The following is a 273,077-nucleotide window of genomic DNA, read 5'->3' as shown; positions in this document are numbered from 1 at the left end:
GCATCCTTCCTCTCCACCCAACCTGTGGCCGCCTGGGTTCAACCCTTGTCATCCCTTATCTCCCAGCGGATTCCCTGTTTCCAGGTCACTTGATCTCCCCTGCAGCGGCCAGAATCACTTTGTTAAGACCCAAGATAGAAGCTCTTCCACTTTGGGGAGCTCTGCACCTGGTCTGCCGCTCAAGGTTTACCCCTTGTCCTGCACTCAGTCTGGACCCGTGATCCTGTTCTCCAGATGAACCGGGTCCTGTTCCAGGCCCTGTACACTTTGGGGTCTGCCTTCTGCTCGCTGCTCTTACCCGCATGTGAAGCAGCACCCATGGGTCCTTCCAGACCGATTTCACTCTTCTCCATCTGTTCCGTGCTCAGGAGGCTGAAGCTTTGTGGGCTGGACCAGTGGGCTCTCTTGTTGTCTATGGGTCCACCGATGGGAAGCGCCAGCAGGAACTTGGGGGGCAGGAGAAGAGTTAAGGTGGGGTATCTACCCCACAGCTCCCTCTTTCCAGGTGCCTGTCTGCCCTCTGCTGCAGCTGGCTCTTTCTCTGGGTTCTGATGACCATGCCGCCCCTCGAGGATGGCTGAGGCTCCCCACTGCTTCCAGCCCCAGGTGCTGCCAGGCCTCTGTTGGTTTCCTTTCTCCGTGAACATCACCCCTTGATTAAACTCTCTTGGTTACTCTGCCCGCAGTTGCGTCTGTTTCCTGTTGGGACCCTGATAGATGCCTGTGGTCAGCCTCCCGGCATTAGCCCCACCTCCCACTCCCTGGGGAATCCCGCTCCCTGTCCCTCCAGGGTCCTGACCAAACTCCCACTCTTGACTCCATAACTCCGCATGCTTTCTTCTGTCGGCAGGGGACACTGTCTTTGTGCTCAGGCCTTAGCACCGGCAAAGCACCTGGTTTAATACGTGCTGAGCCATGTTTGTTGCTGATTGCTGGTTGAGCCCAAACAATGGGGCTCAGTGAGGCTATGGCCGTCACAGACCAGTGAATCTTGCTTCATGCTGAGCCCAAAAGTAAGACAAGGAAGACACGACATGTTTCCCTATGGGCAAATCATAGATAGCTAAGCGCCTACTAGAGAAACATTAACTGAATAGTGTAAGTATCTTCTTTCAACTTTCAAAAGCTGTGTTTAACGACATATTTTTTCTGTCTACATCCAGTCCTTGTTCTTTTTTTTTTTCTGTTTTTTTTTTTTTCCCCGAGGCCACCTGCCCAGTCCGTTCTTAAACATTTTTACAACATTCATATTCCAGCACACACAAAGGTAGAGAGAATACAATGACTCTATCCCTTCCCAGTGCAGACGCAACATTGGCCAAGATCAAGATGCCGGCACTTTAGCTGCATCTGACCTGCCTGTTCTTAGCTGCAGTATTTTAAAAGCAATCCTGGTCATTAGGTCATCTCTCTCTGCACGCTTCTGCAGGCATCATTAAAAAAATAACCAGAGCATTTTTTTTTAATTTTTAAATTTTTTTAAGATTTATTTAATCATACAAGAGCTGGGGTATAGGCCAGAGATGTGACGGGGAGATGTGAGAGGATTCACCAGAGACAGAGTGGGGAGCAGAACAGGCAGACTGACTGAAATACACTGCTGAGGGGAGCAGTGGGCGAGTCAGGAGAGGTTTGCTGTGCCCTGTGGGTAGCTCCCTGGCCGGCCGGGGATTGAACTCGTGCTGCAGTGGCTACGGATAGCTTCATAGGTTGCATCTTAACCCCTTGTGCCACCAGGGAGGCCCAATCAGAGCATTTTAAAGACACCACCCTGGTGGAGCTAGGGCGGATGTTAAGTTTAATTTGAACACAGTGAACAATGGGGGGAATGAACAGGTTTGTTTTTTTTTTTTTTTTTGACCTGGCTGTGTTCGTGGTCATGTACCTAAAACAATGTTAACATTTTTTCCATACCAATGGGGTGAGAGTGCATAGGGATGGCACAGATTTCCTAGCCATCACACAAGATTTTTCCGATGTGCTGAATACCCACAGAATGGGAGCAGTCCTGTGCATGGACTTCTCCCATTGGAGGGAGAAGATGGATAAGAGAAACAGATGCCTTTAATCCATCCATGAAGGCTGATGGGAAGGGAGAAATCTATGGGTGGCCAGTAATATTTTGGTGCAACTTGGAATTCCTGGTTGCAGATCACAACAATGTGACTGAGAGATGGGCAAGACCAAAGGGTTCCCAGTGACTCCCCCAGTAGCAGTTACTTCCTGCTGCTGCTAGTCATTTTTTAAAAATTGAGTTTATTAAATATTATTTACATGAAGTAAAAGCCAACTCCCTCCTCCTGCTCCCAGTCCAGGACAACCACTGATCTGTTTTCTGTTCCAGTGTTTTGCTCTTTCTGGAAAGTCACGTAATGATATAAAATAGTACTTGCTTCCGGTGGCTCCCATAATGCAGTTGAGGCTCATCCACACTATCGCTGCAGGCATCAGCAGCTGGTCCCTTTGTATTACTGAGTGCCAGTTCCCGAAATGGATGAGCCACTATCTATCCACCGGATGATGGACATTTGAGTTCTTTTCAGTTTTTAGTGATCATGAATCGAATTGCTATGAGCATTTGCCTATAGACTTTTGGTGTGGTGATCTGGCTTCGTTCTGAGTAAAATACCTCTCATGAGATTATGGAGTTATATAGTAATTGCACATTCAACTTTACAAGAAAATATAAATATTTGGAGTCCTTGCCAGTTCTTGATATTGTCAGGTTCTGCTCCTCTCCCCCCAATTGTCATAGCTATATATTCCTTGTCAAATTGTGGTTTCAATTTGTATTTCCCTAATTTCTAAGATTAAGAATTGTAAATGTCCCTCTGGCCTGAAATGGGGTTGACTATCTTGTAGAGTTGACTGGATTAAAAAAAAAAAAATAACAAAGCACGATTTCTTCCTTATCTTGGAGTGATTAGAAAAGCTATGAGGCCTGCCCAGGATTTCTCACAGGGCAGGGAAAACCCACCTCTGCTTGGAGAACAGAGCTCTCCTGTGGAGTCTGCTTCCTTGCTGATGGTGTCACCCCCACCCTGCCCCTGCCTCCACACCTGTCCTGCCTCTGTGCCACCCTTTCACTGCCCAGATGGTGCACCCTCATTTTCACCTGCTGAATTCTTACTTTAATGAATTTTCACTTAGGATTTCCCAGGTGTAGCATGCAAGGTCATATGGGGAAAGTGCACCCTCTTTTGGGGCCAGGGTTGGATTTTCTGTTTTGACTTTTATTCCACATAGTTGTCTGATTTGACATTTTCTCACATGTAAAGCGGGGATGATCCCTACCTCAGAGGTAGGTGGTTGTCAGCGAGACTGTCCTCACGTTATTGTTGCTGTTCGTTTGCCTCTATCAAAGGTTCACTGGGCGGATCATGGCTAATGTTTTCCTTGTTTCCCCGGGAGCTAAATGGTAGCCAGCAGTCCATCAACACATGTGTTGAAATGGATGGATCTAAAAGGATTTTCAGGGAAGGCAGGTGGCCAGAAAGGAGTTAGGGGGTGGGGGTGGGGGTGGGGGTGGGAGGGTTGGGGGGTAACTTTCGCTCTCATCATTCCTGGGAAGTTGCTTTTCTGGAGGGGTCTGCGTAGGGCTTGGGGCTGGAAGAAACTGGGCTGCCTGGACACCGGGTTTGAGAGGCCAGAAAAGGGGGACCAGGATGCTCAGGAGGCAGCAGGCCGAGGACCGGCTGAGAGGCAGCGGCCGGGTGATGGCGCCGGGATGCGGGCGGGAGGGGGCGGGAGGCGGGGCCGGCTGCGGGCCCCGAGGACGGGGTGGAGACCGGAGAGCCGGGGCCCGACCCCGTCCCGGCGCAGAAGGGGGCGCCGGGCCCGGGGCCGGGAGCAGGACGCGGGCGCGGGGCCCCGCGGGTGGGAGGGGGCGGCCGGGGCGCGGCGGGCGCGCGCGGCAGGTGCGGGGGGCGGGCGCGGCAGGTGCGGGGGGCGGGCCGGGGCGGGCCGGGGCGGGGCCGGCGCGGGCTCGCGGGCGGGGCGCGCCCTCGGCTCCGGCGACAGCAGCGCGGGCGGCGGCGCGGGCGCGGGACCCCGGCCGGGCGGGGGCCGAGCGGGCCGGCGCGATGGGGTCGGCCGACTCCAAGCTGAGCTTCCGGAAGGCGGTGATCCAGCTCACCACCAAGACGCAGGTGCGCGGGCGGCTCCCCGGGCCGGGGGCGGCGCGAACTCGGCTGGCGGGGACCGGGGGGCACCCGCGGCCTCCGAGGGCGACGCAGACGCCGGGCCCGAAGCGGGGCCCCTGGCCCTGTGCCCCGGGCTCCATCCGCTACCCTCCGCGCGCCCGGCCTGCGCTCCGGAGCGTCCCGGCCCCGCGGCCGCGGCTCCCCCAGGCTGACGTGTGCCTCCTCCCGAGCCGCCGCCCCCAGCCCCCGCGCCCGGCTCAGCCTGGCAGCTCCGGCCTCCCTCCGGCACCCCCGCCCCCCCAGCCCCCCACCCTCCAGCCCCCCTCCCGGCCCCTCGGTGCCGGTGGGTCGCGGGCGCACAGACTCGGCGGCTGACTCAACGCAAACAAAGCCGGGCCGGGGAGACAGCTGGTGCGCGGTGCCGGCGCCTCCCGGGGCCCAGGTCGATGCTCGCGGCCAAGAAGGCCCAGATCTCCCTGGGAACACGCACTGAGAGGCCGGCGGGGAGGCAGCCTGGCAAGGGGACCTGTTTCCCGGCCCTTGGAGTCGAGTTTCCTGTCTGGGGACCACCGCTTTAGGGGGCCCCTCTTCCGAGGCCCAGGGGTGAGGATGACGGTACCTGAGGGTACCCTCTAGGCTGGGCATGAGGCTCCTCCTTATGGGCCTTGACTGGCTGGTACAGGGCCTGAGGGGGTGTCTTTCAGCCTGGTCCACACTCTCACAACCCCCTGAGTCCACAAGGGTGGCACAGAGGCCCCTCCTGCCCCCAGCACACAGGACCTGACCCCAGCGAGGCCCACCCCTTCTCACCTCACCCCTGAACCAAGCTGCTCTGGGCATAGAGATGCCCCATCCTGACTCCCCCAGACCCACACCTTCAAGGGAGTCAGGACCTGCTGTTGTCTGGGATTTTCCTGCCCCGCTCCCCAGGGCCTGCTCTTTGCAATTAGAGCGGGTTCAGGGCACCCCTCTCCAAAGCCAGGCTCTGGTGTCTCATCCCCATGAGAGAAGGGGCAGGTGCCGCACATGCCCAGGGCTCCCGGAGAGTCCAGCCCCAGATGAGAAGCGTGATATAAACCAGACCTCACTTCTCGCCACTCGCCATGGCTCTTGGTTCATTCTGGCACTTTCTTAGGGCAGGGCTTCTTGGTCGTGAGTAGCAGGTGGGCCAGGCCCTCTTTGTGGGCCCCCAGGAGCAGAGGGAGGGAGGGAGGCTCCTATGTTTACCGAGTGCGGAGGGAAACGCCTTGTTGGAGGAACGCCTTGTGGGTTGTTGGCTCAGAGCTGGGGTCCTTTGCCTGGCCAGCACGACTAGCTCAGCCAGGCCCCAAAGGACCAGAGTGTCCTAGATTCCTATCTGTCCTGGCCCCCTCCCCAAAGTCCTCTGTTGTCCCGGGGTTCTGCCCTAGAACGGAGCTGACTGAGACAATACCACCCCGTTTCCCAGCCAAGGGCTATGAGTTGGCTTGGGACAAGCGTGAAGCTGCAGACAGCCTGGGTTTCCCCATTAAGTCCCCGGAGAGTACTGGGGCCCTGGTGGGGGGCAGAGGGGAGACTGGGCTGCCCGGAGGGAGAAAGTCAGGTGTGGAGAGCTGACTTGAGGAGCTGGAGAGTGAGGTCTAGATCCCAGATGATCCTTCCAGATCTTGCCCCTTTGTGTCCCCATGGAGATTCAGGCCTGCTGTCCAAGGTGTCCTCTGACCCCAGAGCCTCAGAGCAGAGAAGCCCACCCAGCACCTTCTTGCATGGCCTGTGCCTGGCCCAGGCTGCCCTGCTCGCCTTCCTCACAGCCTTCCTGCCCTGCATCCTGTTTTCTTCCTGCCCTGGGCCAGCCTGACCCAGGTCCGGGCGGCCGGCAGCTTTGCCTGTGCTTCCTGACTCTTTCCCAGCTTGAGTGGGGCCCAGATCCCAACTCTTGGAAATTCTCTGCCATAGGCATGGAACCCTAAGGGGACCCTGTTTCCATGGGAATGCCGTGGCGTCCCACAGAGCAGGTGACTCCTAGCAGGCTAAGCCCCTGCTGGTTCTGCACGCCTTTCCTCAGAGAGGTTCCAAAGAAGCAGCCGGTCCCCAGGCTGTGGGGAGTCTGCCCCCAGCCCCAGCAGGTGCTGGCAAAGCTACCAGAAAATGCCTGCTTTCCCCCCAGGGTAGCTCTGTCCCTGTGCACATGACCCAAAGGCCTGCCTCCCTCCAGCAAAAATCCTTTATTTAAATTAACTGGATTGGATTTGGGAAGATTCCTTGGGCCCAGCTGCAGTACTACAGGCAGGAGCTAAGTCTTGTCCCTCCCCTCAGAAGCCCACAGGGCCATGGTGGGCCTCGCTAATACCTCTAGCCTCAGGCTAGCCTGGTGGAGCCAGTAATGGCAAACAAACTGAGGTGACAGGGGGACCAGGAGAGGAGGCCCAGCTTGGGGATGGAGGTGGTGAGAGTCCCACTCAAGTTCCAAGTCAGTTCCCATAACTGGGGTCATTCCTCGCTTCTGGGCGAGGTGACCCTGGGGCCTCCTAAGCCTCCACTTTTCACATCCAGTCCCCAGGTGGCACTTGTCTGATAAGACAGGTCAAAAGTCAAGTCTAGCTGCTGTTCAAATGAGTTTCCACCCCTTTAAGGGCGGGTGGCCACCTGGGAAAGTATCAGAGAAGGGGCTTCCTGGAGTGGCTCCCAGATGGGGTGTCAGGTGGCCCTCCTGGCTGAGGGTGTGAGGGCCAGCAAGCCCAGCCCCAGGGCCTTCCTTTGGCCTGTTCCTCCCCCCAGCAAACTCACCTTACCAGTCCTGGGGCCCAGCTGGCACTGCTTGCCAGGTCTGCTCAGAGGGCTTGGCCAAAAGCTGGCGATAGCCTGGAGGGCAGCTTTGGGAGTGGGCCAGGGCTTGCCTGGACCTTGCTCATGCTTGTGACCCTGGTCCTGAGTCTGGACAGCCCACTGGTGCTTGGCTTTGCCCAGAGAGCTCGCTGAAGTCGCCTCCAGGATTAATTACAGCTAAACAAGTATTGCCTGAGCCTTTGCCGTAAGCTTCATCTGCAGGGTCATGGAGAAGGGCTGGTTGGGTGATGGGGCTGGAGGCAAATGCACCAAGACCTGTGGAGTCAGGGACTATGATGAGTGATTGTGGGGGTGAGAGGGGGTGGGAGGGGGTGGGACTCGAGGTTCCAACGTGAGAGCAAGTCTATCCGTCTGGAGTGCTGGGAGAGTCCGTAGAAGGAATGACTTTAGAAAAAATTTAAATGTGATATATGTGTATTACCTGATGGTAAAAGTAACGCATCTTTGCAGATGTGTGGAGGTAGCGTGTCCCTTTAACAGACTTCAGAAAAGGAAAAGGTTAGGATGATTGGAGCAACCCAGAAAGACCTCTTGGAGGAGGTGATAGTCAAAAGGAAAGAGTGCCTTGGACACACTGTGCCCCCATAAAGGAACTTGCAAAAGGGAAAATATAATAATATGTGCACTTATCGCAAAGTACAAAGAAAAATGTAAAAGCCACCGAGAGATAATTACTGTTAACCTTTTGCTTTATTCATTTCTCATCTTTCATTACTATATAACTGAATGCAAAATTATGCTCAGCTGATAGTTTTATATCTTGTCTTTTTCATATAACATTGTATTGTGAGCATTTCCCACTTGTTAATATTCTTTGAAAATGTGATTTTTGATGGCTGCATAGTATTCCCGTACAGGTCTGTGCCCTCTCTTTTGAAGCATTCCTTGATGTCCCTTAGGCTGATCCCAGTGCTTCACTGTTAGCAACAATGTCAGTAAATCAGCACACGTGCTTGCTGGCCATCATTTCCTTAGGAAGTGTTTCTAGGTGAAATGTTTAATTAAAGTGGGCTGCCTCCGTGAAAGCCTGGGTGATTCAGAAGGCATAGGTGTGTGAAAGGCACACGGCCCAAGGAGGGCCGGCAGGTCTTTGATATCTGTTGGAAGGGGTGAGCATTCTAGAAGAGGGACAGTCAGATGGTAGGGTTGGTCCTAAGGATCAGAAATATGTGTGTGTGTGTGCATGTGTGTGTGTGTAGGTGTGTTTGGGTAAGATCTCGGCCACACAGCACACAGTGGTGGTTGCAAAGGTCTCTGTGAGGGGGCAAGTGCCTTCAGCCCTGTACTTTGGGATGTGGATTGGGGGTGACGTGAGGTGGGACACTGGAGGTTGAGCCCTGGCAAGAAGTGGCCGTTGGCTGGTGTTGGGCACCAGGGAGCAGGTGCGAGTCAGAGGGACTTGGAGGCTGACTCCTTCAGCTCGGCATCTGTTGGGCCTTCTGTGGGGAGTCTGGGCTGAGGGGCAGCGGGGGTGAGTGGAAATGAGCACAAGTCCCCTTTGTCTCCTCCCTAGGGCAAGAGGGCACAGCCTGGGTCTGGGACCCTGGACACTTGACCTGGGACATCTCCGGGGGGAGGTTTGGTGCCTTGCTAGGAGAAGCTGTGACTTACCCAGGGTCCCACAGCCCCCCCGGGCACCGGGTTAGGCTTTGACCGCTGAACTCAGGGCCCAGCTGATCTTTGGCTGCCCACACCGAGTGTTCCCAGGGTGCTGGCTGGGGCTTGTAGTGGCTGATAGTGTCCCCCTGCTGGAAGGCTCTTAGGTGTCAGCAGGGATAGAGTAGGGGGCCATGACTTCCCTCTTGGGGGCTCCCTTGGCAACAGTCTGGCCAAACTGTGTGCCTGTGACCAGGGGTCATGTAACTTTGGACACTGGGTCCCCCCACAGCCCGTGGAAGCCACCGATGATGCCTTTTGGGACCAATTCTGGGCGGACACAACCACTTCCGTGCAGGATGTCTTTGCACTGGTACCGGCGGCCGAGATCCGGGCTGTGCGGGAGGAGTCACCCTCCAACCTGGCCACGCTATGCTACAAGGTGAGGCCCTTCCCACCATCCCAGGGGCTGGAGAGGGCAGGCGCCAGGTCCCTCACGCCAGATCCGTGCATTCCCCAGCCCTCCCTTTCCTCCCCCTCTCGCAGGGCTCTGGGGGGACAGGGTCTGACCACCCCATTTGTGGTGCTTCCCTGGGCCACACCCTGCTGAGCACTTTCCACAGAGCACCTCGCGTCGCTCACCCTGTGGTCAACACCGCTCGTGTGGCCATTTACAGACGAGCAAACTGAGGCCTGGCCGGCTCAGCACTAGCCAGGCCGCAGCCAGCAAGGTGGCCCGGTGCTCAGTCCTGGGTGCTCCCGGCTACGCTCTCTCCTGTGGCCTGTCCCGCAGGGCTGGACAGGCCAGTCGGGAGAAGTGACCTCCACCTGCAGCCCTGCTGTCTCTTCCTCTCTGTGGCCAGGGGTACCCACCCTGACCCAGTGCTGGACCCCACTGCTCACCGGCCGGTGTGCCCCTCTGCCCACCCATAGGCCGTGGAGAAGCTGGTGCAGGGCGCCGAGAGCGGCTGCCACTCAGAGAAGGAGAAGCAGATCGTCCTGAACTGCAGCCGGCTCCTCACCCGCGTGCTGCCCTACATCTTCGAGGACCCCGACTGGAGGGGCTTCTTCTGGTCCACAGTGCCCGGTGCAGGGCGAGGCGGGGTCTGTGTCCTTGGCGGGGGCTGGCTGGGAGCTGGGCCACAGGCCTCCAAATCTCTTCCAGGGCTTGGGAAGTACAGGTTGGGGGGCTGCTGCTGAGAGGGGTCAGTGGGTCTCCCACAGGTATGCCCCTACTCCTGGGTTGAGATGGGGGAGCAGGGCTGCAGTGCGTCCTAGAGGGAGAAGCTGTCCTCTCCCCTCCAAGACCCCCCCCCAACACCATGCCGTCTCTGAAAGCTGGCTGAGGGGTGGGGCCTGCTGGTTCCCGGTAGTTTGGGGACACAGCCTTGTCCCTCCCAGTCCGTGGGATGTCTCCTGGCTGCATCCAGCCCCACTTCTCTCTCTGGCCCCCTTTTGCCTTGAGAGCTTTGGGGTGACCATCAGTCCACTTTCTTTTCCTTCTTCCTCTCCCTTCATCCTTTGCCCATGAGTGCCTCGACCCAGTCCCACCTGCCTCCCACCTGGGCCACCTCTCCTTGGCCACCATTGAGGCAACCTGTGGGAATCCTGTCTCGAGCAGGTAGAGGATGATGATGAGAATGCCCGGCCCCTGGCCGAGTCCCTGCTCCTGGCCATCGCCGACCTGCTCTTCTGCCCAGACTTCACGGTCCATAGCCACCGGCGGAGCACTGTGGTGAGAGTCCCTCCCGCCACTCCGGGCCGGGGAGGGCGCTGGTTCTGGATGGGAGCTGGTTGGTGTTCCTGGGGCAGGATTTTCTGAGGGCAGGGGCTGCAGCCAGAGCTGGCTGCCTGGCACGCGTGGTCCCGGGAGGGGCAGTGGCTGGCACAGCTGGAGAAGAGCCAGCTGTGGCCCAGCCCTGCCTCCTGCATCCGGGAGCTGCACACAGAAGCCCATTGTCTTGGTCTGGGTGGTGGGTGCGGGTGTGGGGCTTGGGCACAGGACACCTGGCCCTGTCATTTCCCGTGGTCCCCGGATCTGACCTTGAATATCTTCTACCCTCCCACCCGCCACCCCACCAGGGGCACCCAATTTCATCCTCCTCCTAGTCTCCTTCCGTCCCTCCTTCTCTCTCTGTCTCAAACTGTAAAAGAACTAGACTGAAGAAAAAGCTTTCAAGAGGCCCGAGAACATTCATTTCTTCCCCGTGCACAAGCACCTGGGCCATTGTGAGGTTCTGTCTGAGGAGAATATGAGGGTCTCTGTCTTCAGGGATGGCAGGGGACCTGGCAGGACACCCCCAGGCTGATCTCCCCCTGATTCTGTTGCAGGACTCGGCAGAGGATGTCCATTCCCTGGACAGCTGCGAATACATCTGGGAGGCCGGCGTGGGCTTCGCTCACTCCCCTCAGCCCAACTACATCCACGACATGAACCGGTGAGCTTTGCTCCAGCCGGGGCCCAGGCCCACCCCGCCCGGCTCAGGGGGAGCCACACCTAGGGTCCTCCGGCAGGCCCGTGGCCCACCCTCAGCCTCAGGGATGCAACAGGGTCATTTCTTTCCTTGGACTTGAGCCAGGGCGGGGTCTAGAGAAGTGGGGTCTTTGGGTACTGGACCTTTCCCATAACCCCTTCCCAAGGATGGAGCTGCTGAAGCTGCTGCTGACCTGCTTCTCGGAGGCCATGTACCTGCCCCCCGCTCCGGAGAGTGGCAGCACCAACCCGTGGGTGCAGTTTTTTTGTTCCACGGAGAACAGGTGAGGCCCCATGCCCCCACCTTCCTTTCCTTTCCTTCCTCCTGCTCCAGGCAGCCAGCCGGGCGCTGGACAGCGGGTCTGAGTCGGGAGAGGTGCTGCCCCCTAGTGCCAGTGGCTTGTGCGTCACAGGCGCGCCTGCCCGGCCGTCCATTGTCCCAGTGGCCCCTGGGTGACCCGTTCTGCGTCCCACGCCTGCGGCACGCTGGCCAGTAGGAATATAACGCGGGCCACACATGGGATTGAAATAGCCCCGATAGCGCTATTTGCAAACGCAAAAAAAAAAAAAAACAGGTGAAATGAATTTTACTCAGGTATTTCACTCAGCCCAAGAGCGCGGGGAGCCCTGCGTGTGCAACCCGGATGCAAACGGCCGAGATGTTTCCCAGTCCCTTTGCATGCTAACTTTCCAGAGCTCGGTGTGTAGTTTACACTTACAGCTCAGCTCTGGGGACCCGCCACACTCAGTGTAGCTTGTATTGACTGATACCATCGCGACAGTGGGTTGGGAGGGGGTGTAATGAATACCTACCTGGAAGGATGGGGGAGCCAGCCCGCCATGGGGTGCTCCAGGGCTGTGGGGGCTCATGTGAGGAGATGGAGGAGTCTCCCAGCCCCTTGATGGGATTGAGCGTCTGAGCCGTTACATCCCCTCCAGCTGTGCCCAGAGATTAGGGCCCTGGGGATGGGAGCGCCCAGGGTCGTGGTTCACTCGCTTCTCTCTTACCTGGGGGCCCCCCGCTCAGTTTCCCTGCGGAACGCCCCGTTCCTTCTGCAGGACTTGCTGGCTTCCTGCCCAACTTTTCTTGTTCCAGAAGGGGAGGGAAACCCGACAGCCCCTGCAGCAGCCGTGGCCCAGGGCTGGCCGGTGCTCGCTTTCTCACAGCTTTATCAGGCAGAGAGCCACCCTTTGCCACCCACTTAACCTCTCTGGGGCTCAGTTTCCTCATCTGAAAGATGAGGCGCTTGAACCCTGACATCCAACAATCTCTCAATCGAGTCGTTCTGGGGCGGGGAGCTGGTGACTGAGCGTAGGCTCTGCTGCCTGAGGGAAACAGCCTTCCCTGGGGCCTCCACCCCTGCTCTGAAACCCCGGGGGAGGGTCCCTGCCACTCCTGGGCCTCAGGGGTGTGTCCCTGGATGTTAACCCAGGCCCCCAGATTCTACAACACAAGAACAAACCCCAGGGTGGACTGTGGACTCAGGGTGATACAATGTGTGGGTGCAGGCCCATCAACTGTGATACTGTCCCCCTTGGGTGGGGGATGTTGATAATGGGGGTGACTGTGCATGTGTGGGGGCAGGGGGCATGTGGGAAATTTCTGTACCTTCTTTTCAAATTTGCTCTGAACCTAAAATTACGCTCAAAAATAAAGTCTTTGAGAAAAAAAAAAAAGAATAGGCTTCAGCCCTCCTGGGGCAGGAGGGGAGGGGAATCTGAGGTGCACACACAGTTTCCTACACAGAGCCCCTCATAACTGGCCATCCTACTCTTGGCAGTATATTTCTTCTGCCCTTGGCCTGGCCTGGTCCATGCCAGGTGGGTAAGGAGGAGGAAGGGTCTTTTCTACTCAAAAGGGAGTCCGGCTTTTGGGGACGGGCTTCCAGGGCAGGGCCTGGTGCTGAAACGCTTGCTTTGGTGAGGAAAGAGGTGGCTGGGGGTGGACGGACGGACAGACAGATGGCTGGAGGGAGCCGGGGCTGGGGGCACCTCGGCAGCCTGGCCCTCCTCTCCTGCTGCAGACACGCCCTGCCCCTCTTCACCTCTCTCCTCAACACCGTGTGTGCCTATGACCCTGTGGGCTACGGAATCCCATACAACCACCTGCTCTTCTCCGATTACCGGGAACCCCTGGTGGAGGAGGCTGCCCAGGTGCTCATTGTCACCTTGGACCACGACAGTGCCACCAGCGCCAGCCCCACCGTGGATGGCACCACCACAGGCACTGCCATGGATGATGCTGATGTAAGGATGGGGGTGGCGGGGGTGGCCCTGCCAGGGTGTGAGTGGGTGGCACCCCCTCTAGCAGAAATGGGGTGAGGGGCACCTCGTGGTGAGCCTAGGCTGAGGGGGCACTGCTGCGGTCACCTGGACCTGGGGTAGGGATGGGGGGATGGCACCTGCTCACCCCAGTCTCCATCCTCCGTAGCCCCCAGGGCCTGAGAACCTGTTTGTGAACTACCTGTCCCGCATTCATCGCGAGGAGGTAAGTTGGGCGCTGCCCCTGCTCTGATGGATTCTCTGCACCCACCCTGCACAAATAGTTAGAGTCTTGCAGCGGGGAGGAGGTGCACAGGGGTTGGGGTGAGGGGAGTCCTGACGCCTCCATAGAAACCCTCAGTCCGCAGGGACTCGGACTACCCCAGGTGCTATAGCAACAGCAGGCTCTGCGACTCTGAGATGCAGAAAAGGGCCACTGGCCTCGCCTGGGCGGGCATAACTGGCAAGGCTTCCAGGAGGAGGAGGCACTGATGTCAAGTTTCAGAGATGGACTTAAGTCATCCTCGGGAAGACCTGAGCTCTTGTGTCTTGTGACTTTGGGGCTGGGTCTTGTGCTCCCAGAGCTGGACAGGCCCCTGCGTCCCTTCTCCAGGACTTCCAGTTCATCCTTAAGGGCATAGCCCGCCTGCTGTCCAACCCCCTGCTCCAGACCTACCTGCCCAGCTCCACCAAGAAGATCCAGTTCCACCAGGAGCTGCTGGTCCTCTTCTGGAAGCTCTGTGACTTCAACAAGGTGAAGCAGCTGCAGGACCCGGCATGGGGGGGCTGCTCTACATGTGTAGGGGGGTAACGCCCGGGGATACTGATGGAGGATGGGAGCGGGGCAGAGCTGCCCCCCTTCTAACCTGCCCACCCCTCATTCACCCCCCAGAAATTCCTCTTCTTTGTGCTGAAGAGCAGTGATGTCTTGGACATTCTGGTCCCCATCCTCTACTTCCTCAACGATGCCCGAGCGGATCAGTGTAAGGCGGTGCAGGTGATGGGGGGGTTCCTCGAAGGGCTTCCTTCCCCCTTCCACCCCCCTCCCCAGGTGACCCCTCTTGTGCCACTTGCCGCAGCTCGGGTGGGCCTGATGCACATCGGCGTCTTCATCCTGCTGCTTCTCAGTGGGGAGCGGAACTTCGGGGTGCGGCTGAACAAGCCCTACTCGGTGCGCGTGCCCATGGACATCCCGGTCTTCACTGGGACCCACGCGGACCTGCTCATTGTGGTGAGGGAATCCCTCGGCCAGGGCCGGAGGTGAGGCCTTCTTGGCTGAATCTGGAGGTGGCCGGGAACCCACGACGTCCCTTTGCCTGCCCATACAGGTGTTCCACAAGATCATCACCAGCGGGCACCAGCGGCTGCAGCCCCTCTTCGACTGTCTGCTCACCATCGTGGTCAACGGTAGGGTCGGGAGCCCGCCCTGCCCATGCTCACCGCCAGGTGGCGCCAGGCCCCAGGCTGACCCGGGGTGTCCAGCAGCGGGGCTGCCCAGGGCACAGGGCCCTGGCGGGTGGCCACATAAAAAAGGGAAAAGGAAAGAAACAGGCGATAATAATTCTCTAATATATTTCCTTTAACCTGCTGCATCCCAAATGCCATCATCTCAGCACATAAACTGTAAAAGAACTGAGGCATTTCATATTCCTTTTTTGCACCCAGTCCTCAAAACCAGGTTCACAGCTGCAGTTTCCCTTGGTTAGGGCCAGATTTGTTTCAAGCGCTTAATGGCCGTAATGCCTCGCGGAGGCCATGCTGGACAGCGTGGGTTTGGAAGAGCCCAACAGGGCTCCGGAAAGGGGTGGGCGCTCCGGCTGGCAGGGGTGCGGGGCCCAGCAAGGGGGGCCCAGGCTGCGTGACTTCAGCAGGGCCGCCTTCTGGAGAGGATAGTTTGGGGTGGGGAGCGACTGGCTTCATGGTCTTGGTCTGATTGGCACCCGGGGGGCGGGGGGTGTAGGCAGGCAGGAGGGCCTTCAGTGCGGGAGGACTGTGGCCTCTGGGGTCAGAACCACGCTTTCCTCACTGGCTTGCTCCCACAAATCTTAGCTGCGTGCGGCTGAGCGTGAGCAGCATCTGTAAACAAGGGGGCCACTGCCTGTACCCCACCTCGTGAGGGAGAAAGACACGAGCCAAGGATGCACACAGACCAATATGTGTCTTCTGGCCATGTGCGCGGCGCTCATCTCTGATCCCCTTCCCTGGCCTTGCGAAAAAAATAAACATGTATCTAATTATACGACATCACCTTGAGGTTCTAGAAAGACAAAGATCTTGAATTTGTATGCGCAGTCAATATTTTATAACTGGAGAATTTCAGGCAAGTGTACGAATTGAGGAATTTGAGCCTCAGTTTCCTCGTCTGTAGAATGGGGCTGGTGGCTGTGTCCCACCTTCCTCCCAGAGGTGCGGGGAGGCTGTCCATGGTGGAGGGCTGGGGGGACTCTGCAGGTGTGGCCAGTGTGACTTTGGCCCTGGGGACTTAGATTCTGGCTTATGGGGGGTGCACAGGCAGGGGCAGGAAAGGTTTGGAGTAGGAACATTGCACCCACTCAGGCCCAGCCGGTACAGGGGTGTCTGGTGGCCTCAGGAGTGAGCTGACCCCTCCCCACAGTGTCCCCCTACCTCAAGAGCCTGTCCATGGTGGCTGCCAACAAGCTCCTGCACCTGTTGGAGGCCTTCTCCACCACCTGGTTCCTCTTCTCGGCCGCCCAGAACCACCACCTGGTCTTCTTCCTCCTGGAGGTCTTCAACAACATCATACAGTACCAGTTTGACGGTGAGGCCTGGCCTGGGGCGGGATGGAGCAGGGCATGCTGTGGGCAGGGACACCACCCCATTTGAGGTGGGCATGCCTCTCTGACCCCCATATGTCTGTCCACTGTGCACTGATTGAGCACCTGCTGTATTCCAAGCCCTGTGCTGGGTGTGGGGGGCATGGTGGAGAACCCCATGGTGGAGAGTGCCCCTCCCCATGGAGCGTGCATCTGGGATGGAGGTACGGAGGGAGGTTGTAAACCCTGGGTCACCTGGACAAAGAGCTCGTCTGAATCCGGTGACAGGGAAGTTGGGGGCGAAATGGCCCTGATGAGTGTCACAGGTATGGCCAGGGCCTTGCCACTATTAGCTGTGTCACCAGGGGCACGAAACCAGCTCTTAGAGCCCGGGTTTCTCCATCAAGGGGACAGTCACCATAGTAGTACTGAGTCCCTGTCTTGGATGGCGTGGGGGAATTTAGTGACAATATCCACAAAAAGCACCTGGGACAGAGCCTGGTGACCTCAGTAGCAGCAGTTACTGTCATTTCCAAAATAAGCGAAATTTGAACTGATCTGTGGGGCAGGGGTGGGGTGGGGTGGGGCGGAAAAGATTTCGGGGGGGGGGCAGGGGCAACTCGTGCCACTGGGGTGAGATGTTGAGCTGAAAGCAGAGAGGAGAGGCGAGGCAGGGGCTGAGAGGGGGACGGGTCTCCGCTGGCCCAGAGGTGACCGTGTCCCCTAAGGCCAGGCGCAGGCCATGCCGTCCTCCCTCCCTGGTGGCCTGGCTCAGGGGTGGAGTCCAAATACTGACCAGCTGTCTTGTGAGGACCCTGGCATGCTGCTGGCCCCACTTTGCCAGGCGTTACCCTTTGAAACACTGGGCTGGAGGCGCCCTCCCTGAGCGGGCACGCTCCCTCTCCCCAGGCAACTCCAACCTGGTCTATGCCATCATCCGCAAGCGCAGCGTCTTCCACCAGCTGGCCAACCTGCCCACCGACCCCCCCGCCATCCACAAGGCGCTGCAGCGGCGCCGGCGGGCACCCGAGCCCCTGTCCCGCACTGGCTCCCAGGAGGGCGCCTCCATGGAGGGCTCCCGCCCCGCTGCCCCTGCTGAGCCGGGAACCCTCAAGACCAGCCTGGTGGCCACCCCAGGTTCGGCACTGGCGGGTGGCAGGGGGTGCGGATACTGACATGGGGGGAGCCTTGGGGGCATATCCTGTCCTGGCAAAGAGAATAGGCAAAGGAATGGGGGAGGGGTATTGGGTGGGCCCAGGAGGGGTAGTCTGGACAGGGGCCCAGGCCTGGGAAGGGGTGTGAGCTCTGGGCGGGGTGGACCCAGGGGAGCAGGCTCCCCATGTCTAAAGTGGGTGGAGGAAAGCTGGGGGGCCATGCAGACCTTCCTAGAAGGGGCGGTGTGGCAGTGTCCTTGTGCCCCGCGGCCCCCAGGCATAGACAAGCTGACGGAGAAGTCCCAGGTGGCTGAGGATGGCACCTTACGGACCCTGGAGCCTGCGCCCCAGCCCAGCTCGGCAGACAGCAGCCCGAGCACGGAGGTGGGTGACGGGCTCCTGCGGTGGGTGGGACTGGCACGCCCTCTCGCCGCAGCCTCTGGCACGGGCCAGGCCAGGACGCTCTGGGGTCACTGTAGCAGAGGTCAGGCGTCCGGGGTTGGCACATGACTGGGGGGTGGGCAGACCCCTCCCTTGTTTGATGGTCAAGGGCTTGAGCCTCATCCATCAGCCTTATCTGAGGCTGGGCTGGCCTTTACCCAGCCTGCCCAGCCGGCCGCCAGCCCTAAACCTGTCACCCGCTTGGGCTGGGTCGGGCAGGGCCGGGGACCCAGGGCAAAGGGTGCTGGGCTGGGCTCCCCCTCCACTGGGAGCCAGCCCCCCCACTCTCTTTCCCACCCCAGGACCAGGAGCCCAGCCAGGCCTGGCGGGAGCAGCGGCGGCTGTCCAGCGCATCGGCCAGCGGGCAGTGGAACCCAACGTCGGAGTGGGTGAGGGGTTGGGCAGTGGTGCCGCGGTGGGGGCTGGGACAGGGGCTCCTGGCCCCAGGAACAGCTCAGTGCAGGCTCTTTGGGGGTGTGTCCACATCCAGGGGCTGGGCTGCCTCCAGACTCAGGGTCAGCCCTCCCTGCTGACTGGACTTGGCCTTTTTGGCTTGGTTGTTTCGGGTCTGCGCTGGCCTGGAATTCACCCCAGGCTTGCGGTCCAGGTGCCACTGTGCTAACTTCCTCAACAAATCTGTGCCCCTTTTCCCCCCATCACTTGCTCACTCCCTGCGTCCCCCATCACCACGAATCCACTTGTACAAGCCGCCCTGCCTGGCCCTGCCCGGGAGGGTGAAAGGGGCAGGCGCTGGCCCGTGGCCCCTGGTACCCAGCATGGCTCACTGTCCCCGGCCCAGGCCCTGCTGCCATGAGCGAGGCCGCCTTCTGCCTCGGGGACGCAGCGGTTTCAGGTCAGGGCCAGGTATGGGGCGTGGGGCTGCCTTCCCAGCCCAGGAACCGGGTCCCCGCAGGTGCTATCCTGGAAGTCCAAGCTGCCCCTGCAGACCATCATGCGGCTGCTGCAGGTGCTGGTCCCCCAGGTGGAGAAGATCTGCATCGACAAGTGAGGTGGCAGGCGGGGGGCATGGGCCCGCTTGGCAGGGGGTGGCGGGGGCACGAGCCACTGGGGTCCAGGTGAGCCCCAGCAACCCTTGACCCTGCAGGGTGGGCTTTCCCACCGGAGGACACAGGGGCCCTCTCCTGGCAGGGGCCTGACGGATGAGTCTGAGATCCTGAGCTTCCTGCAGCACGGCACCCTGGTGGGGCTGCTGCCCGTGCCACACCCCATCCTCATCCGCAAGTACCAGGCCAACTCGGGCACCGCCATGTGGTTCCGCACCTACATGTGGGGCGTCATCTACCTGAGGTGGGTCCCGGGCCCGTCTGCTGCCCACGGGGGCTCGGCTCAGTGGGCTCGCGGGCTCGGGGGCTCGGCTCTGTTCCCGCCTTCCAGTGGGGTTAAAGCAAGACTGTCATCGGGGGTCTCGTCTCTATGAGGGTGGGTACCCGCTGCCTGGGGTGTGGTGCCAGGGCAGAAGGGTTTGGGCCTGACTCGCCCAGTCCCACCCCCAGGATTCCTGCAAGGTCTCCCAGCACCCAGGTAATACCCACTCCCTCGGCAGGAATGTGGACCCACCCGTCTGGTACGACACGGACGTCAAGCTGTTTGAGATCCAGCGGGTGTGAGGACGGCGGGCTGCAGGGAGTGGTCAGCAGGGCTGGCCAGGCCCTGGTCCCCCGACGCCCCGGCCTGCCACTGAGCTTTAAGTGACTGCGATTCAGGGCCAGGGAGACAGGGTGGTCATGTCCTGGGTGGCGGCCTCAGGGCCCTGGTGTGGACTGACTCTGCTCGCCGGGGAGCACCACAGGGGCCGCCCGTCTCCAGGGCTGCAGTCACCCCCAGAGCCCTCACCTCGCTCTGGCTCCCCGCAGGCCCGTTCCTGGTCCTCAGTGCCCGCCCAGCTCCTGCGCTGTCCCCTCAGAGGCAACAGATCACTGTGCCCTCCTGCGGGCAACCCAATAGGGCCGTGGCCAGTCCCTGGGGGCACGGGGCAGGGAGAGGGGAGTCCTTCCCAGACTGCTAGCCTGAAACCCCCTGGTCCAGGCCAACACCCTCAGGAGGCAGAGGGGCAGTGAGGCTGCTCATGGGGGGCCAGGGGCTGGTCGACTGCAAAAGCCTGACTAGGGGACCTTGTGCATTTTAGGGGCTCAATTGGGGGCTGAAGTTCTCCTGCTATCTTCTTTCGGGTCAGCAGTTACAACCTGGCTCCCTCTAATCCGGTAGTTGGGAGAGGGAGGGAATCGGGGTAGGTGGACCAGGGCGGTCCTCCTGCCCCCGCCCACTGTCTGGATGGCTGGGAGAGAGCGGCCCCAGGATGCCACCCTCCTTCCCCCTGGCGCTGGCCCTGGTCTCCCCGCCTCACCTGTGTCAGTACAATCTTTGCTCTGTACAATCGATCTCTTTACACAATAAAACTGTCTCCATGAGCTGGCTCTGTGCTTGGGCTGAGGTGCCTGTCTTCGGGCGCAAGGACTCTGCCTCCTCAGCTCGGGCCCCAGAGGCCTCAGCACGTGACTCATTACTGGGCATGTGTCATTTTCTTGGGTGGTAAGTGGAGGATGGACCCTCCCACCCAGGACTTGGCCCTGCTCCATGGCCACACGGGAGAGTTGAGGGGCCTGTCTCCCAACTCCTGCAGGGCCCCCCACTAGGGCTCTGCTCACTCCAGACAGCACCGAGCAGTGCTGGGGGCTCCTGGGGCCCTGCCCTGTGCTGGCCAGTGCCTGGCCTCACAGGGAGGGTTCCAGAGACATGCAGAACTCCAGCCCCTGGGCACAGCATCCTGTTTGCTCTGGGCTCAGGGAGATGGGTGGGTGGTCAGTGCCTGCTCTCTCCACCCATTGGCTCCGAGGACCTGGCAAGCCTGGCACCAGAGGCCACAGCTCCCATGGCAAGCCAGCTGCAGAAAGTCACCTGGTTTCTAGCAGTGAGAGGGGGTGTGCTGGGGAAGTGGGGGGTGACAGCCCTGACCTCTGTCTTCCAACTTCCTGCCACTATCAGATGAGAGAAGGACTGGCTTAGGCCCCTCCTGGCCCAGACACGGGCCTGTCCCTTCCCATGAGACGTAGCGTGGCAGCTCTGCCCCAGGAACAAATGCCACGAAGCTGAGTGCAATCGATCAAACAAACAGGGTTTATGGCAGCCTGAGAGAGCTGTTGAGCCCCGCCTGGCAGCTAATTAATGAGCTCAATTGGAGATTGGGTGTGGGGGGGGAGGGACAGGGGTGCCTTGGAGCGACTGGCTTCCAGGGTGCCCCTGGCTGAGTGAGTTTGGACCCTGCACCCTTCCCACAGCAGGAGACCCCGAGGCCTGACTGGGTAGAGGTGCCCCTCGCCAAGCTGTGCCGACTGAGTCACAGAGGGCTGGCCTTCCCCGAGGGTGCTGGGGGCCTTCCGGTCACCCTGGGCTGTCCTGATTATGGCCATGAGCAGGGCCAGCACGTGCCCAGCCCTGGGCATCAGAAACAGGGTGTCCCGTCCCAGTCCTTGGTCTTGCCTCTCCCCTCTCAGTGGGGTTCCAGGGAGGGGAGGTTTTTTGGGGGGAACCCAGGCTGGTCTAGACTGCCCAGAAGGGCGCATCTGCTCGGAGATTCTGGGTGACCTTCTCCTCAGCCTTGGCATTTCAGGGTGTTGCTGGGGGTGAGCTCCCTGTGCCTCCTCAGGCTCCCAAGTAGACCTCCACCAGCCCCCCCACAGAATGCATGCGGTAGAAGACCCCCAGAGGCAGGCCGAAGTTGACAATGGTGAACCAGGTCCGGTAGCCATAAAAATCCTTCTCCAGTCCGTTCTCAAACTCCGGGTGTATGCCGAAGGCAGGCATCATCCACAGCTGGGGAGGAGAGGGGATTACTGAGTAGGGGACGGGACTCTCCTGGCCTCAAGATGCTCCTCTCAGGAGAGGCAGGCTCCTGCCTGCAGCCTCTCAACCTCCCCCATCCCCTCACCTTTGAATTTTCAGAGCCAGCCCCCTCCCCCAAAATCGCCCTCACCCCATACCACCACCACCTGTTTGGCTGCTGGTGCTACCTGAACTCCAGGTGGGTCACGATGCCTGCTTTGCTCAGCCACCCCGGGCTCCCCTATTTCCAGCCTCAGGCCTCTGCTGGGACTCCGGCCCCGCCTTCTGTCAAATTCTCATTTCTCAAGATCCCAGTGAAACCTCCAGCAGCGCCCTAGGCCCTGGGGCCTGCACTTCTTCCTCTAGGCTCACACGCACCGAGGGCCCATGGAGCTCTCAGACTCCGCTGGGACTGGAGCTTCCCCTACTTTGCCTGAGAGTGGGACTCTCACATGTTTGCAGAGTGCTGAGCTCATGCCTGGCTTGCTTATTCATGCCTCGTGCTTTGCAGGGAGCTGGGTGGGGTATGGGAGGGGAACTTCCGCTTTCACGCAGCATGGAGCTGGTGGCGAAGAGACATGTGCCCCTGGCAATCGGTAGTCCTCGGGACAGTCCTTGTGCGACGAATGTGCCTCGACCCATTCCTTGCTGAGCCAGGCTCTCCGGGGCCAGCCGCACCCCATGCCTGGCCCCGCCACTCACTGTGATGTTGCAGAGGATGAGGAAGAGGGAGATCTCCTTGAGCGCCCGCCGCTTCCAGTTGAGGTGGCTGTAGGAGTGGATGTAGGCCAGCGATACCCGCCTCAGGTCCTGGCCCAGCTCCAGCAGGGACCCCCTGCGGGGAGGCAGCGCCTCGGGCCTCTCCCCATCCACCAGTGGGCACCGGTGCAGGCCCTCGATGATGAAGAGGTTCTGGACCATGTGCTGCAGGATGAGCAGCAGCGAGTAGGCCAGGATGAGGCGGTTGAGCAGCTCGTGAGGGCGGGTGGCCACGATGGCCACAATGGAGAAGTAGGCGATGCCCATCTGGCCCAGCGCTGCGCCCATCAGTAGCACCACGTCCAGGCTGCGCGTGGGGTTCTTGAGCGTGTCCAGCTCTCGCTCCTCCAGCCCGTGGATGGCCGTGCCCGCCAGGCACGCCAGGCTCATGGCGGGCAGCACGGCCACGTAGAAAGCGTAGTAGAGGGTGAAGTACTGGCGCGCGATGGCCGGGCCGCTGGCCTCGATCTGGAAGAGCACGAACACGCACACGCCCGCCACCAGGACCAGCAGGCCCAGCAGCGGCCCGAAGATGGCCCCATGCAGGTGGAAGGGCGCGGGTCTGGGGTGGGCGCCGGCCGGGGGGGCCAGACGGCGCCCCGCGTTCTTCCACATGACGAAGAGCACAGCACAGCAGATGAGGCAGTATTCGGTGCTGAAGGGGTAGAGCATCAGGTAGCCCTTCCGGAAGACCTCGCACACCGTGGCGTTGAGGCACAGGCAGGTGTTGGTGTCGTTTCCTGGGAGGGACAGACGTTGAGGTGGCCGCTGCGCGGACTGGTGCCCTCCGCCCCTGGAGGACGCCAGAAGGGGACGGACCAGCCACCCATTTCACAGATAGATAGGCAAACCGAGGCCCAGAGACAGCTCAGGGCTCACAGGATGCTCATCCCTGTACAAAGGGGCTCAAGCTCCAGTGGCTTAGTTTACGTAAAGCCCTACATGTGTGATGTCTTTGGTGCCAAGAGCCACCTCACCAGACTGCTTGTCAGGCACAGGGGGAGACTGTGACCTTGTAGGGGGCAGTGCGGCCTGGGGCACTGTGCTCTCAGCAGTACGCCTTGGCGGGGTCATCGGGCTTCTCGCCCTGGAGTGAGGCCTGCAGAGCACACGTCTTGACCGAACCTGATCAAGACTTTCAGTTTCCAGGAAAAGCAGGGGAAACAAGTCAAATGGCATCACTGGGAAGCAAGCTGACAAAATCAGTGTCCCTGGGAAGAGATCGAACCCCCCCAATGTATCACGCTGTTGAACACGCCATCTTGAAAGACATTTTGTGTGCTGATCGGAGAAAGTGGAGTCTAAGTCTAGACTGAAACAGGATGGAGAGGACGTGCAGGGATTTGCTAGAAGTTATAACAGTGCTGAGATAATCATAGAGGGAAACACTCATTTTAAAGAGATGTGGACTGAAGTGTTTTGAGATGAAATACCATATTCTCGGGCCTCCCGGGTGGCTCAAGGGGTTAAGCACAGCACTATGAAGCAATCCACAGCCACTCCTCTGCAGCACGAGCTCGATCCCCAGCCGGCCAGGGAGTTACCCATATGGCGCAGCAGACCTCTCCTGACTCTCCTGCTGTTCTCCTCAGCAGTGTATTTCAGTCAGTCTGCCTGTTCTGTTCCCCACTCTGTCTCTGGTGAATCCTCAATCCTCTCACCCTCTGGCCTGTACTCCAGTTCTTTTATGCATAAATAAATCAATCTGTTTTTTTTTTTTTTTTAAAGAAATACCATGTTGGGCCTCCCCGGTGGCGCAGCGGTTGAGCGCTGGGTTGCGAAGCTGCCCGCAGCCTCTGCAGCGCCGGTTCGATCCCCGGTTGCTCCCTGGCCACCGGAGGAGGGTCCCACAAGGCGCGCAGACCTCTCCTGCCGCCCGCTGCTCCCCTCAGCAGTGTACTTCGTCAGTCTGCCTGTTGTGTTCCCCGCTCTGGCTCTGGTGAATTCTCTCACCCTCCCGCGCTTCTGACTGTACCCAGTGCTTGTATAAATAAATAAATCTTAAAAAAAAAAAAAAAAAGAAATACCATGTTCTCGGCCACATAAGTAATTCAGCCAAAAATAAAAATAAAGCGGCCAAAATACTAATTACGATGACATCTAGGCAGTGGGTAGATCTTGTGTTTCTATCCACCTGTACCTTTGAACTTTTTACTGAAGATCCACGCTGTCACTCGCCAAGATTTCTCTTTGAGCAGCTCTTTTGAAAAATGCACCTGGAGCATTAAGGGTGACACGGTGCTCAGGAGCGCCCTGATTTATGCCATGGGTGTGCGTGTGAGTGTGCTGGGAAGGCTTGGCTGTACAGAGGTCAGGGTGGGGATGCCATCTGGGCTGAACCCCACTGCCATGGATGTTCCGGGGAGTGGATGGGGGAGAGTCTTGAGGGGCAGCGTGGAGGGCAGGGGACTGGGCGCGTGGAACAAAGCCCGAGTCCTTGCTGCCCGAAGGCCTTCCGTTCCCCCTGCCCCCCGACCGGCCAGGCCCCTACCTTTGTATGGGGAGGACGTTCCTTCCCGTCCTGAAGGCTTTTTAGTTTCTTGCAAGTAAAATGCAAATACCAGGGGTGGAGTGTGTTCCTGGGCTTATCGGGGAACAGCTCAGCAGGGATTAGTGGGGAGCTTGTGGACAGCTGGTGCATACCTGGCGTGGGGTGCAGGCAGGATGGAGACCGTTGCTACCTCAGCTCTGTTTGGTCATCGTCAGCCTCTGGAGTTTGCTCCCAACTGTATAGCCTCACTGAGCTTCACCTGGTTGTGAGTAAGTGTGTGTGCGTGTGCGCACGTGTGCACCGACAGGGACGTCTCCTCTGTACCTGAGAACTTTTCCATGAGGGCGCTGAGCTCAGCCTCGATCTCACGGTGCATGGAGTCGTTGGTGACGGCCAGGACCCACAGCAGCAGGTTGGTGGCCAGGGCCAGCATCAGGCCACACCTGGAGGAGGTGCCACACTCCACTCACCCATCCTGGCTGGCTCCCCACCTTCCTCACCCTCAACCTCACTGCCTTTGGGGGGCCCACTCTCTCCCAAGGCCCGGACCCCTCTGGCATTTGCCCCTCTGGAAGGCCCTACTCAGGAGGACAGCCCTGGAGGCCACCTGTGACCCTGTGTCCCCCATTCCAGGAAGCTGGGGGGCAGGCGCAGGCAGGGGACGGGGAGCCCCATCTTACCTGGTGAAGTTGGTCTGCACCTGAACACAGTCCTTACAGTGTTTCAAGAGCACCCAGGTCTGGAAGAGACGGGGCCTTGAGCCTGGGCTGGGGTGGGGCCGTGGGACCCCGTGGGTGCCCCAGGTGTGTGGAAGGGCCAGGGAGGAAGCCGGGGTCGAAATCCCAGCTCCACCGCTTCCTTGCTGTGATGTCTGGGGCAGTAGCAAAACATCTCTGAGCCTCAGTCTCCTTGGCTCTAAAATGGAGCTAAAATGCTCCCCTTCAGGGAAATGCCCACTTATTGGGGGCGGGGAATGCAAGTGAGACGCCCTGCACTGCGCCTGAGGCAGAGCGGGCACTCGGGAGGGAGCTGGCTGTTCAGCAGGTGTCAGTTTCGATGCAGGCACGATCGCAAGACAGGTGTATTTACTGGTGTCTGCAGCCCAGCAGCAGGTGCGCTGCTGCAGGCGTAGGAAGGTGCATGCGGATGGGGTGCACAGGCAGGCATTGCTGGGGGGTCTGCAGGGTGCACACCTGGGCCCTGCGGGTATGTGTCTGTGTGGCCGTTTCCAGGCCCAGGTCGGGTGCACGTCCATGGGGCACAGGTAGGTGCAGCGAGGGCTCGGGGCAAGGGACAGGAGAGGCCGGTCACCTGGACACAGATGAAGACCATCTCGATGGTCGGGAAGATGAGCTCCACTCGCGACCGGCAGTGGCTGTGGCTCACGTCGTAGCCCACGCGGAAGATGTTGAGGCAGACGGTGCAGCTGCCGAAGAGCACCAGGGAGCCTGGCGGGGCAGGGGCCATGGGCACCTCCAGGAACCGGCTGTCCCTCCCCACCCCGCTCCAGCCTCACAGCGCCCCCACACTCACCCCGCACCCAGACGGGGCCCGCGTGAGGGTCCCTGTGGAGCATGGCGTGCGGCCGGCGCGCGGTGCCCACGCTGTAGTACAGGAGCCAGAGCGCCGACAGGGCCTTGAGCGCCGCCAGCAGGATCCACACGTCACCCAGCGTCACGGCCACGTTGTTGAAGATCATGCTGCAGATGAAGGCGCCTCCCAGGAACACCACGTTGAGGGCCAGGAGCCCCGAGAAGAGCTGCCCTGCCTTCTGGGCCTGCCGGTCCCGCCGCAGCAGCAGCGAGAAATTTCGCACCAGCCAGGACTTCTGACGGGGTGCCCCGGGGGCTCCTGGCTCCTTAGCTTCCGTGTCCATTTGGTGCTCCCGGGCTGGGGCAGCTTCAGTCTCCTGGGCTTCGGGACAGGCCACCGGTGGAGGCTCAGTAGGGGCTGGGGAGGGAGAAATGTCCTGGGTGTCTGCGAGGCGGTCCCGGGTTCAAGTCCACTCCTGCCCCTCACCGCGGTGTGACCTGGGGGAACCGTGCAAGCTCCCCGGTGGGGACTTTGGCAATAAAGGCAGCTCCTCGTCTAGGTTCCAGGACCCTCGGGTTAAAACAGACGAGGGCTTACGGAAGCGCCTTGTGCTCCACCCACATAAACATACGGGTTATTTCTACCAGCTTGAAGATCACCTTCCTCACCCCGGCTGGCTGCTCCATGCCTGGCCTGAAGTTGGGATAATGAAGTCTGACAAGTATTATTATTTGACGGCCGATATTATTATTTGACCACCATTTCCGGGGTTGTGACTTGTTGCCACCAAAAAAGCAACCAGCTTCTGAAGTCAGGAGAGCAAGCAGACAGCCTCTCTTGTTCTTGCTCCGACTAGTCGGGTGATGATTGCCTGGCCTGTTGTGTGAGGAAGGATTCAGAGGCGGAATGTGGACTTGGGGGGAAAGAAGCACCTGAAGCAATATTCTCTAAGGGTGCAGAGGGGGACATATGTGGTTACTTTCAAGAGGTCTAGAAAATACCTACCTGATTCACAGTAGGAGCTTCTTCTGGGGAAAGAAGTCAATAATAAGACTGGAAGTGGTTTCATGTTCTCATTTTTTAAAAATGTATTACTTATGTTGTTAAAATTCATTTTAAAGAACATTAAAAGCTTAAGGGTCAAGTTCTGAGACTGACATGCCAGGTCTGCCGTGAGCATGGGACAGACTGGTCCCATATCTTGGGTCACCCCAGACCCGGGGACCAGCCTAGGGCCTAACCTAGAGGACGACACGCTACTAAGGATCCCTGGGTTCTACTGCTAGGGGCGCTGCACTGGACGGCAGGGACAGTCTCCTGACCCTGGGCGTTTCCCTGCGGCCTCCCCTGGCCAGCCCCCACCGCCCCACACTGTCCCTCGGTGCTGCTGCCGCCCTGGCTGAAGGCCTAAGTGCGCCCTGTCTCTATCCTCCAGGCCACAGGGCGCTGATTCCCAAGGTCACTATGTCAGTGAGTGGAGCCTCCATCCCCACGTCACCTGGCAGGGAACGGGGTGTCTTCCTTGCCTCTCCCCTGCCCCTCCATCCTCTCAGACCCGAGTCTGTCCACTCAAGTTCTCAAATCACTCTTAGCCCTTCCTTGACCTCCGTCACCACCTAGTCTAGACCTCCCTCCTTTCTCTCCTGGGCTGGCCTTCCTGCCCACTGGCCCTCTCTCCTAAGTGCCCCACAAAGGCCACAGGTTGCCCTCGGTATAAAGTCCAAACCACCCAGCATGGCCTCTCAAAAGGAAACGAGGCTGAGTATGTTTGGTGCGGGCTTGGGGCCACGAGGTGCTCAAGGCAAGGCACCCTCTGTCATTTCTGGCCTGGCCACGACTGACTTCTCCAACCCTGTCTTCAGCCCCATCCCTCTCACATGTTTTCGGCCTCACCCCCTGCCCTGGGCCGGCCCTTCCTTCTGCCTTACCCAATATGCTTCACCAGTGGCTCGTGCCCATCTTCACCACCCACCTTGGGAGCCTTTTCTGGGACGGCCTGTCTCTGCCCAAGCATGCTGGTGGCTACTTTGTTGGGAACACTCCCCTTTGCTGAGAGAGGGCGTGCACTGTCTGGTGAGTGCTGTGGGTGTGGTTGGTTCCCCTCAGGCCAGGAGCTGCTCCAAAGCAGAGACCACATCTGCTTAACCTGGACCTCCCACGCCTAGCCTAGGCAGGACACTCAACCCGCATTTGCCTCTGGTGTCTTTGGGGGGAACTTTCAGCACCAGAACCGTGGACAGAGACCCTGCCCCTAGATCCTTCCCCATCCTGGCCTGGCAGGAGACTCTCCAGAGATCTTTATCTTTCTCCCCGGCTCTCCCGCCCTGGTTGAGCAAGGGTGAGGTTCCCAGGGACACCTCCCTGCTTCTTCCCTCTCAACCCTGATGGCTCCATCGCACCCTCCGCAGCATCCCCCTGTCCTAGAGCCCAGACTCTGGCACTTACAAATTACAAACTGGAAAGTCATTTAGACTCTGCCTCTCACTTTCCTTGTCTGTGAAATGGACGTGCACCTCCGGAATGGTAGGTGCTCAGTAAAGATTTCTTGAACAAGCAAATGAAGAAATTAGTGCTTAATACTTATCTCACAGGGTCTCCTCAAAACCAATCATTGCATACGTCTAAATGCATGCACGGGCTGCCTGGCTTACAGGGAACTCTGTGTCAGCTATTCCTGTATTTTTCCTGTGAGGTCCTGGAGAAGCTGGAAGGGTCAAGATTACTGATGAACTTCAGGGGAGGATTTTGCTTGGATTGCAGGTCTAGTGGGGACAACTGGAGGACAAGTTTGGGGGGTCCTCTCCTTCCTGGGTTCTCGCCCTGTCTTTCCTGTCCCCCCAACCCTGGGTGGGGCAACCCTCCAATGGCCCCTAAAGAGAGAATTCAGGCCACCGCTGGGGAGGGTGTGGGAGGGTGTGGAGCAGCGCGTAGGGGTCTCAGGGAGAGAGTGGTGGGGGGGGGTTCCAGAAACCCACATCAAGGAACCCGCACCCCTGTGGCAGGCCCTTTGGTGCTATGCCTGCACCACGGCAGGGCCGGACACCAAACTGGTTTGTGGGTTGAGGTCAGCGGCGGGTGATGAAAGCCATGCAGACAGGAGGGCCGGCCCCCCACACCCCGTGCTGGAGCCGCGCCACGCTGGGAGGAGGCTGCTGAGCGCCAGCGGGGAGCTTCAGGGTTTCTCCACAGCCACTCGGCCCGCTGCAGGGCCGCCCCAACCCCACATCGCTTTCCCAGCCGTCTGGGTTTTCCCGCTTCTTCCTCGCCTCGGCACCCCCTTTTGGCTGTGAGCGCCCTGCTGGCCTCTGTGCACCCCCATCTTCGGAAAAGAGTTGGGGCACAGAGTTGGGGTGCGGGTAAAGGGCAGCGAGGGGCCAGCCCTTGGGTCGCCAGAGGTTGGGCTCCTTCAAGAGATCCCAGCCCCGCAGCCCTGGTCCCCGAACCCCCGGTTTGTGGGCGGTGGGTGCTAGCCAGGGAGCCGTACCTGGAGTCTGGGCAGGCATCGCGGGTCTCCCAGAGACTGCGGGCGAGCGCAGCGCCGGCGCGTCCAGGTGAGGCCCCCGCAGACCGCCGCCCCGACGCCCCCGACTCCCGGCCCCAGGGCTCGTGCGCAGCGGCTGCCCGGGCTCCGCAGCCCATCGATTTTTCTGTTGACTTTAGGGATCTCATTAATCCTTCCTTAATTACCTCCCTGGGGCCCGCGTGCGCAGTGCAGCCAATAGCGGGGCCACTGACAGGGGGGCGGGGCCTGAGGAGGTGCGGGCTCAGCTCCCAGGTCCAGCGGCCCGGCCCGGCCTCCTGCAGGGTGGGGTGGGTGCCACGTCCTTGCGCCGGTGGCGAGGCCTTGCGGGGGTTCAGGCCACACTTTGGTGGCCAAGCAGGGAATGGACACCCCTGGCCCCCCAAACAGGGATTGCCATTTCCTGAACCCCACTTCCTGCCAGACCAGGGGTCAGGCTTCTACACAACCTCCAACCCCACATGGCCCGCACCCTCTCTCTCTCCCTAAGTGAAATGTGAACTGGGGATCAGAAAAGACCCCATTCTGATTGTGCAGCAGGTGAACAGGCCTGGAAGTGACGCCCCTGTACCCCCCTAACTATTCCCCAGCTTCTGACCCACTGCCTCCTTCTGCAGGAAGGCCTGGGTGCCTTTGCTCAAGCTCTCCGTGCTCCCTCGTGCTGGCGTCCTCTCCGCCCATCCCACTCTGCCTTAGTCCCCACCCTTGCCAGTACGCCCAAGTCTGTACTTTTTGTAAAGAAGAATTCCCAGGGCTTTGGAAATGTGCCCCAGGGACCCCTAGGTGAAGGGGTGCTGGGGAGGCAATCAGGAAGATGTTGGCCTGTGGGCTGGCCCCAGGCCACTGCTGCTCCTCACCCCTCCCCTATTCTTGGGCTGGGGGCTCCGCTTGCCATCCCCGCTCCAGAAGCTGCCCAAGGACGCGTCACTGGATAAAATACATTGTTGAGACACCCGGGCAGTATGTGATTAAGCCCAGGAAGACCTCCATATAAACATTTAAGATTTAGGGGGGCTGATGGGAATGAGGTTTGTCTTTCAGTCACCCAAGACAAAGCTCCTGGTTACAACAGCCACCTATCAGGTGGTCTGCCTTTCGCCAGTCTCTGCTGGCTCCAGGGAATGGGGTGGTTTCGGGGTGCTCCAGAGCTTAGGACCCTCAGGGGCAGGGGTGTGCTAGGTAAGAAGTCCAGGAGATTTACACCCTCCAACTCCTCTGAAGCTAAAACTGATGCCTGAAACTATTTTATCTGAGGGGGGGAAATTCTGCTGCTTGAAAAAAAATGCTTGAAAATTGTTATTCTTAGAAAGGCTGTGACTCTCGGCTGTGTGACCTTGGGCAAGTTACTTTACCTCTCTGGGCCTCAGTTTCCTTCACTGTGAAATGGCAGTTGGACCATGTCAGTCCCTCCTAATCTTCGGTGCATCATGGAATTCATAAAAAAATTCAATGTCACTTGGCAGATAAACGGAAGAGGCAGTCACTTAAGCGCCCACTTTATGTTAGTTCATAACTCACACTTGGCTCACCCCCGAAAAGCTTGAGATCCCAAATTCCCAGGAGCCCTTCCAGCTCTGATCCCCAAGATCTTCTGTGACCACCTCAGATGGGGCGACTGAGACAAGAAGCAGTGTCAGGAGAAGAGCTGCAGCTTTATTGGGTCCCAGCTCCAGGCAGGACACTGGCCGGGCCACAGGGCCGGGCTTAGAGCTGGAGCCCAAGTTGAGACAGTTCCCAGGAGGGCCGCAGGGACAAGGCTCCTGTCCCACCCCCATGTCACCCAGTGTCCTGCTGGGCGGGATGGGCACGTCCTGATTGTGATTTAAAAACTCATCCTGGAAAAATAGCTTTTGTGAAAATTCCACTCCGCAGGGCATGGGTGGCATGCAGCGTGACTGCCAGGCTGGGGTGCGCTCCTGGGGGTCTCTGGGAGGCGTGGGAGCCGAGCCCCTGGGCTCTGGCAGAGCTGGGCTTCAGGACAGCACGTAGACCTCCAGCAGGCTGGACACAGCGTGCATGCGGTAGAAGATGCCGAAGGGCAGGCAGATGTTGACGATGGCTGCCCAGAGGGAGTAGCCGTAGAAGTTTACCTCGGTGGTGTTGCTGAAGTGAGGCCGGGCCCCGAAGGCGGGCATGATCCACAGCTGTGCAGGGAGATGGGGGCGTCAGGACCTTTGGAGGGTATTCTGGGGGAGACAGGCTGGGGGTGCTAGCCCTCTACACTGGTGTTGCTGAGCGGGGCCTCCAGCCTTGGGCGAGAACGCAGAAAAGGCACCCGGCTGAACTTGCCCGCCGCCAGGCCTGTGCAGTGACCACGTCCACTAAGTGACCCTTAGTGTGGCCACTTGTGGACGGGGGAGAGGCGCGGGTTTTGAATACATGATGGGAGGATTTGGTACAAATGCACTCTCCTGGAAGTGCATGCAGATTGCAGGCCCTGCCAGGGGTGCTGGGGTGCAGCCGGAAGGCTACCCCCAACCCCACCCCCTCTGAGCTCTGCTCCCCAGCTCCACCTTCTTCCCAGGTATGGGAGAACACTGAAGACTCCTGCTGCAGCTCAGCCCGGACTCAGGAGTCAGGTGTGGGGTCCGAGGCAAAGACAGAGGCTTCCTGCCCAGAGGGTATCGTCCTTGGGCACCTCACCGCGCCCCATCCCCTCTGCCCTGGCCCCGCACAGCCCCGCCCTGCCATTTCTGTACTTTCAAATGGGGCCTGAGAGGATGTTGATCCTGGACGGGATACAGGGAGTGGAAACAGTCTCCCAGGGGAGTCCCAGCTTGTGGGCAGGGCCTCGGTGGACGTGGGGGCGGGGCCAGGGCTGGGGGGAGCACCCTAGCAGCCCCAGGCAGGAGGTTTTGAATCTTATGGCTTCTGCTTGTGGGTCAGTGGTCGGTGTCCACTCTCATGGGTTACTGAGAGGATGGTCTGCATTCACCCTACTCAGAGAGGGCTGCTGGCGGATTCACACGGGGCGCATGGGGATGCACCCACAGTGAGGTCACATACATAATGGGGGTATTTTCCTGCGGGAGGTTATAGCTAAAGGCGCTGTTTGTATATTTTGTGAAACTTCCCTGGCGCGTGTTCTCTGGGACACATTCGCCCCGATGCACGTGTCTGTATTAGATTTCCCTGCTGGGGATGAGATCTACGTGGGCCGTTTGGCTAGTGGGTGAGTGTTTCTCTATCGGGGTGCACCTTCAAGAGGAGTATTTCCACCAGGCCATGTTTTGTACCGTGGAGTGTGCCCGGGGTTGGGGGAGTCTCCTTGCCGGGCTTTGCTGTGTCCTGGGGGAAGGGCGGCTCGTGTGCCTGCCCTCTCTGGCCTGCGAACAGACGGCTCACACTTCCCCTGCTCTCCTCCCCGCGACTTCCTGACGCTGCTCCACTTATCCTAAGAAATGAGCTGGTCACAAGTTCCCAGGAGCAGTCACATTCCCGGGGGTGAGGGCCCCCCCACGTCAGCTCTCTCAGCTCCCTCTCACCTCCTCCCAGCTCCCTCGCAGCATTCCCTGGAACTCTCCAGCTCCTCCTGCCGCCTGGATTTCTTTCTCTGGGTGCCCTGAGATGCTGTTTGCCCCTGAGGCTGCACCTGACCCTCTCTGAACTTGCTCCTTTCCTAGAGAGCCACATGATTCTCCCACAGACTGGGGCAAGACAAGGCCAGGCCAATAAGCCTGAGGGCAGCCTGCCTCTGCTTCTCCCCCCACGGCGCCCCGCTACTCACGATGATGTTGCAGAGCAGGAGAAACAGAGAAATGTCCTTCAGGCACTGACGTCTCCAGTGGATCCTGGGGCCCACGATATCGGCCACCGCTTCCTGAGGGGCAGTGGAGCTGGGGACCACCAGCTCGGGGGTGGTTGGGCAGGCGGGCAAGGCCTGCAGCGCGTCCGGGTTGGCAAAGGTCAGGCCGTGGCAGGGCTCCTTAGGGGGTGTGTCATGAGGCTTGGCCCCCGGCGGGCCCCGGTGGAGGCTCTCGATGATGAACATGTTCTGGAAGGTGTGCTGGGCTATCATGAGCAGGGCGTGGGAGAGGTTGAGCCCAGCCAGCAGGTCCCGGGATGTGCCCACCACCACGGCCACAATGGAGTAGTAGGAGATGGCGTATTGGCCCAGTGCAGCGCCCATCAGCAGGGCCACGTCCAGGGTGCGCGTGGGGTTCTTGTGGTGGTCCATGGCCCGGCGGTCAAAGCGGTAGATGACAGAGCCACTCAGGCTGACCAAGGTCATGAGCCCCAGACAGACGATGTTGAAGCTGTAGTAGATGACCAGGGCCTGCTGGGTGCGGGCCCCCTCGCCACTCACTTGGACCTCATAGATGATGAAGACCGCCAGGCCCACCACGAAGAGCATCAGGCCCAGCACAGGGCCAGCGACAAAAGTCTCCCGGAAGAGGTTGCCCCGGGGGGGCGTGTGACCGTGGCCATGGCCGTGGCCAGAGGAGGTCAGCAGCCTGCCCACGTTCTTCCACATGACGTAGAGCATGGTGGAGGCAAAGAGGCTGTACTCGATGTTGAAGGGGTAGAGGTAGAAGTAGCCCTTCTGGAAGATCTGGCAGAGGGCCGTGTTGCAGGGGCAGTCCCCGTCGGCCGTGCTGCCCGCTTGCTCTGCTGGGGAGAGAGGGGCGCTGAGCTGCTCTGCCTTCCTGCCTTCCCGGAGGCACCCCATCCGAAGACCCTCACGCCTAGACCGTGACCTTCATCAGGGCAGGGTCTCTGTCTCCCATTGTCACCGCTGGCCCCCAAATGCCCACACACAGCCTGGCATTGTCGTTCACTCCCCTGGGATTTTTTGAGCACCTACTATGTATCCAAGACCGAGTGACCCACTGGTGAACACCAGCCGGTGCTTCCTTCAGGAAAACACCCCTACCCTCACCCCGCCAGCATGATCCCTGGCTCCCGAGATAGGCGAGGTCCTGGTCCTGCTGGAAGGTGGCCCTCCTGGGAGCCCCTAAAGCTCAAGCTTCCTCAGAGTTCTCCCCAGCATCTGACTCAGCCCAGACCGTGAGCTGCAGTGCCCAGGTCTTGGCTGGGAGCCGGGCTAGGCCAAGTCTGGCCCTGCTCTGCGCGGCGCTTTGTAGGAAGCTTTGGACCTTGGCAAACGTCTCTTTTCAGCCCCAGAACTATCCCGGCTGGTTCTGCAGGGGAGAAACTGAGGCCCAGAGTGGGGCAGTGGCTTGTCACGGAGAGAGAACCCCATCAGCTGCTCACACCCAGCGGGGCCTCTCCAGGGCACGCTCATGCCACGCCTGGGCTGTTGTTAACCGACCCCCTGACCCTCTGTAAGCTCAGGGCGACGCTTGATCCAGTCCGCTGGGCGGGGGCCTCCCTGCGAGCTGGGCCCTTGGTGCTGGGTGTGCGTGTGCTCCAGTGAGGGCCTCACCGACTTATCATCTACTCTGGCGCTGGCTAGTGGGGGGCACTAGAGAAGTCCAGAGAACTAGAACCAGGGGGCCTGTGCGCCCCTTAGCAGGGCACAGACAGATGGCTCTCCACGCTGGTTCTCAATTCCAAACTCTGTGACCTTGGGCAAGCTACTTACCCTTCTATGCTCTAGTGTTTCCTCTGTCAGCAGGAAAACGCGCAGCGCCCACCTCCTAGGGAGCTGGGAGGCCCAAGCGGGGCGGCAGCCGGTGCCTGACACCAAAGCTCAGTGGATGGCCGCTCTTGTCCCCGCGATGACTATTTCCCCCTCGTCTTTGCCAGACTCCCACCTGGTCCTGCACTTCCACCATCGGGCCATCTGCCTCCTTCCCCTCTCTTCCGCCAGATCACCCTGGCCCTTTGCCCTGGTGCCGAGTCCCTTCCTTAGTGGAATGGACACCTGGACGGTGGGGGCCAGAGCTAAGGATGAGAAGGTGCCCCCGATGCTCCTCCTCCTGGGTGACCCACACCTGTACTTCAGAGATGCAGCCCAGAGCAAGAGGCCTGTTGGCCTCCACCTTTGCTCCAGCCCCCAGGAGGGCGCAGGAGACAGACTGGACAAGCACCAGCCCCGAGGCCTGGCTGCGCGGGGAGGGGGGGTCGTGGAAGTGGGCACTCACGGTTGGGAGCGAGGCGCGTGTGGCTGGTGTTGCCGTGGGAGCTCATGTAGGATTGGGCCTGGTGCAAGGACTCATCCACCACGGCCGCCATCCAGATGGCCAGGTTGGTGGTGAGTGTGAACATAAGACCACACCTGTAGGGGAGGGGCGAGAGGTCACTGGAGGTCCCTGGAGGGCTCTACTGGGAGGTGGTGTTGAGAAGCAAGAAACTAAGCTGGCCCTTGTGTGGGAGGAAGCTGAGCTTGGGAGGAACCATTGGCTTGGCCAGGAGCCACCTGAGAGAGGGCCAGGGGTTGGCCAGGGGCTCGGACCACTGTTTCCATCCCTGGGGGGAGTGGACATAGAGTGCACTCTGCTATCCACGCTCACACACACACACTCACAGATACACGCAACCCTCACAGCATGGTAGAAATCAGCCCAAAAAAGCCAGGGGGGCTTGGCTGAACCCCCCAACCCACAGGGGCAGAAAGAGGACCCACATCCCCAGGTGAAACCCCTCGTGTCTCACACAGTGCTGGAGATGCCCCGGCCTGCTGGGCAGGGCAGCTGAGCAGTGGGACAGACACTCACCGGGTCAGATCCAGGTGGATGTGGATGCAGTCTTTAGCGGCGACCCAGAGGAAGTAGGTCTGAGTGGGGAAGGAGAGGTGAGGGTCATCGATGGCAGGTTGCTGCACCTGGGGCCCTGTTCAGGCTGCGCACGACTCTCGACCCCAAGAGACCGCACACCAAGTTCTGTTTACTTTAGCTTTACGCAGTGAAGCGGGGCTCTCTATTCTCTGGAACAATTTATGCAGAATAGTGGTTCTCTGCTCTTTAAAAGTTTGCAACGTGTCCACTGTGAAACTCTGGTCTTGGTGTTTGTGCGGTTTTTTGCAGGAAGAAGGTCAAGTGAGCTTTGATGACCCAGGTATGTACTCCTGGGAGCAAGGCCAGCCTCAGGCTTGGTTTTGAGAATCTTGAGAGACGTCTCAGCTCCCTTTGGTAACACCCCTGCCCCAGGCCCATCCCCTGTTGCCTGCGAGGGCCTCACCCTCACCCAGCTGCCCACAGCCCCCTGCTATGGTGTTTGTGGGTGTGGGGTGTCTGTAGTTTTCATTCTACTTAAGGAAACTTTAAACGCATAAGATGAAATATGGAAACATGATACATGCTTGAGTCAGGAAGGTAGCAAGCTATGGAGACCTGGGCGGCAGGGGGAGGCTCCACGGAGGGACATGGGACATACATGTGGGCTCATGGTCATGGCCCAAGGCGAGGTCTGCTGTAGGCCCAGGTGAGAGAGTCCTCCCTGCCGTGGCTCAATCAGGAGCTCGTTTGAAATATTATGTGTGCAACAAACATAAACATATATATATGTTTATAATATATAAACATAAGCATATGTAGTGTTTATAATATATACAATTTATAATATATATATATTTCTGAATGTGTCTGAAAGCTCGCAGGTACAGGACACCCTATTTCCTGAACAAATGCCGAGCATAGGGGCCACGCCAGGGTCAAACTCACCAGACCCAGCAGAACCAGGGTTGAGACTGATGACCTCTGTGGGCACCTAGAAAGGGCAGGCCAGGTTCTAGGAGACAGGATGCCTGCAACAGCTCACACCTCCTAGGTGTTAACTACTGACACTGCTTGGGTTGAAATAGAATTGCAGGGTCCCTCAGTAGTGGCTCAGATTTGAATCTTACTTCATTACCAAGTATTTCCAGATTTACGGACTCATGTGATCCCCACCACCATCCTATCTCCACTTTATTGCTCAGGGGAGAAGGGAGCATGGAGCTCAGGTCTCTGGCCCCCATGCCAGGAATTGGCTTCTTCCTGCCGCGCTCAAGACAACGCCCTCTACCCACCTGGACGACGACGAACACCGCCTGGATGAGAGGGTGCAAGATCTTGATGGCCGACTGGCACTCAAAGAAACTGGAGTAGTAGCCAGTCTTGAAGGCATCCATGACCAGGGTGCAGATTCCAAACAGCACCAGCCCACCTGGGAATGGGGTGGGGGCCGATCAGAGGGGCAGGAGAGGTCCCCCGATCTGAGGGTGGATGGCCAGATGGGTGGGTGGGTGGGTGGGTGAGCGGACAGGTAGATGGGTGGGTGGGTGATGGGTGAAGGATGAAAGTATGACTGAGTGGGTGGGTGGAGCGATGTCCTGTGGCGCCCCCATCGCTTAGGGCTCACAGGTTAGGGAAGGACCTTAAATGGGCTCCCTCAGCTTCGTCCGCCCCCTGTTTTCTGTTCACCATCAAAGACTCTCCTGTGACCACCCTTTTCTAATCTTTAGGACAAAAATGTGCCCCCTACACTTCCCCGGGGACCACTTCTCTTTCTCCTCTCCCTCCCCAGCGGCTTACTGCACCCTCAGCCACCTCCAGTCCTGCTGGGCGGACTTCTGTCCACCTCCACGGACATCCCCAAATTCCTGCACAGCCTCAGCCTCCAGTTCCTGGCCTGCCCCCTCCCCCAGCCCAGCCCGCCTCTGCCCCCGCTCCCGGGCACCTCTGAGCCAGATGGGCCCGGCGTGGGAGTCGTGGTAGGGGACAGCGCCGGGGCAGCGCACTGTGCGGAGGAGGTAGAACACGATCCAGAGCGTGGCCAGGAGCATCATGGTGGTGAGCAGCGCGAACACGTCGGTTTCGTACACGGCCACCTTGTTGAAGGCCCCGCCGCTGATGAGCGTGCAGGCGAGCAGCAGCACGTTCACGGCCAGCAGCACCGACAGCAGGCGGCCGCCCTTCTTCCACACCTCGCGGGGGCCGCCCGCGGCGCGGGGGGGCTCTCCTTGGGGCCCGAGGCCAGTTCCTCGGACATGGCAGGGGCGACCGCAGGAGGCTGGAGGGTCACTGTGCGGGCGGAGCGGACGGGACCCCAGGTCAACGAGGGGCCTCATGATCTCATCTTGGGCTCCCAGACGGGGTGGGGGTGGGGTGGGGGGTTCCTAACCCCGAGGGTGGGGGCTGCGGCCCACGGAGGAGGCACGGGGCGGCGAGAGGGGGAGCCGGCCCTGCCTGCGGGTCGGGGCGGCAGCCCCGTCGGACCCCGCCCGGAATCTCGCTTCCAACCCGCCCCCTCCCCGGCCCAGACGCCCCGCTGCGCGTACCTGGCTGGGCGGGGAGCCCGCGCGGAGCTGGGGGTCGGGGGGTGGCGATCGGCTCGTCTCTCCCAGGCCGGGCCGGATGGGCGCTTTATAGCGAGGAGGGCAGGGTGATTTACAGCCGCGGGAGCGCAGCTCCATAAACCTCTCAGTCCCGCTCACATGATCCATCTTTTCTCCGAGCTGAATTTAGGGAAGAGGCGCGGGAGCCAGATAAGGTGAGATTTATATGACCCGCTAAGAGGCGCCCCACCTCCCTGCGGCCCAGCTGGGGCGCGGCCCCGCACTGCGGCACCAGACGGCACCCGCCCCTGGCGCCCACCGCGCCCCGGCGCCCCGCGACCTCGGCCGCCGAGAACCCAAGAGCGGATGCTCGACGGACGCCCCGAGGGCGCGCGGGCACCCGGGCCCTCCCGGCGCTGGAGCGCCGCCTGCGCCGCGTTCCTCGGGCGCGTGGAGAGGCGGCCCCTCGCCCGCCCGTCCCCGCACGGCCGCGGCGCGAGCAGCTCCCGCGTGTGCCCCGGGCCCCGCGGCGCCAGGCTGCGAAGTCCGCGCCGTCTCCAGGTCCCAAACTTCGCGCCCGGCCCGCGCCGGGCTCCCAGCGCCCCCTGCCGGCCCGCCGGGCCTCTCCCCTCTGCACCCCGAGCCCGACCCGGACCCCGAGGCCCGCGTCCGCGCAGGAGGGCTCCCCCAGACGCCGCTCCCCAGGCCTGGCCCCGGCCCTGGACGTGCGGAGACATCGGGGGCGCAGCGCCGAGGCCCTCGTGAGGACAGACCCTCGCGGCTCCAGCCTGGGGCTCCGGGATGGGGCGCTGGGTGGGCGCCGTGGGAGAGAAGGCAGGGCCTTGCGTGGTCACCCCGGTGCATCCAGGAAGGGTGTTTAGGACCCAGGGGCAGCCCGAGGGCGGCTCCCTGGGCCGCGGGAGATGCTCCCCCGCCTCCCTCCCCGCCGGGTGAGCGCTGAGCGGCTCAGATGTCCCAGAGCAGCTACGGAGCGTCTCCCGGGTCCTCTCTGCGGCCGTGGGGGCTGGCGGCCCCCGCCCCTGCCCGGGGCCCCTCCCCCAACCCCATGCCTCAGCCCTGACCCCGCGGCCCTCCCCCGCGGGGGGGCAATTCTCGGTGCCCCCCCCTCCCCGTCCAAGTCAGGCGCCATGAACGACCAGTACCACCGGGCAGCCAGGGACGGCTACCTCGAGCTCCTCAAGGAGGCCACCCGGAAAGAGCTGAACGCCCCAGATGAGGATGGCATGACCCCCACCCTCTGGGCTGCCTACCATGGCAACCTGGAGTCCCTGCGGCTCATCGTGAGCAGAGGGTGAGTACCCACCCAAGCCCCCAGGGGAGGGAGAAGAGTGTTCTGCCAGCCCAGGCCCGGAGATGCCTTCCCCAGCCCCATGGCATCCTCGTCGCCCCTTTCCTACCTTAGACCTAAAGTGGAGCTTGGGGAAAGAGGGGGGCACACTCTGAGGGGTTAGTAAGCCTGACCTGAACCTGGGCTAGGAGGGGAGGGACTGGGAATTAGGGGTCATATGGGGGGGTCTGCAGAGTGAGGGGAAGGTGGGACAGGTCTCCTGGGCAGGTGGCAGCTGGAAGCAAGAGTAAGGGGCATGGTGGGAACAGGAGAGATGGGGCGGAAGCTTCAGAGGGATCAGAGGTGGGCCCAGGAAAGCAGAGGCTCCTCACTGCCCATCCCCAGCCTCAGATCCGGAGGACTCAACAGCACCTCCCACTGCCCCCCCCACAACACCCCCTCCACCCCAGGATGAGGCTACCCGGCTCTCTTCCTGTTCACTCTGGGATTTATGGGCACTGCCCATAGTACCAAATGTCACTCGGGCTCAGCCACAGCCACCCCATTAACTCCCACTGTGCCCTTCCCCACCCCCATGCCTCCGGGGCTGCGATGCCCATGCGGGGGCTCTGGGAGCAGCTCCCTCACCTGTTTGGAGTAGGGAGGGAAGCACAGGTGGGTCTCGAATCCTGGTGTCAGGGCAGGAAAGGGGTTTTGCTTTAGCAGCAGAGGGGTGTGGGACCCCAGGACTGAATGAATGACAGGGGCCCGCTCCTGGAGCACCCCGAGCTTTCTGGCGAGAAGGCCCATTGAACAGGCCCGTGCAGCTTGGGCAGGGCAGGGGAGTGGGAAGCTCTCCGGCCCTGGAGATGGGGGTGGGGTGGGGGCTCAGCTGCCCCCCTCCCGTGCTGGCCTGTGGCCCAGGCTTGTGGGAGGTGGGGGAACTCCCCTTGCCTTCCCTCCTTGGCTGCTCCTGGGGCCCAGCAGCAGGTGGGAGCATCCCCAAGACCAAGCAGCCTGAGACTGTGCCAGAGGCAGGAATTGGCCCCTCCCCTTGCTAAGAGGGCACCTGTTGCTGGCTCAGGGAGACTGGGAGAGGAGGGGGGAGGGTGTCTCCCTGCTGCACCACCCCTGCCCCCCACATCTGACCGAGGTCACGGGCTGGTGTTTGATGTGATTGGCCCACATTGTCCCAAAGGACTTGGTGATAGGTAGGGAAAGTGAGGAGAGAGCGGTGGGGGGATCTTTGAAACAAAGGGGTGACTCTACCCCCTGCCCAGCGGGGTGGCCTGGTGGCCTCATTAGCATGAGACAGAGGTGCTGAGTTAGGCCTGTGAGAGAGGCAGGAGCTTGGGGGAGCCAGCAGGAGCTGCTTCAGGGTGGGGTAGGGGCACAGTCTGATGTAGTATTGGAAGGGGTGAGTGCCAGCCTGCCTGCCGGCTCCCGAAGATGCGGCACCCCGGAAAGAGAAGGGAGGCCCCACTAGCCTCCTGCCTCCTCTCCAGTCCTGGCTGCCCCCACACTCCCCTCAGTGCCCAGGCCAAGGCCCGACACCTGCTCTCACACGCGGGCTTGCCAGGCCTGGCCCTGCTCCCTGAAGACATGGCTGTGCCCATGACATGCAGGGCAAGTCTGCAGGGCAGGCACAAGGCCTCAGACTCTCACGGGGACTCAGGCCCTGGACATGTCACATTCCGGTTCTCTTCTAAATCGCCCCGCACGTGTGGCCGCAATCGCCATCAGGCCTGCGGGGGGACCACAGTGGGCCCTGACCCACCACCTCTCAGGGCCGGCTCTCCGCTGGGCCCCATGAATAATTCACTCCTTTCTCTCTGGGCATCAAATATTTATGCCCTGAGATTCCCAGCCCTCAGTTCTCCTGGGGAAGGCCCGCCCCGGGCCTGCCTTCTCTGTTGCCACGCCCCCTGTGGGGGGGCACCCGCCCTTTCTCTGGCCTTGCGGGCTGTGCCTCCTGGAGTCAGAGGCGAGTTCTCAGGCCCTCGGGTCCCTCTCACGTGCCCCAGCGAGGCGCTCCCCTCCTCCAGCCCTTGCTGACTGCCTGCCGGACTTGCCGTGGCTCACCACCCGTCGCACGTGTCCTCCTGGCAGGGGTGATCCAGACAAGTGTGACATCTGGGGCAACACACCCCTGCATCTGGCAGCTTCCAATGGGCACCTGCACTGCCTCTCCTTCCTGGTGTCCTTCGGGGCCAACATCTGGTGCCTGGACAACGACTACCACACGCCGCTGGACATGGCCGCCATGAAGGGCCACATGGAGTGCGTGCGCTACCTGGACTCCATCGCGGCCAAGCAGAGCAGCCTCAACCCCAAGCTGGTGGGCAAGCTGAAGGACAAGGCTTTCCGCGAGGCGGAGCGGCGCGTCCGCGAGTGCGCCAAGATGCAGCGCAAGCACCACGAGCGCATGGAGCGTCGCTACCGGCGCGAGCTGGCCGAGCGCTCCGACACGCTCAGCTTCTCCAGCCTCACGTCCAGCACCCTGAGCCGCCGGCTGCAGCCCCTGACGCTGGCCAGCCACCTGCCCTACTCGCAGGCCACGCTGCACGGCACCGCCAGGGGCAAGACCAAGATCCAGCGGAAGCTGGAGCGGCGCAAGCAGGCGGGGGAGGGCACCTTCAAGATCTCCGAGGATGGCCGCAAGAGTGTGCGCTCGCTCTCTGGCCTGCAGCTGGGCAGCGACGTGATGTTCGTGCGCCAGGGCACCTACGCCAACCCCAAGGAGTGGGGCCGCTCCCCGCTCAGGGACATGTTCCTCTCGGACGAGGATAGCGTCTCCCGTGCCACGCTGGCGGCCGAGCCTGCCCACTCGGAGGTCAGCACCGACTCAGGCCACGACTCCCTGTTTACGCGCCCCGGCCTGGGCACCATGGTGTTCCGCAGGAACTACCTGAGCAGCGGCCTGCACGGGCTGGGCCGCGAGGACGCAGCGCTGGAGGATGGGGGCCCGCTGCGGGGCCGGCTGCAGAGCTCCCCGAGCCTGGACGACGACAGCCTGGGCAGTGCCAACAGCCTGCAGGACCGCAGCTGCGGGGAGGAGCTGCCCTGGGACGAGTTGGACTTGGGCCTGGATGAGGACCTGGAGCCAGAGACCAGCCCCCTGGAGACCTTCCTGGCCTCCCTGCACATGGAGGACTTCGCCTCCCTTCTGCGCCAGGAGAAGATCGACCTGGAGGCGCTGATGCTCTGCTCCGACCTGGACCTCCGCAGCATCAGCGTCCCCCTGGGGCCGCGCAAGAAGATCATGGGGGCCGTGCGGCGTCGCAGGCAGGCGCTGGAGCGCCCACCCGCCCTGGAGGACACAGAACTGTGAGCATGGGAGCCTGGGGTGGGGAGAGGGGGGTCAGAAGGCCTTGGGGTTAGGGGCTCTGCCCTTCCAGGAATAGGAGGGGGCATGATCTAAGTGGCCCTTGCTGACAAGAGCCCACGTTTTATTGATGTGCATTCAGAAAAATAAGCTGCCAGTTTAATGTCAGTGTAAGTAAGTGTCAGTTGAATGATGACGCGAGACTTCCCCGTCACAGCCGATGCAAATGCGTCTCACTTGAGGACATCAACATGCGGAAAAATGGGTATTTCCGTATGGATGAGACACAGTCATAGTAACCCCTGCTGGGATGTTTGGGGCCCTCCTGTCTCCCAGGTGCTGGGGATGCTTTGCATGTGTCCTCACTTCCATGCTCTAGATCACCCCATTTTACAGGTAAGCAAGTAGAGGGTCCAAGGGTTAGTCACCCCAAGGTCTGGCTGCTGCTCAGTGCGGAGCTGGGCTGGACCCTTGGTCTGTGTGGCTCTAGAGCCTGGGGAGGGGGTTCCCTGGCAGCGAGCCATCTCCCCAGTTGCCCAAGTCCTCAAGGCAGACGTTTTACCAGCTGGACCCTGAGCCCTGCACCCGGCAAGAGGGGCCAATGAGTCCCGCATGGCCAGCAGCTGCTCAGAGGGCAGAGCTGACATGTTCAGAGTCACCCCGGCTGCCACCACGCCGGTCATGGGCTCCTGAATATCCAGCAAAGGAGGCTGCTCCCTTTTGGTGTTGCTGGCCTATACCCTGGGGGCTAGGCAGGGGTGGGTGTGGCCCCGCAGTCTGGCTCAGTGGACGGGTGGGAAGGGCACTCTGGGCCCGTGTCCCCATCCCTGACCATCTGCCCGGCTGAAGAGGGTAAGTTGTCAAAATGGCTGATTCTGGCTTCAAATGATGGATTTGAAAGCCCTTATCTGAGCTCCATTTCTCCCTCTTTCTCCACAGATAACTTGGGGCTCCTCTCCCCAAACCAAATTGAGTTGCAAGTTGCCACAACCCTCAGTGGGGCCATCAGGTCCTCACAGTCGCCAGCCCTGCAGACCCCGGCCCCTCCCCAGGAGCAAGGACCTGCCTCGAAAGACTGTCCATCCCCCAGAGCAGAGGACGTGGCGTGGACACACCCAGATGGTCAAGCGAGCACCCCAGAACATTGGTTCTGAGGGGCCTGGGTGCTCTGAGCCACCCCATCTCAGTGGCCCTAAGGAACACATGGGTTGGTGGGAGGTCAGCCCCAGAGGAAGGGGCCTCAGGGATAGGAGTGTGTGTGAATTGGGGGGGGGCGCTTCTTGTCCTGGGCGACACTGTCTCTTCCACGCCCTCCTCTGAGCCCCCTGCTCAGACTGGAGCCTTCCTTTCCACATCTCTGTGCAGGGAAGAGTTTGACCTGCCTCCCCTCCCCCTCGCACGTCACAGAGGAGGTTCCAGGCTGGACTCCTCAGCCAAACGCCCTGCCTTTTGTGCCCACCCCTGCCCGAGCGCGGCCAGCCCCCTCCTCGGTCTTCACCTGCACGCCCTGGTGAGGAGTGGAAGGCCAGGATGGGGTGGGGTGACTGGTGTCCTTCCCAGCCCACTGGGGTGAGCCCAGTCCGACTACCCTCCCGCCCTGTCCTCCTCGGTTCTCCTCCCCAGGTTGTGCAGCCTGGCTTCCCTAGGACTGAGGGCCAGGGCAGGGCCGCACGGTGCTAGGACCGGGGGCTGCTGTGTTGTGGCCCCAGGCCTGGCAGGCACGCCCTGGGCCCAAGACAGGCAGCTGCCAACTGCCTCAGAGTCCCTGGGCTGAGACAGGCGGAGACTGGGTGTCCAGCCTCATGTGGCCAGGCCCGTGAGATGGGCTGAGACAGGTGGAGACTGGGTGTCCAGCCTCATGTGGCCAGGCCCGTGAGATGTGCTCAGTCAACGCCCCTGCTGGGCCCCAGATCCTCATGGCTCTGCGCTGGGGTCATTAAATGGGTTTCCCTCCAGAAATGAAAGCGGCTGAGCGCTGATGTCTCTGCAGGGACACCAGGTCGGCCCGCCCTCTGTTCAGGCACGTCCCTGCCCCGTTGTGGGGGTGAACCTGGCCTTTGAGGGGCTCCAGACACGTGTTCCCAGGGCTCTCCGGTCAGACTGAGGTCACAGGAGGGGGAGTGTGCCTGGGGACAAGCGGAGCCTGTGGGTGCTCTGTCAGCCGCAGCACCCCAGCTCTGGCTCTTAGCTTGGAGAGCTGCCCTGCTGGGGGCGCAGATCTCCGCTGTAGCTGCGTCCGCATGCAGGCCTGAGCTGGGCCTTGGAGAAGGTGGTCTCCATCCCCACACCGAGCCTTGGCCGCCCACCACTGCCACCCCGAGCCCACCCCACTCTCCCCCCTGTTCTCTGGGCCTAGGCCTGGGGCCACCCCCAAGTGCCGACTCGACTTTCTTGGAGCCCCAGGTGCTGCCCGTTCTCTCCTGCCCCGCCTCAGCCCCTCTGGGGCCTTCCTTTGCTGGGTGGGGGTGGGGCCGTGCTGCTCACCTCTGTCCACCCTCTCTCAGGCTCATTATAACTTTTGTAGAGAATGTTCTGCCTCACAGGCATGCCTGTGTCTTGTTCTTTAATCCCGGCAGGAGGGTTTTTGTGCCTGCGAGGACTTGGTCCCATTCCTTGGAGGGGATCCTTGCCCTGGGATGTTGCCCCAGCCTCCCTCCCTGCTCCCCATCTCTTCAGGACCTTCCCTCCTGCCCGGGCCTTGGCAAGGAGGGTGTTTGGGGCCTGCAGCTGCTGAGGGCAGGAGGACACATTCTCCCTTCCCACGGGCACCTGCCCGGACTTCTCCAGAAGGCCACAGCCACCACCCATTCCCTGGCCCATGAGACCAACCTCGAGGCCCTACTTGGCCCTGGGAGGCCCCCTGAGGGCGTCATTACTCTCCCCACCCACGCAGCTCTGCGGGCCTGTTTCAGACCCTCCTTTCTCCCAGGGGTAAAGCCTCCCCGGCGCTGAGGCCAAGGGGCTCTGTGTTCTCCATAAAATGTGGGCAAGGGTCCTGCAGTCATTTCATTCCATTCCCTAAGATGGCTGGGCCCAGTGCCTCGTCAAGGGGCGCTCAGGACCGTCCCTCCCTCCAGCGCCCTTCAGAAGGGTGTTAGGGTGCCTACCGGGGAAGGTTGCCTAGCAACCATCTGGGGTCTTAGGCTACCTCCTGCCATTTTACAGATGGAAACACTGAGGTGTACCGGGGGAGGCCCAGACGCAGAATTCAGAACTGCTTTCACATTCTCCTCACCCCCAGACTGCCAAGGGGAGCAGTGAGACCCGAGATTCTGCTAGGTTCTCCCGCCACGCTCATCTGGTTTGTCTGCACTGCGACCTCCAGGCCAGCGCAGTCGTTGCACCTACCTCACCACCTCCCCGCCCGTCCTGACTCCGCTGGGCCGGGGAAGGTCATGGGGCGAGGACCGCAGGCAACGCACGCAGCGCTTCCGCACGGCAGAGACCAGCCGGGAGCAGTGGGGACGGGGTCTCCGGGGGTCAGAAGCTGGCGGGTGGAAGCCTGGGCACAGGATCAGGACGCCTGAGGGGCTTCAAACACAGCAAAGGGAAGACTTTTACGGGGTGGGGACTGGAGTTTTTCAAGGCATTTCCCTAGAAATGGAGGTGGAGTTCAGGGCAGTTCTGAAAGCAGAGACGGAAGCTGCTGCCCTGCAGAGGGAGAGAGTTGGTGAAAAGTGCACTTGCACAGACACAGGGGGCCAGGTGGGAGTGCTGCTCATGGGCAGTTTTGCTCACAGTTGCAGGCAGCTCACGGGGCCCCAGGGAGCTCAGGTGAAGAAGCCTCAGTGGGTCTGCTGGGGAGTCACAATGTAAGTGGGGTTACCGATTTGATGGAAAGGGGAGTGGTGAGTGAATCAGATAGGAAGGGCCTCCAGGTACTGGAACAACCTTTTCATTTACCAGATGAGGTAACAGGCCCAGAGGGGAGGGCCTGGCCCAAGGTCGCAAGCAGCCAGGTGGGCAAAGTGGCCCTATTGTCCTGACCCTTCCACGGTGCCAGCTGCCTCTGTCCCCATGTTAGACCGGACCCGGCCAGCGCAACACCCCTGTCCCCCCAGAATATCCCCGTGTCATCTCCAGAGACCGCCAGGTCTGGGCAGCAAAACTGACTGTCTCCGCTGCTTGAGCTTGGGTAAGTTAGCCAGTCTCTCTGTTTCCTCATTCACCAAACAGGTATTATAATTTGTTATAATAACAGCGTTAACCCCATGGGTCATTAGGAGGGTGAAATGATAATACACATAAACTCCTAGCACACGGCCGGGTATTCAACACACACCATGTAATCATTGTCATGGCTATTGGTGGCTGCAGACAGGCCCATGGGGGAGGCCTCGCATTTATGGTCCCAGACACCCACTGGATGAGATGTAGGCAGTCCCAGGGTGCAGCCCTGCTTTTCTGACACCACCACCCCCCCCCCCCCCCCCCCCCCCCGAAGGAGAGTGAGCCTGTACCCCCCAATTACACCAGCTCCAGGAGGCATCCTCAGCTAACCAGCAGGGGGCAATGACAATCCCCAGGGGCTAAGGAATGCTCAGCTGGCCAAGGGCGGCCACCAGCCAGTGGGAGGACAGGGCTATTCTCGCGGTGCCCCAGGAGCTGGGCATCTTTGGTGACAGGGGAGTCACAGCCCCACCAGACTCGGTCCCTGAGATGCCACTATCAGAACTTGTGAATTCATCAAGTTTCCCCTAATCCTATGAGGTTAGCAGGTGCAGAGTTTTAGCCCCACCCTTAGATGAAGAGATGATGGGTGAGGTTTTGGGACATTCCGGAGGTCCCAGTAAGTTAAGGAAAGTTCAGGCTCCCTGACCTGGGTCGCTTAGCTGAGCTTTCAAGTTTTTCCTATCAATCATTTCATTGAGTGCTTGAAAGGTGTCAGGCACTTAGATTAAGTTCTTTATATGCATTGAACCCTCACCATAAAACCACAACCCTATAAAGCAAAGACTCTATTATCATTACGATTATCCCCACTTCACAGGTGGGAAAACAGGTCAGAGCAGGTTAGGACTTGCCTGAGCTATGAAGTGGATAAACCACGACGGATAGTCCACGGAGCTGTGGGGTGGACGCATTCCTGTGGCACTGAAACCTGCCCGCCTACCCACAGCGCTGCACTGATCCCCAAGCACTTGGGGCTTGTCTTTGACCTTGGGTGCCCCGGACCTGCCCTGCCTGGGCCAGGCTCGGCCTGTGGTGAGGTGAGGGCATGCCAGCAGTCTGGGCACATGGTCTGACCCCCTGCCCTGGGGCACTGGGCTGAGGGAGGGCAGGTCGGGTTTTGGGGTCCCAGCAGGACCCTGGAGGACTGTTTGGGAGGGTAAACCTTTGGAAATGGAGGAGCAGGGCTAGGACCATGGAAGCATTTCGTCCCAACCAGAGATCCTACCTGTCTCCTGAACCCCAGTCTCTGTCCTGTATCTCCTTGTTGCAGTGGGCCCCCTGCTCCTACCTCCTCCTCAGCCCCTGGTTCTCTGGTCTCACCTCACTAGACCTTGGTCTCTCTCAGTGTCTGTGATGTAGTAATGACAAATATATATTTGATCTCTGCTCTCAGGAACTCCTGAAGCCCTTGTAATTTCCTGCATGATGGGGGTGCCGGGAGCCTCTTTTGTGGTAATATTGGGCCTCAGCGTCCAGCACAGAAATCTTAATCCCCTGGCATTTCTTGGCTGATGGGAGCAGCTTTTGTTCTGATGAGGCAGCTCTGGTTGGGCTCCTGGATAGCTTCAGGGTCGGGACTGGCCACCAGAGAGGGCAAGTCATGATTAGAAGCTTGGACTTTCAGCCCCGGCCTGCTCCTTTGGGGAGGACACTGGAGACTGAGTAGTAATTGCTTACAAGGTGAAGCCTCCGTAAAAACCCGTAGGTTCTGGGATTTGGAGAACTTCTGAGTTGGCGAATGCAGCCACGTGCCCAAGGGGTGGTGCACCCCAACCGCATGAGGGCAGAAGCTCCTGTGCTCAGATCCTTCTAGATATTGTCTCTTATGTCACTTCCAGCTGGCTTTCACCCCATCCTTGACAGTGTCCTCTATAACAACAAGTAAATAAAAGTAAAGTGCTTCCCTGAGCGCCGTGAGCTGTTCTAGCAAATGAGGGAACCTGAGGGCTGGGGGGAGGGAAGCCCCCTCTGTGGCTAGGTGTACGGTGTGTGGGCATCTTGGGGACAGGCACTCGGGATGGGCATCTGAGTGATGTGTCTTGTGGGACTGAGCCCTGAGCCTCTCGTCGTCTGACCCCAACCCTGGAAGTCAGTGTCAGAGCTGAATTAAAGTACAGGGCACTCCACTGGGGTCGGGCGGTTGTTGCTGGAAAGTTGCTGGTTGGTGAGTAGGACCTGCCCCCAGCGGTGCCAGAGGAATGGTTGGTTTTCTTTTAACATCTTTCTCTCAATCTCAGTCTCTCTCCTCCCTGCTCCTCTCCCCATGCCATCCCTGCCCCTGTCTGGGGCTGAGTTGGGAACCCTGTCCCTCCCTTGAAGGCTCCCTCCTTTGCTCACCCCACACCTCACACCCCGTCTGCCCTGGAGGGTGGGTGGAACCCAAGGGTTCCCTGGAACCCAGAGTGAAAACCACTCACAGACAGCCTGAATTCGTCTCATGTGACAACGCCAGGCTGTTCGTGGAGACTGCCGTCACGTGCCACAGGGCATTATGGCGCCTCACTGTATGAGGAAGAGCGTCTGAAGACGGGATTGCAAGTCCAGCCCCAGCCACGGCACAGTGACAACCTTAGTCAATTATAACTTCTCTGCATTTCTCCTTCCACGAAATGGATACGCGGCCGCCCTCCTGCTACCTTTTAGCTGCTAGACCCAAGACTTGGCTGGCGTGGGGGAGGCTCACGGCTCCACTCCAGGCCAGGCCTCGCCTCCTGCCAACAGGCCCATCATCTGTCACCCAGACTCCAGCTCTGTTGCTTCCCTGCTTTTCCAATGAGGAAACTAAGGCACAGAGAGGTTCGTAAAACGCGCCCAGCTGCCAGCGCTGGAGCTAGAGCTCCGACGGGACAGGCTGGCTCCCAACTGGCCGGCTCATGGGGACAAGAGGTGCAGCCAGGGCCTGCGTGTGCGGGCGCCCCACCTGCACGTCAGTGCACCCTCGCTGAGACGTGACGGGCCGGCTGCTCCACCGAGGGGGGAGAAAACCAAGACTCCAGGGCCTGAGGTCACAAGTGTGTGGTCTTCCAGGCAAGGCCTGATTCTTCCTCTGACTTCTTGGCTGGCCCGACCCATCGCCCCATTCCCCCAGAATGGCCTGAGTTTCTTTTGTGCCTCTCTTGCTGGGTGACTAAGCCCTGTGGATCTGGAGCAGGAAGTGGGGTAACTTCTGGCAAGTCCATTCAGAGCCACCCATGCCCGCTCTTTGGAGAAAGGTCCTTAGGGCCTGCCCGTGTGGGGAGCCCTGCATGGCTTCCTGAAGCTGTAATCCCATGGGGCCCTGGTTGCACCCCCTTCCCTCCCTTCCTCTGGCTTCTTGAACCCCTGGCCCTGGCCGCTCAGTGTGGGGCTGTGTTCTGGAGGCTGTGGACCCTCTCCCCGCTCTGGAAATGGGCAGCCTGGAATTGCTCTACTGGACCCTCAACAGTAGCTGGGGGTGCCCCGGTGGGTGGGAAGGGGAAGCAACCCCTCCATTCTTCGTGGGCTCTCTCTGGACCCCATAATCAACCCAGGCTTTGTGGCACTGTCTCACTCAGCCCCACAGCAGCTGCCTGCAGGGGGCGCCCCGAGGCAGGAGGGCGCTTCTTACTGGCTGGGTTTTATAGAACCAGCCTCTGAGGCTCAGGGCTGCTGGGAGGGCCTACGCCAGGCTGGCTAGTCTGGCCCATCGGTGCTGCTGCCCACCACCAGCTGCCTTCTCAGGAGCTGTGTCTAGCACCTTCCACAAACCAGGCATGGTAAACCCATGAGAATGACATCATTGCCCCGCCTTGGGGGTGAGGACCCGGGCAGCCGGCTTGTCATTTCTCCAGACAGTCAGCATTCTGGGGTCTAGCCCCAAGCTCTGGCTCTTTCCATGTCGCCTTGGCCACCCTCTACCCCATACGCTAGCCACCACCCCAGTCAAGGGGCTCAGGGGCTCAGCTGGCCTTGGAGGAACAGGGGGTGGAGACAGGTGGAGCGGAGAGGGACAGAAAAGACTTGAGCCACACTGCGTCTGTCCACTCCTCCCACAAGGCCTCTAGACACACCGCTGCTGCTGGCTGCGGCTGCCTGTGCTGGGGGGCCATGCGCAGAGGGGGATCCCCACGCGTATCTAAGGAGCGCAGGGAGGGTGTGAGGGGTGGAGCTTTCAGGGAGGTTGTGCTTACTTGTGGGCTGAGTGTGCACGCGTGTGTGTCTGTGGTTTTGCTCTTTTGTCTGAGCCTCCGAGGCTCCCAGAGGGCGTGTGGGCACGTGTGCTGCTCGCTCTCGGAGGCCTTGGGGACTTTGTCTATTTTTAGATGGTCCTCCCACCTATTACCTAGTTTTAGGGCTCTAGCTCCTTCAGATAGGGAGGTAGATGCACCCAGCCACCCACCTCCCCTTGCCCCATCCCTCACCCTGACCTGGGGGTGCCCACAAAACTCCCTGGCTTTGGAGGGGAGGTGGGCAGTGGGGGGAGAAGGACCAGTGGCTCAGAAGGCAGGGCCTGGGGGAGAGGCGGGTCCCTCTCAGGCACCGGGGTACCGAGGAGCCCGAGCGGGCCCTTCCTCAGGCTGAGGTGTCCAGTTTGGGTGCAGGTGACTCTGCTACTTCCCAAAAAGGCTGATTTGCTGCTCCTCAGTAGCTCTGTCTGAGGAGGGGACAGTTACACCCCACATTGGAGGTCAGTGTGAGGCTAAACAAAAAGCGCTTAGCTCAGGTCACAGCGCCCAGCAGGTAAAGTGCCAGCCCCGGGACCCGGAGGCCAGGACTCCTGTGGGGGGGGCTCAGTGGGCATCAGCCACTCCTGGGCATCCCTGAACCCATGGCAGGAGAACTGACATGCTGGGCTGTCCCCAGATTCCTCTCTCCAAGCTCCTCATACCTTCTGCACAGCCTGTTCACTACTGCAGAGCCCAAGTGGGGAGTCACCACGCCTGTGGGCCCCCGTCCTCTGCACACATGTGTGTACATGCACGTAAACACACACACGCAAATCACAGGCAAGGCGGGGAGCGGCATGGGGTGGGGAGCATAACCCACCCCTTTCTTGCTGGAAATGGAAACCATTGATCCCTGTCATCATTACTATCAGCGTGACTTAAGTTCTGTCACCCATCAGCGTGACATAGGTTAGAATTGCTACAGCTCAGGTCCCCCGGCATGTGCTCTGTGGTCTCCACTGATAGTCTGGCACAGAAATGATCCATTGCTCATTCCAGGAGCCTGGTGGTGTAGGTGGTATCACCCTCATCCACTCCAAATACTCTTCGAGAAAATCGAGGCTCAGAGACATCAAGTGACTTACTGAGGGTCACACAGCAAGGGCTGGAACCTGGGTGTGTCTGCGCCCAGGGCCCACTCACTATCCTTGGCCTTCACACTATGCAAGAATCTCAGCCTTCAATCCCTGTTCAAGTCTGCACCGGGACCCCCAGATCCCTTCCCCAGGCTTAACACGTTCTTCAAGCTAATAGACACCCCAGAGTCACACACCAGATTGAGGTGCGGATATGATGTCAGGGGGAGGAACGAGGTGACCCTGGAAAAACCCTCAGTCGGGAGCCTGGGTGGCTGCCAGCTCTAGCCTTGGGTTTTCAAGTTGCTCATGGCCTGGTGGCTAGCCTGGGCCTCCGTCTCCTGCCAGGGGGCCAGGCTGACTGCCCTCAGAGCCTCCACAGTGTCCCCATCAGCTCAAGGCTGATGCCCCTTTCCTCACCCCTCTCACTCCCTGACCTGCCCCCCTGGCCCTCACTAACCTGGCTTCGTCCTGGCGGAAGGGCTGGCCACCTGGGAAAGCGGAGGGATGCAGCCGAGCAGCTGTGGCGGGCCGGAGCCGTGGTCCTGGGGCGGCGTGATGTGGCCTGGCCCTGCCCGAGCCACGACGCTTAGCGCGCCAGTCCCGCTCTCAACTGGCCAAGATCTGAGCCACGGCCGGCTACTTCTCCCCCAGCTCGCCCAGCCCCACCCCTGTGAATAATGCCACTTGCCTCATGTTGCTGGCCCCTGGGTCTTTGGTGATTTGGGGGGTGGCATGAATGGGAGGGCAAGGGAGGCTGAGGACTTAGCTGCTTACACTGAAAGCATAAAACGGTCCCACTGCTGGAGGAGGTGCCTGCCTGATCCACCCTCTGCCCCCCAGGCTCCCAGCACCTGCCCTCCAGGTCTCCAAACTCACTGGGACTCTCAGGGGCCCCCTCAAGGCCCTGGGGCCAGGGTAGGGCTCCTTCCTACCCACCCTAAACACAACAATAATTAACCCCCATGAACCCCAGCAAATAAAGATCTGAATCGCAGAAGGGAGGAATCATCGCTGCCCCAGGCTGGGGAACTCCCGGAGGTTCCAAAAGGCCAGACCCACCATCACCTAGCACCCCTCACCCCCTGTGGCACCTCCCACTCCCAGCGGCACCCCCCAGTATGCTATTATTGCTTGAGTAGGTCCATGGGCCCCCAGTCCTTTGGGGCTGGAAGCTGAAGTCTGGAGAGGTTCACCTATCTCTGGTTGGACCAGAATCTTCTCCACCATCTAGTGTTTCTTTAAACTTTTATCCCCTGCTTCCATTCTCCTGAGCCTGTCTTCTTAAGTCTCTCCACACACCCGCCTATTCATTTATTGAACACGTGTTTTGTAAGCACCTACTATGTGCCAGGCACTGGGCCAGACTCCAAGGGGACGGAGCTGTTCAGAGTATGGAAGGCCCTGTCTGTCCATCAGTCCACATCCCTTTCCACTGGGCAGTCTGTTTTGAATCTGTCCACCTGCTGAATACTGAGCACCGATCTGGGCATGATGGTGTGTGTGGGGAGTCAGGTGGGTTGGACACTGTTGAGGGGGTTCAGGGAAACATGAAGAGGGTGTTGTAGGGCTGGTGCCCTCAGGGAGCGTGTGGAGCAGTGGGGTAGTGTGGTCATTGATGCCACCTCCTTTGCCTGGGCACACAGGAAGCTCCAGTTCCACGTTTCCCTGTGGTTGGGTTGGGCCACCTACCCAAGCATTCCGGGGTTCGGGCCCCTGGGATACAGATTTTAGACCTGGAGCTAAGCCTACGTGTGCTTCCCTCCCACTTCCACAGCAACAGCGGGGCTGGTGTCGGAGACAGAGGCATCCCGAGATGGAAGTGTTAGGGGGAAAAGGCTGTCCCAAAGCAAATTCCATATAGGCTTTGTGGACTCCACCCCCACCCCAGGTCAAAGCCAAAGACACTGGGAACTCCACATCCCATCCCCACCCAAGGGAAGGTGGCTGGGACCTGAGGGTGGGGTTAAGCAGCCAGGTGGATACAAAAGGCAGACATGTGGGCTTTGGGGGCTCTCCATTTTTGGGCTCTCGGCCAGCTCAGAGAGTGACTTTGGGTTTCCAGGTCGTCGGATCGGGTAGGACGCATTAAAGACTTTATTTCCCTATTTTCTCCCTGAGTTGTAGATTTTCCTTATTTCTTTTTTTCTTGTAAATAAACCTTTTATTAACCCTTTTGCGTGTGTCTGTAGTGGAGTATTCATAAGTCCCTTTAAAGCGCGGGTGAGGACCCACAGCCAGGAACCCGTTTAATATCGGGGTTGCTCTATAACAGCAGGAGCCTGCGTCCCAAGTCAGCCCTGAACCATATCACACCGTGACGTGAGCAAGACATAAGCTGTGTTGTGGTTAGCTGCGGGGTGCTTGGGGTTGTTTGCTACAGCCTGTGTTACTTACCCTGACTAACACAGGCAGATGATGTGGATGTGGGCACGCACGGGAGCCTCGCGAGATCATCACGTTTGAGAGCAATCATTGCCAGGCGATTCGTGGCAGCTGATGACCAAGGCCGTGGTAGACCACAAGGTCAGAGGAGGGGTGAGACACGAGCTGGGGCACCCTGCACACAGTAGGAAAATCTGTAGAATGAGTGAAATACAGGAGAATTTGGCAAAGCTTTAGAGGGGTGACTGAAGTCACCAGGGCCCCAAAGGGTGGGTGGGGTTTGGATAGGCGTCAAGGGGAGACACAATTACCCTGGGAATAGACACAGCGGTCAGGGGGCAGAGGTCAGTGAGCAGTCATTCTGATCCAAACAGGAGAGTAATCAAAGATGGAGCTGGAACTTGGAGGCCCTCAAAGTCCAGGCTGAGCAATTTAGACCTCAGGCTACTGGCCAGCAGGTACAGGAGGAAAATACTAAAGCTTTCACGGGCATATTTCTCACTCCTTAGATGTCTGGTTTGTAGCATATACGAAGGTACTCAGTCTCAGAGAGGCCGAGTCGCTCAACTAAGGTCACACACAGGCAGGTAAGCCTGCTGGATCCCACAGCCGGGTTTTTCACAGGACTGCCGAGTCCTGTGCAGACAGGTGAGGGCTGCGTGTGGGCAGAAGCAGGTCTGGGGAGGGTGGCTGGGGGAGCAGACAGCCCCCAGGCCTGGCTCAGCAGGAGCCTGGCGGTCCATTGTGGGCAGAGATTAAGGGACCTGCTCTGGCCCGGCTCACCCGCCCCAGGGCCTGCTGGGAGAAGCCAAGCGCAGAGTCAAGATGGGAGCTCACCTGGCCATGCTCCAAGCCTTGCAAACCAGGCTTCTTCTCCCAATTCATTCTCACCTTGTGAGCAGGATGGGGGTGGGGGTGGGAAGCCGAGCACCAGGGGCTGAGAGCTCAGGGCAGACTGACAGGAACAGGCAAGAGTTTGGGGGTGTCACCCAGACTGTTGGCAGCTGAAGGGGTACCTGTCCATCATCACAGAAACTCAGACACTCGCCCTGTTTGCCCACCCTTCCCTGTGCTGGATTTATGAGGTCTACCTTGTGATTTATACCTCGAAGAAAATACTATTAGCAACTTTAAAAATAAAGCAAATGTTTTAATTGAAATATAACACACAGCACATGTGAGGAGGTGTGAACCTGCCCCCCGGAACCACATGCGGTGATGTGACCAATGTGACCTCTAATAAATAATATTAAAAAAGAACTATAAGACAGGAAAAGGCACCCGTCATAACAATGTGTTGTGATGAATTTTTATAAATGGAATGCAGTCAAGGATAACTCACAACCAGTTCCCAGAAGCCCCTTTGTGTGCCCTTCTGGTCCCCTCCTCATCCTCAGCCTGTGTTTGAACTGGATATGCATGGATGGATTCCAATGGAGTTTGTGCTCTGGTATCTGGTTCATCTCCTTCAACGCTAGGTGAGGGCTGGCCAGCACCCCTCAGCATGCAGAGACCACACTTTCCTTACTATCTTACTACTGGGGGGCATTGGCATGGTCCCCAGATTTTGCTTATTTTCATTGTTGCTACGAATGTTCTTGGATGTTTCTTCGCATTTCTGCTGAGTCTATGCCTGGGGCATGCGTGTGTTCAGCTTTTATAAAGTTCTTTCCATTTTTTTTTTTTAAAGAGAAAGGATTTATTTTATTTATTTATTTATTTATTTTTTTTTTTGGCATGTATATTTATTTATTTGTTTGTTTGTTTGTACAAGCACTGGGTACAGTCAGAAGTGCGGGAGGGTGAGAGAATTCACCAGAGCCAGAGCGGGGAGCAGAGCAGGCAGAAGGACCCAAGTACACTGCTGAGGGGAGCAGCGGGCGGCAGGAGAGGTCTGCGCGCCATGTGGGACCCTCCTCCGGTGGCCGGGGAGCAGCCGGGGATCGAACCGGCGCCGCTGAGGCTGCGGGCAGCTTCGCAACCCAGCGCTCAACCGCTGCGCCACTGGGGAGGCCCTCTTTCCATTTTTGAAGAAAACCTCAGGCCTCCCTGGTGGCCTAGGGTTTAAGTCTCAGCACTATCACCATGATGGCCTGAGTTTGAGCCCTGGCCAGGGAGCTGACCCACATATGGTGCAGCAGACCTCTCCTGTCTCCCTGCTGGCCCCGTTAGCAGTGTATTTCAGTAGATCCTCCTGTTCTGCTCCCCACTCTGTCTCTGGTGAATCCGCTCACACCCCCCAACCTCTGTCCTATACCCCAGCTTTTCTACACAAAAATAAATAAATTAAATATTATATATGTATATATGAAAAACTCCCTTGCTATTTTGTTTTTGCTTTAATCAACTTTATTGAGGCCTAATTAACTATAATAAAGTACACCCATTTTGAGTGTCAGGCAGGTGACTTTTCACACACAAACGCACCCGTGTAAACAGTCACCATGGAGATACGGAACACTTCCATCTTCTCAGAAAGTTTCCTCTGCCCCTTTGCAACTAATATCCCCTCATCCCCTTCCCCAGACAAGTGCCGGTATGATTTCTAGAACTATACACCAGTTCCAGGTGTTCTGGAACTATAAATGGAATCATCGGGTAAGTTCCTCTTCATGTCGGGTTGAAACTGCAACTATGAGGCCGTATGCACTGGGGCCTGTCTGGCTTCTCCTTCGTGTCCTGTGTGTTGTATGAATGCATCACCGTGCCTTCGTTTATTCTCTTGTTGATGGGCATTAGGCCAATTCCAGTTTGGCCATTATGCATGATGTGGCTATGACCGTTCAGATACTTGTTTTCATTCCTGTTGGGTGACTACCTGGGAGCTGCATTGCTGGGTCATAGGGTAAGGACATATTTACCCACACAAGAAATTGCCAAACTGTTTCCCAAAGGCATTGTATACTTTATACTCTGACCAACAGTGAATAAGAAGTCGGTTGCTCCACATCCCCTGTCAGCACTTAATACTGTCTGGCTATTTAATTTTAGCCATTCAGGTGGGTCTGAAGGGCCATCTCACTCATTTTATTATTATTAGTAATATTATTATTATGGTATTGTGGTCTTAATTTTCATTTCCCTTGAGACTAGTGATGTTAAGCATCTTTTCATGTGCTTACAGGCTATCTGGGAGCTGTCATTTCATCTTTCTTACTTTATTATTACCTGGTTTCCCATCCACAGCCCCTCCCCCCACATCTACACCCTCAGTTCCCTCTTGCGTGAGGGCACTCGGTCTCAACTGGTCTCCTGCATCCCAGTGGCTACCCCGTTGTGCCAGATGAACCTTCCTAATCACCAACTGCACAAGTCACTCCTTTGTTCTACAGCCAGCTCTGGCTTCCCTCGCCTGCGGGGATAAGCCCTACATTCTCAGTTTGCCATTCTTGGCACCTCCAGTGCCTCTCTCAACCTTTCTCTCCTGCCTCACCTAACAATCTCCCAAACTCCACTCCTGCTCTGTGCCTTGAGGACCCAGAATACCTGTTCCCTTCTACTCCCCCCAGGTTTAAATCTGCTCTAAATTAAGTTGGCATCTCTCCAGGGAAGCAGCCAGCCAGCTCCACCCTCGGGACTACTGGCTCCTCCACTGCCTGCTTTCTCTCTGCTCCTGTTTGACATGAGCATTTGCCTCCTGACAGTGCCACTTAGATGCCAGGGGGTAAGCAAGGCCTGGAGACAGGCTTCTTGCTACCAGGAAGTCCCCTAACTTATAATAAAAGCAGTGGGATTCTGCTCTTACAACATTTTAATATTACACATTATTATTACAGGTGCATTTTAAAATTGTACCTAACCCTGCCCTAAAATTTCTAGTGTATGTGAGAGGGAGGGACTTGAAGTTGGGATAGGAAGGAAGAGGCGCATCTCCCTTTTCTCCATCTCAGGAATTTCTGATATAAACACAAAATAATGGGACTCAGGGGCGCCTCCCTGGTGGTGCAAGGGGTTAAGAACCTCACTATGAAGCAATCCGCAGCGTCTGCAGGACGGGTTCGATCCCCAACCAGCCAGGGAGCTACCCACATGGCGCAGCAGACCTCTCCTGTCTCGCCCACTGCTCCCCTCAGCAGTGTATTTCAGTCAGTCTGCCTGTTCTGCTCCCCACTCTGTCTCTGGTGAATCCTCTCACCCCCACATCTCTGGCCTGTACCCCAGCTCTTGCATGCATAAATAAATAAATCTTAAAAAAAAAAAAGGTAACGGGACTCAGGGTGCTGTCCTGGCCTTGAGTTCTAGCTGTGCCGCTTAGTAACTGCAGGTGGGTGGCTGGGAGACCCGCTCATCTCTCAGGACCTCTGGTGAAGGGGGCGTGGGGATACTCAAAACCTACTCTGTGTACCTGTGTGTGTATCTGTGTGTACCTGTGTACGTGTGCACCGTGAGAATTGGTCTCTTAGATTGTAAACCCTTTAGAACACCAACCGGGTAGAGAAATCTTTGTAAAATCCTTTTATAAAGAATTGGAGGAATAAACTCCTCAGACTTCATGAAGGAAAACGCCGAGGAAGACAGAAGGAGCCAGTCACTAGCGGCCCTGACCCCCTCACAGGTTTCTCCTCTGTCATCAGGAGAAAGTCAATGTACAAAGTAAAAAGAAGAAAGTTGCTTGGAAGCGCAGAAGGGAGTCTGCAGAGCCCAGTGGCTGGTCCTCCCAGGACCCAGGCGAGGCTCCAGGACAGGTGGGGGCCAGAGTGGGTAGGAGGGCAAGTGCAGATCCCAAGTCTTGGGGGAGGCTTGCTGTGGCCCTGGTCCTGACCCTGGGTTCAGACGTGGGCTCCTCTATGAAAGTGCAGAGGAACCCCACTGGTGTGCGAACTCTGGAGGTGTTTTCCCTATAGCTGTCCACGCTTACTCCCAAATCAAGGGCTGGAGAGGCACCCCCCTGGGTCACTGCTGCTGAAGCTGGCTCAGGGGGGGAACCCCACTCCCCGGGAGGAGCTGAGTCCTTGAACTTTCTGCCCAGGAGTGAAAGAAGCTCACGTGCCAAGCACCGCTCGCTGCAGATACAGCTGGTGCAGGAGCGCCCAGGTGAGGCCGGAACGCGGCGCCCAGGCAGAGGGTGGAGGCGCCAGGCAGCGGGGTCACCTGCGGGGGTGCCAGCTAAGCGCTACCAAGCCGCGTACTCAGGGTGAAAATGCTACTACTTGAGCAGGGTGCGGGGCTCCAGCAGGGGGACACCGGGGAGTTGAGAGGCCAGGCGATGGGGGAGTCCCGGGGGTCCCCACCGGGCGGCCCCGCCCCCTACCCCGCCCCCTCTACTCGACCTGGGTTCCGCCCGGGTCCCCTCCCGGTGCCCCGCGCCCTGCCGGCTCCCCCCGCGGCGGCTTGGGCCCCTCGCGCGTGGGGTGCCCGGGCCGGGTGGGCCGCGCGGCAGGAGGCGCTCGGGTGCCGGCGCGCACGGGCCACGGGGCGGGATCCCCCGCGGGCGCGTGACTCCGCCCCGCCCGCCCCGCGCGCCCAGCGCGGGTCCCGGCGCCCAGGCGCGGCCAGTCCTGCGCGTCCTCCGCGCGCCCCGCCATGGAGCCCGCGCCCGGCGAGCCCCGGGGGGGCGGCGGGCCCGAGGCGCTGCTGGGCGAGCTGCAGGCGCGGGTGCAGGACGTGGTGCGCGCCAGCTCGTGGTGGGAGCGCCACGGCGTGGACTGCGCCATCCTCGCGCTCGGCGTCCTCGCCCTGCCCGCCGGTGAGCGCGCGGGCCCGGGTGACCCCGGCGGGCGCGGCCGGGTGGAGGGTGGGCTTGGGGAGTGCGTGGTGGAGACGGTGGGGGGCAGGGGGCGCGGGGGTGCGGGGAGAGGAGATGGCAAGTGACCGGGACCTCCCAACCAGGGTGACGCCCAAACCCGAAAGTCTGGTTGGGGGTGTCCTGCCGGAGTCTCCAGAGTTGCTGGCTCCCTGGGAGGGAAGAGGCTGGAGAGCCCAGGGCATGGAGGGGAAAGTTGAGAGGCTGGGGAGGAGGTCAGAAGAGCAGGGAGGACCCGGGGGAGGGGAGGATGGGCTCTGGGGACACCGGGGTGCAGCTCGCAGCCAGGAGGGAGGCGGGGAGTTTCCCTTGTACTTCCCTGGGCTGCCCCTCGGCGTTCCCAGGCCCCTCCATGCCCTGGCCTGGCTGTGGTTCTCTTAGCCTCCTTGACCCGTCAAAGGGGCTCTGTTTTATCCCAAATCCCATGGACCGTGCCAGCCCATCCCCCGCAGCGGGACCTGCCACATCTCTGCCGGTGCAGCAGGTCCCAGCCCCCTGCCAGCTTTGACCTGGGTTCCCAGGGGTGGGGGTGGGGAGTTTGGACCAGATCCCCAAGAACCGAGGAGGACCCTGCGGCCTGCCCCCTGCCCCTCTCCCTACAGGGTTTCTGTGCCTGCGCTCGGAGAATGTCTTGGTCTTCGCCTTGGGCATTGCCATCCTGGGTGTGTGCCACTACACGCTCACTGTCAAGGGCAGCCACCTGGCCACTCACGGTGCCCTCACCGAGTCCAAACGCTGGAGCAAGATCTGGGCACTTTTCTTCGTGGAGGTGAGCCTGGGGGTGGTGGGGCTGTGGGTACCCTGGGTGTGGTGAGGAGGCGTGTACAGCTGTGTGCGCCCACCTGGGCACAAGCCTAGCTGTTGGTGTGCAGGGCTGCCCCACCGTGTGTGAGTGTGTGTGTGTGTGTCGGAGAGGCTGGGTGGGCAGAGAGCTGCATGAGGGATAGCCTTCCTCTGGCAGTGGACGTGTCCTGGCGGTGGCCTGGGCACTCCTTCCACTTGCCGTGCTGCAGCCCTGGCCCAGGTGGGCATCATTTCCTCCTCCTACCAGGACACCTGTGGCCGGAAGGTCTTGGTTCATGTGCGCTGGCTATAACCTTTGGGCTTCCTGGATTTGCAATTAGGGTTAAAATGAGAACCACGGACAGAGGCATGGTTAAAATGAGAACCACGGACAAGGGCCTGGCGTTGGGGGTGCCCTGCTCTGGATCCTGTGCCTCTGAGGCCTGCTGATGGCTGAGCTCCCCCGGATCCCCTCGAGGAAGGGCCCTCTACTCTCTGGCCTTTGCTCTTTCCACTCCTTTCCATTCTGCCTCAGCCTTTTACCTCCCCACAGGGCAGAGGAGACAAAGTTTCTGGTCGTCCTGCTGCTCTCTGGACTAGTCTCGGGCCTCTCCACTTCCCCTGTTCAACCTTCTCCCTCCTCACTTCATGGGAACCCTCATGGGGGTTCCCCAAGGCCCTCTTTTTTTTTTAAAAAAAAAAAAGATTTATTTTATTTATACAAGAATCGGGATACAGGTCAGATGCGCGGGAGGGTGAGAGGATTCACCAGAGACAGCGGGGAACAGAACAGGCAGACTGACGAAATACACTGCTGAGGGGAGCAGCGGGTGAGACAGGAGAGGTCTGCTTGCCATGTGGGTTGCTCTGAGGCCAGTGGGGATCTAACCAGCACTGCAGAGGCTGTGGACAGCTTCAAAGTGCTGCACTCAATCACCTGCGCCACCAGGGAGGCCCCCCAAGGCCCTTTTGAACCATGAAGTAGCCCGGCACCAGAAAAAGTCTTTTTCTGCCAGGGACAGTGACCATGACCAGTTAACTCAATTGTTAACTTTTGTAGTTATATAAACTTTATACACACTCACGTGACTTTTATAAAATCATACCCCTCTCTTGAGAGGAGGGAGGTCTCTTACCTGGCACTCCCTGTCACCCCCTGCCACCTCCTCCCCCACCCGCATGCATTTTAAAAGTGTGGAGGAGCAGGACAAGAAGATCAGGGGGTTCTAGATCCTTGGGGCCCATTTCAAGACAGTTTCCTTCGCAGGGACCCCAGGGCTCTGGTGCTAGCCAGGTTCTGAGGCCTGGAATCAGGCAGTGCTCCCTAAGTAAGGGCCCCACGAGGATGGTCGGGGAGAGGCAGAGCAGGGATGGCCATCACCAGGACTAGCTGCAGTAGCTGTTTGCATTTGTTGCATCTGTACCGGGTGCCGGGAGCTGGGGGCAGCTGAGAGTGAGCAGGGCTTGTGGAGTTTGGACTAACTGACCGCAGGAAATTGGATTGTGCAGAAATGACCTGTGACCTCAAACTTTGGGGTACAACTGAATGACCTGGAGGCCCAGGCTTGACACCTAAGCCTCTTTTTTTAACCAAGTCCCCTGGGTGAGTCTGACCCCCACAAAAATTTGAGAACCCCATCCCCACCAGACGCCTGGGGGACACAGGGGCTATTGTGGGTGCCGAGTGAAGGTACCAGCCCAGGGCGCCTCCACTAAGAAGCCTTCCCAACCCCCCAATTGGAGAGCACCCCCTCAATCACAGCGTGTCACCTCCCTGAGGGGCCCAGCCAGGGAGGCCAGATGGCGCTTGTGCCTGTCTGGTCCCTGCGGGCCCCAGCAGCGGCCTCCTCTCTGCCTCTTAGTCTCTTGAGCTCCCAGTCCAGGTCTTGCTTGGTCTTCTGTCAATATTTGTTGACAGTGACCTTGCAGGTGACAGGGGACAAGGTCCAGGGAGAAGCCGGCTGATGGAGGGTCAGTCTAGAAGTTGGTGAGCCCCCTCGTGGGAATGGGGGAAAGCTTGGCTCCCTCCTCCGTGCGTGCCACCCACAGGCTGGTGTGGGCAGGTCCCTGGCGGATTGTCCCTCAGGCCCCACGCAGGCACCTGTTTTCCCCCTCCCATAGGGCTCAACCCTGGACACCCTCTGTCCAGGTCCATTGTGGGGGAGGGGATGGCTCAGCACTCCCTGCCCGCTGGCACCGCAGGGCGAGTGGAGTGCTGGGTGTTGTCCACTGGGCAGGGGGCAGTGTCAGGGGCACAGCCTTGAACCCGCTGGCCTCCCGGGCCTGTGGCCGTCCCTTAAGTTGGCAACTAAGTGTCAGTTTCCTTGGATCATAAACAGGAATAACAACATTTCCTCCTTCAGGAGGCCAGTGTGCCATGAAATGGAACAGCTGGGATCTCCATTTAGGGCCTGGGCTAGACCCTGGGGCGCTCCCCGGGCTTCCGGAGGGAGCGTGTGGGAAGGGTTTAGTGGTATCCGCTGCCTGTGCTTTGTTCTGCCTTTGTGTCTCTTAGCTGAGGGGTGAATGTGGGGCTGAAAAACTCCGTGGAGCCTGAGTTTGCATGTGAGTGTGTGTGTTTGTGTGTGAGAGTATGTGTTTGTGTGTTGAGCTGGCTGTTTGGCGTGGCCCTGGCCGCCCCGTCCCCATGTTGCACCAGGGACAAGTCTGCCGCCCAGGACCTCGGGCGCCCTGGCCCCTGCCGAGTCCCCGCCTCTGCACTCGGCCTCCGGGCACTCAGTGCCGGTGCTTTTCCCCAACCTTGACCCTCAGGAGACACCATGACTTTGAATAGCCCAGCCCTCTAGTCCGTAGCCTCAGTGCCAGCTGAGTCATGGGCTGTCCTGGCCACCCAGCTTTGCCTGGGTTTGTCTTGGGGTTTGTGGGCTCCTGGCTGGGTGGAACAGGCCCCCGTCTGGCCCTGGGAGAGGCGCATCACACTGGGAATGCTGTCACCGCATCTGACCCCATATGGTGGAGCAAAGAGAGCTGAGAACCCCTGGCCGCATGGTTCTGGAACATTCTATCCCATGAGTCAGGCAAGGCCATTATCTTCTGGACCATCTCACTGACCTCTCTGCTTGTCCCCTCCTGAACCCCACGGGATGTTAACCTGAGGAGCCTCAGGGTCCATTTCAACTATGATTTTAAAAAATTTTTTAATTAAGGGCCTCCCCGCTGGCGCAGCGGTTGAGCACTGGGTTGCGAAGCTGTCCGCAGCCTCTGCAGCGCCTGTTCGATCCCCGGCTGCTCCCCGCCACCAGAGGAGGGTCCCACATGGCGCGCAGACCTCTCCTGCCGCCCGCTGCTCCCTCAGCAGTGTACTTTGGTCCTTCTGCCTGCTCTGCTCCCCGCTCTGGCTCTGGTGAATTCTCTCACCCTCCCGCGCTTCTGACTGTACCCAGTGCTTGTATAAATAAATAATTTTTTTAAAAAATTTTTTAATTAAAAGTTTTAGATCAAGGCACACCCAGACCTGCAGTACAAAATATACGTTTGTGAAGATGGCTTGATTTTAAGTGAGTGTAGATTCACAGGACATCTTGGAAACAGGACAGGAGCCCCGCTCCTCGAGTCAGTGGGTGACATCTCTGAGTCCCAGGCTGGGGCAGGGGTGAGGGGAGAGCTAGGAGAGAGAAGGGCAGGTCTGGGGCAGTGGCCAGGAGAGGAGACTTAGAGGGAGGCCGGGAGGCTGGCTTGATGGGGAGCTCTGGGGGCTGAGCTGGTGGATGGAGGTGCCGGCTGAGACAGACTCTCTCTGGCACTGAGCTGCTGCTCCTGCCAGGCCTCCTGCTGGGTACTGGGTGCTGGGGACCAGGGGTGCACAAGACCCACTTCCAGTTCCCCCAGGCTCAGAGTCAAGTGAGGAGTGACGTCACAGGCCTCCGTCCTGATGGAACCGGTCGCACGTGCTGGTGCCTGCTCTTGCTGCGCATGAACTGCTAGGCTGCGCCCCCATGAGGTCCAAGCTGTTGTTAGCCCCGCTTTTGCAGATGAGGAGACACTGGTCCGGGAGGGTCAGCCACTTGCCCACGGCTGCTCAGCTGGTGCCCGGTACAGCCCAGGCCAGGGCAGGTGGGCGCTACGGAGGCATGGAGCAGGTGGGGCAAAGCTCTGTGGGCAGGGAAGGGGCGTGGCAGGGGCTCTGGGCAAAGTACAGGCTTGACTGGATGTCAAACTGGTGACACGTGGTAATGAAGGCCAGGGGTGCCGATAAACAATACCCTGCAGGGCACAAGACAGCCCCTTGCCCCAACATAGACGAACCCAGCCCCAAATGTCATCAGTGCTGAGACCCAGAAGCGTGGCCAGAGGGGCGGGGTCTGGAGGGGCGGTGCGCGGCACGGAAGCAGGAAGGCAGTTGAATGGAGCAGGGGGACAAAGGTCTGGATATGGGAAGGGCACAGGGCATGAGGGACACACAGAAATCTGGAGTCACTAGGGGGCGTCTAAGCGGGATTCTGGAGAGAGAGGCGTAAGGAGATCCTTGTGCCCAGCCTGGGAGCCGGAGGGCCCCAGGGAGCGTGCCCAGAGGCGCGCTGGACTGGGTGTTGACCACAGCCAGCGCTCGGTCAGGATGCGGCCCTCAGGCCCCTCTTGCTCTGTCCCTCTCTTCTCCAGAGTGCGGAGACACCCCTGTATTGACAGAGAGCTGAGGGCACACTGGAGGGCTGCCCGATGTTGCAAATAAAAATCCAGGATGTGCACTTGCACTTGAACTTCAGATAAACAAGAATGCAAGTCATCTTTAGGGTGTCCCTCCACAGAAATGGTTGGCTTATCTGAAGCTTCTGTTTAACTGGGTGACCCATATTTCGTCGGACAAACCTATCACCGAGCCCGCGGAACCCCAGGAGTCCCCACCACTGTAAAGCCAGCCGTGAAGGGGGCAGCTTGGCCCCTGGAAATGAGCGAGAGGAGGTCTGGGAGGAGGGAGGGGAGCTGGGCACACGCCAGGCTGGGCCCCTCCCGCCTGAGGGACACTGGCCCTGGAAGGCCCACACCCCTTCCCGCCCCTCTGCGTGTGCTGTCCCGTCTCTGCGTGTTCCCACTGTGCCCGGTCCCCAAGCTGCACCCCTGACCTTGGCCTTTGATGCCTCCTCCTCCCACTGCTCACTTGTCCCAGGTCTGCCCCCCACCCGCCCGGGGGGGGCCTCGTCCCGCCCCACCCCTCCCGTCGGGTACAGCGACCTACATAAAACCCAACTTGGCGTTGTAATTTTGTCATGATGGTTTTTAATCTCGCAATATAGGGTTCATTTAAAAAAAATAAGAGAGGCAAATGGTAGAGAAGAGTAGCTGAGAGATGGGGGGCCGCCCTGGCCCCTCGGGAGGGAGACGGGCAGCAGGGCGGGGTGGGAGGGCCTATGATCTGCGAATTCCATAAACAGGTTACCTTGTCAAAAAATAAGTGATTTTAAAAACTACCTAACTTAGGTGATTACTTTGGTCACCGGCAGAGGTCTGGGGTGCTTCAGTGAACAGAAACTGAGTGAGGGGATAAATGAATGGAAGAGATTTGGGGGGTCCCGTGTTTTAGCTGAGAGAAGATGTCGAGAGGAATCCCACAGTCTACCCTCTTGCAGAGCCTGAGTGCTGAGAGATCGGGGCTCTTCTGTCTTCCTGAAACTTGAGGCTTCTGGAACTTTCTCTAGGTCTCAATGTGGAATCCTTGGGGGATTTAAGCGGCCCCTTGCAGCAGCACTGTCCATTTCTCAACCACCTCTGAGGAAGTGGCTTCCGGGCATTGGGCCCCTGGGCCCGGTTCTCTGTCTTCCAGCCCAAACCCGCCCTTGCTCCCCTTCGTCAGAAAGACTATCTAGATGGGAGTGAGAATTCCAGTGTTACAGAAATCGCCTCAGATCTGTTATTTGTATAAAAAGGCTCAGTGTGGCTCGGGCTCCTGGCATGCGGCTCGGGCCGGGCCGGGCAAGAGATGCAGAGCCGTGCCAGAAGGAAAACCAGCTTTGTTCCCGGGCAGACTGCTGTGCTCAGCGAATGCTTCTTGATGAAGAAAGCAGTGCGGATAGGTCAGCCCTGGGAGCAGGCGTGCAGGGGCGGGGCCGTTCCAGACCACTGCTTTTCCAGCGGCGGGGGCAGAGTGGAGCCTTTGGGCCTTGGCGGGGGCCAGCTGGCCACCGAGGCCCCTGCCGACTCCACCGTGCCCCCTGTGCCTGCTGCCAGAGGCGCCTGCCACCACTTGAACCAACCTTGAGCCCCTGGCGGGTGCAAACTCTCAAGCAGGCAGACCCTCCAGAGACCCGCAGGCCTGGACGAGACCGGCACTTTAATTGACAGGTGATCTGCCCACCCTGGCGGTCTCTCCCCGAGCTAGCTGGAAATAAAGTCTCCATGATAGTTCGAGAGTTTACTAGATCAAAGTGAGGGTGTGAATCCGGGAGATTTTACCCTGTAGGTTTTACCCGGGTAGTTTTTACCCTGTGAGAGCCCTTCCGGCAGACACCGGTGTGTGCTAGTGTATGTGGGCAGCAACGGTGGGTCACCGACATCAACATGTATTCTCCACGGGGGCTCCTGCTCCTGTAAGTTATTTTGACCTCTGCTCTCTGGGCAGAGGAAGGCAAGGCCGAGGTTTCTCTCTCCTGCCTAAAGAGCACAGGGGCAGCCCAGTACCCGTGGTTAAACCTCCTTTATCCTGTTCCCTGGTCTCCAGCCAGGGTGGAGAGACCAGCTTAGCCCATGGGCAGCAGATGTTGCATGGATGGCAAGACTTTTCAGATGTTAAGTCTTTGCAGATGGCTGTGCTTGCTTGTTTACTGGAACAGGTTCTGTCCCGTTGTGAGCTTACAAAACCAGAGTAAAACCTGCCCCTTGGGGTTCCATCGCCCACCCCAGGGCAGTCAGGGGCCTCACAGCAGTGCTGAATTAGCATTTCTCCTTGTCCTCTGTCCTCAGAGGGGGAGGGGCAGGGGAGCCTACAGCTTCGACACCTCTGCCCACATCTGCCCACATCTGTTATGCAACCTAAGTGCCCTTTAGACGCAGTGCCAAGCTCCCTGTTGCCAGGGAGCGCCTCTGTGGCCTGCGCAGAGCCAGTGTCCTTTTCTGTCTTCTTCTGGGCTCTGCCGCCCCGACTGGAGGCTTCTGCTCTGCTGCAGTTAATGGCTTATCTCAGGAGTCTGTGCTTATCTCCGATCCAGCCCTGGGGTGCCCTGGGGTGGTCACATGGCCTCCTTCGAGCTGTTTCTGCTTCTGTCTACCCCACGTAACACCACTGATGCCCAAGGCCCTAGGTGAACAGACCATGCAGTGAAGGGCACCGCATGCTCCACACGGGGCTCCTGCCTGCCTCTTGGTGACGCCCTGGGGATGTTTCGCCTGACACAGACATACAGCATCTCCAGATTAGCCAGATCTGGCCTAGAGGAAACAGGAGGCTGCCCTCTGCATGCTCCTTTGCCTAGATCTGCTAAGAAACCCCTCAGTGTCTCTTTTGCATGCAAATGCCTGCTCCTCTTGGGGTCTCGAGCTGCTTTTGCAGCTCAGGAAACCCCCATGAGGGTGAAAAAGCCAGATAACTCTAGGGAGTTCTCTGGGAACTCTAGGGAGACAGTCACACTGGACCCCCAAGGGGCCCCCTCACTAGGGACAGTTCGGGAGACGGCTCCCTAGCCGTCCAGCTGCTTGGAACGCAAAGTTGCATCATGAGGTAGGGGCTGCTCGAGCCAAATGCGCAAAGCAACTGCAGTGGGACGCCAGGAGCTCCCCTGCGCCTCTGGTCGCTTTCTCAGCTTTGCAGCTCCTCAGGTCCGTGGCTGAGTGGCAATCTGGGGAGCTGGCGCACCTCCACAAGGGCCATGTGGATACAATGTTTCAACTGGCTGCCACCTGTGGTCACAGAGAGTTGATGGTCAGGCCTATGAGCTGGGGGTCCTGAGAATGCAGTGTGGGGGCGACCGGGTGCTCTCAAGGCTCCCAGATGTCCCGCTTTGCTCGACCGCTCCTGACGGGGCCGGTGCCCACTCCGCTCCCCTAGGTCTGCACCGCCTTCACGGCAGAGTATGCCAAGTATGGGCACGTGAAGATGCACCACGGCTACACCAACGTGCTGGGCCTGGGGGACTCGAGCACGTGGCGGCTGCCCTGCCTCAACCGCTACGTCTACATGTTCCTGGCGCCGCTCCTGATCCCGGTCATCACCCCACTGGTGGCTGTGGGTGAGTCTGCCAGCGCCCTGCCCTCAAGGCCCGGGCCCTCCTCTCCTTCCTTCCATTCCCGGCATGGTGGGGGAAGTGAGGAGTCCTGAATGAGGGCCTGGCAGGGACTTTGAGATGGCCGGGCAGGGTGGGTGGCGCCTGGGCCCCGGGGCCAAGTCTGATCCTGCCGATTCCGGCTGGGGGCCATGGACAGGTTGCTTAACCTCTCTGAGCCTTAGTTCTGACCTGCTCCTCAAGGGTGATGTGAAAGCCTGGTGAGGCCACAGGTGGAGAAAGGTCCTGCAGGCCTTGCACTTACTGCTCGTTGTGGCAGTTTATAGCGAGGGGGTGAAGTCCTGGGGGGAGGAGCGGGCTCTGGGCTGCAGCCCCAGGCCATCCTGTGCTACCATATGGGCCTATGGGCCTGGGGCAAGTTGCTTCCAGCTCCCTCTCCTTATCCATAAAGTGGGTGCATCATTCTCTGGCCGGTATGTGGCTGAACTGAACCTCCAGAGCCCCAGGGGCCAGCTCAGGTGGGGCTTGGGCCTCGCCCACGCCCTCACTCCCCTCCTGGCTCTCTGGCAGAGCGGCTGTGCAAGCTGGAGCCCAGGCTGGCTCTGCGCTCCCTGGGGCTCATCTCCCTGGGCCTCTACTCACACTACTGGCTGCTCCTGAACGTGTCTGGCTTCAAGAGCCCCGGCTCGGCCCTGAGCTGCATGCTCGTCACCAGGTCCCTGCTGGCCCACCCCTACCTCCACGTCAACATCTTCCAGGTGAGGCCTCCCCTGCCCTGGGAACTGGGGGGCTCTGGGGAGCACTCCCCAGGGGCCTGACTGTGGGCTGGACTCTGGGTTCTAAGGCGAGGCCACCAGAGGAAGCACCCCTTTTCCCTCCCAGATCCCCTGCTGTCCACTCGTCACTCAGAGTCCCAGGGGAGGCTTCTGCTTCTCCCCAACCCTGGCTGCATTCGTATGTGGATGGGAGGTTTCCTAGGAGCATCTTCTACACAGGGCACTGGGTTAAGCCGTGGGGACACGAGGGATCAGGACCCCAGCTTCTGCCATCAGGGTGCACATCATGATAAGCCCAAAGCCAGCGGAAGGGGGGCCGCTGGGCAGGTGGCTGGAGGAGCTGGAGGTGGAGGCGTTCACGGAGGCCAGGGCGCAGCACTTAGCGCCCAGCCATTTCTGCAGGGAGGCTGCCAGCTCACTCCATGTCCGAGCCAGGAGGGCGCTGGCCAAGCAGCATCTGTGCATTCCTCCTGTTAAGTGAAAGAAATGCACCAGGGCCTGGAAACGTGAACTTTCGGCAGGACGTTGGGGAAGAGAGCAAGGGGGGACCGCCCGGGGAGAGGCAAAGGCACAGCCACAGGAGAGCGAGCGGTGGGCAGTCTCAGGCATCAGGGGACCTGAGGGGTGCCCGGGCCAAGCCCCTCATCGCACTGATGTGGAGAGAAGCCCAGAAATGGGCCGGATGGCGAAGACCCAGACAAGGGAACGCCAGCTCCTCAAGCTCTGCCGGCGTCAGTGGGGAGGGAGGCAGGAGAATGTTCTCCCACATTCCATGTGCTGGGGAGGGGCAGGCATGGGCGGAGGGGGCGGCACGGGCGGTGGCCCAGTCCTGGACGTCCCCCGCGTGTCTGCCACAGCACATCGGGCTGCCCATGTTCTCGCTGGACACGAAGCCCCGGCGGATTCACATGATGAGCCTGGGCGTGCTCAACCTGCCCCGGCTGCCGGTGCTGGACTGGGCGTTCGGCCACTCCATCGTCAGCTGCCACGTGGAGCACCACCTGTTCCCCGGGCTCTCGGACAACATGTGCCTGAAGGTGGGTGGGGCTGGGGCGAAGAAACTGAGAGCAGAGGGTGAGCAACCTGACCCCCGACCCCCCCGCTGGGGGGGACAGCGGCCAGAGCACCAGCAGCAGCGTGGATTTCTGGGTTTCTGATCCAGGCTCTGGACAAATTAACGGACGTCTCTGGAGCCGCAGCTTCGGCGTGTGTAGCTGGGAGGCGCGGTGCTTCCGCCGACGGCCTCTGCTGGGCACACGGGGCTTGGTGAAAGGGAGCTGAGCCGATCCCTGATGCCAAGGCCTGTCCTGCTGTTGGCGCCCCAGGGAGGCTGCTGGGGAGAAGCCTCTTTGCCGCGCCTGCTGGGAGGGAGGAAGCAGGAATTCTCCCAGCGCCTAGAGAGCCTCGTGGGACGCGCAGATAGGGGCTGGGGCCGGGAGAGGAAGGGCCTGGTAGGGGCTGGCGGGAGAGGCAGAAGGGCCACATGGCGCCATGGCCTGCCCTCAGCCCCGGCTCAGCGGCCTCCCCCATCTTCTGGCAGGTGAAGCCCGTGGTGTCCCAGTTCCTCCGGGAGAAGCAGCTGCCCTACAACGAGGACTCCTACCTGGCCCGCTTCCGGCTGTTTCTCAGCCGCTATGAGGAGTTCATGGTGCAGACGCCCCCCATCACCGAGCTGGTGGGGCTGCAGTGAGGGTGGGCGACCCTCCCTGCCCCCACCCGGCTCTGCTGCTTCTGCTGCCATCCCCGGAGCTGGGGCGCGGCCCTTCCCCAGAGGGTGCTGGCAGTGGGTAGAGGCAGGAGTCGGGGGTATGAGGCAGGGTGCTCCTGTGGGGGCCTGGGGTCACCCGCCTTGCTCACTTCACTGGGCTTTGAGGCGATCTGGAGGAAAGCCCGGCCCTTGGTTGACTTCCCCTCAGGACTCAACAGCTGGGCCCCTCCCTCCCCAGCTGCCCCTGCTCTGTCTGAGCCTTGGTGGGGCCAAGGAGGAGGGCTGGGGGGCGAGAGGGGCTCTGTGCAGGGACAGGCTGGAAGGGGGCACTGAGAGAGCAGGGTTGTTCCTCAGCTGGGGCCTCCATGTCTTCCTGTGCCCCTGAGGCTCTGGCTCCTAAGGCGCCCTCCCCCCGGGGCCACAGAGAGCAGGTTCTTTTGGCCAACCTTCCTGGCGTCCCGGCCAGAGAAACCCGCACGATACTCGCTCAGCACTCCCAGACCACCACAGCCTCTGCGAGACGACAGTGAGCGTGTGTGTTGTGCGGGGAGAGCACACCAGGGGACACAGGGGGGAGTGTCAGGCTCTGAGTGTGACCTTGCTGGCTCGAGGGAACGTCTGCTGTGCTCTCTGAGGTGGAGGAGGGGACCTGCAAGAATGATCAATTCCAAGAGAAGAATTGTGGGGAGGGTGGCTGAGGCTGGAGGGGTGCCGGGGACAGGGTCTGGGGCGCTGTGGGCCTGCCCACCCCAAGCAGCCATTTTCGTTACCTGCAGTTCTGCATTCCTGTACGAGGCCAGAACTGCCTGGTCCGTCAGTTAGGGGAGCCCCACCTTTCACGGTGCCTTTCAAATCAAGTAAGAGCAGAAAGCCCGAAGGGTGTGCATCCTGGAATGCTGGCGGGGGGAAGCTGACCGGCGGGATGCCTTGTTGATAAGATTGGAACCATGGCAGGGACCTGGGTTATGGTTTCGATGACAACCCTTGGTCATCACGCAGATAAGAATTATCTGGCCAGCAGACTCCTGTCTCCCCAAAGCCCTAGAGGACATAAGCACATTTTCCGTTTCACCCGCCTTTTTCTCCTTCCCCACGTAGCCGGTGCTGTATGATTACTCTGTCAATAACAACGCCGGGAGCTGGCTCGCTGAGCAGCGTCCTGCACCGTGCAGCCTGCTCCACGCCTCCTGTTGCTCAGTGTGGTGTTGCCGACCAACAGGGGACAGATGGCCTTAGAGAGGAGAGAAAGGAGGGAGGAGGGGGATGGGGCGCAGACGCAGGCCTGGGTTGGCTGTTGCATCTGGGGGCTTTAGGGAACCGATGCCAGCCAGAGGGAGGGGACCTCACTGGCCTCAGACTAGTGAGCAGACTTGAGAGGAGGCTGGGAGCTGCCGTGCCTGGGGGCTGAACAGGAGAGTGCAAGGAAGGGCCGGGCTGGAGGCTGAGGAAGAGACAGAGGAGGCCGGAGCTCCTAGTTCAAAACAGGATTTCTCACCTCCGGCCCGTGGCCGGATCATCCTTGGTCATCGGGGCTGGAGGTGGGATGTTCAGCAGCGTCCCTGGCTTCTACCCACTAGACACTAGCGGCCCAAGCTGGGACAATAAAGTGTCTCCAGATGTCACCAGACGCCATCCGGGGGCCAACTCATTGCTGCTGTAGAACAGGCAGGTCATGTTTGAGCGCGTAATTGCCTTCTTCAGGGAAGGCCTTAGAACCGGTGAAGGGCATGTGACCCTGAGGCTGGGAGGCCAAATACCAGCAAATGGGGTGGCTGGAGGAGTCAAGTGGCAGGGATGGCATTCTCCATCTACTGGAGAAGCATCTCTGGAGCGGCCTTAGGTGGCGCTGCAGGGGAGCTGCCACTTACCCTCGTTTGTTCCCCATTTGTCTCCATCCTGCTTTCCTCTACCAAAGACCACAGCTCCCGGGGCACCCTCCCTGCCCGTAACTACAGCTCCCACTGGTCTCAACACAGCTCCCTTCTTTTGCTCCTGCAGAGCCTGGTGGGGGGTGGGTTTGAATTAGTGGCTTCCAGCTGTTGCTGGCTGAGGGGTGCTTCACCATTTCCTTAATCCTCCTCACATGTCTATACAAAGTTCCTTCATTCAACTCTCTTCAATCACCCCTTCTGAGTATGCCATCTGTTCCCTGCTGGGAGGCTGACTGATAGGGCAGAGTTTTGCATCCAGCAGTCCTCTTGGAAGGAGGCAGCTTGGCAGCCTCCCTGGCCTACTGCCTGGCTGTTACTGCTGCTCTTTTGAAATGCATTAGCCTCAGAAATGGCCTAAGGTCAGGAGTGCGATTAATCAAACTGCTAATTCTCCACATGGAAAATGCAATGTCAGAAAAGGCCCCATTGCTTAGTCCTGGCTAATGATTAAAATCATCAGCAATACAGAACCAATGAGTCGTTGTTATTGATCTGGTCCTGGGTGGGGAGGGGCAGCAGCAGAAGGCCCTGGAACCAGACCTGGCTGTACCGTTGGCACCTGGGAACAATCACTTGATTGTTTTGAGGCTCAGTGTTCTGTTACTTTGAGGGTATTGGCTGAGACTGCTCCGGGCTTGAGAGGGGAAGGGACAGAGACCTTCCAGGGCTCTGCAGAGACCAAAGGTCTAATTTACAGTATATGAGAGGTGATAATATGGCTGACGATAGCCAATGTTTCCTCACAGTTTTTTTTTAAAGATTTATTTATGCATACAAGGGCTGGGGTACAGGCCAGAGATGTGGGGGGTGTGAGGATTCACCAGAGACAGAGCACGAAACAGAACAGGCAGACTGACTGAAATCCACTGCTGAGGGGAGCAGCGGGCGAGACAGGAGAGGTCTGCTGCGCCATGTGGGATGCTCCCTGGCCGGCTCCCAGTACAAGATCGAACTTGTACTGCAGAGGCTGTGGATTGCTTCACAGAGTGGTGCTTAACCCCTTGCGCCACTAGGGAGGCCCCTCCTCACAATTCTTATGGCAAATGTTTTTATCTGTGCCATCTGATTTTAACCTTTATGACAAATTTTTACATTTGTTCCCCCTCATACTGGTGTGAGACGAAATCAGACTTGGAGTCAACGTCATATGACTTGTAAATCACAGGATTCAAATCCGTGTCTGACTTGAGAATCCATGCTCTTAACCAATGGACATACCACTTCTGGGTAGGGAGCCCTTGGGCTTTCTGGGGTGTCTGATCCTCAGTCTCCACCTCTGCCTCCCACGTGCAAGAAGTAAATGATTTGATCATTAATTCTTTATGCACATAAAGAATTTCTTTGCCAGGTGTTAGGTGAGGCTCTGGGGATACAGGAATGATAGTGGGGCCCAACCTCATGGAGTGCCCTGACTGGGGCAGGAGTTGACAAACTTTCCATAAAGGGCTAGCTAGTAACTATTTTGGGCTTTGTGGAGGATATGGTATCTGTCACATCTATTCAAACGTGCCATTGAAGTGCGAAAATAGCCATAGATAAGACATACAGAAATGAATATGATTATGTTGCAATAAAACGTTTAAAAATTTATGTAATTCCTGCTGGTCACAAAATATTGTTCTTTACAATTTTTAAAGCTATTTGAGACTGTAAAAATGATTAGCTTGCAGGCTTGTGAGTAGAATTTGTTTTTTTTTTAAAGATTTATTTATTTATGCATATAAGGGTACAGGCCAGAGATGTGGGGTGTGGTGTGTGATTCACCAGAGACAAGTAGGGAGCAGAACAGGCAGATTGACTGGAATACACTGCTGAGGGGAGCAGTGGGAAAGACAGGAGAGGTCTGCTGTGCCATGTGGATTGAACTTGTGCTGCAGTGGCTGTGGGTAGCTTCATAGGTTGCGTCTTAAAATCCCTTGTGCCACCAGTGAGGCCCGCGAGTAGAATTTGACCTGCAAGCCATAGTTTACCTACTCTTGGACTAGTGGGGGCTGGCAAAAAACACAACCACTTATTACAACTCAAAATAGGAGGGAGAGGAAGTGACTAGGAGGGGCACAAGAGTCTTGGTCATGTTCCACTTCTTGATCTGGGAGGTGGTCACATGTGATTATTTATCAAACAGTACTCTTGTGATTTGTACACTATTCTGTTATACTTCAATAAAAGATTATTACAGATGGAATGATGTGTGCAGTGGGGCAACCTGGCACAGGCACAGGTCAGGTTCTCTTATCCATTTGGGCAGACAGAGAAAGGAACATCCTGGACTCTCAGGGCCTTTTTCAGGCTTTAATGCTCTTTCTATGCCAATTGTGGGCAAGCCCGCAGGCTGGTAGGCCTCCCAGCCCCTCGCCAATCTGTATGCTTTTCCTCTTCTTTCTGGGCTCTCATGGTCTCTTTCTCATAGCCATCGCTGGTCTTCTTGGGACCTTTCCGCAGTAGCCATTTTCCTGTCTCAGTGATGCTGCCCTTATAGCCTTGGCCTCTAGGCTCAGGTGTGCACACTCACACATGCCCACACCAAACTCCGGGGTGGCCACCATCAGACATGTATACCCTGAGCCCAAGCTCCCAAGTGCCTTCTGCATTCAAGGCCGCAGGTGATAGCCACAGAGGTCAATGGTGTAAAAGCCTGACCACTTCACTTACTCTACACGGGGGTGTTTACAGAATAATCATTTTAATAAGACATATAAGCCCCATCCTTCAAAAGATAATTACTCAGTGTTGCTGGGTCTCCCCCATATGCAGGAGGTATACATGTTATTACTAAATTTCTTTTGGGCTTTTCTCCCTTATCAAAAAAAATAATTTAAAACGACTCAGTAATGATGGAAGTGTTGGAGTGGGATGGAGGTACAAGACAGGGCGCTCGTGCAGCGTGGGAAAGCAAAGGCGTGTCCAGTGTTTGACAGGAAAGCCCGCGGAAGAAAAGGCTTAAATGACGGATCCTGTCACTTAAAAATACTTTTTGCTAATTAAAGATTCTTTACATCAATTTTGGTCTTTTAAAATGCTGCTTTAGGGCCTCCCTGGTGGCGCAAGGGATTAAGCACCGCACTATGAAGCAATCCGCAGCCTCTGCAGCACGAGTTCAATCCCCAGCCAGCCAGGGAGCAACCCACATGGCGCAGCAGACCTCTCCTGTCTCCCCGCTGCTCCCCTCAGCAGTGTGTTTCAGTCAGTCTGCCTGTTCTGCTCCCCACTCTGTCTCTGGTGAATCCTCTCACCCCCCCCCCACAACATCTCTGGCCTGTACCCCAGCTCTTGTATGCATAAATGAATCTTTAAAAAATAGAAAAAAATGAAATGCTGCTTTAAGAGCTTCTTTACCTTGATGGCTACGGCTTCTGGCCCCCCGTGAAGGCTGCACCGGAGGCCAGCGACTCGCTCGCCCCGTCCGACTCCAGCCCGGGGACAGGCCGAGGGCCTGGCTCTGCCCTGAGTACCTGGGGCACGCCGCCCCGCCCCTGTTCCCTCGCCCACGGACGGGAAGGCGGCCGGCGGAACAAACCCTCCAGGGCTCAAGATTCTCCCTGGCGCGACCCGAAGGGCACCCGCCGGAGTCGGGGATAAGGGCGGCTACTTCCCGGCGGGAGCCCCTTTTTTCCAGATTTCCGGGTTCCGTGATTGTTATCCAATGGGCGGGGAGTCGCTCTTCGAATCAGACTCGTGATTGGCTGAGCTCACCGCGCTGTCATCAGAGAGCGACGAGGACCGAGGGGCGGGGCTAAGCAAAATAAACTCCTTTCTAATTGGCTTCCCCTTTGAGGGATTGAAACAGCGATGAGGATTCGTCCTCCGGCAGCCGCGGGCTCCAGGTAATTGGAGGGAGGGAGGAGGAAGTTTGGGGAGAAATTTACTAAGTCACGAACGGCCCGGAAGTCCCGGAGGGCTGCTTGCCCGCGGTAGCGGGGGAATTGAGGGCGGTCTTCTTTTTTGGGGGGCGTGATCCTTGCGAGGAGGGGGGGGAGTCGCCAAACTGCTCCCCCCGAGCGTGGGAGGCGGGGTTAGGGGCGGGGTTCGGGGCGGGGTCTCGCCTGTGGTTGGGCTCCGCGGCGGGGCGGCGCGGCGCAGGGAGCGGAGCGCGGCAGCCCGGGTCTCAGAGCCGCTGGCTGCTCGCTCTCTCCAGCCATGGCTACGCGCTGCTGGCGCCGGTGGCACTGGTCAGCGTGGCCTCGGACGCGGCCCCCTCCCGCCGGGAGCACCCCGAGTAGGAGCAGGGCACCTCTGGGGCTGGGGAGGCCTGCGATCACCCAGTGTGGGCGTCGGAGCACGGCTGGGCAGGACTGGAGAGGGGCGATTATGGAGGGGTCCTTTCGTGAGGACGAGATGGGGCTGGTGTGCGGGAGCAGTTTGGGGCCTGTGTGGTGAGATCTGAAGCCCCTAAGATGAGTGAGACAGGGTCAACAAAGATGAGGGGAGACCATGATGTCCCCAGGTATGAGAAGGGGTGAATGGGGGTGATACGGAGGTCTGTGGGGCAATAGGGAATCCAGAGTTGAAACGGGTCTATGAGAATGAGCTGGGGGCCTGTACAGGCAATATAGAGTGCTGTGGAGAGTGGGGTTAGAAGACATAAAATGGGGGCATGTGGGGAGATGCATGGGGGCAAGATTGGGAAGATTCTTAGAAAAGTGAAGTACTGCACAGGCAGCTTCCGAGGTGACAGGTGGTTAAGAAGGCCCTACTCAGTCAGCGTGGTGAGTTCATGGGTGAGATGTAGGGTTCTGGAGGAAGACATAACTTTTGGGAATTCTGATGATTAGGGAGCCTGGAACCTCCAACACATTGAGGAAAGAGGAGGGTACAGATGTGAGGGCGTCCACACGGAAGTTGATTTGGGATTGGGGCGGGAGTGTTGATGACCTTCCTCTCCCTCCCCCTCTTGACCCCAGGCTTCCTCCGGCAGTTCTCCACACAGGAGCAGACCCCCCAGATCTGTGTGGTGGGCAGTGGCCCAGCTGGCTTCTACACAACCCAATACCTGCTAAAGGTAAGTCACCTCCTCCTGCTTCCCTCCCCCACAATTCACCTGCTGCGCCAGTCCTAGGGGCAAGTCCTGTCCCTTTGAATTTTAAGAGCACTGCTGGATCCCTGATGGGGAAGGGACGCCCAGCCCATCTGGACTGGACACTTCCTACGCTGTCACCTACATCTGTCCCCCATACTAGCCTAGGAGAGAAGTGGCTGGCCTCATGGGCATGGTCAGTGGTGAATGGCAGATGGTCAGCTAGGCCTCCAAGGAGCTCACGCAGACCTGCAGGAGGACTTTGTCCTGTTCTTCATGTCCTCATCTTTCTCCTCTGTCCCCCAACATCCTCTATCTCAAGACTTTCCCCTCTTCTCAGGGTTTTCTGTAACCTGAGGCACCTTGCAGTGCTTTCCTCACCAAAAGATCCAGCCTCTCCAGGCTACTCTATTCGCTCAGCCTGCTGTCCATCCTCCACATCGGCCTCCCAAGGCCAGAGTGCTAAGCTTGCAATATCGGCCTTGGTGGTCAGGGCCACTGGTTATCCTTGAGATTCCATGGGCCTGGGTGGGAGGGAAGGGGTAGAACTGAAGATCAAAGGGAGAAGGGAGACCTAGGCTGAGACGCGGGACAGGGACTCGGAGTGTCTGTGGAGAGACAGGAGAAAGGATGAATATATCAGTTATACACACACAGGCAGATCCTTAAAAGGCAAGGAGACCAGCCGTCCCACTTGCCTAGAGCCTTGGGGCTGTCTCTGCTCAGGGAGGGCTCAGGGAGACGGGGAGTTGGCCCCCTGCTGAGAAGTGACAGAGCTACATATTCCAAGCAACAGAGATGTCCCAGCTTAGTCTCCTAGGGTGGCCTGCACGAGCCCGGGTAGGTGGGGTCCATCCAAAGTGCTCCCCGAGAACGGTTCGTGTGAGCTGTAGTGAAGGAGCCGCCCATGAGGGGGGTTCACCCTGAAATGCAAGGCCGTGGGCAAACTGCCATGAGGGAGGACAGCCCTGGGCATGAATGGGAGCAGAGGGCGGTGGAGATGGAGGTCCCGAGTGATTTGTGTAAGGGGCTCGCTGTCAGCTGAGCCTGAAATTTGGGGAGGCAGAGAGGAGGGCTTCTGGGCAGGAGTCTCAGCGCCCCCAGCGTGAGCAGGCTCTGGCCCACTCAGTGGGAAACGCGTGCACATGCCTCCCCTGTGAGATGTGCTGACGCAGAGGGGTGGACGCTGAGGCCTGATCCGAGCTGGTCCTTGTCCTTGTCCACGGGGTGCTCCGGGCTACTGAGCGTGCCCACAGCAGGAACGAGTGGCACACCGGAGCAGTAGCACTTAGCTGAGCCGGGCATGGTTGGCCTGCGAAGTAGGGGTTGTGATTCACTTCACAGGTAGGGACTTCACAGGTGAGGCTCAGTGGGGTCATCCACTGTCTCCCTGCTGGGGCCGCGCACAGGCAGTCTGGTGGCAGAGGACGCTCTCGAGCACCACGCTGGGCCATCCATCCAGTAGTCACCAGACGCTGGAACGTGGGGTGAATAGGACAGATAGGGTCCCTATGCTCAGAGACCTGATGGTCTAGTGTGGGGTGTAGCGTGGAGGGGGAGAGGGTTGACACTGTATTCTAGGGCTCTCTGAGCAGGGATGAATCCCAAAGGTGGGGGGGTGTCTCAGGTCATCAAACTGGTTGGGCATTTCTAGAAATGTCAGAGGGCAGGGCCAGGTGTCCCGGCTGATCCAAGTCGACGAAGACATTCCCGATACACCCCAGGGGAAGGACAGCTGTCACCTTCTGTAGTGGCTGGAGGGCCCTCCCCGAGGACTGGTGCTCCTTGAGGTCTATCATGACGCCCCTTCCTCCGGCTGGGCTGCAGGTGGCTGCAGAGAGGGGGGCTCGCTTTCTTGCAGAGGGTTGAGGCGTCCTTCTGTCCTTCCTCCCCACCCAAGCTGACCTTTCTTGCTCTGTCTGGGGAAGTGGGGGACCTGGAGAAGCCCAGCCTTCCCCTCAGCCCCACAGCCGCTGCCCTCTCCCCAGCACCACCCCCAGGCCCACGTGGACCTCTATGAGAAGCAGCTTGTGCCCTTCGGCCTGGTGCGCTTTGGCGTGGCACCTGACCACCCCGAGGTGAAGGTGGGTGTCTCTGGGCATGGAGGGTGGGGTTTGGAGACTTGGGTCCAGATGAGGAGAAAAGGGAGGCTCCCTGGCCACATGGGACACTGGGTGTCACCCAGGTTCCATCCCAGCAACGTGGTGGGTGAGGGTAGCACAGATGGGCTCCCCGGAGCTGCCCCACCCACTCACCTGGCCTGCCCCGGGACTGCAGAATGTCATCAACACCTTCACCCAGACGGCCCACTCTCACCGCTGTGCCTTCCACGGCAACGTGGTGGTGGGCAGGGACGTGACGGTGCCCGAGCTGCGGGAGGCCTACCATGCGGTGGTGCTGGTGAGCGCGGATGGTGCTGGGTGGGGGAGGGGGCGACAGGGCAGGGCAGGGCGCAGCAGGAGGTTTGGGCTAAGGGACCTAAAGCATGGGGGTAGGCCCAAACCTCTGGGCGTGGACGGGGTGGAAGCTGTGGAGGAGGAGCTGGAAGGCGCCGATGGTGCTGAGGGCTCTGGGTCTTTCCTCAGAGCTATGGGGCTGAGGACCATCAGGCCCTGGGGATTCCTGGTGAGGAGCTGCCAGGGGTGCTTTCCGCCCGGGCCTTTGTGGGCTGGTACAATGGGCTTCCTGAGAACCGGGAGGTAAGTGTGGGGAGCACACTCCTGCTGCCACTTCCTGTGTACCCCTCAGCCAGGACTGGGGGCCACCCCTGGAAACCAGAGCTGGGGGAAGAGTGAACTGTTGTCCGGGAGGTCCCCAGAGAGATGTGAGCTGTCGGGCTGACTTGGGAGGAGGCCAGCTGGGGGTGTGGGGGCTCTGAGAAGAGGGGACTGTAGAGGAGGGCTCGAGTTGAAGCTCAGGTGGGGTGAACTTTCTGAGTGGGGGGACCTGAGGGCACAGCTGGGCCTTGAGACTGAAGTGAGCCTGACTGGTGCTGAGACCTGGGGACCCCCAGCTAGACCTCTCCCTCCAGCTGGCGCCAGACCTGAGCTGTGACACGGCTGTGATCCTGGGGCAGGGAAACGTGGCTCTGGACGTGGCCCGGATCCTGATGACCCCCCCTGAGCACCTGGAGGTGAGCTGAGGGGGGCCTGGGGCTGGAGGTGTGGAGGCAGGACAGCAGCGAGGATTGCGCCTCCCGCCTCCAGGCCAGGCTGGGTGCCTGCACCCACGGCACCCAGGCAGAGGCCCTCTGAGGGCTGCCCCTAGAGCGTCCCTCATTCCTTCTTCCCCCGTCACTCTGTTTCCAGCTAGGCTCTTAAGAAGAGGCATCAGGTGCCCCAGGCCTCTGCACACACCACTGCAGCTCACCCACTGCCAGTTATTTGTCTTTAGTACTTATCCTTTGGGTCTTGGTTCAGTTGTCCCTTCTCTAGGAAACCTCCCAGGACTGCCCTAGCCAGATCTGTTTCTCTGTGGCGCCTTCCTCTCGCACGCCTGTTGACTGCTGTGTCACAGCGTGTTGACCCCTGCACTTTCACGCTCGTGGATAAGTGATAAGTTGGCTCTCCACGTTAGGAGCTCAGTGAGGATCAGCTTTTGGTCGCTTTGGCTTGTGCTCGCTTGTCGCTTTTGATCGCCATGACACCCTCCCCACCCCCACCCCTTGAATGGTGCGGGGCATTCCATGCGCCCTGCTCATGGGGCCTCTTGGATGGGTGCGACTGCTTTGCTCCTAATCAGCCGTTTGCACATTTGGCAGCAGCTCTCCGTCTGGCCACCAGGGGGGGCGCTGGCGCAATCGCAGGGTGTCAGTCCCAGGGCTCAGGTGGGGAGGCCTTGATCAGAGGCAGCACCTCCTTTCCCCGGGCGTTGGACTTTCCCCCCACCCCCCTCACCCTGGATGATTTTAAAACCCCCCTTTTGTGTCAGAAAACGGACATCACGGAGGCGGCCCTGGGGGCACTGAGGCAGAGTCGGGTGAAGACGGTGTGGATAGTGGGCCGGCGAGGGCCCCTGCAAGTGGCCTTCACCATTAAGGTGCTGGGGCCAGAGGCGGGGACCGCGGTACAAGGCCTCCCTTGGGAGGCGGGGTAGGGCCGAGCTCGGGGTGGGAGAGGAGGGGCCGGCTGGGGCCCAGGACTCCCTGCCTCCGTGGTGGGTGGTGGTGGTGTCTCCCACCTGGGCTAGGTCTGGGGTGGTCTGGCCTCACCTCCTCCCCCCTTGCTTCCTACCCTCACTAAAGGAGCTTCGGGAGATGATTCAGTTACCAGGAACCCGGCCTATTGTGGATTCTGCAGATTTCTTGGGTCTCCAGGACAGAATCAAAGGTGAGGGACCCTGGCCTGGCCACCCCCAGCTCACTAGGGAGGGGCGGTCCAGGTCAGAGAGGGCTTGGGGGAGGAGGGCATTCAGGGAGAGGACTGTAACCCAGAGACAGCCCTGAGATGTTCTGTGTCGCCGACAGAGGCCTCCCGCCCCAGGAAGCGGCTGACAGAATTGCTGCTTCAAACAGCCACAGAGAAGCCAGAGGTGAAGGAGGCTGCCCGCTGGGCATCGCCCCCCCGAGCCTGGGGCCTCCGCTTTTTCCGAAGCCCCCAGCAGGTGCTGCCCTCGCCAGATGGGGAGCGGGTGGCAGGCATCCGTCTAGCAGTCACCAGACTGGAGGTGAGTCTTGTGTTACCCAAAGACACCCCATTTCTCAAGTCTCCCCCACCTCAGCCTAGTGTTGCCCACACTCTCCCCAACAGGGTGTTGGTGAGGCTGCCCGGGCAGTGCCCACCGGAGATATAGAGGACCTCCCTTGTGGGCTGGTGCTGAGCAGCGTTGGGTATAAGAGCTGTCCTATCGACACCAGTGTGCCCTTTGACCCCAAACTTGGGGTCATCCCCAATGTGGAGGGCCGGGTTGTGGATGTGTCAGGTAAGAGGGTGCAAGAAGGCAAGACTCCAAACTGCTGGGGGATGGGGAGACTGGTATCTCCTGGGGCCATCCATCCATCTGCCCATCCAGTGAGATGTGCTGAGAAACTGCTAGAAGCCGGTGGGACCTGGCTGTGCCCTCCTGTGCAGGGCTCGTTCCCAGTCTAGCTGACAGGCCCGTCTGTGTCGGGTGATTGAGTCTTAAGTTTCCCGAGGCCTGCTCTGGGCAGGCCCTGTGCTCGGAGCTGGGATAGGAGGTGGAATGGCCTCCCCGTCTTCAAGGAGCTTGCAGTCAGAATATCTCTTGGTTAGCCTTAAATTCAGGCAGTCGGGGCTTACTCAGGGCCTGCCGAAACTGGACGTGGGAAAGACCCGCCCCTGCCCTCAGGGAACTGCAGGGAAACTGGGGTGTGAGAGGATGGTGGCGGGTCTGCAGCCGTGTAGGCCCAGATGACAGGCAGCGGGGGGAGGACTCGGGTGTACAGATGTGTTCCTGGGGAGGGGGCTCAGGCTGGCCAGGCAGCGTGTTCACCGACTCTTGTACCCCCTCCTCCAGGCCTCTACTGCAGCGGCTGGGTGAAGAGGGGGCCCACAGGCGTCATTGCCACCACCATGACCGACAGCTTCCTCACCGGCCAGACACTGCTGCAGGACCTGAAGGCCGGACTGCTGCCGTCGGGCCCCAGGCCTGGCTATGCGGCCATCCAGGCCCTGCTCAGCAGACGAGGTGTGGGCCCCACGGGAGGTGCTGGGAGGTGGGCTGGGCTGCCCCTGGACCCCGCCGCTGCTCTGGTCTGGGGTGGAGGCAGTGATTCATCTTCCCTCTGTCTCAGGCATCCAGCCCACCTCTTTCTCAGACTGGGAGAAGCTGGATGCCGAGGAGGTATCCCGGGGCCAGGCCGCTGGGAAGCCCAGGGAGAAGCTGCTGGACCCCCAGGAGATGCTGCGGCTGCTGGGGCGCTGAGCCCAGATCCCAGCAGGGCAGGGAGGGGAGGAGCGCTGTGCAGGGGAGAGGGGCCCGGGGCCATCCGAGCACCACAGCCGCATCGCCAGCCTGCCCTGGCCCTGGGCCGGGACCGCCTCTTCCAGGGGCCTCTGAGTAACTTCCTCCTGCCAGAAGGTCGCCCTTAGCAGGGCGCGGCAGGTGACCAAGTGAGGGGAGGGAGGAGGTGCAGGCTGCCCTTCCTCCCCGCACCGCTCTCCTCCTGAGGGTCCCCCCTGAGGGTCCCCGGGTCAGGAACACGATGGAATAAAACCACGGCAATGGGAAGCCAGTGCCTGAGACGCGACTTCTTTGGGGGCCCGGGTCACCTTCCGGCGCGCGTCCCCGCTAGTCACCAGGTGGCGCTGCAGAGCCGGCTCCCCGCTCAGGGGGCCTCTCGGGGGCTTGAGGGGGGTTGGCGGCCAGGCCTGGCACCCCTCTCTTTTTCTGGGCTGCCCCTGCTGCTTCTGCCTTCTGCTCGCGCGGCAGGTACGCTGGGACCCCAGCCTGCCTGCTCCGCCGGCCCCGGCAGCAGGTCCCTCCCGGGTCGCCCCTGCGCGACCTGGGAGCAGGAGAAGAAGAGGAAAAGTGGGAGCAGCGGCGCCCCTCGGCCTCCCGGGGCCCCCGGCGCGTCTGGCCCCTGCCGCCCTCTCGGCTGGCGGCCGCCTCGGTTCCCAGCCAGATGGACAAATCTCTTAAAAATAGTACCTCGGCCTCCGGAGCGCGCGCGGGCACCAGACACCTCGCCCCTCGCGTGCCGCCCCGAGACGCCGGCCCCACTTTCTGGAGACGGGGGGCTCCGACCCACCGGCCAAGGTCACGCCGCCGGCGAGCGCGGGCTCGAACCCGGGTGCCGGGCGGGCTGGGGTCTCCTCCGAGGCCGCCCTTGGCCCCAGCGGCGGGACCGGGGGCGGCCCGGAGGGGGTGCGGGCCCCGGCGGCGGGCGGGCGCGGGCGGGCGCGGGGCGGCGGGCGGGGCGGCGGGCCCCGGCGGGGCGGGCGGCGGCGGCGGCGAGCGCTCGGCACAGGCGCGGGGCGAGCCCGGGGAGCGGAGCGCGGCGCGCAGCCCAGCCCCGGACGGAGCGGGCGGCGGGGGGGCGCGGGGGCGGGCCCGGCTCAGCCCGCCAGGCCGCGCCACGGCACCCACCGCGCCCGCTCCGGCGCCCGCCGGGGACAGAGCGCGCGAGGCCGCGGCGCCGGGACGTGCCCCGCGGGAGGCGCTCGGCGCGGGCGCGGCGCCCCTTCGGCGGTGAGTGGCGGGCGGCGGGCCGGGGGCGCCAACTTCGCCGCCAAGTTGGGGCCGGGGCCGGCGCCGCGCGGCAAGGACAGCGGAGACGCCCGCGGGCGCCCGGGGAGCCCGTCCAGGGCGAGGGAGCCGCGCGGGGTCGCCCGGAGGACCCGGCCCCCGGAGCTCGGCCTCGGGGCTGGGCGCGGGCGGGCGGGCGGGCAAGAGCGCGCCGGAGAGGCCGGGCACGGGCGCGCGGCGGACGCGAGGGAAGGACGCGGCCGGGCGCCCAAGATGTTCTCTCCGGGGTCGCCGAGCCCGCGCGCGCCCTGCCTGGCGCCCGGCCCGCGGGGGAGGGGCGGCGGGGACGCGGCTGTCCGGGCCCGCAGACCCCCCAACTGTTGCTGCGGGGCGCCTCCGGCGGGGAGCCGGCCCAGCAGAGCCGGGGTCGCGGCTGGCCAGAAGGAAGGGGCCGCAGAGGGCACCGGGCAAAGAGGACGGGAGGGGCCGGCCGTGGCTCCAGAGCCGCCCGCCTGGCTCCCGGGGTCTGCTGAGCGCCCGCTGGCCGCAGCCTCCCTCGCGCCCTGTCCTTCCACGGGCTGCGCGGCCCCAAGTCCTCCCTTCCCCTCCGGCCTCGGCGTCACGCATGGGCTGGCCTGGGGGATCAGTGTGGGCCTGTGCGGGGGGGGGGGTCTTCCCACACGCTGCCCCTTGCCTGGTGGACAGACCCTGAGGACGCCCGGGGAGGGTGGGCGAAGGGTCCCGGAGAGCGCGAGCCGGGGGTGCTGGGCGCTGCTGCAGCACCAGCAGGTTCTTCTGGCCGCCCTGGGCTTGGACCAGAATCGCCGTCGGCAGTGAGGACGGAGCCCGGAGCCACCTGCTGCGGAAGGCGCAGGAGCCTGGACAGGGGCGCAGGGGGCGAGAGGGCAGTTAGCAGCCAGAAACCCCCAAGGGCACCCCAGCACCCGTCCAGAGGCCCTGCTGGGTGAGCAAGTGGGAGCTCGTTGTGCTGGGCCCTGATGCTCAGCCCTTGGGGCCGCCCTGCTTGCTCACCAGGCTCACCCCGGCCACCCCGCAAGGCTGACTGTGGCTTCCTCCCAGCTCGCTCCCCCATCTGGGGCCACACTCAGGACATCAAAGAAAGGAACTAACTTGGGGCCCACCTACTCCATCCCGGAGCGCGTCTGGTTTCTAGACGCACCCTCTGGTATCGGGTCCTAAACTCGGGGTACTCAGGATTTCAGTAGGAACCGGAGGGGACACAGACCCGAGCCCGGTCTCCAGGGATGATGCTCCAGGCCCTGAGCAGGCCTGATCTGGTACCCGCCCCCAGACCCGCCTGCCAGGAGAGCTGCACCCCCTCATGCTGCGAGGTTTAGGGGAGCGACCCAGCGTGGGGCTTTGGGGGGTGCAGTCTCAGGACCGCGGCGCGGGGTCTCGCAGCGCGTGGTGCCCAGTTTGGCCGCCAGGAGGCGTGGCGTGGGTCCCCGCCGGAGTCCCCGCGCCGCCGCCGCATCGCGAGTGTCCTTGAGCGCGGGTGACGTGGCTCTCGCCGCTCGCGCCCCCTCCTCCCGCGGGGGGAGCCTGATGCCACGTTCCCTATGAATTATTTATCGCCGGCCTAAAAATACCCCGAACTTCACAGCCCGAGTGTAAGAGATTCCTGCGGAGGGGAGGGGGCGGGGCGCCCCCGGGGGGCGGGGGGGGGCGGGTCGAAACGCCGAGGCTTGGGGGACTGAGTCTTGGGGAGAGAATTCAGTCCGGCACCCGCGGGGGCAGGATGGAGGGGCGGCCGGGGGCCTTCTCCCCGCGCCGGGCTGGAGCGCTGGCTCCGCGACCGCAAGGGAGGGAAACCCGACGGCAGCGCAGAGGCCTGTCCTCCGCAGGGCGGATGCCCAGCACCAGCAGCGGACCCCTCTGGGGCTGGGCGACTCCTGGGAAGGGGATCTGGACCTGGGAGAGGGGCCAGAGGTGTCTGGGGTGTGAGTGCCGCGGCCAGTGGGCTGGGGAGCCACTGCTAAGATTGGGGGAGCCCAGAGGAAGAGAGAGCCTTAAGCACATGGAGGTGCTCGGACCATTCAGGGTGATGCTGAGTGTCTGGGGGGACTGACCACTGCCCACCCCACTTCTGGGGTGCCCATCGAACATTAATTTAACAGCCTGTATGTGGAAGGCCAGAGACCTTGAGTGAGCGGTCGCAGGACTCTTAGTGGGCAAATTCAGGGGGGCACAATGAGGCAAACTATGGCAAGGGCATAGCTAGAGCCCCCAAACCGGGAGAGGTAGCGAGGGAATGGGGATCAGACTGAGACCCTTTCTTTTCTCACCCTGTGTGTCCAGAGCCTGGATGTCCAGGCAGGTGTCCTGGACAGGGACAGGTGGGGGAGGATTTGGCCTGGGCTCTGAAAATTCTGGAATTTATCTGGTAGACCAGATAGGGAGAACAGCGCATTCCAGCCCGAGGCAACCGCAGAGCAGAGGCCACGAGAGAACAGCATCTGGCCACCAGACTGGCAGGCGCATGGGGTACAGGGAGGAGAGGACAGTTGGTTGGGGTCAGGGAGTGTCGCCCCCTGGGCATGGGACCAAGTTGTGTGGGCTTCATTGTGGGCACTGGGGAGCGGCCAGCACGGCCGCTGCAGAGAGTCTGCAGTTCAGGCCGGTGGGGCAGGTGGGTGGACAGGGTGGGTGGTAGGTGGGGAAGGGACAGTGAACAGGGACAGGCCCCCGCAGGTCCCTCGTCCTGAGGTCTCTGAGTCTGAATCTCCTGGCACCTGCTCACTACTTGAGCTTGGAGACCTGCCAGGTGCTGTGATCACGCCTGTTGCCCGAAGGAACAAAATAAGAGCCACGCGGGTCCGTTAGCATTTCCTGGTGGCCGGTGAGAAAAAGTGCCAAGGCAGAGGTGCAATTCGTTTGCTTCACTCGGCGTATCTAGTATGTGGTTATGTCAACGGGGAACCAGTGTAAGGAATAGGACTGAGATACTCTGTGTTCTTTGCACACCGCCGGCGCGTCTTCCGCCGCAGGTGCCCGTAGTTCCTTGTGACGGGTGGCTGCGAACTGGGGAGCGCAGATCTGCAGCTCAGGCTGGGGGGCGGCTGGGGGCGGCCAGGGAACCAAGAGGACCGGGGTGTTGACAAGCCTTGCAAAGGGAGGCTCCCGCCCCACAGCGCCCTTTGCAGTAGGATTTGAAATCTGCGCCTGGTGGGAGGCGCGGCGCGGCCTGGCCCGGCCTGGGGTAGGTTCTCTTCCCGGGTCCACACGTGTCCCTGGCTGGCCTTCTGGGGCAGTGGACTAGGAAACCATATGAGGGGGGCAGTTCTAGGGCGTGGGGATAAGCAGCACGGAATTCCCTCCCCTGCCCAAATCCTGTCTTGGTCTGAAATTCCAATGCTCGGCTCCGTAGCTTCTGGCTTTGACTCGGGTTCAACTCGGGTTCTGCATCTCTCTTGGGAATAATCCCACTTGAAGCTCTTCTCAGGCCCTGCGCCTTCCTGTGAAGGAGCTGTAGATCCTTGGCTAAGAGAGGATCTCATGGGGGCAGCCCGGGAACTTGAGGGGAGTAGGAGCTCTGGACGTAGAAGAAATACGTTTAGAAAAAACTAGCACCAGGTGGGAGGTGCTGGCGGCGCCTGCCTTCTCTGCAAGCCCGACCCCGAGTCCCCGGAGGGCAGGGACCGTGGTGCCCACACTGACATCGGGCACCCGGCACCTCGTCCAGAGGGTGGGCAACATGCACCTGTCCAGTCCTACCCCTGGACGAAAGAGTCTCTTTAGGGAGCCCTTTTGGGGGTGTCCTTTTTAGCAACCCCAATAAAAGGAGGGGGTTTCCTGAATGTCGCCTGGTGACCACTTGCGTTTCCCTGCCCCCTGGCTTCCTGGGGGAGAACTGGAGACCCCACGAGCCCCCTGGACCTGTGGATATGCAAGAAATTAGGCTTTGGATAAAAGGAAGAGAGCCGCTGGGCGGCAGGCACAGGGGAGGCCCTTTGCTAGAGCGGGACCCGCCTCGCCGTCTTCTTAGGCCCAGCCCTGCAGGGCGTCTGCCTTTCACATATGTTTTGGGGTGTTGGGGGGCCAGGCAGGGGGTCCAAGATATCTGAGACAGGAGTGTTGGCAACTCCTTGGGTTTTGTCTGCGTTTCTCTAGCCAAGATGTGCAAAGCCTGGAGGCAGGTGGGGGATGGGGGTGCAGGCCTGCCCTGGCCACCCTTCAGCTCTCCCTGTTGAGAAGATTGGGTGGGGACATGATGAAGACGGAGAGGGTGGCCAGAGGGGAGGGAGCCACTACTGGGGATGCAATCACCCTCGTCCGCTTGGCTGCTGGGTCGCATCCAAAGTGGTGACGTTTTGCAGGGATGAGCACCAGGCCCTTGGGTTAAAAAGATCCTGCACATCAGCTCGTGCGTGAGACACCATGGGGTCCAGGTGACCCCCCCCCCATCCTGTGCAAGTCGATGGTGCCTCACTCCCACTGTGGAAAATCTGCCTTGCAGTCGGGGGAGGGAGGGAGGCCCAATGTCCAGGAGGAGGGGCTCTGCCAGGCGGGGCCCTGCTGGGTGGGGCACTTGGGACAGGAGAGGTAGTGCAGGATGGAGAGCTCCTGTGTGTGTGTGGCGTGGGGAGATACTGCTGGCTTCCCCCCACGCCTGCTGAGGGCCCGTCACCTGTGGGAAAGGTGCCGAGGACCCGGCAGCCCCGCTGTGCTGTGAGGTGGGTCCCGGGGTGATCACAGGCTGAGCTTCCCCAGCCGCACTGCGGGTAAGCGGCAGGGCCGGGGCTTGGAACTCGGAACTCGGCCCTGTCCTGCTCCAGGCAGCACCCTCGGACCCCAGACCGGCGCCATGGGCGCGGCTGCCTGGGGATGCCGGGGGGATGCGTTTCCAGGGGGCTGGACTCTCTGGGCTGCGCGGCAGAGTGGGTACTGGGTACTGGGCAGCTCCCCTGGCTCCTGCCCTTCCGGGCCCCGCCCCTCCAGCTGCCCGTGGGGTCCTCAGCTAACGGCTCTTCCTCTCTGTCTCTGTCTGTCTGTCTCCCCCCGTCCACCTCTCTCCGTGGAGGGAGGTTCCCCTCTTTTCTTTCATCCTCTGGACGTGCGTCCCCCCCGACCCCAGCCTCCACCTCCCACCCGTCCACCTTTCTCCCCGTGCCCCTGCCCCCTCCCCGTGCCTGTCCTGGTCTCTCCACAGGACCCTGCGTGGACATGGGGGGGGCCCTGGGGCCGGCCCTGCTGCTGACCTCACTCCTTGGGGCCTGGGCTGGGCCGGGCCCGGGGCAGGGCGAGCAGGCGGTGACCGTGGCCGTGGTGTTTGGCAGCTCGGGGCCGCCGCAGGCCCAGGCCCGCACCCGGCTCACCCCCCAGAGCTTCCTGGACCTGCCGCTGGAGATCCAGCCGCTCACCGTGGGGGTCAACAACACCAACCCCAGCAGCCTCCTCACCCAGATCTGCGGGCTCCTGGGTGCGGCCCGCGTCCACGGCATCGTGTTTGAGGACAACGTGGGCACCGAGGCTGTGGCCCAGATCCTTGACTTCATCTCTTCCCAGACGCACGCGCCCATCCTCAGCATCAGTGGGGGCTCTGCGGTGGTCCTCACCCCCAAGGTGCTTGTCCGAACTCAGGCCCTGCCCTCCCCCGGGTCCGGAGGCAGAGGGGGGCAGGGTGTGGGCCTGAGTTCTGGGTGGGGCTGGGAGAGACTCAGGTCCTGGGAAACTGGGAGTAGGGGGGACCCACGAGGAGGTGGGGGCCGAGGGGGATGTGGGCGAGGAAGGATAGGGCTGTGGGAATATGCTCCGGGCTCGGAGATCAACTTTTCAGGCTGCTTTCACCTCGTGTCTGGATGAGGGGAGGGAGCCCTGGCTGGCCTCTCTGCTTCCGGCCCTCCATGGCCGGACCCCACGCGGAGCAGGCGGGGCTGGAGCAGGCGGGCTGGAGCAGGTGGGGCCAGGCGGGGCCTGCTGGGGAGAGCAGAGCGGCAGGCGGTCCCTGGCCGGGCAGGGAAGACGGGCTCTCCTGGAGCTTGCAGTCCCGTGGGGAGATGCACCCCCACTCACAGCTGCTCTGGAAAGTGCTCTGAAGGAAAACCCCAGAAGCCACCAGGGAGTCTAAGGGGACCCTTATTTGAGTAGCGGGTGGGTCAGGGAGACCCACAGGAGAGCAGTCCGGGCAGAGGGAGTCGGTGGGACTGCTGGAGTGGGGAGGCCTTGGAGTTTCTGAGAAACAGAAGCCTGGAGAGGAAGGTGGGGTTCCGAGCCAGGGAAGCCCCTCAGTTTCCCCCTAAGTGCGTGCTGAGGGGACACGTGACCTGGGCTGCTTTGCCTTCCTCTCGTGGCTATTGTCTGTGAGGAGGGTTCGCACGTGAAAGCGTTTAGTGACCCCGCACGCCTCTGTCCACTCGGGGATGGCGCCTTCCCGTCCTGGCCCCGCCTGCTCCTCCCGCTTCTGTGTCATTCCACCCGCAGGTATTTCAGGCCCGTGGCCAGCAGACAGGGCCTGAAAAGACAGCCATGCATCATCGCATCTGAAACTGAATAAAAATTCCTTAACCTCACCCGCTCTCCAGCCAGGACTCAAACGCTCCCTTTTGTCTCATGAAAGTCACACATTTTTATTTTTTAGTTTCTCTGCTTGACTCAGTTGCCAAATGAGGTCCCCACATGCCGCTGCTTGGCAGCCAGAGCTCCGAGCCTGTCCCTCTAGGCGCCTCCCTCCAGCTCGCTCTCTCTTTTCTTGCGATTTCGTGAAGGGGCCGGTGACCAGTCCTGGAGTTTCCCTGGTTTGCCTTGTTGAAAGGCGAGGCCAGGGGAATCTTGGTGGGGGCTGGGGTGGGGACAGGGTGCGAGTGGCAGCCGGGAGACCCCATTCCCGAGGAGATGGCGACACCCCAGGCTGAGCTGGCGGTGCCCTGGGCATCTGTGGCGGCCGCGGAGGGGCTTTCCATGCCGGGGCCGCTCCGCGGAGGGCGGCGCGTTCCCAGCCACCGACTGCCGCTCTCAGACGGGGCTCCTCAGCCCCACAAAAAACACAGGCGCCCGGCGCTCCCCCTCTGAGACCCCGATGCAGCTGGCCTGGGGCAGCGCTTCCAAAGCAGCGGGCTCAAGAGTCACGCGCCGAGCTTCTTAAAATACAGAGCCCTGGGCGCGGGGGGCGCGCGAATCTGTACGTGCCAAGTGCCCGGGCGACGCGGGCAGCTGGTCTGCGGCCCTGCACGGTGGGACCGGGTGGGGACCCGGCAAGAGGATTCTTAAAAACCCTCCAAGAGATTCTAGGGCTTCGGAACCACGTCCGGGGCCTGCGGGGAGCGGAGAGGGGCGCGGCCTTCCGGGGCGCAGCACCCGCCGCCCGGGCGCGGGGTGGGGTGAGCGCCCGCTCCTGGGAGCAGCGGCGGGGGGCCGGGGGCGCCCCCCGCCCCGCCCCGCTCAGGCCCGCCCCGCCCCGCCCCCAGGACCCGGGCTCCGCCTTCCTGCAGCTGGGGGTGTCGCTGGAGCAGCAGCTGCAGGTGCTGTTCAAGGTGCTGGAGGAGTACGCCTGGAGCGCCTTCGCCGTCATCACCAGCCTGCACCCCGGCCACGCGCTCTTCCTCGAGGGCGTGCGCGCCGTCGCCGACGCCAGCTACCTGGGCTGGCGGCTGCTGGACGTGCTCACGCTGGAGCTGGGCCCCGGCGGGCCCCGCGCGCGCACCCAGCGCCTGCTCCGCCAGGTCGACGCGCCGGTGCTGGTGGCCTACTGCTCGCGCGAGGAGGCCGAGGTGCTTTTCGCCGAGGCGGCGCAGGCCGGCCTGGTGGGCCCGGGCACGTGTGGCTGGTGCCCAACCTGGCGCTGGGCAGCACCGACGCGCCCCCCGCTGCCTTCCCCGTGGGCCTCATCAGCGTTGTCACCGAGAGCTGGCGCCTCAGCCTGCGCCAGAAGGTCCGAGACGGCGTGGCCATCCTGGCCCTGGGCGCCCACGGCTACCTGCGCCAGCACGGCACCTTACCCAGCCCGGCTGGGGACTGCCGCAGCCACCCTGGGCCCGTCACCCCTTCCCGGGAGGCCTTCTACAGGTGGGTCCCCTCCCAGGGCAGGGGAACAGGGGGCTGCTTTAGGATGCTTGGGTGATAGTGAGCGTGGACGCCATGATCTGTGTGTCTGGGGCCAGGCTACCTCACCTTTCTGGGCCGTATCTGAAAGAAAAGGGGTGTGGTGAAGATGGGGGTGTCAATCCAGGGGCACAGGACACAGTTTGTCCGAAGCCCACACTGCTGCCGGCTGTCCACAGTGGTGACACAGCAGCTGGAAGGGGGTGACTGGTCCTGGGCAGGGCCGAAGGCAGGGCTAAGGGGACCCCTCGGCTTCTTCCCCCCTTGCAGACACCTACTGAACATCACCTGGGAGGGCCGAGACTTCTCCTTCAGTCCCGGCGGGTACCTGGTCCAGCCCACCATGGTGGTGATCGCCCTCAACCGGCACCGCCTCTGGGAGATGGTGAGAAGTGGGTGAGCCCGGGGCCATGGTTTCCTCTCATTTTGTCCCCAGTCTCACGTGCGCCCAGGGCTGTCCCTGACCCAGCCCCACCTTTGGGCGTCCCTGAAACATCTCATCTGCTGGGAAGCCTTCCGGGGCCCCCAGGGGTGGGGAGCGGTGAGGTCCCTTGCTTTGGGCTCCAAACACTCCAACCTCCCCAGCCACAGAACGTACCCAGGTCCTTATCACCTAGCCGTGTGCCTGGGGAGGAGCTCTAGCTGTGCCGGCCAGATGGCCATGTCAGCAAACAGAACTCGAGGAGACTGCCGCTCGAGCGGAGTGTGTGCCTCACAGGAGAGGGGGAGCAGGAGCTAGCTCGGGCTCCAAAGGGGGAAGCCGGGGAAGGCTTCGCAGAAGTTGAGCATTTGGGTTGGGCTGTGGAGGGTTGAGTAGGAGCCCACCGGGACGGGCTATTAACCTGTTTCTAAGGGTAGGGGCAGGGAGGTTGGTGCCTTTTAAGGTGATATATTTGGGGGTGTGGGGACTGAGGAAGAAGGGCGGGGTGGTGGAGGTGAGTTGGACTTGAGTGTGAAGGGCCTCAAGTGTTGGGCTGAGGACTTCATACTTTATAAAAGTGGGAGGAACGAGGGTGAAACAGGCTCAGGTCTGGGCTTCGGAGAGAGGCTGTGGGTCGACAGCAGAGGAGGCTGGACTGGAAAGCACAGAGGCTGGGAGGAGGCTGCAGGGATCCCCCCTTCCTGGCCCAGGCCTGGGTCCTTGCCCCACTCCCCTGCCCTCCAAATGCTCCTGCTCCTGGCCCTGCTGTCCTGGCCTAAGCCAGGGACAGGGACGTGGCCCTGGCAGGTGGCACCCGGGGCCCCACCTAGGGTGTGGGTGCTAGAGCTGAAGTTGGGGACTGAGGCTGGCTGCCCCCTGCAGGTGGGGCGCTGGGACCACGGCGTGCTCCACATGAAGTACCCGGTGTGGCCTCGCTACAGCGCCTCCCTGCAGCCCGTGGTGGACAGCCGGCACCTGACGGTGGCCACGCTTGAGGAGAGGCCCTTCGTCATCGTGGAGAGCCCCGATCCCGGCACGGGCGGCTGCGTGCCCAACACCGTGCCCTGCCGCAGGCAGAGCAACCACACCTTCAGGTCGGTGCCCGCGCCAACGCGCGGGGTGTGAGCACCGGCTGCCGGGGGGCGGCAGGTGCTCCGGGCCGCCTGCTTGGGTCTGGGTGGGGTCCGCAGCCAGGCTGGGGCAGGCTCTGACGCCGGTGGTCTCCGGTGGCTGCAGTGGGGACGCAGCCCCCTACACCAAGCTTTGCTGTAAGGGCTTCTGCATCGACATCCTCAAGAAGCTGGCCAAGGTGGTCAAGTTCTCCTATGACCTCTACCTGGTGACCAACGGCAAGCACGGGAAGCGGGTGCGAGGCGTGTGGAACGGCATGATCGGGGAGGTAGGCTGGCCCCCGAGATTTGCCGGGACCCCCTGACGCCTCAGGCCCCTTGCAGCCCTCAGCCACCCCCAGATGTTTCCTGTGTCCCGGGATGGGGCACACCCAGCGCCTGGGCTCCCCCAGCCGGCCGGGGAGAGTGGTTTTCAGCCATCACCGTGGGGTGCCCAGTACCGAAAGGGGAGCTCTGAGGACCCAGCCAGAGCCTGACTCGGCTGGCGGCTGCTGGGAGGGCCGGGAGGCCGGGAGGGGCTCCGGCGGGGCAGCCTGCTGCAGCGCCCGGCCCGCCCAGGTGTACTACCGGCGGGCGGACATGGCCATCGGCTCCCTCACCATCAACGAGGAGCGCTCCGAGATCGTGGACTTCTCTGTGCCCTTCGTGGAGACGGGCATCAGCGTGATGGTGGCGCGGAGCAACGGCACCGTCTCCCCCTCCGCTTTCCTGGGTGCGGCTCGGGGTGGCAGGATCGGCTCTGGGGGGGAGGCGAGGAGCTGGGGGGACAGGGGTGAGCTCCCAGGGGGCAGCGCAGCAGGTCTGGGAGGCCCCTGGGCTGCAGTGGGTGGAGAGGAGAGGGAAGAGGCTGCCTGGGGCGGGTACAGAGAGGAAACGGGGGGAAGAGGGAGAATGAGATCCGGGGGGGCTGTCCCAGGGAGGGTGGCGCAGGGAGACCCAGCGAGCTGGAGAGCCTGGCCTCCCTTCAGGGGGGGCCTCTGCTGTTCTCAGCTCAGCTCCGTCCCCGGGGGACTTGGATCCCATGGGCCCACCTGCCGGCGCCCGGGGCTCCGCCTGCGAGGGCCAGGGCAGCGCGAGGCCTCTGAGCCGCCCCCTGTTTTAGAGCCCTACAGCCCGGCCGTGTGGGTGATGATGTTCGTCATGTGCCTCACCGTGGTGGCCGTCACCGTCTTCATGTTCGAGTATTTCAGCCCCGTCAGTTACAACCAGAACCTGACGAGCGGCAAGAGTAAGCGAGCGTCACCCCTGGGGGAGGGGTGGGCGGGGCTTCGGGCCTTGCGTGTGTGCACGCGTGTGTGTGTGTGTGTGTGAGTGTGTGAGAGTGTGTGTGTGTTTCACACACAGGAGAAACCAGGCGAGCTGTCTTGCCCTGGGGGGGAGAGCCAGGGGCAGGGGGTGCGGGGTCATGGTGTACCCAGAGAGGGGGCGTCTCGCCCAGTCCCTGGCACCCCTTCCCCTGCTGGGCGCGGAGAAGCCCTGGTCCAGGCTGAATCCCCACAAGAACCCCCATCCCTGAGTGTGTCGGGCCTAAGAGTAGAATGAAGACCTTGAGATGCTGGTGACCGAAAAGCAACAGAGCGAGGAATGGGCTTCGGGGAGACCTTCAGCAAAGAGGCTCCCGAGGGGCCGGGGCCGGGGGGCTGAGACGCGGCGTGGGCGCTGCCTGCGAAGGCGAGGGGCGTGGACGCGGCCGAAGCACCCGCCTCTGCGGGCTCCATTTCTGGTCGCAGGCCGCGGCGCCCACCCGCGGCCGCTCAGGGGTCGTGTGGGGCTGGAGACCAGCTCGGGGGGATGATGCCCTGAGCTGTGTGCCCGCGGCTCCAGGTGACCCGGTCTGGCCTCGGGGTCTGTGGAGACGCAGCGCAGGAACGCGGGCTGGGAGCAGCAGTGAAAAGAGCACTGCGGGCCCGGGAGGTCCATGGTGGCCCGGGTCCGGGCCTGGAGGCAGGCCTATTTAACCCCTTATGTGCCAGCCCGATGCAAACAACGGGAACAGCAAGCGTCTGGCCTTGAGTCCTGCCCTCAGTCTCTGGTCCCGGAATCGTCCTGTCTCAGCGGGGGGCAAACAGGGGGGCTGAGACCTGAGCCCCTCTGGGCTGGGCGAGAGGAGCCCCAAGGTCCTCCTCTCACCCCTAGAGTCTGGGGGCCCATCGTTCACCATCGGCAAGTCTGTGTGGCTGCTCTGGGCGCTGGTCTTCAACAACTCCGTGCCCATCGAGAACCCCCGGGGGACCACCAGCAAGATCATGGTGCTGGTGTGGGCCTTCTTCGCCGTCATCTTCCTCGCCAGCTACACCGCCAACCTGGCCGCCTTCATGATCCAGGAGCAGTACATCGACACCGTGTCCGGCCTCAGTGACAAGAAGGTTCCGGGGCCTCGGACAGCGGAGGGTGGAGGGCGTCGGGGGCGGGGGCAGGCCTCGGCTGGGAATTTGAACTGCAGGCAGGAGCAGGGAGAAGCTGGGGAGCCTGGCGGAGATGGGTTTGGGGGGACGAGCCAGCTCAGACCCACTGATTGAGTGGCCTCAGGTCAGTCTCTCCCCGTCCTGGCCTCAGTTTCCCTCTTTGTATCACACGGTGCCCTGGACAGTCTAGTCCCCGAGTCCATTCTGCCTTACTCTGCAAGTCCGGACCCAGCGCTGGGTCGGGGTGGGTGGGTAGCGGTGCCTGCAGGTCAGAGGAAGTGTCCGGAATGACCGCTGCTTCCGGCCTGCAGTTTCAGCGACCTCAAGACCAGTACCCACCCTTCCGCTTCGGCACCGTGCCCAACGGCAGCACCGAGCGCAACATCCGCAGCAACTACCGCGACATGCACACCCACATGGTCAAGTTCAACCAGCGCTCGGTGGAGGACGCGCTCACCAGCCTCAAGATGGGGTGGGTGCTCAGTCCTGCCGCCTCCGCTCACTGGCGCCTCCCCGGCCCCAGCCTCACTGCTCCTGTCCCGAGAGGCCCGAGGTGGGGACAGCGAGGCTGGGCTCCAGGACTTCTGGAATGGGGGTGAGAGGGTCTCAGGGCCGAGTGGAGCTGGAAGTAAAAATGGATGCCCACCGTGTGGCCCAGACACCAGCTGTGGTGTTGAGGTGCTGGCCGTGACCTTACTAGGGCCTGAGGGGCTTGGAGGGGCTGGGCAGAGAGGGTGTATTCCCTGGCCTCTGAGGATGAGGGCTGGTGGGGTCCCTGAGCTACAGGAGGGGTCTGTAGGACCCATGGGCACCAGAGAAGCTTGGCCTGCCCACCTCTCTGGTTGTGCTCAGGGCCCAGCCCCCCTAACCCCTGGTTTGGTCCCCACACCCCACATGGTCCCTGGCCTGAGGGCTCAGCCTGTCCCCAGGAAGCTGGACGCCTTCATCTACGACGCCGCTGTCCTCAACTACATGGCGGGCAAGGATGAGGGCTGCAAGCTGGTCACCATCGGCTCAGGCAAGGTCTTTGCCACCACCGGCTATGGCATCGCCATGCAGAAGGACTCCCACTGGAAGCGGGCCATCGACCTGGCCCTCCTGCAGTTCCTGGGGGACGGTGGGTGCAGGGGCTGGCAGATCTGGGTGGGCCGCAAAGTCAGAGGTTGGGATGGCTGTAGGTAGCCTCCCCCATGCTCAGTCCTGGGGGTCTGTGGGCAGGGATAGGTCTCTGGGGGGTGTGAGGTGGGGTGGGGAGCACTGGATGGAGACCCCGGAGAGAGATGGGCTGATGGGAAGCCCTCAGGCCACACGGTGGGGGCTGGGGGTAGCTGAGTGCCTTTCTGTTCTCCCCAAGCCCCCTCCCTCCATCATTCCTGTATGGAGGTGACCTGGGGTGGTGCCCGGGACTCTGGGCCAGAGCTGGGGCCCAGGCTTTGCAGGGCTTGTGTGTGTGATGAGCAGGCTGAGCCCAGAGAAATCTTGGTGCTTGGAGTTCCAGCCCTATAAGATAAAGAACCGAATTTCCCTCCATGTGGAGCCGTGAGTGCTAACAGTGAAGTGCTGTGGTCACCCTGAGCCTTTTATCTGTGTGCCCAGCTCTGCACCTGGCACAGAGATCAGTCAGTGCTGGATGAACAAAGGAATGACCAAATGTACCTAATTAACAAGCCTTTGCTGGGCTTGTGTGTGTGGTGGTGGGGGGGGGGCTTGTCAAACCTGCCACACCCACCCCAGCCCTCATTCTGCTTTCTCCCTGCTCAGTGCACTCTACCCAGCCCTGCCCCGGTGACGGGTCCTACCAGGGGCCGACACCTTGGCCCCAGACCTTCCTCCACCCAGGCATGGGGGCCTCCCTCTTGAGCCAGGTTACCCCCTCCTCCCAGGGGAGACACAGAAGCTGGAGACGGTGTGGCTCTCGGGGATCTGCCAGAACGAGAAGAACGAGGTGATGAGCAGCAAGCTGGATATCGACAACATGGCGGGCGTCTTCTACATGCTGCTCGTGGCCATGGGGCTGGCCCTCCTCGTCTTCGCCTGGGAGCACCTGGTCTACTGGAAGCTGCGCCACTCGGTGCCCAACACGCCCCGCTTGGACATGCTGCTGGCCTTCAGCAGGGTGGGTGTCTGCCCAGCCCTGACAGGCCTCAACTTTCGGGAGGGGCACCCCTGCAGATAAGTCAAAACTGGCAACTGGCCCATTCACAGATAGGAACAGAGGCCCCAAGAGGTGGTGCCGGCACAGCACCACCTCACAGATGAGGCCAGGGCCTTTCTCCCAGGGCAGGGCGGTACCTAGGAGAAGCGCTGACCTGGTTTTGAATCCAGGGATAAGGTCTCTGGAGGCACACTCAGTGCGCGCGGCACACTCAGTGCGCCACATGTGCCACATGTTAGTTACTTCCTAGGACACAGGACGCCTGGGCTGGTGGGGCGGGGCGGCCCCGGGAGTGGTTGATCTGGCCTCACGGCCTGTCTCCTCTCTACCGCCCAGGGCATCTACAGCTGCTTCGGCGGGGTGCAGAGCCTGGCGAGTCCCGAGAGGCCGCCCAGCCCCGACCTCACGGCCAGCTCCGCCCAGGCCAGCGTGCTCAAGATGCTGCAGGCGGCGCGTGACATGGTGACCACGGCGGGCGTGAGCAGCTCCCTGGACCGCGCCACGCGCACCATCGAGAGCTGGGGCAGCGGCCGCCGCGCGCCCCCAGCGCCCACGTGCCCTGGCCCGCGGCCACCTACCCCCTGTCCGCCTCCCGACTTGAGCCCCGAGCGCTGGGGGCCGCTAAGCGGGGGCCGCGCGGTGCTGAGGCGCAAAGCCCCGCAGCTCCCGGGCCGCCCCCCGACGCCCGGGCCGCCCCTGCCCGACGTGCCCTGGGTGGCCGGCCGGCCGGGCGAGGCGCGGTGGTCGGCGCGGGCCGGGTGCTGCGGGCAGCACCCCTGGGCCTCAGAGCGGCGCGCGCTCCCGGAGCGCCCCCTATCGCCCGAGCGGTGCCACTACAGCTCCTTTCCCCGAGCCGCCCGGTCGGGGCGCCCCTTCCTGCCGCTCTTCCCCGAGCCCCCCGAGCCCGACGACCTGCCGCTGCTCGGGCCAGAGCAGCTGGCCCGGCGGGAGGCCCTGCTGCGCGCGGCCTGGGCTCGGGGCTTGCGGCCGCGCCACGCCTCCCTCCCCAGCTCGGTGGCCGAAGCCCTCGCCGGGCCCTGCTCGCTGCCCGCCAGGTGTTCGCGCCCGGCCTGCGGGCGGCTGGCGCAGGCGCAGTCGATGCAGCTGCCGTCCTGCCGGGAGGCCTGCCCGGACGCGTGGGCGGGACCCGCCTGGCCGCACAGACAGCACGCCTGCCTCCACGCGCACCTGCCGCTCTGCTGGGGCGCTGTCTGCCCTCCCCCCCCACCCTGTGCCAGCCATGGCCCCTGGCTCCCTGGGGCCTGGGGACCGCCAGGGCACAGGGCCAGGACCCTGGGGCTGAGCCCAGGCTACAGGGACAGTGGGGGACTGGACGACGTCAGCCAGGGGGCCTGTGGGGTGCACGGCTACTCTGGGCCGTGCACCTGGAGGCGCATCTCCAGCTTGGAGTCAGAAGTGTGAGGCGGCAGCCACGCTGGTTCCTGGATGGCTGGATTCTCCGCCTGGCACCCTCTGCCGTGAAGTCCTGACCGTCGGGCTTCGGTGACAAGTGACATCTTCCATGGTTGGTGACCTCGGCAGCCTGGGTCCTGGTGCAGGCTGGGCTCTTGCTGTCCCCTTTTCATGCAGGACCCTCCCCACCTGGCCTGGAGTCAGAAGGAGCAGCAGCGGGGTCACACCCACAAGGGTCACCAGTCCTTGGTCGTGGCTGCAGGGCCTGGTGTGGGGGCACAGAGCCTGGTGCTTGGCAGGACAGGCCTGTGCTGCACCTTGCTCCACCGGTGGAACTTCTCAGAGAGCTGGGACATTAAACAGACCTTTTCTAACTCTGGTCCTGGCTCTCATTCTGCTTCCCCAGAGGGGGCACAGCACAGCCACGAGTCATCAGGGGAAGCACCCCAGGCAGGAGGGCAGCTCCCTCTGGGGCAGCTTCGGGGAGGTGAGGCTGGGAGGGCTGCGGGCGGCAGAAGCCTCTCGGTATTCCACTCCAGCTCCTGCCCACCCTGGTGCCGGATGTGACAAATGTGCCCAGCACAGGGGCTCGGGTGGTGATGGATGAAGGTGGGGTTCATCCTTCAGTCTCCTTGAGAAGAGTGGCTCCTGCCCGGGGCTGTGGGTGTCCTGCCCCACCAGCGGCCCACCCGGGTGCCTGACCGTGTCCGGTGGCCAGGGCAGGGGAGGTGTGCCTTGGGGAGGCCACGGCTCAGAACTACCTGCTGGCTCTGGAGGCCCGAGAGGCCGCCTGTGGTCGGGCAGGGCTCTGGCTGACTGGTGCCAGGTCTCCTTGGAGGTAGCCAGCCCAGGTCAGAGACCCTGGCTGCCATCTCAGTCCTTCATCCTCCCGCTGGGGCCCTGTGGCACCCCAGGACACCTACAAAGATGGCCTCACTAATGACTTTCAACGCTGTGTATGCAACGACAGCACCTGGCAACGAGTCTCTGCAGCCAGCACCCCTTCTGTTCCTCCCACAAATCTGACATCAGTGCCTCAGACCCTTGACTCACTGCTGAGCATGTGGAGTACAAGCTTGCTGCCCTTCACCAGCTGCGCTGAGGCGGGACAGACATGGCAGGTGGGAGAGCTGGGTGCCGACGCCACGGGCAGCCCAGTGCCTGCGTCCCCCACATGGCTCCCTGCTGGCTCCCAGGGTGCCAGGGCCCCTCTCCAGTGCCCTGACTCCACTCCTGGGAGCAGGCCATGAACACTGGCGCTCTTCTGTCTGGTTTTGGCACGAGACAGCTGAGGTAGGAGCGGGACCATTCTAATACTCGTCATTCTGGCTACCCCGAGAGCGGGCGGCCTCTGTCCATGACAGTCAATTTCCCGTCCTCAGTACCATGGGTTGTCATGGACCCAGATCCAGGCCAGGAGGCCCGGTGGCGGGGAGGGGAGCTGCTCAACAGGTGAGCGGGAGGGCAGGCGGGAGCTTGACCTTGGCTGCCACCTTTGCTGGTGGGACGGTGACCTGTTCGGCGCCAGGCACGCAGGCCGCCCACCTGCTCCCCAGTCAGGGGCTGCATGGCGCTCGGGGTGAAGGCTACAGCAGGTGAGGCCAGGAGCGTCTGGAGGCCCAGGCGGCTCTCCACTCACTGCCCAAGATCATTAATAACCAAGAACTGGAAAGATAATTAAAAGCCGAGTGTGGCGCTGAGCCGGCTGCTGGCTGGCTCCGAGGAGGGGCCCATCCTGCTCCCCGGCCAGGCTCTTGGCTGCCTCCCTCTTTCTCTAGGAATGTCTCCTGGGGAGAAGTGATGGAGGGGGGAGTGGGGGGCAGGGAGGACCTCCTGCAGCATCAGAGCCGCTGCATCCCTCACCCCTCTGAGGGAAGGCCAAGAGGCCCCGTGATACTGGGGATGGTAGAAAGCCGGCGGGCAGGGCAGTGAGACACACCCCCCCCATCGCCCCGAACACGGCCTGTGTGGCAGAGCAGGGTCCCTAAATGTGGGTGCTTTCTTTTGGTGGGGTCCTCGGTCCCCAACCTCAGGAGGAAGAAAGTCTCATTAGCTCACTCTCTTCCCTCCCCCCACTGCCCTCTGGGTCCTCCCATCTGTTAGTAGCTGCGTGGCTCCGTGGCTCCGGGGCCACACACCGCCTTCCCCCCAGGAGCCGGGGGAGGGGCGCGGGGCTTGGAAGGGGTCCTGTCAGGATACCTGGGCCCCAGGCCTGCCTCCCAAGCTGTGCAGCCTCCCCCATCCGTCCTGCTCTTTGAAAGGGGAGGCTGCTGCCTGTTGCCGAACCTGCTCCTGACCCCGTGTGGCGAGAACAGCTGTGTGGCTAAGGGTCTGGCAAGGTGCCCACGGCCCACCTTCCACCACTCAGCAGTGCCTCCCAGCCTGTCACCTGCCATCTGCCCATCCACAAGCCTGTGGCCGCCGCTCTGCCTCAGGCCGGGGAACAGCCAGGAGCTGCTGGCACAGTGGCCCGGGGGCTCTAGTGCTGGGGCAGGGAAGAGGCAGAATGTGACTGGCACCTTGACCTGGCCCAACCCCAGCGCCAGGCTGGGGCAGTGCGGGAAGGGGGAGGCCACGAGGTCATGTTCCTCCTCACGTGACCAGGCTGGGCTGGCACCCTCTTCTGCCCTCCCGGTCCGTAAAGCAGAAACCACGATCTGCCTGGCCCACGGCTCAGGTTGACGTAACCCCCTGCCGAATGGGCCAGACCCACAGGGTGGGTGCACAGCGCCTGAGGCACCTCTGTGGTTGGGGTCCTTTCCCCTGGCCCCCGGCTCCCGGGCTGTGAGCAGCAGAGTAAGGTGACCCCACTTGACCTCTGGCGGGAGTCCGCAGGTGAGCACGCGGGAGCAGAGGAACCAGACGGTGGCCATGGAGAGGCCCCGCTTGCCAGCAGTGATGCGGTGGCCTCGGGCCGCGTCCCCCCCAGGACCGGGACTGCCCAGCTGGGAGGTGGAGGGGACACATGCACCGCCGAGGCCACCGCCGCGAGCCTCCAGATTGTCACACAGATCAACCTGGGCTTTAGGATGCTAATAAATTCGAGTCCAAAATTTGGTTTGGCGCCTGGGGCGGCAGGTTGATTTAATTTGCTTTGTCTTTAAGGGAGAGGGAATGTAATTGGAGAAGGGTAAGTACAGATGTTTTAATTGAGTTTCTGCAAAGAGCCGGGCAGCTCCAGGGCGGGCACGGCCGCAGGGGGCCGGGCCAGGTCTTCATTTTCTCGGCTGCCTCCACTGCTGTGGATTCTTTCCTCCGCTGCCCGCCTTGGAGCAGGGCCTCTTGGGAAGGAGCCACATGGCAGGTGGGAAGGGGCATCTATTTTTCACATGGAGGACAATGACTCGTGGCAGCGGTGAGAACTGCAGACGAGGGGCAAGCGGGAGAGCAGATGGTGGCTGATGAGGCTGTGGGAGTCCCACAGGCTGGCGGGGGGCGGGGGACTACTCTTCCTGTCGGACCCGAGGCCCCGCCATCGTCGCTCCCTCCAGAGTATGAAGATGGTGAGAGGCAGGAAGAGGCGGCCAAGGGCTGAGCAAGGCACTGAGATCAAGAGGGAGGGGCAGGGTGCTGACACCCCACCCCGGAGAGGCAGGTCCTGGTCCCTTGTGCTGGGCTCCAGGACAGGTGGGGACAGGCCCAGGGCCGGCCAAGCCAGGGAGGGTCAGGAAGGACCCTGGGTCCCGAAGCAGGAGAAGGCACGTTGAAATGCAGTTCATCCACCACCTGCGTCCCTGGGAAGGCCGGCTGCAGGTGCATGCATGATTGTTGGGGGTGGGGGTGTGTGTGGCCCAGGCGGGCAGGCTGCGACCCGGCCTCTACCACAGGAATGGTGGCCGAGGCGCCACCTCGCCCCACGCCTCCCGCAGGACTGGGGAGTGTGGACACCGAGCATCCACAGCCCGGCTGCTGCCTCGGGCCTGACCTCTCAGGGCAGCACCCTGGGCCGGCTGCTCTATGCCCAGGCCTTCCAAGCCACGGTGGCAGTAGATGAGGGCAGCTCCCTCTGGGGCCCCCTGCACAGCCCCATGCACTGCAGGAGGCCCTGAGGATCTGGTGGGCAGTGCAGAGAGCACAGGATCACCTTTAGGGTCTGAAACTCCAGGTCGCACACCCAGCACAGGGCTGCTGTTCTGCCTGCCCCCTGAGTCAGGGTAGGCCCGTGAGCCAGATGGAGCTGTGCCCAAGCCAGGGCCCTCGTGGCTCTGGGAGTTTCTGGTACCAATTAGCATTTCCTGTTCTCGTCTTTGGGGCTGGCCAGACCCTCACCTAGAAGTGACACCGGGAGGTAGGCCTGTGGCCACAGGCCAGCTGGTGGGGAGGAGGGTTAGGGCTGGGGTTTGCCCTGAGGAGACAGCAGCTCTGAGGGGGGATTTCCCAGACAGGGACGCAGAGGGTCTGGAGGGGGCACAGAGGGGAGAGAGGGTATAAATAGAGGCAGTGCCAGGACCGGGTCTCCACCTGGTAAGGGCGGAGCCCGTGTGGGGATATAAAGCAGAGGGGGCGGTTCAGGTACCAAGTCCTGGAATCTGGAGCAGCCACAGGCCTGGGCTGCATAGCCCAGCTGGCCGGGGGCAGCCCCGGGCAGTAGGACCTTCGCAGGGAGAGGAGCCCCCAGCTGGTGAGGCAGAGGGTCCCCTCCCAGAGGCTGGGAGGTAGCAGATCTTGGCTCTGCCATCAGGCCTTGCTCTCGCTGAGGACGATGTTGGCGGTGACGAAGAAGAAGCAGGAGAAGGCCCAGACCAGCACGAAGCCCACCCAGAAGGTGTGCCGGAAGGGGGAGCGGTGCTTGTTGACCGCCCCGTAGCCGAAGGCCAGCTGGGAGTCCTTGCGGCAGAGGTATACCAGGAAGGCGGGGATGACGTACTGGATGCCGGTGCCCGCGTAGGCCCCGGTGATGCCCACCAGGGACTCCAGGTCATGGGTGCAGAAAGCCACCAGCACCGGGGGCAGCAGGGTGATGGTGGGGAACACCACCCGGTCCACCACCCAGGGGTACGTGCCCCCCTCGCGGTGGAAGAGCGTCTTCCAGTTGTTGCGGAGGGTCACGGCGATGATGGGGAAGTTGGTGCTGATGGTGAAGACGGGGAAGAGGCCCAGGAAGTAGCGCACGGCGGCCACGCTCACCACATCGCAGCGCGCGAAGTTCAGGGTGTACATGTCCAGGAGGCTGTCGCCGCGGAAGCAGAAGATGGCCGTGAAGGAGAGGAGGCCGTAGAAGGCCAGGATGAGCACGTAGTCCATGAGGATGAGCCGCGTCAGGTGGCGCTTGGAGGACACGGGCGTGACGAGGGACGGCAGCGAGTGCTGGCACATGAAGGAGTAGACGCACACCCCGAACAGGTTCCGCACGCCCGAGAGGTTGGCCAGGGGCGGGTGCCCCTCCCCCTGCCCGTGCCCGATGCGGACCAGGGCCAGCACGATCATGACGGCGAAGGCTGGAAAAGGAGGGGTGTTAGCCAGCAGAAGGAGGGTGCAGCCCGCCCCAGAGAGCGTCTGGCCGGGGGCCCCTACCGAGCGACAGGAGCCCCGGGAGAGGATCACGCAAAGCAAATACACATAACCCGACGGCTGCTTTCTGGGGTGGGTCGGCCAAGGTGGGGATCTCAGGCCCCCCCTTGGGGCCGTTCACCCTGCCTCAGCAGGGGATGTCTGGGGGTGGGGCGCGAGAGGAGGCTGTGCGGGGCCGGGGGCGCGGCGACCCTGCACCATGTTCTCAGAGCGCAGGGAGCACCATGTTCTCAGAGTGCCGGGCCGGTCACTGCCCAGCTCCCGTCAGCCCAGGGGCCCCCTTGGGTGGCTGTGGCTCTGCCCGCTTCCCAGCAGGATTCCTCCCTTGGTTTGAAGGAGCTGGCTTGAGGGAACGGGGGCCTTGGGGGGGACAGGGGCAAGGAGCACTGGGGAGGAGCGTCCTCCTGAGCCAACAGCATCTGCTGGAGACACCGGAGGGGCGGGCAGGGTACGGGCAGCCCCTGGCAGGTGGGAGCTCAGGGGCCCACACCAGGCAGGACGGTGCCCGGAGTCACTCGAGGGAAGGCCAGCGGGAGAGGCTGGGCCTTGGCTCTGTCCTCCCGGGCCTGGCAGGGCAGCTAAGGGGCAGGGAAGGGCTGTTCAGCGCAAACAGGGCTCCCGGCCGGCCTGGGCTGCACCTGGGGCGGGGCTGAGCAGGGTGCCTACATGGGGTGTGCACCCAAGAGGCGGGTGCGGGTCCTTCACCCCTGGTTCCTCATCTGCAGATGACAGACCGGGCTGACTGTCCCCATCCCTATAGCTTCCCGAGTCTATTTGATGACTAGAACTCCCACTATTAGCCACTCAACACACAAGACTGCCAGGGTCCCGTCGCTGGAGTCCCCCCGCCTGTCGTTTCGGTTCAAACCAGACCGACAGCCCCTCTAGCCTGCGCCCCACCGTTCAGGTAAGAGCCACGTGACACGGGACTGTTCCCGGCCAGCAGCCCACCAGTGTGCGGGACCTGTGGGCCGGAAGAGGCCGCTGCCCATGCCGGAGGCTCAGGGCTCCTCCCGGGAGAACCCACCCACCTGCACGGGAGGCTGGGTCTCCCCAATGCCCCCTGAGGCCATGACGCACTCCCTGCTCCCTGGAAGGAAGAGGCCTCTGTCCTGGGACTCACAGTGTCTCCCCACAGCGCCCTGGGAGCGGGATGGATGGGAATGTCGCCCACTACTTTAATCAGCGCTGCGGCCGGGCCAGGTCGAGGGGACAGCTGTGAAGATTGCACTAGAGAAGATGATTTGTTTCTGACGCTCCAGTCCCTGGCTCCAGGGCCGCTCCAGGGACATCGCAAATCTTTCCGGCTCTGGTCAGCCAAGGGGAACAGGGTGACCCAGCTCCTCCCTGGAGGTCTCAGCCGGGAGCTGCCTCCGGCTTAACCCTCCAGGGGGTGAAGATGGGAGTTGACAGGGCACCCGTGGGCCTCCCACCCCTTAGGTCATAGCCGGGGAGCTCTGCAGTCCGGAGGGGTGTGCAGGGCAGAGACCTGTGCAGAAGAGGCGCCTGCAGGGAGCCTGCAGGGCAGGATGTGTGGGAGGGGGCTCGGTAGAGCCTCGGAGGGCCAGAGGGGAGTCCTTGCGCCAGGGAGTTAGCCCTGGGCCGAAAGGGTTACTGAGCAGCAGAGCGGAACAATCAGCCAGGGTGGCTACAGCTGGCGGAGCAGGGGCCCTGGGGTGCCTGGTGATTAGTGTTCCAGACAGTGCAGCTGACAGTCCTGCCACGTCAGGTCGGGCACAGGGTCAGGGCAGGGGATGGGGGCAGCTGCTTAAGGCTTCAAACCCTGCTGTGCCGCTATCATCTCGGGGTGTCACCTTGTGACCTGGCACTGTTCCCAACCTGGGCCAGGACTGGCACAACGCAGAGGCGCGTGGAGGCTCCTGGTCTGTCTCGGCCTCAGGCCCCAGGGCTGGCGAGCCCTAGAGGGCAGGTGGAAGCTGGTTGTCTGCAGTGAGCACCCCCTTGCCACTGCCCTCTCCAGCCCCAGATTTGGGCTGGTGCTTCTCTGCTCATCTTCCTCCTCAGACCTCAATTTCCAGAAGAAATGCAGGTGGAAACTGGCTTTTTGACTTCAAGACAAGCCATCTGGAGGCTTCCCTTATTGTGAATAAGCAAAAACAGCTGATTTTTTAAAGTACACGCCCGTGTGTGCATCCCTGCCCCCACGGACATCTACTAACAGTTCCAGTTGTTGCCTCTGGCAACGTCTGACATTTTCTAGAACTTTTAGAATGGTCGCAAAGCCATGGCTATGGGTGATTAAAAAAATTAGTTTTCTAGCTATAATTAATTTATCCTTCTTGTTCTAGATTAGTCACCCATCTCATTCTCTTAATCAAACACATCCATTTCCAAAAACAAGGGTACTTCCAAATCCAAATCCATCCTAAGGGCTGCAGGTTTGCTGCTGACCAGGAAAGAGGATGCCAGAGGCATCCGGGAGGCGAGTCCAGGCAAGTTCAAAGTGGCTGCCCATGGGGGCGTAGTTCCCTAACAGGCTCGTGAAGGACAGGCTGATTTGGGGGCCGAGCCCCACTCCCATCAGCTCTACCCTGCACGCACAGCTGTGCCACTTGCACGGCTGGAGGGTGGCGGCAGGGGCTGCCCCGCCTGCCTTCATGGCCAGGGGTGGCTCCTCCGCCCTGGGCTCCCTGCCAGAGGGCCCACTCATGCCAGGCCTGCAGAGGGCTGCCCTCTGCTCTCAGCCCTGAGCTCCAGTCAGCTGGTGTGGTGTCGCGGAGTGTTTCAAAGCAGCAGGGTAGAGTGCAGCCTCTGAGCTGGGGCGCTCTCCTGAGGGGGCACGAGACGTGTCTGCCTGGAGGGGTGCAGCCTGGGCTGGGGGTGCGGGTGAGGGCGATCCCTGAGGATGAACCCCGGCCAACCTGAGGCACAGATGGGGGCTTTGGGTCCGCCCAACCACCCGGGGCCCTGGGCTAGGACTTCTGGAGTGGAGAAGGCAGGGAGAGTGGCCTCCGAGTCAGCAAGTTCTGAAGAAACCAGTGACCCCTAAACACAGCGATGCAGCAGAAGGACAGAGCAAGGAGGGAGGGGAAGGAAGCAGGAGGCAGGCGGCGTGACCTTGAGGGGCCCTGGCTCTCGAGGCAGGAGGACTAGCTCACCCCCGTCCGCGACCACCCCCCTGTGCCCTCCTTCCCGGTGCTAGAGGAGCAGAGTTCACCAGCCACCTCCTAGATTGATCGCCCGTCCCTGGGAGAGAGCTGCTCCAAAAACTCATTAGGCCTGATAATAAATCAAGATGAAACGAGGATGACAGGCTGTGAGCGACACGCGGCCAGGAGCACGATTTGCCGGGCGGAACGCGCACGGGGAAGGCCACGGCGGTGCCTGGCGGCCACGGCCACCAGCCCAGCAGAGTGGGGGGTGCACAGAGCAGCGAGCGCCCCCTGACGTCGCCATGACTAGTGCCCTCTCTCGGGCCCTCGCAGGCCCCATCGGTGAGCCCACGTGATAGCGGGTCTCGTGCACCCCCACCCGCATCCTGCTCTGAGTCGTGCCCCAGAGCTGAGACAGCAGCCGGCGGGGGAGAGGGTGAGGCCTGAAGCGCTGACACAAGAAGCTTGGGGCCTCAGCAGCTGATGAGGGGGTCAGTGACTTCTCTTTTACTATCTGTAGTCACAGCCCCCGGAAGCCAGTCGCCCCAGTCTGTGTAACTCACGGCCTCACCCGGGGCATCGCTCGCCCCCTGCCCCCCGCCCCCCTGCCGACCACTATTCTGGGCGTGAGGACAGTGTGCTGGGGAAATGCAGCCCCCGTCAGGCGCCTGAAATCCAGGGGACCAACAGGGGAAGTGACAGGAGGCAACTTACGAGAAAAAAGTCACACGCGGTTTAAGTCATATTAGAGGTTGGGGTAGATGGGGGTCTCCAAGCCCCCAAGGGTTGTGGGGAGGGCCCAGGAGCGGAACCCTACTCTGGAAGGGCCTGCTGGGCCCCCCAATCTGCAAGGTGGCCACCGGCCTGCCCACAGTGAGCCAGCGGCCTGCTCCCTGCTCTCCAGCACATCGACTCCTCGGTAGGCCAGGAGTGCTGGGCCAGTCCTTATTGGGGTACAGACCCTGAACCCCGAGCAGACAGCTGAGATCAGGTGAAAATTACAGTCCATGCCAGGGATGCCCCGGGCACCGGGGCTCACATCCAGTAAGGGTGTCAGGTCGGTGGATCCTGTCAACACCCTCCCTGCCCCCCCCCGGGGATGACACAGCCCCGAACGTGGAGGTCTCAGGGACATTTTATATCAAGACGCATCCCCATGGCCTTCAAAGCATCACTAGTCAGGCTCCTGAGCAGTCAGAAGAGAAAAGTGGCCGCCAGGGCTGGCCTCACGCCACCCACCTTTCTTCTTTTGCCAGAAGAGCCAATGGGGAAAGCCCCAGCCTCCCCCCACCACTTCCCGTGCAGGGTAAGTGAGGTAATCAGGCTTTTTGTGCCACTGGCCTCTGTGGCCATCACCTGTGGCCTTGGTTGTGGTGACGCAGGAGGAGCTTGGGAGCGAGGGCGCGGGGCACGCAGGCCTGATGGTGGGTGTGGGGCTGTGAGTGTGCACACCTGAGCCCGGAGGCGGGGGCTGTAAGGATGGTGTCCCTCAGAGATAGGGGGCGGCTACGTGAGCACGAGTGACTACAGAGGCGGCGGGACCATGAGAGAATGCTGGAGAGCGCCCAGAGAAAGAGTAAAGATTTGTGGGGGGCTAGGGGGCTCGGTTGCCTGCCTGCCTCCCAGCCCCCCGCCACTCGTGCCTGCCTCCCTGCCTGTGCACCTGGTTCCCTGAGAGAGCATTAAAGCCTGAAAAATCCACTGAGGGCTCCGGGGCTATGCTGAGTCCACAATGAACCTGCCCTGTGCTCGCTTGCACAATACCCAGGCTGTGGCCACCAGGGTGGCCTGTCCTGCAGAGGGGAGTTACTGGCTGGGAGTGGACAGGGGTCCTGGGTCACTGAGTCTGAAAGACATTTTGATGAAGGTGGAGCTGACTCCATAGGCTCGGCCCGACGGCCCGTGCCCTGGAGGCCCTGGGAGGGCCAGCTGCCTCAGAGGAGCGGGCACGTGTCCACTGAGGCTGACTGCAGGGAAGCCCTTGTGCTTAATCCCCGAGTGTCTGGGGAACCACAACCCCAGAGCCCTGGAAAGCTGAGGGAACCTTCCTGACCGGGCTACCTCAAACGTGACCCCTGCCCTGAGGTCGCGAGGCTGCAGTGGGCTCCTGCCTGGGCCACCCCACTCGTTGCCCTTCTCTGAGCCCCGTGAGTGGCCCTGCTTTGACATGCGCAGGGAGGAGGCCATCCGTCAAGGCAGCTGTCGGGAGGACGGCGCTCTCTTCTCCAAGCAGACCGTCAAAGCGCCCCGGTGGATAATGGATGGCGTGTGTTCATCCAGCTCCGGCCGCAGCTCCTGGCAGGGAGCTGGAGCGGGCAGGGTGTGGGGCCAGCTTCTCCTCTGCCACCAAATTGCCCTTGGAGGGTGCTGGTCCCAGGCAACCCGAGACCAGCAAGGCTGGGAGAGGTGGATGGGGCAGTGCTGGGCTGGGCTGAGAACCATGGATGGGCGACCAAGAAGTTTCTGGCCCAAAAAGCAGCACAGGTGCCTGGCATTTGCTCCTTAAGCAGCAGGGCTGGCGGAGACGGAGGGCCACTCGCAGGTTTGCCGAGACCGCAGGGCTGGTCAGGGGCGTGCGTGCAGGCTCACGTCTTAGAAAGAGCCAGAAAGTAGGGGAGTGGCCGTGGAGCCACTGCTGCTTTTCTTCTAAACAAAGTCAAGTCTCAAGTTACACTGGGTCCACCCCTCTTTCTGCCACTTAAAAGTGTGTAATCGTGGGATGGCGACTTCTCAGGGCCTCCATGTCATCGCCTTTAAAGATGAGAGTGGTCATGGAGGCCAGGAAGATGGGACAAGGCTGCACGGCCGGGCCTAGACCATAGTGGCTGCCCCTCGAAGCAGACCCCAACCACTTGTCCACCCAGGGCCCCCGGATGCATGCTCTGCATGGGGCTCCATGAGACAGGGGAGTTCTGTTCGGATCTGACATGGTCCACCTTCCCACCCAGCACAGAGCCAGGGTGGGGGATCCTTCCATTCCCTGAGGAGCCAGGGCAGCCTTGGTGTCTGCCCAGGAGGGCTTAGTTCCCTTTGGGAAAAATGAGCCGCTCCCTGCAGATGAGACTGCCTCCAGGGACATCTTGGCAGCCGGGAAGACGGTCTGTGATTGCTGGCCTTGCTTGTGCCACCTCACAAAAACATCCCCTGGGGTTCTGGGAAAGGGAGGGGATTCACAGCCAACCTGGCTACCCTCCCAGGCAGGGTCTGCCCCTATGGCTTCGGACATTCAAGCTCCGTCATTACCATCACCACCACGGAAGCAGCTGAGGAGGCTGTTTAAACAACCAGCTTCCAGGACAGAGGCCGACTGGGTGTCTAGGTTATTTGCCCTGCAGGCCTCAGAGCAGAGCCTTCCCCTCACTGGGTGTGTCTCGAGGGGCGCGGTGATAAAGGCAGGTATTTGAGTCTGAAGCATTCAGGTCTGAAGTGGGAGTCGGAGTGCTGACCTCCCATCCTCAGCTCCCCAAGTCCTCAAAGCACGCGGGGGTGCCCGGGAAGGCCGCCTCTCAATTTTTCATCCTTAAGCTCGGCTTATAATTGCCGGGAGCAGGGCGCTGAGGGGCCCTGGCTGCTGGCTGCCTCATCTCCTTCCTGGAGATGGAGAACGTAAAATTTCCCAGTCTCCTTTCCTGAAGACTACCTGGTGCTTTCCTCTCTTGGGGACTGAAGCGTCCCCCGGCCCCCGACCTGGTGAAGCTGTGACCCCTAGTGTGCCTACGTGTTTGGAGAGGCGGCCTGTAAGGAGGTGACATGGGCTAAGTGAGCTTGCAAGAGCGCACCCCGACCCGACAGACCGGAGGCAGAAGAAGATACCCACACCAGGCCCCCTCTCCAGGGTGGGGGATGCAGGGAGGAAAGACCATACAGAGACTGGCAAGAAGGGGGCAGAAAGAGAAACCACCGTCAGTCAACCCTGGCGGTGCGCTGACCCTGGACATCGGCGTCTAGAACTGTGAGAAAGACAGCATCTCCAAGGCCGGGCTGTGCCTACTGCCCCGACTGAGCCCTCTCTCAAACAAGATGGGGCGAGGCCCACAACACGGTGGGGGACGGAGGTGGCACCGCGGCCAGGGTGTCTGACACCCTGGTATGCCCGAGATCCAGAGCTCGGCCAGCCGGTGGCGGGCTGCCTGTGACAAGGCTGAGGTTTACCCCACCCCGGAGCCTGATCCTCCCTCGCTGGGGCCCAGGCAGCTGGTCTGCCAACCTCCTGGGGGGAGCAGGAGTCCCATCTAATGGCCGGGTCAGCCCAGGCCTCAGCCACATGTGGAGCGGAGCAGTGGGGGCAGTGGCTGCTGAGGCGAGAGTGGCCGGAGGGTGGTGGCCAGCTCAGGGGCAGGTGGGCGCTCAGGTCAGCCTGCTGCTCGCAAAGGGGCAATTTGGTGGCAGCTGGCTGGCTCCTCTGCAAACTTCAATCCATGTCCACTCCACCCCCAGAGACTTAAGAGAAACCCCAGTTCCTGTCCATTATGAATGGGCCTCTGTGCCTGCCGAGGAACTTCTAGAAAACTGAGAATAAAATTAAGACCCAAAATGATACTCACTAGGCTTTGCCGTGCTCCCGGCACCGGCCCTTAGGGAGAGTGGACACCTACGGGCCCGGGCACAACGCAGGAAGGAATCCCAACACCCTGCAGGCCCGCCGAGGCCACAGGGCCAGGGAGCAGGCGCTCTGAGGAGGAAGACCCCTGGCTGTGGTGGTGACAGATGAGAGCCCCCCACTGGGAGACGCTCGGGGTCGCTGTGGATCTGCGGGAGTCAGCTAAGCGGCTGCAAGTAATCCCGGGGACAGGCAAGACCAGAGAACCCTTCTGTGCCCAGGTGACGGTCTCCTCCTGGGGACCTTCTGCTGCTCGCCGCCACTGCTGAGTCCCACCTCGCCCTGCCGGCTGGGTTTGGAAGACAAATCTGGGGCACACGCTGGGGGAGGTGGGAGAGCAGGGCCGGCCACTCCACCAGGCAGCCTCAAGTTGATGGCGAACGCGGAGCGGCCGGCGCCTGACCCACTTTGAGGGGAGCACAGAGACAGGAATAATGCGAGCAGCGCTGCTCTCTGAATGCACAATCAGGGGGAGGGAGCCCTGTGGGTCCTCGACAGCCCAGACCGAGGAGGCCGCCGCTCCACGCAGCCTTTATTAGAAAGGATCGTTTTTTTAACGACACCAAATGGGGCGCCCCGAGCTGAGCCAGCTGTTTGCGTCCCCCGTGGGAGGGGTCTGCTGGCGTCTGCCAGGAAAGTTGGTAACAGGAGGGAGGTGGCCATGCTGGGGCCCCTCTGGCCGAGAGCTCCCTGTGACCGGGCGGTGTAGACAGTTTCATCTGGTTGGGGCCCGGCTCGGAAGCCACAGCAGCCAGGTCTGTGGGCACCAAGGGCTTTTGGCTGTGCCTCTCCTAAGTGTCCAGGTCTATTGGCAGCTGACAGAGCTAAGGAGGAAGCCCAGGCCGCTGACGCAGGCCTGCTGCCCATTTTTCCCAGGTTCAAGCCTCCTTGGAGGCTGGGTGGGTGCAGGGAGAGCTGAGGGGAGCAGACATTGTTGGGAGGGGTGCAGGGTGGGTGTGGCACCAGGGCCAGGGCCAGAGCTGAGAGCTGGTGCCCGTCTGCAGCGGTCACCTGGGCATGAGGGATCGGGTGACACAGGGGTCTGGTCAGGTCTGCTCGGGTCAGAACAAGTCTCCACAGAGGCCACCCCTTGTACACGTGAGCCCAGAGGCCTTGGCCTCCGATCTTCCAGATGGATTCCCCGACACGCAGGACTAATCTGGGCGGCGGAAGAAATCAACAGGCCACTTGTCATACGCGGTCTGACCTTTTCCTGGACAACATGCTATTGGCAAAGGCCACCTAACTCTTAAAATCCGTCCTGGCAGCACCAGGGAGGCCGGGGCCCATGAGCTGGAGGGGGGCACAGGGAAAGGTCACGTGAGGAGCAAAGCAACCGGAGGACTCCTCAGCGCGCCCGGTGCTCCGGGGGCCCGCGTGGGGCGGGGTGCCTGCAGCCTGCGCCGGCCTCGTTTCAACAGATGGCCGAACAAATTCCTAATTAGGCACAAGAAAGTTTCCGGCTCAGCACATTTATTTATGATTTTCCGGTCCCTTTGGTGCTCATTCTTCCCCCGTCTTCCGAGAACTCCAGCCAGCTCACTGCCTTCCCCGGGCGCCCCATTCGGGCCCCTCGGATAGTCTGGGCCCCAGTCTAGACAGGGAGTGCGGGACAGCCCGGGGGGTTGCGGGGTGGGCTCGGGGAAGGGCTGCGGTCACACACAGCTGCTTTTCAGAAGCAAAATGAAAAGGGAGCTGGTTACAAACTGACCAGATTTGAGGTGACAATGGGGCTTTGGGGCTCAGTGCCTTGGGGGAAATTTTAGGAAAATCACTTGGGGTGATTTTAGGCCAGAGGTGAGACCCCCCCCCTCAGATGGCCAACAAATGGCCAGTGGGCAGCCCCTGCTCCCTCCCATAGCCGCTGCATGTGGGGTGGCCCGTGGGGGCTTCTCGGTTCCCGTCCCCGTCCTGGGGCCCTTGCTGCCCTGGGGTCCGGAGGCTGCACACACCTGCCGCCAGAGCGACGGAGGGAAAACCCAGGTGTCTCCAACCTCCCCGGCTGGAACGGATGGCAGGCGCGGCTACGTTTTAGGGCTCACTTAACCCGGCGATTTTCCTCCCACCTAGAGAACTCTGTGTCACAGGGAAGGTGACCCTTCAAGCCCAGAGGTCTGAGTCTGTCCTGGAGAAAAATGACAGCCGCGTGGCCCCCCAGTGGCACCAGGAGGGGTCTGCCCTGTGGCCATCTCCCCGATCAAAAGGAGAGTCAATGATGTCACCCCAGAAGCGCGAGCGTGGGTGACCTTTGGCAGCTGGTGGCCCCCTCGAGCCCTCTGTGCCACCCAGTGCCTGTCACGGCCGCCACCACCTCTCACTGCCAGGGGCTGCTTCCCACTGTAGTCCCCTCTGTGGGGCTCTGGTTGGGAGACAGAGGCGCAGCGTGGGGTCACCGGGGGCTGGGTGGCCCCCGACTGTGGACCTGAGCCGTCTGTTTCCTAGAGCAACTGAGCTGCCAATTCTACCCCAAAAGCCTGGTCTCGGGGAGAGGCTCCGCCAGCGGGATGGACGCCAGGGCTGGCCCAGCCGCCTGAGCCCCCAGGAAGCTCAGCGCCCCCTGCAGGTGGAAGCCGAGTCCCTTCAGGGTCTCGGGGCGCTCACGTTCTGCCCTAAGACAGTCGCTCTTTATTTACCGCCAGCCTCATGCCGCCTTCTGCCTCTAATGAATGTGCTGCTCACAGACGCCAGAGGACGTCGTCACGCTAAACGGGCACTGGGTGTTACGGAAGCCATTAACTGTCATTATCCGGGCGGCCGTCCCCTCGTGGGCTGCCACGGGGACCCGTCACGCGGGCCGGAGCGCGAGCTTCCCCCTCTCCCCACCCCGGCCCGCCCTCCTGCACGGGGGGTGAGAGCAGAGCCGGGCGGGCGACCCCTCCCACCCAGCCACAGCAGAGCCCGGGCAGCCAAGGAGCGGGGTGGGGCCCCAGCACCAGAACTCGGGGTCTCAGATTCAGGAAGCGGAGGAGCTAAGACAACGGACCCGGGTCGGGAAAAGCAGGAGAGAGAACATTTTCCTGCCCATCCTGCCTCACTGAGGCGCTCCCTCTGAAGGTCACGGGCTTTCACACACTTCCTGTAAATGAGCTGACTGCAGGGGGAGGGAGGGTCGGTGGCTGGTGATTCTGATCCTCTGACTTTTGACCCAATCCTTCCTGACACCCCAGGAGGCTCCATTCCAACATGTAACCTGAGCGCTAGGGTGACCCTTGTGTTCTAAGTAACTTGTTCTCATTTAACCCAGGGCTCAGGGGCACCTGAGCCAGGTGTGGGGAGATGCCCTGCAGGTGGGTGCAGGAGCAGACAGCAGAAGGGGGCAGACAGGAATTGTGCCCAAGCAGGCACAGGATGGGTGCCCCCTGCCCCCTGCCTCAGCTGGATGAATGACAGAGGCCCTAGAGGTCTCACGCATCGGATGACGGGGCCTCCTCTCATCTGCTCGCCAGGAGGGACCATGAGTGGGAAAAAGTTACAAGGTTCTTGGGGCCTCCCTAGTGGTGCAAGGGGTTGAGATGCAGCACTATGAAGCTATTGGCAGCCGCCACAGCACGAGTTCAATCCCTGGCCAGGGAGCTACCCACATGGCGCAGCAGATCTCTCCTGTCTCCCCTCTGCTCCCCTCAGCAGTGTATTTCGGTCCATCTGCCTATTCTGCTCCCCACTCTGTCTCTGGTGAATCCTCTCACCAACCACACCTCTGGCCTGTACCCCAGCTCTTGTACGCATAAATAAATAAATCTTAAAAAAAAAGAAAAGAGAAGTCACAAGGTTCAGGGTTTGGCTTAGAACAAGGCAGAACTTGCTGGCACTGACCGATGTCCCCCGCAGAGCACAGCAGGGGTCTCCCCCTCAACCCCGTTGTGAGCTCCCGGGAGCCCCCGGGTGTCCGTGCACTGCAATGGGACCCCCATGGGGAGCAGGGGTCAGGCTGGATCTCACTGAAGATGCCAGGACTCTTGGGCTGTGCTGGCTCCTGCAATCCTGACCCCAGAGACTGGTGGCGCCAGGATTGCCGGAAAGGATCTGGAGCTGAAATTGGCCTGCGTGCTCCTGGTCTGGAGCGGCCTGCTGGCAGGGAACAGCAGGGTGCAGCCGTGTCCTGGCTCGGGGCAAACGTAGAGGGAACAGGGCATGGGGAAGAGGGTCAGGAGGGAGGCGTTCCAAGCTCGGGTTCCCCTGGAACCTGCGAGCTGAAGAGCAGGCAAGGTCCCAGGAAGCACCCCTGGGGGACTCCCAGAGGCTGCCCTAGCCTCTGTGGCAGCGCCTCAACCAGAACACCACAGCGTCCTTTGCTTTTAGACCTCACAGGCGCCAGCTGATGCCTAGAGCGTGTGCTGGCTGGTGTGTGTGTGGGGGAAGGGACAGGAACCCCATATCCTCCTACCCTGAGCTCAGATGGCTCAGCAGCTGGCCCTTGGGTGGGTGGTGGGATGGTATAGTGGGATAAAAGAGAACCCTAAGACCCCCAAACTTCCCCTGAAGACAACAGCACTCTTGCTCAGCGGGGCGTGAGTTGGTATTTGGGAGGGGTGTGTTTTGATGCTTCGGGGCCCTGAGACACAGAGCGGCCTCCCTGGCGTCTGGGCTCATGGCTGAGGACCACAGTGCCACGCGCACGTTCTGAAGGGCGCACGGCCTGACCCAGGCCTCATAAGCCCAGACTGGGGGTCTGGTTGGGCCTGACTCGGTTGGGCCCCAGAATCACGGGTCCTAGCCCCAGGCCCACCACTCCCCGACCTTGAAGTCACCTTCTCAGCACCACATTTCCACACCAGTAAAAGGGCGGGCAGAGCCCCTGCCACCGCCTTGCCCTCTGCAGTCCGAGAGCCCGCGCTGCGGCTGCCAGGGGGGGAGGGCGGGGAATGGAGACGTTTCCGACTCACCGATCCATCTCATCAGAGAGGTCAGGAGCTGCAGGTATTTGGTCTTCTGGACGTCAAAGAAGGTGAAAGGTCCCAGGAGGAGAGTGAAGACAGCCTGGGGGGAGAACAAGAGTGAGGGGGGCAGAGGCCAGGCTGCACCGACACCCGCTCCTGCAGCTCTGCCACAGGCTTGACCCAGCAGCCCCGGACGGTGGAGGGTCCCTGGGCAGACAGCGCCTGGTGAGTCGCTAGTGCCGGGAGGAATGAGGCCAGAGCCACTCTCCGCCATTCCTCACGCCGACTGTCCGGGTCACTGGGTCAGCCTAGGGACGCACCGCAGGCTCCCGCCTCGGCTCCTCAGCAGACGCTGACTGAGGATTCAGGGAGGGCACGGAGCTGGGCAAGAACAGGGATAGGGCCCGAGAGGGCAGGAGGACGAGAGCCCAAAGGACAGCAGGCTGGCTTGGGCCTCTGGGTTTACCAGGAGGGAGGACCCAGGGAGAGGGGCACAAGCGGAGACGACACTGTCCAAAAGGGCTTGCTGGGGAGGAAGGATTAATCGAGACGGGTGAATCAGCAGCCTCCTTGACTTGAAGAGAGGGAAGCCTGGGGAGAGCCAGCGGCTGCCAGGGCAGATCACCCAGAAAAGTACCCTGGGCCGCAAGGGCAGGGTCTCCCCCAGGAATGCCAGGCGTGGAGAGGTGCAGGGTGGGGCGGGGTGTGGCCAGGGTGGGTGCCGGCCAGAACCGGCCCCTTGGTTTGTCCCCTTGGGGGGGCCAGCAAAGCCGCTGCTTACTATACGGAAAAAGAATAAATCAAACGCTGTCTTAGCAAAGGGGTGTGTGGGAAACATGAACTCTCTGCAAGAGAAAATGGGGGTGAACATGGCCCAGTAGAGGGGGGCTGGGAACCGAGGGCTGGTTAGGATTTCCGAGCCGAATTGGCTGCTCAGGGAGCGGAGAATTAAGAGCTGCTGGTTGGAGTGGCGGTGATGGGCCCATTTCCAATCTGCCACTCGGAAGCCGCAGAGGCATCAGACTTATTAACATTTACACTGTGCCGTTTTATCACGTTCATGCTAATGGCACCAGAGACACTGCAGGCGCAGAGCCCGAAGGTGGGGAGCGGTGCCCACTTGGGGGAGTGGGGCTCTGGCCTGGCGATGGGGGCGAATACATCACAGCTGCTCAGCCCGCAGCCAGCCCCCCTCGCCACTCCCCCAAGCAGGCAGGAGCTCTGAGGGGGGCTGGCCCGTCTCCCCCCTCCCCAGTAAGGAGAGCAGGATGTGGAGAAGCTGTGACCTCTTATCCAAGTCCATTATCACTGCGAGAATGAATGACAGAAGACTAAAGTGCAGCTTAAGGAAAAGGCTCTAATTAGCTGGGGTGGATCGGGCCTCCTGGCAGTCACCAGGGCTGGGAGACTTCTGGAAAGAGCTTCCTGCCAGGGCCTCAGAATCAGAAGCCTTTTCTCTGGGCCTGGGGTGACGGGGGATGCAGAGGAGAGGGACTGTCCGGGGAGAGGGCAAGGCAGCCCCGGAGGGTCCCGAGGTTAGAGGGGCTGGGGACACAAGCACAGGCCGCCGGATTTCGTGGAGGAAGTGTGCATGCGGCACCATCACCAAGTCATTTAGGAAAATTACCACTTCAGGGAAACTTTCCACTGATGAATTTCTCGTTTGAAGGTTGGCAGAGGGAGATGTCATGCAGAAAACAGACACAAAGCCATGGGCCCCCAACGTGTCCTGGTCACTGTGGCCTGCTGGACTTTGCACTCAGGGGTGCCTGGCCAGGGCCAGGTCCCCAATGCTGGCAACATGGCATGGCAGCTGTGGGGGGGTCAGAGACCCTGGGGTGGCTTATGTGGGAGGTCAGATCTTATCTTTCAGGAGGCTCTACGATGCAGAAGATGGGGCAGCAGAACCAGCCTCCAAGGCAGGCAGGACCCTGAGGTCGCAGGCTGCGCTGGCCCTTTCTGGATACAGAACCTCTCCCCTCTCTCACCCCGCAGATACTTAAGAACTTTCAACTTCTGAGGTTGGAGGTCTCAGGCCTATATGAGCACCCTTCTATTTAAAGAGACCAAGCAGGGCCTCCCTGGTGGTGCAAGGGGTTAAGACGCAACCTATGAAGCAATCCGCAGCCACTGCAGCACGAGTTCGATCCTGGGACTGGGAGCTACCCACATGGCACAGCAGACCTCTCCTGACTTGCCCGCTGCTCCCCTCAGCAGTGTATTTCAGTCAGTCTGCCTGTTCTGCTCCCCACTCTGTCTCTGGTGGATCCTCCCACCCCCACGCCTCTAGCCTGTACCCCAGTTCTTGTATACATAAATAAATCTTTAAAAAAAAAATAAAGAGACCAAGCAAACACATGCATCTCACAAAGGAAAAGCAAGCAGCCACTGGAGTGATGGGAGGCTCATTAAGAAGGGGGTGCACACCTGTAGGCTAAATGAATTAGTCAGGTTTTTTGTGCCACTGTTCTCTGTGGCCATCACCTGCGGCCTTGGTCGCGGTGATGCAGAAGGCACTTGGAAGTGTGGGCACGGGGCAGGCAGGCCTGATGGTGGACACTTGAGCGTGCGTATGGGCCTGTGCATGTGCACACCTGAGCCTGGAGGCCGGGGCTGAAAGGGTGGCGTCTGTCAGAGATGGGGCGGCTACTAGGATGCGCCGTGTGACTTCAGAGAGGTGAGACCACGAGAGAACTCGAGAGAGCCCAGAGAAAAAGATTCATGGGGGCCTCCCTGGTGGCGCAAGGGGTTAAGTCTCAGCACTATGACACTATCAGCAGCCACTGCAGCCTGAGTTCGATCCCCAGCCAGGGAGCTGACCCACATGGATGGGCAGGTGACCCATCAGGATGGGCACAGGCAGCTCCTGTTCCCAAGGCACTCCCGTCCCGCCTGGTCACAGTTCAGTGTCCTAGGGCCGCTGGGAATTTAACTCAGTCTAGGGCTCAGCACAGCAGTGTCCTCGCTACGTCTACGTGCAGGCTAAGGGCACCCCCTCCAGAGGCTCTGACCTGACAATTCCCGACCCATTCCCTGCTCTTTGTCACAGGGGCCTGAGGATGCTGAGACTTGGTGGCTTAAAACCACAGAAATGTATTCTCTCCCTAGCCCTGCCAGGGTGGGGACACGGACCCAGGGCTGGGGAGAGATCTGCTGCACCTCCCCCTGCAGTGACCTTTAGGGCTAATGACTTTTGCCAAGGTCCCTAGGTCCGGCTGGGCAAGGAACCAGCTCGCAGGGGGAGAACAGCAAAACGCCCTGAAGACATAGATAAGACGGAAGCCTGTTGAAAGATAACGACCCCCAGGAGCCACTACAGGAATGCTGACCGCAGGGAACACAAACTTTATTCTAATACAACTGTCTCTCTAAAATCTTTTCTTTCTCTGTCTAAAAAGGTCATTGGTTTGCTGATTAAAAAAGAACATACAGGGCCTCCCCGGTGGCGCAGCGGTTGAGCGCTGGGTTGCGAAGCTGCCCGCGGCCTCTGCGGCGCCGGTTCGATCCCCGGCTGCTCCCCGGCCACCGGCGGAGGATCCCACATGGCGCGCAGACCTCTCCTGCCGCCCGCTGCTCCCCTCAGCAGTGTCCTTCGGTCCTTCTGCCTGCTCTGCTCCCCGCTCTGGCTCTGGTGAATTCTCTCACCCTCCCGCGCTTCTGACTGTACCCAGTGCATGTATAAACAAAACAAACAAACAAACAAAATAAATAAATAAAACATGCCTCTATAAAAAAAAAAAATAAAATAAAAAATAAAAAAAAAAAGAACATACAAAATCTAATAACTAGGCTAATTCAAATGAAACGTTACTAAACTCTGTGTATTAATAGAACTGTTAGCTTAATAATTTCTCTGTTGTATGCTTAGCCTTGTTAGCATTAATCTTTTTTTTTTTTTATAGAGGCATGTTTTATTTATTTGCTTGTTTGTTGGTTGGTTTTGTTTATACAAGCACTGGGCACAGTCAGAAGCGCGGGAGGGTGAGCGAATTCACCAGAGCCAGAGCGGGGAGCAGAGCAGGCAGAAGGACCGAAGGACACTGCTGAGGGGAGCAGCGGGCGGCAGGAGAGGTCTGCGCGCCTGTTAGCATTAATCTTAATGATAAAAATATTACATTGTGAAAAGTAAAACTCACCCGTGCTAATTAATAGTAATTTAGTGGTAGTGAGTAGTTTAAACAAAAAGTAATCACATAAAACAAAAAGAAAAATTAATAGCCTAACTACTTAGGAATGCGCCTGCTTCCAGATGTAAATCACTGCCCTGTCAATGATAAGCTAAACCTATAAGCAAGCTGATTTCTTCACTGATGTTCGCCATTCCTATGCCTTTAGAAAACATATATATACTGGTCACCAACTCAAAGAAAATTACACTCAGATTTTCACTCTCTTGAAGTGTGTCTGTTTGTCATTTCTTTGGCCGAATCCCTGACCACCCTGCGCAGTCTCTCAACCCTGAGACGGCCTCATCGTTCACTGCTGTGCTGGTCCGCGGCAGAGATCAAGACTGGCCTTTGGGGGCTCTGTCCTGTCCCTTTTGTCCCACGCTGGGCCCAGAGCTGGCACAGGCCCTGTCATCTCCCACACTCAGTCCGGACACACCCGCTCTGATTTAGCTCCACCTGAGAGGACAAAGTCCACTGGCCCCAGAACTGGGTTCCTTTGCCAACCTTGGCTCTGAGATGCCACCCGCAGAGCTCAGAGCAGCAGCCTGGGTGATGGAGGCCCCATGTGCCCGGTGTTGTCCAGCCCTGGGCCTTCGCTTGGCAAGCTCGTCAGCCACTCCTGCTTAAGTCCCATGGCCCAGCAAAGTTTGCTCCTCCACCCAGGGGGGCTTTCCTAGTCCCCCGCTGGAGCCAGAACACAGAACCAAAGCCTGAACCCTGTGTGCCGTCACCTTTGCTCTGGCTGCTAAGAGGTAGAATGGACTAGCTTCTTTTTTTTTTTTTTGTGGGACCCTCGCCGGCGAGGCCGGGGAACGAACCGGTGCTGCAGAGGCTGCGGGCAGCCTCGCAGCCCAGCGCTCAACCGCTGCGCCACCAGGGGAGGCCCTAGAATGGACTAGCTTCTCGTCAGAACGCAGGCTCTAGTGAAACGCAACACACAGCCTGGCCCACTCCCCTCAAAAGTGGGGTGTGTGAGGAGATGGAACGATGCTCAGTGACAGCGACCACGCAGGACAAAAGTCCTGAGGACTCAGCAACTCCAGGCCCAAAGCAAGCCATGGGGCAAAGGCCACACACCAACACGCCCCGCACAAGGGACAGCGAGGAAAGCAGCACGAGGTCAGCCCCCCCAGCCCCTGCCAGCCCTGCCTCCCACCAGGAGGCCAGTGGGTGACCGGCGGCCTCCTGTGGGCACAGACTGTTGGGGAAGCACAGAGGGAGTGTCCGTGGTGTGGCGGCCGAAGGAGCTCGGAATGGGGAGGAGCCCTTCCCCGGGTGGCCGGCGGGACACCGGGTAGCGGGTGTGGACACCAGGCAGGCAGTTGCTCGGAAGCTTGCTAGACAGCCAGTTCCCAGAGGACCCTCAAGTTGGTATTTTTCTCTAAAAACAGAGGGCTGGTTTGCTTTAGACTGCACAGTGCAGGAGATGGAGCTTCCAGGAGCCTGGGACTCAGGCCGCAGCAGCTTCTCTTCAATCCACTGTCAGGTCCCCTCAGGAGTGTCAACACACAGGCCAGCAGGTGCATGGCCACCGGGCCTTCTTGCTCGAGGCTGAGCGTGTGGTTATGTGTGTTGTTCCTGTCTAACTGGGGCTGATAACGGCGCTTCTCCTAAAGCAGCAGTCTCGGCACACAGCGTGGCGATCTAGCCCCGTGTCCCCTGCAGGGACTGACGTGGGGACATCACGTGGAAACTGACAGCCTGTCCTGAGGAATCTGTCACCTTGTGAATGTCAGTGTGTGATGGGAGAGGCCCGCACGGGGCCTCCTGCACACTGAAGCTGCCTGGACACCTACGGGGGCTGTCATTGTGAAGCCAGGCCGTTGGACTGGACAGCGCACACAGCCCGGGGGGCCTCGGGGTGGGGGGCCACGCTGAGCGCTCCAGACGGTTTGGGCAGTTTTCTTTTTCTTTTTTCAGATTGATTTATGTATGCATACAAGAGCAGGGGTACAGGCCAGAGGTGTGGGGGGTGAGAGGATTCACCAGAGACAAAGTGGGGAGCAGAACAGGCAGATTGGCGGAAGTACACTGCTGAGGGGAGCAGTGAGCGAGACCTAGAGGTCTGCTGCTCCATGTGGGTAGCTCCCTGGTCGGGCCGGGGATGGAACTCGTGCTGCAGACTACGGACAGCTTCATAGGTTGCGCCTTAACCTCTTGCGCCACCAGGGAGGCCCCTGTTTCGGTGGTTTTCTTAAGCGACAGACGCTAGTCCAAATTACAGGGCTGTCCTCGTGGGACGCTAGGGGTTAAGAGTTAATTGGGGTTAATCGCAGCTCAGCACGAACCCGTGCCTAAGCGGGAACTGAACTTTCAGCGCGTCCTTGAAGTGGGTGAAGGAATGTTCAAGGATTCTATTTTTATTTCTCAAGTGGCTGTGCAGATTTCGGTTCTGGAGTTTTATTTTCCTGATTTGAATTACCACGTCTGGGGACTCATCCCTCAGGAGGTGAGTGCTGAGGCTGTGGGGGCCTTGTGGGGGAGACTCCAGGCTTTGGGGCCACAGACAGGGGGTGGGGTTTGTGCTCTGATGTCCTGGCTGACAGTGAGATCCGCAGTCAGTGACTTCCCTGCGTGTGCCCTGGAGGTGCTCAGCAAAGAGGAGGCCGGCCCTGACACCCAACAAGTGTCAGCCACTCAGCACAGCAGGTAGGGGCACGGGTAATGACTGGAGCTAAGCGAGGCCCCTGGCCTAAGAACACCGGGTCAGCCCTGCACTCGCTGGACGTCCACAGCTCCACCCAAGTTTGCCAGGGTCCCCACTCTCTTCGGGGGGTTGAAATTCTTTCAGCCAAATGTGACGGGTCAGACAGCACGCTAGGGAAGAGAGCGGCTGTGCGGGTGGCAGGTGGGGGCTGAGCCCCACGAGCCAACTTCACGCTGTTTGCTGAAGCCCTAAGCTGAGCCGCCACCGGGGAGGCCATCTTGGGTTCCGCAGAAGGAGCCCGAGTTCCTGTGGAATCCGGAACACGGTGTCTGCATCTTCCACAGGCAGAGGCGGCAGGACCGTGTGAGGACTAGGCCAGAGGAGGTGAGCAGCCCTCAGGGGAAGAGGGGACGCTGGCCAGAGGGGCTGCTGGACTTCAGCCGCAACTACCCAAGATGGCGGCCCTGCCTGCAGGAGGCCGCCCAACCTGGCAAATAGCTGGTGAGTGACACGTGGGGTCAGCCCACTCCCCACGGGGCAATGCTGACCCCTCGCCTCAGCCCAACACCTTCTGATGACTCAGAGCAAGCGACACGGCTTTTGTCCCTGGTCCCACCCAGCCCTCCGGAACTGGCACCGGGGTACCTGGGAGATGCTGGCGGGATGGCTTGAAAGACTCAGGTGATGCCTGAAGATAAAAACGGGGAGTTGACGCCTGGCTGCAGTAAAGACACACGCGCTGCTCGATCGTCAGTATAAGCCCTGCTATCCTCTCACACCAGCCTTCAGCAGAAACCAAGGCTGCTTGTGCGAGCGATTCAGCCCCTTCAGAACAAGGAGTGGGGACATGTGATACCTGAGTCCCATCAAATGGCAGGAGCGAACGTGCTGGAAGCCACTGAGCCCCAAGGAGAGGAGGGTGCTGAGCCCCGAAGCAAAAGCAATGAGCAGAGAGGTAAAGATTCCGCCAGGCGGGCCTCCCTGGTGGCGTAGGGGTTAAGTCTCAGCTATGAAGCTATCACCAACCACCGCAGCATGAGTTCGATCCCCGGCCAGGGAGCTGCCCACATGGCACAGCAGACCCCTCCTGTCTCCCCGCTGCTCCCCTCAGCAGTGTATCTCAGTCAACCCACCTATTCTGCTCCCCACTCTGTCTCTGGTGAATCTTCTCACCCCCCACACCTCTGGCCTGTACCCCAGTTCTTGTATGCACAAATAAATAATAAAAATAAATCTTAAAAAAAAAAAAAAAAAGATTCCGCAGGGAGTTCTAAAGCCGCCCTGAACTACAGAACAAAGGCGAGAGACCCCCAGGGACCCACACGGCAGGACCAGAACACCCACCAGACCTGGCCCAGGGAGCTGGCCAGGGGGAGAGAGCTGGGCCTGTGCCTGTAACTGAGCAGAGGATGAAACCTGGGAGACCTGGGGGAGATGCCCCCTGGCCAGGGCAGTGCCCTGTCTCTGGGAAGTGTGAGTGGAAATGCTACTCGCCTGAGACCAGAAATCAGAGGGGAGACTGCTCTCAGGAGATGCTGCCCCCGAGGACCGGCTGGTCAGAGTACCCCCAACTCCGCACAGGTTGCAGCCGTGTCCAGCCTGGAGTCCTGTCATCGGGGTTGTGGTATGGAGAAGGGGTGCACCTCCTGGAGGAGCTGAGGAACAGCTACTGGGCTGCAGGCTGCATGGGAGTGAACCAGAGACCCCCTCAGCTCCCCACGGGGCTCCACTGCTTGACTCCAGAGCACTGGTCCTACGGGGGCTCAGGCTGCTGGCAGAGGCCAGTAGTGATGGCGGACGGCAGCGGTTCCCCACCACGGCATGTAGCCCGGCGCGGGGGGCTCCGCAGCTGCAGGCAGTAGAGAGGCCCGTGGATTTGGTGCCTGGACCACCAGGTGTGAGCCATGAGCCGAGTGGTGCCCTCGTCCAATCAGCGAAAGGACTGAAAGGGTCCAATCAGACTTGTTTGCGGGGGGACGCTCACAAGAGTTTATAAGGCAGGAGGGACGCCAGCTCCGGGCACTTGCTCGGCGCCTGGGCTTCTGCGCCCTCTGAGATCTGCTCGGACTCGCTTGCCCCCCGCATGGCACGCTCTGGACTTGCTTGCTCGGACTTATTCGCTTGGGCTGGACACTTGCTCGGTGACCTCCAAAGGGAGAAAATAAAGCAAAAAGCTTTGCAGAAAAACCAAGGATCCTTGCAGAGTGCAGGGTCCGCCACCTTCGGGACTTGCCTCAGACCTGGCCTGAAAGGAGCAGCGGGCCCTGGGCCTGGGGTCTCAAAGAGCTGTTTGTGGATGGTGTGAGCCAACAATCCACAACTGTAATGCTAGTGACCAGGTGACCACCACTGGCCAGGGCTGCCCAGCACCATTGACAGGTGGCTGGTACTATGTCCGGTCACCTCCGAGAGCTGCTAATTGCCTGGCAGCACCCCCTTGCTGTCTGGTCCAGCGCCCCGTGCTGTCCACCTGACCTTCAGGCTGGGCCTGCTGTGATGTCATCTCAGCAGCCCCCTGTGAGCGCCTCCAGCTGCGGGGAGCTGGATCCTGGCCTGCTGCTTCTTGGCGAGCCCTGAGCGCCACGCCCTCGTGGGCGGGACAGCACCAGCTTGGATGAGCAGCTTCTGCACACTGGACGCTATCTGGGGTGAGACAGCCGCCACCTGTGGCCTTGAGAACGCGTTTCCCCTGTTGGTTTAATAACCCCCATTGCTGTCCCTGTGTGGTCTTGCAACTGTGTGGGTGAAGAACCCATACACAGCGACCTGCCCTCTACTGGTGCTGTCCCTTGAGGCTACAGCCCCCCACAGCCCCATTTCAGGAGGAGAGATCCCCGACCACAGCGCCAGGTCCGGACAGGGTTGCCGAGCACAGGATGGTCCAGGCCCCTCTCCCAAGCGCGGGTGATGCTGGTCTCAGCCCTGGCAGCCTGGAGACAACAGGCAGTGGGAAGCAGTTCTTGGGTTCGCTCTGCTGCTCCCCAAACACTGACTGAAGAGCTGCTGCTGACTGCTTGACAGCTGAAACATCCCCAGGTCCCTTCCCCGGGACCTTCTGCTTCCCTTCTTTCCAGGCAACTGGAAATGTGGCCGACTTAGGAAAAAACCCAGACTACAAGCTTGGCTGAACCCCCCTGCAGCCCTGCGCTGGCCTACACAGCTGAGACACATCCCGAGTCAGGGTTCGAGGCTGGTGACTGGGCTGGCGGTAGTTCTGGGAGGCAACGTGATGAGCATGTCCCTCCCTACCTGGAGAGAAAAGGCCAGAGCTCACCCACGTTATCCACATAAGCTCATTACAACGCGGCCTGCAGTCTCACCTGGGAGCTCAGTTTGAAAGATGGGGGTGGGGCACCTGGGAGGAGTACAGGTGCCCTTCCAGAACGCTGCTATCTCTCAGGCACTTCCCAGTGCCCTCCCAGCCCGGCCTCTGGGTAAGCAAGGGTCCAGGGAGGGCCGCCACATCACCTCCAAGCCCCCGGCTGCGAGAGGGGTCTAGCTCTGTGGGCAGGGCGGGGCGTGGAGGGAGAGCTCGGGCAGGGGCAGGCTGCCCCACCCTTGGGGCCCTCCCCTGGCTTCTGGAAGCTCCCAGGGAGGTGGTGCCTGCACTGGGAGCACACTTGGATGGGGGGACAGGGAAGGAAGCTCAGAGGAGGGCCAAGTGAAGACTCGACAGCACCCCCCACTTAGCCTGACACCTTTTGAAGGGGATTAAAGAACTTGCCAATCTCAACACCACTAAGATGTGGCTAAAATCAGAAAGTGAGGGTGGTCTGTCTCCAAAGCCCACCCCCCTTTTATGGCCCTAAGCCACCCCCTCCACCATGCCCTAGAGGCTCCCCAGCGCCCCTTGTGGCCTGGCTCCCTGGGGTGGGTGGGGCTCAGGGCCAGCGCCAGCCCTGTCCCCAGGGACCTCTCAGTAGAGGACACGCCCGCCGGCCTGTGTTGTCTCTTCCTCAGCTGAAAGGCCAGATGGCACCGGTGGTGGGCAGAGTTCCAAGGATTTGATGCCAGAACTGCAGCCCTCGTGGTTTGGGAGAGAAGATAAATATTGTGGAAAACCCACACAGTCACTCACGTAATGATGATGAGCATCAGGGCTTGTGAAGGGCAGGACAGGCCGGTGCCACACAAGCGCGAGGCGGACCCACGCCCGGTGTCCAGGTGATGAGATGGGGCGTCTTGGCCTTGAGCGCGGAGGCTTTAGAGCATTAGGCCAAGGGGTGGGTGGGACGAGGGCGTGCGTGCTGCATGTGTGGCCAGGGTGGAGGGGGCAGGCGTGAGGCCGGTTCTGAACAGAGCTGCACGGGTTCTAATGGCCTAACCACGCAGGCGCCAACGAGGAGCGGGCAGAGAAAGTGACCGTGAGGATCCGGTCTCAGGTCCCTGGCACAGGGTCTCTTTGGATTGTTCCCCTCACCCCTGGGCCTCCTAGGACAGGGTCCCTAAGCATTGCTGGGGGGTAGCTTCTGTGCTGAGAACAAGATGACCTCTCCGGGAGAGGGGAGGCTGGTTGAAAGTGAAGATTTTTTTGGCTGGGCAGTGCTGCCAGCTGAGGTGGGTCCTGGACTGACGGGTGGACACACATGGCTGTGTGGGGGAAGTCCCAGAACCGCCTCACCCCCTGTGGTCTCACCCATTCAAACCTTCACAAGCAACCCTCAGTGCACAACTCAGACATAAAGGTGGTTCAGGCCCAACCCAGCCTCGACGAGGAGCCTGCTACCAGGCCAAGAAGCTGACCAGTGCAGAGGTGTAGCCCACATGCCAGGCAGGGGGCAGTGGGGGCAGGAGGTGTCTCTGCCCAGGGAGACCTGGGCGGATCTGGAACCTGCAAGCGCTTGCTAGAGCCTGAGGAAAGGCTCAGGGCTGTGAAGGCCCCGGTGTCACTGGAGGACAGTGGCCAGCGAGGGCAGGGCAGTGGGGAGGAGGAAGGTTCCAGAAGGAGATGGCAGCAGTGCAGGCCACTGCTGTAAATTGTAACTACACCTAAAACCAGGGCTGAAAGAAACAGGCACGGATGAGCCGGGCTCATGGGGCTCCCTGCCTGGCCCAGGGGCGCCTCTGCACTCCAGTTTGGGTTTTGAAAGGGACTTTCCTCCTACCGATTTCTGGGGGACGGGGAGAGAAAGCTCAGCAGGATGTCCTAGGCAGCCGGGCAGCCGTGATGGGTCCTGAAGACCTCCCAGACCTCCCCGCAGCCAGACCGGCAGGAGCCAGAGTGGGGAAGGTGGTGCCTCTGGGAAGCAGGGCTCCCCAACAGGTGAGGGGGTGCTGAGAACTCGACCTCTCCCTACCCTCCTCGGGCTGAGCTGATGTGAAGATGAAAACTTCTCCAGCACCACGGGCTGGGCTCACTGTCCCCCTTTTAAGACACTCCTCTCCCGCTCGAGACCCAGAGTGAGTTCGGTGCCACGGCGGCTGTCGGGAAGGGGGAGGATGGGTGCATGGCGTACGTCCCCACGGCTGTGTCCTGAGAGGCAAGGCCTGGGCAAAATCAAGCCATGGAGAGACACGCCACACGACGCAGCCACGGGCACAGGGCTGGCCTGGCTGTGCGGGCCAGGCTCGGGGAAGGGGTGGTGACAGGCTGTCTACTCAACACCCGCGTCCTCGGTGATGGAGGCATGCATGCTACCAGCCCAGCCCCCCTGCTCCCCCAGCCACTGGTCTGTCTGGGACTAACTGCACAGATGCTTCCCGCGGTGGGCAGTGCATGTGCCCGTGGACCCGAGAACCTGGCAGCTGCTGGGCCCCAGCCCGGGCCCAGGGCGGCTTCGCCCTCTGCCGCCTGGTGTTTTGTGTGCTCCACGAGAGGTGCCAGGTGATCACTGCAGAGGCCCTGGCACTTCCCGTCCTCATCCACACTTCCTGCCTATCTCTGCGCAGCAGAGAGGATGGGCTGCCTGCGTGGAGCTGGAGGGCAGGGAGGGAGGGCAGTCAGGTGCCCAGAACACGGGGCCCTGCAGCGAGGAGCTGCACAGACTGGCTTGGCTCCACCCCTCCCCCGTTGACGTCGGACCTCCAATTAGCCCTGAGTGGGGCAGGACACCGTGGCGGCCAGCGCTGAGTAACCTTGAGGTGGACTCGGAGAGGAGGCGGCCGGCAAGCTGGCTGATTAACAGGCCCCAAGGAGCTGGGAGTAGGAAACGGCGCTAATAGCCCCCAGGCTTCCGCCCTGGTGGCTGGTCAGTGTCCCCTCTCCGTGGGGCTGGCCACAGTGGGCTTTAAGGGAAGCAGGGAGCACCAGCTTGGGGGTCCAGGGGACCTCAGGCCCCAGGTCTCCTCATGGAGCCGGGGACTCTGCAAACAGCTTGCTCGGTCCAAACATACGCCCCCCGAGGCACCAGCTCCAGGGTGTCCGAGACGCTGGCCTGGAGACCCGTGGCCACTCTTTCCCTGGAAACGGCGGGCACAGAGGCCCCGACCGCTGCCTCCATGCTGTGGCCTGGGGAGTTCTCCAGGGGAGCCGGCGCTGCCAGGTCCTCAAAGGGAGGCCACAGACTCGTCCTTGGACCAGACTGAAAACCCAGGTCTCCATGCCTGGCTCTGCCCACAGCCAACCCGAAGCGGCCCCACCGTGCTCCGCGGCCCTCCCAGATCCACAAACACCGCCCGGCATCTGCTCAGCTGCCCCGTCTGCGGTAGCTCCCTCTGCACTTGAAGGCTTATTAAAATGTACCCTGGCCTACTCTCGGCTCATCCCAAGCTCATGCTAATGAATCAGATGTCACCATTAATATGCAGCCTATTTGTTCAGCCCTGCCTGATGTGAGGCCCCTCGCGCCCATGCCCCACATACCGCCCCGCCGGTATCTGCAAGCCCCTCGGCTTCTCGGGCTTCTGCTGCCTGCTCGGCCACCCTGTGCGCCGGAGGCCGTGACCGTGGCTAAGCACAGTTTGCAGGGCCACAACCGCTCCCCTGGGGGAGCCTGGCCATTACTGCAGAGTGAGTGCTTTATTTAATTAAACAATCACTGCCAGGGCCCCGGGGCACTACTAGAGACTCCAGACCTGCTCCTAACAGCCGTCCTGGAAGGGACCGTGAGCTTTGCGCCTGCTGCAACGCATCCAAGTCAGCGGGTCCCTGAAAGTACCACAGGCTCATTTGAGATGACAGGAGGGGGTGAGGGGTACACATCTGCTGCCTGGCTTCTGAGTTTGCACAAGGTCTTTGAGCACAAGCCACGTCACTCTAAATCTACTGGGAGGTTGTGGAGTTTGTAACTACTGCTCAGTCCTTAGCTGCACACTTTTGGGGGGACGGAAGCAAATGATAAAGGGGAGAGGAGCTGGGGACCTGAAATCAACACCTGGCACATACATTCTCTTCAAGAACACAAAGTCCCCCAGATGTTAGCCTTACTGGGGGTCCATCTCACAACACGTGCGAGCACCAAATCAAGAAGCCGTAACATGTTCATTTTACATCAATAAAAGGTTAAAAATTTGCCCCCAAGTAGGAAGAATTATGGAGTTTTTGTAGCTACAGTAATAGTGATAAAGAATGATAATGGGGACATCAGTGCCTTCTTGCGTGGGTACAGAAGTGGACAAAGTCACTGTGAGCTCCGTGCCCAGAAACCAGAGGTCTGGAAGCAGAGGGGCCTGGAGCTTGCCTGGGGTAGCTAAGGGGTCACGCACAGCAGAGCGGCCAGGACCAGCCCGGGTTGTGAGGAGCAGCACAGGGAGCTGCCCCCGACTGCACTACTCACAAATAAGGTGGGTTCAGGCTCCAGCCCAGGGTCTGCTGGGATCAGCGTGAAGTGTGTGTATAAAAATGGTCCCAAAAAAGCACAGTGCAGAAGGTCCCCAGCGGGTGAACGCTCCCCATGGAGACCTGTTTGGAAGTTTCCCAACCAAATTGGCCTGTGCTTGAGCGTGTGGGTTCTGGGGAGCATGTGAGAGTGTGCGGGAGTGCAAGCGCGCGCACGTGGAGGCGGGCTGCTCACTACGCCCACCCAGGCCCTGCCCCCGCTTGGGTCTAACCACCACAGCCTTGGCCTTGAACGTGAGGACACCTCCCTTCACAAAGGGCTGGCCCTCCACAAGTCCTATTTATAAGCACCGCATTTCCACAGAATGCCATTTTAAACACCGAAGAGAGACCGCAGCGAGCCCTTCTGCAAAGTAAGGCACCGCTTTGTAACGATAATTACCCCCTGGTTTTGCTCCATACTTTGGCTTTTCACATCCTGGGGTTTCTGAGGAGTTGAGTGTGTGGGTGGGCGGGTGCTGGGGCACAAGATGCTTTCCTGCCTCCAGGCACTTCCCTGGTGACTGGGGAATGGAGGGGGAGGGGGGAGGACACAGGATGAGGAGCTGGACAGGTCAAACTGCCATTAACCTGGGTGCCAGGACCCCACTGGCTGGCTTTGGACAAGCGGCATTTGCGGGGAGCATTCACTCCTTGCCTGAGGGGGACAGGCCCAGGATGCTGAGTGCCGCCACGAGAGGGGGCCTGACAAGAGCCAAGCCCTCTTCACACAGCGGCGCAGCTCGGGGCCAGGGACTGTCCGGCAGAAACCATCGCCGGTGTCTTGTGCTGCCGGTTCCCGGAACCTGGTGTCTTGATTTGGGAGTGGGGGGTGGGGGAGCCAGGGGGATTAAGCCTCGCTCATCCTCAAAGCTGGTGAGCTGGGTACCAGCCACGGCAGAGGTAGGGCGTGGGCCGTGATGGATGGCAGGCTTAATGCTGGCAGACAGAACCCATGTCCCTGAGAGCAGCATTAAAAATAAAAACAGTCCTCTTATTGAGCTGGAGGAGAAAGCTTGGCCAGACACCCAAAGGCGTTGGGGGCGGGTCAGCGCGGCCCAGGGGAAGGCGGGAGCTGGCCTGGCAATGCTGGGCTGTGCTCTGTGGGCCTGGGAGGGACTGAGGCCGCGCCCAGACAGCAACCACTGGGGAGACGGGCAGGGTACTGCGGTGGGGGCTCAGGGGTCCGTGGCAGGAGTTCAAAGCCACAGTGTTGGGGTGATGGGGTGACCCAATTTCCATTTAGAAAGGGCTGGGGGGATGGAAACGTACCAGAAAACAAGGAGCCATCCTGGGTGTGAGATTTATAGACAGCTCCTCGGGGCAGGGGTAAGAAAAAAAGAAACAGAAAGAAAAACACAGACCTGTCCCTTATTATTGATTTCCTTGGAAAAGGAGAGAGACACGGTAATCCTTTAAAGTCAGCCAACTCAATCTGAGCGCGGTTATTGTTTGAAGTGAGAACTCACTCCACGCTGGAGACTCGGCTCCAGCTCAGGCATTGGCGGACGCATTTGGGGAGCAGGGAAGAAGCCCGTGCTTCCTGGAGACCGGGATGGCTGAAGGCCCTGCAGAACATCACCTGGTCAGGCTCCCGGCGTGGGCCAGGGGCCTGGTCAGGACGCCCACCCTCTCACTGCCCTGCGTGACTGGCACCTTCCCACGGGCTGGGAGGGCAGGGAAGGGTGAGGCGTGACACAAACGTGACCTTCCTGGGGCCTCCGGAGCCGAATGAGGAGCTGACAAGAAGCACATTGGGGGAGCAAGAGAAAAGGAAAAGAAAGAGGAAGGAGCCTGGTGGGCCCCCAGCATCATCCTATGAAGGGGTACTCTGCTACCTGGGTCCCTGTGAGCAGCAGCCTCCCGCCCTGGGAGTCAGACAGGAGGGCGGGTGTCACCTTTCTGGGGGAGAGCTGTCTCCCTAGCTCAGGGCCCTGCTCTGTTTCCGGGTGGAGCCCGCCGGGTGGATGGCTCCATGACGACCACCACGGGGCCTGTGGGCTCCCGGCCAGCCCTGGCGGGGGCACCCCCCTTCCTTCCACCCCGGGTTCCCGGCGTTGCGAGAGCCGGGTGACTCGCACACCGCGTCCTACTGGCCTTGCGCTCTGGGGGCACGTGGTGGTGCCCGGGGCTGAGGCAGTGTCCCCAAGCGTCCCCGGGTCCTGTGACTCGCTGCTGCTGATGTAACTTGTTGCTCACACTCACTTTCCCTCCTCGCTGGGCCTCGAGGCCTGCAGGCCACCTCCTGCCCCAGAATTGGTAAGAATAAATATTCAAGTGATGGCAGCAGTGACCCACTTATTAGCAGATGCCACAGCCCCAAGGCACGGTGGCTGATGCTGAAAGAACAGAGAGACAGCGGCAGGGGAAGGGAAGGGATGTGTCCTTGGGAAGACGCGCTCACTCCCAAGGCTACTTGAGTGAACAGGAGAAGTCGGCTTTGCTGTCTCGGAGCAGCAAGACAGACAGCAAATCAATCAGGCAGACGGGCGGGGGGCAGACGCGGATCACGGAACAGACACCATCGCCCCGACTCAGCAAAAGCTGAGCTCTGTGGGCTGACCAACAGGAACCGGCTCCTGCCACCCCAGTACGTCGTGGTACAGGGCACGAGAACAGGGCTGCCGGCCCGAAGAGCTGGGGGTCCCCTCTCTTGCCTCTACTCTGGGAGCCTGGGGAAGTTGGTCTCCAAGTTTTAGTTTTCTCTGCTGTAAAATGCGACGAGGCCATGTACACTGCGGCGTGGCCGGGAGGACTAAGCCAGAACGTGGACATAACTGGTGGCAGGTAGCACGCACGCCAGGTGTCACTACAGGAGGGGCCTGTGGCTCTGTGGGGGGCAGGGGGTGCACTGCTTCCCACTCCACCTTGTGAGCTGTTTTAGGAAGAAACTCTTGGCTATAAGTGCTGCGGATGGATGGAGGAGAGTTTTATGTAAGACTGAGCCACAGTGGACAGAAAACTTGGCTTCTTGGCAGAGAAAGGGAGAACCGGACTCTCGGGGAAGGCTGAGGAGGATCTGTCCATCGTTAACTTGAACTGAGCCTCAGGTCGACCTAACTCTCTAGGAGGAGTCCAGCAGATGGAGCTCCCCCTCAAAGGGGGTGTCCAGGAGGGTTCGGGGGAAAGCCCCTCTGCCTGGCAGAGGTTGGCAGGTCACCCGCTGCGCACTGTCATCTCCCGGGCCACCCATGCTCTGGAGGTCGTGCTCACAGCCACCGTGGTCAAGGCAGGGTGGCAGACTAGGGGGGCCCTGTCCTGTCCCAGGCAGCTTGGGAGGCCTCAGTACCACCAGTTTGCGGAGGAGCACTACTCCGCCACGCCGGGCTCTGCTGGGCCGGTGCCTGCCGGGCTGGCAGTGCCCCAGTGGCATCTGTCCACCTGCAGGTGTGGCTGCCGCCCTGTGAGTGGAGAGGAGCTTTCTGCAACTTGCGGAGTCGCATGGTCCCCTCGGGCTTTCCTCTGACACTCTCAAGGAGGAAGAGACGGTGACAGGGCCCAGGCGCCCCAGTGACAGCTGGGAAGTGCTGCAGGGTGAGGAAGAGAAACAGGAGGGTCCGGCAGACCCCAGCACGTGCAAGACTGGGCCTGGCTCCTTGCCGCGCCAGGAGAGAGCAAAGTGCTGAATCCTGGCTGTTGCCTCCCAGAGCGGGAGCAGTTCAGCAGAAAGATGTCAAGATATCCTCAGCCGGAGGCAAGGTTACTGGCTTGGAAGAGGTGGGGCATCCAACATGCTCCCATGTGACCCTTCCAAGGAGCAGGAGGGTGGGGGGTAGGGGAGGTCCTGAGAAGCCAAGGCCTGCGAGAACAGGTCCCGGGGCTAATTCTCATGGATCCTCCTGGCAGGACCAGGTCACTGCTGGGATGCCAGGGAGTGAGTGACACTGGGCCCCTGCCCTGAAGCACCGGGCTCTGGCTACTCCGAGGGAGGACAGGGAAACACTGACTCATCAGCCGCACTAGCAGCCCCAAGATGTGGACGGAGGTCGCGGGACAGGAAGGGGGGAGAAGGGAGGAATTTTCCACTGGTTAAGGTCAAGTGCTCTGGGAGACGACTAGGAGCTGCTAGTGGAGAGAGCTCCCTTCTCGTAAGCAATCATGATGCCACACGCAGGCCAGCCTCTGGAGAGAGCTAATATCCCGAATAGTCTCATTCTCCGTGTGCATCTCAATAGCATTCCCAGGAAGACAGAGCTCGCTTCCAGAGACTTTCTGAAAATTAAACCACAAAATAAAAGCCTGTACCTTTATCCCCTAGAACATACTGTCCCAGAATAGCAATGAGGAAGTGGGTATTACGAGGCCTATTAAACATGCAGACGGATGGGCGCCCGGTTTACCTGCGACAGGGAGACTGGGTGCTTTAACCGCTCCTGCCCTCTGCCTGGTCCAACATCTTTTGGGCAGAAAAACCAGAAACAGCTGGTAGAAAGAGAAACACTGGAACTCTTGAGAAGGGACAGACCACCACCTGAACATGGATGATGGGGGGCGGGGGAAACGAGGACCCACCGCCCCAGGATGCGAAGAGGCCATGTGACAGAATGGACAGGAACCCCACAGGCCAGGCTTGGAGGCGACGGTGCCCGCATCGCCTGTGGCAGAGCTCAGGACGGAGGAAGAAGCCTACACCTTTGCAAGTTCTCCAGCTCACTGATACAGGGAGGCCAGAGGAGCACGCAGAGTTTCTGGGGGGGCTGGTGTGCAGTAGTCACAGCCCCCAGGTGCCACGGGCAAAGGTGTAAAACACCTCTGAGAGGTGAAGTCCATTTGCCTGTATTCCTCTGAGCAAGTCTGAGATGCATCTGAACTGAGGAGCTTCCAGATAAACCAAAGCCCCCGGCAGTGTGAAGGGTGGGGGTTCGGGGGGTTGGGGTGGCAGGGTGGGGTGTCAAATAACCAGGGAGAACCGGCATGTTCTGCTCATCCTTCCCTCCGTTTCTGTAGCTTTTGGAGGCCCAATGGCAATTAGTTTTATGAGTTATAAGTGTAATATCTGGGAGATGAAGGCAGTAATTAATGCCCGTCTGCTTTCCTGAAGGGTTCCTTCTGTTTGGTCAGAGAGTTATTGAGCTGGAGGGAGGGAGGCTTCCATCATGTGGAGGGTTTATAGGAATAAGTGAGAGAACAATTTAATAAGGCAATAATAATGCTTCTAAATAATTCACTACGCAAATGGCAGCAGCCAATATGCCCAGCGCTCTGTATATATTTTGCTGGGGGTGGGGGGTGTGTGTGTGTGCCAGGGGGATTATGCACAGACCCCAGAAGCCTCCCCAGAAAAGACCCACCTAAGGGACTCCACAGCTGTCCCTTGGCCATGGATGTGCTCCCGTGTCTGTGCTGAGCCTCTCAGACCCGTTCCCCCACCGTCACCTCCTGCTCGGATATGGCGCTCGAGACGGGTCCTCACATTACTAGTACTTTTGCTAACTTTCTACGTCACGGCGTGTTGCAATACCAAGAGGTCCCCTGGCAGGCCGTCCCAGCTGTCCAGCTAAGTTTACTCTGCCCACCACCAAGGCTGGGGTAGTGGGGCAGGATACCAGGGAATTAACTTGCTACCCCATTGCCACCAGGGGGAGGGCAGTTTTGGGGGGAAGGAACAGATTCTTAGATACACTTCCACTCCAAGACAAAATCCTAGCCGTGGCTGACCGTACAACAGGAAACAGACCAGAGTCCTCGAGAAATAGTTCCCTCCCCTGCGTGGGTCTGGGTTGCCTTTGGCAGGACAGCAGGGCGGGATCGGGAAAGCAAAGAACCGCTTGGGGGCCCTTGGGGCTCACCAATACCGACCCAGATGACACAGCTGGCAGGAAACCTTTCGCCAGCCTGGGGATAATGAAGTCAAGAAGCCAATTTCCCCAAAGACTGGCTCTCTCCCGCCCTGCCTCCCCTCCAGATCAGCTAAGTGGCCACGTGTCGAACTGTATCACCTAGCACACCTAAATCTGTGTCAGGGCTGAGGAGGACCAAGAGGAAGCAGAGAATATTAATAGACGCTGCACAGGGGAAAGGGAAACATTTCTGAGTCCTGCCCGCAAAGCAGGCAGAGATGAATAACCGCCCTGGGCTTTCTGTCTTGTTACCCGAGACCCATCGGTGCGTTGTTTGGTTCGACACTCCCCGCCCCGGCACTAGGCAATCAAGACAAGCCTGGAGATCCATCTTCCTGCCTTGTCTGCGGGAGGGAGGTAAACAGCAGAGGGCCGGGCTGCCGCGTGGCTCCGGAGAGCCGTGTGCTTCCCGGGCAGGAAGAACGCCCCACCCACCAGCTCCTGGGCTGGCCAGGGGGCAGGCAGCGCACAGGAAGTCTCCAGAAAGGCAGCCTGGGAGCTGAGAGAGCTCTGCCAAGCGGCCCCTTGAACCCTGAACTGAATTTACAGGTTTACAGGCGTTTGTGGCCCTGGAGCTGGCAGCACTGGCTGGCCGACAGCACGCCACTGCACTGAGGCCTGCTGCCAGGCCATGTGGGGGTGAGTCTGGAGGCCCTTGCTTTGCCTGGGACCATGCCCTGCGATCAGCCAGGGTGCGGAGCTAGGGAAAGAACCAAGGTGACCGGGCCAGGCCGGACGCAGCGCCGGAGAGGCAAGGCCAAGGCCCACTCCTGAGGTAGACGTGGCCCCGGGCCCACTCACCAGGTAGATGCGGTAGGCGTCCACTCGGCGCAGGGGTCCCCAGCACCGGTCCGTGTCGTTGTACTTGGTGCCGGCCTCCACTCCACAGGAGTCGTTGCCGGTGGCACTGCTGATAAAGACAACAGCAGCTCAGGTGGTCCCGTGTGGCCGACACAGCCAGGAGGCGATGTTGCTCATTACCAGCGACCTTGAACCCTCTGCTCCCAGACAGCTGCTTCAGGTCCAACCATCAGATGTTTCCCGAAACACCTTCCCATCCCGCCAGTTCCCAGGGATGCAGGGGCCCTGCTGGGAGTCCAGCCACCCTCCCAAGGGGGCAGAAGGGACAGGAAGCCTGGGAGCACGTCTCCTGGGGACACAGCACACGCGTGTGGTGGGGGCCTTGGCGCCCTCCCCCACCAGCTGCCCGCTGCCTGGCCTGAGCTTCTGCCCTGAGGGCTCTGCCTGAGGACGCCGCGTGGGGCCAGGGCGGGGGCACTCACCAGGTCACCTGCATGAGGGAGAGGGGCACGGCAGCGGCGTAGATGGCCAGGTCCCCGTACAGGTAGATGATGATGCAGAAGTAGAACAGGTTCACCCCCACTGCGAGGAACAGAGGTGGGGTCAGGGGTTGGGGCAGGGAGAGGAGTCTGTTTTCTTGACTAAACTTCTACCCCATCCAGAGTTGTCAGGTCTCCGAGAGGTTTACTGTCTCACAAAAGTGGGAAACACCCCAGAGTCCTGTTCTGGCCACATGGTGACACTGGCGGGAGGCTTGGGCCTAGGGATGGGGGGGTTCCAGACGTTTTGAAGGTCCAGGGTGAGTGTGAGGGGAAGACTGGCCAGAAGGGGCACTCGGGACAGGTGGCCGAGGCAGAGCAGAGGCCTGGAGGCAGGAGCCAGTCCCGCGCCACCTCCTCAGCTGTGCACAGGGGTCCTAGACAAAGGTCTCTGCGGGGGGCCTGAGAAGCAGGGAGATGGCAGGAAACGGCCCACGCCTGAAGCTGAAATCGAGGGGACGAGGTCCTTGATTTCCAAAAACCAAGGGCGCCCCCATGAATGTGCCGTCACCAGGCACCGATGGGAAGGGGCGCCTGGTAAGGCAAGATGCGGGTGCGTGGCGGCCCCTTTGCAGGGGCTGACCTGGACCCCGCCCCTCACTGAACCGGGCGCTGGGAGCCCTGAACCCCACCCTGTCCTGTGTGCTCAATTCCAGATGCGATTCCAGCTCGGGAAAAGAATCTGGGCCCTACAACCTCAGGGTCACGGCCCGAGACAGCCAGCCTTGAGTTCTGGTTCAGTTTGAGGGCGCGTTTTTGATGTCACTGGTCTCAAGCTGCTGGCGTCGCCGAGAACAGAAAGAAAAATGAAGTGACAGTTCCCTTCTGATCCTGGTGGCTCAGAAGTCTCCAGGGTCCCTAGGGGGAAGCTGGGGACATGTCCCTCCCAGGCAATTTGAGGTCAGCCCTGCTCTGAGATGAGGGTGCGGGGGGGAGACTAGAAGGGAAGCTGGGAGCACCTCAGAGAAACTCGCTGTCCAAGTTCAGTGGTCCCAGGGTCTGCCCGCCCCTCACACCCCAGTCCCACCACGGCCTGGCCCGGGGCCCAGCTTGTCTCTGCTCTCCCGCCAACACGCTCTGCAGGGAGGCGCTGGCCCCTCCCCCCAAGCCCCAGCCTTTCTCCCACCTGCCTGGTGTCAGCTCTGCTTGTAAGCTGCCACTGGCCTGCCCTGATCAATAAATTTCATTATTAGACACAAAATGGGAAGCTCAATGAACTTCCTGAGAGGACAGCAGGGGCTCGGCTTGGCATTTCTAATTACAAGAAATGAGTCTGGACCCCAGGGGAGCCTTTTGTGGAGGGTGGCAGCCCTTTCAAAAGCAACGATGACAATCTGGGGTTCGGAATAGAGCAGAGCAATGGTTTCCAACTGGGGGCGATCCCCCCCAACCCCCTACCGGGGACATGTGGCAATGTCTAAGGGTGTATTTTATCATCGTGACTGGGAGGTGCTGCTGACAGCTAGCAGGGGCCAGGGATGAGACCCAGCAACCTACAATGCATAGGACAGCACCCCCATCCACAGCACCCCCATCCACACCACCCCCATCCACAGTGCCGAGCTTAAGAAACCCCGGAGCAGGCAAGAAGCTTCCTCTAAGCAGAGGCTGCTTTCACATGAATGTGCTTATTTTCTATTAAACTGGGTGAACTAGGAGTCCAGTCTGAGGTGGTGGTGGACATGACAAAAAAACTAGCTCCTAGAGAAAATTAGAAAGGAGGCTTAAAACGCCTATGTCCTCCCTCTAACGTGCGTTTTATTTCAAAAGCTTGCATTTGGAAGGAGGCTGCTAGCGACTGCCAAGAAGAAACGTTTATGGCTCTCTTATCTCAGTCTAGCAAGATGGGGAGAGATAGAAATGGAACAAAGAAAAAGCACAGAAGATACAAGCAATCTGGCTTTCATGAATTCTGGAAGCCCTCTGGGAGGCTGGTCTAGCGGGGAGGTCGGCGCCAGATCCTTGGGCAACCTCTGGCTGACGATCACCATCTTCCAGACAGGACCGTCACATCACACTGCTAGCGACAGCCTGGCAGCTCAGTGTCCTGAGAAGCAGTCGAGGAGATTCTAGATTCCTTCATGCCCCCCTGCTCTAAGTCAGTGCCGCCACATTCAAGACCACAAAGAACCAGTGGAAACCCCCTCCCCCCGGTACACAGGGCTGACCCAGGTCCAGATCTCCTGAGATAACCGCAAGGGTGAGGACAGCTCGGGATGTGCCTGACTCTCTGAAGGGGGCGGGAACGGTTGGGCATTAGAGAAAAATCTGACAGCTCGTCTTAGAAAAGAACAAGACCTGCCGCGGAGGGGTAAGGTGCTGCTGCTGAGCTGTCCGGCCCCTCGGCTCGTCCCTTTCAGAGGCAGAGGGAGCGGGCGCCGGTGCGTGGGCTCCTGGCGCCCTCTGCCGGCTTCTGGGAAGATCCACCCAGGCGTGCGCGCCGCGGCTCTGCCTGCTGCCAGGTGGCTGACAGGGCTGTCCCGGACAGAACAGCCCAGAATCTGCAAACTGGGACTAGTCAGAAGCACAAAGCTGCAGCTGGTTCCATGGGCTCCCTTGGTTGGAGCGCGGCTTAGGGCTCTTGATCTGCACCAGCAGTAGGAGCTGAGCAGCAGGAGCGGCTGCTTTATTCTGACGCTGACGGAGGAGGAAGAATCCCAGACCACGTGGCGCAGTTCAGGCCTCTCGGCAAGGCGGCTTCTCGAAGGCACAGGGAGCAGGTGGACCATCCGCTCTACCCCACGGCCTGTCGGCCTCACCCCCACTTGTCAAGGTGCACCCCTCCTTCCGGGTGCTCAAGGCGGCAGAACGTGCCAGCTGGCCCTTTCCCCTCAGCCCCCTGGGAAAGGAGAATTTACCTTTATTGAAGAAGATGGAGGCCATCTGTCCCATTTCCACCCGGTCTGTGATTTCAAAAAGGTTCTGGGAGCCCCGTCTCTCTGTGGAGTGAGGAGGACAAGGACAAAGTGGATCTTCCATTTGAAAAACTCCTAGAGGGGGGTGTCGGGCTCACAGAATTCTCTGGAGCAATGAAATCCCCATGGGCTTCAAGCTCCTGAGAGAACTTCAAGTTTCCTGCTCGAGACATTTAAAGGCAACACATGGGGAGGGTCCCCGGGTGCCCGGCCCGGCGTTGGGGGGGAGGCGCGGTCACTCAGCGCTGGCGGAGCAGACCAGCAGGGAGTCCGTGTGTGTGTGGGCGGGATGGGAGGAAGGGAGAAGCCAGAGACCCAACCCATCTACGGCACCTCCAGCAGGAGACAGGCACTCGCTACTTCAAGAGCAGCGGGCGGGCCCGGGCTCCGTGTCTCGCTGTGCGGTCAGTAAGCGCTGGAACCAAGGGTGCGGCCCGAGCGTCCTGCTCTTTGTACGCTGACAGGTGCCTTCCGAGGAGCCAGCTTCCGTCAGGAAAGGCCACGGGGCAGTACCAGGAGGTGCCCCGGCCCCTGCTACGAGGCCCCACGGACCAGAGGGCCGTGCGGGCCTCCCAGAACCCAGGACTTACGCACTGACAGGATGGGCCGTTTCTCTGCCCGCTCGTAGTTGTCCTGCGTGAGGCCATCACTGTCGGAGGCCGAGGAGGAGTCATCACCTTCCTCCTCCTGGGGTGGAGAGGGTGGGCGGGGAGGAGAACAAAATAAGGGAAAAGAAGTTGTAAATAATGACTGAAAACTCCCAGGCAGGGGAGAACTGCTTCCTCCGCTATTTCTTTTTCTTTTTTTTAAAGATTTATTTATTTATTTATACAAGCACTGGGTACCGTCAGAAGCGCGGGAGGGTGAGAGAATTCACCAGAGCCAGAGTGGGGAGCAGAGCAGGCAGAAGGACCGAAATATACTGCTGAGGGGAGCAGCGGGCGGCAGGAGAGGTCTGCGCGCCATGTGGGACCCTCCTCCGGTGGCCGGGGAGCAGCCGGGGATCGAACCGGCGCAGCAGAGGCTGTGGGCAGCTTCGCAACCCGGCGCTCAACCGCTGCGCCACCGGGGAGGCCCTCCGCTATTTCTTTTTAGAGGGCATCTGACAAGGAAGCTCTGGACACTGCCTTGTGGTCACGCTGGGGCTCAGATGCACTCAGGTCAGTACCGCCCTGGGTGGGAGGGTGCAGGGTGACTGAGCAGAGGGCCAGGTCAGCACACTGTGGGGGCTAGGCTGCCCTTGTTCTGTGAGTTGGTGACGCCAGGCTCCAGGACTGAGGTCTTGGGGCCACGCTGTGGCCTAAGCCCTCCCTGCCCCGGAGGGTCAGTGCGGGCGGCCAGGGGCAGAGGCCCTACCCGGGGACAAGGGCAGCACACGCACCTGCCGGTTTTCCATCCTCTTCCAGTGGAGCTGCGCGTTGGCCGCCGCCATGGCCTCCATCACAAAGGTAGTGGTGACAAAGCTGCCGGGCAGGCCGAGTGTGTGGCCGAAGGCAGGCGGGGGGGTGGAGGAGGTACAAAGACAAAGAAGAGCCATTTTAAGACCTGACCAGACCCAACATGCCCAAAGCGTTCATTTTTCTGAGGGCTGTTCCCCAGGGAACTTTCGAGATGGATCTGACCTGATAAGAAAAAAAAAGTGTGTGTTCATACGGGACACCTTGCCAGTTGCCTTGATGTCCATGTCTACATTTAGAATGTATTTCCGATTCACGGAGAGGGAGGTGTGAAGGGAGCTGATGTGAGGGCAGGTGAGAGGGAGCTGGAAGAGGAGACCTGGGCTTGTTAGTGCTGCAGGGTGAGGGGGCTGCTGGGGCTGCATGGGGGGCTGGGGGAGGACGGACACCGGTTCGGAGAGTCGGGAAACGGGGGCTGATTCACAAGGCGTCTCCCCAAGGCTTCTGGAAGGACAGCGGCAGCTCTCACCTCTCCTTGCCGGGGCACAGCCGAGCGGTCAACTCCCAATCACGTGTGTGATGGTGGGCGCGCAGGCGAGGATAATTGAAAAGAACACTTGGCTCCAGAGTCTGGCCCCCCTCCACCTGCCTCCCCTTCTCGGCAGCACCTTACTTCCTAATAGCCAGGCTGGTATTAAAATAAGCTCGCATATTTATGGCCTGCATCGAGAAGGAGGTTGGGGGTTGCTGTCAGACATTTGCCGCGAAGTGGCTAGAGTGAAAAATCATCTTTTCTTTTTCTATACATTTAGAAAGGCAGGTTAAGTGGGAAAAGGAGAAATAGAGAGGCACCTGTACAGTCACAGGCGGGCAGGACAGCTGCCGAAAAGTCATCTTTCTTAAGGAGGCTGGCGCTCCCCAGCCCCAGCTGGAAGGCCTGGTGGCTCCTGTTACGAGACACTGGGCAGGTGCCTGCCAGACCCCAACACCCAGAACCAGCACCTCTGCTGGGCCCAGGGTCCTCTCCCTGCACTGTGGCACCAGCCCTGTGCCCTAGCACAGCTGTCACCTGCTGTAGGCGACTGCCCAGTGCACCAGCCAGAGGGCCGGAGGGCCAGGAGCTGAGCCCACATCCACTGCGTCTCCAGGGGGAGGGGGGCCAGCCCGAAATTCCCCTTCCAGGGGCCCAGCCCACGAGAAGGGTTCTCATTATCCTGCCTAAGTGACCGTTTTAAGGGCTTTGATTTCCCCTTCTTTGAGGAAGTAAAACGAAATCTATCTTAATTAAGGCGCAGAGAGGTTCTCTCGGTTACAAAGAAGCAGCTCATTGATCATGTTCAGATGTAAATGGGTTCAGCGGGGAGGGCATGGCACCTGCCTGGGGCGCCAGTAATCACTGCCCATTCGGATGGCTGCTCTGCTGGAGGTCCTTTCAAGGGGAAGGTAGGGCCCAGAGGACAAGGGCTTCCAGAGCTCTTGGCTGCCAGGGCCCACAGTATGTAAGGAGCCAATGGTACCCCAAAGTTACAGCAAGGCCCCCCCAAAGGAAAATGCATAAAAACCTGACAAACTCAGTTTTCCCATCCCAATCAGCCTCCTTAGGTATTAATTTGCCTCAACTACGAACCTCTCTCCTCCCAAGTGTCCACTCCTGCCCATCTCTGCTCTCATGCTGCCCACTAACTGCCAACTGCCTACCAGCGTGGCTTCCCAGGCCCTTTGCCCAGCTTTTCCATACAATTCATCCCTAACATGCTACAGCTGACCCGTTTCTTATCTTCACTGCTTACTGCCCTCCCCCAAAGATTGTCCATGAGGGCAGTGCTCTTGGCTTTGCCCAGTGGGGCACCTCATGCACCTGGGAACAGCCCGGGCTGTCTCTCTCAGAGGCACTTCCTTTTTGCAGTTAATGGGGTCCTACCTGGTTGATGGGACTGGACATGCTCAGGCCTAAGTCCCTGCCTAGCCTGGGGCGCTAAGAAGAGCCTGGTGGAGAATAGGCCTGGGACACACCGGCTGGCCAGTCCCAGGTGCCACATCTGGCCCAGGAGATAGAGCCCGGGAGTCCGGGTGAGGCCAGGGCTTCCTGTCACTGCCAGGCATAAGCCAGGATGGACGGACGCCGGCTTAGGTGTGTCCTTGTGTGCTTACCACTTACCCGGGGGGCAACCTGAGCAAAGTCTTACCTCCAGAGCGATTTCCTAGAGCACCTTAAATATTTGTGGGGTCCTTTAACGTAGAAGCTGGTTTCCCAGTGAACACAAAGGGTTGGGAAGGAAAAGGGACAAAGGTGTGGGGAGGGACAGACCCGAGTTAATGGTGGACTTCACTGTTGGGTGTTCTCAACCGCGCACAGCTCAGACTTAGATAGTGGGCGATACCATGTTATTTCAAACAAACAAAAAAAAGAGATGGAAACACCATATTAAAAAAAAGCACAATGACTCGTAAAAGGACCCAAGGGGGAGGTGGATCTGCCAGGAAGCGGCTCAGCCTGTCTTGAGGTCTCGTCTTTACCCCATGGGATTGTAGCTGCTCCATTAGCAGGAGACCCCGAGACCCTCCCGGGTCCCGCAGGACCCATCACCGCAGACGTCATCCCCAGCCCCGGCCCACCTCCCCACCTGCACCCCGCCCTGCGCGGCTTCTGGCCCACGCCGCCTCTCACCTCATGAAGGCCAGGAAAACCAGCAGGACCAGGCTGACCAGCCACCCAGCGCTGGCGAAGGCCTTGGGCATGGTGAGCGCGCCAGTGCCCACGATGAGGTTGAACATGTACACCAGCCCCACCTGGAAGAAGGGGAGCCACACTCAGGCCCAGAAATGAGCTGCCCTCCTGGCCCGCCCATTCCCGCCCAGCTCCCAAGGATGGTTCTGGGCGGCAGCAGCACAGGAGAGGCCGGAAGGCCAGATGTGTGACCCGAGGCAGGTGGGAGGGAGAATTCCTTGGGGGCCCCGAGGGGCAGGCTCTGCTCCCCGGTGCTGTCCTACTGGCCATCCCTGGTGTTGCAATGTCAGCTCGCAGCTCAACCAGATGGCAGCTTCCCGAAGCCAGACCATCGTATCTGGGGTGCCTGGCACAGGCTGAACCCCCCAGGGTTGACCTCAAAAAAGCTTCCACTTTTCCAAGACCACACACGCGTGACTGTCCTCATCTCCACCTGGTCTTAGTATGGTACTTCGGGGCGGCGACATCCACGCTGCCTTCCCCTGGCCTCCCCACGCTAACTGTAGGGATTTGAAAAACGACATATACTTCACATGCCATAAATCACCCTTTCCAGCACACAATTCTGCAGTCTTGGTATAGTCTTAAGGTTGTGCAAAGAGCACCACCTCAAATTCCATTCCATTACCCCCCAATTTAACCCCACATCCACCAGGTCCCTTGCCTGAGGCCCTGACAACCAAGCTTGGGCTGGGACGCTGGCCACAGCCTTCAGGTTTCAGAGGGAACTTGAATTCATGCCAACTCGGCCCTAATTCAGTCCATCACGATTGCTCCTCTTCAAGGTCTTGACCGTGCCACTCCTTAGTGACCTGATGCCTTCCAGAACCCTCTCCACTCCCACTGAACTTCCTCTGTCCTCATCACGACATCCAGTCCCCTCAACCCTCCCTTCCCAGACCACCCCCTCCACTGTGGCCTCGCTCCCTGCTCCCACCTCATTTACATCGGGCTGGTTCCCCAGAACACAGGCAGTGGCTGCCCAGCTCTACCCTTCTAGGCTCCTAGCACCTGCCTCCACTCACAACAAAAGCCACGTAAAGGCTCCAGGGCTGTAGATCTGCCTGGTTCCTCAACACAAGAACGGCCCCTTCCCCGAGGCCCGCCAGCACCAGACCAGCATTCCACTACTTCCCAGCACTCCCCTTGGTGAGCGCACAGAGCCTCATTCTCCAGGCCCCCGCCCTGCGACCCCCAACTCTCCCATGAACACTGCCGTTCCCAACATGGAGGTGACAGGGGCTTCTGACACATGCTCCCCACGCCTCACCCCATCCCCCGAATCTCAGTGTCTGGGCCCGCCCACCCCACTCCGGGCTGAGCTCTCTGCTTTCCGCTGCTGTGCTCCCTTCTCCCCTTCTGACACCGCCACCTCACTGCCTCTTCAGCAAACCCATGGAAGCAGCCACGCTGAACCTCTGTCCTCGATTCCAAACCCCTGCGCTTTGGGGTTTCCATCCCCCGAACTCTTTTGAAACTTCTTTCTTAAAAAAAAATCACCAAACCCAGGGTCTCCCTGGTGGTGCAAGGGGTTAAGTCTCAGCACTATGAAGCCATAGGCAGCCTCTGCAGCACGAGTTCGATCCCCACCTGGCCAGAGAGCTACCCACAGGGCGCAGCAGACCTCTCCCGTCTCACCTGCTGCTCCCCTCAGCAGCGGATTTCAGTAGATCCGCCTGTTCTGCTCCTCACTCTGTCTCTGGAGAAGCCTCTCACCCCCGCACCTCTGACCTACACCCCAGTTCCTGTATGTATAAATAAATAAGTCTTTAAAAAAAAAAAAAAGTCACCAAATCCAATGCTTTCCTTGGTCTTCATTCTCCTCACACTCCTGGCTTCAGCTGACCCTCGGCTTCTCCTCAGCGACCAGCCGATCCTGTGGCTTAGTCTCCGGAAGGGACAAAAGCGGACTGGGTTGCTCAGAGTCAGCCTTTGGGCAGACCGCAATCTGAACCCCCTGCCAGTCACCCCGGGCACACCCATCGTGGCCTCAGCGCCTTCCTTTCTCCATACCCTGGAGCGGATGATTTCATTCTGAGCGTCCTCTGCGGTTACTGCCTCTCGTGTGTAGCTTGAATCATTTCTGGCCCAGCAAACTCATGGTGTAGCATGAGTCTGTGCGCTGCAGGATGTCCAGCAGCAGCCCTGGCCTCTACCTGGCCTCCTGTCCTCTCTAACCCGGCAGACGTCCAGCTCGTTTCTGATTGTTTGAAAAAAGAACTGACTTTGTCTTTGGGAACACCCACCCCCTCTCGTTTTGACTTCCCCATTCTTCGAAAGATGCACTTTTTTTTATACCTGCAGGTCCTCGAATCATGTTTTGTTCCAGAGTTGAGAAAAAAACAATCCCAGCCCACGAGGAACGAAATGGTGAGGCTCCGCTTTCTTACACATCGTTTCACTTGGAGGCGTGGCCCAGGCCACAGGCGGGGGAGCTTCCGAGAGTTTCGACTTCTAAGATAACCACCTGCTAAAATTTTTTTACCCTAAACACACAAATTGCATGCTCTTTGCCCAACCTCTGTCAGATTTTTCTTCTTCTAATAGAGATAGGGATTGTCAACTGCCATTCTGGGGTCCCCCAACATTAGGGGCCCATTCCAATGTGCATCTACCACAAAGCCCTGGCAAACCATGCTCACTGTCTACTTTTGAATCCTGGGGGGCAATAATACTTTTGAGGCCCTCCTGTGCCTTTCTGGGGGCAGCCTGCTATCTGCGGTGGGGTCTGTGCCCTGTAGGATGCCCAGCAGCAGCCCTGGCCTCTACCCGTGAGATTCTAGTTCCTGCTTGCCCAATGATGATCAAAAATGTTTCCAGACATTGCCGAGTGTCCCTGGGGGCAAGACTGCCACCATGAAATAAACACACCCCCAGAGAAACGTCAAATACCCCTCAGTGAAAAAGAACTTTACAAAGACCTTAATTAGAGATCGACAGTGGCAGTTAGGAGCAGATGTGGCAGCCACATCTTGCTTTGCTGCTCTTTTTCAGGCCCAAACCAAGCACTTCTCCACTTCCTGGCCAGAGTGAAGGGCACACAGCGAGGCAGGAGGCAGGTGGTAGGTGCACGCCGAGCAGCAGGCCACGTCAAAGGCAGCTGTGGGCAGGAGGAAGAGGAACCGGCAGTCTCTCCTGCCACGTATGACAGTTCTGCAGGGTCAGCCTCCAGGAGGCGCGGCTGAAAGCTGGGGAATAAAGCCCAGCCGCGGTCTCCATAGAGAAGGCGGCTGCAGACCCAAGCCAGCGTCCTCCCTGTTGGGACCTGCCCTCCTCGGCTAGGCTGGAGCACAGTCCCTGGCCCCGGGAAGGCCGAGGGCCCTAGTGCTCCGGGGAGTGGGTGCAGCGGGAACCTAGCTGGCTCACCCGCAAACGTGCCGGGGGCAGGTGTCTCAACAGCTTGTTCTCTGACAGTTATCAAAGGAAACAGAGGCAGCTGAGATGCAGAAACAGCAGCTAGGACTTAAGGCCGCGAAGCCAGTGCTCCTTCCTTCGATGGCAACAGCCCCAGTCACGACAGGCAGGACACCAGCAGAGGCAGCACCCTCGGGAGCTGGGCTATGGGCCACCTCCCCCTCTTCTTGGATCACCCAGGGGCTGCCCCCTCTGCCCCCCCAGCCAGTACTGGTCTCCGGAGTGGGGACACAGATGCACCTGTTCTGAGGTGGGGCTTATTGGCCTGAGTCCTGTTCCTGTGTCCTGCACTGTCTTAGAGGGGGTCTGTCATCTGAGGCTCCCCCCACCCCCGCCCCCGTGAGGCTTGCCTGCCCTTTACAAACGTTTCATGCAGAATAAACAGGATGTTGAGGCAAACATCCTGGCACCCACGGAGGGGAAGAGAGCTGATGACAGGGTGACATGGGAGCAGGAGACGCTTTCTTGGGAACGACCATTCTGGGCACATCCACGGACTAAGCAAGCAAGCATCCAGGCCCCCGAGGCGGCAGGGCAGTCCTATCCACCACCTGTGGGGCTGGGGCCATAGGGAACTGGAAGTAGCAGCTGCAGAAAAGTCATTTCCGTGCCTAACTGATAACCTTACACCTTTCTCCTGGCCTCCTGGGGACCAAGGACCATCCCCCAGGGATGACAGGAGATGGTGTGTTATCTCCTCAAACCCCACCACTTACTCCTGGTACAGCCACCTCATCCTCCACACCACCCATCTCTTCCCGCCATCTCAGAGAACACATGCAGCAGGACAAAGGGACGGAGCAGGGCCTCAGACACAGCTCTCAGTAAAATCAAACACACGGGGGACAGAGGGAGAGAGAAAACTGGAGTCCACTGAAGCTCTCGGGCTTCGTTTCCCACAGGCACATACTGACAACGTGAGACCATCGCCCGTACAACTGGAGGAACAAGAACACGGTGTAGCAATGTTTTTGCCTCCCCGAACCCTCTTAGAGAAATGACCCCAAGTTCACAGACGTTAGGAGAAGCAGCATGTACCCTGGGGACTTTATGGACAGCGTGGTCATTTCATTGCTGATAGCAAGAGGAGGCCAGGAGCTGTTACACAATCCCTCAGCAGAGGTTCTTGTCATTCCAAGGTTTAAGATTTCCCCTGGTAAATGATCTAGCAGAAGCGGCTTCTTTGCTGCACATAATGCTGGACCAGCAGGAGGTGAGGAGGGCTTTTTCCAGCTGTTCCTGACCATCACATCCCAGCTGGAGTCAGTGAGGCCAGCAGAAACAAGAGCAAAGATCCCCGGGGCCAGGAAGGTAAGTGCAAAGTGGACAGCTCTTTAAGAGTAGCAAGTTCTAGGCCTCCCTGGCGGTGCAAGGGGTTAAATCTCAGCACTATGAAGCTATCGGCAGCCACTGCAGCACGAGTTCCATCCCCGGCCAGGGAGCTGACCCACATGGCGCAGCAGACCTCTCCTGTCTCCCCGCTGCTCCCCTCAGCAGTGTATTTCAGTAGATCTGCCTGTTCTGCTCCCCACTCTGTCTCTGGTGAATCCTCTCACCCCCTGCACCTCTGGCCTATACCCCAGTTCTTGTCTGCATAAATAAATAAATCTTAAAAAAAAAAAAAAGAGTAGCCAAGTTCTAGAAATTGGACTCTTGCTACGTAAGGTACTGCGCTGCTCTTCCCTGGGATACTTGGTAGGAAAGTGAATCAATCACTTGATTATTCCAACTCTCCAGCTACCCAGTCAGATGTGAGGACTCTGTGACGCAGCCATGATCACTCTCCTGCTACACAGAGAAGATAAACTGAGTGTCTGTGTGGGGGGTAATGCAGACCGAAGACAGTGAGAACCCATTCGCTCTAATTGTCCTAATTACACACTCCACAGAACAGCAACTGGAAATCCCTGCAGGCCCTCACCACTGTTTACATCATCCAAGACTATAAAAGTTGTGCAACTTAAAATTCAGCTAAGACCAAAGTGGTTTCCAACTGCTGAGATGAGCAGAACCCGGTGTCAACAGCCGTCCATCACTAGCCACAAAGGGCAGCACGGTCAGCACGTGGTGCAGCCCTGAGAGAAATGTTACAGTGAGCCAGGCAGCTTTGTTTTCCTACCATTCTCTGATCAACACCTCGAAAGTGAACACTTGACTCTCAGAATAAGTTTTGGGCCCTGACAGCAACTAACATGGCCTCACTGAATCCCCCTCCCTGGCTTTCACCAGGGTCTGTGCAAAGAGCAGGCGCTCATCAGTTACCCTCCGCAGGAAGCCGCAACCATGCCTAGAAGCCAGGAGCACGGATACGGGCAACAGGTTCTAAAAGTCACTCACGTAGGGAGAATAGAGCTCCCCGGTGTCTGTGATTTCACCCGCCATCTCCAAAAATGAGGAAGGGTCCGAGGCTCTGGTTCCTTCTGGTAGGGGCCGGCAGCTGCTGAGGTTCCCTAAGGCGAGAGAGCAGACTTCAACTTTAAACGGTCCTAGAGGGGGTGGGGGTGGTGAACTGAGGGGGGCCCCCCTGGCCTTTTATCACAGACACAGCCTCTGAATCTGTCACAGAGAAGGGGCTCCCGGGGGACAGCCACCCAGATGGTTTCCTCTAACTTCCCCTGCTGTGCTTCACTGGCTGCCGCGCGGACTCCATGTGGTATTAGGGGTCTGGGAAGTCGCCAAATGTCACCGGCCCCCTTTACACTCCCTGAGGTGGGTCTCCCCATTTAAATCAGGACTAGCAAGCGTCTGCGACCCGGGGCAGCCGCAGCCACTGCCTCCCCCGCCTAAGGCAAGGGGCTGGGGCTCTCCTAGCCAGCCCCATGCCCCACTCCTGGTCCCAAAACCTCTTCTTTTAAGGGGGCCTCGGGTCCCTGCTCCCCGACCAGCCCTGGGGCTCCCCACCCTCCAGCCTCCCTGGCTTGTCCAGCGCCCGCTCCACGCCTCTCCCCCGATCTACCTCCCTCCAGGAGGGGCCGCGAGTGTGGCGCCGCCCCAGCCCTGCCCCTCAGCCCGGCCGTCACCTGCGGCGCAGGTGTTCCGGGGCTCCGCGCCCGCGCCCGCCGCCTCCGGGCCGGGGCTGCACCGGCGCCAGCTGTCCCGCACCAGCGCCCGCAGCACGCATGCGCCGCGCCGGGGGCCCACCTTTTCCGCGCGCGCCTGGGGCGGAGCGCCGCGCGCTGATTGGACGCCCGAAGGAGGCGGGGCCGGAATTGGGCCCGGGCGGCTGCCGTCTGCGTGGCGGAAGTGGGCGGGGTGCGCCCCACGCGCATGCGGAGGACCGCGCCGCGGTGGGGACCGGGCTGCCCGAGAGCTGGGTCTTGCTGCCGGCGACGCTTTAGTCGGCGGGAGCGGGTGTGAATCGGGCCGGTGGGTGGGGGTGAGATGGGGGTGACTGGCGGAGAGTGGCCTGTGGCTCCACACCAGAGGGAGGGGACTGAGAATTTAAGTCGGTCTCCCCCTAGATTGGCCTGGGAGAGCCGGCTTGGGGCGGGGAAGTGGGGGAGCCTCAACCCGGAGCTGCCCGGGGTGGGGTCTCGGATTGAAACCAGTTTTCGGCAGGGCTGAAAGTTGATCCCGGGGCGGAGACTCTGGACTGGGGCCAGTTATGCAGAGAAGACTTGGTTCCTCTTGAGTGGGAGGGATCTGCCTTTTGCCAAGTGGGGAGGAAGAGATGGGCAGAAAATTCTGCCCTCCGTGGCCCCTGCGATAGGAGTCTCAGCTTGATTATCTTCAAACCGCCCTGTTCCCCTTCTTGCCGCGGGGTTAGAGTCTGCATGTTCTGAAGTGTGTGCAAGGGAAGGACCGAGGCGCTTCTGACAGCTTAGCTGCAGAGACTGGGGTGCTCTAGCTTCACACTAGGTGTGAAGGGGCCTGACTTTGTTTCCCCACATGCAGGCTGCTACCATGAGGTTGAATCAGAACATCTTGCTGCTGGGGAAGAAGGTGGTCCTGGTACCTTACACCTCAGAGCATGTGCCTAGGTAACCATTTACCCCCTGGCGGGGGGTGCAAGGCAGCTCTTTAAGGCACAGCGAGTAGGTCACCCTCCTTAGGCCAGATCTCAGTGAGTATTTCATCTGAGAAGGTGCAAGGAGTAGTTACGAGCAGATAAAGGGAAAGCAAAGGAGTATGACTTCCTGGAAGAAGCCGCCATCCCTGTTTTTCCCTTTCACCCTCTTAGCTTCCTTTTTAGCCAGTCAGCAAGAATTACTTTATGTAAACTAAGCTGTGTAAGAGAAAAAGAAATAGTCTTCTCCCCTAATTGTAAATGAGTGACATTCCCCTGGTCCCAGTGCATCCAGCACATATGTCCCAGTGCATATAACGTAGCAGATGGGTGGGTCTGACGTCCACTGTTTTGAAAGGCGAGGACTGAGTCGCAGGGACTCCTGTGGGAGCAACTGGCAAACATCTGGTAGACTGGGGTGGTGGGCGGTGGTGTGGGGGTATAGTCTCTACTTGTAGTTTTTCTTTTGGGGTGGGAGTGGGGTTCCTGGTACTGGGCCTTTGTGGATCTCTGCCCAACCTTTGCTGTGTCGGTTGGCCATAAGCACCTCCTCAGGAATTTGAGGAATGTGTAGTTTCAGACTGCTCCCCCGCACTGACCGGGAGACAGGATGAGACAGGATGGGAAGCTGGAGATAGAACTGACCCTTCTGGCTGTTTTCTTGAACATCTAACCTGCCTCTAGGTCTTGTGCGGGGATCAGTCTTGTGCCTCGGAGCAGTCAGAACCCTTTCTCTGGGGCTTCTACAAGCTTCTACAAGCTCTCATAAAAAGTCAGGCCTGGGCCTCTGGATCAGTCCTGCATGCCGAAGGCCAGCCCTCTATTCCTGCAGGTACCACGAGTGGATGAAATCGGAGGAGCTGCAGCGTTTGACGGCCTCCGAGCCACTGACCCTGGAGCAGGAGTATGCCATGCAGCGCAGCTGGCGGGAGGATGTTGACAGTGAGAAGCTGGACTGGTGGTGGTGGGGGAGGGAGGGTGACTCCAGGGTCAGTCTCCAGTCTCAGCCACAGCCCTCCAGAAACTTGGTGAAAAGCCTGGAAGGTGCCTGCCGCCCTCCCAGTGTCCTGCTCCCTGAAGCTGTCCCTGTGGTTGACACTTCTGTCCTCTTCCCACCCCCCTGTGGCAGGCCTGCAGGGATGTAGGGAAGTAGAGTGTTTGGGGCTCTGACTGTAAATTGGGGCCCTGCCCCTCACAACCTTCATTGCAGATTGGCATGATTACTGGTCTTTGGGTCCCCTGTGCTCTGAAATTACAGTTTCTGTCTGGAGAAGGCTATCTTGTCCCGCCTGAGGCAAATTTAGGGCTTTGTCACTGGCTGGAGGAAGCCCCGGACCCCTTTCCTGCCAGACTCAGACAGGTGTTCCCCTCTGCTCTGACTTGGGTAGGAAGACTGTCCTCACATCACTTGGGAGTGCAGGTGGTGACCCCGTCGCCTCCCCCCCAGAGTGTACCTTCATTGTGCTGGATGCAGACAAGTGGCGGGCCCAGCCAGCCTCCCCAGAAGAGAGCTGCATGGCGGGAGATGTGAACCTCTTCCTCACAGACCGAGGGGACCCCACCCTAGGGGAGATCGAGGTCATGATTGCAGGTTTGTTCCACCTGGCCCTGCTTTTCTGCACCCCCTTCCTTCCCTCTGGCGGTCAGGTCTGCTGAAACTGAGGCCAGCCTGGGTTGGAGAGAGTGCCTTGCTCCACCCTGGGCAGCTCAGCACCTAGGGGGGCAGGCTGCCTTGGGCTCCCATTTACCTGGTGGCTCACTTCATTCCCACCCTCTGCTTACGTGTGGACTTAGCCCTTAGTTTTAGGGTCTTCCAACTTGAGTCTTACACTTCCTTGGGGTGGGCTTGGAACCCTCCAGAAATAACTGTTCTTCCCTGGAGCGTCTTCCCACACTGGGAGGAGCCCTCCAGTTTCCGTATTCTTGGCCCTTAGCCTTCTCCTCCAGGGCCATGCGCCTCTTTCGTGGGCCTCTGCTGAGGCTGGGGGTCAGGTTGCAGGGTGTCTCCAGGCTGTGTGACCTTGGGGTAGTCACTGAGCTTTTCTGAGCCTCTGTTCCCTCATCTGCACAGTGGTCATAGCGGTCAGTACCAGCCGCACAGAGTTGTGGGGGTTAGAAGGGCCCCAGAGCCTGGCAAGAGCCGTCAGGGTCCCTTGTTTCTCCTAGAGCCCAGCTGTCGGGGCCGGGGCTTTGGCACCGAGGCCGTCCTCATGATGATGTCCTACGGTAAGAAGGCCCCAGCGAGCCACAGGTGAAGGTGCTGCCGCTGAAGCGGGACGGGAGGGGTGAGGCTGGGGGGTGCTGGCTACCGGAGACCCATCCGCGGCTTGTCCCTTTCTCCGGTTCCTTCTGGGAGGAGTGACCAAGCTCGGTCTGACCAAGTTTGAGGCTAAAATCGGGCAAGACAATGAACCGAGCCTCCGGATGTTCCGAAAACTTCACTTTGAGCAGGTGAGACTCTCCTGGGCTGGAGGGTGGGGCCGCAGCACCTGACGCTCAGCCAGCCCTGCTCTCTGGCGCCCCCAGGTGGCTGTGAGCAGCGTCTTCCAGGAGGTGACGCTCAGGCTGAGGGGCCGCAGCACCTGACGCTCAGCCAGCCCTGCTTTCTGGCTCCCCCAGGTGGCTGTGAGCAGCGTCTTCCAGGAGGTGACGCTCAGGCTGACGGTGAGCCAGCCGCACCGCCAGTGGCTTCTGGAGCAGACCAGCCACGTGCAGGAGCAGCCCTACAGGGATGGGACCTCAGAGCCCCGCTGACAGCCGCCTATGGGCCACCCCCCTCATCACGGGTGTCGGGGCTCCAAGAGTCGGGAGCCCGGCAGCAGAGACCACGGACAGGGCCTTCGGGGCAGAGTGCCCCAGCCCCACTCCAGCCTGGGCACCTCCGTTTGGGGCCCTTCAGACTCGGGGTCTGACTTGCCTTGGCCTCCCTGGCTGGCTGCACGCATGGCTGCGCGACTCCACGGCCAGCCCCTCTGGGCCAACCTGGTTGGGCTCTCCGAGCCTGGAGTGAGTGAGAGGCGGGAGGATGGAGGTGGAGGCCAAGGTGGGGCTGGTGAATGGACAGCACCCCCTCTCCCCTGGGAGGCTGGAGGTGCTACTCTGGGGCAGAGGCCCTGGCTGCAAGTAAAGCAGATGACACCACACGGCGGGCTCTCCTGATTTCCTCATTGGGCCTGAGGGGAGGGGAGCTACCAGGAGGCCCGGCCTGCAGTTTCCAGGCCCGTGGTGAGAATAGGGCGGCAGCTCAGGCTGCTGTTGTCCAGCTGAAGCAGGCCGGCTGCGACCCCAAGGTTTGGAAATGAGTGTCCTGGCCTTGGCTGGACAGGTGGCTTGGAAGGTGGGAGTGCCCTTGCTCCTTTCTCTGGGAGTAAGTTAGTGTGGGATACAGCTCCTAGTGGCTGGAGGACTCCCCGCTGTGCCTGAAGCTGGAGCTTCCTGCAAGGGCCTTTCGAGAAGCAGCTCAGCTGTACCAGTGGTGGCGGGGGCAAGGCCACCGGTGTGCCCCACCCTCTGGGGCAGCTGTCCCTGACATGGTCGGGAGGGGGCGCCAGAGGCTCAGGTTCGGGATGGCCAGGTTGCAAGGCAGCGGGTGCTTCAAAGGTGGAGCTGAGCTAAGTCTCCCCACCTTAGCCAGGGGGACCCATTTGACTCCTAGTGGCCCCTCAGCTCCATCATAGTCTGGGGTGGCCATCAAGAAAGGCCAGGCAAGTTTCAGAACCCAGTTGTGGAGGAGGCGCGAGGGTATGTGAACAGAGGAAGTGGTCCCATCTAAGCTGAGGCAGTGCGCCCAAGGCCTGTTTTTTGGCCACAGAGCCAGAGCCTGCTGAGGCCTCAGCTCCCAGTCCCTCCATCCTGGCATCTCGCACCAAACTACATATGTAAAATCTACGATCTGAAACATGACTGAATCTAAGACAAAAATTTGTTCGCTTGCTGGGGCGGCCCAGCCCCGGGAGCCACCTGCTCAGGACACCTGTCCCCTCCGCCTAATCAAAGGGCTGCACGGTTACCTATGGCAGGTGAGGTAGGGAGCGGCCCCTTCACAACCCTACAGAGCTGCTCACCTGTGGGAGGCCTGCTCCATCAGGGGTCAAAGGGTAGAGGCAGGGGTGGGGCCAGACCTCGTGATTGGTGCCATGATAAGGGTTTGGATGGTCTTCTTGAGCTGATGGAATTCAGGCCCTAACTAGAGGCCAGAGATGACCAGACATGACTAGCCCTCTTCTCAAGCCCGAGGGCTCCTCTCCCAGGTGTGCTATCACCCTCCTTCCGTGTTCTCAGGCCTAGGAACCTGGCTTCCTGGTGGTCTCCTGGTACAGAGTAACCAGGGACCAACCTGCTTTCCTGCCCTGGCAGCCCTCAGGATGTGGCTTGAGGTGCCAGAGGTACAGGAACCAGTGTCTCTGATGTGGGAACATGGCATGTTACCCTGGGAAGTGCCATCTACCCTACCAGCCTGAACAAGTACCCTCCAATCAGGTCCTTGGCCAGATAAGCTAGTCTGGTGCCAGCTCAAGCCTCCCCTGGGAATCCTGCACCCCCTACCTGCGGGTAGCAAGATGGGTAGCAACCCTCGTTTGCATTCCAAATCCAGCTCCACCTGGAGTGGTGTTAGGGGAACCTCCCAGGCCCCCTCTGAGCCTGGGGGCCTTGGTTCCCACCTCCCCGGTAAATCCTGAGGTGGAGCTCGTGCTACTGGCAGGCCCTGCGCCTGATGGCCAGAATGGCCTGGCTACTGGGCAGTGGCAGGCCCTGTAGCTAAAGCACCCCCTCTGCCTCCTCCCAGGCTGGGGTACAGGAAGCCCATCCTTGCCCTCGAGCTAGACCCTACCCTCAGCCAGAGGCCACCTTGGGGCACCTGTCACCATCTCTCGGCCAGCTCTAAAGGAAGACACGGAGGCTGAGGCATATGGAGAAACTAGTTGAATTTCAGGTGGAGTTCTTTACAGTGGGGTGGCCTGGCTCAGACAGGAGCAGACGGGGCCTGCCCCGACCCAGGCCGCCCGGGGCTGACTCGGGATGGGAGTAGACATGGAAGAAAAGTTTTAGGCCAAGATTACGGCTAGCTAGGCCCCGGATGAAGCCACCTGGAGAATCACGTTAATCATGGAAACAAAGCTCCCTCGACTCAGTGATAGCGCACTCTTAAAAAAAAAAAAAAAATCAACAGAAAACAACCCGACCGTGTCTGCTGAGACACTGCACCGGCAGTCCCTGGTGAGCCCTGGGCCCAGTCAACCTCTGTGGTCACAGGAAGACACCGCTCCCTGTCCCGCCATCCTTGCTGGGTGCGGGTCCCGGGGGTGGCCCAGGCGGGCTCGCAAGGGGCAACCCAGCAGGCAGACTGGAGCATTCGGTGATTGGGCAGGACGGAAGAACTGTCACTTTCCCCGAGGCGAGGAACGGGCACAGTTCTCTAGAAAAACGATCTGCCAAGAGAGGAGAGGCTGGTGCTGATTGGTGCTGATTGGGAGGTCAGTGGGGAGGCGAGAGAGGGGGTTAGAATGGGGCGGGGGCTGGTCCCCGCCAGCCTTCCTGGCAGCGGGAGGGGCGCTCAGAGGTTGCTGAAGAGTTCGTTTTTCTTGCTCCAGTCCATCTGCGGGGCCCGCTTGTTGCCGCGCTTCTGGTGCGCCCTCTCCCTGGCCACGGCCAGCGGGATGTTGAAGTCCAGGATGGGGTCGGAGGAAGAGGAGGTAGATGAGGCTGCCGTGGAGTCCTGTTTCCGGGGCTTGTCTTGGGAGTTGAGCTGTGAAGAGAGGAGGAAGGGTTGGGAGGCCGTGGCCAGCGAGCGTCCTGGTCCTCAGCCCTGGTGGTGAGGTGGCTCCTTTGGGGCAGTGCCCAGGGAAGCCAGGTCACAAGAGCAGAACGTGGCTCAGCATGTGACCTCCGAGCAGGCTGCTGTGCCAGGAACGAGTGTGGCCTGGGAACGGGCTTCCTGTAACTGGCTGCCACCCCCCAGCCTACCTCCTCGCTGGTATCACTGGAGGTGGATCTCGCCAGGGCTGGCCTGGGGCTCTCGGAGGCGGGCTCGGCCAGGGTTTCACGGCTGTTCTCCTGGCAGAGAGAGGAGGGTGCAGGTTGGCGGGGGTGGGGTGGGGAAGTCCTGAGAGGGAGGGCGTTCCCAGGGAAGACAGGTGTCTGTCTTGAGAAGTTTCACTCAAGTGCCTGCCATGGGCCCCGGGGGGATTTACATGTTCACATTTCTCCAGGATCAGAGGGCAGCCTGGTTCCGCCTCGGGGCAGGGGTTGTGGGGTGGGGGAGCATCGTGGGGTCAGCTGAACAGCTTCCCCAGAGTCCACCCTTTGGGACTGGCCATCTTTTGGGCCAGTGACCATGGAGGAGCTTCCTGGACTGTGGGGACACAGGGGCCTCTGGGCTCACCAGGAGGGACAAGAATGATGCCCCTGGAATCTCTGGCAGCCCCCCAGTTTACTTAAACTCGACTCCGGGAACCTGGAACGTAAACCCCAAGGCAGCCAAGAAGGGCCCTGAAGGAGAATTCTAGACCCACAAAGTAGAGTGAGGGAAGGTTGAGACCCAGAGTCCTGAGTGCCCTGACCGTGACCTGCCAGCAGGAGCCCCCCGGAGAAGGGACCCCTTAGGCAGACCCTGCAGAGGCCCCCACTCTGAGGTGTGTCTCCAACGCGCCCGACCCAGAGTGACGCTTTGGCCAGGACTTCGATTTGGTGCTCAGCCCCTGCCTGGGCTCCTCCGTGGCCTCGGCTGGCCTCGGGCCCATGGCCTCTTCCCCAGCCTCCACTGCTTTCCCTTCTGCCCGGGGCCGGGGGGAGGGGCTTTGTTCTTCCACCCCAGACTGGAAGTAGCAGGGCCAGGCAGTGCGGCCAGACACTAAAGCTCTGTTCTTGGGGGGAAGAAAGGCCTCTTCTGTATGGTGGGGAGCTGCAGGCAGGGTCTGTCACCCAGGATGGTGAGCTGCAGAGGGGCCGGGCAGGCTCTCCCAATGGCCTTGGGCAGGGGCTAAGGGGTATGCGGGCACATCTACCACCCGGAGCTCAGGAAGGAAACCCTGAGGTTGGAACCCGGGCCAGACGACGGGCCTCCCTGCCATGCCCTCTTCCCCCTCCTTCTCCCCAGCCCCGACCGAATGCCAGGGGAGCAGCTGGGGCATCTGCCTTTACCTTCTGGATCTCCCCGTTGGTGAAGGGCTCGGGCAGGGGACCTGGGGGAGGAGACAAGAGCAGAAATGAGTTAAGAGGCTCCAGGGAGGCGGGTGGAGTGCGGCCTAAATGGAGCTTGTCAGGGGTGTCCATATGGACCCAGTGGGGCTGACACAGACCTGGGAGCCCACATTTTCCAGAAGCTTCCTAGGTGACCACGACATATCATAGAATCGGAACCATAGTCCAGGCTATGGTTTGTACTGCCTTGGTTGAAAGAGGAGATGACCCCCCACAATCCCTGCCTGTGAGAAGCTGAGGGGGTGAGAGGGCTTGGGCAGCGTCCTGGGTGTGTGCTCCCCATCCCTGGGAAACTTAGTGGAGATGGAGGGTAGAGGGCGCCTGACGCCCTGGTTCTTCCTGAACCCAGCTTCACATTAATGTGTGAGATCCGGGGGCCTCCCTGGTGGCACAAGGGGTTGAGACGCAACCTATGAAGCTATCCGCAGCTATCCAAGTTTGATCCCCGGCCAGGGAGCTACCCACATGGCGCAGCAGACCTCTCCTGTCTCCCTGCTGCTCCCCTCAGCAGTGTATTTCAGTCAGTCTGCCTGTTCTGCTCCCCTCTCTGTCTCTGGTGAATCCTCTCACCCTCCACACCTCTGGCCTGTACCCCAGTTCTTGTATAAATAAATCAATCTTAAAAACAAAACAAAACAAACAAGAGCAGGGCAGTCAGACACCCAGCTTACCGTGTCCTTCCTTTTGACACTGATAACCTTCCCACCGCAGGGGCTGCTGGGACACAGGAACACTCCCACCTGCTGCCCCAGGCCAGCCCCAGGCCAGCCCCAGGCCCCTGAACTCTGGCTGCTTTGAAGGGCAAAGCCGTGGCAGCCGCCCGGAGGGGGATGTTCCTCTACGGGATCCACTTGGTGGCAGAGGGACAAGGACTCCATCCCGGAAAAGCCAGGAGGGATGCCTGGGAGGAGGCTGGTAGAGACTGTGCCAGAGACAGAGGAGGAGCTTCTAAGGGCAGATTACTTGGGGTGAAGGACGCTGGAGGAGGCATTTGGGGAACTGTGGAGCCCCTATTTCAGTTGTATCTTCCCTAGACCATGCGCACAAAAGCAAGCTGGGGGCATGTCTGGGCCTCACTTTCCCCTCACCAAGGGGTTATTTGAGTCTTCTAGTTTCCAGGAACTTGGGACACAAGGCAGCCCCCGCCTCCCCTGCCCAGAGCATGCTGGGGACTTTTCAACTGACCCGTCTCCCTTCCAGAAATCCCCAGGGCCCTGGAGGGGGTCTTCCCACTGGGCCCTGGCAGCCAGGGATCAGTCTGTGGCAGAGCCTTCATGACCACCTCCCCCTCCCCACCCACAAGTATAACCCTGACACCAGGGGAGGCCACACCCATTGCAAAGTCCAGAGAGGATACCCCCACCCCACCCCCAGGCCCCCAGGAGCCATCTTCCCAAGAGAAAGTCCAGGCCAGGAAGCAGAGAGCCCCTCTCTCCTCCCCACCCTGGTGCAGCCCTGCCCCACTTGGCTCTGCCTGGCAGGGGATGGTGGGGGAAGGGGAGGGCAGGGGCCCAGGGACTGCAGGGGGACCCACTGCTTTCCAGAGCCAGCAAGCTGGAGTTTCCAAGACAACCTGAGAGAAGGGAGGAGGCGGCCCTGGGCTGCAGTGGACTCTGATCTGACCAAGCAAGGGCTGGAGGCCTCCCCAGAGTTAACCCTTTCCTCCCGGCTCTGCCCTGAGAACCCCCCGGGGGAGGGGCTGGCTCAGGCCTCCCTCTGGTGCTGCAGCTTTGGCCCCGGGTCAGCAGTCCAGCCTGTCTTGGCTGTCCCTGCTCGCTCCTGACAGCAGCCCACTCTCTCCCCACCTCTGGCCTCCCAGAAGGAAGAGGGAGTTTCAGGCAGGAATCCCCCAGCCCCCCTTGGGATAGGTCTGAAGCAATGGCCGCCCCCCAGCTCACCATTCACGTGCTCCTGAGACGGGACCACTTTGCACTTCTTGAAGAACTCATCTGTCTCCTTGTCCACCACCAGCAGCTTGGCCTCGTCCCCTCCGGCCTTGATGGCGGCCACCACGTCACCGTGCTGCTTGCCTTCCATGCAGACCCCGTTCACCTGGGGGGGGAGGGCAGGGTTAGCCACACAGGCCTCATAGTGGGGAGGGCAGTGGAGGAGGGACAAACGGCCCCCTCTGTCCCCGGGCAGCGGATAATCAGGGACACTGAGCCCCCCTTAGGGTCTGCGGAGCCCTGAGCTGGGCCAAGGAAACATCCAGACGAGACTGAACAAATGGCTGTGACGGATGGAACGGCGGGGCTCAGGCAGGGCCAGCCTTCCTGGCCTCGTGTGGACTGACTTCCAGCTCCAGGCCCTGGTTTTCTCACATGTAAAACGAGACGTCTCCGGAGAGCTGATCTCCTAGCGCTAAGGATTTAAGACTGAGATTCCAGGGCCTGCCCAAGGCATTTGGGTCACGTTTCCTGCCCCGCTGAGCACAGGGGCATCAGGGCTGGCCTTGCTGGGAAAGATGCACCCCCCCGCCCTGTGCTGGCACCGAGGCCTCAGGCGGCTGGCAACAGCCGTGGCCTCAGACATCTTCCTGGTGGGGGTGAACCCCGGCCGCTGAGCATGGCCGCTGAGCATGGCCTCGCGGTGAATTAGAGGCGGGGGGGGGGGGGGGGGGGGGCGGGGGGGGGGCGGGGGAGGGGGGGGCAGGGAGTTGGTCCATCCGTCACCCACTACCCACCATTCCCCTCTGTCCTATCTGCTTGCACCTCCTGTCCCTCCATCCTTCCCTTCCTGGCTCCCCATCTCCGTCCTTCTGTCTCCCTCCATCCCCCATCTGTCCTTTCATCCCCCCTTCCAGTCTCTCCTCCATCCTGCTAACCCCCCTCCCTCCCTTTCGCTCCTTCCACGCCTCTCCCCATCCTTCTACCCGCTCCCTCATTCTATCCATCCCTCCATCAGTTGGGGGGGGGGCTGGCCAGGAGCAGCTCCTCTGGGGCTATCAGCAGGGGCGGGGGTTGCAGCCAGAGGGTTACCTCCACGATGCGGTCCTGGGCCCGGAGTCCCGAGGCCTCGGCGGGTGAGTCTGAGTCCACGGCCCTGATGAACTGGCCGGGCTTGGTCTTGTCGCTGTGCAGGTTGAAGCCGTAGCCGTTGGCGCCCCTCTTCATGATGCAGAGTCGGGGCCGAAGCTCAGGCTGTGGGGGTCAAGGAGGGTCCTCGCTGTCGCAGTGTCCCAGGTCCCACCCTCCCTGCCCCACGCCGGGCCCCACTCTCCGGCCCAAGGAGGAGCCGGGAGGGAGGCCCGCGGGTTGGCGCCCACACAGCACCGGAAAGAAGGCCGGGCTGGCCTCGGGAAAGCTGCGCGAGGCAGCGTCGCAGCGGTGGCCGTGGCCCGGGAGGAGCACCCTCCGCCCAGGCCTCAGTTTCTTCTGCCGGCCAACGAGGGACGGGACCGGCCTGGCCTCAAGTCCCTTCCCCTTCTGACCTTCAAAGGTTAATCGTGTGGTTTTGATGGCTCCCTCCTCCCTGATGAGGCAGAATGGGGGGTGGTACTTGGTACCCCTCCCAGTATGGCAGGGGACCCCTTGTACCCCATTCTCCGCAGCGGGGAGCCGGGCGTGGTGTTTATGGAAAGCGGTCAGCGTGTTTACAGTAAAGCCTTTCCTCGCCCACGCGGGCCCCCCCAGCCCCGCCAAAGGGAGCTGTGAGGGCCAGGTGGCCACAGGCCTGGACAGGACCAGGACACCCCCTTCCCCGCAGAGCCCGAGAGCCCGCCAGCCCCCAGGAGCATGGATGCAGAGCGCCCTGAAGAGCAGGCCCGGCAGAGGCAGCCGCGGGCCGAGGTGGTCTTTTAACAGACAGGGGAGGTTGAGCTCCCAGGCCCTCCGCGGAATGCGCGCAGCTGAGCTTAGACCCACGGCCCGACCGGTCTTCCTGAGGGAGGGAATAAAGGCAAGAGTGAGCCAGGGGCAGGAGCCCAAAGCTGACTCCGGGGCCCCCACCCCCAGGGCCCAGGGCCTCTCAGGGGAACTCTGTCCTCTCCAGGCGCCAGGGGTGAGTCCCAGCAGGGGTCCAGGCCCAGGTTCCAGCTGCCCTGCTTATTAGGAAGTCACCCGGGGCCGGGGCAAGCAATTTCCTTCTCAGAGCCATGGGTTCCGCATTTATGAGCCATTCTTAGTGCCACCTGCCACCTGGGGTTGCCAGGTTGCCGCGGGCCCCAGGTGAGACAAATAACACCAGTGGAAACACTTGACGCGCTGCAATCCCGGTCCCAAAGACTCTCCCATTGTTGTCCGGACTAATGAACGTCATATTAAGCTGAGAAGTGAGATTCTGGGGGCGTGGGGGCAGGTTGCTCTGCAACCCCAACCCCCAGCTGGGAGTGGAGAGGCAGGGGAGGGGTGGGGAAGGAGAGGACGGTTTACAGGCCTCCTGTCCCAACTTGCCAGCCAGGGCCCCGGGTGGCAGCTGCCATCTGCAGAGGGAATTCGGTCCCCACCCCTCGGCTCGCAGCGGGCCGGACAGTGCGTGGTAACTTGCCTTCCTCTAAATGTCTGGGCGGGTCTGTGTTTCAGGATGTTGGTGGGGGTGTGGGGAGGCCCAGACAGGAAGGAGGGTGCTGCTGTTTCTCACACTGGCCAAGAGTACCCTCACCTGGGCCACCAGCCCCAGGCAAAGCCCCCTCTTCTCCCAAGGTCTCCAGGGCCTGGCCCCCACGGAGGGCCCGCACTGATGCTGCCCCACCTGCAGCCTGGCACCCCCACAGTCCTCTGGGATCTTGTTCTGGGAGTGAGGCTCTTCTCCCCTCTAGCTAATCCCTCCACCAAGTGCCAGCCGGCTCTCCCCCAGGCTGAGGGGGCAGGAACAGGTCTGACCAGTTGCTGCCACCAGGGCAGGCTCAGCTTTCTGCCCCAGCCCCACTGAGCTCGCCTGGGCCCTGAGAATGTGGGGAGGGTGAAGGGGGACAGCTCCGATGTCTCTGCCCCTCCCCGCTTCCTCCTGGCACCCGGCTGGTCACCCACAGCTTGGAGACGGGGCAGGGGGATCCGGCCGTGGCGCCGTTGCCTGATGGCAGCCAGTTCTGCAGAGGTTCTGCCTCTGCCTTGGCACGCGTCCTGTCCCCCACACCATGGGCTGGTCGGCAGAGACCCCAGTCCAGACCGGGTGGAGGCCCCTGGCAGCTGAGTGGACAGTGAGGGGTCAGCACAGGGCTGTCTCCCTGCAGTGGCCACAGCATGTGCAGGAGGTGGCTGGCAGCTGATGAAACCACGGCCTTCCTTCCGGCGCTCAGCCCGTGGCAGCCGCGCTGCAGCCGGTGCCTGGGATAGGTGACGCGACCATGAGCAAGCCTGGGCTGCATCTGTGGCTGGAACAGCGCAGGGCACGGGCGGGGGTGCCTGGCGCTCTCCTGACTGCAGGGCTGCAGTCTCCCCATGCCCCAGCCTCTGGGAAGCCCAGGTGCAGGCCGGGGTCTCCATGCTGGGGGCTTTCTTACTGATCCTCCATATGCTTCACCCCAGGAGGGCCTGCTGTTATCCTGGCTCCCTTTTTGTGGCTCAGGCCACCCGCTGCTCCTGGCCCCCGAACTTCACTGCCTTCTGGGGGTGACTGGGCCAGCAGACAAGAAGCCCTTGGGTTTTCTGAAATGTTCAGACACCTTCAGAGCCCCTCTAGCTCCCTCCTGCCCAAGTCCTTGGAGTCTCCCTCCCGTCCCACAGGAGCGGGGGCAGGCAGGCTTGCCCAGCTTCCAGGGAGACCAGCCCAGCTCTCCACCAGCCCCCAGCTGTCTCCAAGAGCTGTCTGACCAAGAGGTGTCAGGCCGCTGCTGAGTCAGGCCATCCCTGCCTGGGTGGAGGCTGGTGCTGGCAGGAGGGACCCTGGGGGCAGAACCTCCCTGGGGTTTTGTGGGACCTGGTCTTGGCCTCAAGGCTCAGCACAGAAAATAGAACATGGGAAGGGGCCAGGCATCTGTCCTGGGGCCTGTACCCTCAGAGCAGGGCAGGGAGTGGCTTCTGCTCTGGGGAAGAGGGTGCGTTCCAGGCCATCAAGGGTTTGGTGAGTGGCCCCCAAGAGCTCAGATGGGGCTTTGTGCCATGGTGCCAGTTCTGGAGATGCTCAGAGGGGGTGTCAGCAACCTCAAGGGGCTCATGACCCCAGAGTCTGTTCAGCGCCTCAGGTAGGACCCCCGATGACAAGGTTACCTGGGAGTGAAATCAGGATCTGCTCAGTGAGACCGGCAGAGAGGGAGAGGAAGGAGGGACAAAAGGTGACGGTGGCCAACGGGGTGGTGCAAATGGGCTGGGGCAGCCTGTGCTGATTTCTCATCTCCAGATCTGTTTTCCGGAAAGACCCTGCTGGAGAGCTGCCTCCAGACCCTTCTCACAGGGCCTTCTCCCACCCTTGGGTTCCCAGGTTACCCCAAATCCTGTCAGAGGCCTGTTGTGGTTGCCCCCCATTATCCCACCCTCTCCCCCAGGGAGCACGGCCCCACTGCAAGTGGCCGCCCAGTCACCTCCACCCACGCAGCCCAGGGAGCGGACGACGGGCAAGGAATTCAATAGGCGCCACCAGTAGCCACCTGGAAAGCTGTGGAAAGCCGATACCTAATCCCAGTGACCGTCTCTGGGGAGCAGGCTCAGAGCCGCTCCCTGTTCAGGCAACTGGGGGCCAACGCCCCATTGGGTCTAGCCCCTCCCTAGATGATGCCATGGTGATGGTCCCTATAGAAAATGCCAGGTTGCCTCTTGCAGGCCGCCCAGCTCTAGGCGCCAGAAGGGGCGGACTGGAGGAGCAGGAAGACCACAGGGAAGGCTAGGGGAACAATAGCGGTGACCCCCCCCCCCCCAAGAACTGCCCTTTCCCCAGCCCCACCCAGGGCTCTTATTTATGCAAATAAGGATGATGCTCTGTGAGGAGGGCGCCACACAGGGAAAGCAGGGCCCAGTGTAGGTAGGAGGGGGAGCCCCAGCTGTTCTGGGATGGGGGGGGGGTGCCTGCAAGGGGGCAAGGAGTTTGGGTCCATGGGATTCTGAAGGCACAGGCTTGGGTCTTCAAAGTAGACACTACAGACAGGGCCTGCCCGGCCTGGAGTGGTGCCATGAGAGGGCAGTGTCCTGAGGGCAGGCTGAGGTGACCAGGAGCAGAGGCCGCCGGTGTCCAGGTGAAGCACGAGGGTTTGTCTGCACAAGCCTCACATGGCTTCATCCCCCTCAGGTCTGCACTTGTGGGAATGCCAGGCCCTCCCTCCCCCAGCTGCACAAAGGGAGCTACTCCCAGCTCTTGATCTCGTTCTTCCTTTTTCTCCTCAGAAAAACCTTTCCCTGGAGCCTGGCGGGCAGGATCCAGGGAGGAGACGTCTGTCAAGTGGGGGCTGCTTCTCCGACACCCCCCACACAGGGGCCCTGAGCCAGCTGCTCCCATAGGTTGCATCTTCTCTCCCCGTGCCGGCCAGAGACCCACCCAAGGGTGAGTTTGGCTCAGGTCTCCCCAGGGCAGGGCAGGCCTGGGACGGGGCAGGCTGGTACGTGGGCTGCTGCCTGGCTGGACACCATCCAGGCTGGCCGTTCCATGCCTGCCTGCCCCCCAGGCACTCCACCTCACCCTCCTCCCAGGAGTCGAGAGATTTAACTCCTGTCGACTGCACCACTCGGCAACATAGGAACTTCCAGAAATCGGGGGTCTGCACGGAAGGCACAAACAGCAGCTGTGGCTGACTGAGCACTGACTATGCGCCAGGCGCCGAGCACGGTTATTTTCTCATTAGCACCGGGGAGGTATTACTGCCCTCGTCTCAGAGGAAAGTCAGGTTCAAAGGGATCAGGTGAATTGCTCAAGTGCACACAGCCGACCGCAGGGTGGGCAGGACCTGCACTGTCCAGCAGAAATAGAAGGCGTAGTGTCGGCCGCTGAAAATTTGCTAGTAGCCACATTAACGAGGAAGAAAAATCACTTTCAACATCTTCTTTTTAACACACTGTAGCCAAAAGGTATCATTCTGACGTGGAACCACTTTTAGGTGTGACCAGCAGACCACCTGCCGTCCTCACGCGCACGCCGTCTGCGGGACCATGGGGCATTTCGCTCTGGGAGCTCATCACGTTAGGACAGGCAGGAGCCAGGTGCTTGACCACCTGTGGCCGTGGCTGCCGCAGTGTCCACCAGGCTGTGGCCCCGGATGCTGTCCTAAATCCCCAGGCCCTTTGCTGCTTGAATGGGTCAGGGTAGAGGTCAGAGCTTGGTCTCCAGGAAGTCAGCCCTCTGGCCTTGACCCTAGACCTCGGGGCATCTGATTCAGTTCTTTTCTGGGACCCAGGAATCTAGACATCGTCTAGGAGTCTGGGGACAGGTGAGTCATCCTACCTGGGGGAGAGGGGAAGGCTGGCCAAGGGCCAGCAGTCAAAATCAGTCTCTGGCGTGTGACAGTGGAAACCCACAGGCAGCAAGGGTGGGTTCTCAGGAAGAGGAGTGGGGGTAGAGACTTGGTCCCAGACTCCTGGCCCAGCCCCAGAGGTGAGAAGGGATGGGGCCAAGAGCCCCGTCCTAGAGGCACCTTCCATTGGGGCTGATACCCTGGGGATAGTGGGAGTCCTGGCCCAAAGGGCCTGGTGACCTGGACTCTGCCGGGAGCGGCTCAAGCAGCCTGCATCTAAGCCCTGGGATGGCCCCAACACCTGGCAGGAGGGTCAGGCCCTCAAGTGCAGCCCCGCTGTGTGCGAGTGGAGCCAGCTGAGTTCCAATGGTCAATGTGGCAGGGACTCTGAGAACCCCAGGGCCGCCCCCTGAGCTGAACTCCTGGAGACCACGGGGCGCATCTGTCCTGTACGGGGCTGTGGATAAAGGAGACCAGGCATGTCTCATGCTCGGCACCTTGTCAGACACATGAAGACTATCATTTATTAACACTTATTATCAACTCGCGAAACACAGAAGACCTTATTCCCAGGGTTGTCATGGGGCAATCAATGGAATGTGTATCAATATCTTTATGGCCCAAGACTGCACACTAGACATTGGAGTTTCCTTCCTGGGTGGGGCGGCTCTCTCAGGGCATGAAGCCAGAGGGTACCTGCTGATGGCACCAGAAGTCTGGCTGCTCTCAGGAACAGGCTGGTAGCCCCAACAAGCCCTTGGCTAGGCCCCTTCTTCCCGTAATGCCTAAGTGCTCCCCACTTTCCAGGGACCCAGAAAATGCAAAGTCTGGGGAGGAAGCGAAGGGCTATACCTACCCATCCGGGGATCCTCAAGACGGAAGCCCCTTCTTTCTCCAAGAGGCTCAGCCCCAGAATGACTGATTCAGAGCAGCAGGAAAGGCAAGGACAGGGGGTGGGGGTGGGGGGGCGAGACCGGGGATCCCAAACGCACGGCTGAAAAGGGGGAACTAGCACCTCAACGACCACACACCTTGCCCATTTCAAATTCTAACCTCCTGCAGCTCAACTCTGGATGTACTTCCCCTGGCTCCACAGTGTGGGGTGGCCGAGCAGCTCACTGTGCCCCCACGCCCTGGGTGCCTGCCCCACCTCTGCCTTTGGGATCAGGGTCAGGTTTGTCCGGAACCGTGTTCTGACCGCCTCCCCCCAAGGTGGGCACCTACTTACACAACCCCCCCCCAATCTCATCCAATCTTCCCACGCACTCTGCAGGTGGGTGCCCATGTCCCGCTCCCAGGTAGAAGTCTGCAGGGGTCACTAAACGACTGGGGTCCCAAAGCCAGAGAGGGGTTCCCTGGGTGGACTTGGCGGACCCCAAAGCCCAGACCGTTGACTTCCTAGTCTTGAAGTGGAAGCCGCCAGTAGGCAGGAGCCAGGAGCAGGTAGTCTCACCTGGAATCCCCATCTCTGGAAGGGCTCCAGGCACATGCAGGCCCAGGTGCGCTGGCCTGAGGTCACTGGGGACAAAGGTCCCCGCTGGCTGTTATGTTTTCATTCATTCAGCTCAAGAAAATATTTACTGAGCCTCTCCCTACCCCGGGCCAGGCACCTTGCTGGGGACAGACACCCAAATGAGCTGCAGCCGTTGCCCTCAGCACTCACAGAACCGGCCATGCAGTGAACAGATGAGGCAAAGAGTGGGTGTTCAGGGCCATAAAAGAGATGTGGGGACAGGAAGCAGGGGGAGGGAGGAAAGGAGCCTCAGAGGCTCCCAGGTCAGGGCAGCTAGAAGGAATCTGGTGCGGCTGGGGGTGAGGGGCACAGGGGGCACTGGTAGGCCAGGCGACCACATTGTGATGGACTGGGGAACCCCATGATTAGTAAAGTGACCGCTGAGCACTTGCCCCAAAGAGAGGCAGACCCAGAGCTAGTGCCCCCGGGTGGGCTTAGAACAGCCCCTGTGACCAACCCCCACCACCAAGGTCCACTGCGCACTTACTTAGTGCCAGGCTCTCGGCCATTGCTGGACAGACAAGGCCTGGGTTCAGACAACTGGAAGGGGTGGCCGCTGTGGCAGCCCCTGATTTACACAAGAGGAAGTGGAGGCTTAGAGAAGTTAAGAAACTTGGCTCCCGGTGGCCCAGCAGGAACAGATGAGCTGGCTCAGGCCTGCCCAGCCTCACTGAGGGCTCAGGGGCCCAACTTGCTCACCAAGTTGAAGGGTTTAGGCCTCACCCTGTGGCTGGTGGTGAATGGGACTGGGTGGGGGGTTCTGAGCAGGGGGTTGCTGCTCCCCTATCCCCAAGTGTGGAGGCAGCAAGTCAACAACAGGTGGGCAGGGCTGGACCACACACCTCCTCCTGGTCCCCTAGCGCTGCAGGCCCCACATTCTCCTCCACCCGGGTTGTTCTCCCTCGTCCACTCTCTACACGGTGCTCTGGCATTTACACTGCGCTTAGGAGAACTAGGGGCGACACCATCGCAGCCCCAGCTGGCAGACAAATTCAGGCTAAACCAATCAGTAAGGCTCGGTGGAATACTTACACAGGAGATGCTTTTTAGGAAAAGAGAAATAACTCTCATGATGTTTAGGAACCTCTTTTTGCAAGCACAGGGTGGGCCACCTGTGCACCCACCTTGCCGGATTTCACGGGCATTTCCTACCAGAGGGGCTTGGCAGTGCTGAGTGGCTGTGTGTGAGCCAGGAGCCCTGGGTTCAGGGCCCGGGGCACAAGGGAGCTCAGTTCAGCATCCGGCTGGTTATTTGTAAAATTCTAGAGAAGGCAAGTCTCACTGTCACATGGCGCCCCCATTTCACAGATGGGAGAAGCAAGGCTCAAAGTTCCAGGGCATGCTTGTTGAGCTGGAACCCCAAGCCACTGGGGGAAGGTGTCCCTGGACCCGCTGGAGGAGGGGCTCCTCCCTTCTGGCCACAAATGGCGCAGGTGTCCCACGGCCAGCTGGGGAACCCTTTCGGTGCTCACCGGAAGGCAGGAAATGAAAAAGCGACCTTTTCAGGTGGCACAGGAGGGAGGCGTGAGTGTGGGCTGCGTTAAGCCTCTACAACCCCCAGCTCCCAGCAGCAAAATCAAAAGGACAATGGGTGGTGTTGGCCACAACTACAATTGGGAGGTGGGGGTCATCTGTGTGCCAAAGTCCAAGGAAAAAAGGGGTGGGGGAATGGCCAATCGATACCCTCAGCACAAAGTTCAAAGTGGATTTCTGCCAGGGACAGAGGTCATGGGTTCCAATTCAATTCCCTGGTGTCCAACCTGCCAGGAGAGCTCCGACCCCTCCCCCACCTTACCAATGCCCAACTGGCAGCAGCAGGAAGTGGGAGCCTGGCGGCCCTGGCATTCCTGACACCCAGCTCTGGCTGGACAGGCCTCCTCGGGGTGACCTCATTTCCTTCACTTGCACCAAACCAGCTGGTGCTCCACCTTCTCCTGCGAGACTGCACCGACTGCACCGGGTCCTCACGCAGGGAGGTGCAGGGAGGCGGGCTGGCACCCCAGCACATGCCTCATGCACTCACCAGGTGGAAAGCTGATGCACGCCAAATGGGCTCCGGGGAGGCCCGGGTCCTGCTCCCACAGTCCGCGCCCTGGGCCTCCCCCTCAGCTCTCTGGGGACGGGAGGCTCAGCACGGCCTTGTTTTGCCAGCTGCCCTTCCTTCAGCTGATCCAAACTCGCTTGTTTGGGGAAACACCAAACAAGGGCAAAAGTTGCCGACTGCGTGCTGTGCAGGGACTGGAGACGGTGCCAGGGCAGGACCCCTCGGCCCGCCGGCCACTGCCCCTCCCTTCCCCGCTCAACTCTCTCCTCCTCCAAGGTCCTCCCCAGACCGGCGAGCGCTCCCGGCTCACATTCCGGAGAATCCTAAACCCTCCCGGGCGCCCCGGCCGCGCGCGCCCCCGCCCCGGGCACCCCGCCCCCGCGCGCGGAGCCGGCGGGGCTTCCTCCTCCTTCTCGGAAGTCAGCGGGACCTGGAGGATGAAGTCCAGCCGCGCGCGAGTTAATGATAAGCCGCCCGCGGCCCGGGAGGAGGGGGCGGCGCGGCGAGCCCCAGCGGGGACCCTCCGCTCCCGGAGCCGGGGCTCCCACAGAAACAGGGGCTGCCACTCCTCTAGTTCGCTCAGGCGCGGGGCGCGGCCGCTGCACCCCCAGCCTCAGCTGCCACCCCGGGGGCGGCGGAGGAAGCGGGCACCCCGGGGCGGGGCCGGGGGTTCCGAGGCACGAGCGCAGACACCGCCCACAGAGCCGAGGGCGAGCGGACCGACGGGGCGCCCCAGCACCGCCTGCGGAGCCCCAAAGACGAGGGGACAAGAGGTGCAGTGGACGAAGGCGCTGGGGGGTCGCGGCCCGGCCCGGGGGGGCCTGCGCGCGGCCCCGCGCCCGCCCGAGCGCGGCCGGAGCGCGCGGGGGCCCGGGGCGCCCGGGTGTCCCCGACCCCCTCCCCGGCCCGGGCCCGCACTTACCCGCCCCGGAGGGCTCTTCTCGGGCTCGCCCGGCTCGGGCGCCGCGGCCTGGGGCTCACTCTCGCCGGCGGCCCGCGGGGTCTCGGCGGTCCCGGGGGTCTCGGCGGTCCCGGGGGTCTCGGCGGCGGCCGGGGGCGGCCGGCGCGGGCTCCTCGCGCGCGCCCAGCAGCTCCCCGCGGGCCTGCGCGCCCAGCTGCTGCAGCCGCTCGTCGGCCGCGGGGTCCACCACGAGCAGGCGCACGGCGCCCGCCGAGGCGCGGATGCGGCTCACCACCTGCTGGTGCGTCTCGCGCTCCACGCTCTCGCCGTTCACCTCCACCAGCCGGTCCCCGGCCCGCAGGCCCGCCTTCTCGGCCGGCGAGCCGGGCTCCACCAGCCGGATGAACTGGCCCGTCCGGCCCTTCTCCCCGTGCAGGTGGAAGCCGTAGCCGCTCGGGCCCTTCTCCAGGCAGCAGAGGCGCGGCAGGGGCGCCCCGGCCGCCGCGTCCGCGCTCATCTCGCCGGCGCGGGCTCCGCGCGTCCTGCCCGGGGCGCAGACGGCGGCCCGGCCTCCTTCCCGCGGGAGCGGGCGGCGGGCGCGGGCGGGCCGGGCCGGGCCGGGCGGAGCGAGCAGGTGCCGAGCGCGGCGCGACCTGCAGAGCCGGCGGCGCGCGGACCAGCCCCTCCCCGCGCGGCGACTCCGCGCGCCGGGCCCGCCCCGGCCCCTTATTCCGGGGGCGGGGCCGCGCGCGGGTGTGGGCCGCCCCCGGCCAATCGGGGCCGCGGCGGGGGCGCCCCGGCCGGGTGAAGGGCGCCGGCCAATGGGGGCGCGCGGGCGGGGCGCTGCGCTCGGCGCGGCGCCCCGCGGCGGGAGAAGAAAGAGTCTCAGGAAGTGCGAGTGTTTGTTACCAAGTAGCCGAGGCCCGGCGGGGCGGGGCGCGGGGCGGGGCGGGGCGGGGGGAGCGGGGCGCGCGCGGGGGGCCGGCGGGGGCGCCCGCCGGCTGGGCGCTGGAGTCCCCCGACCCGGGTGGGGGGGACTCGGGGAGAGTCAGTCTTTGGGGAAAGGATCTGACTTTTCCCAGCCTTTCACCCAAACCTCGCGTGCACCTCCAAAGAGTGGGGCGCGGGGGTTGGGGGGCTGCTGTGGCCGCTGCGGGGTGCGAGGTCCCAGCGATCTTGGGGAGACACGGAGGCCCACACTTGCGGCGTCTTCCGTTTGTGGAATCACATGAGGACCCGCTTACAGGGGTGCGGGCTGTGAACCTCGCTGGGGCAAAGTGAAAGCTTCGCGGGGCTCCCCGCTGGAGGCGGTCCCCTAGGCCAGAGGTGTGTCCACGGGTTTCAAAGCTGGGCTGGGGCGGTGGGGTGGGGAGGGCAGCAGGGTCAGGTAACCGAATTCCTTTCCACAGGGAAGGGAATCTGACATTTTTCAATGGAGAAATGATTAGGGCTGTCAGATAAAGCCGCCCTTCAGCTCCCTGCAGATGAGACGCTGGGCAGGGAGGCTGCAGGGCAGGCTGCTAAGGGTGGGGTGACCAGTGGACACTGAAGAATGAGGGTCAAATGACTCAGGCGGCTGGCCACACACAGTTCCCCCCACGTGCAGCGGCCCGGTCAACATGCTCTCCTCCCGCACCTCAAAGAAGCAGAGGGCAGGGTGTACTTTCCAAAATACTGCAATTTAATTCTGCAAAACACACGCCCTAGAGTCCCTAGCAGCCTCCGAGACTGGGTCACCCGCAGCCTGCCTAAGGCCCAGAAGAACCAGGCAAGGTCAGGCTCCTCCCAGCTCTGCCGGGGAGAGGCCGGAGAGCTTCCTTATCGCACTTAAGTTGGAGCTGCTGACTCTGCTCTGAGTGCAAGATTTCTGCCTTGAAAGCAAATGCAGTAGCCACCGAAATGTGCAGCGCATACCTCACGCCTCTCCTGCCCCAGCCTGGAGCGCTGGAGTAAAGGTGCCTCTAGGTGGTGGTCACCTGCCCGTCTCCAATCTACCTCCAGCTGCTGAGGGGTCAGGCTTTTGGGAGACTCGTGACCTTCGCTCCACATAAACTCGCTGCCCCACTCCCCACCCCGGTCTCAGGCATATGACCTTGTTTTCCACACATCCAGTGGTTTACCAGAAACCGATGCCCTCCCTCTCCCTAGCCTGGCCCGGGGGGAGTGGAGCTGAATGGGGTGGGCCCTGCCTCCACCTGCTCCAGGACTCAGGGACTCCTCTCGCTTTGGACCTCCACCCTGCAGAAAAACCACTGCGCTTTGAAGTAGCCTGTGGGGCTGCATACCTGCCCAAGGTGGGACAGATTAGCTGTGACCTCAGGTATCCAGGGACACAGGCAGAAAGGTAAATAAGACCAAGGATTCAGGGAGGAGGGGCTCCCCTGGGATCTGAGGTCCAGAAAACAGGAACCACGAGTTCCCAGGTAACCCAGTGTGCTCTATTGCTGGAGGAAAAGGGGTTCACTTCCTGGAGGGGGGGGTAGAAAGGCCAGAGGGAGCCAAGCTGACAGACCAGCGGTAGACTCTGCAACTCTCTCCCTCTCTCCCAGGGACCTGGGCCGCCCGATCTGCTCCTCTTACCAACTTCCCTGAGGCTTGGTTCCAGCTCCAGCACACCGGCCCTCTCACTGGGGAAGACTGACCCCTGGGAGCTGGAGGTGCGGCAGGCTGGGTGGGCTCAGCCTCTCTCCTGCTGAAGGAACGAGGTGGCTGCCTGCCCTCAGGCCCCAGAAGTGCATTAAAGCCCCCGGCACTGAACTGGCGGATACCACCCTGGTCAAGGCTTGGAGGGAGGCCCAGCCCCCTAAAACCTACTTCTGGAAGCAAAAAGGCCACCAGGTCAACTGCTGAATACCTTGGCTATCTAGTGCTTTTCCTTGGGTATTAAATTAATTAAAATGAAATATAAATATTTTACCCTCCCCCCAGGAGGCAGGGAAGCTACAGGGACTAAAGCAGAGATGGGAGCGTGCCCTGGGCTCTGGGGTCCCCCGACTCTCTCCCTCAGCTGCTCAGAATAAACCAGATCTGCGGGAGGAGGCGGCATCTTCGAGGCCTCTGGAGTCTCCTCTCAGCCCCTTGTGGTTCACGCGAAGGAGCAGCAGCTGGGCCGCTTCTTCTGGGACTCCACGTAGTCTCGGATCTGGAAGCTGGGCTCGTCGGCCTGCCGGCTGGCCCTGTACCTCAGCTCCCTTGAAGAGAAAGAAGCAGGGGCTGAGCAGGAGGGCTTGAGCATCTGCCTACCCCCACGGCTCGGAGCAAACAGCCCTCAGAACGCATGAGGAGCTGGGCCCAGGGGCTGGACCCTACTGTGCCCCGGGGCCACCCTAGCCTACATCATTCCCTGCCCCACTCAAGTCTCACTTGGCAATGGCCAGAAACGCCAACTCCACATTCATGCCCGTCTTGGCGCTGGTCTCCATGAAGGGCACTCCGTACTCCTGCCAGGGAGAGAATGTCCTCAGGACCGACCTCTGGCTGCTTCCACCCCTTGTCCTGCCCATGGGCAGTCACTTACCCTGGCCAGTGTCTCTCCATCCTCCGAACGGATCACCCTTTCACTGCTGATATCCGCCTGTCAAGCCCAGGTGGGTCACTCTGGGGAAGGAAGCCTGGACCCCAGCCGTCCCCTTTCCTGCCCCCACAGATGTCTTTTGCCCCAGGAATAGGCACCGTCTGCCCCCTGCTGGTGGACTGTAGGACTGAGGGTTTCTGACAAGGCCCAGGGTTTCTGCTTTGTTCAGGCCGAGCTAGCCAGCTCCCAGCCTGAAGGGAGAAGGTGGGTACCTCTCCCTGGCAAGGGTGTTGGGGCCTACCCTCAGAGGGGTGACAGCAGTTGGGCTAACCCTTTCCAGCCTTATCTCTTTGTCTGTGACCCTCCTCACTATGATCTGGTGGGGGGCACAGGGGCTGGGCATCCCTGGCTCAGGGAGCGCTGCAGCTTCCCCTGGAGGAGTTAATCGCACAGCTGTAAGAGGGCAGGTGAGATGGGTTTGAGGTCTCCAGACAGGTCCGACCTTGAACTGGAGACTGGAGAGTGTCCTTTGCTAGAAGGATGTCCAGCTAGCTGGGTGGAGCTGAGGCTGTGCCAGTGGGAGAGGAGGGGTATGCAGGGGTGACCCTGCCGGGGAGCCACTCACCTTGTTGCCCAGCAGCATGATCACCACGTCCCTCTGAGCATACTCGTGAATCTCAGTGAGCCAGGCCTGTGGGAGAGGGATGGTGAGTGGGCCAAGGCTGGGGACCAGGCTTCTCCAGCTCCCTCTCGGCCCTCCTCCTGCCTATAAAATTATCTGGACTACTCACTGCCCCCAGACATGATACCCCGTGCATCCTCTCATCGGCATCTTTGTTCTGGTCTCCCCAATACTGAGTGGCCTTCCCCCCAACCAACCCCAGTGCAACTCTCAGGTCCAGGGAAATTTAGTTGGCAGAGCCTTTATCTCATAAATCAGCTGGTTGCCAGTGACTTTATGGGAGCTCCATGATCCAAACCCCTGTGATCGATTAGTGATGTCTGCTCTGAGCATGGGGTAGGAGGGGAGAGTATGAGAGCCATGTTTATGAGCCATGTTTCCATCCACTTTATGAGCTGTTTAATAGCTATATATCTTGTTCTCCCAGCTTGCTTGTCAACTCCTTGAGGTCATGGAGCACGTGAGACCTTTATATTGCCATGCACAGTCAGTGCTGGCGTTTGGTGAATTCTTATCTCTGCTCTCTAAGACTTTGGTGGTGAGGACAGAGTCACTCACTCTTGTCTGCCTGCCTGAGTCACTGTTTTTCCAGCTTGGACTTTTCAGCCTGGGCTCTCCCTGGGACTCTGTGGGTAATTGTCCAGGGTGGAGCTGGGGACTTTCTGAACATTGTGTCATGAAACATACTCATGAATCATAATCAGGGTTAAGCAGGTGGCCTGGGCACAAAACAGTCTCCTTGACCTCTGTGCCAATCAAATACCCAGTAGGGGTTGATTACTTCTGAGTCACAACTTGGGAGAGTTTTGTGGAAATCAGCAGTGTTCATGCCCCACCCCTTCCCAGGAGGCAGCTCCTGCAGAGACCCTGCAGAGACCCTGCCTGGCCCCTCAAAGGTCGTGGGGAGGGAGCCCCTACCCTGATGTTGTCAAAGGAAGACCTGTTGGTGATGTCGTACAGCAGAAGCAGGGCTGGAGGGGGGAGAGAGAGAGAGGTGAGAGGGGGGCTTGGGGAGGAGGTGGGTCTGCAAGGGGGCTGGGTACATGAGAGACTTACCCTGGGCATCGCGATAATAAGCATGGGTGACGCTACGGAAGCGCTCCTGCCCGGCGGTGTCCCAGATCTGGGAAGAGACAGACAAACACAGACAAACATGAGGCGCTGGGCAGAGGAAACCATGTGGTGTGGGAGAGGCGTGGGGAGGTGGGGCTGTTTCCTTCGCCAGGTTCTCACGGGCTTCTGCCCGCCTGTTCAGCGCTTGGGGGCGGTAGTTACTGAGTTCTCAAGCTCCTCCAGTGCTGCCACCTCTCCTGCAGCCCAGGGGTTGGGGTGTCCGGCCCCCAGGAGCAGAGGAAGCTGGGGAAGCCAGGGAGGAGATGAAGGGGCCTAAGTTGAGCTGCCTTGAGTAGAGGAGAGGGTGCCTGGGAACTGTTATTTTTTTCTGTAATTATCAAACAATCAAAAGCCATTTCCTCTGGGGGGGGCCCCACAGGAAATCACCCCAGGCAGGGGTGGGGGGGTGGGGGGAGCAGGGCCCAGCCTCCTGTGGTTCAGGTGAAGCAGGGGCAGGCTCCTCCGTCCTCCCCTCCTCCCCTTCTCCCCTGCGGCCTTGGGGCTCACCTGCAGCTTCACCCTTACTCCATCCACAGTCACCACCTTGTTCTGGAAGAGAAAAGGGCAGAGGGAGAGATGGGTGTGGAAGGTTGGGAGGCGCAGGGCTCCTGTGCTCTGCTGACATCCTACCCAGCAGTCAACGTCCTGACCTGGCCATTCCCCAGGGCTAAAGGGGGTGTGGGGAGCCCCAGAGATGTCTCCAGCCAGCTTGCCCAGCAGAGACCCTGTGCGCAGAGCCCCCGCTGTGGAGCCCTCTCTCCTCGGGATTCCACTCATCTTCTCACAGCATCTGGGGGGTTGGGGGGGGGTAAGACCCTGCCTGGCTCTCCCCAGGGCTCAGGGTGGCACATCACTGGGCGGATCTGCTCCTTTCCCACTTCCCTCGGCCTCTCTCAGAACCCAGCCCCGTCAGTGACTCCGGAGCCCTTGGACATGAAATTCCACCAGAGTCCCGGGAGCTCACAGGCGGCACCTGCGCCGTCACTTTCCTTGTCCACCTGGAGGGGGGCAGCCGCCTCTGCCCAGTCCACCTGCAAGGCTCATCCTTCTTTCCTGGCCCTCTGGGGTGGGTGGGGCGCAGCCTCCCTGGTGCAGATTTGTAAGGGGGGGCCTCATCCAGGTGCGGGGGAGGGACCCTGGCAGGCTGCTTACTCCCAAACAGCCAGCCCAGGTCTTAAACCTAGTGCGGAGCCGTGCCGCCGGGACTCCAGGGGGCCGGGTGACCTGGCAGCCTCGTCACAGGGGCTGGCCCAGGGGGCAGCGGACCAGGGCGTGTGTCTGCCTAGCTCAGGGGCAGCTGCTGCCCCAGGAGTGGAGCAAAGGAAGACCCGGGATCTTGTTTCGCTTGTGCCACGGCTGGGCAAGGAGTCCTCTGTGTCCAGACTCCTAACCCGCCCCCTCTGGGGTCCCCAGGGGAGCACCCTGGTGCCCCGCGGCAGTGAGTCTCAGCAGCTCCGTGAGCCGGGTGGCCAAGGAGAGGGCAGCTCTCCTGTGCCCGAGCCCTGGCCCGGCTCGCCGCTGGGAGGAGGAGCCTGCAGCCACCTCACCCTGAAGTCTATGCCGACCGTGGCTATGAAGGTTCCGGACAGGAAGGCCCCGTCTTTGAATTGGATCAGGAAACAGGTTTTGCCGACGCCTGAGTCTCCCAGAAGCATCACCTAGGAGATGGGGGCAGAGGCAGTTAATGGGGAGTTGGGCTGAGATGCTGGGGTTCCCGGGAGGGAGGATCTGGAAAGAGGGGCAGAGGGCCGGGGGCCAGGGTGTTGCCTGCACCCTGCCTCTCTGTGCCCCCGGCTCAGCTTACCTCGCAAGCTGCCCCTCTGACCCTGCTCCTCACCCAGCTTCCTGGAAGCCTGCACGGAGAACTCCCCCCAGTAGGTCCCCAAATGTGCTTGGTGGCCCCAGGGAACCACCACTTTTGTGTGGCCAACACTGTGGCCACATTTGCCCTCTCGCTCTGTGTTTATCTCACAAGTTTGCACCTGCGGTGGGCGAGCTGAGGGGGACATGTCAATACCCGGGCAGGGCTTCCGCCGGGGCGTGGACTTGTTTGTTGTTTTGTTTTTGTTTAGAGAAAGAAAGTTTATTAGGGAGAAAAGGAACAGAAATAAAGTGGGGCTCCCCAGCTGGAGGAACCAGGCCGGGTGGCGGGGGGGGGGGGGGGGGGGCAAGGAGGTGGGGAGGGGCGTGTATTTGGGGGAGGGGAGGGGCATTTGCCAAGGCATCGTCTCAAATTACAGTTATTCATTTTTGAGGGGAAGTCACAACAGTTATTTGGAAGTTTCTAAGTTCACCAGAGGGTTGCCTGAAATTGATACTGGAGTGGGGAGCAGTTTTGTCTGAAGTTCTTGCAGCAGAAACCCCCGTGTGGGACAAATGGCTGCATCCTTGGGTCAATGCAGGCCAGGAATGCAGGCGCTGGGGTGGGGGGGAGGGTGTGTCCCCCCCCTTACTGTCTGCCAGTCTCTGCTCCTCTTTCTTGGGGGACCCGTGGGGGGCGGTGGGGGGGAACTCTGTCTAGTCATTTCTCAATCTTCGAGAACAGAGGTCTAGACCTAACGCTGGACTTCCCCACCGGCTGGCTAGATACTTAATGGGTTGAGCAGAGACTGGGTTGGAGTCAATTTTGAGGCACTGACCTTGATAATCCAGCTGTGGTGTGGGGTGCGGGGATGGGGCGCTGAGCAAAGGTGTATGCAGTAGGGGTCCTGACTCATGAGCAGCCTACTGGGGACCCTGGGGAGACTCCCATACCTTTTAGTGGCTTGTTTTCCATGGTGACCAGAAGGGGGGAGCAATAATTTCTTGCAGGCCTCTCTGGAGTCTGTTACTGACTGGAACCAGCAGTGTTGTGTGAGCCACCTAAGACTCAGGGGTGTGCACTGCCTGCCTGTGGCCCGTTCCCACTACTCCAGCCCAAGGAAGAGCTCTCAGCAGGCTCCGCCCAGTCTGCCCTGGTCAGGGGCTTGGGGGGCACTCAGGCTGCTGGACGCCAGGAGCCCAGTGTCTGCAGATGCTGCCTGGTCCAGGGGACAGATGGAGGACCAGGGCTTGGGGGTGTCTCTGCACCGCTCCCTGGCTCCTGGGGCCCAGCACCCCAGGGGGCAGGAGAGAGGAAGGGTAAGCACTGTGTACTTTACAGATCACAGCTGCCTTGAGCAAACCATGCCAGTCACCCACCCAGCCACACAATCCCACCAAACACAAACAACTGCCCAACCTCACCGCCTCCTAGACAAACACCCGGCTGGCTTGTCAGGCGAGGAGGTCAGGCTCTCTACCAGCTGGGGGCTGGCCTCCAGCCCTCCCGCCTCCCCCACCCCAAGGTGGGGTAGGAGGGGGCCCATTTCCTGTCTCCAGCCCACACAGCCCTCCTATCTCAACGGCTCTCGGGGTGACTTGCAAAGTGGCTTCCCCTGAAACAAGGGGTGGGGGTGGAGGCCCCAAATTCTATCAAGAGTGAGCCCCTGAACAGAAAGAGGCGGGGCTCCCTCAAGGTCATGCAGCCTGAGCCAGGACAACCCCCTCACTCATGTACCCCTGAGCCTACAGAGCAAGAGCGGAAGCTCCAGGGCCCCTGGGCACTTCCTCCCGACTCCTGGCACCTGCCTGCTCCAAGGGCAGGGATGGAGGGCAGTGCTCACTGCCACCCCCTCCTGCGTCCCCCAGGACACCCTGCAGCGGGACCAGGCTCCAGAGCTGACTTGCGCTCTGGGGGCGGGGCAGGGAGGTTGTGATGAACCCGAGATCTTTCTCAGGTTCTAAAAATTCCCAGGTGGGTCTGCATCTGGCTAGGAACATCTTCCTGGGAGAAGGTGCCAGGCAGAGGCTGCGGGGGTAGAACGGGAAGGAGCAGGACTTGGGGGGCGGCTGAGGAACGAGAGTTTTCTTCCTAAGAAACTGGATGCCAAGTCTCCGCCGAGAGCTGAGCAGGGAAACGGGCCGGAAGGGCAAGTTGCCCCGCAGCCAGGGGGCGTCCAGGAGGGTGGGCGCTTCCCCACGGAGCAGCCCGGGGCGCGAGGGCTCATCTCGGCCAAGCGCGCAAGGCACCGGGTGGGGGAGCCCCTCTGTTCTCCCACTCGCCTCCCCCGCCCCTGAGGCAGCCCCCTCCCTAGAAGGTGGGGGGGCCCGGGGCTGTCGCGACCCCCCTCCCTGCTCCGGAGTCCGGGCTGTCCAGAAAGGGCTGAGCCCAGCGCAGACGCCGGCAGAAAAGGGCTCTGACCCGGGTCTCCCGCCAAAGGTGGGGGGCGGGGGGGAGTGGCCTTGGGAGCGGCCCGGGAGCCCCCAGCGCAGGGCGCAGCGCCCACCAACCTTGCCCGTGAGGTCGTAGCTCGGACTGCAGGGCGGGGAGCGCTCCGGGGCCTCGCCATCCCGGGTGGCCGCGGCGCCGGGCGTGCCGGTCATGTCCCCGGGCTGGAGGTGAGCTGGGGCCCCGGAGAGCAAGCGGGGTACGGCGCAGAGACGGCCCCGCCCCCGGCTCCACCCCCCCTTCCCCGGCACCGCGGAGGCCGAGCCCCGACAGGCCCCTCCCCCCCGCCGGCCGCCCCGACGGCGCCGCACGAAGCCGCTGTCCCTCCAGGGCGCGCGGGGCCCAGGACAGCGCCCGAGGGGCCCTGAGGAACCCTGACCGGCCACGGGCTTGAAGGCCTGGGCCCCATCCAGCGCCAGGACCCCTCGCGTACCCCACCCAGCTTGGGGCTTGGCTTCCCCCCGGGGCGCCCCGGGGCACCCGCCCGCCGCGCAGGCTCCGGCCTCGCCGGGATGCGCCGACCGCGCTCGACCCGCCGCTGCGCAGTGCGGCCAGCAGGGGGCGCCCGAGCCCGCCCCTCGCCCAGGACGGGTGCCCCAGGGGCGCGGTCTGGGGGAGCAGGACCGCGCCGGGTGGCATTGCCTTTGCTAATGCACCCCGCCCCGAGTCATCTGAGCATAAGTTTGTTCTCCGGCCACGCAGCTCGCTGCACATTTGCATGGCGACTCTGCGGGCTTGGACTTTGACCCCTCTCTTTCTCTTGGATCTCTTGGGCCGCTCCCCAAATGTCCTGCCAAGGGAGAGGCTACGCCAGGCCCAGGGGGTCCCCCCACCCCCCGGACCTGACCGTCTAAACTGGGCGCTTGGGGCAGCAGGGCTGGCCTTACTCACGCGTGGCCCCCGCCCCTAGCACCCAGGTGGCCTTGAATGTTGGGCATCAGATGGACTCGCGAAGCCGGGGGTCATTTTGAGCAGCGTGTCCGGGACATCCCAGGAACCCCGGAGCTCACGGTGACGGGAGGTGAGAGTGTTGGGTTGCCCCAGCAGAGTTCAGGGGCCCCACTGCCTGGGCCAACTATTGAATGACCCTGTCCCCAAATTCCATACAAGCACATTCAGGAGCCCCCAGGACAGGGTGGGGGTCTTAGGACAGGATTGTTGAGGGGTATGTTGGGAGAGGGACTCCTGCACCTCTTTACCTAGGGGATGGGGTTCAGGGCCAGGTGTGGCCCAGCGGGAACTGTCTGCTGCCTCCATCTTGTGAGTTTTGGCATCCGCTGGAGCTGTGTCCGGGAGGTGCGGGCCCTCCTCCCCTCTCCACGGGGCACTCACACGGGGAGCCCCGTCGGCACAGCACCTGCAGATGTGCCTTGTTGCTGCTCTTCGGCTGCCAGAGGTTTTGCTACAGGTAACCCCCAGTCCACAGGCAGCCCGAATGGGACCTCATTTTGTAAGGAGGGTCCTTGCAGATGTGATGGTGTAAGGTGCAGTCGGGGCGGGGGGCATTAATGCAATGCCCTGTGAGAAGAGGGAGAGCCAAGCAGGAGGCCCTGGCCCCAGGGAGACTGGCCGGGTGGGAGCCGGGCAGCCCCCTGCCAGGACAGGCTGGAGCGGCAAGGAAGGACCCTTCCCCAGAGGGAGTGTGGCCCCGGGGCTCCTCCAGGTTGGGCTTCTGACCTCTGGCTGATGCTTGTGCTGTTGGCTCCAAGACCCTGTTTGCCTACTGGTAGGTTTGGAAAGTGTGAACATTCCAGAAGTCACAGAGAAATAAAAACATGGCCTGTGGCGCCGCTGCTGGGACCGGCTGAGGAGAGGAGCTCAGGAGCCAGGGAGAGGGCGGTGCCTGGCTCTCTGCTGTGTGGACCCTCAGCCCTGTGGGTCTGTGGTGGGTTCATGAGCCTCATGAGCCGCCTCCTGTGAGTCAGACATGGAACGGGGCCAGGGAAGCTCAGAGTTGGGGGGTGCAGGAAGGTCCCCAGAGGAAGGAAGCACAACTCACTGACCGAGGGGGCTCCTCAGATGTGAAACCAATGGAGAACCCCCTCCTGGGAGTCCAGGCCTCCTGGTATCCTCTCCACTGCGGTATACACGTGGCGGCTGCCCCATCTCTCCCCACCAGACACACACCCCACATCACATACACACCTTGATCCACACAGTTCATATCACACATATCTCACACCAGACACATACCTCACTCCACACACACCTCACAGTCCTCACACCACACCACACAGAAGGTTCCGTGCTTTATGTACCTCAGATCACGCCACACACACTACCTTGTGTTATGCCATGTGCCCTATGTGCCCTATGGCACACCATAACCACACACACCACAGACACAATGCCTTCCGTGACCACACCCACTTCGGACACTTCACCCCAGACCCTTCTGACCACATTGCAGTTACAGACGCAGCTCACACCCCATCAACACGAACACATCTCAAACACACACCTCACAAAACCCCCGAATGTGCATGCCCCCCTTAGAATAAAGCACCTCCTAAATCACCCTAGTACCTCTCATCACCCCCAAATCCAGAATGCACACACAGCCCACCTACTCGGACACCCCTGCCCTGCACCACAAGTCACCCCCCAAATTCGACACCCTTCCTAGGGCTGTTGAGAGACCAGGAAGGGGCCGCCTGACCTCTAGCAAGCAGGGGGGCCTTCCAGGAGGCTGGAAGAAAACCCCAGAGTGAGGGGAACAGCACAGTTCCCAAGGGGTGTGGGGTCAGGATATGGAGGGGTGGCCAGGGTGGAGGCTGGAGGGGCAAGGCCCTAAACTCAGGTTTCTCTGCGTCAGAAGCTGTGGGTGCCTGTTCAATGTAGATTCCGGGTCCCACAGAATCTGCATTTTGGGCTGACCTCCCCCAGGAGGTTTTCATGGGCCCAAAAGGAGCACTTGCCCTGACTGGTTTCAGTTGCGATGGCCTGCCGACCAGGGGCTTAGACTTGGGGAGACCATGAGCCACTGAAGGTATGAACAGGGCGAGGCTTCTGGAGGGTGAACTTAGCAGAGGTATTTAGGCAAGACTGGAGGATTCAGGGGACATAGAGGCAAGATGTAGCTAGGAAGAGCTGAACTGGGGTAGGAGTGGGGTGGCTGGGTGACCCCGTTGAGGTCAGTACCCCTATAAATCCATCTGCAGGCCTTGGCAGCCGGCTTGATGGGGGCTTGGTTACTAGGCCTCTGCCCAGCCCCGCCCTGCAGCACCAAGCCCAGCTACTCCCTGCTCTGGGCAGCCCCGGGACTGGCCCTCTGGCTTGGACCCTGGGTCTGGGTGTTCCCTCGCAGGTGCTCGTCTGCTCCTCTGAAGCTCTGTCCATCTTGGGCCCTGACTTCCTCACTGTGAATGTGACCCCATGGCAAGCCCAGTTTCTGGGGTTCCCCTCTCTCTTCCCAGCCACCTGGCATGGTGTCCGGCCCTGGGTGTGGCCTCTCAGGCCCTGTGTCCTGCTCCATCCCAGAGCTGGTCTGTGAAACACCCCCACAGCCTAAGGAGCGCCATCTGCTCTTCCCTGTCCTGGATGCTAGGAGGCTGCAGTGGGGCTGGAGGGAGCCCAGTGCCTGCTGCCTGCCACAGTTGGGGGGAAGTGCCCCCTCTCCAAGGCTCTTCCGGAGTCCCAGGTCCCAGAGCACGCCCCTTGGGCCTGACGAACAAGTTGCTACATGAAGCTGGGGAGGAGGGAGGACTTTTCTGCCCGGTGAGTCGAGGGCCATTGAGTAGAGAAAGCCTGAGAACCTCTCCTTAATCTGCGCAGCCCCTCTGGGCTGTGTCCAGGGGCAGCCGGGGGGCTAGAAACTGAACCTGAACTCTTGCCCTACCAGCGCCCAAAGTCTGGGTGACACACTGAGTTGGGACTGTGCATAGACTTTGCAGCTGTCCCTTTGCCTTTCTGGTTTCTTCTCGCCCTGGGAGGTGGGGGTAAGACTTCTGAGTCAAGATATTTCCTTGCTCTCTAGCTTCTAGTTTGTTCAGCCAATGGGCGCCCCAGAAGGAGATGGGGGAGCAGGAGGAGAGCACTGGAGAGGGGTCCAGCTAACTGCCTTGGCTCCTCCCAGGAGGGCCAGCCTAGGTGGCTCCTTCCTCCACCCGAGGTCCAGCCCCTGGCAGCAGCCCCCTCCGCACAGCCTGCTTTGCCCCTGGCTCTGGGGCCTGTCCCTCCTCTCACCTTTTCAGCCTGGGGTGGGATGGAGGCCCTGGAACTACCCAGGGACCTGCTCCATTCCTCCCACTATCCTAACCCCCCACCCACTCCTGAGAGGTCTCCCCGAATGACCCCACAGGACCGTCCACCTGTTCCTGCTGGGGCCCCGGCAGAGCCGCACCAGGGCCCGGAGCCCAGCCCAGCGCCGCGGTGCCGGCCGGTGCTTACTGTGAAGCCGATGCCCACGGTGGCCGAGAAGGAGCCCGGGATGAACTTGCCCTGGTCGAACTGCACCAGCAGAGACGTCTTCCCCACGCCGCTGTCGCCCACCAGGATGGTCTGAAAGGGAGCGACAGAGACAGGTGAGGGCTGTGGTGTGGCTCCTGCTTCCGGGAGTCCTGGGGCCGCAGGAGCGGGTCCTTCTAAACACGCCTGAGGATGCGGGGTGCTGCTGGTGGGGGTAGCACGGTGGGGCCATCCCGGAAAGCGTCTGGACCCAGCTTAAAAAATGAAATGTGGAGCCCGCCTGCCACCCAGCAGCCTGGGGTCCCCCCTCACGACCTTCCTGCTCGTCTCCTTCAGTTGGGGTCCCACCTGCATCCTGGCCTGCCAGGTCTCCCACCTCTCCCACGCCCTTCCTCTCATTGGCGTTGAATCAAATCCCTGAACATTCATTTCCTTTCGGTGTCTGCCTCTGGGAAGACTCGCCGAGCACCGTGAGTCTGAAAACAGTCTGAATGGTAATAATAACAATAATAACAGTAACCACAGCAACCCCCTCCAAAGCACGGGTGTCTGCATGTTAGCCTTGGGAAGAGTCTGCACTCGGGCCCAGAATTCCGAGAGAAGCAGGCTTGGAAGAGGTCACTTCCGTGCTGGGGGGATGAAGGGCGAGAATTAGCTGGAAGTTCAGGTGCTTATTTGAAAGAATATTAGAAGCAACAGGGAAGAAACACACATGTGCCAAAGGTTGGCACCCAGCAGGCCCTCGATGAGAGTGAATGAATGAATGAGCGGGTACAGGCCTTTGTTTCAAGGTGGACAGTAGGCACTTTCCAAAGGCAGGTGTCTGAGGTCTTCCGGAAGGCTTAGGAGGCGCTGACTTTAGCTGGATTTAACAAAACGTGCAGACATGAAAATGTAAAAGCACGAACACTGACAGGACCTCCTTGGATCAGGCCCAGGACACCCCTCTCCCCTCCCCCACCCTGCACATTTGTCTGTGACCACAGCACCGGCTTTGGGTGGGGGGTGAGGTTGTCCACGCCCCCTATGCCTCTTCTTGAACCAAATTCTACTCCATTGTTTTCATTTCCTCCTGCGTTCAGGGGCTCCATTTATCTGCTGTATGCAGTGGCTTTGATGATTTACATCTCAAAAGCTACTTCAACTTCCTCAGGCTTGAACTAGTGCTTTCTCAAGAGAGAATATTCCAGAAGGTGAGGGGTCCCGCCATTCATGTCCACCTCATTCATTTTAGAGGGTCAAACAGATTCTAATTCTTCTTTTATCCTTTTCCTTCCTAGGTGTTCCCATCTCTTCTCTCTTCCTACGAAAACTTTTCCATCTTCTTGGGACATTTTCTGGTGCTGTGGGGACTGGGTCTGGAGTGACAGGACTCAGCTTTTCGGGTCCAGGTCCCTCCTGCCTCTGGGCGGGGGCGGAGCCATGCCCTCATACTAGCCTTAGGGCAGTGAGTGCTGAGTCCACACGCTTTCCCGACCTGACCAGACCTCAGATCCGTTTGCAACCCGTTCACAAATGCTACTGAATTTCCCCCTAAATCTGGAACTTTTCTTAGACCTGACCCAACTCTATCTGTGCTCCTCCCTGAAATGGGGGGCCCAGGGCCAAATGCCCATGAGTCTCTGTGGGCTGTGTTCTCCCCAGGCTCCCCACTGAGCCGTGGCCCTGTCTGGGGGCACAGCCAGGGGCTGTGGCTAGTAGGGTGTGGGCGGAGCTGGGAAGTGAAGGCTGGGTGGCCTCAGCAGGAGGCCCATGCGAGTGGAACTCAGCAGGGTGTGGAGCTTGCAGGAGGGAAAATAGGGAAGCAGCTGTGGTCGGGGGCCCAGGTCAGGGTGGCTGTCCCTGGGTTGCCACATTTTGATTTGGAACTTCTGAGAACCCCGGGTGCAAACTGGGCTTCCGGGTGGTAAGAAGGTGCTTGTCAGGATAGCAGAATCAGAAGCGTTTGGTTGGGTCGTTTCTCGCCTGATTTAGGACATTAGGAGAGTTTGGGAACATTCTTGCTCGCCACCAAGGGGGTTTAGAACAAGGGGACTATTTGTCGTCTAGTCCTCCCTCCATCCTGTGAAACTGCAGGCAGGGGTGTTGGATCTGGACCATGGGGAGGGGCGGGGAGGCAGCAGTTTCTTGCTTCGTTAACTCAGTGTCCAGCTCAGGATCCTGCACTCTTTCATGGGACTACAAGGCGGGGGCTGAGGGAGGGTTGGCATGGGGGGCGGGGGCTTCTTTACAAACTGCTGAAGGACCCTCTGCCTATTGGCTTTTTTTTTCTTAAAGGTTTATTTTTATTTATACAAGAACTGGGGTACAGGCCAGAGGCACGGGAGGGTGAGAGGATTCACCAGAGACAGAGCAGGGAGCAGAACAGGCAGACGGACCGAAGACACTGCTGAGGGGAGCAGCGGGTGTGACAGGAGAGGTCTGCCACGCCATGTGGGAATCTCCCTGGCCAGTGGGAATCAAACCCGCGCTGCAGAGGCTGTGGACAGCTTCACAGAGCTCACTCAACCCGCTGCGCCACCGGGGAGGCCCCCTATTAGCTTTTTCATGTCAGATGAGCAGGATCAGGGGGCAACATCTTCTCTCCTGGCCTTGCCGGCAGGAGGCAGAATGGGAAGCTCCTCGAGCCACCTACCAGCTGTCTCCTGGGACAAGTCACCAGTTCTCTGGACCTTGATTTCTTTATCCAAAGGATGGGGATAACATGGCTTTCCCACTAGATGGGTAGTGAGCGTTCAACATGGTGATTGTATAAACCACAAAGCACAGCACGCTGTGGGTAGAAGGGACGACACAGAGGTGGGTCGAAGGGGAATTGAAAGGGCTTAGGGACACTTGTGATTTATGATTGGTTTTTGGGCTGAGAAGAAGACTCTCTTTGTAGAGCTTATGGGGCTGGGGGAGACTGACAGTGTGGTAAACATAGTTCTTTTTTTTTTTTTTTTTAGATTTATTTATTTATTTATGCAAGCACTGGGTACCGTCAGAAGCGTGGGAGGGTGAGAGAATTCACTAGAGCCAGAGAGGGGAGCAGAGCAGGCAGAAGGACCCAAGTACACTGCTGAGGGGAGCAGCGGGCGGCAGGAGAGGTCTGCGCGCCATGTGGGACCCTCCTCTGGTGGCCGGGGAGCAGCCGGGGATCGAACTGGCGTGGCAGAGGCTGCGGGCCTCTTCGCAACCCAGCGCTCAACCTCTGCGCCACCGGGGAGGCCCTAGTTCATTTGTTTTTTCCTTTTCCATCAATTATGTTTTAAGATTTATTTATGTTATGTTTAAGATTTATTTATTTATGCATACAAGAACTGGGGTACAGGCCAGAGGTGCGGGGGGTGAGAGGAGACCAGAGACAGAGTGGGGAGCAGAACAGGCAGACTGACTGAAATACACTGCTGAGTGGAGCAGTGGGTGAGACAGGAGAGGTCTGCTGCCCCCTGTGGGTAGCTTCCTGGCCGGCCAGAGATCGAACTTATGCAGTGGCTGCAGATAGCTTCAGTGCTGTGCTTAACCCCTTGCGCCACCAGGGAGGCCCCTTTTTCCATCAATTATTTATGGAGCATCTACTATGTGCCATGTGAAGTTTTAGCCACTGGGGATGAAGCCTTCAAGAACCTTCTAACCCAGAAGAAACCCGCCCTTTGCCTCCCTGGTGGCGCAGGGGTTAAAGACAGCACTATCAAGCTATCACCAGCCACTGCAGCACGAGTTGGATCCCCCCCCACCAGGGAGCTACCCACATGGCGTGGCAGACCTCTCCTGGCTCACCCGCTGCTCCCCTCAGCAGCGTATTTCAGTACATCTGCCTGTTCTGCTCCCCACTCTGTCTCTGGTAAATCCTCTCACCCCGCCGTACCTCTGGCCTACACCCCAGTTCTTGTATGCATAAATACATAAATCCTAAAAAAAGAAAGAGGGAATCCGCCCTTTCAGAGGGCGTGCCTCCGTCCAGCCACAAGTAGGGTTCTGGAAAGACTGTATACAGCTTGTGAGTCTAAAGTCCCTGGAGGCATTTCCACCAATAAATTGTGAGCTGGCTCTCCGAAGCCTGACACCATCCTCCTTGAGGATATTGGGCTTCCAGGTCATCTTCTCCCAAGTGGACAGTGTTGTTTGCCATGAAAGTCAGTTGAGCGAGAGCAACATGTGCTCACGCAGCACGGGGTGACTGGCTTATTTCTGGAATGGCCTTTCTTCAGGGCGAAGCACCTTGGTGTTAAAAGTGATTGTCTCAGCGTGGTGAGATTAGAGAACTTTCAGTTGTTTGCTTCATCTGTATTTCACACTTTGTTCTCCTAGAAGGAACAGGTATGGCTTTTGTCGTTTACACCGACTCATGGTTCACAGTCACAGCTGCAGATGGCTCTACTGGTCCTGGGTCTGTTTTGGTCTGAACAACATCGAATTGAGGGGGTGGGGGTTGGGGGAGTGGATGTGGTGGCAGGTGGGCCAGGAGGGGAAGTCACTGGGGGGATCTGAGTGAGCAGAGCCGCGGGGCTGACGCTGCAGAGTGAGGCAGCTTCTCTCTAGGTTTTGTGGGCGAGCTGTCCCGGCTCCGTGGCTCCCAAGTCTAAGTGTCGAATCCCGCGGGGCCTGGGGTCTCAGGAGGGTGCCCTTGCGTGTCGGGGGCCTGCTGGCCGTTGGTGGGGCAGGCTGTGCTCCACGTGTCTGTCAATGCACGGGCGTGCCCCCCTGTTCTCAGGCAGCAGCACAGGTGCCAGCGTGCAAGAGAAGCAGAAGCCGGTGTAGCCCGGGGCTAGGGGCTGGCCCACCGTCACTTCCGTGCACTGTCTTGGGCAACGCAGGTCAGACATCTGCTCCAGACTTGGGGAGAGACGTGAGGGGGTAGGGAAGTCTGGGGAGCAGGTGGGGACACACTCTACTCCTTGACTGAGAGCAACTTGAGTTCACCCCTTGAATCCAAAGTTGGTCTCCAGGTGGGACCATCCCCCACAGGGCTGGTGCTTGGCAGCATTGGGAACCCCTTTCAAGAAAAAGGACCCCAAACTTATAAACACAATATCTGATAAGGGGCTCTCTGGGGAGCTAGCACTAAAGCCCCTCCTCTTCCTCACTTTCACCAAGAAGAGGGACTCGAAGAAGCCCCCCTGAGCAGGCCTGAGAAGGGTAGCCCAGCCGGGAGGGGCCCGGGTCTGGGTAATGGTCTCTGGTGCAGATCAAGTCTGGCCAGAAGTGGTTCCTGTTGCTTCCTTCCTGAGAGACTTAGTGCCTCTTTCTCTTCAACTCCACCTGGTTTGCACCCCAGTCTGTAATTTCAGTGCCTCGGGCAAAGGTCACAGGGACCGGCGCCTCCTGAGCGGGAGAGACCATCAAAACCAGCGCCTCCGAGGCAGGCGAACTTCTGCCCATGAACACACCAGCTTCTGAAAAATTGTGGTTTTCCAGTTTCAAGTGGCCAAGAGAAGTGGCTCCAGCAAATCTCTGTTCCTCATAACCACGGGAACCTGAGGGACGTAGTGAAACTCGCGATGTGCACAGGCGTGTACACACGGCACCAGCACGCACACTGCAATCCATGTGCAGCGCACACATGTGCCCACATGTGTCCACACGCTCACAGGAACACACCACACATGTGCTCACACTCGTGCAGCATACACCCCTGCTGCAGGGCCCTCGCGGGGCGCCTCCTCTCCCTTCCGTCACAGAGCGGGACCTGGCAGCCCCATGCAGAAGTCAGTGGCCAAGCCGGGTTGAGAGCCCAGTAGGTCTGTGGGGACACAGGTCCCCCAAGAGCCTGGCTCTCCTGCACTCCCCACCCCCAGGCCCTTGGTTAGAGGAGCCGTCTGGCCACCACACATGACCACTTGGTTAATTCTCTGTTCTTGATTCAAAGGGGTGTCCAGGAGACCCCCCCACCCCGAGAGTCAGGCCACAGGCAGAAATGTGAGCAGCTCAGAGCCACTTAATCCCCACAACCCACAAAATAGCTGTCCCCTCGTTTTTCAGGGCTGCCCGGTCCTGCTTAATTTCCTTGGTCACTTTCCCCAGAAGCCGTGGTATTCCTGGCCCTGTTTGCTGAGGCCCGAGGCCTTGTGGGGCAGTGGGAGCCGCAGAGCTGATTAGGTTCTCACCCTAGACACTTGATTTGACTAGGGCTGGAGCTATGTAAAGGAAGGGCCCTCGCTGGCCACATCATGGAAAATCCCAGGCTGGCGGAGCTGGGCTTTTCCAGGCCAATGACCTCGTGCCCACTGTTCCTTCCCGCTGCGGGATTCGGGGGCTGTCTCTCCCGGGCTCCCTCCTCAGGACTGTCTCTCCTGGGCTCCCTGCCCAGGACCTTACCTGGTACGTATGGCACAGCGAAAGTGGCTTAGAGGCAAAATAAGAGACCCATTTTTTGACCCCTTTGTTCTACCCAGGGGCTTGCTGGGACCTTGGCGGTGGCGGGGGGACACCGGAGAAGGGCCCAAGGCCAGGCTAAAGGGGAGTGGCCAGAGCTAAGCTGGTGTGCTGGTGTCTCCTCTCGTCTTTATTTTAACAGTTATTATGAGGTGGGAAGTGAGTTATTATGAGGTGGGAAGTGGTTTCTTCAGGAAGAAGCCCCTGATGGAATCGATGTTTCTGGAGGATTCTGGCTGGTGGCTATGGCCTCGGCCTCTCTCTGATGGGCTGGGACAGGCCAATAAGAGTTTCCAGCATGTTCTAGGCACAGGTGTCTCTTGCTCACGGAGCCAGGTGTCCCGGCTGGCATCGCCACAACTTTGAACCTCTTTCTTTGTGGCCTGGGTTTGGAGATCCCCTCAGCCTCTTCATTTCAGTGTTGGGTAGGATCTTCCCCTCAGCTCTTTGACTTTGGCCCCCAGCCACCCTCGTGAGAGTTGACCTCCTGACCCAGATGCCCAAGAATCTGGCTGTATCTGAACGTCCAGGTGTAGAGCCCTGGATAGTGGCTCTCCAAGGCCTCTCCACAGTCTCCCCACCAGGGGAGAGAGACTGAATAGAGTTGGCCAGGCCCAGGGAGTTGTGTTTGCAAATTTCCACAAAGGAAGTGTAGAGTTCTCTTTTCTGAAACTCGGAGAGGCTCCAGACTGGCAGCTGTTTCGTAGAAGCTCATCAAGGCTCGCTGCGAGTCTGGGCATCTCGAGCTGTTTTGAAATTTTGCCCATTCCACCTCCTTCCTCTTTTAGTCTTATTCACGATGGGAAGTGGCCGAAGGAGGAAGCGCGAGAGTGATAGTGAGCGAGCGAGAGCAGAGGGCTGGGGGATGAGGTCGCCCGCTCTGTAGTTTGCTCTTGATGACAGGCTGACCCAGGGGCACTGGTGGGCAGAAGATGCACCTGTTGTGGCTCGTCCCTCTCCTTTTTGGGATCTCAGGTGAGCAGGGGCCTGGGTCTGAATTGGAGGGAAAAAACTTGTTGGGCAAGAGGAGGTAGAAAAGGAGGGACCCAACCAGGTGTCCTGCTGAGAAGCCGACCCCATTTCTAAGAGGGTCCTCCAAAGAGTGAGCCCCTGAGCTTCCCCCAGTCCACCCCTCACCTGTGTTTCGGTGCCCCACAGGGCCAAGGCAGCCATGTGCAGTAATGAGCCCAGTGCAAGGGCAGCTCCTGAATGCCCAGGGGCTGGTAATTCAAAATAGGCAGGCAGACAGGGCCCCTGGGCAGGCAGACAGGGCTCCTGGGCAGGCAGACAGGGCCCCTGGGCAGGCAGGCAGGGCCCCTGGACAGGCAGACAGGGCCCCTGGGCAGGCAGGCAGGGCCCCTGGGCAAGCAGGCAGGGCCCCCAGGGAAGGCAGACAGGGTCCCTGGGCAGGCAGGCAGGCCCCCAGGCAGGCAGGCGCAGGGGGCCTGAGGCCCAGGAGAGCTGGCCCACCTCTTCCTGTCCCGTTGTCCTCAGTGTGTGTTGTGAGACAGGGGAGATTTTGGAAAAAGGGTGGCGGAAGGGGAGCAGGGAGTTTGCCAGACATAGAGGGAGAGGTGATTCAAGGCATTTCGGAAAGGAAAGTAGAGGTTGCTGAGGGATGGGAAAGATCAAAGGCGGGAAGCTTGCTCCAGACACAGGGACAGGAGCAGGGAGATGTGGGCAGAGACAGCTGAAGTCACCTTGAAGCTGATGGTCCCATTCTGGTTAAAAAATAAGGGGATTTCCTGGACATGGGGTATTGGAGAGTTGGGTTTGGCTCAGTGTTTGGGTTTCTTCTCTCTCTAGTGTCCCTCCCTCCTGATCTCACCTGCTTTCTTGACTTTAAAAACCACCTCTAGACAGCTGACTCCCGATTTTGTTTCCTAGCTTGGACATTCCCCTGCACTCCAGAATTTTCGATTCATTCTACTTGGGTACACAGATCGACATTTTCTTTTCTTTTTTTTTTTTTAATTATTTATTTATGCATACAGGAACTGGGGTACAGGCCAGAGGTGTGGGGGGTGAGAGGATTCACCAGAGACAGAGTGGGGAGCAGAACAGGCAGATGTACTGAAACACACTGCTGAGGGGAGCAGCAGGGAGACAAGAGAGGTCTGCTGCGCCATGTGGGTAACCTCTCTGGTTGGGGATTGAACTTGTGCTGTAGTGGCTGTGGATAGCTACACAGTGCTGTGCGTAACCCCTTATGCCACCAGGGAAGCCCCAGATTGACTTTTTTTTAAAAGATTTTATTTATTTTTATGCAAGAACTGGGGTACAGGCCAGATGCGTAGGAGAGTGTGAGGATTCACCAGAGTCAGAGTGGACAGCAGAACAGGCAGACTGACGAAATACACTGCTGAGGGGGGCAGTGGGTGAGACAGGAGAGGTCTGCTGCGCCATGTGGGGTTCTCACTGGCCGGCTGGGATCGGACCTGTGCTGCAGAGGCTGCGGACAGCTTCACAGTGCAGCGCTCAACCGCCTGCGCCACCAGGGAGGCCCCAGATTGACATTTGCAATGGAACCAGATCACCTCTTTCCCCTCCAAATTTTTTTCCTCATCTTTTTCTGTGCTCAGGCAAAACCTGGGGCAGCCATCTCTTCTCTCATACCCCCTCATGATCCTCTGAAAATAAAAGGCAGATCCCATCTCTCCACTCATCAGAAACCTCCAGCGACCTCTCAACCTACTCCGAGTAGAAATCCAAGGTTACCAGGTCAAGGTTACCAGGTGCTCAACTTCTGGACCTCCCGCCACCCCAGATCTCTGCCCCCCTTAACTCAAACCACTCCAGCTGCACTGGCCCCTTAAATATCCTGGAAACATACACCTGCCTCAAGGCCTTTGCACTTGCTGCTCTCTCTGCCCTGAATGCTCTTTCCCAGACAGCCACAGGCTCCAGTCCCTCCTTGGTGTTTTTGTATATCACTGAGGCCTTTCATTGGTGACCCTGATTAGAACAGCAATTCCTATGCATTGTTTTTCTCCATTGTCTGTCTCCTTCCTTTCCCCACTTTGACAGAATGTAAGCTTCTGCAGAGAAGGGACTTTTGCAACTGCCAACACACCCAGATCCAGATGAGACAGTATTAGCTAAATGAGTGGCTGTATCCAATGGAGAAGGGACAAGGTGATTCTCTAACCCACGCTCTGGGAGAGCCCCACACTGTCTACTTTCATAGAACTGGACAATCGAGACTTAGCAGACACTGGAGAGGGCATACACTGGCGCCGGTGCTTTGGGCAACAGTTAGACGCTCTTCAACACAATCAGCGTGGTCACTACCGGCCCAGCAGTTCCACTCCTAGGCATACGCCCAAGGAAAACTGCAAGTTCATGTAAGACCTTGTACTGAAATGTTCCCCTTTGATGTTTGCAATGGTCATGATTTTCACAGCCCACATTATTCACTATAGCTAAAAAGTAGAGACCCCTAAATATGGAGAAATCGAATGTGGCATATCCATGCCATGGAATATTACCCAGCCATAAAATGGGATGAACCTTGAGGACACTGTGCAAAGGGAGAGAATCCAGACACAAAAGGTCATGGGTTGTACGGTTCAGGAGATGTGAGTCCATAGAAATAGAAAATAGGTTGGTGTTTGCAAAGGCCAGGGAGGACAGGGTAAGGAGAGTGACGGTGATGCGTGTGGGGTTTCTTTTCAGGGTTATGAAAATGTTCTGGAATTAGCTAGTAGTGATGTTTGCATGGTTTTTGAATGTACTGAATACCGCTGAGTTGTACACTTTAAAAGGGTGAATTGTTTTTTTCTATAATTTTTTTAAATATTTATTTATTCATTTATACAAGCACTAGGTACAGTCAGAAGGGCGGGAGGGTGAGAGTATTCACCAGAGACAGAGTGGGGAACAGAACAGGCAGACTGACGAAGTACACTGCTGAGGGGAGCAGGGGGCGAGACAGGAGAGGTCTGAGCGCCACGTGGGATCCTTGCTGGTGGCTGGGGATTGAACTGGCGCTGCAGAGGCTGTGGGTAGCTTCACAGCCCCGCACTCAACTGCTGCGCGCCATCGGGGGAGGCCCTGAAAGGGTGAATTGTAATGGAATGTGGATGACATCTCAATAGGAAAACAATTGAGAAGCTGAGAGAACAGGGAGCAGAAGAGTTCCGAGGTAGCATTTGGCAAGTGGGTGACGTGCAGGCTCTGGAAAGGGGTATTTGCAGCCACCCAAAACCCTTGATGGTCTGTGACTCTTTAACATGGTCTGACTCGATCCAGCGGCCACAGAAATGGAAGCTACTGCTAAGGCGTGGTATGTGCTGCGAGGGAAGCCAAGCTTGGTCCAGGGAGACTTGAGGGCATCGGGAGCACTTAAGAGAGGGCAGTGAGAGGAGCTCTCTGAGGGAGGAGGCGCCGGGCTGGGCCCCCAAGCTGTGAGACTGTGAGATTGGGAATGGCTTTCCAGGCCCGGGAGCCACGCGCCCAGAATCGGTTGTGGAAACAAACTTGGCTGAAGTGCGTCTGGGGAAGAGAAAGACTGTGTGGCTTCCCTCCGGCTGGGAGGATGGTGTCCTCTTTTTGGGGAAAAGGTTTTAGGGAAGGAAAGTGACTAGTCCAGGACCACAAGGCTGGAGAAAGCAGAGCTGAGGGTGGGGGTGTGGGGATATGGGGGGTGGTGGTTCCATCCACCCTCTCACCGCCTAAGGCCACCAGTTGTTGACATTTGACTGATTTCCTTTTACATTCTTCCCCCCCATGAATATTTTACAAGTTAGTGAAGAGCATCCTGTGCATGAGATTTTCTCTCTTCCCTTGGTCTGAAGACCTCCCACGTGGTGAAACACATTTCTGAGTGTGATGACACTCCCGCTGTCTGCACTACATTTCATCGTGTGCTAGTGCCCCACTCGGGCAGACTGTCCCGTGCTTCCTCTGTGCTTGTGAATATGGACACTTGTGTGGCGAGTCTCTGTGCACGCATTTTCATTAACCTCTCAGATTGTTGCCCGAGGACCCAGCTTAGAAATACAATCACTGGAGCAGAGGGCACGACGGCTGGGCACCTGCCAGGCTCTTACCCTTCCTGTAACGGGTGAGGCGGGCACGATCCCACCGCCCTTCTCACTGCGCCCTTCCCCTCATCCTGTCAGCGCGACGTCAGCTACAAAAACCGTTGGCTCGATATGTGACCATCACATCACTGCCAACCGACTTTACTTGCTAAATTATTTGGATTTACCACTGAATTTTGTGGTCCACTTGGCTTGGCCTCCCCAATTTTCCTAATGGGGTCAGAGCAAGAGAAAGGATGTTCATTTGTTTTTGCATCATGTCTTTAAAACGTATTGTCTGTTAATATTAAGTTTAGAAAATTCTTTCTTTCATCCGGGGATTTTATAAAGATTCACTTCTATTTTCTTCCAGTTTAAAAAATGATTTGCTATTTTATGGGGCTCTCTGAATCTCCCTGGACTCATGAAAACGGAACAGCTGAGGGGTTCAGGACCCACAATATCTACGCCTGACCCTTCTTTCCTTCCTGCTTATCTAATTAAATCTCTGGTCTCTGTGAGATAATGAAATAGACCAGGTTTGCTCTGAGGCTGGTGACTGTTCTATTGTGTGTTTATCTCACCTTGCTAGATCACCAAGTTTTCCTTATGAGGGTTTGATGCTGTTTTAATACCTGTCAAGGGAAATCCTTCCTCATGACTCGACTTTAAAACGTTAAAAGTGGGCCTCCCTGCCTGTTCTGCTCCCCACTCTGTCTCTGGTGAGTCCTCTCACAACCCACCTCCCCCACACCTCTGGCCTGTGCCCAAGTTCTTGAATGCATAAATAAAAATCTTAAAAAAAAAAATTGTGCAGGCGAGCTGCGTGGAAGAGACTTGCGCATCCATCCAAACTTCTGCATCTACGACTTTTATTTGTCCAGTTTATGTTGCAGTTCAGCAAAGACCCTTGACAGCGCGACTCCCAAGAAAGTGACCTTATCCGCCACTGCCCTTAACCGGTAAGGGCAGTGCAGCCAATTGTGTAATTTAACCCTGAAGTGAGAAACCCTCACTGATGCACACTTTGCTACTGCAAATAGTATGACCAACCTTAAGATCAGTTTTTGAGTTAAGACAAGCGAGAATGACAGAGCAGCTGCCCAGTTTCTCATCAAAATGCAGAAAAGATGCTTCTGGAATATAGTAAAGAGCTAGAGCTGCTGTGTGAGGAACGACAGGTCACTTACATCATTTGACCAAACAGTTGAAAATGGAAAAACTGCCTTCTGCACCAACAAAATGTGAGGACTGGAGGGCCTCCCCGGTGGCGCAGCGGTTGAGCGCTGGGTTGCGAAGCTGCCCGCAGCCTCTGCAGCGCGGGTTCAATCCCCGGCTGCTCCCCGGTCACCAGAGGAGGGTCCCACATAGTGCGCAAATCTCTCCTGCTGCCCGCTGCTCCCCTCGCAGTGTACTTCGTCAGTCTACCTGCTCTGCTCTGCTCTCTGCTCTGCCTCTGATGAATCCTCTCACCCTCCCGTGCTTCTGACTGTACCCAGTGCTTGTATAAATAAATGAAATAAAAAAAAAATCTTTAAAAAAAAATGTGAGGACTGGAAAATCACCATTATGGGGAGGAGCGGAAACAGCCCCTCTTTCACATGAGGCCCACAGCCCGTTGTTAGCAACTTCTGACGACCTTTGGGGCATGGACAGGAAGGAGTGTCACCTAAAAGTCCCATTGGCCAAGAGCTTGTTCACACCAAGGACCGCCAGCTCACCCTCACCAGCCCTATGTGGATGGTGACAGCAGGGAGACCACTGGAGACTGAGCCCTACACTCTGGGCTCCCCAACATGCCTTGCTCCATAGCGCGTGGGCTCTGGACCCCAGGCTTGGAGCCTGCTCCCTCGAGGCGGGGGGTCTTCCCCGCAGACCCCGTGCCCTGCCCCAGGACCATGCCCTGTGCTCCGGCCTGGCCACCCACCCACCTTCTCTTCACCAGAGCCCTGCAGACACGGCTGGCAGGACCCCCCCACCCCACGCCACTCAGCGTCCATAGAGGGGCTCACCCAGGAGGGCTGCTGTGGGATGATGAGCCCCTTTATAGAAACAAAACAACCCAAAAAGCGTAACAGTGCCTATGATCCAGATGTGTAACTTTAATAGACAAAAACTTTAATTATAAACGGTGACTGTAATCACAAACTTTATGCTAATACTCCACAAAATAGAGAGCACCTGGGAAAAATAAAACAAAGCAATTGAATTGATTCAAGAACAGTAAAAAATATGAATAGTCCATATTCATGGAGAAAAATTTTTAAGTAAACAAAGAATTTGCCCCAACAATGAACTTGCCATATAAAGTTATAGTTTTTTAAGATTCTAGAAAAACAAAAATTCCTTTGCTCTATTTCTTTTTTTTTTTTTAATTTTAAAAAAAATTATTTATTCATGCATACAAGAACCGGGGTATAGGCCTGATGTGCGGGAGGGTGAGAGGATTCACCAGAGACAGAGCGGTGAGCAGAACTGGCAGACTGACAAAATACACTGCTGAGGGGAGCAGTGGGCGAGACAGACAGGAGAGATCTGTCGCACCATGTGGGATTCTTGCCGGCCAGATGGGGTTGAAGCTGCGCTGCATGGGCTGCGGACAGCTTCACAGTGCGGCGCTCAACCCGCTGCGCCACTAGGGGAGGCCCCTCTATTTATTTTCTGATATCAGAGCATAAAAGGTAGAAATTTACCAGATTAATTAGGTGAAATGAGCGTATCTCTAATATCAAATCTTGACAAGGACAGGACAGGAATTTAAGACAAGAACCTTGTTTATGGGGCCTCCCCGGTGGCGCAGCGGTTGAGCTCTGGGTTGGGAAGCTGCCTGCAGCCTCTGCAGCACCGGTTTGATCCCCGGCTGCCGGGTGAGGGTGCCACATGGCGCGCAGACCTCTCCTGCCGCCTGCTGCTCTCCGCAGCAGTGTACCTCGTCAGTCTGCCTGCTCTGCTCTCCGCTCTGGTGAATTCTCTCACCCTCCCGCACTTCTGACTGTACCCAGCGCTTGTATAAATAAATAAATAATTTTTTTTTTTAAAAAGAACCTTGTTTATGAATATAGATGTGGAGTTGAGCCCTGATGTCCAAGTTCAGCTGCAAACAGGATATCATTATTATTTCTAATTAAGCCCACATTTTAAAATTGAGCCCGATTCCGATTCCATACACAATCCAGATTCCTGGCTACTCCAGAGAAGTTAAAAGATCTGAAACCATGGAGCCAGGCTCTTGTCTGAGGACAGTGCCGAGGTGGGATGGGGGCCCTGCCTCTGCTGGGGGGTCTCTCCCCGGGTCTTACAAGAGGCCTAGAAGTCAGTCACCACTTTTCATCAATTTTGAAGTGTTTATCTTACAGTAAAGAGACAATATCCTCTATCCTGAATCTTTCAAAGGCAAGAAAATTAAAGGAAGAACAAGAACATATAAAAAAATGCTGCTACATTCTGTAACATCTGCCTTGCTATAAAACTATAGTGTTCCAGACAGAAGGGGTTGGCAGGTCCTTCCTGGTAGTGCAGGGGTTAAAGAGAGCACTATCAAGTTACAGGCAACCACTACCACACAAGTGCTATCCCCAGCCAGGGAGCTGACCCACCTGGCGCAGCAGACCTCTCCGATCTTGCTGGCTACTCCCCTCAGCAGTGTATTTCAGTACATTTGCCTGTTCTGCTCCCCACTCTGTCTCTGGTGAATCCTCTCACCCCCCACACCTCTCGCCTGTACCCCAGCTCTTGTATGCATAAATAAATACATCTTTAAAAAAAAGACAGAAGGGGTTGGCATAAGGATAGACAAATGAATCGATGCAACAGAGTCCTAAAAAACATAAGTAACTTACATATTTATTTTTTGATAAAGGAATCAAAACAATTCAGTGGGAACATGCCTCTGTGTGACATGGACCCACAGCTCTTGTGGCCACTGAGCACCACAATTTGGTGTCATCTAAGGTGATGGGTTCCCAGGGAACCCCTAGGAGCTCAGAGCCACGGGGGCACCCCCACTCCAGGGATGCAGGGGCATCAGCTGCACCCACCAGGCCCTGGTGCGGAGTGGGCACAGGCCTCTTCTGGGGAGGCGGGTCCTCTGGGATTTGCTGCCCACCAGCAGGAACAACACAGGGTTGTTGCAAAGGGGCCTCCCTGGGGACATAGATTCATTGGCAATGGGGGTGTGTGTGTGAATCTGGGGACTGTCATTGCTCAGGGCCAGCATCTCTGTGTCTCTGACTCTGAGCTGTGTCTCAGGTGCTGGTCCCTGGGCTTTGCCCAGTGGGATGTAGAAGGACACAGGCCTCTCTCCTGGGGGTCATTCCCTCCATGTCTGTGTCCACCTCCCCGCCCTTGGGCTGAGGGGGCAGGCGTAGGGCAGGGGCCTGGGCCTGTGCGCAGGTGGGGTCACAGGGGCATGGACGTGTGTTTTCCAGGCTCCTCTGACGTCACGGGTCCAGGCGCAGTGAAGGGCTGGGAGCGGGGCTCGCTCACCGTGCAGTGTTGCTATGTCCGAGGCTACGAGACCTATGTGAAGTATTGGTGTCAAGGGGCTGCCTGGGGGAGCTGCAACATCCTTATTAGAACCACCGGCTCGGAGCAGGAGGTGAAGAAGGGCCGCATGTCCATCAGGGACCATCAGAAGAACCGCACGATCACCGTGACCATGGAGGCGCTCACGCTGGGCGATGCAGACACTTACTGGTGCGGGGTTGAGAGAACCGGAGCTGACCTTCATGCCCAAGTTACAGTGACCGTTGACCCAGGTGAGCGCCTGTGCGTGTGGCTGTGTCTCTGCGGGGCCTGCTCTGTCCTGGTCCCTCAGGTCCTCCCCAGGGGTCACTGTCAGTCAGGGTGACTGTCCCAGAGGAGGGGGCCTCACCCGGGGGTGCTGGGAGGGGGGCTTCTCCCGGATGCTCAAGGCTCCAGGCCCCTCCTGGATGGGAGGATCCTTGTGGCTCACTGTCCCCCTCTGTGTGGCTCAGCCCCTCCGTCCATGGTCGCAGAGGTCAGGTGATGCCCCGGTCAGAACATGGGCCAAAGGGACCCCCTTCCATGGGGTCTGAGACCCCAACTCCTTCTGTGCTTTCTTTGGACCGTCTTGCTCTTTCTGGAGATGAAGCTGGGACCTCAAGTGACTATTTTCACCTTATTTTCCACATCTGCTCTCAGGGGAGAGGGCCCAGCTCAGTCAGGGGCTTGACTAATTCCTGAGACCTGGAAACGCCCCCACAGTCAAGGGGCTGCTCCCCTGGGGCCTGACATGTGCCTGATCCTTTCTGCACCTGGGCTCGTGGGTGTTTTTCCCTGAGTCCTTCTAGAATGCAGACACCCTGGGAAAGGCAGCTCAGGGATGCCTACCTGGGTGTGTAGGAGCTTGTCTTGGGGATCCATCCAGTGACCTCCCTGGGACACTGTGGCAAAGGGGGGGGGCACCAAACTTGGGACCTGGGAGAGCAACGGTTCACGCCCTGTGGAGTCCTGACCTCGTCCTGGGAAGGAGTGATGTCACAGAAGGTCACCCCTTGCCCAGTGTGAGGGTCTCCCCGGACACGGTGGGCTCGGGTGGTCCTGACCTGAATCACAGGCTTGTCTGTCGGCCCCAGGCAGCCCTGCTCTGCTCTGTCCTCGCTGGAGGAAAAGACGGAGCTTTGGGGGGACTCAGGAGCAGCAGGGCTGTTTATGGCTTGGGGACTCCAGCTACCTGGCCCTGAGCACCTGCCCCTCTGCTCCTGGGGCCTGCGGGATGCCCTCCTGCTCCACAGCCCCACCTGCCCCCAGGCTCGTGAGTCTACTGGAGGTCTGGAGACAAGAGAGGTTCAGCTCTGAGCCCCCAACCCCCAGGGACTCCCATACTCAGAGGAGCACACAGGGCTGGGGCAGGCTGGCAGGCAGAGTGTATGTATCTGATTTTGTGCCAAGCAGCCACTACAGTGTCCACCACCACCACCACCACCACCACACCCACAGCTCCAGTCACCCCAGAAGAGGGCAAATTCTCCTCGACTAAAACCAGTAACAGGTAAACCAGCTCTGATGCTGCTGTGTCCTGTGCCCGCTGTGCCCACTCTCCTCCTGGGCGACCCTCGTAGCCCCAGGTCCCGGCCGGCACTTGTCTCTGGACCCTCTGACGGGGAGGCTGAGGGGCTTCCCCTTCTCTCCCCACTCAGGGGCCAGAGCCTGAGCCAGGTGAGGGCGGGGTGGCTCCTGTTGGGGGTCAGAGGCAGGTGTTCCCGGCCCCTCTCTTGGCTCTGGAGTTGCCAGACCCCCGGCATTCCCTCCATCCTGCTCTTGCTCCCGGGGCCTCTCCCTGTGGGTACCTGGGCCTCCTTCCCTCTTATGAGGAACCAGTCACTGGACAGGGGCCCGCCCAGAGCGACCTCCTCACCTTGATGACACCTGCAAGGGTCTCCTGTCCAGGAGGTCACCCAGGGTCTGAGTGGCCTGGACTATGGGGGACACTATTCCACCAGCACGGGGCAGGGCCGGGACCCCCTTGTGGAGCCTGATGCTGTATTTGTCTTGGGTTGCAGACCCCCTGGGACTGCCTCAGGGGGTCCTTCTCTCCTCTCTGCCTTTTCTTAACCCTCTCCGAGGGCACCCGGGAGTGGGGCATCCCAGGCTGGACACCACAAGCCTGGAGGTCAAAGGGTGGTGTCCTCCCTGCAGCCAGTGTGTGGGAGGCCCAATGGGGGAGTGGGGTGCATGGGGTCCCCTCTGTGTTTCCAGGGAAATTGTCACAAAGATCCTCCCCGTGGTGGCAGCCGTGCTGCTGCTGGTCCTGACGGCGGCCTCGCTCCTGGCCTGGAGGCTGGTGAGGCGGCAGAGGAAAGGTGAGAGGCCGGGCCAGGCAGAGGGATGGGGCCGATGTTGCGCTGCCCTCCGGGACCCGCCGGACAGGTGACCCACAGGCCTGGAAGGGGCGTGTCCACGGGCCACCTGCAGGGTGGGCTTTGGGGCTTTGGGGAGACATGGACCTGCAGGAGCCCCCGGGGCCTGGTGCCCCTGTTTGCTGCTCACCCGGCGCTCACTCTGCTCTCTCTCTCCCCCAGCCTCAACTCCTCTGTCCCTGGCTTGGCTCTGGGCAGAGGTGACCAGGGCCTTAGGCAGAGCCCAGGACTTGTGGGCGGAGCAGACGTGGTTGCTGAGGAGGCGCTGAGCTGCACGGGAGGGGGGGGGCGCGGGGAGGGAGGAGGAGAACCCCCAGACACATGCACACACGTGTCCCTGCACACACGACTGCGCACACCACACGTGCACACACGGCGTCTCCACGCTGCTCCCGCTGCCCGGCCCCTTCTGCCCCGGACGTGTCCCGAGACCGCGGCCCCTTAGGGATCCTCCTCGGGGCCGGCGCTGGGCACGAGCTCCGGCCTCAGCCAACCCTTTCCCGCGGGCTCCGTCCACCTTCTCACACCCACCCCCGACTCCTCCGGGCCGGGCCTGAGCTGTCTCGGGGCCCCGCGGCCGCCCTCCCCGGGCTCTGCTGGTCTGGGCGGAGGAGCCGGGTCTTCCTCGTCACTGTCCCCCCGGACGCGCAGGCCGGGGCCCCGGCTCTGAGCACCCCTGAGCCCGGGGGGTCCCTAGACTTCCGCGCGGAGAAGCAGGAAGAGGCTTCTCTGTGGTCCGGGAAGCAGGAGGCCGGGGCGGGCGGCAGGGGTGGGCCAGGAAGACGCGGGAGCCCGCGGGGCACCGGGAAGCTGGTCCAGACCGCGAGACCCCGCTGGCAGGTCCCCCCGCAGGGTAGGTGGGGCCGCCTGTGTCCCAACAGCTGTGCCCCCGGCCCCGTGTCTCCTGCGCTGGCACAGCCACGCCAGGGCGCCCTCCCTGCAGCCACCGCCCCGGGGACCCCCCAGGACCTGTGGGACGTCAGTGACGGGACAGACAAACCCAGGGCAGCCCGGGGTGGGGGCGGGGAGGGCTGAGGCAGCCGGTAGCTGCGCAGGCAGCTCAGGAGTCCGTGGAGCTCGAGTGGGAACTGGGGGACATTGGGGGTTTGGGGGTTCCGGGCAGGGCTGCCGGCCAGGGTGGCAGGTTGAGCCTGGGCTGAGGGGAAGGGAAGGACCCGGGGCTGCGGGCGGCCGGCAGGGCCCCCTGAGACTGAGGCGGGTTCTGTGACGTGGCCGCGGCTGGGCCGAGGGTCCTCACTCTCCAGGGGGAGAAGCGGGGGCCGCATGGGGGAGGTGACGAGGCCGCGTGTGCTGGGTCAGCAGGGCCGGGGCCTCCCTGAGCAGGACCCGGCTCACCCTTTGCTCCTGTTTGTCTCCCCAAACCCGGGACTGTGAGTCTCAGATGGGTTTTCTGATTCCTACTGTCTTTGTCTTGCAGCTTCCGGGATTTCCCCAGGGCAGGTGAGAGCCCCGAGGCCAGACCAGGACACCAGCCAGCCCCGCCCCAGAGCACCGGACCACCACAAAGGCCCAAACTAGCAGGCCCCCCAGGGCCCAGGCATCCTGTACCCCTGGACCAGTGCAGGGCCCGGTGGGGTGGGGGGGCTGGGAGGGGCCCTGGAAACAGCCAGGGGCATGAGGGCTGGGAGGGGCAGGTGTGGGGACTGGAAGGGGGTGCTGGAGGGAGCCGGCAGAGGGCACCAGGAAGGCAGAGAGGCTGGTGTCCCTGCAGAGGAAATGTTTCCTGTCCAGACCCCAGAGAGCGAACTCTGCTCTGCCAACTTGGCCCAGCATCGGAGGGGCACTGCCAGGAGGGAGGCCTCCTCCCAGGTGGAGGTGCAGGTGGAGTACATTACTGAGGGGTGTGCTGCGGGCTGGGGGGCTGGGAGCCGTCTGCTGGGCCACCCCTGTGAGGATGGGCTTTATCTCACCCATGCGGGCCCAGAGGATGGGGAGCAAAGCCACAGCCACTGAAGACTTCTCTGGGGAGCCCGCCCCTCACCCCTTCCTGCTTTGGGCTTTGGCTGTGTCCCCACCCCGGGGCTCAGCACTGGCAACTCAGACCCGGAGAACCAGGTCCCCGTGCCTGGCAGGGGAGACCCACATGGCCGAGTGACCTGGGCCCACTGTGTGGGGCTGAGGGGTGTCCTCTCTTGGGGGAGCTCAGGGCCCCTGGCAGAGGGCAGGGCAGGGGAGCTGGAGGGCCTGGGGTTGGCTTCAGAGCCTGGTAGGGTCAGTCTCCTCCCGCGAGGACTCCCCCTTGTGCCGGCGCCGCCTCCTGCCAGCTGACACCCACTGTCTTTATCTCAGGGTCCTTCTCAGAAGGAGGGCATTACCTATGCAGCCCTGTCTCTGGGTGCCCTGGATCAGGAGCCCACCTACGGCAACATAGAGCCAACCTACGGCAACACGGAGCAGCTCGTCACCCACATTCCCTGCAGCAGCCAGGAGGAGCCCGTGGAATACAGCACCATCAGGAGGCACTGAGCTGGCTGAGCCCCTGCTGACCCCAGCCCGGCCCTGAGCTCGGCTGCCTCACCTGTTCTAACCCAGGACCTTTCGAGGGACCCAGGAGTGACCAAGGCCTTGCTAGTGGCCAGCATCACCCCAGCTCTGGCTTGGGCTCAGGGCCTAGTCTGAGGGGTTTCTAGCCATGAGACAGTGGTCTCCACTTCCTTTCCTTCCCACCCTCTTGGGAGGAGCTGGGGACCAGCTGTGGTCCTGCCCAGACTGTGATAATAACGACAGTGACAATTATATCATGAACCTGTATTTATTGCTGCGTCTGGGTGATGTTCTCAATAGTGTCCCCAGGATATCTGTGCCCCAACACCAAAACCTGTGAGCATTGTCCATCAGGTGTGGCAGGTGTGGTGAAGCCAAGGATTTAGAGATGGGGGACCACCCTGGAAGATCCTGAGTGGCCCCCAGTACGCATCCTATAGAAGAGGGGCAGGAGGGTCGCAGGAGAAGAGGTGCCAAGGCGACTGAGCCAAAGTGACTGCGCTGAGGTTGGAGCCAAGCCGCTGGGAGCCCAGGAATGCTGCAGGCGGGTACCCTGTGCCCCCAGATGTCCAGCCCCGCTGAGACCTTGACTCCAGCCCAGGGAAACTGACTCCCTACTTCCGGCCTCCAGATTGTAGTGAATAAATTTATGTTGTTTTCATGGAGCCACTCAACTTGCAGTGATTTGTTACAGCAGCAACAGGAAGGGATCATGTGTGTGCGTGGCAGGTACACAGCCCTCCAGTTCATGTGGGAATCTCCCTGGCCGGCCAGGAATCCAACCCTTGCTGCAGAGGCTGCGGACAGATTCACAGCGCTGTGCTCAACCTGCTGTGCCACTGGGGAGGCCCTGATCCTGCCTGGTTTAAAGGGGTCTCCCTAGTGGCGCAATGTATTAAGCACGGTACTATGAAGCAATCCGCAGCCTCTGCAGCACCAATAAGCAACCCACATGGCACAGCAGACCTCTCCTGTCTCCCCGCTGCTCCCTTCAGCAGTGTGTTTCAGTCAGTCTGCCTGTTCTGCTCCTCACTCTGTCTCTGTGAGTCCTCTCACCCCTACACCTCTGGCCTGAACCTCAGCTCTTGTATGCATAAATAAACAATCTTTAAAAAAAAAATAAACTCGACTATTGAGAAGTGCTTCTGGAGCTTTCGGTGGAAGGGCTCGAAGCAGAGAGCAATGTTAGACACATTGAAGGCGAATAGCGAGACTTGCATACAGTCTTGGACCAGTGCATCCCAGGCCCCATGAGCTCCTGGGCATAAAGTGACTTTACTGCTGAGGTTTTAGCAGCCAGCATCAAATAGAAACTATAAATAGGGAATTCATCTTTTCTGGCAATCTATCACAGATGCTAGAGAAGATTTTGCCATGAAGCTTTTGACATGAATCTAGCAATATGGGGAAGACCAGGATTTAGCTCAAGGTAGGCGCATTTTTATCCTCTGTCACTGGAATTAGTGATTGGTCAGTGCATTAAAAAAGCTTAAGTCTGACATCAGGGAAATGCAAATCAAAAGCACAAGGAGGATGTGAAGAAGATGAAAAAGGAAACCTCTTACACTCTGGTGGGAATGTAAACTGGTCCAGTCACCATGGAAAGCTGTGTGGAGGACCCTCAAAATTCTAAAAATGGAACTAACATGACCCAGCAATTCCACCCCTAGAAACCAATCCAAAGAACATAAAATGCTAATTTGAAAGGAAACCTGCTCTCCTATGTTTATTGTTTATTGCAGCATTATTTACAATAGCCAAGACATGGACACAACCTAAATGCCCCAAAACAGATGAATGAATCAAGATGTGACATATATACACAATGGAATACTACTCAGCCATCAAAAGAGAAACTTATGCCATTTGTGGCAACACAGATAGAGCTGGACGGGATTATGCTGAGTCAGAAGGAAAAAGATAAATATTGGATGGTCTCACTTTATGTGGAATATAGAGACACTACACAAAGAATCAGGAAAAAGGCAAAACTTGCAAGCTGACCCTAGATCTGAGGCATCAGCAGGGGAGGGGGGGTCAAAACAGGGGAGGGCAGAGCACAGGGGACTGCGGTGATGGCGCACGGGTGCCATGGTGGGGACAGAGCTTAGGGGACTACGCGTGAGGGATGAAGCCAAATACTGTCCCAAAATTAATGACAGTGTAAAAAAATAAATAAAACAATTTAAAAAAAGGTTAACTCCAGGAATCACACAAGTGATCTTTATTTAAGTGTTTTATCGAAATATCTAAATGTGCATTCATTTGCTAGTATTTTGAGGTACACTTAAGACTTTTTCTTTGCTTATAGCTTTGCTGAAGGAGGGGCCCCTGCCTTCCCTGTACACACACATGCTCAGTGTGTTGACATAAGGCCTAGTTGCTGTTTCTTTCACATGGAGCAAGACATTCTAGACTTTTATGGTGCAATCAGATTGCAAAATCCTGCCCCATTTTTGTATTTTTCTCTGAATATATCAGTTTTCTTACTCAATTTGACAGCATTTTTTAAGGGCATGCTTTTACTAATTCTTTCCAAAGCATTCACATTAGATTTTGTAGAAATAACAGCTTTTTTTGGTCTGCAGGCAGTCTTTCTATCAAACGAGTCTTAACTGATTAGTTGGTGACTCAGGTAATTAAATTGCAAAATTGTAACGTCTGTGGATCTCCCACCTGGACAAGTTTGGGCCCAAATCTAGTTGACTGTTAAACAAGAACCTCAGTGGGTCAGAACCAATGAGAAGGAGCCTTCGAGAGAAGACTCTGCCTGTTGTCACAGTCGTTGGTCAATGTGTTTCAGCAAGAGACCGAAGCGTGGTGGTTGATCTTGGAAATAGATTAAGAGAGGAATCAATTTAAGAAAGCTTCTTCCAAACCACTTATTATGACTTTCATTTCAAAAAAAAGCATATTTTTGTGTTTGAGCACCATGTCGAATAATAGGTAGCGTCCTAAGAAGGACCGTGGGTGACTGCATGGTTATACAAATTTGTGGTGTGTGTGTGTGTGTGTGTGTGTGTGTGTGTGTAATATCCCACAAACAGGAACACCTTGTCGAGGCGGGTACTCACCCATGCACTAAGGACCACAGCCACAGATCTTGCCCCCTGTTCTCGAGACATGACCCTCACCGCTGTAGCCCGCTGGCCCACAGCATCCCCCAAGGGCCTCTACGGATCCTCTGTCTGGATGCTGACGTTGTCACTCACGAGGGCCTCGTGGTTCTCTACTGATTGTGAAAATGGCCTTGTCATCAGTCAGATTCCCCTTTCAGCACAAGTCCTTCCTAAAATCATCCACCACACCCACAAACACATGGTCCAGTCCAGGGTTGGGGGTCTTGCATCAACAAAGGGTAACTGACTCATTGGTACACTGAAGGTCTCTCTGTGGATGGGCTTGGGATTAAGGAAGGAGAAAGGGCCTTCCTGGTGGTGCAAGGGGTTAAGCACAACCCTATGAAGCTCTCCGCAGCCACGGCAGCACGAGTTCCATCCCTGACCAGGGAGCTACCCACATGGCGCAGCAGACCTCTCCTGACTCACCCGCTGCTCCCCTCAGCAGTGTATTTGAGTCAGTCTGCCTGTTCTGCTCTCCGTTCTGTCTCTGGTGACTCCTCTCAACCCCCCACACCTCTGGCCTGCACCCCAGCTCTTGTATGCATAAATAAATAAATCTTTTAAAAAAGGGAGGAGGAAGACTCTGTTCTTGGAGGTCAGAAATGAGAAATGACATTCTGAACCCTCGTGTGGTAGAAAATCTACCCTGAGAGGACCCTGCTTTTCTGTGCTCACTGCTGGTTCCAGGGTTCCAGAATAAAAATCCCATCCTGCAGGGTTTCTGACGCCTCCCCCATCACCTTCTTGTCTTCTGTCTCTGGAACCAAGATAACTCCGATCCTGTTGTTACTAGCTTACTAGAACTTTCGTTCTCGAGTCAAAATATTTGATGCCTGCTGTTCGGTTAGGGAACGCACGTGTACATGATAAAGGAGAATGAAGCAACACCCACGAGCCCGCCACCCTTTGGAAGGAATGGAGCGTCACTAAAAGCAGGGAAGGAAGCCACACAGTCTGTTCTTTGCCTTTTTTCTTTCCAAGGAGCAACACACTTGCCTCTCCTGGCTCTTGGGGTCCATCCCAGCCCCCAGCCCACTCTCCTGGCCTTCGTGGTAATTAACAAAGTCACCAGATGAACTGATCTGCATCGGCCATACTCTGTGCTAAGCGAAGTCTCTGCAGCTCTTCATATGACATATTTTAATATTGTTTTGTATTTAATATTATTTCTCTCCCTCAGTAAAACCATAAGCCAATACCCACTTGTGCTTTGTGTTAGGGCCTGACGGCTGGCTGGCCACTCAGTGTCATGGCGTGGCTGGCATCCTCCCAGAAGGCTGCCCTCTGCCAGGGATGGCAGGGAGGGCTCCTGTGACAGAGCAGCAACAGGCTCCAGCCCCTGGGCTCAGACACACGATTCAGGGCCGGCCCTCGGCTGGTTGGAAATAATTGCAAAGTGCAGTAATTTCAAAAATGTGTGCCACCGTGGCAAGATAAAGAATAAGCCGCAAAAGCAGAAGACTCCTGTGCTTCCTCCTGTCTGGCTGGTGGCAAGTGAAAGCAGAGCCAGCGCGAGGTAAAGCATTTTGTCTTAAGCACAGGAAACAGAGGAAAGCGGCCCACAGAAGGAGCGCCTCCTGCAGGGGCCTGCCGTCCCAGGGGGTGAACCTGGCTTTGCTTTCCTGGGTTTTTAATCCCGTGGTTGGGTTTTGATGGAGGCAAGTCCCTGGGGTGGGGCGGGGGGGGGGGTGATATTGCTGGGCTTTTCTGCTTGGGGACCTCGTTATCCATGCCCTGCAGTGTCAGGCCCACTTTCCAGAGGCTTCTGAGCCGCTTGGCAGCAGCATCTTGGATGCTTTGTGAGTGGATGTTCCCAAGCCCATTGATGTGCCGTCAGGGCAGGACCAGGCTGGCAGCTTTGCCAGGCCTGCGCCAAGCTTCAGGAGGTCAGCCACTGAAGGGGCGCTGGGCAGCTCCACTTCAATCCTCCCTTTCCCTGAGGACCCCAGGGATCCAGGCAGGGGTGCTACAGAGAGACCATGGGGAAGAGTTCGGGGTGTGGAGTCAGATGGTCGGGGCAGGGGTCAGCTGTTATTATCTGAATTCCCATAATGCCTGTTGTGACCTTGAACGAGTAACTTAATTTTTTTTTTTTTGTATCTGGCCTCTGTTTCTCTATTTATGATATGAAATTAATAATAAAGCATGTGATAAGTGAAGGTGTCCTAGCACATATTAAAGTTTTCTGTAAACAGTAAAATGTTCCACAGGAATCATGCATCTCTTTTTATCATTTATTATGAACAACTATTTGTCTCACTGGTCCTCTAGATTATAGCACAGAGATGATTTTTTAAAAATATTTATTTTATTTATGTAAGCATACAAAAGCTGGGGTGCAGGCCAGAGGTGTCAGAAGTGAGAGGATTCACCAGAGACAGAGTGGGGAGCAGAACAGGCAGATCTACTGAAATCCATGGCTGAGGGGAGCAGCAGGGAGACAGGAGAGGTCTGCTGGGCCATGTGGGTAGCTCCCTGGCTGGACTAGAACTCAGGCCCTCAAGCCGCAGTGGCTGGTGACAGCTTGATAGGGCTGAGACTTTAACCCCTGTGCCACCAGGGAGGCCCCCGCAGAGATGATTTTATATCCCCAGTTCACAACCTAATGAAGCCTGGGAAGGAGACCTGGGGAGGGAAAAAGACCCAATGAAAAGGCAGGTTCCAGACTGACCCCCAGGAGGGGGACATTCCTGCAGGGCTGGGAGCTGGTGGCTGTGTCCTGCCTCCTCTGGGCTAAGTCTGTACCAGCAACTTTATTCCCTTCTGACTGATCAAAGGCTGCTCAGTGAGAAATTGGGGGAGGGGCGGGGCTGGGTGACTGGTTGTTCCCTGGGGATGTTGCTCTCCTGAGGGGCTGGGGTGGGGTGGGGTGGGGCAGAGTGGATGCAAAATTCAAGTGGCAGCGGGAGGGAGAGGGGAAAGGTTTGTGTTGTTTTTACAACACAACAACAGAGAACAGAAAGCAAAATACCTCATTGTCACCAGCCCTGCCTATACCTTGTGTGTGTGTGTGTGTGTGTGTGTGTGTGTGTGAGTGTTGGTGGCAGCTGCCAGAGGAACAGAAAGGAAATACGACTCAAACACAACTTGGGCGCAGGCACCTCCATCCCGCCCGCAGCATCTGCAGAGGCTGCATGATGGAGTGAATCTGCTGATGGATACACTGTCTGCTAATAAACAGAAACACAAATTCAAGCAGAACGTAGCGAGCAGACTTTGGCATCAAGGTCAGGGAAACCAGGATGATTTGCTGGGAGGATTCTTGAGCTTTGTTGGTTTCACCAGTTACATTATTTTCACAGCACAGTGGGATCTGGGTGCTTTAGCTGCAGAACAAGGTCTACAGGACCTCGGCGGCGGTCAGGCAGGGGTTAAGATTTCCAGGTCTGGAGTTTACCTCTGGCCTCCAGCTCTTTCAGGAAACCTCTGTGCATCCACCCACTGCCTTGAGTGCTGTGCAAGTTAGCAAAGGGCTGAGTCTCCACTCACACTTGCCATCTCCGGGGACCCGTCTCCTGCCTGGGGAGGAGAGGCTGGGGACCAGGAGCTTGTCGGGGTAAGTTAGAGTCACTTCAAATTTCCTGTTCAACAGTTTTCCGCCTCTGCCTGTAGACTCCAGCCAAGTGGGGTTTCCTGCCCTGGATGAAGGCAGCCAAAGTCCTTCCCAGAACAGCTTCCAGGAGGAAACCTTTGAGCACCAGCACTAGGGAGCAGATATTTTCTCACAAAAGGCCCGGGGACTGTGAAGTGGAGGCAAGAGCTCTGGGGAGGAAGCCTGGCGGCTTTGGAGAACCTTCCTCCTGGGCCTGAGTCACCCTCAGATCCTGCTGAGGTTATTCAGGAGAACCAGCCAGCACCGCTCCCCAAGTCAGCTGCCTTCTCTGGGGTCCCAGCGGGGCTGCCCATTAGCCAGAGGAGTCCTGGGCGGTCAGAGGTCATGGCTGACGCAACACACGCTTCATGTATTTATCTGAAAGCCTCCGAGCAGGCCAGAGGGAAATGCAGAGATTCTACAGGGAGCGGCTCACCTTCCTTGGCTTTCTTGTTTGTTCTCGGGCCCAGGGTGAATCTGACAAGCACCAGAGCCAGTGTTTTTATTTGGATTTTATAGATTTGTTCCATTTTTAAATGAAAACAAAACAAAACAAAAACCTGCCCTATTGAGATCTGAGACTGTCTTTGCAAGTGAAATCTCTCCCCCTGCAGAGGCTGAGTTTTCCTGTGGAATCTGATTCTTTGGTCATATTTGTGTTCCATTAACATTGTCTAATGGACAAAGACCCTGCCCCTGAGGGGTGAACAACAAGGGCTGGTGGAGGGAGCATGTAGCAGGCAGGGCCTTTCGCAAGCGATTTGTGTTACTTGGCAAACTCTCTCTGGGGTCAGTGGGTGACAGCCCCTGTCGGGGGCGGGGAGAGGGGGACTTTGGTGTGGGACTCTGTCTCTCAGATACTATCTCTTAATCAGAAGCCACAAGTGAGAGAAAGTCTGACCTTGAGGTCAGCAGTGACGGTCTCCCCTCGAGTTGCGCCCCCGTGTCTTCCTGCTCTGGTCTGAGGCCATCTCTGAGGCTACACAGCATCACGGCGATTTGTGCGCGTGTGTGGGACGCGGCTTATTGAAGGTGGGGACAATTGTGTGTGTGTCTGTGATGCTCCGTGTAGTTTCTTTCACTTTGGAAATGTCCCAGATGTGTTTGTTGAATGACTAGCTGAGATATCTTTTAAGGCTGTGGAATCACAAGGTGAGCAGAGAAGAGGGAAGTCAAGACCAGGGGAGAAGAGGAGGGTGGCAGAGCACCCCTGGCCTCTCACCTGGAAGAGGAGTTGGGGCAGAGGCAGAGGGAGTGGAGATCCCTGTGGGACAAGGACCTTCTGCCGGCACCTCCCTGATCCCTCCAACACTTTCATTTGCCCCAGCGAGGACCAAGCCCTGCGGGAACGGATGGACAGTCGTGTCTGTCCGCTGCTCACGGGTCTGTCTGAGATGCTACAGAGGAACTGGCTCTGCCTTAGCGGGCGCCTTCACCCCCCGCCCCCCACCGTGAGCAAGCCCGGCACGTGGCTGTGCCAGCGCGTGGTGATGCTGAATGAGGAATAGGCTCTGCACTGAGGCCCCGTGTCCTGGTTCCCTGGCGTCCCGGCAGGAGTTGCCCTGCTCTGGGCTTCACTGCCCTGAGCCCGTGGTCAGGTCCTGGCACAGCACGACCCTAAGCCTGTCCTTGTGCTGAGCCCCTAAGCACACCCTTCCCTGTGGGGCTCTCCAGACTGGACTGGCGGCAAGAGGGGCAGGGGGTTCTCTGAGCAAAAGAGCAGAGGCTGTTCACATGTTTTCAGTTGTTCAGTTGCATCAAATATTCAGACTTGTGAGAACAACAGCAACTCTATTTAAAAACTCCAAGCGCGTGATGAATGAACGAAATGCTTCCAGCACTTCCCAGCCCCCAGCCCACCCTCCAGGAATATTCTAGGAGTTCCTCAGGCTCATGTAGGTCAGCCTCCAACTCCTATGGCCAGCTCTAGCACAAGTGCATCCGAGGCTGTGATAACTGGCATGTGACTTTCACAACAGGGAATTTCATAAGAGGTTTCATTGCACCCCACCCTCACCTCCCGAGAAAGAAGATATTCCACTTAGCAAGTCAGAGCTGGGGTGTTCACACAAAGTCATGACTTTTGTGTGTGTGGGTTGTGTGAACTTAGCCTTATGGGATTGTGCCTGTGAAATAAGTGTGTGTTTCCATGCAGGGAGTTGCTGCTCTTCCCAGAAAGCTTCATTGTTTCAGTAGAGAACAGATGTGACAACTATTTGAAGTTGCTCTTTCTCAAGTTATGTGTCCTCATTACAACCATTTACGGAATGCTTCATATATGGCAGAACACACACACACACACACACACACACACACACACTCTTCTTAAATGCCAGAGAATATATACATATTTTACATTATACTATCTAATACCTTCATTTAAAAAAATAAAAAAAACCACCCAAAACCCAACAATAAAACAAGCCAGATATTATTACTTGTGCTTTCACATAAGAAAAGTGAGGTTCACAAATGTTTAAAATCACATTATGGTCTGTCTGATTCCAAGCTTGGGGCTCCTTCCGCCACACAGCAACTTCTCTGCTCTGACTAATTTCTGGGTCTACCCTGCCTGAAATCTGGCAGCCCTGTCAAGCCACAAAAGCCAACTGCACCCTCTATAAAGGTGCCTTCTGTCAGGAGGAGGGGGAGGGGAGCGGGGTGTCTGGGACACTAGCAGGTTCTGCTTGTTCCTCCTAGTAGCAGTGGTGGAGGGGCCCTTACTCAGTGATAATGCCTCCAGGTGTACACATAAGAGTCAAGATTTTTCCTGTTTATTATAATTCAACATAAAGTTGAATTAATTAATTAATTAATGTGAGAGGGGAGTTCTGCCTCCTGCGGCCAATGTATTCTAGCAAATCAACAAGCCAGTGAGCTTGGACTCTGCTGCATAGCAGTCTTTTAAGTGATACCGCTATGTTGGTGCTCTGGCCCTTTACAAAAATATTTTTACGTGAATCATATATAAAATGTCATGCACAATAATAAAATCCTATCAGGGAGGGGTGATGGACACAATGTGAAAGAACTTTCAATACTCATGAGCCACTCCCTGGGCACACCTCACCCCCCAGAGCTTCTGCTCTCAAGATGCTCACAACCCAGCCAAAGAGACTGAGCTTTCATAGTAAGCAGATGCTTGTGTTCCGATAGATCAGAAGTTGTAGGAACAGGCTGTCTTCCAGCTGGATGGTCAATAAACCCAAAGGAAGCAGAAGTTCTCACGGGCCACATCCTACCTTTCCTGTGTAGGTAATTGAGGTGGGAAGGGCCATACTTGATCAGTAATTGATAAACATTCACTTCCAAATCTTAAAGCTGTCAAAATGAATATTTATATCTGTATTTGATGATTTAGACCTGGAGTGATCCATCCATGTCATCGCAGGGTACTTTGCAATTGATGTGCAAGTATGTGCCTTAGTTTGCCTGCACTTTCTGCTCCGGTTAGAGTCACAGCCTCAGATAACACGGGCCTTATCATAGTTAACTTCAATCTGTAATGCTTTTTAAAATTTCCTGACTGAGGCAGTTATAAATTTTTCTTCTCTAGACTGTAGAGGTTGAGGGACCTGGAAGGAGCCATCCCATGGGCTATTCAAATTTATAGATCTACTTTCTCCAAAAGTCAATTTTCCTTCCTTTATGTCAGACATAGCATGGCACAGAATCATACATTTGAAATTTTAATGTGAATATTTATTTCCAAGAGATCTTGCTAAAATACAAATTCAGTTTCAGTTGGTCTGGGTGGGGACTTAGACTTCAAGTTCCTACAAGCTTCCAGGCAACCTCCATGCTGAGGTCTAAGGACCACATTTGCATAGAGAAGAGAATATTAATTTGGAATAATAATTTCTGTCTTTGAGTGCTAGCTCTGTCTCTTAGATCAGCTGGTTTCAAAGCTTGCCTTCATGGAATTTCCAGGGTGGTATTTTGATTTAAATAATCCCCAAGTAAAGGACCCTATGCAGTCTTTCAGAGTTCTAACAGATAAACCCACACTAGCAAGGCAGGAAATATAAGGACTCACTGAGGAGGGCAGAGAAAGGGATGAAGAACAACACTGACTTCTTAATGCCCACTACAAGGCTTTAATTCTTTCAAAGCGACGGGGTTTTGGATTTGAAAAGTATTGCCAAGAAACAGAGGCTGCTACTTTTTCTGAATGGCGATTTCAAGAGGAGACCTACATTTCTGAGATTTTGAGTTGCATAAGAAACTTGAATGAGGGAAGCAATAGCCGAGTTAGAGCTTTGGAATAAGCAAACACTTTCAAGAGGCTGTGGGCAGGGCGCTGCTGGAGACCAGCTTTCTGGCACCAGGGGGGAGTCTGGTTTGAAAACAACCATTTATTTCTCCTGCAAATAATTTGTATGCCCAATTTCAGCCAAGTTGGCAGGGATTCAGGACTTTGCCTACAATTACCAAACCTCACAGGGCTGGAGTTTGTGAGCAAGGATGGAGGGATAAACACGGCCGGCAAGGGCTGTAGAGACGCAGCGAGCTCGGGTTCAAAGGCGCAGGAGGAGGGAGGACAAGGAAAGGACACAGGTGATTAAGTGAAGGAGACGCTCCGGACCCCCGGGGCTCGATGGGCGGCCCCTCCCCCATCACGGGTCCGCTTTGAGCAGTAACCAGGGTCACACAGACGCACAGAATCCGGCGGTTTCTCTTTAAGTCCCAAAGCCAAGTCGGGGGATGGAGAGAACTGGTGACGGCGCCTCTTGCTGCTTTGAGGCCGGGCAGGGACAGGAGGAGAGTCTTACCTTGTGCAGGACGTGCTCATAGAAGTCGGGGCCAGCTCCCCCTGATAGGAGTCGAGTCTCTGCAGGTCCATGCCCAGCTTGGAGGCCGCTGCTCCTTGCTCTCCAGCGCCTGCGTCAGCCGACCCGGCTCCCCTGGGCGCGGCGGGCGGGTGCGGAGCCCGCGGGCCGGGCGCCCGGGTTCAGCACTGGACAGCTCCCGCGCCCGGCCCGCAGGCAGCGCCCGCGGTTCAGCACCTGGGCCAGCGACCCGAGCTCTGCGCTCCAGGGGCTCAGCACCCCGGGCCCCACAGCCCCCGACTCCAGAAGGCGGGAGGGACGCAGGATTCCCGGCCAGCCGCTGGCCCGTGCGCGTCTCACTGGCCACCGCGCGCTGAAGGCGCAGCGACCCGCCGCGTCTCAGGCGCCTCCGCCCGGAGCTCGCGGTTCCTGAGAAGGCGGCGTCCCGGGCGCGGGCGCCACCCGCTCTCCGCCCGCCCTTGCAAAGCCCTGGGGCGCTGGCGCCCAGCTATCTTGGCCTCGGAGTAATTTTTTCCTGCGTGCATGAGTTGGGCAGATGATGGGACCTTAGGGGCTCCTGAGGTCTCCGAATTATTATGTAAAATTCCTAAGACAGGGCTCAGAGTTTTATTTAACATTCTTTTTTTTTTTTTAAAGAGTATGATAGCCTTTTTTTTTTTTTTTAAGATTTATTTATTTATTTATACAAGCACTGGGTACAGTCAGAAGCGCGGGAGGGTGAGAGAATTCACCAGAGCCAGAGCGGGGAGCAGAGCAGGCAGAAGGACCGAAGGACACTGCTGAGGGGAGCAGCGGGCGGCAGGAGAGGTCTGCGCGCCATGTGGGACCCTCGCCTGGCGGCCGGGGATCGAACCACTGCGCTGCCAGGAAGGCCCTTAATTAACATTCTTTTGCGCTTATATGACCCCCAGAACTTAAACACAGGCTGTAGACTTCAAATCTTGGCTCTCAAAATGATGACTTGTGTAACATTGGGCAAGTTACTTGACTTCCCCTAGTTGTCCACAAATGGAGATACCAGTAGTATCTACTTTATGAGGTTGTTTTGAGGATTTAATGAATGAACTTCTAGAGAGCCTTGAACGGTGCCTTACATATATTAAGAGCCCAGGGATATTCATTGTAATGTCCTCTGGGTGTCCCTCCAGGGGATGGGAGTTCTATGTCCCCAAACATGTGGGGAATCCTGCTGCCAGGACCCCAATTTGCAGTTACATCACTGAAAATAGGGGTCTTGGGGTGATCCTCAGGATGAGCTGGTGTTCTGCAGCAGCTACATCAATAGGCACAAGTCCTAGCTCCCCCCTCTACCACCACTGGAGTTGATATCAGTATGGAGGGAAAGGTCTAGGGTTAAAAGGTTGCATAAATAAAATAAAATAAAACCCTGGGTTTCCAGTCCTTTTAAGTTGGGTGGCCTTAGCCAAATCACTTATGTTCTCTGGGTGCTGATGTTTCCAATAAAATGGACAGAGCATTACTTGCTACCACATAGGGTTTTTGTGAAGAATAAATCAGACAATTATTTGAAAATATTTCTTTTCTTTTAAACCGTAAGTCAAATTTCATTTACAAGGCGCTGTTATAAATGATATCTACAGCTATTCAATGAGAAGTGGCCGATAACACAAAGCCAGGGAAACAGCACGCTGTGTGGATGAGACTCTCAGTAGGCCTTCAGTTGAGTTCTTAACCTGAGGTGAGTAGATTTTTAGGACAATTGTGAAACCTTGGACACATTACCAAAAGTTTTGCTTATGTGCTTTTTTTCTGGGGAGAAGTCCCATAGATTTTATTATATTCTCAAAGTTGTCTATTCAAGAAAGAGTTAGGGTCAGCTCTCATCCTGTCTTCTGTGTTTCCTCTCAGCCATGACTGTGGTAGGCAAGAAGGTTCCAGAAGTCAATGGCTGCTTTGCCCTGAGCTTTGCTTTCTTGGAAAGGTTCACCACTTCTCAGGATCCAGCACTGAGCTGTGAAGATTCATCACATTTGCTCTATGGTTATGAAGAACACACAATACAGGATCGGAACTGATCTGCAGTTGATGCAGGAAGACCTCTCTGAGAATGCAGTTTAAGCTGAGAGCTGGAGGAAGAGTGAAGTCAGGTGAGGAAGTGCTGGTGTAACTCCAGACAGCATGTGTACACACTTTATAGTGGCAAGGAGTCAAAGAACACCAGCTGGTTAGAATCCAGAGAGGGAGGAGAGAGGCAAAACAGTAGAAAAGTCTAGGGAGGTAGATATGGACCAGATCACGTGGGGCATTTTAAGTAAAGTTTTTAACTTTATTCTATGAACAATGTGAAGCCATTGAAGGACTTTAAATAGAGAAGTGACATGGCTGGATTTGTGTTTTCAAGATACTACTCTGAATGCTTGTGGATGAAAAGCCAAGAATAAATGTGCTCATTTTTTCTTATTGATTTACAAAAGCTCTTTATATATTGAGGACATTGATTCTTTATGTCATAAATATTTCATGTGGGTGCATACACATTTCTTGGAGAATTGACTCCTTTAGCATTTTACAGATGGGAATGACAACTTCTAGTGCTTTACTTGTCAGAGTTAAAGCTAGATGTCCTTCATTTAGGACTAGAGCATCACGTCACCTGTGAAAAATTCCAAAAAACATTCACTCTCTAATCTCTTCTTCTGATGGCTAGCCTTCTGGAATTTTGGTAGCACTTTAAATTAACATGATAAATTTCAAAAATACCTTATTCTCACAGTAATTACATTTTTTTTTATAGAGGCATGTTTTTATTTATTTATTTATTTGTTTGTTTGTTTTGTTTATACGTGCACTGGGTACAGTCAGAAGCGCAGGAGGGCGAGAGAATTCACCAGAGCCAGAGCGGGGAGCAGAGCAGGCAGAAGGACCGAGGTACACTGCTGAGGGGAGCAGCGGGCGGCAGGAGAGGTCTGCGCGCCATGTGGGACCCTCCTCCGGTGGCCGGGGAGCAGCCGGGGATCGAACCGCTGCGCTGCAGAGGTCGCCGGCAGCTTCGCAACCCAGCGCTCAACCGCTGCGCCACCGGGGAGGCCCAGTAATTACATTTTTTAAGGTTTATTTATTTATTCATACAAGAACTGGGGTATAGGCCAGAGGTGTGGGGGGTGAGAGGATTCACCAGAGACAGAGTGGGGAACAGAACAGGCAGATTGACTGAAGTATACTGCTGAAGGGAGTAGCGGGCGAGACAGGAGAGGTCTGCTGTGCCATGTTGTTAGCTCCCTGCCCCGGGGATCGAACTTGTGCTGCAGTGGCTTCATAGGTACATCTTAACCCCTTGCACCACCAGGGAGGGCCAGTAATTACATTTTGGATTATAATCTCTCTGTTATTGGAGATCACGCAAATGACATTGATAAGCATAGCAAATCTTTGAACGATGTCATTTTATTAAACATTGTTTTGTTCCACGCCATTTCACTTAAAGCCACAATTTCCGAGAACTTACCTATGATGTTAAGTGAGGACTTGCTGAAGTCCTTTGCAGACTTAGCTCAGGGTGGTGATTCCTTTTATGGAGCTTCTGTTATAAATATTTTAAAAGTTCTATTATCTTATACTGTTCCCTTAGGATGAGGAGGTGAAGCGTTTGGACCAGAAGAGCTGTCCCTGAGGAGGCTGAGTGGCAGTTACACGGCAGATGTAACTTTGTTGTCAAAGTTAATTCCCTTGTCCTGCTGTCTGTCTGTGGTCCAGCACCATCTGCTGGGAGAGGGTGTTAGATCCTGCCAGGGCTGTGGAGTCTATAGTAGTTTTCAGATTTTCTTTCAGCCCTTGAGGTCAGGCTCATCGAGGACTGAATTTCTACCCTGTTTCCTTTCTTCTTTCCTTACACTTTCATTTCTTACAACTCCAGAGATCAGTGCTGGGTTATGTGGACTCAGTTGCCCACTTCTCAGCAGAACACAAATGTGGGAAAGATTGCTAGTTACCCCCAACTCTCTGTTCTCTCCTTATTTTATAGTAATGGGAGTTTCGGCTGGGCGCAGGGCTGGGAAGGTGCAAACCACATTTCCCAGGCTCCCTTGCAGCTGGATGTGGAGACAGAAGCACGTTCTGGCCAAGGAGGGGAGTGAGCAGAGCCTCGGCCCACCTGGGGCCACAGCCTTAGAAGCAGGGGCAAGCCCTCCCCTCTCTTGCTCTCCTGCAGGGTGAGGTGGTGGTGGAAGCTGCAGCAACCTGAGGCCCATGGTGGAGCTGCCTTCGCAGCCCTGGGCTGCTTACACCCTGGGTGATGGAGGGCAGAGGGGTGCATTTTTATCTTGTGTGGGGAGGAGCTCCCTGGGCTTTAGGTACAGTAGCTGAGCCGGCATCGTGAACATGGGGGTAAAGAGCACGTGTTCTGTCAGTTGTCAAAAGGACAAAAGACCAGGAGGGATGGGAGAGACACAGGAGTCTGAATGAATGAGAAGGGTTGTGTGGAGGAGGGACAGGCTGCTGGAGACAGGGCCTTGGTGACAGCGAGAGGGGTGTGTGTGGGAGGGGCTGGGCGGGGCGGAGTCAGCAGAGAAGAAAGGACCAGGGAAAATGTGACCTTCAGGTTGATGGTTCAATGCAGGAAGTTTTTAATTCAGAGAGAATCTTCCTTCACACCTGATATTTTAGAAGTGGGAACAGATGCAAGGTCTGGTATCATCCACCTGCTCTAACATTCAGGGACAAGGGCGGGGCGGGGGGTGGGGGTGGGAAACAGGGCACTCAAGAAGTGGATGTGGGGCCTCCCGGTGGCGCAGCGGTTGAGCGCTGGGTTGCGAAACTGCGCGCAGCCTCTGCGGCGCCGGTTCAATCCCCGGCTGCTCCCCGGCCACCAGAGGAGGGTCCCACATGGCGCGCAGACCTCTCCTGCCGCCCGCTGCTCCCCTCAGCAGTGTACTTCGGTCCTTCTGCCTGCTCTGCTCCCCGCTCTGGCTCTGGTGGATTCTCTCACCCTCCCGCGCTTCTGACTGTGCCCAGTGCATGTATAAACAAAACAAACAAACCAGCAAACAAATAAATAAAAAAAAAAAAAAAAAAAAAAAAAAGAAGTGGATGTGAGGAGGGCAAGGCGTCAGGTGAGTGTCAGCAGCCCGACCCCCAGCGCCACAGCTGAAGGGAGGTCAGCAGGCTGAGCCCGAGCGGGATCTGTTTCCAAGACCGGCTCTGAGGAGGAGGCAGTCACCTGGGTCCCGCGCTCTTCCCGTCTCCTGGAGGCCAGTGCGGGTGTCCGGGCTATTTCCTCTTGGCCTGTCAGCGCTGGCAGCACAGTCTGCCAGGGGAGCTAAGGCTGAGAGACCCGCCAAGCAGAGGTGGCCTGGAACATTCTCCTGAGTCTGGCCCCGTGTCTGTTACACATCCTGTCTCGCTCGACCTCGCTGCCAACCCTGAGTTTCCCCACAGCACGGGGCTGGACAGGGGACACCCAGACTCCAGAGAGGGATCCCTGGGACAGGGGCAGTGGCCCGGAGGTGGCAGCTGTCCGGGATCGCAGCTTGGTCCTGCAAACATTATTCAGCTGGAGCTCCGTGTCCTTCACGCTGCTGGAGAGTCCTGGGAGCATGAGCACATTGCGAACATTCTAGGAATTTCCTCCCTGCTCTGGTCTGGCAGGGAAGCGAGCAGAGCCGTCTACACAGATCTGAAGTGGGAACAGGTCCACCTGACCGTGAAGCAACTATTGGAACACGTGCCGCCTGCAGGTAAACCAGTCTCTGACCTCCCCGAAGACCAAGGATCCAGACAGAGAAGCTTTCACAATGGGCGCCGGCCCTTCACCTCCACAGCGAACTCTGGCGCTCACGAGGCTTCGAGAAAGTCCAGTCCCTGAGCCTCACACTCCTCACGTGGACAGTGGGAGCAGCAAAACCCACTTCCCTGGCACGCACCATCCTCAGGCACCACCCCAAATGCCAAGACCCTGCAGTAGTAAAGTGTAAACAGTGAGGGACTTCCTGGAAACATCTAGAGAAAGACACGTTTGTATAGAGTGGGAATCTCCACTTGCAGGGTTGGCTGTGGACTCAGGGTGGGTAGGTGGGTGCTGACAGCAGCACCCCGAGGTAGCATGCTCTCTGTCCATGGGGTCCGGTAGAATCTGTAGTGAAGATTTAGAACCCAGGGAGGGGGTTGGAGACCCAGAACCCCAAAGGTCCTTCGGGAAGCACTTCCTGACCCTGCTCGGGGTAGCAGCCATTGGGGGCGGGAGCAAGACCCGGGGCAGTGGGGCCAAGGAGCACCGGGGTCTGGGAGGTCTCGAAGGAGCTGAGGGTCCTCTGCGGCTCTCCCTCAGGACCCCCGTGGTTCACTCTGCCCTTGGGGTGGAGAGGCCAGAAATCCAGTAGTCACGGGGCACCCCAGGGTGAGACAGCTCTGGTCCAGACCACCGTGGTGAAACGAATATCACAATAAAACGATTGTGAATTTTTTTTGTTTCCTGGAACATGGTGATTTTACACGATACCGTAGCCAATCAGTGTGCAACAGCATCCTGTGTGGAAAGGCAAGTGTGTACCTCAATTAAAAATGACTTTATTGCTAAAGGAATGCCAGCCATTGTTGAACCCTCAGGCGAGCCCTACTTTTTTTTTTTGAAGATTTATTTATTTATGCATACAACAGCTGGGGTACAGGCCAGAGGTTCAGGGGGTGGGGGCGGAGTGAGAGGACTCACCAGAGACAGAGCAGGGAACAGAACAGGCAGATTGACGAAATATGCTGCTGAGGGGAGCAGCAGGGAGACAGGAGAGGTCTGCTGCGCCATGTGGGTAGCTCCCTGGCAGTGGCTTGAACTCGCGCTGCAGAGGGTGTGGACGGCTTCACAGACTGTGGCTTAACCCCTTGCGCCACCAGGGAGGCCTGAGCCCTACTTTTTTTTCAGGTGAGGGCGGGTCCATAAAAGACACAAGTCTGCAAAGGGAACTAAAAGGGAGCGCAGCAAATTGAGGGACGCCTCAATTCGCTTCTAACTTACCAGGCAGGACACGCCATCTCTCTTCTGAGTCTCATTCTCACACTGCGCGTGGGGCGGGATGAGAAAGACACGATGACCCTGGCGTGGGGTCCCGCGGGGCTCAGGCTGGCCGTGGCCTTGGAGACAGACGTGTTCCTGGCCACCATCTGTAGAGGACCCTGGCGCCCGCGCCTCCACTCCCACCCCCGCCAATCCAGAAGCCCTGAGGTTCTGCCATCACAGTGTGTTTTGAACCCCTGCTCTGCACGGGGAGCTGGCCTGCAAAGGGACCCTTGCAGGGACGGGGTGGGGGGTGACAGGTCTGCAGTCCTGCTCACCCCTCGAGCACAATCGTCAGCCAGTCTCTTCCTGGCCTCCCTCAGCACCCAGTGCGGTGCCTGGGCCTCTGGAGAAATGATGATTAAATAATCACAAAGATGCAATGAGCAGAGTAAGTCGGCTAGAGAGGCCATGAAGGGAATTTTAAGAGGCCATCAATCACCCAGGCAAAATTTATTAAATATCTTTCCCCCATCTTTATGCAATGCGAATTTTTTTTTCTTTCTGTGAAATAGAAGCATGCTATTATTTTGGTGGGGGGGTGGGGAGTGCAAGGACAAGGCACAGGGGAGGAGCCCAGCCTCCTGGAGTGTTGAGGGCCTGGCCTAGACCCAGAACTCACTTGGGCTGTGGAGAGAATTCTGGGCATTTCTGTTTATCCCAAAGTGCTGGTTTGGTTTTCCCTCTTCCCCCAGAGCCGCTCCCAGCCCCGGGAGACACACTCATCCATCAGCCTCGCTCCCCACAGGCTGCCCTGAGCCAGGCCCACAGGACACACTTTACCAGCCTTTTAATCTGGTGAGTGTCTTAGGAAGAAGAAGATAAGAAAGACACCCTCCCCTCCAGCCACTCCTGTTTCTTAGAAAAACAACTCTCAGTGCAAAAAAAAAGGAGTGTATTTGGGGATCATTGTCTTGGACTCTTGTGGCCGAAGGACACTAAGGTACCAGTTGGTCCAAGCAAAATGGTCCTGCTGAACAGGGGCCAACGGGTGGGATCTCAGCTTCTGGAAAGGAACATCCACCAGCAGGAACAGGCAAGGGCTGTCTTCAGAAGGTTAGCGGCAGAGTAAAGGGCTTCTGTTCCTTTTATTTTCTCAATCTTCTGGAAATTATGAAAGTTCTGTCGTGAATAAACATGACTTTTAAATCAGGAAACATAGTGTTTTTTTTTTTTTTTTTTTTTGGGACCCTCTCTCGGCAGCTGGGGAATGAACCGGAGTTGCAGAGGCTACAGGCAACCTGGCAGCCCAGCGCTCAGCCGCTGCGCCACGAGGGGAGGCCCTCAGGAGACATGTTTTTACCAAAAAAAAAAAAAAAAAAAAAAAAGCTGCAGGCATTCTCTTTCTCATGCTGGCTGTGGAGGCAGCAGGTCTCCGTCCATTGTTATTCCTTGTCATGTATTTGCAGGGTGCATGTCATCTAGATAAAATATTGAATACTCAAATTTTTTTGGGGTTGCAGAAACTCTTGTTTACATAAAATTTAATCTGGACGATGCTGTCACTGAGTCAGGGTTGCCCTGGGGCTGGCCAAGGGCTGTGAGATCTTCTGATTTCCTGCTTCTGGGGTGAGGGAGGGGGACCGGCAGGCCTGGGGCTGGACGCTAATCCTTCTAACTTCTTGCCCTGCTTTTTCCTCATTCACTGCCTCTTTCATTCAACTTCCTTCCTTAAACCCCAGCGGGGTTGGAAGCCTGAGGGCTAACACTAGTGCTGTTTTCTCTTAATGTGATTTCCCATATTCCCTTATTTTCCCTGATTGTCCTTAAAGATGGACCTTTGTTCTGGCAGATGGCAGGAGAGGCTGGGCCCTGGAGGTGGTGGAGGTGAGGAGAGAGGCCCTGGGGAGGCTGCAGGCTCAGCCCGGAGGCCTGGCAGCCCTTGGCCAAGGGGGATTACGTGGGATTCCCGCTGCTACTTGGTCAGACGGGACTTGACCTTCCAGGAGACCGACAGCTTCCACAGGAGATTTCTCTGACGCTGAGTCCCGGGAGGGCTGGAACCTGGACAGGGCAGCTGAGGACTCTTGGCATGGCTGACCAGGAAGAAGGAAATGGTTTCTGATTCTCAGGGGACAAGTCCTGTGGAGAGAGCTATTCTGGGCTCTGGCTCTGGGAGGGAGTATCTGAATTCCAGAATAGCTCAGCCCAGGACAGCTGGCACGAGTGGACACAGTCTCGAGAGAACAGGGAAGCCTGGACTTCCCAGGCTGACTTGGCAAATTGTGTGCATTTCTTTTGGTTTTTGCTTGTTCATTCTTTTTTTTTTTTTTTTTTTTAAAGATTTATTTATTTATACAGGCACTGGGTACAGTCAGAAGCACGGGAGGGTGAGAGAATTCACCAGAGCCAGAGCGGGGAGCAGAGCAGGCAGAAGGACTGAAGTACACTGCTGAGGGGAGCAGCGGGAGCGGCAGGAGAGGTCTGCGTAACATGTGGGACCCTCTCTGGGGGCCAGGGACAGAACCGGCGCTGCAGAGGCTGCGGGCAGCTTCTCAGCCCAGCACTCAACCGCTGTGCCACCAGGGGAGGCCCTGCTTGTTCATTCTTTCAACGATATTGTCTGGAGCATCATTACAGCCACTGGGTGTTGACGGTGCAATGGTGAGCAAAGATGCAGTCCTTCCTGCCTTCTGGAGTCAAAATTAATCAATAAATGTCCAATTGCAACTGGATTGGAGACATCCACCAGGAGCCGCGGTGGATAGGGATGTGGTGACTGTGGAAGTATTCTTAGCCATTGCTTTGTCATTTTGTGTGTAATTTTCATCCTAGAATTTTAGGTTTTACTGTCCCTAGAAAGACTGCATTCCAGAGAAGGTTTGGAACCCCACCACACTTTGGTCTTATCTCAGACGGCTAGCCACAGCGGAGCTGAGCAATTCAGGCCACTGATGGGGTCAAACTAGCCATAAAATAGAGCTGCATCTCGATGTGACCAATCGGCTCAAAAACTGAAACTGTGCACCCACCGCTGTTAGGAAATGCACCTGTGTAACCAATGAATGGTTGGCAACATGATTTAATTTTTAGAAATCTGCTTGTAACCCTATATAAGATCCCTGTTCCCTTTGTTCAGGGCATTGGATACCTGCTGCTACGTTGGGAGGTGCCGTGAACACGGACTCGAGTCTGTAATAAACTCCCTTTTGTGATTGCATTGGCTCTGCCTTCCGGTTCTTGGAGGCTACGCTCCCCGAGTCTGCTGACCTTGGGCACAACAGTGACATCTCACCCAGCGTTGTCCCTGCCTGGTCCAGGCCGCATCACCTGCACCTGGAAGGTTCCCAGCTTCCACCCCCTTGGTTGCTTTTACTCCTAGCTGCCTGTGTGATCCTTTGGAAACTCTGCTGTGTCCTTCTCCGGTGGTTCTCTGCATCACTGCAAACTCAAACCAGCTGTTGTGCAATCTTTCCCAGGTAGACTGGAGAATTCTGTGTTTGCGGTTGGCGACTGGGGGATTGTCATGTTCCTTGATTCCTCAAGTTCCTTGGAGGTCATTGCTGGTTTTGCATATGAGAGGGGTCGCCTCCTGCAGTCTTTACCGGTTGCCTTCAGGTGGAGAAATTTTTCACTGGTCCTGCTCACACCTGGAACTTTCTCCTACCTTGGATGGACTCGCCTGCCAGGCGCTCTTGCTCCCTCCTGTGGCAGGATTCCAGAGCTCGCCTGCTCTCCATCTTGGAGCTCACCAGGCCGGTTCCTGGATGCGTCTCTATTGCTTTCCTGAAGGTGGCGCCACAGCTCAAGTTTGTGGTTTCCACCTAGCCACAGAGCCTGACCTGTTTGCACTCCGCATTCGGGGCATTGCCCCCTCTGCAGTTGCAGGGATCCTTAGGCTTCCCAGTGGCTCATGGGCAGTTTTCCTGCTGGATTCTAGAGTGCAGCCAGCAGGAATCATACCCTTCAATGCCCTCTGATGTCCTTATCTGCCTCTTTCCCAGTCTCCTCCCTCACCCACCCTTCTACAGAGAGGTCCCATCTCGAGTCAGGCCCTCATTTACCACTCTCCCTTTTCTCCCTGGTGAAGTTCTTCTTACCCTCCCCAGTGCATCCAAACTCATATATTTTTTAAAAATTAATTAATTAATTTGTTTGTTTATTTTTTGCTTTAATGGAGTTCTGGAATCTTTCTTGGAAGACTGGACTCTACAAAGGCCCTCTGGTACATGAGCGTCCCAGGTTTCTGCTGACAGCAGCTGAGACGGGCTGGGGCTGGCTCACAGCCCCCTGCTAGTTCCACAGCCCCTACCTATTACCTATAGCTATTACCCTTGAGAGTTGGGGAACCCTTCTGGGTCTGAATTGCTGAATCCCACCACTTCCACAGAAGTATTTTTGTTTGGAACGAAGGCTGAGTTTTACTTGTTAAAGGGAAGGTGAAAAGACAGGATGTAGTATGCCACGATGTGCTCCAGCTCACTTCTTTTTCAGGACTGAGTAATATTCCTTTGCATGGTGCACTTCCATGTGTTTACCCATTCGTCTGTTGCTGTTGAAGGACAACTTGGTTATTTCCAAGTCTTGACAACTATGAATGAAGACTATAACAACTCCCTATAAACACTCAAGATCTTTTGAATAGAGGTGATCCTGTCAGCACCTACCTATATAATTTTAAATTGTGGTAGCTATAGATAGCAGCACCTACCACATTTTAAGCTACGTTTGATGGAATTTTAGAGTAGAAAGATTCAGGATGGAAGTTCTCACAAGAACAAACACCAGAGGTGGGGTAGGGGATGATTAAGGAATCTTAACTAAAGCTGGCTCTGGAAGGTTCCAGGAATCTGAGGCGGGGTCAGAAAAGGTTATCAGCCAGAGGCCAGGCAGAGAGGATTACGGATCTTAGAAGACCAACCCAATGTGACCCAAGGCTAATGCTTCCACAATAATTCCATCAAAGAACTTTACAAACAACACCCTTGCCCTGGCAGAAGGCAGAGCGTTTAACTCTTTGAAGACTGCCCGCCTGCGTCTATGCAGCTGTCTCTCTTCCGTTCCTCAATAAACAGGTAAATAGGAACATCTGGTGAATTCTTTCTCAGAGGGACACAACAACCCCACCCACCGAACCCCCTCACCTGAGCCCCCGCACATTCAGTGGCGTTCAGTATCTTCATATTGTTGTGTCACCATCAGCATCATTCTCTGTGGTTTTGTTATAGGGCAGCCCCGATACAAAATGGGGTGCCTGACTGTGGGTCCTCACCCGCGCGCTTAAAAGGACTTTTCAATGCTCTACTGCAGGCACACACGAAAGGTTAATAAAAGGTTTATTTGCAAGGGAAGGGCAAATGAGGAAATGTACAGCTCAGGGAGAAAAATGGGAGACAAAGTTTTAAATGCGTCCTACCCGATCCGCCGATCTGGAAACCCAAATGGCGCTCTGAGAGCTGGCTGCGAGCCAGGAGCCGTGAAGCCAGGAGCGAGCGATAGCCAGCCACCCCAAGACCCACGTGTTTGGTTTTTATACCAACCCTGGCTGCTTAACTCCACCCTCAGGTCCCAGCCACCTTCCCTTTGGTGGTGACGGGATTTGTCTCTCCCAATATCCTGATGTCTGTGGTCTGGAGTGGGGGTGGCGTCCACGAAGCCTGTATGGGATTAGCTCAGGACATCCTCTCCCCCTAACAGTTTTAACTGCTTTTTTAAGAAGGACTCACACAATAAGGAGAATCTTACCTTCATTAGCTCTTCTGATTAGCATCCTCTTTAGAGAAGTGTCCATTCAAATCTCTGGCCCATTTGAAAATGTTATAGGACAGGGAGAGGGGCAGCCCAAACCCCGCAAACCTGCCTATTCTACATGGGTTCTGCCATCCGCCGCATCAACACAAAACATAGGAGACTTTAATGGGAAGGAACTTTAATAAAACTAGGAAACAATACAGGTAAGTCAAAGAGTCTAGTTTCTAAATGAAGCATCCAGAGTTACCCGTCCCCCTCGTGGGTAAAAGTCCATCCAAATGGGATTGGCCCAGAGCACGGCCCCAAAGCCTGCTACAAGTCTAAAGCATCTTCCAGTGGGGACCCACAGAAAAGGGTCACAAACAACTGGACAAGCCCGGAAGGAAAAGAGCAAAATCAACATCAAGATAAAAGCTGCCATTGTCACCTCCCCAAGGGTCTCACCCACATCTGTGTCACCCCGTCCACGACCAAAAGACAAGGCAGTTTCTTCACGTGTCTCTAGGCTCCACGCGCCTCCTCCAGGTCTCCTGGCTCCATCCTGCTTCCTTCCTCAGTCTCCTCTGCAGCTTCTCCTCTTCCTGCTCAGCTCCACCTCCCTTGGGTGGGGCAGGGAACCTCCCCCTTTCCTGGGGACCACCCTGTTACAAAAATACCGAGGTTCTTGCTTTTTCGTTGGTGATCTGCGCCAGTTTTGATACATTCCATTCCAGATGCCCAGGTGTTGTAGAGCAACCCCGATACAAAGCGGGGTGCCTGACTGTGGGTCCTCACCCGCGCGCTTAAAAGGACTTATCAATGCTCTACTGCAGGCACACGCGAAAGGTTAATAAAAGGTTTATTTACAAGGGAAGGGGAAATGAGGAAATGTACAGCTCTGGGAGAAAAGTGGGAGACAAAGTTTTTAAATGAGTCCTACCCGATCCGCCAATCAGGAATCCCAAAATGGCGCTCTCAGAGTTCGCTGTCAGCCAGGAGTGGTGAAGCCAGGAGGCGAGCAATCGCGAGCCAGAGAGCCCCTAAGGCCCACGTGTTTGGTTTTTATATCCAACCTGGCTGCCCAACTCCACCCTCAGGTCCCAGCCACCCTCCCTTTGGTGGTGATGGGATTTGTCTTTCCCAGAGTCTTGATGGCTTTAGTCTGGAGTGGGGGTGGAGTCCACAAAGCCTGTATGGGATTAACTCAGGACATCATTTCCCCCTAACAATTTTAGAATCAATTAACTAGTTAATGAATCTATCTGATTATCAGCTGGTTTATTAATTATAGTTAATTTTTGTGTATGGAGTGAGTACAAGTTGTAGTGGGAGTAATATGAGGGTGAGGCTGGAGGTGCGGAGGTGAAAGAATTCGCCAGAGACAGTAAAGAACAGAAAAGGCAGATTTATTGAAACACCTGCTAGGAAAAGCAGCGGGCGAGCCGGGAGAGGTCTGTGCGCGAAGGATTTGAGGATCTTTTATACTCTATTTGTTAAGATAAACATTTTATGAACCTTTTGTGTGCGCCTGCAGTAGAGTATTGATAAGTCCTTTCAAGCGCGCGGGTGAGGACCCACAACCAGGCAACCCACTTTGTATTGTGAGCTTCCTAACTCGGGGCACCAGTTTGCAGCAGTCACCTGCTGGACGTGTGGTCCCGGGCTCTGGTCTTTGACACAGAAACATGTTCTGGCCTCTGCTTCTGTGTTCCTGGAGCGGGGCTGGTTTTTCTGGTCCTGGCTGGGGATTTTATGGCCTTGTCCCCGGCCGCCTTATCCATCCCCTTATCCATTCCAGCCTCCTGACCTGCCTGCTGGGCCAGGAGATGGGGCTTCGTTTTTGACCTGATTCAATTGATTTTTCCCCACGGGATAGTCTGTTGTTGCAACTTTTTCTCTTTTCCCATCTAGCTGCCTTAGGACTTGGTTGTGTTACAGGCCAGGGAGAGGGATTCCTTAGAACCCCAAATCTGCCTGCTCTAAATAGGTTCTGCCATCCGCCGCATCAACACAAAACATGTAAGACTTTATTTATTTCTTTTTTTTTAAAGATTTACTTATTTATACAAGAACTGGGGTACAGGCCAGATCCACGGGAGAGTGAGAGGATTAATCAGAGACAGAGCGGGGAACAGAACTGGTACACTGATGAAATCCACTGCTGATGGGAGCAGCGGGCAAGACAGGAGAGGTCTGCCGCGCCATGTGGGACCCTCGCCGGCCAGCTGGGATTGAACCGGCTCTGCAGAGGCTGTGGTCAGCTTCACTGGGCGCTGCTCAACTGCCTGCGCCACCAGGGAGGCCCATATAATACTTTAATGGGAAGGAACTTTAATACAATTAGGAAACAATACAGGAAAGGCAAAGAATATAGTTTTTAAATGAAGCACCCACAGTTGCCCATCCCCTCGTGGGTAAAAGTCCACCCAAACGGGATTAGCCCAGAGCAAGGCCTGAAAGCAAGGCCCGAAAGTACCTTCCAGTGGGGACCCACAGAAAAGGATCAGAAACAAACAGTCTGGGAGGAAAAGAGCAAAATAAAAATCAAGATAAAAGCTGCCATTGTCACTTCCCCGCGGGTCTCTCCCACACGTCTGCTTCACCCAGCCCAGGAGAAGAAGCAAGTGCAATTTCGTCATGTGTCTCTCTGCTCCCTGGGCCTCCTCCAGGTCTCCTCCTGGCTCCATCCTGCTCCCTCCTTCCCCAGGCTCCTCTCCAGCTTCTTCTCCTCCCTGCTCAGCTCCCCCCTCCTCTGGGTGGGGCAGGGACCCTGGAACTTCCCCTTTCCTGGGCACCACCTTGTGACAGTTGGACACACTGACCATTAGGGGCAAGTCTACGGGGCTCCCTGTCCAGTTCCTTGCATCCCTCCGCCTCATCTTGCCAGTAGATTCAGGAGTCAACGGGCACAACACTCTCAAACTTGCAACCTTTACACTGAAGACCACAAAAATGCTCACCTCTTGCAGCTGCCTCTCAACCACAGCCTACACCCCACCAATTCTCTGGGCCACGCACGCCCTTCCTCATAGGCACACATGGGCTCGCACCGACACTGCTGTGGTCATGGGAATTGAAACTGCAGGCCTGATTTGGAAGGAGTTGTGCAATGTCAGCCAGCGCCTAACCACCCCTCGCTGGGTCTTCACATTCCCGTCAGAAGCCGGGCTCACGTCACCATTGCTCATGGGGCTTGACCGTGTGCGCTCTGGCTCACCCGCCGGAGAACGGGGATCTGCCGCAGACCTGGCAGTTGGTGGAGGAGGAGAGTAAACCAGTTAACGGATGGCCAAACCCTCTTAGAAGGGGCACCCCGGGCCTCCCTGGCGGCCCAGGGGTTAAGTGGCACCACTATCAAGCGATTGGCAGCCACTGCAGGGAGCTACCCCCATGGCGCAGCAGACCTCTCCTGTCTCCCCGCTGCTCCCCTCAGCAGTGGATCTCAGTCAGTCTGCCTGTTCTGCTCCCCGCTCTGTCCCTGGTGAATCCTTTAACCACCCCGTACCTCTGGCCTGTACCCCAGCTCTTATATGCATAAATAAATAAAATAAATCTTTAAAAAAGAGAAGGTGTACCCCTTAACAGGTCCCTGGGAGCCCCTCGGTCATGACATCACCTTGATACTGGGCTTGCCAGAGCAGGTGCTCTGCAAAGGCGGCTGGACTGCCCCGGGCCTGCTGGGGGCAAGTCTGTGTTACCCTTTTACTCCACAAATCAAGGCGCAAACTCTTGGTCACTTGGCAAGCAAGTGGGCTCTAGCAAGACGCGTTAAATTGGTCTGTTTTCAGACCATCATAAATCAGAGACATCTGCAGGGGAGGAGGTGGGAGAGGGAGCAGAGGGAGCAGAGAGAGGGAGGGAGGGAGGGGGGAGCACAGGGGACTGAGGTGAGGGTGCACGGGTGCATTGAGGAAGGAAACTGTGGGGATGACACCTGGGGGGGACAATGGTGGGGGAAGCAAATATTGTTTAAAAATGAACAATGAGATAAAAAATAAAAACATTTAAAATTAAAAAAATAAAGAGCCTGTGTTGACAGACTCCACTCCTTTGACCTCCAAGTGAGTTATTCGGTGAATCACAAAACCAGAAAGAGAACACGTTGACCAATTTGTGGGACTCAAAGTAGGTATTTTAGGGTATTTTCTGTAAATGACCCCAAATCAGATTTCAGGTGGAAAAACAGCTTTAAAACAAACACCCAGGACAGACCAAATCCTCGCCATCCGCGTGGCCGCGGCGCCGGGCGTGCCGGTCCTGTCCCCGGGCTGGAGGTGAGCTGGGGCCCCGGCGAGCGAGCGGGGTACCCCGCAGAGACGGCCCCGCCCCCGGCTCCACCCCCCCTTCCCCGGCCCCGCGGGGGCCGAGCCCCGACAGGCCCCTCCCCCCCGCCGGCCGCCCCGACGGCGCCGCGCGGAGCAGCCGCCCCTCCAGGGCGCGCGGGGCCCAGGACAGCGCCCGAGGGGCCCTTGGGGCCCTTGAGGAACCCTGACCGGCCACGGGCTTGAAGGCCTGGGCCCCATCCAGCGCCGGGACCCCTCGCGTACCCCACCCGGCCTGGGGCTTGGCTTCCCCCCGGGGCGCCCCGGGGCCCCCGCCCGCCCGCCGCGCAGGCTCCGGCCTCGCCGGGATGCGCCGACCGCGCTCGACCCGCCGCTGCGCAGTGCGGCCAGCAGGGGGCGCCCGAGCCCGCCCCTCGCCAGGACAGGTGCCCCAGGGGCGCGGTCTCGGGAAGCAGGACCGCGCCGGGCGGCATTGCTAATGCACCCCGCCCCAAGTCAGCTGAGCATAAGTTTGTTCTCTGGCCACGCAGCTCGCTGCACATTTGCATGGCGACTCTGCGGGCTTGGACTTTGACCCCTCTCTTTCTCTTGGATCTCTTGGGCCGCTCCCCAAATGTCCTGCCGAGGGACAGGCTTCGCCAGGCCCTGGGGGTCCCCCCCACCCCCCTGACCTGACCTTCTAAGCTGGGCGCTTGGGGCAGCAGGGCTGGCCTTCTTCACGCGTGGCCCCCGCCCCTAGCACCCAGGTGGCCTTGAATGTTGGGCATCAGATGGACTCGCGAAGCCGGGGGTCATTTTGAGCAGCGTGTCCGGGACATCCCAGGAACCCCGGAGCTCACGGTGACGGGAGGTGAGAGTGTTGGGTTGCCCCAGCAGAGTTCAGGGGCCCCACTGCCTGGGCCAACTATTGAATGACCCTGTCCCCAAATTCTATACAAGCACATTCAGGCGACCCCAGGACAGGGTGGGGGTCTTAGGACAGGATTGTTGAGGGGTATGTTGGGAGAGGGACTCCCGCACCTCTTTACCTAGGGGATGGGGTTAGGGCCAGGCGTGGCCTAGCGGGAACTGTCTGCTGCCTCCATCTTGTGAGTTTTGGCATCCGCTGGAGCTGTGTCCGGGAGGTGCGGGCCCTCCTCCCCTGTCCACGGGGCACTCACACGGGGAGCCCCGTCGGCACAGCACCTGCAGATGTGCCTTGTTGCTGCTCTTTGGCTGCCAGAGGTTTTTGCTGCAGGTAACCCCCAGTCCACAGGCAGCCCGAATGGGACCTCATTTTGTAAGGAGGGTCCTTGCAGATGTGATGGTGTAAGGTGCAGTCGGGGCGGGGGGCATTAATGCAATGCCCTGTGAGAAGAGGGAGAGCCAAGCAGGAGGCCCTGGCCCCAGGGAGACTGGCCGGGTGGGAGCCGGGCAGCCCCCTGCCACGACAGGCTGGAGCGGCAAGGAAGGACCCTTCCCCAGAGGGAGTGTGGCCCCGGGGCTCCTCCAGGTTGGGCTTCTGACCTCTGGCTGATGCTTGTGCTGTTGGCTCCAAGACCCTGTTTGCCTCATGGTAGGTTTGGAAAGTGTGAACATTCCAGAAGTCACAGAGAAATAAAAGCATGGCCTGTGGCGCTGCTGCTGGGAATGGTTGATGGGAGGAGCTCAGGAGCCTGGGACAGGGCCGTGCCTGGCTCTCCTCTGTGTGGGCCCTCAGCCCTGTGGGTCTGTGGTGGGTTCATGAGCCTCGTGAGCCGCCTCCTGTGAGTCAGACATGGAACGGGGCCAGGGAAGCTCAAAGTTGGGGGGTGCATGAGGGTCCCCAGAGGAAGGAAGCACAACTTACTGACCGAGGGGGCTCCTCAGATGTGAAACCAATGGAGAACCCCCTCCTGGAGTCCAGGCCTCCTGGTATCCTCTCCACTGGGGTACACACGCGGCGGCTGCCCCATCTCTCCCCACCAGACATACACCCTACATCACATACACACCTTGATCCACACACAGTTCATATCACATGTATCTCACACCACACATACCTCACTCCACACACACCTCACGCATTCCTCACACCACACCACACACACACCTCAGAAGGTACTATTCTTTATCTACCTCAGATCACTCCATACACACTACCTTGTGTCATGCCATGAGCACATGTGCCCTATGGCACACCATAACCACACACACCACAGAGAATGCCTTCCGTGACCCCCCCCCCCAAACACACCCACTTTGGACACTTCACCCCAGACCCTTCTGACCATATTGCAGTTACAGACACAGCTCACACCCCATCAACGCGAACACATCTCAAACACGCACCTCCCAACACCTCCACATGTGTTTGTGCTTTTACATTTCATGTCTGCACGTTTTGTTAAATCCAGCTAAAGTCAGCGCCTCCTAAGCCTTCCGGAAGACCTCAGACACCTGCCTTTGGAAAGTGCCTACTGTCCACCTTGAAACAAAGGCCTGTACCCGCTCATTCATTCATTCACTCTCATCGAGGGCCTGCTGGGTGCCAACCTTTGGCACATGTGTGTTTCTTCCCTGTGCTAATTCTTTTTCAAATAAGCACCTGAACTTCCAGCTAATTCTCGCCCCTTCATCCCCCCAGCACGGAAGTGACTGTTGTAGAGCAACCCCGATACAAATGGGGTGCCTGACTGTGGGTCCTCACCCGCACGCTTAAAAGGACTTATCAATGCTCTACTCCAGGCACAGGCGAAAGGTTCATAAAAGGTTTATTTACAAGGGAAGGGGAAATGAGGAAATGTACAGCTCTGGGAGGAAAGTGGGAGACAAAGTGTTAAATGAGTCCTACCCGATCCGCCAGATCAGGAATCCCAAAATGGCGCTCTGAGAGCTGGCCGCCAGCCAGGAGCTGTGTAGCCAGGAGGCGAGCGATCAGGAGCGAGCCCAAGGCCCAGGTGTTTGGTTTTTATACCCAACCTGGCTACCCAACTCCACCCTCAGGTCCCAGCCACCTTCCCTTTGGTGGTGACGGGATTTGTCTCTCCCAATGTCCTGACGGCTTTTGTCTGGAGTGGGGGTGGCGTCCACAAAGCCTGTATGGGATTAGCTCAGGACAGCCTTTCCCCCTAACAAAAGGACTAGACGACAAATAGTGCCTCGCTTAGTGCAGTGTCAGAGTTCTCCAGAGGATACATGAGGCATCGTTTCCTCTTCTTGAACCAATTCTACTCCATTGTTTTCATTTCCTCCTGCCTTCAGGGGCTCCATTTATCTGCTGGATGCAGTGGCTTTGATGATTTACATCTCAAAAGCTACTTCAACTTCCTCAGGCTTGAACAAGTGCTTTCTCAAGAGAGAATATTCCAGAAGGTGAGGGGTCCCGCCATTCATGTCCACCTCACTCATTTTAGAGGGTCAAACAGATTCTAATTCTTTCTTCTTCTGTCCTTTTCCTTCCTAGGTGTTCCCATCTCTTCTCTCTTCCTACGAAAACTTTTCCATCTTCTTGGGACATTTTCTGGTGCTGTGGGGACTGGGTCTGGAGTGACAGGACTCAGCTTTTCGGGTCCAGGTCCCTCCTGCCTCTGGGCGGGGGCGGAGCCATGCCCTCAGACTAGCCTTAGGGCAGTGAGTGCTGAGTCCACACGCTTTCCTGGGCTGACCAGACCTCAGATCCGTTTGCAACCCGTTCACAAACGCTGCTGAATTTTCCCCTAAATCTGGAACTTTTCTTAGACCTGACCCAACTCTATCTGTGCTCCTCCCTGAAATGGAGGGCCCAGGGTCAAATGCCTGCGAGCCTCTGTGGGCTGTGTTCTCCCCAGGCTCCCCACCGAGCAGTGGCCCTGTCTGGGGGCGCAGCCAGGGGCGGTGGCTAGTAGGGTGTGGGTGGAGCTGGGAAGTGAAGGCTGGGTGGCCTCAGCAGGAGGCCCATGCCAGTGGAACTCAGCAGGGTGTGGAGCTTGCAGGAGGGAAAATAGGGAAGCAGCTGTGGTCGGGGGCCCAGGTCAGGGTGGCTGTCCCTGGGTTGCCACATTTTGGTTTGGAACTTCTGAGAACCCCGGGTGCAAACTGGGCTTCCGGGTGGTAAGAAGGTGCTTGTCAGGATAGCAGAATCAGAAGCGTTTGGTTGGGTTGTTTCTAGCCTGATTTAGGACATTAGGAGAGTTTGGGAACATTCTTGCTCGCCACCAAGGGGGTTTAGAACAAGGGGACTATTTGTCGTCTAGTCCCCCCTCCATCCTGTGAAACTGCAGGCAGGGGCCTTGGGTCTGGACCATGGGGAGGGCCTGGGAGGAAGCAATTTCTTGCTTCCTTAACTCAGTGTCCAGCTCAGGACCCTGCACTCTTTCATGGGACTGCAAGGTGGGGGCAGAGGGAGGGTTGGCATGGGGGGCGGGGGCTTCTTTGCAAACTGCTGAAGGACCCTCTGCCTATTGGCTTTTTTTTTTTTCCTTCAAGGTTTATTTTTATTTATACAAGGGCTGGGGTGCAGGCCAGAGGCATGGGAGGGTGAGAGGATTCACCAGAGACAGAGCAGGGAGCAGAACAGGCAGACAGACCAAAGACACTGCTGAGGGGAGCAGCGGGTGCGACAGGAGAGGTCTGCCGCGCCATGTGGGAATCTCCCTGGCCAGTGGGAATCAAACCCGCGCTGCAGAGGCTGCAGACAGCTTCACAGAGCTCGCTCAACCCGCTGCGCCACCGGGGAGGCCCCCTATTCACTTTTTCATGTCAGATGAGCAGGATCAGGGGGCAACATCTTCTCTCCTGGCCTTGCCGGTAGGATGCAGATTGGGAAGCTCCTCGAGCCACCTACCAGCTGTCTCCTGGGACGAGTCACCCGTTCTCTGGACCTTGACTTCTTTATCCAAAGGATGGGGATAACATGGCTTTCCCACTAGATGGGTAGTGAGCGTTCAACACGGTGATTATATAAACCACGAAGCACAGCACGCTGTGGGTAGAAGGGACGACACACAGGTGGGTCGAAGGGGAATTGAAAGGGCTTAAGGACACTTGTGATTTATGATTGGTTTTTGGGCTGAGAAGAAGACTCTCTTTGTAGAGCTTATGGGGCTGGGGGAGACTGACAATGTGGTAAAAATAGTTCATTTGTTTTTTCCTTTTCCATCACTTACATATATTTTGAGATTTATTTATTTATGCGTACAAAACTGGGGTACAGGCCAGCAGTGCGGGGGGTGAGAGGATTCACCGGAGACAGAGTGGGGAGCAGAACAGGTGGATCTACTGAAATACACTGCTGAGGGGAGCAGCGGGGAGACAGGAGAGGTCTGCTGCGCCGTGTGGGTAGCTGTCTGGCCAGCTGGTGATCGAACTTGTGCAGAGGCTGCGGACAGCTTCATAGTGTCGTGCTTAACCCCTTGCGCCACCAGGGAAGCCCCTTTTTCCATCAATTATTTATGGAGTATCTACTATGTGCCAAGTGAAGTTTTAGCCACTGAGGTTGAAGCCTTCAAGAACCTTCTAATCCAGAAGATAACCACCCTTTGCCTCCCTGGTGGTGCCTGCAGGGCAGGGGCGGGGGCCCTCGAAGGCATCTCCTCTCCCTTCTGTCACAGAGGGCGGCCTGGCAGCCCCATGCAGAAGTCAGTGGCCAAGCCGGGTTGAGAGCCCAGTAGGTCTGTGGAGACCCTGGTCCCCCTAGAGCCTGGCTCTCCTGCACTCCCCACCCCCAGGCCCTTGCTTAGAGGAGCCTTCTGGCCACCACACATGGCCCTTGGTTAATTCTCTGGTCTTGATTCAAAGGGGTGTCCAGGAGAGACCCCCACTGCTGAGAGTCAGGCCACAGGCAGAAATGTGAGCAGCTCAGAGCCACTTAATCCCCACAACCCACAAAATAGCTGTCCCCTCGTTTTTCAGGGCTGCCCGATCCTGCTTAATTTCCTTAGTCACTTTCCCCAGAAGCCGTGGTATTCCTGGCCCTGTTTGCTGAGGCCCGAGGCCTTGTGGGGCAGTGGGAGCCGCAGAGCTGATTAGGTTCTCACCCTCGACACTTGATTTGACTAGGGCTGGAGCTATGTAAAGGAAGGGCCCTCGCTGGCCACATGATGGAAAACCCCAGGCTGGCGGAGCTGGGCTTTTCCATCCAATGACCTCCTGCCTGCTGTTCCTTTCTGCTGCGGGAGTGGGGGGCTGTCTCTCCCGGGCTCCCTCCTCAGGACTGACTCTCCTGGGCTCCCTGCTCAGGACCTTACCTGGTACGTATGGCGCAACGAAAGTGGCTTAGGAGAAAAATAAGAGACCCATTTCCTGACCCCTCTGTTCTACCCAGGGGCTTGATGGGACCTTCCCGGGGACGGGGGTGTGGGGGGACGCCAGAGAAAGGCCCAAGGCCAGGCAAGAGTGTGTGGCCAGAGCTAAGCTGGTGTGCTGGTGTCTCCTCTTGCTGGTGTCTCCTCTAGTCTTTATTTGAACAGTTATTATGAGGTGGGAGGTGAGGAGCCATGGTTTCTTCAGGAAGAAGCCCCTGATGGAATCGATGTTTCTGGAGGATTCTGGCTGGTGGCTATGGCCTCGGCCTCTCTCTGGTGGGCTGGGACAGGCCAATAAAAGTTTCCAGCATGTTCTCGGGACAGGTGTCTCTTGCTCACAGAGCCAGGTGTCCCGGCTGGCATCGCCACAACTTTGAACCTCTTTCTTTGTGGCCTGGGTTTGGAGATCCTCTCAGCCTCTTCATTTCAGTGTCGGGTGGAATCTCCCCCTCAGCTGTTGGACTTTGGCCCCCAGCCACCCTCGTTAGAGTTGACCTTCTGACCCAGATGCCCAAGAATCTGGCTGCACCTCAACGTCCAGGTGTAAGGCCCTGGGTAGTGGCTCTCCAAGGCCTCTCCACAGTCTCCCCACCAGGGGAGAGAGACTGAATAGAGTTGGCCAGGCCCAGGGAGTTGTGTTTGCAAATTTCCACAAAGGAAGCGTAGAGTTCTCTTTTCTGAAACTCGGAGAGGCTCCAGACTGGCAGCTGTTTCGTAGAAGCTCATCAAGGCATCTCGAGCTATTTTGAAATTTTGCCCATTCCACCTCCTTCCTCTTTTAGTCATATTCACGATGGGAGGTGGCTGAAGGAGGAAGTGCGAGAGTGATAGTGAGCGAGCGAGAGCAGAGGGCTGGGGCATGAGGTCGCCCGCTCTGTAGTTTGCTCTTGATGACAGGCTGATCCAGGGGCACCCGTGGGTAGAAAATGCACCTGCTGTGGCTCGTCCCCTCCTTTTTGGGATCTCAGGTGAGCAGGGGCCTGGGTCTGAATTGGAGGGAAAAAACTTGTTGGGCAAGAGGAGGTGGAAAGGGAGGGACCCAACCAGGTGTCCTGCTGAGAAGCCGACCCCATTTCTAAGAGGGTCCTCCAAAGAGTGAGCCCCTGAGCTTCACCCAGTCCACTCCTTACCTATGTTTCGGCGCCCCCAGGGCCAAGGCAGCCATGTGCAGTAATGAGCCCAGTGCAAGGGCAGCTCCCGAATGCCCAGGGGCTGGTAATTCAAAATGGGCAGGCAGACAGGGCCCCTGGGCAGGCATACAGGGCCCCTGGGTAGGCATACAGGGCCCCTGGGTAGGCATTCAGGGCCCCTGGGTAGGCATTCAGGGCCCCTGGGGAGGCAGACAGGGCCCCTGGGGAGGCAGACAGGGCCCCTGGACAGGCAGACAGGCCCCCAGGGAAGGCAGGCAGGCGCAGGGGGCCTGAGGCTCAGGAGAGCTGGCCCACCTCTTCCTGTCCCATTGTCCTCAGTGTGTGTTGTGAGACAGGGGAGACTTTGGGAAAAGGGTGGTGAAAGGGGAGCAGGGAGTTTGCCAGACATAGAGGGAGAGGTGATTCAAGGCATTTCGGAAAGGAAAGTAGAAGTTGCTGAGGGATGGGAAAAATCAAAGGCGGGAAGCTTGCTCCAGACACAGGGACAGGAGCGGGGAGATGTGGGCAGAGACAGCTGAAGTCGCCTTGAAGCTGATGGTCCCATTCTGGTTAAAAAATAAGGGGATTTCCTAGACTTTGGGGTATTGGAGAGTTGGGTTTGGCTCAGTGTTTGGGTTTCTTCTCTCTCTAGTGTCCCTCCCTCCTTGATCTCACCTGCTTTCTTGACTTCAAAAACCATCTCTAGACAGCTGACTCCCAATTTTGTTTCCTAGCTTGGACATTCCCCTGCACTCCAGAATTTTTGATTCATTCTACTTGGGTACACAGATGGACATTTTCTTTTCTTTTTTTTTTTTAAAAAGATTTATTTATTTATGCATATAAGATCTGGGGTACACGCCAGAGGTACAGCGGGCAAGAGGGTTCACCAGAGAAAGAGTGGGGAGCAGATGTATTGAAATACACTGCTGAGGGGAGCAGCGGGGAGACAGGAGAGGTCTCCTGCGCCATGTGGGTCACCTCCCTGGCTGGGGATCAAACTCGTGCTGCAGAGGCTGTGGATAGCTTCATAGTGCTGTGTGTAACCCCTTATGCCACCAGAGAAGCCCCTGATTGACATTTTCAATGGAACCTGATCATGTCTTCCCCCTCCAAATTTTTCTTCCCCATTTTGTGTTTGGTAACTCCATCTTTTTCTGTGCTCATGCAATTCTGGGGGCAGCCATCTCTTCTCTCATACCCCCTCATGATCCTCTGAAAATAAAAGGCAGATCCCATCTCTCCACTCATCAGAAACCTCCATTGACCTCTCAACCTACTACGAGTAGAAATCCAAAGTCCGTCAAGGTTACAGGTGCTCACCTTCTGGACCTCCCGCCACCCCAGATCTCTGCCCCCCTTAGCTGCACTCCAGCTGCACTGGCTCCTTAAAAGTCCTGGAAACATACACCTGCCTCCAGAGGCCTTTGCACTTGCTGCTCTCTGCCCTGAATGCTCTTTCCCAGACAGCCACAGGCTCCAGTCCCTCCTTGGTGTTTTTGCATATCACTGAGGCCTTTCATTGGTGACCCTGATTAGAACAGCAATTCCCATGCATTGTTTTTCTCCATTGTCTGTCTCCTTCCTTTCCCGCTTTGACAGAATGTCAGCTTCTGCAGAGAAGGGACTTTTGCAACTGCCAACACACCCAGGTCCAGATGAGACAGTATTAGCTAAATGAGTGGCTGTATCCAACGGAGAGGGGACAAGGTGATTCTCTAACCCACTCTCTGGGAGAGCCCCACACTGTCTACTTTCATAGAACTGGACAATCGAGACTTAGCAGACACTGGAGAGGGCATACACTGGTGCCGGTGCTTTGGGCAACAGTTAGACGCTCTTCAACACAATCAGCATGGTCACTACAGGCCCAGCAGAGCTGTTATAGAGCAACCCCGATATTGAACGGGTTCCTGGCTGTGGGTCCTCACCCGTGCGCTTTAAAGGGACTTGTGAATACTCTACTACAGACACACACAAAAAGGTTAATAAAGAGTTTATTTACAAGAGGAAAGGAAATAAGGAAAATGTACAACTCAGGGAGAAAATAGGGAAATAAAGTCTTTAATGCATCCTACCCGATCCGACGACCTGGAAACCCAAAGGCACTCTCAGCGCTGGCCGGACGCTGTGAGCTGGTGGAGAGCCAAAATGAGGTCCCCCAAAGCCCACGTGTCTGCCTTTTATATCCACCTGGCTGCTTAACCCCACCCTCAGGTCCCAGCCACCTTCCCTTTGGTGGTGATGGGATTTGGAGTTCCCAGTGTCTTTGGCTTTGGCCTGGGGTGGGGGTGGAGTCCACAAAGCCTATATGGAATTTGCTTTGGGACATCCTTTTCCCCCTAACAGTTCCACTCCTAGGCATATGCCCAAGGAAAACTGCAAGTTCATGTAAGATCTTGTACTGAAATGTTCCCCTTTGATGTTTGCAATGGTCATGATTTTCTCAGCCCACATTATTCACTATAGCTAAAAAGTAGAGACACCCTAAATGTGGAGAAGTCAAATGTGGCATATCCATGCCATGGAATATTACCCAGCCATAAAATGGGATGAACCTTGAGGACACTGTGCAAAGGGAGAGAATCCAGACACAAAAGGTCATGGGTCGTACGGTTCAGGAGATGTGAGTCCAAGAAATAGAAAATAGGTTGGTGTTTGCAAGGGCCAGGGAGGACAGGGTAAGGAGAGTGACAGTAATGGGTGTGGGGTGTCTTTTCAGGGTTATGAAAATGTTCTGGAATGAGCTAGTAGTGATGTTTGCATGGTTTTTGAATGTACTGAATACCGCTGAGTTGTACACTTTAAAAGGGTGAATTGTGGTGGAATGTGGATGACATCTCAAGAGGAAAACAATTGAAAAGCTGAGAGAACGGGGAGCAGAAGAGTTCCGAGGTAGCATTTGGCAAGTGGGTGACGTGCAGGCTCTGGAAAGGGGTATTTGCAGCCACCCAAAACCCTTGATGGTCTGTGACTCTTTAACATGGTCTGACTCGATCCAGCGGCCACAGAAATGGAAGCTACTGCTAAGGCGTGGTATGTGCTGCGAGGGAAGCCGAGCTTGGTCCAGTGAGACTTGAGGGCATCGGGAGCACTTAAGAGAGGGCAGTGAGAGGAGCTCTCTGAGGGAGGAGGCACCTGGCTAGGCCCCCAAGCTGAGAGACTGTGAGATTGGGAATGGCTTTCCGGGCCCGGGAGCCACTCGTCCAGACTCGGACGTGGAAATGAGCTTGGCTGAAGCGCGTCTGGGGAAGAGAAAGGCTGTGTGGCTTCCCTCTGGCTGGGAGGATGGTGTCCTCTTTTTGGGAAAATGTTTTAGGGAAGGAAAGTGACATGTCTGGGACCACAAGGCTGGAGAAAGCAGAGCTGAGGGTGGGGGTGTGGGGATATGGGGGGGGGCTGGTTCCATCCACCCTCTCACCGCCTAAGGCCACCAGTTGTTGACATTTGACTGATTTCCTTTTACTTTCTTCCCCCCATGAATATTTTACAAGTAAAGAGCATCCTGTGCATGAGATTTTCTCTCTTCCCTTGGTCTGAAGACCTCCCACGTGGTGAAACACATTTCTGAGTGTGATGACACTCCCGCTGTCTGCACTACATTTCATCGTGTGCTAGTGCCCCGCTCGGGCAGACTCTCCCGTGCTTCCTCTGTGCTTGTGAATATGGACACTTGTGTGGCGAGTCTCTGTGCACGCATTTTCATTAACCTCTCAGATTGTTGCCCGAGGACCCCAGCTTAGAAATACAATCACTGGAGCAGAGGGCACGGCTGCTGGGCACCTGCCAGGCTGTTACCCTTCCTGTAACGGGTGAGGCGGGCACGATCCCACCGCCCTTCTCACTGCGCCCTTCCCCGCATCCTGTCAGCGCGACGTCAGCTACAAAAACGTTGGCTCGATATGTGACCATCACATCACTGCCAACCGACTTTACTGGCTAAATTATTTGGATTTAGCACTGAATTTTGTTGTCCACTTGGCTTGGCCTCCCCAATTTTCCTAATGGGGTCAGAGCAAGAGAAAGATGTTCATTTGTTTTTGCATCATGCGTTTAAAATATATTGTCTGTTATTATTAAGTTTAAAAATTCTTTCTTTCATCCAGGGATTTTATAAAGATTCACTTCTATTTTCTTCCAGTTTAAAAAATGATTTGCCGGGGCCTCCCCTGGTGGCGCAGTGGCTGAGCGCTGGGCTGCGAAGCTGCCTGCAGCCTCTGCAGCGCTGGTTCGATACCTGGCTACAGGCGAGAGTCCCACATGGCGCGCAGACCTCTCCTGCCGCCTGCTGCTCCCCTCAGCAGTGTACTTCGGTCCTTCTGCCTGCTCTGCTCCCCGCTCTGGCTCTGGTGAATTCTCTCACCCTCCCGCGCTTCTGACTGTACCCAGTGCTTGTATAAATAAATAAATAAATCTTTAAAAAAAAAAAAAATGATTTGCCATTTTGGGCCTCCCCGGTGGCGCAGCGGTTGAGCGCTGGGTTGCGAAGCTGCCTGAGGCCTCTGCGGCGCCAATTCGATCCCCGGCTGCTCCCCGGCCACCGGAGGAGGGTCCCACATGGTGCACAGACCTCTCCTGCCGCCCGCTGCTCCCCTCAGCAGTGTACTTCGGTCCTTCTGCCTGCTCTGCTCCCTGCTCTGGCTCTGGTGAATTCTCTCACCCTCCCGCGCTTCTGACTGTACCCAGTGCTTGTAGAAATAAATAAATAAACAAACAAACAAACAAATAAATAAATAAATCTTTAAAAAAAAAATTATAGTTTTCAAGATTCCAGGGACACAATGATTCCTTTACTCTATTTATTTTCTGATATCAGATCATAAAAGGTAGAAATTTACCTGATAAATTAGGTGATCTGAGCGTATCTTTAATATTAAACCTTGATGAGGACAGGACATAGGAATGTATGATACGAGCCTCATTTATGAATGTCAGTCTGGAGTTGAGCCCTGGCGTCCAAGGTCAGCTGCAGACATGACGTCAGTACTATGTCATATTAAGCCCACATTTTAAAATTGAGGGATTCCATACACAATCCAGATTCCTGGCTACTCCAGAGAAGGTAAAAGATCTGAAACTCCGGAGCGAGGCTCTTGCCTGAGGACAGTGCTGAGGTGGGATGGGGACCCTGACCTTGCTGGGGGTTTTCTCTGCACGGTCGGGTACCCTACATCCGGGTCTGACGAGAGGCCTAGAAGTCAGTCATTTTCACCATGTTGGAAGGGCTCATCTTCCGGTACAGAGACGTCATGTCCTGAGCCTTTGAAAAGCAAGAAGACGAAAGGAAGAACAAGAGCATGCAGGAAAATGCTTCTACATTTCGTAACACCTGCCTTGCTATAAGATGATAGTGTTCAAGACAGAAGGGGTTGGTACAAGGATAGACAAATGGATTGATGCAACAGACTCCGAAAAACCATAAGTAACTCAGATATTTATTTTTTGACAAAGGAATCAAAACACGTCAATGGGAACACGCCCCTGTGCGATGGGGACCCACAGCTCGTGTGGCCACTGAGCACCACCGTTTGGTGTCATAACAGCTGTCCTCGCAGCTGGATTCCCAGGGAACCCCTACGAGCTCACAGGGGCACTTCCACTCCAGGGGTGCAAGGGTGTCAGCTGCACCTCCTGGGCCATGGTGCGGGGCAGGCACAGGCCTCTTGTGGGGAGGCGGGTCCTCTGGGATTTACTCCCCACCAGCAGGAACAACACAGGGTTGGTGCAAAGGGGCCTCGCTGGGGACACAGATTCATTGACGATGGGGTGTGTGTGTGTGAATCTTGGGGCTGTCATTGCTCAGGGCCAGCCTCTCTGTGTCTCTGACTCTGAGCTGTGTCTCAGGTGCTGTTCCCGGGGCTTTGCCCAGTGGGATGTAGAAGGACACAGGCCTCTCTCCTGGGGTCATTCCCTCCATGGCTGTGTCCCCCTCCCCGCCCTGGGGCTGAGGGGGCAGGCGCAGAGCAGGAGGCTGGGCCTGTGTGCAGGTGGGGTCACAGGGATATGGACGTGTGTTTTCCAGGCTCCTCTGCTGTCACGGGTCCAGGCGCAGTGAAGGGCTGGGAGCGGGGCTCACTGACCGTGCGGTGTCGCTATGACCCAGCCTGGGAGACCCACAAGAAGTGGTGGTGTCGAGGGGCTCTCTGGGTCAGCTGCAACATCCTTGTTACAACCACCGGCTCGGAGCAGGAGGTGAAGAACGACCGTGTGTCCATCAGGGACAATCACAGATACCGCATGTTCACCGTGACCATGGAGGCGCTCACGCGGGGCGATGCGGACACTTACTGGTGTGGGGTTGAGAGAGTCGGTCTTGTTGACCCTCGGGCCCAAGTTACAGTGACCGTTGACCCAGGTGAGCACCTGTGCGTGTGGCTGTGTCTCTGCGGTTCCTGCTCTGTCCTGGTCCCTCAGGTCCTCCCCAGGGGTCACTGTCACTCAGGGTGACTGTCCCAGAGGGGGGAGCCTCACCCGTGGGTGCTGGGAGGGGGGCTTTTCCCGGATGCTCAAGGCTCCAGGCGCCTCCTGGACGGGAGGATCCTTGTCGCTCACTGTCCCACTCTGCGCAGCTCAGCTCCTCTGTCCATGGTCACAGAGGTCAGGAGATGGACATGGTCAGCACATGGGCAAAGGGACCCCTTCCATGGGACCTGAGACCCCAACTCCTTCTGTGCTTTCTTCGCACCTCCCTGCTCTTTTTGGATTTGGGGCTGGGACCTAAGTGACTATTTTCACTTGATTTTCCAGGTCTGATCTCAGGGGGCAGGGCTTAGCCCAGTCAGGGGCTTGGCTGATTCCGGAGACCTGGAAACGCCCCCACAATTAAGGGGCTGCTCCCCTGGGGCCTGACATGCAACTGACCCCTTTCTGCACCTGGGCTCCTGGGTGTTTTTCCCTGAGTCCTTCTAGAATGCAGACAGCTGGGAAAGGCATCTCAGGGATGCCTACCTGGGTGTGAAGGAGCTTGTCTTGGGGATCCATCCAGTGACCTCCCCGGGGCACTGTGGCAAAGGGGGGGCACCAACCTTGGGACCTGGGAGGCACCTCACTGTGCGGAGCAACCGTTCACGCCCTGTGGAGTCCTGGCCTCGTCCTGGGAAGGGCCGACGTCACAGAAGGTCACCCCTCGCCCAGTGTGAGGGTCTCCCTGGACACGGTGGGCTCGGGTGGTCCTGACCTGAGTCAAGGCTGGTCTGTTGGTGCTGGGCGGCCCTGCTCTGCTCCATAATGGCTGGAGGATGAGATGGGCCTCTGGGGGGACTCAGGAGCAGCAGGGCTGTTTACAGTTCCGGGGCTCCAGCTGCGTGGCCCTGAGCATCCTGGCCCTCTACTCCCGGGGCCTGCGGGACACCCTCCTGTTCCCACAGTCCCACCTGCCCCCAGGCTCATGAGTCTGCTGGAGGCCTGAAGGTCTGAGAGGTTCAGCTCTAGGCCCCCCAGACCCTAGGGATTCGCAGGCTCAGAGGAGCACACAGGGCTGGGGCAGGCTGGGAGGTAGAGTGTGTGTATTTGATTTGTGTGCCAAGCAGCCACTACAGTATCCACCACCACCACCACCAAGACAACCACCCCCACCATCACAACCACCACCACCACCACACCCACAATAACAGCGCCAGACACCCCTGAAGAGGACAAAGTCTCCCCGACTGTAACCGATAGCAGGTAAGCCAGCTCTGATGCTGCTGTGTTCTGTGCACGGTGGGCCCACTCTCCTCCTCGGGGCCCCTTGTAGCCACAGTTCCTGGCTGGACCTTGTCTCTGGACCCTCTGAGGGGGAGCCTGAGGGGCTTCCCCTTCATCCCAGCTCAGGGGCCAGAGCCTGAACCAGGTGAGGGCGGGGTGGCCCCTGCTGGGGTCAGAGACAGGAATGTCCCGGCCCCTCTCCTGCTTCCGGAGTTGGGGCACCCCTGGCGTCCCCTGGCGTGTGGCCCTGCTTCCGGGGCCTCTCCCTGCGGGTCTCTGCACCCCTTTCCCTCTGATCAGGACACCAGTCACTGGACAGGGCACAGCCCAGAGTGACCTCCTCACCTTGATGACACCTGCAAGGGTCGCCTGTCAGGAGGTCACCCCGGGTCTAGTGGCCTGGACTGTGGGGGACACGATTCCACCAGCTGTGGGCAGAGCCGGGACCCACTTGTGGAGCCTGATGCTTATTTGTCTTGGGTTCCAGACCCCCTGGGACTGCCTCGGGCCAGGGAGGGGGGTTCTTCTCTCACTGCCTTTTCTTAACCCTCTCCGAGGGCACCCGAGAGTGGGGCGTCCCAGGCTGGGCACCACAGGCCTGAAGGTCAAAAGGTGGTGTCCTCCCTGCAGCCAGTGGGTGGGAGGCCTAAGGGGGGAGTTGGGGTGCATGGGGTCCCCTCTGTGTTTCCAGGGAAATTGTCACAAAGATCCTCCCCGTGGTGGCGGCCGTGCTGCTGCTGGTCCTGATGGCGGCCTCGCTCCTGGCCTGGAGGCTGGTGAGGCGGCAGAGGAAAGGTGAGAGGCCGGTCTGGGTGGAGGGATGGGGCCGGGGCCGCACAGCCCTCTGGGCCCGCGGGACAGAGACCCCCAGGGGTCCCACGGGCCACCTGAAGGGCAGGCTGTGGGGCTGGGGGGAGACGTGGACCTGCGGGGAACCCCGGGGGGCTGGTGCTCCTGCTGCTGCTCAACCCTGGCTCTCTCTGCTCTCTGCCCCGCCCCTGACGTGGCTTAGCTCTTGGGGCAGAGGCAGCCAGGGCCTTAGGCGCAGCCCAGCTACGGGCCAGGACACTGAGCTGGCACGGGGACCAGGGGAGAGAACCCCCAGGCACAGGACCCTGCACACGCGACTGCACACACCACACGCGCGCACACGGCGTCTCCACGCTGCTCCTGCTGCCCGGCCCCTTCTGCCCCGGACGTGTCCCGAGACCGCGGCCCCTTAGGGATCCTCCTCGGGCCGGCGCTGGGCACGAGCTCTGGCCTCAGCCAACCCTTTCCCGCGGGCTCCGTCCACATTCTCACACCCACCCCCCGACTCCTCCGGGCCGGGCCTGAGCTGTCTCGGGACCCCGCGGCCGCCCTCCCCGGGCTCTGCTGGTCTGGGCGGAGGAGCCGGGTCTTCCTCGTCACTGTCCTCCCAGACGCGCAGGCCGGGGCCCCGGCTCTGAGCACCCCTGAGCCCGGGGGGTTCCCTAGACTTCCGCGCGGAGAAGCAGGAAGAGGCTTCTCTGTGGTCCGTGAAGCAGGAGGCTGGGGCGGGCGGCAGGGGTGGGCCAGGAAGACACGGGAGCCCGCGGGGCACCGGAAGCTGGTCCAGACCGCGAGACCCCGCTGGCAGGTCCCCCGCAGGGCAGGTGGGGCCGCCTGTGTCCCAACAGCTGTGCCCCCAGCCCCGTGTCTCCTGCGCTGGCACAGCCACACCAGGGCGCCCTCCCTGCAGCCACCGCCCCGGGGACCCCCCAGGGCCTGTGGGACGTCAGTGACGGGACAGACAAACCCAGGGCAGCCCAGGGTGGGGCGGGGAGGGCTGAGGCAGCCAGTAGCAGTGCAGGCAGCTCAGGAGTCTGTGGAGCTCCAAGTGGGAACTGGGGGACATTGGGGGTTTGGGGGTTCCAGGCAGGGCTGCCGGCCAAGGTGGCAGGTTGAGCCTGGGCCGAGGGGAAGGGAAGGCCCCGGGGCTGCGGGCGGCCGGCAGGGCCCCCTGAGACTGAGGCGGGTTCTGTGACGTGGCCGCGGCTGGGCCGAGGGTCCTCACTCTCCAGGGGGAGAAGCGGGGGCCGCACAGGGGAGGTGACGATGCCGCGTGTGCTGGGCCAGCAGGGCCGGGGCCTCCCTGAGCAGGACCCGGCTCACCCTTTGCTCCTGTTTGTCTCCCCAAACCCGGGCCTGTGAGTCTCAGATGGGTTTTCTGATTCCTACTGTCTTTGTCTTGCAGCTTCCGGGATTTCCCCAGAGCAGGTGAGAGTCCCGAGGCCAGACCCGGGACACCAGCCAGCCCCACCCCAGCACCAGGTCTTATACACCCAGCCCAGTGTCCAGCACAGGGCCTGGTGGGGTGGGCAGCTGGGAGGGGCCCTGGAAACAGCCAGAGGCAGGAGGCTGGGAGGGGCAGGTGTGGGGACTGGAAGGGGGTGCTGGAGGGAGCCTGCAGAGGGCACCAGGGAGGCAGATAGGCTGGTGTCCCTCCAGAGGAAATGTTTCCTGTCCAGGCCCCAGAGAGTGAACTCTGCTATGCCAACTTGTCCCTGCATCGGACGGGCACCACCAGGAGGGAGGCCTCCGCCCAGGTGGAGGTGCAGGTGGAGTACATCACTGCGGGGTGTGCTGTGGGCTGGGGGGCTGGGAGCTGCCTGCTGGGGCCACCCCTGTGAGGATGGGCTTCTGCCACCCACGTGGGCCCAGAGGAGGGGGAGCAAAGCCACAGCCATTGAAGACTTGTCTGGGGAGCCCGCCCCTCACCCCTTCCTGCTTTGGCTTGGCTGTGTCCCCTCCCCGGGGCTCAGCACTGGGAACTCAGACCCGGAGAACACAGTCCCCGTGCCTGGCATGGGAGGCCCACATGGCTGAGTGACCTGGGCCCACTGCATGGGGCTGAGGGGTGTCCTCTCTTGGGGGAGCTCAGGACCCCTGGCAGAGGGCAGGGCAGGGGAGCTGGAAGGCCTAGGGTGGGCTTCAGAGCCTGGTAGGGTCAGTCTCGTCTCGCGAGGCCTCCCCCTCGTGCCGGCGCCACCTCCTGCCGGCTGACACCCGCCATCTTTATCTCAGGGTCCTTCTCAGAAGGAGGATGTTACCTACGCAGCCCTGTCTCTGGGTGCCCTGGGTCAGGAGCCCACCTACAGCAACACGGAGCAGCTCGTCACCCACATCCCCCGCAGCAGCCAGGAGGAGCCCGTGGAATACAGCACCGTCAGGAGGCACTGAGCCGGCTGAGTCCCTGCTGACCCCAGCCCGGCCCTGAGCTCGGGCTGCCTCACCTGTTCTATCCCAGGACCTCTCGAGGGACCCAGGAGTGACTAAGGCCTTGCTAGTGGCCAGCATCTGGCTTGGGCTCAGGGCCTAGTCTGAGGGGTTTCTAGCAGTGAGACAGTGGTCTCCACTTCCTTTCCTTCCCACCCTCTTGGGAGGAGCTGGGGACCAGCTGTGGTCCTGCCCATGCTGTGATAATAACGACGGTGACAATTATGTCATGAAGCTGTATTTATTGCTTTATTGGGTGATGTTCTCAATAGTGTCCCCAGGATATCTGTGCCCCAACACCGAAACCTGTGAGCATTATCCATGAGGTGTGGCAGGTGTGGTGAAGTCAAGGCTTTAGAGATGGGGGACCACCCTGGATGATCCCGGGTGGCCCCCAGTACGCATCCTATAGAAGAGGGGCAGGAGGGTAGCAGGAGAAGAGGTGCCAAGGCGACCGAGCCACAGTGACTGCGCTGAGGTTGAAGCCAAGCCGCTGGGAGCCCAGGAATGCTGCAGGCGGGTACCCTGTGCCCCCAGATGTCCAGCCCCGCTGAGACCTTGACTCCAGCCCAGGGAAACTGACTCCCTACTTCCGGCCTCCAGATTGTAGTGAATAAATTTATGTTGTTTTCATGGAGCCTCTTGACTTGCAGTGATTTGTTACAGCAGCAACAGGAAGGGATCATGTGTGTGCGTGGCGGGTACACAGCCCTCCAGTTCATGTGGGAATCTCCCTGGCCGGCCGGGAATCCAACCCTTGCTGCAGAGGCTGCGGACAGATTCACAGCGCTGCCCTCAACTAGCTACGCCACCGGGGAGGCCCTGATCCTGCTTGGTTTAAAGCTGACAAATTGGGCCTCCCTGGTGGCGCAAGGTGTTAAGCACAGCACTATGAAGCAATCCGCAGCCTCTGTAGCACCAATAAGCAACCCACATGGTGCAGCAAACTTCTCCTGACTTGCCCGCTGCTCCCGTCAGCAGTGTATTTCAGCCAGTCTGCCTGTTCTGCTCCCCACTCTGTCTCTGGTGAGTCCTCTCACCCCCATACCTGCCGTCCCAGGGGGTGAACCTGGCTTTGCTTTCCTGGGTTGTTATCCCGCGGTTGGGTTTTGATGGAGGCAAGAACCTGGGGTGGGGCGGGAGGTGATGTTGCTGGGCTTCTCTGCTTGGGGACCTCGTTATCCATGCCCTGCGGTGTCAAGCCCACTTTCCAGAGGCTTCTGAGCTGCTTGGCGGCAGCATCTTGGATGCTTTGTGAGTGGATGTTCCCAAGCCCATTGATGTGCCGTCAGGGCTGGACCAAGCTGGCAGCTTTGCCAGGCCTGCGCCAAGCTTCAGGAGGTCAGCAACCAAGTGGTGGGCAGCTCCACTTCAATCCTCCCTTTCCCCGAGGACCCCAGGGATCCAGGCAGGGGTGCTACAGAGAGACCATGGGAAGAGTTCGGGGTGTGGAGTCAGATGCTTGGGGCAGGGGTCAGCTGTTATTATCTGAATTCCCGTAATGCCTGTTGTGACCTTGAACGAGTACCTTAAATTTTTTTTGTATCTGGCCTCTGTTTCTCTATTTATGATATGAAATTATTAATAAAGCATGTGATAAGTGAAGGTGTCCTAGCACATATTAAAGTTTGCTGTAAAGTGTAAAATGTTCCACAGGAATCATGTGTCCCGACCTGCGGGATTCGGAGGCACGAAAAGAGAAGGGCTGAGGATTGAAATGAGGGGCTTGAGACGACTTAACGCTCGCGCGTGCTTCTTAATTTTTCCTTTTCCTTCTCTTCCTTTTCCCTGTCTTTCTTCCGTCCCTGCCTTCTCTCTGCTCCTCTCGCAGTACCCCCCTTACTCTCTCGTGGTTCTCTTCTTATGTCTCTCTTCTTCTCTCCCTCTCTCCTGTGTTCTCCTCTTATATCCTGGTAGCTCCTCCCATCGTACCTCCCAGTCTCATTTGATTAACAGGAAAAACCTGTGGTTTCTCAGCAGGAAAAACGGAAAAGCGAAACTTAATTGATGGCACGTGTTTCGCAACACTGCGCATGCTCCGGACAATCAGGAATCTCTTTTTATCATTTATTATGAGCAACTATTTGTCTCACCGGTCTCTAGATTATAGCACAGAGATGATTTCTTAAAAATATTTATTTTACTGATGTATGCATATAAAAGCTGGGGTGCAGGCCACAGGGGCCAGAAGTGAGAGGACTCACCAGAGACAGAGTGGGGAGCAGAACAGGTGAATTGACTGGAATACACTGCTGAGGGGAGCAGCAGGGAGACAGGAGAGTCTGCTGGGCCATGTGAGTAGCTTCCTGGCTAGAGTTAAACTCAGACCCTCAAGCCGCAGTGGCTGGTGACAGCTTGATAGGGCTGAGACTTTAACCCCTGTGCCACCAGGGAGGCCCCCGCAGAGATGATTTTATATCCCCAGTTCACAACCTAATGAAGCCTGGGAAGGAGACCTGGGGAGGGAAAAAGACCCAATGAAAAGGCAGGTTTGAGACTGACCCCCAGGAGGGGGACATTCCTGCAGGGCTGGGAGCTGGTGGCTGTGTCCTGCCTCCTCTGGGCTAAGTCTGTACCAGCAACTTTATTCCCTTCTGACTGATCAAAGGCTGCTCAGTGAGAAATTGGGGGAGGGACGGGTCTGGGTGACTGGATGTTCCCTGGGGATGTTGCTCTCCTGAGGGGCTGGGGTGCGGTGGGGGCCGGGGGCAGAGTGGATGCAAAATTCAAGTGGCAGCAGGAGGGAGAGGGGAAAGATTGTGTTGTTTTTACAAGGCTCTTCACAACAACAGATAACAGAAAGCAAAATACCTCATTGTCACCAACCCTGCCTATACCTGTGTGTGTGTGTGTGTGTGTGTGTGTGTGTGTGTGTGTGTGTGTGAGTGTTCGTGGCAGCCGCCAGAGGAACAGAAAGGAAATACGACTCAAGCACAACTTGGGCACAGGCGCCTCCAGCCCGCCCGCGGCATCTGCAGAGGCTGCATGATGAAGTGCATCTGCTGATGGATACACTGTCTGCTAATAAACAGAAACACAAATTCAAGCAGAACGTAGCGAGCAGACTTTGGCATCAAGGTCAGGGAAACAGGGATGATTTGCTGGGAGGATTCTTGAGCTTTGTTGGTTTCACCAGTTACATTATTTTCACAGCACAGTGGGATCTGGGTGCTTTAGCTGCAGAACAAGGTCTACAGGACCTCGGCGGCGGTCAGGGAAGGTTAAGATTTCCAGATCTGGAGTTTGTCGGGGGCCTGCAGCTCTTTCAGAAAACCTCTGTGCATGGACCACTGAGTGCTGCGCAAGTTAGCGAAGGGCTGAGTCTCCACTCACACTTGCCATCTCCGGGGACCCGTCTCCTGCCTGGGGAGGAGAGGCTGGGACCAGGAGCTTGTCGGGGTAAGTTAGAGTCACTTCAAATTTCCTGTTCAACAGTTTTCCGCCTCTGCCTGTAGACTCCAGCCAAGTGGGGTTTCCTGCCCTGGATGAAGGCAGCCAAAGTCCTTCCCAGAACAGCTTCCAGGAGGAAACCTTTGAGCACCAGCACTAGGGAGCAGATATTTTCTCACAAAAGGCCCCGGAGACAGTGAAGTGGAGGCAAGAGCGCTGTGGAGGAAGCCTGGCGGCTTTGGAGAACCTTCCTCCTGGGCCTGAGTCACCCTCAGATCCTGCTGAGGTTATTCAGGAGAACCAGCCAGCACCGCTCCCCAAGTCAGCTGCCTTCTCTGGGGTCCCAGCGGGGCTGCCCATTAGCCAGAGGAGTCCTGGGCGGTCAGAGGTCATGGCTGACGCAACACACGCTTCATGTATTTATCTGAAAGCCTCCGAGCAGGCCAGAGGGAAATGCAGAGATTCTACAGGAGCGGCTCACCTTCCTTGGCTTTCTTGTTTGTTCTCGAGCCCAGGGTGAATCTGACAAGCCCTGGAGCCAGTGTTTTCACTTGGATGTTATAGATTTGTTCCATTTTTAAATGAAAAAAAAAAACAAAACAAAACAAAACAAAAAACCTGCCGTATTGAGGTCTGAGACTGTCTTTGCAAGTGAAATCTCTCCCCCTGCAGAGTCTGAGTTTTCCTGTGGAATCTGATTCTTTGGTCATATTTGTGTTCCATTAACATTGTCTAATGGACAAAGACCCTGCCCCTGAGGGGTGAATAACAAGGGCTGGTGGAGGGAGCATGATAGCAGGCAGGGCCTTTCGCAAGCGATTGGTGTTACTTGGCAAACTCTCTCTGGGGTCTGTGGGTGACAGCCCCTGTTGGGGGCGGGCAGAAGTCACAAGTGAGAGAAAGTCTGACCTTGAGGTCAGAAGTGACGGTCTCCCCTCGAGTTGCGCCCCCGTGTCTTCCTGCTCTGGTCTGAGGCCATCTCTGAGGCTACACAGCATCACGGCGATTTGTGCGCGTGTGTGGGACGCGGCTTATCGAAGGTGGGGACAATTGTGTGTTTGTCCGTGATGCTCCGTGTAGTTTCTTTCACTTTGGAAATGTCCCAGATGTGTTTGTTGAATGACTAGCTGAGATACTTTTAAGGGTGTAGAATCACAAGGTGAGCAGAGAAGAGGGAAGTCAAGGCCAGGGGAGAAGAGGAGGGGGGCAGAGCACCCCCTGGCCTCTCACCTGGAAGAGGAGTTGGGGCAGAGGCAGAGAGAGTGGAGATCCCTGTGGGACAAGCACCTTCTGCCGGCACCTCCCTGATCCCTCCAGCACTGTCATTTCCCCTGGCGAGGACCAAGCCCTGCGGGAACAGATGGACAGTCTTGTCTGTCTGTCCGCTGCTCACGGGTCTGTCTGAGATGCTACAGGGGAACTGGCTCTGCCTTACCGGGCGCCTTCACCCACCCCCCCACCATAAGCAAGCCCGGCACCTGGCTGTGCCTGCGCGTGGTGATGCTGAATGAGGAACAGGCTCTGCACTGAGGCCCCTTGTCCTGGTTCCCTGGTGTCCCGGCAGGAGCTGCCCTGCTCTGGGCTTCACTGCCCTGAGCCCATGGTCAGGTCCTGGCACAGCACGACCTTAAGCTTGGCCTTGTGCTGGGCCCCTAAGCACACCCTTGCCCGTGGGGCTCTCCAGACTTGACTGGCGGCAAGAAGGGCTGGGGGTTCTCTGAGAGTAAGAGCAGAGAGGCTGTTCACATGTTTTCAGTTGTTCAGTTGCATCAAATATTCAGATTTGTGAGAACAACAGCAACTCTATTTCAAAACTCCAAGCGCATGATGAATGAAGGAAATGCTTCCAGCACTTCCCAGCCCCCAGCCCACCCTCCAGGAATATTCTAGGAGTTCCTCAGGCTCAGGTAGGTCAGCCTCCAACTCCTTGGCCAGCTGAAGCACAAGCGCATCCGAGGCTGTGATAACTGGCATGTGACTTTCACAACAGGGAATTTCATAAGAGGTTTCATTGCCCCCCACCCTCACCTCCTGAGAAAGAAGATATTCCACTTAGCAAGTCAGAGCTGGGGTGTTCACACAAAGTCATGACTTTTGTGTGTGTGGGTTGTGTGAACTTAGCCTTATGGGATTGTGCCTGTGAAATAAGTGTGTGTTTCCATGCAGGGAGTTGCTGCTCTTCCCAGAAAGCTTCATTGTTTCAGTAGAGAACAGATGTGACAACTATTTGAAGTTGCTCTTTCTCAAGTTATGTGTCCTCATTACAACCATTTACGGAATGCTTTGTATATGGCAGAACACACACACACACACACACACACACACACACACACTCTTCTTCAATGCCAGAGAATATATACATATTTTACATTATACTGTCTAATACCTTCATTTAAAAAAATAAAAAAACCCAAAAACCCAACAATAAAACAAGCCAGATATTATTACTTGTGCTTTACAGATAAGAAAAGTGAGGTTCACAAATGTTTAAAATCACATTATGGTCTGTCTGATTCCAAGCTTGGGGCTCCTTCTGCCACACAGCAACTTCTCTTCTCTGACTAATTTCTGGGTCTACCCTGCCTGAATCTGGCAGACCTGTCAAGCCACAAAAGCCAGCTGCACCCTCTATAAAGGTGCCTTCTGTCAGGAGGAGGGGAGGGGAAGGGGGAGGGGCGTCTGGGACACTAGCAGGTTCTGTTTGTTCCTCTTAGTATCAGTGGTGGAAGGGCCCTTACTCAGTGATAATGCCTCCAGGTGTACACATAAGAGTCAAGATTTTTTGTGTTTATTATAATTCAACATAAAGTTTGTTTGCAAAATCCTTATTCTTAGCAACTAATGCCAGAGGGGAGTTCTGCCTCCTGTGGCCAATGTATTCTAGCAAATCAACAAGCCAGTGAGCTTGGAGTCTGCTGCATAGCAGTCTTTTAAGTGATACCGCTATGTTGGTGCTCTGGCCCTTTACAAAAAGATTTTTACATGAATCATATATAAAAAGTCATGCACAATAATAAAATCCGATCAGGAAGGGGTGATGGACACAAAGAACTTTCAACACTCATGAGCCACTCCCTGGGCACACCTCACCCCCCAGAGCTTCTGCTCTCAAGATGCTCACAGCCCAGCCAAAGAGACTGAGCTTTCATAGTAAGCAGATGCTTGTGTTCAGATAGATCAGAAGTTGTAGGAACAGGCTGTCTTCCAGCTGGATGATCAATAAACCCAAAGGAAGCAGAAGTTCTCACGGGCCACATCCTACCTTTCCTGTGTAGGTCATTGAGGTGGGAGGGGCCATACTTGATCAGTAATTGATAAACATTCACTTCCAAATCTTAAAGCTGTCAAAATGAATATTTATATCTGTATTTGATGATTTAGACCTGGAGTGATCCATCCATGCCATCGCAGGGTACTTTGCAATTGATGTGCAAGTATGTGCCTTAGTTTGCCTGCACTTTCTGCTCCGGTTAGAGTCACAGCCTCAGATAACACAGGCCTTATCATAGTTAACTTCAAACTGTAATGGTTTTTAAAACTTCCTGACTGAGGCAGTTATAAATTTTTCTTCTCTAGACTCTAGAGGTTGAGGGACCTGGAAGGAGACATCCCATGGGCTATTCAAAGTTATAGATCTACTTCTCCAAAAGTCAATTTTCCTTCCTTTATGTCAGGCATAGCATGGCACAGAATCACACATCTGAAATTTTAATGTGAATATTTATTTCCAAGAGATCGTGTTAAAATATGAAATCAGTTTCAGTTGGTCTGGGTGGGGACTTAGACTTCAAGTTCCTACAAGCTTCCAGGCAACATCCATGCTGAGGTCTAAGGACCACATTTGCATAGAGAAGAGAATATTAATTTGGAATAATAATTTCTGTCTTTGAGTGCTAGCTCTGTCTCTGATCAGATGGTTTCAAAGCTTGCCTTCATGGAATTTTCAGGGTGGTATTTTGGTTTAAATAATCCCCAAGTAAAGGACCCTATGCAGTCTTTCAGAGTTCTAACAGATAAACCCACACTAGCAAAGCAGGAAATATAAGGACTCACTGAGGAGGGCAGAGAAAGGGATGAAGAACAACATTGACTTCTTAATGCCCACTACAAGGCTTTAATTCTTTCAAAGCGATGGGGTTTTGGATTTGAAAAGTATTGCCAAGAAACAGAGGCTGTTACTTTTTTCTGAATGGCGATTTCAAGAGGAGACCTACATTTCTGAGATTTTGAGTTGCATAAGAAACTTGAATGAGGGAAGCAATGGCCGAGTTAGAGCTTTGGAATAAGCAAACAGTTTCCAGAGGCTGAGGGCAGGGCGCTGCTGGAGACCAGCTTTCTGGCACCAGGGGGAGTCTGGTTTGAAAACAACCGTTTATTTCTCCTGCAGATAATTTCTATGCCTGATTCCAGCCAAGTTGGCAAGGATTCAGGACTTTGCCTACAATTACCAAACCTCACAGGGCTGGAGTTTGTGAGGCAAGGATGGAGGGATAAACACCGCCGGCAAGGGCTGTAGAGACTCAGGGACGCAGCGAGCTCGGGTTCAAGGGCGCAGGAGGAGGGAGGACGAGGAAGGACACAGGTGATTAAGTGAAGGAGCCGCTCCGGATCCCCGGGGCTCTGTGGGCGGCCCCTCCCCCATCACGGGTCCGCTTTGAGCAGGAAACAGGGCCACACAGACGCACAGAATCCGGCTGTTTCTCTTTAAGTCCCAAAGCCAAGTCGGGGGATGGAGAGAACTGGTGAAGGCGCCTCTTGCTGCTTTGAGGCCGGGCAAGGACAGGAGGAGAGTCTTACCTTGTGCAGGACGTGCTCATAGAAGTCGGGGCCAGCTCCCCCCTGATAGGAGTCGAGTCTCTGCAGGTCCATGCCCAGCTTGGAGGCCGCTGCTCCTTGCTCTCCAGCGCCTGCGTCAGCCGACCCGGCTCCCCTGGGCGCGGCGGGCGGGTGCGGAGCCCGCGGGCCGGGCGCCCGGGTTCAGCACTGGACAGCTCCCGCGCCCGGCCCGCAGGCAGCGCCCGCGGTTCAGCACCTGGGCCAGCGACCCGAGCTCTGCGCCCCCGCGGCTCAGCACCCCGGGCCCCCACAGCCCCCGACTCCAGAAGGCGGGAGGGACGCAGGATTCCGGGCAGCCGCTGGCCCGTGCGCGTCTCACTGGCCACCGCGCGCTGAAGGCGCAGCGACCCGCCGCGTCTCAGGCGCCTCCGCCCGGAGCTCGCGGTTCCTGAGAAGGCGGCGTCCCGGGCGCGGGCGCCACCCGCTCTCCGCCCGCCCTTGCAAAGCCCTGGGGCGCTGGCGCCCAGCAATCTTGGCCTCGGAGTAATTTTTTCCTGCGTGCACGAGTTCGGCAGATGATGGGACCTTAGGGGCTCCTGAAGTCTCCGAATTATTATGTAAAATTCCTAGGAGACGGCTCAGAGTTTTAATTAACATTCTTTTGCACTTATATGACCCCCAGAACTTAGACACAGGCTGTAGACTTCAAATCTTGGCTCTCAAAATGATGACTTGTGTAACATTGGGCAAGTTACTTGCCTTCCCCTAGTTGTCCACAAATGGAGATACCAGTAGTATCTACTTTATGAGGTTGTTTTGAGGATTTAATGAATTAACTCCTAGAGAGCCTAGAACGGTGCCTTACATATATTAAGAGCCCAGGGATATTCATTGTAATGTCCTCTGGGTGTCCCTCCAGGGGATGGGAATTCTATGTCCAAAACATGTGGGGAATCCTGCTGCCAGGACCCCAATTTGCAGTTACATCACTGAAAACGGGGGCCGTGGGGTTATCCTCAGGATGAGCTGGTGTTCTGTAGCAGGTACATCAATAGGCACAAGTCCCAGCTCCCCCCCCCCCCACTGGAGTTGATATCAGCATGGAGGGAAAGGTCTAGGGTTAAAAGGTTGCATAAATAAAATAAAATAAAACCCCTGGGTTTCTAGTCTTTTTAAGTTGGGTGGCCTTAACCAAATCACTTATGTTCTCTGGGTGCTTATATTTTCGATAAAATGGACAGAGCATTGCTTGCTACCACATAGGGTTTTTGTGAAGAGTAAATCAGACAATTATTTGAAAATATTCTTTTCTTGCAAACCGTAAGTCAAATTTCATTTACAAGGTGCTGTTAATAATGATACCTACAGCTATTCAATGAGAAGTGGCCGATAACACAAAGAAACAGCACACTGTGTGGATGAGACTCTCATTAGGCCTTCAGTTGAGTTCTGAACCTGAGGTGAGTAGATTTTTAGGACAATTGTGAAACCTTGGACACATTACCAAAAGTTTTGCTTATGTGCTTTTTTTCTGGGGAGAAGTCCCATAGATTTTATTATATTCTCAAAGTTGTCTATTCAAGAAAGAGTTAGGGTCAGCTCTCATCCTGTCTTCTGTGTTTCCTCTCAGCCATGACTGTGGTAGGCAAGAAGGTTCCAGAAGTCAATGGCTGCTTTGCCCTGAGCTTTGCTTTCTTGGAAAGGTTCACCACTTCTCAGGATCCAGCACTGAGCTGTGAAGATTCATCACATTTGCTCTATGGTTATGAAGAACACACAATACAGGATCGGAACTGATCTGCAGTTGATGCAGGAAGACCTCTCTGAGAATGCAGTTTAAGCTGAGAGCTGGAGGAAGAGTGAAGTCAGGTGAGGAAGTGCTGGTGTAACTCCAGACAGCATGTGTACAAACTTTATAGTGGCAAGGAGTCAAAAGAACACCAGCTGGTTAGAATCCAGAGAGGGAGGAGAGAGGCACAGTAGTAGAAAAGTCTAGGGAGGTAGACATGGACCAGATCACGTGGGGCATTTTAAGTAAAGTTTTTAACTTTATTCTATGAACAATGTGAAGCCATTGAAGGACTTTAAATAGAGAAGTGACATGGCCAGATTTGTGTTTTAAAGATACTACTCTGAATGCTTGTGGATGAAAAGCCAAGAATAAATGTGTTCATTTTTTCTTATTGATTTACAAAAGCTCTTTATATATTGAGGACATTGATTCTGTCATAAATATTTCATGTGGGTGCATACACATTTCTTGGAGAATTGACTCCTTTAGCATTTTACAGATGGGAATGACGACTTCTAGTGCTTTACTTGTCAGAGTTAAAGCTAGATGTCCTTCATTGAGGATTATATCATCACGTCACCTGTGAAAAATTCCAAAAAGCTTTCACTCTCTAATCTCTTCTTCTGATGGCTAGCCTTGTGGAATTTTGGTAGCATTTTAAATTATCGTGATAAATTTCAAAAATACCTTATTCTTACAGTAATTACATTTTTAAAGGTTTATTTATTTATTCATACAAGAACTGGGGTACAGGCCAGAGGTGTGGCAGGTGAGAGGATTCACCAGAGACAGAGTGGGGAACAGAACAGGCAGATTGACTGAAGTACACTGCTGAGGGGAGCAGCGGGCGAGACAGGAGAGGTCTGCTGTGCCATGTTGTTAGCTCCCTGCCCCGGGGATCGAACTTGTGCTGCAGTGGCTTCATAGGTACATCTTAACCCCTTGCACCACCAGGGAGGCCCAGTAATTACATTTTGGATTGTAATCTCTCTGTTATTGGAGATCACGCAAATGACATTGATAAGCATAGCAAGTCTTTGAATGATGTCATTTTATTAAACATTGTTTTGTTCCACGCCATTTCACTTAAAGCCACAATTTCCGAGAACTTACCTATGATGTTAAGTGAGGACTTGCTGAAGTCCTTTGCAGACTTAGTCAGGGTGGTGATTCCTTTTATGGAGCTTCTGTTATAAATATTTTAAAAGTTCTATTATCTTATACTGTTCCCTTAGGATGAGGAGGTGAAGCGTTTGGACCAGAAGAGCTGTCCCTGAGAGGCTGAGTGGCAGTTACACGGCAGATGTAACTTTGTTGTCAAAGTTAATTCCCTTGTCCTGCTGTCTGTCTTTGGTCCCAGCGCCGTCTGCTGGGAGATGGTGTTAGATCCTGCCAGGGCTGTGGAGTCTATAGTAGTTTTCAGATTTTCTTTCAGCCCTTGAGTTCAGGCTCATCGAGGACTGAATTTCTACCCTGTTTCCTTTCTTCTTTCCTTACACTTTCATTTCTTACAACTCCAGAGATTAGCAGTGCCGGGTTATTGGGCTCAGTTGCCCACTTCTCAGCAGAACACAAACGTGGGAAAGATTGCTAGTTACCCCCCAACTGTCCTCTCCTTATTTTATAGTAATGGGGGTTTCGGCTGGGCGCAGGGCTGGGCAGGTGAAAACCACATTTCCCAGGCTCCCTTGCAGCTGGATGTGGAGACAGAAGCACGTGGAGGGGAGTGAGGGGAGCCTCGCCCCACCTGGGGCCACAGCCTTAGAAGCAGGGGCAAGCCCTCCCCTCTCTTGCTCTCCTGCAGGGTGAGGTGGTGGTGGAAGCTGCAGCAACCTGAGGCCCATGGTGGAGCCGCCTTTGCAGCCCTGGGCTGCTTACACCGTGGGTGATGGAGGGCAGAGGGGTGCATTTTTATCTTGTGCGGGGAGGAGCTCCGCGGGCTTTAGGTACAGTAGCTGAGCCGGCACCGTGAAAGTGTGAGTAAAGAGCACCTGTTCTGTCAGGTGTCAAAAGGACAAAAGCCCAGGAGGGATGGGAGAGACATAGGAGTCTGAATGAATGAGAAGGGTTGTGGGGAGGAGGGAGCAGGCTGCTGGAGACAGGGCCATGGTGACAGCAAGAGGGGTGCGTGTGGGAGGGGCTGGGGTGGGGCGGAGTCAGCAGAGAAGAAAGGACCAGGGAAAGGGTGACCTTCAGGTTGATGGTTCAAGCGGGAAGTTTTTAATTCAGAGAGAATCTTCCTTCACACCTGATATTTTAGAAGTGGGAACAGATGCAAGGTCTGGTATCATCCACCTGCTCTAACATTCAGGGACAACGGGGGGGGGGTGGGGTGGGGGGAGCAACAGGGCACTCAAGAAGAGGACATGATGAGGGCAAAGCCGTGTGACCGTCAGGTGAGTGTCAGCAGCCTGACCCCCAGCGCCACAGCTGAAGGGAGGTCGCAGGCTGAGCCCAGCGGGATCTGTTTCCAAGACCGGCTCTGAGGACGAGGGAGGCACCTGGGTCCCGCGCTCTTCCCATGGTGTCCCGGCTATTTCCTCTTGGCCTGTCAGAGCCAGCAGCACAGTCTGCCAGGGGAGCGAAGGCTGAGAGACCCGCCAAGCAGAGGCGGCCTGGAACATTCTCCTGAGTCTGGCCCCGTGTTTGTTACACATCTTGTCTCACTCGACCTCGCTGCCAACCCTGAGTTTCCCCACAGCACGGGGCTGGACAGGGGGACACCCAGACTCCAGAGAGGGGTCCCTGGGACAGGGGCAGTGGCCCGGAGGTGGCAGCTGTCCGGGATCGCAGCTTGGTCCTGCAAACATTATTCAGCTGGAGCTCCGTGTCCTTCAGGCTGCTGGAGAGTCCTGGGAGCATGAGCACATTGCGAACATTCTAGGAATTTCCTCCCTGCTCTGGTCTGGCAGGGAAGCGAGCAGAGCCGTCCACAAAGACCTGAAGTGGGAACAGGTTCCACCTGCCTGTGAAGCAACTATTGGAACACGTGCCGCCTGCAGGTAAACCAGTCTCTGACCTCCCCGAAGACCAAGGATCCAGACAGAGAAGCTTTCACAATGGGCGCCGGCCCTTCACCTCCACAGCGAACTCTGGCGCTCACGCACCCCGAGGCCTGGAGAAAGTCCAGTCCCTGAGCCTCACACTCCTCATGTGGACAGTGGGAGCAGCAAAACCCGCTTCCCTGGCACGCACCATCCTCAGGCACCACCCCAAATCCCGAGACACCCTGCAATAGTAAAGTGTAAACAGTGAGGGACTTCCTGGAAACTTCTAGAGAAAGACACGTTTGTATAGAATGGGAATCTCCACTTGGGGGGTTGGCTGTGGACTCAGGGCGGGAAGGTGGGTGCTGACAGCAGCACCCTGAGGTAGCATGCTCTCTGTCCGTGGGTCAGGTAGAATCTGTAGTGAAGATTTAGAACCCAGGGAGGGGGTTGGAGACCCAGAACCCCAAAGCTCCTTCGGGAAGCACTTCCTGACCCTGCTCGGGGTAGTAGCCATTGGGGCCAGGAGCAAGACCTGGGGGAGTGGGGCCAAGGAGCACCGGGGTCTGGGAGGTCTCCAAGGAGCTGAGGGTCCTCTCTGGCTCTCCCTCAGCACCCACGTGGTTCACTCTGCCCTTGGGGTGGAGAGGCCAGAAATCCGGTAGTCACGGGGCACCCCGGGGTGAGAGGGCTCTGGCCCAGACCACCGTGGTGAAACGAATAGCACAATAAAACGATTGCGAATTTTTTTGTTTCCTGGAACATGGTTATTTTACACGATACCGTAGCCAATCAGCGTGCAACAGCATCATGTGTGGAAAGGCAAGTGTGTACCTCAATTAAAAATGACTTTATTGTTAAAGGAATGCTAGCCATTGTTGAGCCCTCAGGGAGCCCTGCTTTTTGTTTTTTTAAGATTTATTCATTTATGCATACAACAGCTGGGGTACAGGCCAGAGGTTCAGGGGGTGAGGGCAGAGTGAGAGGACTCACCAGAGACAGAGCAGGGAACAGAACAGGCAGATTGACGAAATACACTGCTGAGGGGAGCAGCAGGGAGACAGGAGAGGTCGCTGCACCATGTGGGTAGCTCCCTGGCCAGGGATCGAACTCGTGCTGCAGCCGGTGTGGACAGCTTCACAGGCTGTGGCTTAACCCCTTGAGTCACTAGGGAGGCCTGAGCCCTACTTTTTTTTCAGGTGAGGGCGGGTCCCATAAAAGACACAAGTCTGCAAAGGGAACTAAAAGGGAGCGCAGCAAATTGAGGGACGCCTCAATTCGCTTCTAACTTACCAGGCAGGACACGCCATCTCTCTTCTGAGTCTCATTCTCACACTGCGCGTGGGGCGGGATGAGAAAGACATGATGACCCGCACGTGGGGCCCAGAGGGGCTCAGGCTGGCCGTGGCCTTGGAGACAGACGCGTTCCTGGCCATGGTCTGTGGAGGACCCTGGCCCCGCGCCTCCACTCCCAACCCCTCCAATCCAGAAGCCCTGAGGTTCTGCCATCACAGTGTGTTTTGAACCCCTGCTCTGCGCGGGGAGCTGGCCTGCAAAGGGACCCGTGCAGGGACGGGGTGGGGGGTGACAGGTCTGTAGGTCCTGCTCACCCCTCGAGCACAATCCTCAGCCAGTCTCTTCCTGGCCTCCCTCAGCACCCAGTGCGGTGCCTGGGCCTCTGGAGAAATGATGATTAAATAATCACAAAGATGCAATGAGCAGAGTAAGTCGGCTAGAGAGGCCATGAAGGGAATTTTAAGAGGGCATCAATCACCCAGGCAAAATTTATTAAGTATCTTTCCCCCATCGTTATGCAATGCGACTTTTTTTTTTGTGTGTGTGAAATAGAAGCATGCTATTATTTTGGTGGGGGGTGGGTGGAGAGTGCAAGGACAAGGCACAGGGAGGAGCCCAGCCTCCTGGAGTGTTGAGGGCCCGGCCTAGAATCATATCTCACTTGGGCTGTGGAGAGAAAAAGACACCCTCCCCTCCAGCCACTCCAGTTTCTTAGAAAAACAACTCTCAGTGCAAAAAAAAAAGAGTGTATTTGGGGATCATTGTCTTGGACTCTTGTGGCCGAAGGACGCTAAGGTACCAGTTGGTC

General features: G+C 58.6%; 13 protein-coding genes across 27 annotated transcripts; 8 read left to right on the top strand and 5 right to left on the bottom strand.

Moving 5' to 3' along the window:
• Positions 1-4,071: 4,071 nt before the first annotated feature.
• On the top strand, positions 4,072-20,106 carry HID1 (HID1 domain containing). Its single transcript, XM_037494004.2, has 19 exons — positions 4,072-4,148; positions 8,857-9,006; positions 9,498-9,668; positions 10,186-10,299; positions 10,896-11,002; positions 11,205-11,321; positions 13,062-13,284; positions 13,469-13,525; positions 13,913-14,053; positions 14,192-14,282; positions 14,379-14,530; positions 14,628-14,706; positions 15,914-16,078; positions 16,983-17,210; positions 17,505-17,611; positions 17,971-18,057; positions 18,582-18,673; positions 18,818-18,976; positions 19,233-20,106. The coding sequence occupies exons 1-19, from the start codon at positions 4,083-4,085 to the stop codon at positions 19,294-19,296; spliced, it is 2,370 nt and encodes a 789-aa protein (XP_037349901.1). The 5' UTR covers positions 4,072-4,082; the 3' UTR covers positions 19,297-20,106.
• A 1,222-nt stretch (positions 20,107-21,328) lies between these two features.
• OTOP3 (otopetrin 3) lies at positions 21,329-26,977 on the bottom strand. The gene is given in 8 exon segments (XM_037493333.1): positions 21,329-21,499; positions 22,211-23,007; positions 25,083-25,201; positions 25,439-25,497; positions 26,070-26,206; positions 26,292-26,735; positions 26,738-26,788; positions 26,923-26,977. Coding segments are annotated over 8 exon segments (1,833 nt in total).
• Positions 26,978-31,528: 4,551 nt separating this feature from the next.
• OTOP2 (otopetrin 2) lies at positions 31,529-38,685 on the bottom strand. Its single transcript, XM_037493668.1, is given in 7 exon segments — positions 31,529-31,955; positions 33,539-34,419; positions 35,859-35,992; positions 36,432-36,490; positions 37,724-37,860; positions 38,374-38,634; positions 38,637-38,685. Coding segments are annotated over 7 exon segments (1,692 nt in total). The 3' UTR covers positions 31,529-31,784.
• A 1,259-nt stretch (positions 38,686-39,944) lies between these two features.
• USH1G (USH1 protein network component sans) lies at positions 39,945-46,490 on the top strand. Of its 2 annotated transcripts, XM_037494305.2 has the most exons (3): positions 39,945-40,283; positions 42,369-43,586; positions 44,524-46,490. In XM_037494305.2, the coding sequence occupies exons 1-3, from the start codon at positions 40,120-40,122 to the stop codon at positions 44,525-44,527; spliced, it is 1,386 nt and encodes a 461-aa protein (XP_037350202.1). In that variant the 5' UTR covers positions 39,945-40,119; the 3' UTR covers positions 44,528-46,490. The 2 variants fall into 2 exon arrangements, with proteins under 2 accessions (XP_037350202.1, XP_037350203.1); XM_037494306.2 differs by lacking the exon at positions 44,524-46,490 and having other exon boundaries at positions 39,980-40,283; positions 42,369-43,590.
• Positions 46,491-60,925: 14,435 nt separating this feature from the next.
• On the top strand, positions 60,926-76,745 carry FADS6 (fatty acid desaturase 6). The gene is made up of 6 exons (XM_037493808.2): positions 60,926-61,088; positions 61,748-61,914; positions 69,925-70,105; positions 70,670-70,857; positions 71,733-71,912; positions 72,416-76,745. Exons 1-6 carry the CDS (start codon positions 60,926-60,928, stop codon positions 72,563-72,565), a joined length of 1,029 nt encoding a protein of 342 aa, XP_037349705.1. The 3' UTR covers positions 72,566-76,745.
• A 1,861-nt stretch (positions 76,746-78,606) lies between these two features.
• Positions 78,607-85,753, top strand: FDXR (ferredoxin reductase). 3 transcript variants are annotated; one of them, XM_037493531.2, is made up of 12 exons: positions 78,607-78,730; positions 79,416-79,513; positions 81,517-81,612; positions 81,806-81,928; positions 82,114-82,227; positions 82,560-82,661; positions 83,459-83,566; positions 83,772-83,856; positions 83,994-84,193; positions 84,277-84,448; positions 85,004-85,174; positions 85,281-85,753. In XM_037493531.2, exons 1-12 carry the CDS (start codon positions 78,652-78,654, stop codon positions 85,409-85,411), a joined length of 1,479 nt encoding a protein of 492 aa, XP_037349428.1. In that variant the 5' UTR covers positions 78,607-78,651; the 3' UTR covers positions 85,412-85,753. The 3 variants fall into 3 exon arrangements, with proteins under 3 accessions (XP_037349428.1, XP_037349430.1, XP_037349429.1); XM_037493532.2 differs by lacking the exon at positions 78,607-78,730 and adding an exon at positions 78,761-78,958 and having other exon boundaries at positions 85,281-85,752; XM_037493533.2 differs by lacking the exon at positions 81,806-81,928.
• Positions 85,754-91,826: 6,073 nt separating this feature from the next.
• On the top strand, positions 91,827-102,265 carry GRIN2C (glutamate ionotropic receptor NMDA type subunit 2C). The gene is given in 13 exon segments (XM_037492574.1): positions 91,827-92,257; positions 94,099-94,432; positions 94,435-94,696; positions 95,003-95,117; positions 96,036-96,247; positions 96,390-96,552; positions 96,842-96,995; positions 97,386-97,511; positions 98,420-98,649; positions 99,000-99,160; positions 99,618-99,805; positions 100,572-100,804; positions 101,180-102,265. Coding segments are annotated over 13 exon segments (3,663 nt in total). The 5' UTR covers positions 91,827-91,858.
• Positions 102,266-105,316: 3,051 nt separating this feature from the next.
• TMEM104 (transmembrane protein 104) lies at positions 105,317-155,629 on the bottom strand. Of its 2 annotated transcripts, none has more exons than XM_037491739.2 (10): positions 155,584-155,629; positions 154,901-155,013; positions 149,090-149,211; positions 146,406-146,487; positions 145,615-145,711; positions 144,968-145,048; positions 142,053-142,152; positions 141,571-141,679; positions 120,364-120,457; positions 105,317-107,694 (listed from the first exon to the last, which is right to left on the bottom strand). In XM_037491739.2, exons 2-10 carry the CDS (start codon positions 154,943-154,945, stop codon positions 106,934-106,936), a joined length of 1,491 nt encoding a protein of 496 aa, XP_037347636.1. In that variant the 5' UTR covers positions 154,946-155,013; positions 155,584-155,629; the 3' UTR covers positions 105,317-106,933. The 2 variants fall into 2 exon arrangements, with proteins under 2 accessions (XP_037347636.1, XP_037347637.1); XM_037491740.2 differs by having other exon boundaries at positions 141,571-141,676.
• A 204-nt stretch (positions 155,630-155,833) lies between these two features.
• NAT9 (N-acetyltransferase 9 (putative)) lies at positions 155,834-161,188 on the top strand. 7 transcript variants are annotated; one of them, XM_054688969.1, is made up of 6 exons: positions 155,883-155,914; positions 156,458-156,543; positions 157,402-157,511; positions 158,017-158,160; positions 158,736-158,795; positions 159,096-161,188. In XM_054688969.1, the coding sequence occupies exons 2-6, from the start codon at positions 156,467-156,469 to the stop codon at positions 159,479-159,481; spliced, it is 777 nt and encodes a 258-aa protein (XP_054544944.1). In that variant the 5' UTR covers positions 155,883-155,914; positions 156,458-156,466; the 3' UTR covers positions 159,482-161,188. The 7 variants fall into 7 exon arrangements, with proteins under 7 accessions (XP_054544947.1, XP_054544944.1, XP_054544945.1 ...); XM_054688970.1 differs by having other exon boundaries at positions 155,891-155,929; XM_037492093.2 differs by lacking the exon at positions 155,883-155,914 and adding an exon at positions 158,926-159,020 and having other exon boundaries at positions 156,452-156,543; positions 159,189-159,365.
• On the bottom strand, positions 159,490-177,058 carry NHERF1 (NHERF family PDZ scaffold protein 1). The gene is made up of 7 exons (XM_037492094.2): positions 176,713-177,058; positions 176,563-176,678; positions 166,748-166,909; positions 165,668-165,821; positions 163,710-163,750; positions 162,534-162,623; positions 159,490-162,315 (listed from the first exon to the last, which is right to left on the bottom strand). The coding sequence occupies exons 1-7, from the start codon at positions 177,056-177,058 to the stop codon at positions 162,124-162,126; spliced, it is 1,101 nt and encodes a 366-aa protein (XP_037347991.1). The 3' UTR covers positions 159,490-162,123.
• A 1,151-nt stretch (positions 177,059-178,209) lies between these two features.
• On the bottom strand, positions 178,210-266,287 carry RAB37 (RAB37, member RAS oncogene family). Of its 3 annotated transcripts, none has more exons than XM_037493738.1 (9): positions 266,216-266,287; positions 190,489-190,599; positions 182,358-182,399; positions 181,794-181,860; positions 181,656-181,708; positions 180,681-180,746; positions 180,059-180,115; positions 179,905-179,981; positions 178,210-179,732 (listed from the first exon to the last, which is right to left on the bottom strand). In XM_037493738.1, exons 1-9 carry the CDS (start codon positions 266,285-266,287, stop codon positions 179,627-179,629), a joined length of 651 nt encoding a protein of 216 aa, XP_037349635.1. In that variant the 3' UTR covers positions 178,210-179,626. The 3 variants fall into 3 exon arrangements, with proteins under 3 accessions (XP_037349635.1, XP_037349636.1, XP_037349633.1); XM_037493739.1 differs by lacking the exon at positions 266,216-266,287 and adding an exon at positions 183,398-183,508 and having other exon boundaries at positions 190,489-190,510; XM_037493736.1 differs by lacking the exons at positions 190,489-190,599; positions 266,216-266,287 and adding exons at positions 183,398-183,508; positions 186,162-186,254.
• Positions 207,419-211,958, top strand: LOC119231915 (CMRF35-like molecule 1). Of its 3 annotated transcripts, none has more exons than XM_037493742.2 (5): positions 207,419-207,900; positions 208,608-208,711; positions 210,207-210,229; positions 210,521-210,604; positions 211,079-211,958. In XM_037493742.2, the coding sequence occupies exons 1-5, from the start codon at positions 207,779-207,781 to the stop codon at positions 211,253-211,255; spliced, it is 510 nt and encodes a 169-aa protein (XP_037349639.1). In that variant the 5' UTR covers positions 207,419-207,778; the 3' UTR covers positions 211,256-211,958. The 3 variants fall into 3 exon arrangements, with proteins under 3 accessions (XP_037349639.1, XP_037349638.1, XP_037349640.1); XM_037493741.2 differs by having other exon boundaries at positions 210,521-210,610; XM_037493743.2 differs by lacking the exon at positions 210,521-210,604.
• Positions 253,109-257,992, top strand: LOC119232977 (CMRF35-like molecule 1). Its single transcript, XM_037495358.1, has 5 exons — positions 253,109-253,395; positions 255,483-255,586; positions 257,007-257,035; positions 257,281-257,397; positions 257,849-257,992. The coding sequence occupies exons 1-5, from the start codon at positions 253,109-253,111 to the stop codon at positions 257,990-257,992; spliced, it is 681 nt and encodes a 226-aa protein (XP_037351255.1).
• Positions 266,288-273,077: the final 6,790 nt, after the last annotated feature.

Source organism: Talpa occidentalis, unplaced genomic scaffold, assembly GCF_014898055.3.
Source record: "Talpa occidentalis isolate TD23 unplaced genomic scaffold, MPIMG_talOcc4v2.1 talOcc4.7, whole genome shotgun sequence".
In the NCBI taxonomy this organism is placed as follows: Eukaryota; Metazoa; Chordata; class Mammalia; order Eulipotyphla; family Talpidae; genus Talpa; species Talpa occidentalis.
Note: the sequence above shows the minus strand (reverse complement) of the source record. Positions and strands in the feature narration are given on the sequence as shown.

What these genes read in the sequence shown, in the direction of transcription:
- USH1G (XM_037494305.2), top strand. Translation starts at nt 40,120, where the DNA reads ATGAACGACCAGTACCACCGGGCAGCCAGGGACGGCTACCTCGAGCTC. An exon ending in CGGCTCATCGTGAGCAGAGG is followed by an intron (nt 40,284 to 42,368) that starts GTGAGTACCCAC and finishes TCCTCCTGGCAG; the next exon opens with GGGTGATCCAGACAAGTGTG.
- TMEM104 (XM_037491739.2), bottom strand. Translation starts at nt 154,945, where the DNA reads ATGGCGGGTGAAATCACAGACACCGGGGAGCTCTATTCTCCCTAC. An exon ending in CTCCATCTTCTTCAATAAAG is followed by an intron (nt 142,153 to 144,967) that starts GTAAATTCTCCT and finishes TGTTCCTCGCAG; the next exon opens with TGGGGGTGAACCTGTTCTAC. An exon ending in CTCTCTGATGAGATGGATCG is followed by an intron (nt 107,695 to 120,363) that starts GTGAGTCGGAAA and finishes CTCCTTTTCCAG; the next exon opens with CCTTCGCCGTCATGATCGTG.
- NAT9 (XM_054688968.1), top strand. Translation starts at nt 156,452, where the DNA reads ATGCAGGCTGCTACCATGAGGTTGAATCAGAACATCTTGCTGCTGGGG. An exon ending in ACCTCAGAGCATGTGCCTAG is followed by an intron (nt 156,544 to 157,401) that starts GTAACCATTTAC and finishes CTATTCCTGCAG; the next exon opens with GTACCACGAGTGGATGAAAT. An exon ending in CCTCATGATGATGTCCTACG is followed by an intron (nt 158,796 to 159,095) that starts GTAAGAAGGCCC and finishes TGGCGCCCCCAG; the next exon opens with GTGGCTGTGAGCAGCGTCTT.
- HID1 (XM_037494004.2), top strand. Translation starts at nt 4,083, where the DNA reads ATGGGGTCGGCCGACTCCAAGCTGAGCTTCCGGAAGGCGGTGATCCAG. An exon ending in AGCTCACCACCAAGACGCAG is followed by an intron (nt 4,149 to 8,856) that starts GTGCGCGGGCGG and finishes GTCCCCCCACAG; the next exon opens with CCCGTGGAAGCCACCGATGA. An exon ending in TACATCCACGACATGAACCG is followed by an intron (nt 11,003 to 11,204) that starts GTGAGCTTTGCT and finishes CCCCTTCCCAAG; the next exon opens with GATGGAGCTGCTGAAGCTGC.
- LOC119232977 (XM_037495358.1), top strand. Translation starts at nt 253,109, where the DNA reads ATGGACGTGTGTTTTCCAGGCTCCTCTGCTGTCACGGGTCCAGGCGCA. An exon ending in GGTGAGGCGGCAGAGGAAAG is followed by an intron (nt 255,587 to 257,006) that starts GTGAGAGGCCGG and finishes TTTGTCTTGCAG; the next exon opens with CTTCCGGGATTTCCCCAGAG. An exon ending in ACATCACTGCGGGGTGTGCT is followed by an intron (nt 257,398 to 257,848) that starts GTGGGCTGGGGG and finishes GGTCCTTCTCAG; the next exon opens with AAGGAGGATGTTACCTACGC.
- RAB37 (XM_037493736.1), bottom strand. Translation starts at nt 186,254, where the DNA reads ATGACCGGCACGCCCGGCGCCGCGGCCACCCGGGATGGCGAGGCCCCG. An exon ending in GAGTAAGGGTGAAGCTGCAG is followed by an intron (nt 181,861 to 182,357) that starts GTGAGCCCCAAG and finishes GTCTCTTCCCAG; the next exon opens with ATCTGGGACACCGCCGGGCA. An exon ending in ATGGAGAGACACTGGCCAGG is followed by an intron (nt 179,982 to 180,058) that starts GTAAGTGACTGC and finishes TCTCCCTGGCAG; the next exon opens with GAGTACGGAGTGCCCTTCAT.
- FADS6 (XM_037493808.2), top strand. Translation starts at nt 60,926, where the DNA reads ATGGAGCCCGCGCCCGGCGAGCCCCGGGGGGGCGGCGGGCCCGAGGCG. An exon ending in CGTCCTCGCCCTGCCCGCCG is followed by an intron (nt 61,089 to 61,747) that starts GTGAGCGCGCGG and finishes CTCTCCCTACAG; the next exon opens with GGTTTCTGTGCCTGCGCTCG. An exon ending in TCCACGTCAACATCTTCCAG is followed by an intron (nt 70,858 to 71,732) that starts GTGAGGCCTCCC and finishes TGTCTGCCACAG; the next exon opens with CACATCGGGCTGCCCATGTT.
- LOC119231915 (XM_037493741.2), top strand. Translation starts at nt 207,779, where the DNA reads ATGTATCTGATTTTGTGCCAAGCAGCCACTACAGTGTCCACCACCACC. An exon ending in GGTGAGGCGGCAGAGGAAAG is followed by an intron (nt 208,712 to 210,206) that starts GTGAGAGGCCGG and finishes TTTGTCTTGCAG; the next exon opens with CTTCCGGGATTTCCCCAGGG. An exon ending in CCGGGATTTCCCCAGGGCAG is followed by an intron (nt 210,230 to 210,520) that starts GTGAGAGCCCCG and finishes TTTCCTGTCCAG; the next exon opens with ACCCCAGAGAGCGAACTCTG.
- FDXR (XM_037493531.2), top strand. Translation starts at nt 78,652, where the DNA reads ATGGCTACGCGCTGCTGGCGCCGGTGGCACTGGTCAGCGTGGCCTCGG. An exon ending in AAGTGGCCTTCACCATTAAG is followed by an intron (nt 83,567 to 83,771) that starts GTGCTGGGGCCA and finishes CCCTCACTAAAG; the next exon opens with GAGCTTCGGGAGATGATTCA. An exon ending in CCGGGTTGTGGATGTGTCAG is followed by an intron (nt 84,449 to 85,003) that starts GTAAGAGGGTGC and finishes CCCCTCCTCCAG; the next exon opens with GCCTCTACTGCAGCGGCTGG.
- NHERF1 (XM_037492094.2), bottom strand. Translation starts at nt 177,058, where the DNA reads ATGAGCGCGGACGCGGCGGCCGGGGCGCCCCTGCCGCGCCTCTGCTGC. An exon ending in AGAAGAGCCCTCCGGGGCGG is followed by an intron (nt 166,910 to 176,562) that starts GTAAGTGCGGGC and finishes TGACCCCCACAG; the next exon opens with CCTGAGCTTCGGCCCCGACT. An exon ending in CCAGTGATACCAGCGAGGAG is followed by an intron (nt 162,316 to 162,533) that starts GTAGGCTGGGGG and finishes CTCTCTTCACAG; the next exon opens with CTCAACTCCCAAGACAAGCC.